Source organism: Dendrobates tinctorius, unplaced genomic scaffold, assembly GCF_039654945.1.
Source record: "Dendrobates tinctorius isolate UK_male_01 unplaced genomic scaffold, ASM3965494v1 ptg000020l, whole genome shotgun sequence".
Classification (NCBI taxonomy): domain Eukaryota; kingdom Metazoa; phylum Chordata; class Amphibia; order Anura; family Dendrobatidae; genus Dendrobates; species Dendrobates tinctorius.
The window spans coordinates 11,787,419-12,075,776 of NW_027361688.1; the positions used below are offsets into that span (position 1 = coordinate 11,787,419).

At 43.2% G+C, this 288,358-nt stretch overlaps 1 protein-coding gene across 9 annotated transcripts; it reads right to left on the minus strand.

Moving 5' to 3' along the window:
- Positions 1-15,562: 15,562 nt before the first annotated feature.
- On the minus strand, positions 15,563-176,404 carry ARHGAP8 (Rho GTPase activating protein 8). Of its 9 annotated transcripts, XM_073567684.1 has the most exons (15): positions 130,001-130,293; positions 110,113-110,193; positions 99,141-99,189; positions 98,817-98,874; positions 58,195-58,329; positions 55,082-55,169; positions 53,203-53,334; positions 47,112-47,198; positions 45,108-45,206; positions 39,918-40,028; positions 27,355-27,428; positions 21,319-21,396; positions 20,415-20,543; positions 19,327-19,430; positions 15,563-16,641 (listed from the first exon to the last, which is right to left on the minus strand). In XM_073567684.1, the coding sequence occupies exons 1-15, from the start codon at positions 130,138-130,140 to the stop codon at positions 16,444-16,446; spliced, it is 1,563 nt and encodes a 520-aa protein (XP_073423785.1). In that variant the 5' UTR covers positions 130,141-130,293; the 3' UTR covers positions 15,563-16,443. The 9 variants fall into 9 exon arrangements, with proteins under 9 accessions (XP_073423785.1, XP_073423777.1, XP_073423779.1 ...); XM_073567676.1 differs by lacking the exons at positions 98,817-98,874; positions 99,141-99,189; positions 110,113-110,193; positions 130,001-130,293 and adding exons at positions 58,538-58,628; positions 71,819-71,957; XM_073567678.1 differs by lacking the exons at positions 15,563-16,641; positions 19,327-19,430; positions 20,415-20,543; ... (6 more) ...; positions 55,082-55,169; positions 58,195-58,329 and adding exons at positions 86,510-87,187; positions 91,425-91,563; positions 95,329-95,469; ... (1 more) ...; positions 144,676-144,752; positions 176,138-176,272 and having other exon boundaries at positions 130,001-130,108.
- Between the last annotated feature and the right edge of the window lie 111,954 nt (positions 176,405-288,358).

Here is a 288,358-nt window from a genome sequence, read left to right on the forward strand (position 1 = left end):
TTCACAAACAAGCAAAATTGATGCCTTTAAAGTCTCTCCTAGGTATCCTAAGTACCCTAAAGATCAAAATCCATTCCTTTTAAAACTCCCCTAAGTATCCTAACTTCCCTAACAATCAAAATCAATGCCTTCTAAGATTTCCGTAAGCATTGTAACCCTAACAATTAAAAATTGAATAATTTTATGACTACTCTGAGTATCTTAAATACCCTAAACATCAAAATTGATTCATTGTAAGACTACCCTAAGTATCCTAAGTACCCTAAAGGTCAATTTTTGTAAAACGTTCCCAAATTTCTTAAAGATAAAAATGAAAGGTGCTGCAGACCAGACTATTTTAGGATTCAAAGAGCACTCCAAACAATTTTTTTTCTGCTGATTGGTGGAATGCCAGAGATGTCACAGCCCCACCATCCCCCCCATCTTTTATTGCTGGGAGTTGTGGTACATGATTATCCATATGCCAATGCCCTTAACAGAAAACAAATGGTACCACTCACGCAATGACCCATGAAGATAATAAAGGCATCTTAATAGGAAAACATGAGCTTGTGGGACTGTTATATTTTAGGGGACTAGAAGTTCTAGCATATTCTGCAATCAAAGAGTGTGATAACTTTCATTGTGAACACAGATGAGGTTGAAATTAAACTTGGACTCTTAGAGGAATCAGAATTGTGTCTCCTGTTTGTTTACTCTCAGAATACAAAAGTTTCCTTCGATGACCCATAAATTCCAGAAGGTCTTGTCTTGACCTGCGGGCATTTGTGATGGAGGTCCCATCTGCTGCCGGCCGCCAAATAAATACCCACTGTGGGAATGTTCATGGCCTATATGGCACCATATGTCATGCCTACTATCAGTCGGGGGCAGATACCGACCTTATAACAGTTCTTATTATTTTTCAAGGTCAGACACCTAATATCAGTGGTTGGATTAGCACCTGAAGGCTGGTCTTAGGCTGTTAGGTAACCGATGCAGTACCCTCAGTAGATTCCCTCCTTTATATTTTACCCAGCGCAGAAATAGTACAGTCATAGAGGGCTCATTTTACATCACCAACTCAATAAACTAACACAGACCCAAAACAAAACCCCATTATCGAAAGCAGACTCCAGACCAGATCCATTAGACTACGAAGAAAACCTCTATACAAATACAGATTCCTAAATATATATATATATATATATATATACACAGTATATAAATATAGTCACCAGACACTAAATAAATACTGACCTCAGACCAGACCCCATAACTTAATACAGACTCTAGATCCACAAAACTAGTAAAGTCTCCAGATTAGATACCCTAAATAAATACAGATCTTACATTAAACCTTATATAGACCCCAGACCAGACCCCCTAACCTTATACAGACATTAGACCAGAGCCACTATACTAATAAAGACCCCAGACCAGACCCCCTAACCTGATGCAGACTCTAGACCAGTGGTTCCCAAACTCCAGTCCTCACGGACCCCAACAGGTCATGTTTTCAGGATTTCTTTAGCATTTCACAGGTGATGGAAGTATCATGAAGGCATCAGGAATTCTCTCACATGTGTAACACTATGGAAATCCTGAAAACATGACCTGTTGGGGTCCGCGAGGACTGGAGATTGGGAACCACTGCTTTAGACCCACAAAACTAGTAAAACCGCCAGATCAGACCCTGTAAATATATACATACTTTACAACAAGCCTTATACAGACCCCAGACCAGACCCCCGAACCTTATGCAGACACCAAACCAGATCCACTATACTAATACAGACCACCTAAATAAATATAGACCTTAGACCAAACCCTATATAGACCCCAGACCAGGCTCCTTAACCTGATGTAGATACCAGACCCACTATACTAACGCACACTCCAGACCAGACCCCCTAAATAAATACAGATATTAGATCAATCCCCTAAAATCAGATCCCAGATTAAACCCTTAAATAATTACAGACCTCAGCCTCGGCTAATTTCCTCAATTCTCTCTTTTCTGGGGGACCGTCTCACACAATTTCCTGCCTCATGCCATTGGAACGTTGCGGAATCCGAAGTGAAGAGAACTGCGTGAATGAGTAGAGGAGACTATTTAGGCACCTGGAAGACTTGCCTGCTCTTCCAGGAGACTATTTAGGCACCTGGAAGACTTTCCTGCTCTTCCAGGAGACTATTTCGGGACCTGGAAGACTTGCCTTCTCTCCCTGGACACTAGGAGGTCTCACTTTCTTTGTTGGAACCTCTCAGATATTTGGGGATATTCCATAAGATTTGTCAAGTATGATACAACTCGATATACAGTAGACTCTTGAAGAATTCTCAAAGATTTAATTAACAGATCTTCCAAGAGATGATCTATTCATCACGTAATTTGTGCACATACAACACTATTAAAAACTGATACATCCGTTATAACAAGTAAGTGACGATAAGAGGTTTCTTAATTGCTTAGTAGTCTTACACATGATAGACTTACATACCCCGAGTGAGCATCAAAGTCTCCCTGCAAATTACTTCATCATTTTGGCAACTATATCATTAGAATCACTGTCAAAATCCCACACAAAGAGTGATGTAACCATAGATACCAATATTACAGAATCTAATAATGCAAAAAGCCCGATCCATGGAACCCACACTCTAAAATAAAGGGGATTGCATGAGATTAAAATAAACACGGCTGCTTTCTTCCATAAAAAGCACCACTCTTGTCAGTAGGGAAAATGTGGCATTGCAACGCAGCCCCATTGAGTTGAATGAAATTGAGCAGCAATACCAAGCACAGTCTATAGACAATAGTGGTGCTATTTCTAAAGGAAGCAGCCATTTTTTATACTTCTTCATGTTCCTTCATAGTACAATAAGCTTGAATCTACAACTTCGATATTGTAAGCGTAGGTTACTTAAGACAAGAACCGGTGTGGATAGTTTAAAGCTATTTTAAAACTCTTCTTAGAATTCTAAGTACCCTTAGTACCCTAAAGATAAAACTTGATTCTTACTACTTATACTAAGCACACTAAGTACCCCCAAAATCAAATCTGATTCTGTTTAAGACTCCCCTAAGTATCCAAGTTACCCTAACAATCAAAATCTATTCCTTTTAAGAATCTCGTAAGTATTTTAAGTACCCTAAACATCAAAATCGGTTCCTATTAAGACTCTTCTAAGTATCCTAACGACCCATACCTGATTCTATTTAAGACTCATCAAAGTATCCTAGTTTCCCTAACAATCAAAATTGATTCCATTTAAGACTTTCCCAAATATCGTAAGTACATTGAGGATCAACATTGATTCAAATTAAGACTCACGCAAATATTTTAAGCACTGAAAAGATTACCGTAATACCCATTCCTTTTAAAACTCTGCTATGTATGTTAAGAACCCAAGAGATCAAAACTGATTACTTTTATGACTCCCGTAAGTGTCCTAGAGTTGCCTAAATATCAAAATTGATTCTTTTTTTTTAACTCTACTAAGTCCCCTAACAATCAAAGACTCCCGTACGCGCAAAGATCAAAACCAATTTCTTTTAAGACTCCACCTAAATATTTTAGGTATACTAATTGGCAAAATGAATTCCTTTTAAGACTTCCCTAAGTAACATAAGAAACAAAATGGATTTTTTAAATACTCTCCTAAGTATCCTTAGTACCCTAACAATTCAAATCTATTTATTTTAAGACTACCTAAAGTATCCTAAGTAATGTAACTAACAAATTGATTCATTTTGAGACTTCCTAAGTATCCTAAGTACCTTAACAATTAAAATTTATTTATTTGACTCACCAAAGTATTCTAAGTACCCTAAAGATCAAAATTAATTGCTTTTAGGACTCCCAAAAGTATGCAAAGTATCATAACAAACAAATTGTATTCCTTTTAAAGTCTTAGGAGAGTCCTCCTAAGTATTACAAGTTCCCCAAAAGATCAAAATTGATTCTTTTTTTTAAGGCTCCCCTAAGTTTGCTAAATACTATAAATATCAAAATTGATACTTTTTTTTAATAAAAATCTCCTATGCATCCTAAGTATTGTAGCAACTAAAATCAAATCATTTTAAAACTCTACAAAGTATCCTAAGTACCATAATGATCAAAATCAATTCTTTTTAAGATTCACCTAAGAATCCTAAGTAACCTAACAGTCAAAACCGACTTCTCTCAAGACAATCCAAAGCATCCTAAGTACCCTAATAACCAAAATAATTTCCTTTCCAGACTTCAGAAAGTATCTTAAGTAACGTAACAATCAAAATCGATCTCTTTCAAGACTATCCAAAGCATCCTAAGTACCCTAATAACCAAAATAATTTCCTTTCCAGACTTCAGAAAGTATCTTAAGTAACGTAACAATCAAAATCGATCTCTTTCAAGACTATCCAAAGTATCCTAAGTACCGTAATGATCAAAATAATTTCCTTTCAAGACTCCATTAAGTATCCTAAGTACCCTAATGATCAAAATCGACTTCTTTTAAAGTATCCTAAGTACCCTAATGACCAAAATAATTTCCTTTCCAGACTTCTGAAAGCATGTTAAGTAATATAACAATCAAAATCGATTTCTTTCGAGACTATCCAAAGTATTCTAAGTACCATAATGATCAAAATAATTTCCTTTTAAGACTCCTTTAAGTATCCTAAGTACCTCAGAGATCAAAATGGATTATTTTTTTAAGATACCCCTAAGTTTCCTAAGTACCCTAAAGCTCCAAATCAAATTTTCATATTATTCACCTAAATACCCTAGCGATCAAAATCCAATCATTTTAAGACTCCCCTAAAGTATCCAAAGTTCCAAAATTGTATTAATAATCTTTAAATAATTAAAAGAAATGAGCAGAGTTGTCTTTAGGCTTCTTCATTTAGTAAAGCCCAGGTGTGACTGTCGCTTCTGCAGCTCCTAGCTATGAGGCGCACTTTTGTCAAAAACATTGGCGATTCTTTTTATTTTTTTTATAATTGCAGAACTGGACCTGGAGACAATTGAGTCAAGGACTCATGTTGATATTTTGGATTTTACATCCTCCATCATCCATGTGACAGCCAGTCCCTCTACGTTCAGATTTATCTCCTGCTGTCTTCGCAGGTTTTGTTTAGTGAAGGCTAATTAACGTTAACTATCCTATAATTAGGGCTTAATGGATTCTTTTGGGCCATTTCTCCGCAGGTTTTGATTGATGCAGTTAAAACAATATTGAGCGATGAGTGGGCATTAGGAAACCAACAAAACAACAGAATTTAATGTTTGGAAGTTTAGAGCGCCCCCGAAGCTGGCCTTTCTGGCTGAACATTTTTTTGTCCAGCTTCCCCGTCCATATGGTGGACAATAGCAAAGAACCTAATCTTAACCCACAGTGGTTTTTCATTTGGAATTGCTAATTTTCAAAAATAGCGCCTCCAGAGGTGGAACCCCTTAATGTCTCACATGGAGAATTGGATTCTTGAAGCCGTTGGTCCGGTTGAGCAGCACGGACAGGTGGTGCCGGCGCAGCAAAGCAATCTAGTTGGAACAGTGGTCGCAGATGAGGCAGAGTTGGAATAATGATAACTGGAATAGCTGAACTTTATGAACGGCAGCAGATTCGACACAGTGATGTAGCAGAGTGGACTCAGCAATAAGGGACCGATGCAGGAGAGATTAGTTTGCAATGAAAGATCGCCTTAAAGCCTTATGTCCGGATGAGCAATTCTAAAGTAGTACGGACTGGTGGCATCGGTGCAGGAAGACAATCTAGTTGGAACAACGGCGGCAGATGTAAGCAAAGCGGAAATAATGACAACTGGCTTAGCTGAACTCTGTGAACGGCGGCAGAGTAAGCACAGCGATGTAGCAGAGTTGACACAGCCATGAGGGACCGGTGTAGGAAAGCTGAGTTTGCTATCCAGGCTCAGAGCAGCAGAGATGGCACAGCAATGTAGCATAAATGACTCAGAAGGGAAGAAAGGGTTTTGAACAGCTTTATTTTACCATGTAGGCTCAAAGTAGCAGAGTTGGAACAGTAGGGCTTAATGTAGCAGTGCTAAAACCATGTTATAGCAGAGTTGTACAGGGCAGCCTTATGTAGTAGTGATGGAACCATGCTATAGCAGAGTTGTACAGGAGAGCCTGATTTAGCAGTGTTGGAAGCACGGAACAGCAGAGCTGTACTGGAGAGCCTGATTTAGCAGTACTGGAAGCAAGGAATAGCAGAGTCGTACAGCGGAGATTGATATAGCAGTGTTGGAGGCACAGAACAGCAGAGTTGTACTGGAGAGCCTGATTTAGCAGTACTGGAAGCACGGAATAGCAGAGTCGTACAGCGGAGATTGATATAGCAGTGCTGGAAGCATGGAAGAGCAGAGTTGTACAGGAGAGCCTGATTTAGCAGTACTGGAAGCACGGAATAGCAGAGTTGCTACCTTCCCCTAGACCCTTGGAAGGGACACCCATATGAGCAAAACACCCTGAAAGGGAGTCAGATGAACACAGTGAACAACAGAGAACAAGTGGCTGATAACAGAGAACAATAGGTTGTATTAAAAATTAATTGAATTTTTTGTCCCATTTTAGCAGAAAGTTTTGTTAATGGGGGCTGGCTAATTCCGCTAAACCCCTAAGCATGACCGCCCATGATTCCCTCCTAGGTAGTAATGGATTATACCATGTAAAAATATTTGCCTTTGTAGAAGACAACGAGAAGCGCTGCTGCTTTCTTCTTTCTTCTTTCATCTCCCATCCAATCTATTGTCTTTGAAGTGTTTTCCCGCAGAAAATCAAGAATGGCATAAAAGAGTGAGTCCCCGAGACGAGAAAAAAAAATGTAGACTTCACTGCACCGTGAACCTGCAACGAGGGCGACGGTTAATAATTCACTGAGGACTTTCCAAAATGATGGATAAATATGTCCCATTAATCTAAGTGTCACCCTCAGTTATCCTGCTACTAATAGAGAACCTAGAAATAGTAAGGTAAATTAATTCAGTGTGGAGTAACTTCATGAAATATGTGTACAGGGAAAATCTTGTTTTACAAATTTGACAAATAATAAAACTCTGATTACATATCGCCACCACTAGAGGGAGCTCACTGACGGAGGCTCTGTATGAATGTGTATGCAGTGAGCTCCCTCTAGTGGAGGACGGTAGCTGTTATTATGATTTCCAATTCTTTGGAAAGATTTGGTCACATGGCTTTTCAAGGGTGATCCACAATTAGGAAAGGAAGCCCAATCTGTAAGGGCATAAGGATATCTTGGGAGTGACTACCCTTCTGAGGGACTAAACTTACTGTATGCCTGCCATGTATTACTGCATTTAAAATGCCTTGCTGGACATAACAAATTCCACAGTTTGCTGTAAAGGGGTCGTCTCTGATGAGTGTTGATTAGAAGAGAGATGCACAATCTTCTTTTGGTCAGAGGGCCAAATAACAGGCCGCCTTCCTCCGCTTCGACTTTTGATACAACAGTAAAGTATTATTTACACCAGATTCTGGTGCTGTGTGTGTCCAGTCAGGCATAGAATTATCACGTAATGACAAGGGACTGTGGGTGCCTACCTGTTTCCTTGAACTATCCCTGTTCCCTGGATTACCCCAGATGGTGGAGATGCCTTGCCCTCATACCTTGCTATGCTCTTATCATACCCTTATCTCTCTCTCCACCACCCAGGGAGGTGTGAGGCCGAAGTGTATAGGCAAACACTAGCCACACAGACAGAGGTAAACAGACAGGGATAAAATAAAACTACAATCATACAAATACACTCTCAAAATAACAGCTTTATGTAGAAACAGGAAGTCTCTTTTCCCTGCATGAGTCACCATTAGAACTACAATCCTATGGAACTGTAGTATCACACTGTGACGGTCTTCGGTATGGAAGAAGGGCCTCTAACTGTGCCTGGAACTGAGACCCTAACTATCCCTGCCCTGGGGGTACCCTTGAAGGTAGCGAGGTAAGAGTCTCCGACCTTACTATGCTCCTGCTAAACCCTGGTCTATCCCCTCCCCAACCCCATGAGGCATGGGACAGAAATGTAAGGTAAACAAGACACAAAGACAAAACAGGGATAGCAGAAAACCACTATCATACGAAAGCACTAACCAACAGTAGGGAGGAGGATAGGGACAGGGAGGAATAAACTATATGGGAGCAGGGACCAAGAGATAGACACTCATGTATTACAGCAAACCACAGAACACTACAACAACTCTATTCCAACCACTTAGCTTCTTAGCTTTAGAACACAGCAAAGGAAGACAAGTCTTTCACTGGCAGGGACAAGAAGGTCTGACCAGTTTATATTGTAAGAGGTAATGACCAGATCAGAAGCAGCTGAATTGGAGCTGCATGTTTCCGAGCAGCATCAGAAGAAACAAAATCCATTTAATATGGAACACACGATCTCTGAAGAAGATCTGCGATTCATTACCTGACGTGATCGTCTAACTTCCAAGAGGATGTGACACCCTCATGACATATAGCTAGCTGTATTTTCTAGTCTTGAGAAAGGCCTGATATGTTTGAAATTCTGTCTTGTCTTCCTATTGTTGTTTTTTTTTTATTAAAAAAAAAAATATATGGAATAAAAATAATTTTTTTTAAGGATGATTAGGTGCCTCTAATCTTTTGGAATAAAAAAATATATACAGCCTGAAAAGATCACACAGTAAGCTTTTTTCTAGTTTGTCAATCTAGACGTGGCACCAAAATAACAAACCTAATGGAATATAACAAAAGTTGCAGTAGCTATTATTTCTCATTTTCTGCTTAAAAAGTCATCATTCCTTCATGCAGCCAGAGGTAAATCCTCCCAGCAGGAAGAGATATAACACAATTACTATGGGAAATGTGGAGAAAAGAGAAGGATTCTCAATGTCACAGCAGAACTGGCGCCACCCTTCCAAAAAGTGGAGGAGCCACTTCTCGTTATCAAAAAATTCCAAGTCTTAGATAGAAATGAAGACGATATTGGAAGACTCATCTCAGTGGAATCTTCTCCTGTAATCACCTTCTCGATGGCTTCAGAGATGATCTGAAAATTGTCTTTTGATGTAAGGAAGATGATTTTCGAGGGGGGTCGGAGGAGGAGAAACGCTGGCTCACAATTATCGTTTGTAAAGAGAAACTGTTATCAGAGACTCTGCGGGGGACGGCGGTACGGCTCCTCTCTCCCTCACAGCAGTGCAAACAACATGAATCTTCAGTGTAAAACTTTCCTGAATAATGTATGAGAGTTGACTCAATCCCATCGATAACCTCAACAATGCTGGAGGGAACTTCTTGAAAGGATCTTGATTCCTTTAAGTCATTTTTTTTTTTATAAACAAGGACTTGTTACCGAACCTTAAAGTCAGTCTTGGTTGCTTTGAGGAGCTCAATTTTTTGAAAAATTTGACTATACATCCCCCCCCGTGTTTCACCAGAAACACTAGAGTATATATTTGCCCTACTTTTCATTTTTGTGGGATTTTCTGCCTGTTCCTAAAAAAACAACAGGTTTGTATAAATCCTGCAGAGAACACAGGGGTCAATTTACTGATATTTGCTACTTTTGCCTAATGGGGATCAGCTGAAAGGTCAGGATTTACGTAATCTTTTTGTGTTACTCCAGACAAAGCAAAGGGGGGAGGCTCCTGCTGCAGCCAGTTGTCTAACAGCCACAAAAGGGTGGAAGTGAAGAAGGGAAAGTGGGATGACGCTGATGCCCTGGAACAAACAGAGAAATTTTCTTTATGAATTTCTCTTTTGTTATAATACTATATAAGAATGATAAAAAAAATCACTTTTTATTAGCATATCATTAAAAAAAAGGGCTATGAAAACATATATTACCAGACCCAGAAAAATATATCTATTGCATGAGTGGAAGCCTCCCATATATAAAAATTACTCTTCTTATAGAAACTATAGTACAGATGGAAATATATAGAGTTCGGTGTGTTCCGAGTCCCCTGATGAAGCTTGATGCGAAACCCATATTGGGAGCATTTCTTCTGTGTGAGCATGTACTATTACCACTTTGTATGTATTTTACGTTATCTAGAATTCCTGAATGATGTATAAGAGTTGATTCAATCCCATTGATGCTGGAGGGAAGTTCTTGAAAGGATCTTGATTCCTTTAAATCATTTTTTTTTTTAAAACAAGGGCTTGTTACAAAACCTTAAAGTCAGTCTTGGTTGGTTTGACGAGCGCAACTTTTTGAAACTCCTGATAATTAAGAAACCAAAAGCAAAAATGTAACTATACTTCCCTCGTGTTTCGCCAGAAACATTTTAGTATAATTTTGCCCTGCTTTTAGTCATTTCTGTGGGATTTTCTACCCGTTCCTGATATAAACTTTCTTGTATGACTCCTGCAGAGAACACAGCTTAAACTGCTGACATTTTCCACTTTTGCCTCCTGGGGATCGACTGAAGGAGCAGGAATTAGAAAATCCTTTTGTGCTACTCCAGACAGAGCAGAGGTGGGGGGAGGCTCCTGCTGCAGCCAGTTGTCTAACAGCCACACAGAGGATATAGTCTAAAGGAAAGGCAGGATATTGGTGATTTACTGGAACAAAGGGGGAAGATGTCTTTATGAATTTCTCTCGTTGTTATAATAATATATAAGAAAGAACAAAAAACCTTTTTAGTAACAAATTATTTAAAAAAAAAAAGGGTTATGAAAACCCACACCAGAAAAATATGTCAAATATATAAGTAGAAGGCTTCCAGAAATAAAGATTGATCTTCATGTAGAAAAAAATTGTAGCAACATTCAATATTTAAGAGGAAGACTTAAAAATATGGAGATATACAGAGTTTGGTAGGTTTCCAGTCCCCTGATGAAGCGTGATGCGAAACTCATCATTTCTTCTTAGTGAGCGTTTACTTTTACCACTGTCTATATTTTATACGTTATTAATAATTCCACCTATTTCATTGTTTTGTAACTCCCCAAACTCGGTAAATCTCCATGTGCGTTGTGAGCACCCAGCGACACTCAAATGTGTTCAAATCGCACAGTCCCTAATGACAACGAATCCTTATATCCTGGAGGGAATTCTGCCATTGTGGCTCATTGTTGCCTCAGATCATTAGTGTTGTCACTGAGCCAAGAGTCATGGTGTCCATTTTCGCTCTGAACATCGACAAAAAAAAAAGAAAGTTAATATAAACATCACATGGAAAGAGGTTGGCAACAGTCAGCAATAATTTCCTTCAGTCCAATAATTGGTGTACTGGAAAGGTTAAACACATGAAAGGGACAGATGATAAAACGAGGCTCTTGTATTTCTTCTTGTTTTCCCATTTCCGGTCACTACCGTCCATAAAATCAGAACAATTATCTCCTGCTGCTATTAATATTTTTATGGTCTGGTTTAAAAAAACACTGCTAATAGAGAATTTTATTTTTAACCCTATCACCTGCAGCTATGCTCCTACTAATGTACTGACATGAGTTCATAGGTCACTGTCTGCAATAAGGTCGGAACACTCATGTCCTGCTGCTGTCAAAATTTCCATGTTCCGATTGGTTACAGGGAACTTTAGTCATACCTACACTATGGTATTGTCCTCATTATCAGCATCCATTTCCCTACTAAGGTAATGACATGAATTCAAGGGTCACTGTCTGTGATAAAGTCAGGACACTCATGTCCTGCTGCTGTCATCGTTTCTATATTCAGATTGATATCAGAGAATTCTATTCACGCTTACATTGTGGTGCTGTCCTTATTATCAGCTGCTGTGTCCTTACTAATGTAATTACATGAATTTATGAGTCACTGTCTGCTGTAAAGTCAGGACACTCATGTCCTGCTGCTGTCAACGTTTCCATGTTCAGATTAACATCAGAGAATTCTATTAGCGCCTACATTATGGTACTGTTCTTATTATCAACAGCCATATCCCTACTAATGTAATGACTTAATAATTAAATTAGATTCATGGGTTACTGTCTGCGATAAAGTCAGGACACTCATGTTCTGCTGCTGTCAACGTTTCCATGTTCAGATTGACAATAGATAATTATATTCATGCCCACATTAATGTCCTTATTAACAGCTGCTATGGCCCTACTAATATAATGACATAAATGTAGTTGTCAATGTCTGAGATAAAGTCAAGACATTCATATCCTGCTGCTGTGAACGTTTCCATGTTCAGATTGACATTAGAGAATTCTATTCACGGTTACATTATGGTACTGTCCTTATTAGCAGCATTCATAGTACTATTAATGTAATGATATGAAGCCCTACTAATGTAATGTCATGAATTCATGGGTCACTGTCTGCGATAAAGTCAGGACACTCATGTCCTGCTGCTGTCAACATTTCCATGTTCAGATAGATAATAGAAAATTATATTCATGCCTACATTATGGTGCTCTCCTTATTATCAGCAGCATTCATAGCCCTACTAATCGAATGACATGAATTCATGGGTCACTGTCTGCGATAAAGTCAGGACATTCATGTCCTGCTGCTGTCAACGTTTCCATATTCAGATTGATATTAGAGGATTCTATTCACGCTTATATTATGGTACTGTTCTTAATATTAGCAGCCTTATCCCTACTAATGTAATGACATGAATTTATGGGTCACTGTCTGCTGTAAAGTCAGGACACTCATGTCATGCTGCTGTCAACATTTCCATGTTTAGATTGATATTAGAGGATTCTATTCACACTTATATTAAGGTACTGTCCTTAATATTAGCAGCCATATCCCTACTAATGTAATGACATGAATTTATGGGTCACTGTCTGCTGTAAAGTCAGGACACTCATGTCCTGCTGCTGTCAACATTTCCATGTTCAGATTAACATCAGAGAATTCTATTAGCGCCTACATTATGGTACTGTTCTTATTATCAACAGCCATATCCCTACTAATGTAATGACTTAATAATTAAATTAGATTCATGGGTTACTGTCTGCGATAAAATCAGGACACTCATGTTCTGCTACTGTCAACGTTTCCATGTTCAGATTGACAATAGATAATTATATCCATGCCCACATTAATGTCCTTATTAACAGCCGCTATGGCCCTACTAATATAATGACATAAATGTAGTTGTCAATGTCTGAGATAAAGTCAAGACATTCATATCCTGCTGCTGTGAACGTTTCCATGTTCAGATTGACATTAGAGAATTCTATTCACGGTTACATTATGGTACTGTCCTTATTAGCAGCATTCATAGTACTATTAATGTAATGATATGAAGCCCTACTAATGTAATGTCATGAATTCATGGGTCACTGTCTGCGATAAAGTCAGGACACTCATTTCCTGCTGCTGTCAACATTTCCATGTTCAGATAGATAATAGAAAATTATATTCATGCCTACATTATGGTGCTCTCCTTATTATCAGCAGCATTCATAGCCCTACTAATCGAATGACATGAATTCATGGGTCACTGTCTGCGATAAAGTCAGGACATTCATGTCCTGCTGCTGTCAACGTTTCCATATTCAGATTGATATTAGAGGATTCTATTCACGCTTATATTATGGTACTGTTCTTAATATTAGCAGCCTTATCCCTACTAATGTAATGACATGAATTTATGGGTCACTGTCTGCTGTAAAGTCAGGACACTCATGTCCTGCTGCTGTCAACATTTCCATGTTCAGATTGATATTAGACAATTCTATTCACGCCTCATTATGGTACTGTCTTTATTTTCAGCAGCCATGTCCCTATTAATGTAATGACATGAATTTATGGGTCACTGTCTGCTGTAAAGTCAGGACACTCATGTCCTGCTGCTGTCAACATTTCCATGCTCAGATTGATATTAGACAATTCTATTAACGCCTCCATTATGGCACTGTCTTTATTTTCAGCAGCCATATCCCTACTAATATAATGACACAAACTGATTGTAGATCTGTAAACCTCCTCCAAGCTTCTTCTTGTTGCCTTTAAGAAACTTTTGCTCAGAAAAAAAAAACGCCAAAAAACTAGACGAAAACATTTTGACCTCCAATAATGGCCGATTGGTGACCGAGGAGAGGAAACGTGGCCCATTATCCGCTCACCACTTCTTCAGCTCCTTTCTTTATTGACCTAAATTTGCATAAACCATAAAGTCTAAAGTAATTGAAACCATTGTTTGCCGAGTGCAGCGAGCGCGGACCTGCCAGGAATTGGCAGGATATACGTATTAACTCCGCAGTTTACCATTCATCACAAAAGCTCGGGAGGCGGAAGTTTAACAATCCGTCATAGGAAGGGTCGAATAAAGCAAATATGGAAATGGAAGGTGCGGGTTTAGCTCCATCTCGAAGGCATTAGACGGCGAAATCTTCCCCTGCAATGAAAATCGTGACTTTCAGCGCGGAGTTAATAAATGTCACATGGCTTTAGGCTTCTTTTTTTGAGTTTTTTACTGACACCTACTGGGCCAATGGTGTATAACAGTCAAAAAATACAAATCTATATATTTAAAAAAAAAATAGGAATAAATAAAATCAAATAATAATATAAATTAATAAATGCATAAAGAATTCCGGGGTACTCGAGTATTTTGGATTTGCACTTCATATACAAGTACTGTTAAAAGAAGAAAAATCAAACATACACATATTTGGTATCGTTCAGAATCTCCCGATCTATAAAAAAAAAAGGATTAACCCGATCGCTGAACGGTGTAGAGAGAAAAAAAGTCAAAACGCCAGAATTGTTATTTTGGTCCCTGCAACATTGCATTAAAATGCAATAACGGGCGATCAAAAGATCGTATCTGCACCAAAATGGTATCATTAAAAACGTCAGCTCGACATACAAAAAATAAGCCCTCACCCATCCCGACATCATGAAAAATGGAGACGCTACGGGTATCGGAAAATGACACAATTTGTTTTAACAAACATTTATTAACATGTTAACAGCCGCGGGTGGATCGTGATTCCACCCGCTACTGTTAGAGGCACATGACAGCTGATCAGATCAACTGTCATGTTCCGGAAAACATGCAGGCTCAGGGGCAGGGCCAGCATGGCATACAGGGACACAACCTATGACGTATATATACGTCAAGAAGGGGTTTAACCCCTTCACGACAAGTTTAGCTCAAGTCAGAAGCGGGTGTATGGCGCGCCTCATGCCCGGCGGGAGATGGCTGCAGGTTACAGCTAGGACCGGCCTCTAGCAATCACAGATGGCATAAAGTGCTACCTGTTCAAAAGTACAAACAAGCCTTTGTATATCTATGTGGTTAGAAAAGTAAAGAAATTATGGCTCTGGGAAGAAGGGGAAGAAAATACAGAAATGCAAAGAACGGAAATTGACCTGGTGAGGAAGAAGTTAAAAAATGAGCAAATTTAAAATATAAGGCTCAAATAAAAAACAGACAAAAAAACACCCCCCAAAAAAATGCAAATGCCGTAATGACTCAGACCCAAAGTTTCTAGGAAAGTTGTAGAACAGATCAGACAACCATGAAATGAGAAGAGGCGAGGAAGATAGTGATCCGCTGATTGATTCCTTAGGTTTATGGTTGGATTAAGAAAAAGAAAACTTTGTTTTAAAAAATTTTCTTCCTTAATGAAATATAAAACAAAATGAGATAGCTGGATTTTAATCCAAATGTTTTATTAATTGTGGTGCAGTACTGCCTTCAGCCTGCAGATGTCACTGTAACAATCGATCACAGATTTTATAGTTAGAATTTTTTTTTCTGTACAAGTCACTGAAACCATAAATGATGTCATTTTCCAAAATTTCATCGTTTCAAAAAAAAAAAAAAAAAATATATATATATATTAAAGAATATTTTAAACCTATGTAAGCTGCCTCCTGTGGAAAAAAAAAAGATAAAGATATGCAAATCTCATTTGATATTCAGTAAAAATGTACTTTGTCTTTAAATAAAATATGTACATAAAAGAATCTAGAGCAGAATATCAAAAATAAACAATAATCCGGTGACCTTTTGCAAGATTTTGTAACATTTTTACAAAAAATCAAGTTTGAAAAATTCTGTGAAAGAATAACTAAACTTTTCATTTTTTTTTTTTTAGAATTTTGTCCATTATGGAAAGTTCTAAAAGTTTGAAAATTATTAGGGAATTTTTCTACATTCCTGTAAAAGAAAAAAAAAGAATTACATATGAGTGGCCTCCAAATCTCTGCATTTCCGCAGTCTGTTTCTCTACCTGCAGCTGCATTGATATTAGAAAGTTCTAAGTTGCTGGCAATGACTGTGTCAGCACTTCCCTCCTCCTCTGCGGAGCTGACGCTTTCATTGCCATCATCCACATGAAAATGTTGCTGAAGGCAGGCAAATAGACTGGGGATTTTGCCTTTTTTTTAACAGGAATAAAGAAAAGTCACCTAATAAAGCAATTTGCGAAATTTTATAGCTTTCTATTCTGGACAAAGTTTTAAAAATAAAACAAGAAAAAAAATTTTTGTTACTCTTTTAAGTTTCTGAAAAGCAAAGTTTAGGGTAAAGTTTCTCCAGGGAACGTTCTGGCGTCGAAGATTTTTGAATAATATTCAATTATCAGTTCTGTAAACGTATTGACGGGAACCAGAGCGTTTATGGATGGAGCGCCCTCTTGTGGCCACACTAAATTCACCCCAAATACACAGGCGAGATTGGAAGCAGTCATCTTGTTGGAAAGACTTTCTGTAGAAACCTGCCAATAAAAGAGATTAAGGTCAGGATTAACAGAGAATTCCAAGATTAGATCAATAGTAAGTAAAACAATAAAGTGCGAATAGTGCAAGAGAAGGTACCAGAGGATTAAAATATGGAGGGCAATATACCTTTAAGGGTTTCTGGGTCCCATAGACACGCGCACCCCAACGCGCGTTCTGGAAAGACTTCCTTTGTCAGGGGGTGACTATGCTGTATTAACTGGCCATTTATATATTCTACTGGATAATGATGAGAAACGCGACCTGGGTATGAATGTCACATGCGCCGCCAGGAGGCCCTGGAAGTCCAAAACAGCTGCGTCACGTGACCGGAAAAGGATGCGGGGAGTTTTAACATAATTAGGATGTAGAAAGGATTTGATGGGTGGGAGGAGGGGAAATAAAAAAAAATGGAAGATGCTGTATAGCTGATCTTTTTAATGTGTACAGATGTATATAAGGAAATTACAAAGAAAATTGGTCCAAGGACGTTATTGTATGTTCCGTCATTTATATAGGAAAGGGTTCTTTACCGTAAAGGCAGTAAAGAATTGCAATATTTTCCCTTGAGGAGATAGTAATGGGTTAAACTAAAGGTAATCTCTCATTAACTGGGCAAAAAAATGAGATTGGACATATTAAATTGTGAAAAATCTATTAGAAAATTGGTAAAATGCCGCCTAATCCAACAAATAAAGAAACGGCACTCAATGCCAAGCAGGAGCTGATAAAGCCAACAGAAATTTTCAAAGCATGAAAAAAGTGTACTGATTGTGTATTGTGTCGTAAGCTATAATTACCAAGTGGGAGACCACTGTAATATGGAATTAAATCCGTGAAATGTAATGATTGTGGGGGACCCCCCATCGATCACGAGATTGAGGGTCTCCAAAAAGCGGTGGTCCGCATGCAAATTAGACGCTACCACTTTTTCCTATGTATAAGAAATGTAAATTTTCCCTCATATTTAGATTCCATGACTAGCTGTTATTTTAAGCGAGAGGGAAATTGCAGGATAATTGGTGGGATATACGGTATATTTATTTTCCGTGCGCATAATAGATTCCGCTATAATAATGCAGTTCCGCCCGCGTGATTATAAATCTAATGACTTTAATGCGTCACATGGGGAATTGCTAATATCATTTTTCTAATTAAGTAATCAGATTGATGCGCACATCACAACAAACATTTGTAGAGTTACGTTCCTGCAATGTGGATGGCGAGCGGCGGCGATCGCGAGGATTAATGTGCTGCACGCTCCGTCCATAATGCAACGCTCTGCCGGTTTATTACCGGGAAGATTATGTAGTAACTGCGCACACCTCATTACCGCCTCAAGTACCGGCCGCTTAACAAGTGCACAGAGGTGAAGTTTTAACGGCCGGGAAAATGTCACTCGCTGCGAAAAGTCCGCACAGGTGATAGGAGTGATAGTCCGTCACGTGACGCCAGAGCTAATCTAAAGACGGAGATCGGCATTAATGAGTGGCGGTAATTCATTTCAGTCATTAGCATTTACTTCTTAGAATTGTTAGAAGTGGGTGATCATCAGCGATCATCAGCAAGTGTCTCATTTCCCTTACAGTGCCACCACTGGAGAAATGAAGCATTACACCATGTCCATTGAAATCAATGGGTTATTTTTGTAAGACAAGACAGGACGAGTCCTCCAGAGAGAGACATTCTTTGCTAGTGCTCTCCCCCTGGACCCACCCTTCAAAAAATAAGGACCTTGAACACAAGATTCCTCCTATATAAATTCCCTAAAAGGTGTTCTGCTCTCGAATCCCCCTTTATGTGAGCAGTCCTATCATAGACTTTAGAGGCATATAATTTTTAGGCTTTATTGTGCTTCTATTCTAGAAACCCCCTTTAAGGGAGTAGTCCTGTCATAGACTTTAGAGGCGTATAATTTTTAGACTTTATTGTGCGTCTATTCTGGAAACCCCCTTTAAGGGAGTAGTCCTATCATAGACTTTAGAAGCATATAATTTTTAGACTTTATTGTGCTTCTATTCTAGAAACCCCCTTTAAAAGAGTAGTCCTATCATAGACTTTAGATGCGTATAATTTTTAGACTTTATTGTGCTTCTATTCTGGAAACCCTCTTTAAGGGAGTAGTCGTATAATAGACTTTAGAGGCTTATCACTTTTAGACTTTATTGTGCTTATATTCTGGAAACCCGCTTTAAGAGAGTAGTCCTATCATAGAATTTAGAGGCGTATAATTTTTAGACTTTATTGTGCTTCTATTCTGGAAACCCCCTTTAAGGGAGTAGTCCTATTATACACTTTAGAGACGTATTATTTTTAGATTTTGTTGTACTTCACCTCTGGAAACCCCCTTTTTAAGGAAATTGTCTTATCATAGACTTTAGAAACATATTTTTTAGGTTTTGTTGTGTCCCATGTAATACCCCATTTCACCTGCGGGAGTGCTGTTGGGAAATTGAAAGCTTGGCACTGCTGTTTTCTTGAGTCTTAGCAGTGGGACATTTCATAATCAGCTTTATTACAGGTGCCACATATAAAAAAGGCAATAATTTGACCCCCCCCTCACTATAGTTACAGGTTTACACCCAGAACAGAAGGTCGTGGTGTCTGTTTCTTTCCTCCACGGCCCATAGACTGATATGATGGGCTTCCGCTTAGTTACTGTCCAGATGCTGGGAGGAGCTCACCATATTTAGGAAGCACATGAGATATTTGAGGACGGCGTAGTTGTGCTCTGGGAGACGGTGAACGATCTGTTTGCACCTGTTGACGCGCAGGATGCTCTCCACGCCTAGAAGGGAAACCGGCTGCAGGTTACATGAGTAGAAACAAAAAGGGGTTTTCCAATTTTCAAAAAAAGTGATCAAAAATCACAAAATCAGATCACACTCATTCTCCCAGTGATGGCTTCTGTTGACAGTTTGTATCACCGCTGCAGCCAATCACTGAGCTCAGCAGCTCTGCCATGCATGTAGCATAAGCTTCTGAGCTCAGTGATTGGCTGTACGGGTGATGTGAACTATCAACGTGGTGCTCAACGCTGCAGGCAATCGCTGGGCTACTCGGCTCTGTCAACTTACATAGCGTGAGTTGCTGAGCTCAAGGATTTGCGGCAGCGGTTATGCGAATTGTCAATATGATGTCATGGCTGCAGCCAATCATTGAGCTCAGCAGTTTTGCTTATATAGATAAGACGAGTCACTAAGCTCTGTGATTGGCTACAGTGGAGATTTCAAATGTCAATGTGATGTCAGCGCTGCTGTCAATCACTGAGCTGAGCAGCTATGCTGATGTGGATAGTACAAGAGGCTGAGCTCAGCGATTGTCTGCAGTGATTATGTGAACTGTCAACGTGACATCAATACTGGAGCCAATTGCTAAACTCAGAGGTCTTTCCAATGTAGATAGCACAAGCACCTGAGATCAGTGATTGGCAGCAGTGGTGATGTGAAGTATCAATGTGACATCACTGCAGCCAATCACTGAACTCAACAGCTCTGCTGATGTAGATAGCATGAAGCTCTAAACTCGGTGATTTCCTGCAGAGGTGAAGTGAATGGACAAAGTGATGCAAGAAAATACATGACTTTAATGATAAAAATAATTCTGAAAAGTGTAAAAAGTATAAAAAATGGAGGGGATAGGAGGGGGATGCAGCTGCAGCTTTTCATTCTATTAGACTGTATGCTATGAGAGGGGAGGAGGAGCAGCTTGTTGGATCCTGCGGAGTGTGAGCTGTGGGGTCCATCCATGTACTGAGGTTATCATGACTCACTGGTGATTTCGAGGATAGTCCGGTAAGAGCCGAAGGTCAGCAGCGGTTCTGGGAGTTCCCGCAGGAAAGTCTTCAGGATACTGGCAGGGACATGCTCGTCTCCATATTCATCGAAATTCACCGGTTTCCCTGCGGACGGACATGAACGTATTTATGGTTCCACATATTTAGCCGCGGATCGCACAACAGAAATGCTGAACGAGGAGCAGGAAACTATCCAGGCCGAGAAATAATGAATGTCGGAAGTGCGAGCTCACCGGCTGTGTAAGGGATAAAGCGTCTCCAGGGAGAGGTCTGTACTCCAAGATCCAGCAAAAGCCCAAGAATCTGCTGCCTACTATAGACCTTTACATATACTGCAGCTGAGGTGTATTGGGAGGTTTTGCAGCAGCTGAAGTGTATTGGGAGGTTCTGCAGCAGCTGAGGTGTATTATGAAGTTCTGCAGCAGCTGAGGTGTATTGGGAGGTTCTGCAGCAGCTGAGGAGTCAGATCAGGACATACTTCACTACATGGGAGTGTCAGGAACATACAATATAATTGCTCGCTGCCTGTGGTAATCTCGGCGGTTCTGACATTCCTCCCATCATTACAGGAGAGAAGAGGCCGGTGTCAGGACGGAGGACGATGCGTTATCCCCGATCCGCCCGTAGGGTGGGTGCAGATGGATGTAAGGGTCCGAGCACCTACATGATATCTAATGACTAATGTGTCCTCCACAGCCATCAGCCTCCCCTGTATTCCCGGCCTCTCTCCCTGGCGGCCTCCATACATCTCCCGCTAACGTGACACGGAGATTACAAATGGCTTTATGATTAACTAATTAAATGAGCGTCAGCAGCAGATAGAGTCAGTGTCACCGGCGCCTCGCTCCAGTGCTCGCAGATTGCTTGTGGGAACACTCACCCAGATTATAAAGCTTCTGGATGTCTTTGATGATGTGAGCGGAAACTGATCTTCGAAAGATTCCTTCTGTCCGCAGCCCTGGAAGGTGGGAAAAAAGGACATTTATGGGATTATTCACATATACTATGTGGCTCCTGGAAAGAGGAGGTGGGGGAGACAAGGGGGCGAGTATGTCACAGTACAGGGACAATGCACACAGTGATGTCACAGTACAGGGATAATGCACACAGTGATGTCACAGTACAGGGATAATACACACAGTGATGTCACAGTACGGGGATTATACACACAGTGAAGTTACAGTACAGGAATAATACACACAGAGATGTCACAGTACAGGGATAATCACACAGTGATGTCACAGTACAGGGATAATCACACAGTGATGTCACTGTACAGGGATAATACACACAGAGATGTCACAGTACAGGGATATTACACACAGAGCTGTCACAGTACAGGGATAATACACACAGAGATGTCACAGTACAGGGATAATCACACAGTGATGTCACTGTACAGGGAGAATACACACAGTGATGTCACAGTACAGGGATAATCACACAGTGATGTCACTGTACAGGGATAATACACACAGAGATGTCACAGTACAGGGATATTACACACAGAGCTGTCACAGTACAGGGATAATACACACAGAGATGTCACAGTACAGGGATAATCACACAGTGATGTCACAGTACAGGGAGAATACACACAGTGATGTCACAGTACAGGGATAATCACACAGTGATGTCACTGTACAGGGATAATACACACAGAGATGTCACAGTACAGGGATATTACACACAGAGCTGTCACAGTACAGGGATAATACACACAGAGATGTCACAGTACAGGGATAATCACACAGTGATGTCACTGTACAGGGATAATACACACAGAGATGTCACAGTACAGGGATATTACACACAGAGCTGTCACAGTACAGGGATAATACACACAGAGATGTCACAGTACAGGGATAATCACACAGTGATGTCACAGTACAGGGATAATACACACAGAGATGTCACAGTACAGGGATAATCACACAGTGATGTCACAGTACAGGGATAATACACACAGAGATGTCACAGTACAGGGATATTACACACAGAGCTGTCACAGTACAGGGATAATACACACAGAGATGTCACAGTACAGGGATAATCACACAGTGATGTCACAGTACAGGGATAATACACAGAGATGTCACAGTACAGACATAATACACACAGAGCTGTCACAGTACAGGGATAATACACATAGTGATGTTAAAGTACAGGGATTATACACAGTGATGTCACAATACAGGGATAATACCCACAGAGATGTCAGAGTACAGGGATAATGCACACAGTGATCTCACAGTACAGGGATAATGCACACAGTGATCTCACAGTACAGGGATAATGCACACAGAAATGTCACTGTACAGAGATAATACACACAGTGATGTCACAGTACAGGAATAATATCCAAGAAGTATAATTTCTCCTTGCGGAGAATGACATGCTAAGCATGTCGAGGTGAGGAGACTTAAAGCCGCAATGCTCCTCTGGGAAATATGCTAATTATGCAAATTGTCTCTTCAGAGAGGAAGAGGACTAGAACTCTAGTGCCACCTATTGGAGGTAGCAATCCTAAAAGTCAATGTTGACCCTTTAACGAGCCTAGTTACATGACTTAGGATAAAAGCCAAGCCAGAATCTCCATTTGTCTGCACAGTGTCTGCAAATGGAGATTCTGGCTTGGCTTTTATCCTAAGTCATGTAACTAGGCTCGTTAAAGGGTCAACATTGACTTTTAGGATTGCTACCTCCAATAGGTGGCACTAGAGTTCTAGTCCTCTTCCTCTCTGAAGAGACAATTTGCATAATTAGTACAGGAATAATACACACAGAGAAGTCACTGTACAGAGATAATACACACAGAGGTGTCACAGTACAGGGATAATACACACAGAGGTGTCACAGTACAGGGATAATGCACATAGTGATGTCACAGTACAGTGATAATACACACAGAGATGTCACAGTACAGGGATAATACACACAGAGATGTCACAGTACAGGGATAATACACACAGTGATGTCACAGTACAGGGATAATACACACAGAGATGTCACAGTACAGGGATAATACACACAGAGATGTCACAGTACAGGGATAATACACACAGAGATGTCACTGTACAGGGATAATACACACAGTGATCTCACAGTACAGGGATAATGCACACAGTGACCTCACAGTACAGGGATAATGCACACAGAAATGTCACTGTACAGAGATAATACACACAGAGATGTCACAGTACAGGGATAATACACACAGTGATGTCACAGTACAGGGATAATACACACAGTGATGTCACTGTACAGAGCTAATACACACAGTGATGTCACAGTACAGGAATAATACACACAGAGGTGTCACAGTACAGGGATAATGCACATAGTGATGTCACAGTACAGGGATTATACACACAGTGATGTCACAGTACAGGAATACTAGATGTCACTGTACAGAGATAATACACACAGAGGTGTCACTGTACAGGGATAATACACACAGTGATCTCACAGTACAGGGATAATGCACACAGTGATCTCACAGTACAGGGATAATGCACACAGAAATGTTACTGTACAGAGATAATACACACAGAGATGTCACAGTACAGGGATAATACACACAGTGATGTCACCATACAGAGATAATACACACAGTGATGTCACAGTACGGGAATAATATACACAGAGATGTCACTGTACAGAGATAATACACACAGAGGTGTCACAGAACAGGGATAATACACACAGAGGTGTCACAGTACAGGGATAATGCACACAGTGATGTCACAGTACAGGGATAATACACACAGAGGTATCACAGTACATTGATAATACACACAGAGGTGTCACAGTACATTGATAATACACAGAGGTGTCACAGTACAGGGATAATACACACAGAGGTGTCACTGTACAGGAATAATACACACAGTGATGTCACTGTACAGAGATAATACACACAGTGGTGTCACAGTACAGGGATAATGCACACAGAGGTGTTACAGTACAGGGATAATACACACAGAGATGTCACTGTACAAGGATAATACACACAGAGGTGTCACAGTACAGGGATAATGCACATAGTGATGTCACAGTACAGTGATAATACACACAGAGATGTCACAGTACAGGGATAATACACACAATGGTGTCACAGTACAGGGATAATACACACAGAGGTGTCACAGTACAGGGATAATACACAGAGATGTCACAGTACAGGGATAATGCACATAGTGATGTCACAGTACAGTGATAATACACACAGTGCTTTCACAGTACAGGGATAATACACACAATGGTGTCACAGTACAGGGATAATACACACAGAGGTGTCACAGTACAGGGATAATACACAGAGATGTCACTGTACAGGGATAATACACACAGTAATGTCACAGTACAGGGATAATACACACAGTGATGTCACAATACATTGATAATACACATGGTGATGTCACAGTATAGGGAGAATCACACAGTAATGTCATAGTGCAGGGATACCATATCCAAGGACTAATACACGAGGGGCGTACACATGGGGTGACATGCCATTGGTGCAATCTGTTCAGCTGCACAGGGTCCCATTAGGCTAGGGGCCCTCTTTCACCCTGCGTGCATTTTCCTACTATCAATTAGATTGCTGGTAAGTGCTTGAGATAATAAACGTCACAGCTCACGATTACTGGTGGGTCGTTACAGAGAAATTATTAGGTGCTTTACGATGAGTCACAGGGTAGGAGGGACTATTATACAGTGTTTGCCCAGGGGCCCTCTAGTTTCCCCCTACATACAGGCACCAAATCCACAAGTTCCAGGTCGCCTGGACTATGGTCGTGTTAAACATACAAATCTCTACACATCTAGACCCCAAATTATTGTCCATTTTTCAGCGCTGCCCAAGAACCTCCCAGAAATGGACTCAAGCATTCCACCACTAATGGCGACCGAAACCACCAGCATTCACATGTCCAGGAGGAATAACAGAGGGACAGCAGAAAGAAAAATGCTCCCAAATTTAAATTTATTGGGGAATATAAGTATTTGTTAAAATAGACATGTGGGGAGGTGACAGCTCCTTCTCTACATGGGCCATAGTGAATAATCATAGGGTGTGAAGACTTATGCAAATAGTTAATACAAGTGGATTTAACTAGCTAGTCTTTTCTAATTCCAATTAACAGAAAAAGGCAGTTTATTAACAGATAGGGGGAGGGTCCCACAATTAGACACAGGGGAGGGTGTGAATACTTTTTATAGCACCGCCATGAAAATTATTTGTACTAGGTTTTGGAGATCTGTTATGGCCTGAACTTTTCTCTCATCTCTTTCACCAAAAACTGCTCATGTTGCGAAGGGTCATTAAGTCGTTACTGGTACGGCCATTAATGCCGCCATTTGCATACGTTTTAATGGGAATTTATAAAGTGTTTATTCAGCTGGAGGGCATAAAAATGCAAATTGCTCAACTAAAATGCAATCCGGAATAATGAAATTGGTGATACGAGGATTTCCTGCCAGTACAGGGTGTACAGTAGATATCCATTGCTTAAAGGGGTTGGGTAAGAATAGAAACATGTGGCTGCTTTCTTCTACAGCGCCACTCCTGTTCATGGCTGTGTCCGGTATTGCAGCTTAGCCCTATTCAAGTGACCAAATGCACGCTGCACATTGCAGCCCTCAGAGACGGGGATTAGTCTTTGCACCCAGAAAGGATAATAGTAATGTACTAATTTAAAGGGGACCTTTCACTCATCATAAATGTGCTTTTTTTTTTACCTGGTGTAAACGCCGCTGTTCTCCTGAATCCGGCGATGCTTTTCTTTTCTTCCTGCGCCTCTCCATTCCTGAGATATGTCCTCCTTTCCTTTGTATTTAAATTTAGTCTTGTTACAAAGTGGGCGTGTCCATCAAACATTCTCTGTGGTGTCTTCCTGAGGGTCACAACCACACCCACTTAACTAAGAATGCTAAACTTATATACACGGAATAAGGGCCCATATCTCAGGAACGGAGAGACGCAGGAAAAAAAGAAAAACATCGCTGGATTCAGGAGAACAGCGGCGTTTAGACCAGTTTAAAAAAAAAAGTACATCTGTCAAGTGAGAGGACCTCTTTTATACCTTTTTAAATTCTTTATTAATATCATGTTGCTTTTTTTTCCACATTTTTTTTTCCTTTAACTGTATTTCAGGAATTTTTAATATCCCTGAAATCCTTCATCTGGGGCTAAGGTGGGAGGATGCCTGCACTTAATTGCTTACACTGATTGCTTTCACAAGGAGTTATACCTACAGCAACCAATAGGGGGAGCTGCTAATAATTTCAGGGAAAGATGTTGCTCTCATTGAGAAAGTCAATGGATGGAATGGTGACACGCACGCTTGACCACCACGATATTATAATGAGGCGCTGCAGAACCTGGATCTCAGAATCGGTGCGGGTCCCAATGGCCAAACTCCAGCAATCAACAAGTTATAGGGTACAACTTGCTAAAATAGGAAAACCCCTTTAAGGCTACGTACGCAGAGTATTTTGATGAGTGAAACTCTCCAAAATCCTCCTCTAAATATGAAATGGAAAAGGAGCTAATTTACACTTCATGCGATCGGTGGATCCTGTGCTATCGGCTGAGTATAGGAGTTACCTGTCATTGGAATCCTGTCTGTGGTGATAATGCGACTGCTGAAAAGTCATCTGTACAGAACTTAATGGAAACTGCTAAATTTCAGGGCCTTTTTTTAAAAAAAAATACAGATAGTGACATGAAAATAAAACCAAAAAAAAATCACCAAAATTATAATCAAGACTTGATTTAAACGATAGTTTGTTTTCGAAAGAAACATTCCCTGTGAGCTGCAGTACCAGGTCGAGCCACACAGGTATGCATGGCGCTACACGGAGGTATCACACTGGTAATAATAATGACTAAATAAAACAGAATATATCTCACCTTTCGCTTTCAAGTAGGAGATCGTCTGCTCCATTACCGGCGGGATCAGATCTCCTTTATTTTTGTTTTTAAGGCTGGAAACACAAAAAGAACAAGAGCTGAAAAAAAATAATAATCAGGTTTCGATTGGATGTCTTTCCCTTAAAGGAGAAGTAAAAATGGATGTCATTCTACAAGAAAAAAAAATTAGTATTTTACAAGAGACCTTCCTTAAACAGTAAAATTATGGCTGCTGACTGCCGCCACTAGAGGGAGCTCATTTCAAGGAAAAATCCCATTCGAATCAAACTCCCCCTAGTGGCAGCTGCTGGAATTAAAAATGCTGTAAAAGCTCTAGAAAAAAGGGATGATTTTCCCTGGGATCACAACCAGTCACGCATGTGAAAATTCACAAGTATTAACCCTGTAACAACCAGAACCCAGTACCACGTTTACGTCCATGACCGGAATACCCCTTTAAGGATACCTTTAAGAAGCAGAGTTCCCCTTTTTTTAATAATATATATATATACAATAAAATATTTTGTCACGCAATATGGTAATCGCTGAAGTGAGATATCACTATATGGCGGGCAGCGGCTCGTGCCTAGTAGCGTGTTACATTCCCACGGTCAGCAGCGGCTCCTACTTCAGTGTTTTTTCTCACAGTCAGATAATTACCTTCGCGCGGTGCAGTTTGTTATCACGGCGAATGTGACAAATTCCAAGTGGTTCTTAGAAGTCAATTTGCTTTCTGTTAATTAATTCTGTTGGTTTTGTACGAAAAAAAAAATAATAAAATTTTTTTTTTAAAAAATAAATAAGAAATCAGCTCCTTGCTTTGGGCCTGGCTCTGAGATTTCACCACAGTAACGAGTCCGTAGATTATGTATGTGAAGGAGGAAAGCGGCTCAGTGAGTAAAGAGGTTCATTAATGGTGAGTGTGATGGTGCCGCCGTGTGTGAATCCACCTTCCCGCGTTAATAACTGCGCCGTAATGATCGGCTTAGTGTTGCTGACTGCTGCCATCGGAGCGCGCAAATTAATGTTGACCCCAAATGGTTCAATAACCTGCAGCTCATCTCCGGGATGAGTAATGGGAACGGAGCAGCGTGTTTCTCCAGTGTCTGAGGAAATCAAGATAATCAAGACATTACCGCGGGAATCGGGGGAAAAGAATAAACTGAAACACAAATACACACATAACACACACTATACAAATAAATACACACATAACGCACACTATACACATAAATACACACATAACACACACTATACACATAAATACACACATAACGCACACTATACACATAAATATACAGATAACACACATTATACACATAAATACACACATAACACACACTATACACATAAATACACACATAACACACACTATACACATAAATACACACATAACACACACTATACACATAAATACACACATAACACGCACTGTACACATAAATACACACATAACGCACACTATACACATAAATACACACATAACGCACACTATACACATAAATACACACATAACGCACACTATACACATAAATAGACACATAACGCACACTATACAAATAAATACACACATAACGCACACTATACACATAAATACACACATAACACACACTATACACATAAATACACACATAACACACACTATACACATAAATACACACATAACACGCACTATACACATAAATACACACATAACGCACACTATACACATAAATACACACATAACACACACTATACACATAAATACACACATAACACGCACTGTACACATAAATACACACATAACGCACACTATACACATAAATACACACATAACGCACACTATACACATAAATACACACATAACACACACTATACACATAAATACACACATAACACACACTATACACATAAATACACACATAACACGCACTATACACATAAATACACACATAACGCACACTATACACATAAATACACACATAACGCACACTATACACATAAATACACACATAACGCACACTATACACATAAATATACAGATAACACACATTATACACATAAATACACACATAACGCACACTATACACATAAATACACACATAACACACACTATACACATAAATACACACATAACACACACTATACACATAAATACACACATAACACGCACTATACACATAAATACACACATAACGCACACTATACACATAAATACACACATAACGCACACTATACACATAAATACACACAACGCACACTATACAAATAAATACACACATAACGCACACTATACACATAAATACACACATAACACACACTATACACATAAATACACACATAACGCACACTATACACATAAATACACACAACGCACACTATACACATAAATACACACATAACACACACTATACACATAAATAGACACATAACGCACACTATACAAATAAATACACACATAACGCACACTATACACATAAATACACACATAACACACACTATACACATAAATACACACATAACGCACACTATACACATAAATACACACATAACGCACACTATACACATAAATACACACATAACACACACTATACACATAAATACACACATAACGCACACTATACAAATAAATACACACATAACGCACACTATACAAATAAATACACACATAACGCACACTATACACATAAATACACACATAACACACACTATACCAATAAATACACACATAACGCACACTATACACATAAATACACACATAACACACACTATACACATAAATACACACATAACACACACTATATACATAAGTACACACGTAACGCACACTATACACATAAATACACACATAACACACACTATACACATAAATACACACATAACACACTATACACATAAATACACACATAATGCACACTATACAAATAAATACACACATAATGCACACTATACACATAAACACACACATAACACACACTATACACATAAATACACACATAACGCACACTATACACATAAATACACACATAACGCACACTATACACATAAATACACATATAACGCACACTATACACATAAATATATAGATCATTATACACATAAATACACACATAACACACACTATACACATAAATACACACATAACACACACTATACACATAAATACACACATAACACACACTATACACATAAATACACACATAACACACACTATACACATAAATACACACATAACTCACACTATACAAATAAATACACACATAATGCACACTATACACATAAATACACACATAACACACACTATACACATAAATACACACATAACGCACACTATACACATAAATACACACATAACGCACACTATACACATAAATACACACATAACGCACACTATACAAATAAATACACACATAACACACACTATACACATAAATACACACATAACGCACACTATACACATAAATACACACATAACGCACACTATACACATAAACACACACATAACGCACACTATACAAATAAATACACACATAACACACACTATACACATCACTACACACATAACGCACACTATACACATAAACACACACATAACGCACACTATACAAATAAATACACACATAACACACACTATACACATAAATACACACATAACGCACACTATACACATAAATACACACATAACGCACACTATACACATAAACACACACATAACGCACACTATACACATAAATACACACATAACACACACTATACACATCAATACACACATAACGCACACTATACACATAAACACACACATAACGCACACTATACAAATAAATACACACATAACACACACTATACACATAAATACACACATAACGCACACTATACACATAAATACACACATAACGCACACTATACACATAAATACACACATAACACACACTATACACATAAATACACACATAACGCACACTATACACATAAATACACACATAACACACACTATACACATAAATACACACATAACACACACTATACACATAAATACACACATAACGCACACTATACAAATAAATACACATATAACGCACACTATACACATAAATACACACATAACACACACTATACACATAAATACACACATAACGCACACTATACACATAAATACACACATAACACACACTATACACATAAATACACACATAACACACACTATATACATAAGTACACACGTAACGCACACTATACACATAAATACACACATAACACACTATACACATAAATACACACATAACACACTATACACATAAATACACACATAATGCACACTATACAAATAAATACACACATAATGCACACTATACACATAAACACACACATAACACACTATACACAAAAATACACACATAACGCACACTATACACATAAATACACACATAACGCACACTATACACATAAATACACATATAACGCACACTATACACATAAATATATAGATAACGCACATTATACACATAAATACACACATAACACACACTATACACATAAATACACACATAACACACACTATACACATAAATACACACATAACACACACTATACACATAAATACACACATAACACACACTATACACATAAATACACACATAACTCACACTATATAAATAAATACACACATAATGCACACTATACACATAAATACACACATAACACACACTATACACATAAATACACACATAACGCACACTATACACATAAATACACACATAACGCACACTATACACATAAATACACACATAACACACACTATACACATAAATACACACATAACGCACACTATACACATAAACACACACATAACGCACACTATACAAATAAATACACACATAACACACACTATACACATAAATACACACATAACGCACACTATACACATAAATACACACATAACGCACACTATACACATAAATACACACATAACACACACTATACACATAAATATACACATAACGCACACTATACACATAAACACACACATAACGCACACTATACAAATAAATACACACATAACACACACTATACACATAAATACACACATAACGCACACTATACACATAAATACACACATAACGCACACTATACACATAAATACACACATAACACACACTATACACATAAATACACACATAACGCACACTATACAAATAAATACACACATAACACACACTATACACATAAATACACACATAACGCACACTATACACATAAATACACACATAACGCACACTATACACATAAATACACACATAACACACACTATACACATAAATACACACATAACGCACACTATACAAATAAATACACACATAATGCACACTATATACATAAACACACACATAACACACACTATACACATAAATACACACATAACGCACACTATATACATAAACACACACATAACACACACTATACACATAAATACACACATAACACACACTATACACATAAATACACATAACACACACTATACAAATAAATACACACATAATGCACACTATACACATAAACACACACATAACACACACTATACACATAAATACACACATAACGCACACTATACACATAAATACACACAACGCACACTATACACATAAATATATAGATAACACACATTATACACATAAATACACACATAACGCACACTATACAAATAAATACACACATAATGCACACTATATACATAAACACACACATAACACACACTATACACATAAATACACACATAACGCACACTATATACATAAACACACACATAACACACACTATACACATAAATACACACATAACACACACTATACACATAAATACACATAACACACACTATACAAATAAATACACACATAATGCACACTATACACATAAACACACACATAACACACACTATACACATAAATACACACATAACGCACACTATACACATAAATACACACAACGCACACTATACACATAAATATATAGATAACACACATTATACACATAAATACACACATAACGCACACTATACAAATAAATACACACATAATGCACACTATACACATAAACACACACATAACACACACTATACACATAAATACACACATAACGCACACTATACACATAAATACACACATAACGCACACTATACACATAAATACACACATAACGCACACTATACACATAAATACACACATAACGCACACTATACACATAAATACACACATAACGCACACTATACACATAAATATATAGATAACACACACTATACACATAAATACACACATAACGCACACTATACACATAAATACACACATAACATACACTATACACATAAATACACACACAACACACACTATACACATAAATGTATGTAAAGGTTTGTTTGGAGAGGTGAAGGGCAGTGTTGTATGTTCTAAGCATAAACTTAAAATGGATGAAATCTTCGTGTAGATTGGATTTTCTCCACAGACGTTCGGTGCACCTGGAGCACCGCTGCAGGAAACGTGTTTGCACCGTGTGCCAGGGTTGTCGCCGTCTGTGTTGTGGTGTTCTATTTATAGGGGGTGCAAATTCATCCAGGGCACTTTGAAGTGTTTCATTGTAATGCTTCAGTGCAGAATCAGGACATGAGAGGGAGGAGATAGGGGCCAATGAAGACTGCAAGTTCTTCAGAAGTTTCTGGGTGTTAATGGCCTGTATGTTTCTATAAGTCTGGACAGTGGGGGTGACCTGAGCAGCCTGGCAGTTCTTGATAGAGAATGAAAGAAGGTTGTGGTCAGAGAGCGGGAGAGGGGAGTTTGCGAAATCATCCACTGCACAAAGCCGAGAGAAGACCAAGTCGAGGGAGTTTCCGTCTTCATGCGTTGGAGAATTAGTAAGCTGCGAAAGGCCAAACGAGGAGCGAAAGGCCGTGACGTCCGTACAAATGCAATCTTATGTGGCAATGACTCTCCTTTATCAGCGGCATCGGTTCCTTCAGATCGCCCGGAGAGGTGACACGTTCCCTCCGGTTACAACAAGTCCGGGTAATTGGATGCTTTATACCCGTTGTGGAAAACTAATAATGAAAGGTTGGAGATGTCTTTAGTTGACCCTCGGTGGAGGAAGATCAAGACGTACAGTATTTATATCATTAGGGCGTCAGATTCGACCAAGGTGAACCTGGTCTTCTCATCTCAAGAAGGTACCGGATACTGCGATGCCTCTGCAACCGCCACCGGCCAGGAGAGTGATCGGATGGCGGAAAGACTCCTCACAAGAGGTAGTACGAGAATAGGAAAGCGCCTGCTTTCTTAATGAAAGAGCGCCCCTCCTGATTATAGGCCGAGTCTGGTATTACAGCTCAGACCCTGCCTTCTTCCAGAACAGCGCGTCTCCTGTCTACGGTAGTGTCCAATATTACAGCCTTCTTCCAGAATAGCGCCTCTTCTTTTTATAGGCTGTGCTTGGTATTACAGCTCAGACTCTGTCTTCTGTCAGAATAGCGTCACTCCTGACTATAGGCGAAGTCTGGTATTACAGCTCTGACGCTGCCTTCCTACAGAACAGCGCCTCTTCTTTGTATAGCATGTGTCTGCTATGACAGCTCAGACTCGCCTTCTTTCAGAACAGCTCCCCTCCCATCTATGGTAAAGTATGGTATTACAAGTCAGACGTTGCCTTCTTCCACAACAACTGCTCTTCTTTTATAGGTTGTGTCTAGTATTACAGCTGTGACCCTGCCTTTGTCCACAACAGCGCCCCACCTGTCTATAGGCCAAGTCTGGTATTACAGCTCAGACCCTGCCATCCTCCAGAACAGCGCCCCACCTGTCTATAGGCAGAGTCTGGTATTACAGCTCAGATCCTGCCATCCTCCAGAACAGCGTCCCTTAGGTGTTTAGGCTTTTTTTGTTGTCGCAGCTCAGATCCTGCCTTCCCGCAGAACAGTGCCCCTACTGTCTATGGTTATGTCTTGTATTACACCTCAGTCCATGTCTTCCCACAGAACAGCACCCCTCCTGTCTATAGGCTGTTTTGTGTTTGCTGTATTGCAGCTTAGCCCACTTTTTTGTAATTCCTAGAAACAGCGCCCCCTCCTGTGTCTGGGCTGTGTCTGGCATTACAACTCAGCCCTTACCTTCTTGCAGAACAGCGCCTCCCTTTAACATAGGCTGTGTCTGGTATTGCAGCTCAGTTTTTGCCAGAAAACACAGTCTCTACTATCTAAAGGCTGTGTATTCCAGAATCAGGATATTTATTTTACGTGTGCCGTGTTCCTCCATTATCTAGCAGTACAACGAGCGTTTCTCACGCTGAAGGACCTGACCCTTCCATGTAATATGTGGTTAAACCTTCATTTCATTGGCCAGCATGTAATACCAAATATTCCCACAAGAGGGCGCTGCAAGAAAAAAATGCATGGTTAGATAGCAGTTGATCCTCTTGATTTCCCAGGATTCTGATCAGCCAATCATCAGATCGGCATTGAGATTTGGTTACAGAAAAAAATGGCCCCAATTATACTACAACCCCCATCATATCACTAGAAGTAGTCCGCTGCATGTGGTATCTGCATATAATGGAAAGTAAACCCGACATGCGCTCAGGGACATGATAAATGGAAGAGGCTCATTGTTTTATTATCCTGGAATACCAGGGGGTTCTCTCTCTCTCCTAATCCCCTGAACTCGGCCTCTGCATCTTACACCAGTGACATATCGTTTACAGTCATGGCCAAAAGTTTAGAGAATGACGCAAATATTAATTTTTACAAAGTCTACTGCTTCATTTTTTCTAATGGCAATTTGCATATACTCCAGAATGTTACAAAGAGTGATCAGCTTAACAGCAATTACTTGCAAAGTCAATATTTGCCTAGAAAATGAACTTTATCCCCAAAACACATTTCAACATCATTGCAGCCCTGCCTTAAAAGGACCAGCTAACATCGTTTCAGTGATTGCTCCATTAACACAGGTGTGGGTGTTGATGAGGACAGGGCTGGAGATCAATCTGTCATGATTAAGTAAGAATGACACCACTGGACACTTTAAAAGGAGGCTGGTGCTTGGCATCATTGTTTCTCTTCTGTTAACCATGGTTATCTCTAAAGAAACACGTGCAGTCATCATTGCACTGCACAAAAATGGCCTAACAGGGAAGAGTATCGCAGCTAGAAAGATTGCACCTCAGTCAACAATCTATCACATGATCAAGAACTTCAAGGAGAGAGGTTCCCTTGTTGCCAAAAAGGCTCCAGTGCGCCCAAGAAAGACCAGCAAGCGCCAGGACCGTCTCTTAAAAGTGTTTCAGCTGCGGGATCGGGCTACCAGCAGTGCAGAGCTTGCTCAGGAATGGCAGCAGGCAGGTGTGAGTGCATCTGCACGCACTGTGAGGCGGAGACTCTTGGAGCAAGGCCTGGTCTCAAGGAGGGCAGCAAAGAAGCCACTTCTCTCCAGGAAAAACATCATGGACAGACTGATATTCTGCAAGAGGTACAGGGAGTGGACTGCTGAGGACTGGGGTAAAGTCATTTTTTCTGATGAATCCCCTTTTCGATTGTTTGGGACATCTGGAAAACGGCTTATTCGGAGAAGACCAGGTGAGCGCTACCACCAGTCTTGTCTCATGCCAACTGTCAAGCATCCTGAAACCATTCATGTGTGGGGTGGCTTCTCAGCCAAGGGAATGGGCTCTCTCTCAGTCTTGCCTAAAAACACAGCCATGAATAAAGAATGGTACCAGAATGTCCTCCAAGAGCAACTTCTCCCAACCGTGCAAGAGCAGTTTGGCGATCAACAATGACTTTTTTAACATGATGGAGCACCTTGCCATAAAGCAAAGGTGATAACTAAATGGCTCAGGGAACAAAACATAGAGATTTTGGGACCATGGCCTGGAAACTCCCCAGATCTTAATCCCATTGAGAACTTGTGGTCAATCATCAAGAGACGGGTGGACAAACAAAAACCTTCAAATTCAGACAAAATAAAAGCATTGATTTTGCAAGAATGGACTGCTATCAGTCAGGATTTGATCCAGAAGTTGATTGAGAGCATGCCAGGGAGAATTGCTGAGGTCCTGAAGAAGAAGGGTCAACACTGCAAATATTGACTTGCTGCATTAACTCATTCTGTCAATATAACCTTTTGTTACTCATAATATGATTGCAATTATATTTCTGTATGTGATAAAAACATCTGACAAACACACATAAAAACCAGAGGCCAGCAGATCATGTGAAAATATAATATTTGTGTCATTCTCTAAACTTTTGGCCATGACTGTATATCATGCTTTTCAGTAACAGGGATTTTTATTAAACGTTGTCAATGTTTTGTTTTTCTTTTCATATCACAATTTTTATTAACGATTGTTTTCACAATGGCCAGTGGGAATTTTTTTTTAGACTCTCATACCCTGTCCTTTCAGGAAGAGATTTCAGCAGTTTCATTATCAGCACAGGCAGGATAGCAATGACAGGTAACATCTCTATACACAGCTAATGACACAGGATCCACCAATCACATTAGGCGATGTCACAGCTTACCTCCTCCCCCTGCGTTATCTTCTGTACAGTATATAAGAGGTGTTATCAGTCATTGTACAGGAGGAGGAGGTGAGCTGTGACATCACCTGTTCTGAATGATAGATCCCGTGTTATCTACTGTATATAGAGGTGTTATCAGTCATTGTACAGGAGGAGGAGGAGGAGGAGTGAGCTGTGACATCACCTGTTGTGAATGGTGGATCCTGTGCTATCTACTGTATATATGGTGTTATCAGTCATTGTACAGAAGGGTGAGGAGGTGAGCTGTGACATCACCTATTGTGAATGATGGATCCTGTGTTATCTACTGTATATAGAGGAGTTATCAGTCATTGTACAGAAGGGTGAGGAGGTGAGCTGTGACATCATCTATTGTGAATGGTGGATCCTGTGTCATCTACTGTATATAGAGTTATCAGTCATTGTACAGGAGGTGGAGGAGGTGAGCTGTGACATCACCTATTGTGAATGGTGGATCCCATGTTATCTACTGTATATAGAGGTGTTATCAGTCATTGTATAGAGGAGGAGGTGAGCTGTGACATCACCTGTTGTGAGTGATGGATCCCGTGTTATCTACTGTATATAGAGATGTTATCAGTCATTGTACAGGAGGAGAAGGTGAGCTGTGACATCACCTATTGTGAATAGTGGATCCTGTGTTATCTACTGTATATAGAGGTGTTATCAGTCATTGTACAGAAGGGTGAGGAGGGGAGCTGTGACATCACCTATTGTGAATGGTGGATCCCATGTTATCTACTGTATATAGAGGTGTTATCAGTCATTGTATAGAGGAGGAGGTGAGCTGTGACATCACCTGTTGTGAGTGATGGATCCCGTGTTATCTACTGTATATAGAGGTGATATCAGTCATTGTACAGGAGGAGGAGGTGAGCTGTGACATCACCTATTGTGAATGGTGGATCCTGTGTTATCTACTGTATATAGAGGTGTTATCAGTCATTGTACAGAAGGGTGAGGAGGGGAGCTGTGACATCACCTATTGTGAATGGTGGATTCTGTGTTATCTACTGTATATAGAGGTATTATCAGTCATTGTACAGGAGGAGGAGGAGGTGAGCTGTGACATCACCTGTTGTGAATGATGGATCCTGTGTTATCTACTGTATATAGAGGTGATATCAGTCATTGTACAGGAGGAGGAGGTGAGCTGTGACATCAACTATTGTGAATGGTGGATCCTGTGTTATCTACTGTATATAGAGGTGTTATCAGTCATTGTACAGGAGGAGGAGGAGGTGAGCTGTGACATTACCTATTGTGAATGGTGGATCCCATATTATCTACTGTATATAGAGGTGTTATCAGTCATTATACAGGAGAAGGAGGAGGTGAGTTGTAACATCCTGTGGATCCTGTGTTAGCATTCATTATAATCCTGTTTGTGATGATAAAGACACTGCTGAAAAGTTATCTGTACAAAAAAGTAGTATGAGTATTATATAAGGTCCAGTGATCAGTGTGAGTATTGCAAGATTTCAACTTTTTATATAAATAGTGAAACGGAAAACTGAAAAGAACATTTTCAAAATGTTTAAAAACTACATTTAACATTAAAACCCGATTTAAACACTTGGTCACGTTCTGATGACACGCTCCCTTTAAATTACGCCTTTAATTGTAACTTCATAAATCGCTAAAAAGAAAGAATCTACTCCACTTTACACTTGGATGGTCGCGGACTGAAATTGAAAAATTAAAAAAGATATCGGAGCGGAACCAACAGTAACCGGAGAGGCGCGGCGCTCTCATTTACATCACGCCAATTTCCCTCCATCAATCACACGTTGGTGGCATCCCCTGGAGATCCGGGCCCACATGACAGCAAAAAACTACAAATAAAGATTAATTGTTTTACAATAAAAAAAACAAATAATGAGTCAATGCTGCGTGATCTGACTACATAGGGTTGTTAGTAGTCTGTAACCATGGCGACACATAGGCCTGCAAAGGAGCTGTAGGCGAAAAATGGAATTATTTATTTTTCTACCTATCGAAAACTTACTATTGAAGACTGACGCCGAACTGCTGCGTTGGGAGCGGAGGACGAGGCGGTGGTGCTCTAATAACAGGTGGAGGTCTTCCTTTCTGTTGGAGACGAAGCTTTTCATCATGTCTGTAAGCACACATTAACAATGAATTGTACATTTTTTGAGGTGATTCTAATATTTAATTGGGCAGAAGGAATTCTAAATTCATACATTTTTGTCAAATTTATAGCTTCTAAATCTTTCATACAGGTTCTCAGCACCCATTATAGTGCTACCACCTCTTCTAGATCTTCTAGGGGTTCGTTTGCCTTAGAATGTGCTCCCCTTACTGTAATTTTTGCCAAATTTTGGAAGACAGCTCAAGCAATGCCGATAAGTTTAGGCAAATTTGCCAAAATTTCCCAGTAAGTCTGCCCTTTTTTGTAGGAGCCACTCGGATGAGTTTGCACCTATGTCTATGGTCAGTAGTGTAGCTACCGGGGGAGAAAATGGTGCGGTTGTCCCGGGCCCCCTGTGCTAACAGAGGTCCACCCAAAGGTAATGCCACCGTTAACTACATCGACGCCCACGATAGTGTATGGAGACAAGAGAGAACAGAACAGCAAGTGATGCCCCGGCATAAACACAGGAATTCAGAGTCCCGGCATGGTAGTGTCATCACGCCATGACTCTGATGTCCTGTGCATGTGAGGACAGTGGGATGGTCTGCCCCAGCTTTGTGGTGTGGACACATCAGGATCATGGATTAGGTGAGTATAGGATGTTTTTTATTTTATTTAAAACATGTGATGGGATTGTGGGGGCATCATAAAGTATGGTGGTCACTCATACAATATGGAGGCTACTGTGGGGGGCCACTATACAGCGTGGGAGCTAATGTGGGGGGCCATTGTATAGTGTTGGAGGTTATGTGGGGGGCCATTGTACAATGTGGGAGCAAATATGGGCCCATTATACAGAGTGAGAGCTAATATGGGGCCATTATACAATGTGGGAGCTAATATGGGCCCATTATACAGTGTGGGAGCTAATATGGGCCCATTATGCAATGTGGGAGCTAATATGGGCCCATTATACAGTGTGGGAGCTAATATGGGGCCATTATACAATGTGCGAGCTAATATGGGCCCATTATACACTGTGGGAGCTAATATGGGCCCATTATACAGTGTGGGAGCTAATATGGGCCCATTATACACTGTGGGAGCTAATATGGGCCCATTATACAGTGTGGGAGCTAATATGGGCCCATTATACAGAGTGAGAGCTAATATGGGGCCATTATACAATGTGGGAGGTAATATGGGCCCATTATACACTGTGGGAGCGAATATGGGCCCATTATACAGTGTGGGAGCTAATATGGGCCCATTATGCAATGTGGGAGCTAATGTGGGCCCATTATACAGTGTGGGAGCTAATATGGGCCCATTATGCAATGTGGGAGCTAATGTGGGCCCATTATACAGTGTGGGAACTAATATGGGCCCATTATGCAATGTGGGAGCTAATATGGGCCCATTATACAGAGTGAGAGCTAATATGGGGCCATTATACAATGTGGGAGCTAATATGGGCCCATTATACACTGTGGGAGCTAATATGGGCCCATTATACAGTGTGGGAGCTAATATGGGCCCATTATACAGTGTGGGAGCTAATATGGGCCCATTATGCAATGTGAGAGCTAATATGGGCCCATTATACAATGTGGGAGCTAATATGGGCCCATTATACAATGTGAGAGCTAATATGGGGCCATTATACAATGTGGGAGCTAATATGGGCCCATTATACAATGTGAGAGCTAATATGGGGCCATTATACAGTGTGGGAGCTAATATGGGCCCATTATGCAATGTGGGAGCTAATATGGGCCCATTATACAATGTGAGAGCTAATATGGGCCCATTATACAATGTAGGAGCTAATATGGGCCCATTATACAGTGTGGGAGCGAATATGGGCCCATTATACAGTGTGAGATCTAATATGGGGCCATTATACAATGTGGGAGCTAATATGGGCCCATTATACACTGTGGGAGCTAATATGGGCCCATTATACAGTGTGGGAGCTACTATGGGACCATTATACAGTGTGGGAGCTAAAATGGCCCATTATACAGTGTGAGAGCTAATATGGGACCATTATACAGTGTGGGACCTAATATGGGGCCATTATACAATGTGGGAACTAATATGGGCCCATTATACAGTGTGGGAGCTAATATGGGCCCATTATACAATGTGAGAGCTAATATGGCCCATTATACAGTGTGGGAGCTAATATGGGGCCATTGTACAGTGTGGGACCTAATATCGGGCCATTATACAGTGTGGGAGCTAATATGGGGCCATTATACAGTGTGGGAGCTAATATGGGGCCATTATACAGTGTGGAACCTAATATGGGACCATTATACAATGTGGGAGCTAATATGGGGGCCATTATAGAGTGTGGGAGCTAATATGGGGGCCATTATAGAGTGTGGGAGCTAATATAGGGCCATTATACAGTGTGGGAGTTAATATGGGCCCATTATACAGTGTGGGAGCTAATATGGGACCATTATACAGTGTGGGAGCTAATATGGGCCCATTATGCAATGTGGGAGCTAATGTGGGCCCATTATACAGTGTGGGAACTAATATGGGCCCATTATGCAATGTGGGAGCTAATATGGGCCCATTATACAGAGTGAGAGCTAATATGGGCCCATTATACAATGTGGGAGCTAATATGGGCCCATTATACAGTGTGGGAGCTAATATGGGCCCATTATACAATGTGAGAGCTAATATGGGGCCATTATACAATGTGGGAGCTAATATGGGGCCATTATACAATGTGGGAGCTAATATGGGCCCATTATACACTGTGGGAGCTAATATGGGCCCATTATACAGTGTGGGAGCTAATATAGGCCCATTATACAGTGTGGGAGCTAATATGGGCCCATTATACACTGTGGGAGCTAATATGGGCCCATTATACAGTGTGGGAGCTAATATGGGCCCATTATGCAATGTGGGAGCTAATATGGGCCCATTATACAGTGTGGGAGCTAATATGGGCCCATTATGCAATGTGAGAGCTAATACGGGCCCATTATACAATGTGGGAGCTAATATGGGCCCATTATACAGTGTGGGAGCTAATATGGGCCCATTATACAATGTGAGAGCTAATATGGGACCATTATACAATGTGGGAGCTAATATGGGCCCATTGTACAATGTGAGAGCTAATATGGGGCCATTATACAGTGTGGGAGCTAATATGGGCCCATTATGCAATGTGGGAGCTAATATGGGCCCATTATACAGTGTGGGAGCTAATATGGGCCCATTATACAATGTGAGAGCTAATATGGGCCCATTATACAATGTGGGAGCTAATATGGGCCCATTATACAGTGTGGGAGCGAATATGGGCCCATTATACAGTGTGAGAGCTAATATGGGGCCATTATACAATGTGGGAGCTAATATGGGCCCATTATACACTGTGGGAGCTAATATGGGCCCATTATACAGTGTAGGAGCTAATATGGGCCCATTATACAATGTGAGAGCTAATATGGCCCATTATACAGTGTGGGAGCTACTGTGGGACCATTATACAGTGTGGGAGCTAAAATGGACCATTATACAGTGTGAGAGCTAATATGGGACCATTATACAGTTTGGGAGCTAATATGGGACCATTATACAGTGTGGGACCTAATATGGGGCCATTATACAATGTGGGAAATAATATGGGCCCATTATACAGTGTGGGAGCTAATATGGGCCCATTATACAATGTGAGAGCTAATATGGCCCATTATACAGTGTGGGAGCTAATATGGGGCCATTGTACAGTGTGGGACCTAATATGGGGCCATTATACAGTGTGGGAGCTAATATGGGGCCATTATACAGTGTGGGAGCTAATATGGGGCCATTATACAGTGTGGAACCTAATATGGGACCATTATACAATGTGGGAGCTAATATGGGACCATTATACAGTGTGGGAGCTAATATGGGGGCCATTATAGAGTGTGGGAGCTAATATAGGGCCATTATACAGTGTGGGAGCTAATATGGGGCCATTATACAGTGTGGGAGTTAATATGGGCCCATTATACAGTGTGGGAGCTAATATGGGACCATTATACAGTGTGGGAGCTAATATGGGCCCATTATACAGTGTGGGAACTAATATGGGGGCCATTATAGAGTGTGGGAGCTAATATAGGGGCCATTATAGAGTGTGGGAGCTAATATAGGGCCATTATACAGTGTGGGAGCTAATATGGGACCATTATACAATGTGGGAGCTAATATGGGACCATTATACAGTGTGGGAGCTAATATGGGGGCCATTATAGAGTGTGGGAGCTAATATGGGGGCCATTATAGAGTGTGGGAGCTAATATGGGGCCATTATACAGTGTGGGAGCTAATATGGGACCATTATACAATGTGGGAGCTAATATGGGACCATTATACAGTGTGGGAGCTAATATGGGGGCCATTATAGAGTGTGGGAGCTAATATGGGGGCCATTATAGAGTGTGGGAGCTAATATAGGGCCATTATACAGTGTGGGAGCTAATATAGGGCCATTATACAGTGTGGGAGTTAATATGGGCCCATTATACAGTGTGGGAGCTAATATGGGACCATTATACAGTGTGGGAGCTAATATGGCCCATTATACAGTGTGGGAGCTAATATGGGCCCATTATACAGTGTGAGATCTAATGATGTGACCATTAAAGAGTGTGGAGACTACCATGAGTGGATAAAGGAGGCACTATTACAATGTAAGGGGCACACTGGTGGCATTACTATGCGAGGACAGTAAGAGGAGCTGTTATTGTGCCACACAGCAGTGCCTCAGTATTGGGGTATCAGCAGGATGAAGGGTTTGTGCAGGTTGGGTATAGGGCTGGAAATGTGAGAAGTCATGTATGTCTGTGCTGTAATCTCTGCAGACAAGTCCTGGCTGGAGAAGTCGACATGTCGGTCTGGGCCAGATGGAAAACTTTTTGAAAAATTGTTCAAAAATTTTCGACCAAAAAGTAGTAAATTTTTTTGGAAATCCAAATCACTCTTCAAAAAACTTTCTGTCATCATCTCATGTTTCCGAACTAGCCATAGGTCCTTAGGTGGTGGCCTCCCGCCATATAAAATCCCTTTGGCTCCACTTACTGTAATACTTCTGGCGGGATGATCAGCCGGTTGAAGCGCAGATGCTCTCGGAGGTCACTCAAGTGATTCATGTACAGAATCTTCTTGCCAAACTTGTGACTTTAAAAAAAAAAACGATAGAAGTCACTTTTCAGGAAAATCTTATCGAGCTCCCACCACCGACAGGCTTTTCCTCGTGAAGGGTTAATGTTATCACCTCCCCCCTCCAAGTGGAACAGGTTTCCAAACATAATTAATCCACCAGCGGTGGTGAGCGCGGTGGTGAGCGCGGGGGAGATTACAAGGACGTTACATCTTGTTGCACCTATGGAGTTTGTCATTTTCGCTGGATATAATTTGGGTAAGGATGAAAGGACCAAGAATGGAGGAACGTCTCCAGAATGCTGAGTGTTCCACACGACAGAGGGAAAGCGTGGAGATCGCCGATGATCTTATCGCGCCCGATGCTTGGCTCGAGAAAGAAAAAATTAATTACATAGAAGCATATGGGAGAAAATGAACAAAAGGACCGCGGGAATCAGTTTGTTTCTGATTATGTTCCAGGCAAGAAAATCTACAATTCTGCACATCCTAGAGATTTACAAAATGATGCGCAGGACCTTGGTCCAATGTCTCCATCGGCTCATTTACCACTTGGGTACTGGGAAACTATGTTTTCGAGATTCCGTGACTGCATTTATCTGATATTTATCCTAAAGAATTATAGAGGCTCGTAAGGATTGAAAATTAGTGTTCAACTGGTTGGGGGTCACCGCTGAACAGTCCAGAATAATGGCTGCTGTGCTCTGTTGCACACAGGTCCTGGATCCGAGGTTTTGCTTCCTTTCACCCCAGTCCGATACATTCTGTTGTGATCCACATGGGGCTATGCAGATGGCCCAGCGTGATCCCATGTGATCATCTGCCTGGGCCTGTATAAGACCTGTGTCTTAGTATTAAGACTTTTAGTTTGTCTGCGCATAGTTCCCTGTCTGCCTGTGGCTTCCAGTATCTGTGCTACCTGTCTGTGACCGTCCAGGACATCTCCTGTCTGCCAGCGGCTTCCAGTACCTCTTCTACCTGTCTGTGATCCTCCAGTACGTCTCCTGTCTGCCTGCGGCTTCCGGTACCTCAGTTAACTGTCTGACTGCGGCTTCCAGTACCTTTCCTATTTGTCTGTGATCTTCCAGGATGTCTTCTGTCTGCCTGTGGCTTCCAGTACCTCTCCTACCCCTCTGTGGTCCTCCAGTATGTCTCCTGTCTGCCTGCGGCTTCCGGTACCTCAGTTAACTGTCTGACTGCGGCTTCCAGTACCTTTCCTATTTGTCTGTGATCTTCCAGGACGTCTCCTGGCTGCCTGTGGCTTCCAGTACCTCTCCTACCTTTCTGTGATCCTCCAGGACATCTGTCTGCCTGCAGCTTCCAGTACCTCTCCTACCTGTCTGTGATCCTCCAGGATGTCTCCTGTCTGAATGTGGCTTCCAGTACCTCAGTTACCTGTTTGCCTGGGGCTTCCAGTACCTCTGCTATCTGTGTCCTGCATGTCTTATCTGTCTGCTGAACCTATGCCCGTGGCTCATGTGCCCACCCGGACCTTGGGCTTGGAGAATCCACCTCACCAGTTGAGCCTAATACGCGCCTTGAAGGATCGGGTTATCTTGATTATTTAGGCACATTGGTTCATTCTTGCACCATATTTTGCCCCTTCCAGTCTCATTCACAAGACTGGGTGAGCTGCACTACCAGGAGCAGTTGTTCATTTAGACTATGTCAGTGAGTGGCAAGATCCGCACATGCTCAGCAAGGTCCTTCCCATATGGAGGATGCACAGCTCCCAGGAATGATGTGGTCCTTTCCTAGTGCAAGTCGGAGTGGGTGTCACAGGTTGACCCCCCTGTCAGATCCTTGCTGCATACAATATGTGCATTGTACAAAGAAATCTATACAATGAAGGCATTATAGGTGCAGAATCAACCACTGACGCCAAGGACGGCGCTATCTGACCACACAATACATCGTACGCACCTTATGACCGGCTTGAATATCTTCCACAGGACCTTGATGAAATTGGTTGGATGAACCACATACAAAGCCTTCAGATTCTTCTTGTACCTATCGGCACAAAAACACAATATTTCCATCTAATCATTGGAAAATGAATGCAACGACTTTGCATCTTTACTCTGTGGATTCTTAAATTTAAGCCCCAGACAATTGGGGATGCTGAAAATAATCCATTTACTACCTTAGACCACCAGGGATCCTGACAATAATCCCTTAACTGCCCGAGACCACCAGGGATCCTGATAATAATCCCTTAACTGCCCTAGACCACCAGGGATCCTGACAATAATCCCTTAACTGCCCTAGACCACCAGGGATCCTGATAATAATCCCTTAACTGCCCTAGGCCACCAGGGATCCTGACAATAATCCCTTAACTGCCCTAGACCACCAGGGATCCTGACAATAATCCCTTAACTGCCCTAGACCACCAGGGATCCTGACAATAATCCCTTAACTGCCCTAGACCACCAGGGATCCTGACAATAACCCCTTAACTGCCCTAGACCACCAGGGATCCTGACAATAATCCCTTAACTGCCCGAGACCACCAGGGATCCTGATAATAATCCCTTAACTGCCCTAGACCACCAGGGATCCTGACAATAATCCCTTAACTGCCCTAGACCACCAGGGATCCTGATAATAATCCCTTAACTGCCCTAGACCACCAGGGATCCTGACAATAATCCTTTTACTGCTCCATGTATCCTGATAATTCTTTAAGTGCCTTAGACCACCAGTGATCCTGATAATAATCCCTTTATTACCCCATATTACGAGTGATCCTGACAATCCTTATGCTGCCATAGACCACCAGGGATCTTGACATTAACCCATTTACTACCATCAAATGCTAAATTAATTGATATTAACACCTTCTCTTCCCCAAGCCACTAGGAATCCAGACAATAATCCCTTTACTGCCCTAGACCACCAGGGATCCTGATATTCACTACTGTGGAATGCGAAATATATTTGATTTTACGTTAACCCATTCACTTCTCATAACTCAAGACATTACACCCTTGGAATACCCTTTTGCTAATCTAGCTCGACCACCATTGACTCTTTTACTGTCCTAGACTTACAGGGATCCAGGCACTAACCCATAGAATATTGATATTAACTCCTTCTCTTCCCCTAACACCCATGAGTTCTGACATGAACCCCTAGTCAGCAAGGGATCTTAACTACCTTTACTACCCTAGCCCACCAGGGATCCTGACATTCCTTCCTGGCAATAAACCAGCTAATTATTGGGCCCCGGAAGAAACACAAATAGGTAAAGTCGCCAATTGCCCTGTTCACTGGGTGCAAAAGTTTAAGGGGGGGAAATTGTAATATAATTGAGAAAAGGATCCCGTCTCTGATATCCCTGTGGCAGGTCAGTCCCATTATTCTTGCCTCACTGTGAAGACCTTACGTCTGAGTTTTGCGGTTTCACAGGATCGCGGTGACTGTGAAATTATTGGAGGCATTTTATCAGAAGTCCCTGTGATGTCCGAACGGCTGTGATTTCCAGAATCACAGAACAGAAACGGCGGCAAAGAAAAGGCCGTATAAAACCTTCATGGAAAATGCCGTATGTAATAGATTGCCATACAAATAGGACGGCACGGCACGGCAGCATCAGATACTGATCTGTACTCCTGTAACACATGGGAAATAACATGCTGGAAAAGCCGGAATGTAGGGGAATAAGTGAGATTAAAAACCATCCTCAACCCAAACTACATGTAATATACCCATTAGGAAGCTAAAATGCAGCGGAACATATAGGATGGTGCAAGATACAGAGCATCACCTACAATGCAGAATCAATCTGCTTCCCCCTCAGGCAGCTAATTTTAAACTTCCTTACTACTTCCCCTGTAGACTGGTTTATCAGCAGTGTGGATGTGTAGCCTGGAGCCTCCCTATAACAGCAGTCTGGATGTGTAGTCTGGAGCCCCCTATAACAGCAGTCTGGATGTGTAGTCTGGAGCCCCCTATAACAGCAGTCTGGATGTGGAGTCTGGAGCCCCCTATAACAGCAGTCTGGATGTGTAGTCTGAAGCCCCCTATAACAATAGTCTGGATGTGGAGTCTGGAGCCCCCTATAACAGCAGTCTGGGTGTGTAGTCTGGAGCCCCCTATAACAGCAGTCTGGATGTGTAGTCTGGAGACCCCTATAACAACAGTCTGGATGTGGAGTCTGGAGCCCCCTATAACAGCAGTCTGGGTGTGTAGTCTGGAGCCCCCTATAACAGCAGTCTGGATGTGTAGTCTGGAGACCCCTATAACAGCAGTCTGGATGTGTAGTCTGGAGCCCCCTATAACAGCAGTCTGGGTGTGCACTCTAGAGCCCCCCTATAACAGCAGTCTGGGTGTGTAGTCTGGAGCCCCCTATAACAGCAGTCTGGGTGTGTAGTCTGGAGCCCCCTATAACTGCAGTCTGGATGTGTAGTCTAGAGCCCCCTATAACAGCAGTCTGGATGTGTAGTCTGGAGACCCCTATAACAGCAGTCTGGATGTGTAGTCTGGAGCCCCCCTATAACAACAGTCTGGATGTGTAGTTTGGAGCCCCCTATAACAGCAGTCTGGATGTGTAGTTTGGAGACCCCTATAACAGCAGTCTGGATGTGTAGTCTGGAGCCCCCCTATAACAACAGTCTGGATGTGTAGTTTGGAGCCCCCTATAACAGCAGTCTGGATGTGTAGTTTGGAGACCCCTATAACAGCAGTCTGGATGTGTGATCTGGAGCCTCCTATAACAGCAGTCTGGATGTGTAGTCTAGAGCCCCCTATAACAGCAGTCTGGATGTGTAGTCTGGAGCTCCCCCTATAACAGCAGTCTGGATGTGTAGTCTGGAGCCCCCCTATAACAGCAGTCTGGATGTGTAGTCTGGAGCTCCCCCTATAACAGCAGTCTGGATGTGTAGTCTGGAGCTCCCCCTATAACAGCAGTCTGGATGTGTAGTCTGGAGCCCCCTATAACAGCAGTCTGGGTGTGCAGTCTGAAGCCCCCTATAACAGCAGTCTGGATTTGCAGTCTGGAGCCCCCTATAACAACAGTCTGGATGTGTGGTCTAGAGCCCCCTTTAACAGCAGTCTGGATGTGCGGTCTGGAGCCCACTATAACAGAAGTCTGGATGTGTAGTCTGGAGCCCACTATAACAGCAGTCTGGATGTGTAGTCTGGAGCCCCCTATAACAGCAGTCTGGATGTGTAGTCTGGAGCACCCTATAACAGCAGTCTGGATGTGCAGTCTGGAGCCCCCCTATAACAGCAGTCTGGATGTGTAGTCTGGAGCCCCCCTATAACAGCAGTCTGGATGTGCAGTCTGGAGCCCCCCTATAACAGCAGTCTGGGTGTGTAGTCTGGAGCCCCCTATAACAGCAGTCTGGATGTGTAGTTTGGAGACCCCTATAACAGCAGTCTGGATGTGTAGTCTGGAGCCCCCCCTATAACAACAGTCTGGATGTGTAGTTTGGAGCCCCCTATAACAGCAGTCTGGATGTGTAGTTTGGAGACCCCTATAACAGCAGTCTGGATGTATAGTCTGGAGCCCCCTTTAACAGCAGTCTGGATGTGTAGTCTGGAGACCCCTATAACAGCAGTCTGGATGTGTAGTCTGGAGCACCCTATAACAGCAGTCTGGATGTGCAGTCTGGAGCCCCCTATAACAGCAGTCTGGATGTGTAGTCTGGAGCCCCCCTATAACCGCAGTCTGGATGTGCAGTCTGGAGCCCCCCTATAACAGCAGTCTGGGTGTGTAGTCTGGAGCCCCCTATAACAGCAATCTGGATGTGTAGTCTGGAGCCCCCTATAACAGGAGTCTGGATGTGTAGTCTGGAGCACCCTATAACAGCAGTCTGGATGTGCAGTCTGGAGCCCCCCTATAACAGCAGTCTGGATGTGTAGTCTGGAGCCCCCTATAACAGCAGTCTGGATGTGTAGTCTGGAGCCCCCTATAACAGCAATCTGGATGTGTAGTCTGGAGCCCCCTATAACAGGAGTCTGGATGTGTAGTCTGGAGCCCCCTATAGCAGCAGTCTGGATGTGTAGTCTGGAGCCCCCCTATAACAGCAGTCTGGATGTGTAGTTTGTAGCCCCCTATAGCAGCAGTCTGGAGCCCCCTATAACAGCAGTCTGGGTGTGTAGTCTGTAGCCCCCTATAACAGAAGTCTGGATGTGTGGTCTAGAGCCCCCTTTAACAGCAGTCTGGATGTGCAGTCTGGAGCCCCCTATAACAGCAGTCTGGATGTGTAGTCTGGAGCCCCCTATAACAGCAGTCTGGATGTGCAGTCAGGAGCACCCCTATAACAGCAGTCTGGATGTGTAGTCTGGAGCCCCCCTATAACAGCAGTCTGGATGTGTAGTTTGTAGCCCCCTATAGCAGCGGTCTGGAGCCCCCTATAACAGCAGTCTGGGTGTGTAGTCTGGAGCCCCCTATAACAGCAGTCTGGATGTGCAGTCAGGAGCCCCCCTATAACAGCAGTCTGGATGTGTAGTCTGGAGCCCCCCTATAACAGCAGTCTGGATGTGTAGTTTGTAGCCCCGTATAGCAGCGGTCTGGAGCCCCCTATAACAGAAGTCTGGATGTGTAGTCTGGAGCCCCCTATAACAGCAGTCTGGATGTGCAGTCAGGAGCCCCCCTATAACAGCAGTCTGGATGTGTAGTCCAGAATGGCTACATTATACTCTATGAGGGAGGTTCCAGTATACTCTGAGGGAGGCTGCATTATACTGTGTATTTGGGGCTGCATTATTCTCTGAGGGGGCATTATTTTTCTGTTAGGGGGCTACATTATACTAAGTGTGTGGGGCTGCATTATATTCTGAGGGGGTCTGCATTATACTCTTAGGGGTCTACAGTATACTGTGTGTGTGTGGGGCTACACTATACTCTATAAGGGGGCCTGCATTATACTCTATGAGGGGGTCTGCATTATACTTTATGAGGTGGGGCTGCAGTATATTTTAAGGGGGGCTGCAGTATATTCTGAGGTGGTCTGCAGTATACTCTGAGGGGGCTGAATTATACTCTATGAGTGAGCTACATTATACTGTGTGTAGGGCTGCATTATATTCTGAGGGGGCTGCATTGTACTCTATGAAGGGGCTGCATTATACTCTATGAAGGGGCTGCATTATACTCTGAGGGGGCTGCATTATACTCTGAGGGGGGCTGCATTATACTCTATGAAGGACTATGGGAAGTACTTTATACTATCTGTACTATATGGGACCTGCATTATACTGACTATCGAGGACTATCTGTCCCCATCATTCTTCCTCAGCCGGTGTAAAAAATATCAGGAACAAGCATCTAACGACTTCAATACTGTCGATCTCGCTCGTTTAACGGCCTGAACTCAGCGCATGTAAAACTTTTGCCCAAGGCCCCTCTGTCTACAACCGTCCCTGCCTATAGCAGCAGCCTGGATGTTTAGTCCGGAGTCCTCTATATATGCAGCAGGGGCGTAAAGATCGCGGTCGCAGGGGGCCCAACCAGCTATAGAACAGGACGCCGCGCATCATGGAAGATAAGTAGAACTGTTTGTAGAATGTGCTGGAGAATAACGAGGGACATGATTGCATGAAGGGGTCCAAGATGGGGGACATGATGCCTGGAAGAGGTTCAGGATGGGGGACATTGATGGTGGGAGGAATTATTACAGTGAGGGGCCAGGAGATTGACATTATTACTGAAGGGGGCCCAGGATGGGGGACATTGTTATATGATGGGGGGGGGAGTCACTGTTACAGAAAGGGACACAGGGCCAGGGACATTAACTTAGGAAGGGGTCAGGAAGCGGACATTATTACTGGAAGGGGCCAGGATGGAGGACATTATTACATGGGGGATGAATACTTGGTTTTATTGGTTCTAGGATGCTACAATGGGCCATACATCTGACCAACATGCAGGGTTGGGTGGGGTCCAAATTTTGCATTGGGGCCCATCACACTCTAGCAATCTGGATGTGTAGACCGGCGCCCTCCTATAACAGCAGCCTAGATGTGTGCTCTCCAGCGCCCCCTAACAGATACATTGGTTACTTACTTCCGGTCAAATGCCTTATAGGCGCTCTGTAACCAGCTCAGCGAGGGTTTATTGCGACTGTTTAGACCGTAATGAAAGTAGACCACGGTGTAGTCGTTCTCCACGTACTGGTCCAGCGTGTGCTTCAGGTATCTGAAAGGATAAAAATAATTGTGAAAAGAAATACAAACTCTAAAACAATTTTCAACCCACAACAACTGACCCAAAGATTACTTTTGGTTAGAGCAGCATTTTGTGCTCCAGAGCTGCCTTTCCTTAAAGTGGAACTCTCAAGTAAGACATCAGCCTTAAAATTCCGAAGATCTTGTCTTCTTGGGTTCACTTCTATTGGGGTTTGCTTAAAAAAAAAAAAAACTCCCACAGAACTGAACGGAGAGGACGTTTGCGATATATACAGACACAATATATGATGGGTGGGTCGGATCTTAGCTTTCGATAGCCAAGCCCCCTTTAAGAGACCCATAATATTTCAGCCATACGTCGCATGCTGCGAGTGACACCACCCAGTCAGTACGACGTACGCTGACATTTTACTGACATGGAATCCATTAGAGGGCGCAGGATTTTACTTGGAGCTTCGGGCGATAATCTGTTACCGCGTTGAGACTTTGAATCATCTGTACCTGTGGTCCTGGTGGAAGGGGGGCTCATCACATCATTGTTAAGGTGGGGCAAAATGATTACAAATACACCCCATGTCCTCCTGATCATCTCACCCCAAAAACGTTCTCTTATTTTATGAAGCTCCTTTACTGTATGTGGTTGTGACGCCTGTGCCCACATCTGGGCCATCAGGACTCTAATCTAATAAGGTCCTCAGTGCCCCCTTATAAAGTAATAATGCCCTCAGTGCCCCCTTATAAAGTAATAATGTCCTCAGTGCCCCCTTATAAAGTAATAATGTCCTCAGTGCCCCCTTATAAAGTAATAATGTCCTCAGTGCCCCCTTATAAAGTAATAATGTCCTCAGTGCCCCCTTATAAAGTAATAATGTCCTCAGTGCCCCCTTAAAAAGTAATAATGTCCTCAGTGCCCCCTTATAAAGTAATAATGTCCTCAGTGCCCCCTTATAAAGTAATAATGTCCTCAGTGCCCCCTTATAAAGTAATAATGTCCTCAGTGCCCCCTTATAAAGTAATAATGTCCTCAGTGCCCCCTTATAAAGTAATAATGTCCTCAGTGCCCCCTTATAAAGTAATAACGTCCTCAGTGCCCCCTTATAAAGTAATAATGTCCTCAGTGCCCCCTTATAAAGTAATAACGTCCTCAGTGCCCCCTTATAAAGTAATAATGTCCTCAGTGCCCCCTTATAAAGTAATAACGTCCTCAGTGCCCCCTTATAATGTAATAATGTCCTCAGTGCCCCCTTATAAAGTAATAATGTCCTCAGTGCCCCCTTATAAAGTAATAATGTCCTCAGTGCCCCCTTATAAAGTAATAATGTCCTCAGTGCCCCCTTAAAAAGTAATAATGTCCTCAGTGCCCCCTTATACAGTAATAATGTCCTCAGTGCCCCCTTATAAAGTAATAATGTCCTCAGTGCCCCCTTATAAAGTAATAATGCCCTCAGTGCCCCCTTATAAAGCACTTATCAACCGTGTTCTCCCTTATAAAATAGTAGTGCCCTTATTGCCCCCTTATACAGTATATAATTACCGAATGCCCCCTTATAAAATAATAATGTTACAAGTGCCCCCTTAAAAAGTAGTGCCCTGTTATAACGTAATAAAGCTTTTTTATAAAGTAATGATTCCCACTAGTTGCCCCTTACGGAGTGATGATGGCCAGTGAATGCTCAGCGGGTAGTGACACTCAGGTGCCACACATCGGGGGCCCATAAGCCACGGTTTGGGGACCCCGGCTGTAGGCTCTGACTTACTCTAGGAGTCGGACGTGATCTATCTCATGACATGGAGGGAGGCGGCAGCAGCTGAATGTGATCACTTTCCTCCCTGAGTTATCGTCTCCTGGAAAACACAATACATGAGAGTGTCAGAAAAAAAACAAAGCATGTAGTAATAAGGTCCCTGGTGGGCTAGGGCAGTGAAGAGGTTAGTGATAAGTTCATAAGTGGGCTAGAGCAGTGAACAGATTAGTGATAAGGTCCCTGGTGGGCTAGGGCAGTGAAGAGGTTAGTGATAAGGTCCCTGGTGGGCAATGGTAATGAAGAGGTTAGTGATAAGCTCATAAGTGGGCTAGAGCAGTGAACAGATTAGTGATAAGGCCCCTGGGGGGCTAGGGCAGTGAACAGGTTAGTGATAAGGTCTCTGGTGGGCTAGGGCAGTGCAGGAGCAAATGGTAAAGATGCTGATGGTGTAGGACAGTGAAGAGGCTATTGGTAAACTCCCTGGTGGTCGAAATCAGTGAAGAGGTTAGATGTAAGGTCCCTGGTGGTCTAGTAAGGAGAGAGGGTTGGTGGTAAAGTCCCTGATGGTCTAAAGTAGAGAAGAGGTTTGTTGTAAAGTCCCTTATGGCCTAGGGTAGTGACAAGATTAGTAGTAAGGTCCTTGGTAGTCTAGGGCAGTGAAGGAGTTGATGGAAAAGACCATCTAGGATACCGATGGGTTTCATGGTAAAATCCCTGGTGGTAAGGCAGCGAAGAGATTGAAAGTGAAGTCGATGGTGGTCTAGGGCATTGAAGTGGTTAATGATGAAATATCTGGTGATCTAGTACAGTGAAGGGGTTAAAGATAAAGACCCCGATAGTATAGGACACTTACACTGTACTTGTTAATGGTCAAGCCCCTGGTGGTCTAGGGCAGCAAAGGGACTAATAATAAAGAACCTGCTTGAATAGTGGTCAATGGTAAAGCCCATGGTGGTTGAAGCAATAAAGATTTACCTATATGCCCCACTTTCAGGTTACTCTGCGTGGTCCCTGGTGGGCTAGGACAATGCGGTTAATGGTAAAGGTAAAGTCCAGGTGGCATAGGACCTTTTAAATCCTTGGTAGTATAGGGCAATGAAGAGGTTAATTATAAAGTTCCTGGTGGTATAAAGCAGTTAAGAGGTTAATGATAAAGTCCCTGGTGGTCTAGGGTAGTGAGGAGGTTAATTGCAAATTTCTTGGTGGTCTACGGCAGTGAAGAGGTTATTGGTAAAATCCATAGCGGTCATCCAGAATTGAGGATCCAATCCTTGACCCCCACTCCCCCAAATACAGATAGCGTCCTGGGCCGTCCAGACCAGCTCCAGGCGGCCCACCAGGGAGTCTATAGTGTATGACAGTGAGTCATTGTAATGTCTAGTCAGCCACATATCACAGGCCGTCATCATCCCAGCAGCCAAGAGGTTAATGCAATCACACAATATTTTGTGGTTTCGCGCAGATTCCCGGCTTTGATCGGAGCTGTGCTAAAATGGAAAAACATAATTAGCGGCAAAACCCATTACCAGACTGGAAAGCTTGTCTGGATTACATTACATGGAGGAGGCGGCAAATCCTGCGGGAGCCAAGTCACACACACAGGGTGGGCAGCATGTGTGTGTATCTGCCGTCCTGGTGGGCTAGAGTGGTGAACAAGCTAATATCAGCTTCTTTGGTGGTCTTGGTTAGAAGCTGTTTATGTCAACACTCTGGTTGGCCTAGGTTGGTACAATCTCATGCATTCCTGGTGGTCTAGGGCAGAAAAATTGATAATTGTATCATACTTGGTGGCCTGTAATCATCTCTGATGATCCGGAGTGGTGAAGAGGTTATTATTAGCATCCCAGGTGGTCTAGGATAGTATGGTGTTTATATTAGCATCCTGGTGGTCTAGTGGAATGGCAGCATTATTATCAGCATCCCTGATGGCCTAGGGTGGTACAATCTCATGTATCCCTGGTGGTCTAGGGCAAAAAAAAAGCTTAACTGTAAATATCCCTGGTGATCTGGAGTGGTGAAGAGGTTATTATCAGTGTCCCTGGTGATCTGGGTTAGTAGATCACATACATCCCATGCATTCACTTAGTACAGTCTCATGCATCCCTGGTGGTCCAGTGAAGAAAAATGGGCAATTGTATCATCTATGGTGGCCTAGATTATTATGGTGTTTATATCAGCATCCTGATAGTTTAGTGGAATGAATGCATTGTTATTAGTATCCCTGATGGCCCATGTTGGTACAACCTCATGCATCCCTGATGGCCTAGAGCGGAAAAATGGGTAATGGTAACATCCCTGGTGGCCTAGGACATTGTGGTGTTTATATCAGAATCCTGGTGGTCTAGTGTGGTGAAGAGCTTTTCAGCATCCCTGATGGCTTAGCACAGTGCAGTCTCATGCCTCCCTAGCGGTCTAGGGAAGAAAAATGGGTAATGGTAACATCCCTGGTGGCCTAGGACATTGTGGTGTTTATATCAGAATCCTGGTGGTCTAGGGTGGAAAAATGAGTAATGGTATCATCCATGGTGGCCTAGGATATTATGGTGTTTATATCAGAATCCTGGTGGTCTAGTGCGGTGAAGAGCTTTTCAGCATCCCTGAAGGCTTAGCATGGTACAGTCTCATGATTCCCAGGTGGTCTAGGGCAAAAAAGGGGTAATCGTAGTAATCTAGGGTAATCTGGAGTGATGAAGAGGTTATTATCAGCATCCCTGGTGGTCAAGGTTAGCATGGTGTTTGTAAAAGCATCTTAGTGGTCTTGTGTTGTGAAGGGATTGTTATCAGTATCCCTGACGGCCTTGATTAGCACAGTCCTGGTGGTCTAGGGCAGAAAAGGTCCGGCTTTAATCATCCCTGGTGGTCTAGTGTGGAGAAAGGGTTTCATAGCAAGTGTCTAGTGCAATTTAGCTGCTATAAAAAAATAAATAAATAAAACAAAAATCTGGGAGCAAAACACAAAAAAAAGCAAATTAAAAAAATTGAAAAGAAAATATATATATTAAAAAAAAAGAAAAACGAAAAGGCACAAAAGACAAAAAACTTGACAAAAATCTGTAGGCGTGAGTGAGTATATTAAATCTGACGTTTGTGGCACCTCGATGTCTTTGCCAGTGGTCAGGACTCACCGGCCACGTGGATGATGCCGTGGCGGGCGATGTCATAATAAGGGTGACTTAAGGTGACGTCATTAACTTCCCGGGTCGGAGAATCCATTGTGTCGCCGCTCAGCTCTGCTTGTTCCTCCTCGTCCCTCTGAAGCTCTGCGGAAATAAGAAAACATAATAATAATATAATCTGGCTGTTTTTCTGCCACCACTAGAGGGAGCTAAAGACAAGGAGGAATAAGGAAATCTGTAGGTATTGAGCTCCCCCTAGTGGCAAAGTCAGGACAAGCAACAGAAAATATGCACGTTTTCTCATACATTGACCACAGCCTATGTTCCTCCTTTCTCGCAGCCAGTTACATACCAATTTCCGCTAACTGCTCAAAATCTATAGCTGGCAGATTTTCCATGTCGAAATTGTGAGGACAACCCAGACGGGCGATATGCACTTTAACCTAAAAAAAAAAAAAATGTAAAATTTTCAGCCATAAAATAGCGCCACCTGCGGTTTATGGTCATATCCGGTACTGCAGGTTTAATCCAGAATACCTCTTTAATTGCAGAGACTTAAAAAAATTTAAAGGGCCAGTACGCCGCCCTAAAGAGTCACCTTTCTGCGCCGCTTATCACCGCCATTTATATTTCCTGCAAATAATGATGGGAGAATTATGCGGAAACTCCGAGCAGATAATCTATTTTCTGTTTTGCGCGCCGACTGTACGAGGCGGTAATGAGCGGTCGGATCTGCCGCTACTAAATTAACGCTCAAAGAGGAAATTTCAGGCTCTGGGGATTAAACGCTCTGAACCGCGGCACAGCAGCAGCCGAGAGATGTAATTAAATTAACCTGACAAGTTCCCGGACAAAGACCCCTTGTATCACCGCCATAGCGTCTAATTACAGGGTAATGGTCGCCAGGGATTCATCGGGGCGTAGGAAGGACAAGAGGAGAGGCAGCAGAGGAACGGCCCCTGTATATCAGTCATTCTACAGGAGGGGGAGGAGGTGAGCTGTGACATCACCTATTGTGAATGGTGGATCCTGTGTTATCTACTGTATATAGAGGTGTTATCAGTCATTGTACAGGAGGGGGAGGTGAGATGAGACATCTCCTATTGTGAATGGTGGATTCTGTGTTATATCCTGTATGTAGAGGTGCTATCTATCAGTCATTGTACAGGAGGAGGTGAGCTGTGACATCACCTATTGTGAATGGTGGATCCTGTGTTATCTACTGTATATAGAGGTGTTATCAGTCATTGTACAGGAGGAGGTGAGCTGTGACATCACCTATTGTGAATGGTGGATCCTGTGTTATCTACTGTATATAGAGGTGTTATCAGTCATTGTACAGGAGGAGGAGGTGAGCTGTGACATCACCTATTGTGAATGGTGGATCCTGTGTTATCTACTGTATATAGAGGTGTTATCAGTCATTGTACAGGAGGAGGAGGTGAGCTGTGACATCACCTATTGTGAATGGTGGATCCTGTGTTATCTACTGTATATAGAGGTGTTATCAGTCATTGTACAGGAGGAGGTGAGCTGTGACATCACCTATTGTGAATGGTGGATCCTGTGTTATTTACTGTATATAGGGGTGATATCAGACATTGTACAGGAGGAGGAGGAGGGAAGCTGTGACATCACCTATTGTGAATGGTGGATCCTGTGTTATCTACTGTATATAGAGGTGTTATCAGTCATTGTACAGGAGGAGGAGGTGAGCTGTGACATCACCTATTGTGAATGGTGGATCCTGTGTTATCTACTGCATATACTAATTATGCAAATTGTCTCTTCAGAGAGGAAGAGGACTAGAACTCTAGTGCCACCTATTGGAGGTAGCAATCCTAAAAGTCAATGTCGACCCTGTAATGAGCCTTGTTACATGACTTAGGATAAAAGCCAAGCCAGAATCTCCATTTGCAGACACTGTGTTTTGGGGTACTGCCCCTCATCAGTGCAAAGTGGGAGATCTGGTTTGGCTGTGAGAGAGGCGTCTGACCGATATCCAAGAAGTATCATTTCTCCTTGCGGAGAATGACATGCTAAGCATGTCGAGGTGAGAGGTGTTATCAGACATTGTACAGGAGGAGGAGGTGAGCTGTGATATCACCTATTGTGAATGGTGAATCCTGTGTTATCTACTGTCAGTCATTGTACAGGAGGAGGAGGTGAGCTGTGACATCACCTATTGTGAATGGTGAATCCTGTGTTATCTACTGTATATAGAGGTGTTATCAGTCATTGTAGAGGAGGAGGAGGTGAGCTGTGACATCACCTATTGTGAATGGTGGATCCTGTGTTATCTACTGTATATAGAGGTGTTATCAGTCATTGTACAGGAGGAGGAGGTGAGCTGTGACATCACCTATTGTGAATGGTGGATCCTGTGTTATCTACTGTATATAGAGGTGTTATCAGTCATTGTACAGGAGGAGGAGGAGGTGAGCTGTGACATCACCTATTGTGAATGGTGAATCCTGTGTTATCTACTGTATATAGAGGTGTTATCAGTCATTGTAGAGGAGGAGGAGGTGAGCTGTGACATCACCTATTGTGAATGGTGAATCCTGTGTTATCTACTGTATATAGAGGTGTTATCAGTCATTGTAGAGGAGGAGGAGGAGGTGAGCTGTGACATCACCTATTGTGAATGGTGAATCCTGTGTTATCTACTGTATATAGAGGTGTTATCAGTCATTGTAGAGGAGGGAAGCTCAGAATAAAACTTTTTTCCTGAAGAAGGATGTTTTAAAATGGTTTTGGATGTGGAATTTAATGAAGATCTGTCTCAAACGTCACATAAAAAACCTCTGTGGCGCCCCTGAGGCTCAGTCTCCACAGAGGTACTGCACCTTCTCCTAAGGTGTGGTGCCCCACCATCCAGGTAAGTTGGGAACTCCTTTCCACACTCCAACACCTTCACCCCACACAACAGGATAGTTCAGCAATGGACCAGATTGCGGCTCCATGCTTAGAGGGTAGCAGAGCACCTTTCGTGGGTCCTTGCTTCGTAACACGAGATGTGCTGGGAGGTGGGTGGAGTTAGATATAAAAGAGGGGGAAGGTTTAGAATTGGAGATCAGTTCAGTCTGGAGTTCAGTCTGAGAGCAGGCTGACAGGAGGTCAGCCTGAGTGGAGGTCGAGGCGGAGGAAGACAGTCAGTCAGGAGAGGCTGAGGACTGGTCTTGGTGGAAGGAGCTCCCCAGAAGAGAGATAGAAGAGAGAGTGCTGCAGCTGCCTCAGTGATCTGAGCGAGCTGGCACGGGAAAGGAACAGAAGGAGAAAGACGTAGACCTGCAACCTAAGCTAAGAGAGAGAAGGAACAGCGCGGAACAAAGGAGTAGAAGAACAGAGAGGAGTTGTGGGTTGGAAGAGGAACCCTGCCTAGAAGTTCTAAGCGAAAGGCCGAGGCCCGGTCCCCGAGGTTGTATGGACACTAATGGTTCTGCAGCAGACACCGGTGGAGTAGTTGGCTGTAAATGCACTACTCCCATCTAAGACTTGGGGCACAACAGCAACTGGATAGAGAGCCGGGACTCAGGAGTAGAGAGTCCCCGAAGCAGGCTACAGCTGTCTGCTGTACGAGTAGAGTTGTTAGGAACATCTGACAGGAGGAACTCCAGAGTACCATGGTACTGGAGCTCTTCACACTAAAGGCGCAATAGAGGAGTAGTTCAGGAGAGGTACATGTTGGCGGAGTGTTGGAGGGGAGAATCCTGACTTGCCCGGGAGGTTGATTGAGTCTCTGCCCCGGAGGACACGGCCCGAAGGCAGGCACCAGTGTGTACCACGAACTGTGAGTAAAGCATTGAAACTGCAAGCCCCGGTGTCCTCCATTCATTGTGCGCCAACACCGTCAGCACCGCTACATCTGGGTATCATCCTTTACACTACCTGTGCCTACACACTGCCCTGGGGTTACAGCTTCACCTGTGGGGAGCTATGCCATCTTTGCTGCACCACACCATCAGCCCCAGAGGATCCGCATGCAGCGTCGGCTTAACATCTTGCTTGCCAAACACCACAGGTGGCGTCATGAACTATTCCATAAACTATATTACAAACCACCATTGATATTGGGCGCCCAGGGCCACGGACCGGGTCACAGCTGCCGTGATACTTTCCCCCTGACACCGACCCGGTACCGAGTACCCCACAGCCCTGGGACGGAGGGCGACCCACCTCCATGTGAACAGTCAGTAGCAGAGAATCCGTCCAAACATGGAAAAGAAAGTGTCACCATTTCCACCGTTTTTTTTTTACAGTTTTTAGATGTTGAGTATGAGCGGGCCCTGAATGGAGTATGGCAGGTGGGGGCTCAGTGTTTGGGGGACAAAATGTGATTTAGAGGATCTGACGGAATAAGTATTGTTGCCCCTCACACTGTACAGTACTGAATATGCGCTGCGTTCTACCTGGTTATAGTCATGTGAGGGGCGCTGCTGGCCGGCAGGTGATGTACTGGAGATTCTGACCGCGAGCCGTCAATTACGGAGGCAGTGATAGTTTAATAAAGCGTGGTTAGTTAGTGATTATGGATGGCGTCTGAATCCTGACAATATCGCCTGAGGTCGCAGCTATTTTGAAACGTGCGGGAGTTAAACAGGTTCTGACAGGACGGCGTTATTCCTGTTCTGTCCGGGGATTGCAGTGTTTTCCTTTTCTGGCCTTTTTAGGGTATATAGAGCCATGTTCACACACCCACCGGCTAAAGCTACAGAGGCTCCGACACAGAAATGGCAGCTTCCCCTTTAAAACAGGACTACATGTCACAAACTGCCCAGAGGTGTAACTGAGGGTTTGGGATTATTCTAAAAAAAAAATCAAGGTATCCCCTAGTCACAGGATATCCGTCTACTCTGAGTAGAGGGTTCTGCAACCCCCTCGAGAATGGAGCAGAGGTGCGTGGGGGTGACCTACGCTCTGTTCATCACCTATAGGGCTGTCGACAGGGGCACAATGATTGCAGTCAGAGAGGGTGGAGGAGGGCCCTCCAATGCAGAACAGGGGGACATATATACCAGGAAGGGGGACATACAGTATATACCAGGATGGGGGGACATATATACCAGGACGGAGGACATATATACCAGGATGGGGGACATATATACCAAGATGGGGGACATATATACCAGGATGGGGGATATATATACCAGGATGGGGGGACATATATACCAGGACGGGGGACATATATACCAAGATGGGGACATATATACCAGGATGGGGGACATATATACCAGGACGGGGGACATATATACCAGGACGGGGGACATATATACCAGGACGGAGGACATATATACCAGGATGGGGGGACATATATACCAGGACGGAGGACATACTGTATATACCAGGGATGGGGGACATATATACCAGGACGGAGGACATGTATACCAGGATGGGGGACATATATACCAGGATGGGGGACATATATACCAGGATGGGGGACATATATACCAAGATGGGGACATATATACCAGGATGGGGGACATATATACCAGGACGGGGGACATATATACCAGGACGGGGGACATATATACCAGGACGGAGGACATATATACCAGGATGGGGGGACATATATACCAGGACGGAGGACATATATACCAGGATGGGGGGACATATATACCAGGACGGTGGACATATATACCAGGATGGGGGACATATATACCAAGATGAGGGACATATATACCAGGATGGGGGACATATATACTAGGACGGGGGACATATATACCAAGATGGGGACATATATACCAGGATGGGGGACATATATACCAGGACGGGGGACATATATACCAGGACGGGGGACATATATACCAGGACGGAGGACATATATACCAGGATGGGGGGACATATATACCAGGACGGGGGACTTATATACCAGGACGGAGGACATACTGTATATACCAGGATGGGGGGACATATATACCAGGACGGAGGACATGTATACCAGGATGGGGGACATATATACCAGGATGGGGGACATATATACCAGGATGAGGGACATATATACCAGGATGGGGGACATATATACCAGGATGGGGGACATATATACCAAGATGGGGGACATATATACCAGGATGGGGGACATATATACCAGGATGGGGGACATATATACCAGGATGGGGGACATGTATACCAGGGTGGGGAACATATATGCCACGATGGGGACATATATACCAGGATGGGGGACATATATACCAAGATGGGGGACATATATACCTGGGTGGGGGATATATATACCAGGATGGGGGACATATATACCAGGATGGGGGATATATGCCAGGATGGGGGACATATATACCAGGATGGGGGACATATATGCCAGGATGGGGGACATATATGCCAGGATGGGGGGACATATATACCAGGATGGGGGACATATATACCAGGATGGGGGACATATATACCAGGATGGGGGACATATATACCAGGATGGGGGATATATGCCAGGATGGGGGGACATATATGCCAGGATGGGGGGACATATATACCAGGATGGGGGGACATATATACCAGGATGGGGGACATATATACCAGGACGGAGGACATATATACCAGGATGGGGGACATATATGCCAGGATGGGGGACATATATGCCAGGATGGGGGGACATATATACCAGGATGGGGGGACATATATACCAGGATGGGGGACATATATACCAGGACGGAGGACATATATACCAGGATGGGGGATATATGCCAGGATGGGGGACATATATACCAGGATGGGGGATATATGCCAGGATGGGGGATATATAGACCAGGATGGGAGACATATATACCAGGATGGGGGACATATATACCAGGATGGGGGACATATATACCAGGGTGGGGGACATATATGCCACGATGGGGACATATATACCAAGATGGGGGACATATATACCAGGGTGGGGGACATATATACCAGGATGGGGGATATATGCCAGGATGGGGGATATATAGACCAGGATGGGAGACATATATACCAGGATGGGGGACATATATACCAGGGTGGGGGACATATATGCCACGATGGGGGACATATATACCAGGGTGGGGGACATATATACCAGGGTGGGGGACATATATGCCAGGATGGGGGATATATGCCAGGATGGGGGACATATATACCAGGATGGGGGACATATATACCAAGATGGGGGACATATATACCAGGATGGGGGACATATATGCCAGGATGGGGGGACATATATACCAGGATGAGGGACATATATACCAGGACGGAGGACATATATACCAGGATGGGGGATATATATACCAGGATGGGGGGACATATATACCAGGATGAGGGACATATATACCAGGATGGAGGACATATATACCAGGATGGGGGATATATATACCAGGATGGGGGACATATATACCAGGATGGGAGACATATAGACCAGGATAGGGGACATATATACCAGGATGGGAGACATATATACCAGGGTGGGGGACATATATACCAGGGTGGGGGGACATATATACCAGGATGGGAGACATGTATACCAGGATGGGAGACATATATACCAGGGTGGGGGGACATATATACCAGGATGGGAGACATGTATACCAGGATGGGAGACATATATACCAGGGTGGGGGGACATATATACCAGGATGGGGGACATATATACCAGGATGGGAGACATGTATACCAGGATGGGAGACATGTATACCAGGATGGGAGACATATATACCAGGGTGGGGGGACATATATACCAGGATGGGGGACATATATACCAGGATGGGGGGACATATATACCAGGACGGGGGACATATATACCAAGATGGGGACATATATACCAGGATGGGGGACATATATACCAGGACGGGGGACATATATACCAGGACGGGGGACATATATACCAGGACGGAGGACATATATACCAGGATGGGGGGACATATATACCAGGACGGGGGACATATATACCAGGACGGAGGACATACTGTATATACCAGGATGGGGGGACATATATACCAGGACGGAGGACATGTATACCAGGATGGGGGACATATATACCAGGATGGGGGACATATATACCAGGATGGGGGACATATATACCAAGATGGGGACATATATACCAGGATGGGGGACATATATACCAGGACGGGGGACATATATACCAGGACGGGGGACATATATACCAGGACGGAGGACATATATACCAGGATGGGGGGACATATATACCAGGACGGAGGACATATATACCAGGATGGGGGGACATATATACCAGGACGGGGGACATATATACCAGGACGGAGGACATACTGTATATACCAGGATGGGGGGACATATATACCAGGACGGAGGACATGTATACCAGGATGGGGGACATATATACCAGGATGGGGGACATATATACCAAGATGAGGGACATATATACCAAGATGGGGACATATATACCAGGATGGGGGACATATATACCAGGACGGGGGACATATATACCAAGATGGGGACATATATACCAGGATGGGGGACATATATACCAGGACGGGGGACATATATACCAGGACGGGGGACATATATACCAGGACGGAGGACATATATACCAGGATGGGGGGACATATATACCAGGACGGGGGACTTATATACCAGGACGGAGGACATACTGTATATACCAGGATGGGGGGACATATATACCAGGACGGAGGACATGTATACCAGGATGGGGGACATATATACCAGGATGGGGGACATATATACCAGGATGAGGGACATATATACCAGGATGGGGGACATATATACCAGGATGGGGGACATATATACCAGGACGGGGGACATATATGCCAGGATGGGGGACATATATACCAAGATGGGGGACATATATACCAGGATGGGGGACATATATACCAGGGTGGGGAACATATATGCCACGATGGGGACATATATACCAGGATGGGGGACATATATACCAAGATGGGGGACATATATACCAAGATGGGGGACATATATACCTGGGTGGGGGATATATATACCAGGATGGGGGACATATATACCAGGGTGGGGGATATATGCCAGGATGGGGGACATATATACCAGGATGGGGGACATATATGCCAGGATGGGGGACATATATGCCAGGATGGGGGGACATATATACCAGGATGGGGGACATATATACCAGGATGGGGGACATATATACCAGGATGGGGGACATATATACCAGGATGGGGGATATATGCCAGGATGGGGGACATATATGCCAGGATGGGGGGACATATATACCAGGATGGGGGGACATATATACCAGGATGGGGGACATATATACCAGGACGGAGGACATATATACCAGGATGGGGGACATATATGCCAGGATGGGGGACATATATGCCAGGATGGGGGGACATATATACCAGGATGGGGGGACATATATACCAGGATGGGGGACATATATACCAGGACGGAGGACATATATACCAGGATGGGGGATATATGCCAGGATGGGGGACATATATACCAGGATGGGGGATATATGCCAGGATGGGGGATATATAGACCAGGATGGGAGACATATATACCAGGATGGGGGACATATATACCAGGATGGGGGACATATATACCAGGGTGGGGGACATATATACCAGGGTGGGGGACATATATGCCACGATGGGGACATATATACCAAGATGGGGGACATATATACCAGGGTGGGGGACATATATACCAGGATGGGGGATATATGCCAGGATGGGGGATATATAGACCAGGATGGGAGACATATATACCAGGATGGGGGACATATATACCAGGGTGGGGGACATATATGCCACGATGGGGGACGTATATACCAGGGTGGGGGACATATATGCCAGGATGGGGGATATATGCCAGGATGGGGGACATATATACCAGGATGGGGGACATATATACCAAGATGGGGGACATATATACCAGGATGGGGGACATATATGCCAGGATGGGGGGACATATATACCAGGATGAGGGACATATATACCAGGACGGAGGACATATATACCAGGATGGGGGATATATATACCAGGATGGGGGGACATATATACCAGGATGAGGGACATATATACCAGGACGGAGGACATATATACCAGGATGGGGGATATATATACCAGGATGGGGGACATATATACCAGGATGGGAGACATATAGACCAGGATAGGGGACATATATACCAGGATGGGAGACATATATACCAGGGTGGGGGACATATATACCAGGGTGGGGAGACATGTATACCAGGATGGGAGACATGTATACCAGGATGGGAGACATATATACCAGGGTGGGGGGACATATATACCAGGATGGGAGACATGTATACCAGGATGGGAGACATATATACCAGGGTGGGGGGACATATATACCAGGATGGGGGACATATATACCAGGATGGGAGACATGTATACCAGGATGGGAGACATATATACCAGGGTGGGGGGACATATATACCAGGATGGGGGACATATATACCAGGATGGGGGGACATATATACCAGGATGGGGGACATGTATACCAGGGTGGGGGACATATATACCAGGATGGGAGACATATATACCAGGGTGGGGGGACATATATACCAGGATGGGAGACGTATACCAGGATGGGAGACATATATACCAGGGTGGGGGACATATATACCAGGGTGGGGGACATATATACCAGGATGGGAGACATGTATACCAGGATGGGAGACATATATACCAGGGTGGGGGACATATATACCAGGATGGGGACATATATACCAGGGTGGGGGACATATATACCAGGATGGGGACATGTATACCAGGATGGGAGACATATACACCAGGATGGGGGACATATATGCCAGGATGGGGGGACATATATACCAGGATGAGGGACATATATACCAGGACGGAGGACATATATACCAGGATGGGGGATATATATACCAGGATGGGGGGACATATATACCAGGATGAGGGACATATATACCAGGACGGAGGACATATATACCAGGATGGGGGATATATATACCAGGATGGGGGACATATATACCAGGATGGGAGACATATAGACCAGGATAGGGGACATATATACCAGGATGGGAGACATATATACCAGGGTGGGGGACATATATACCAGGGTGGGGAGACATGTATACCAGGATGGGAGACATGTATACCAGGATGGGAGACATATATACCAGGGTGGGGGGACATATATACCAGGATGGGAGACATGTATACCAGGATGGGAGACATATATACCAGGGTGGGGGGACATATATACCAGGATGGGGGACATATATACCAGGATGGGAGACATGTATACCAGGATGGGAGACATATATACCAGGGTGGGGGGACATATATACCAGGATGGGGGACATATATACCAGGATGGGGGGACATATATACCAGGATGGGGGACATGTATACCAGGGTGGGGGACATATATACCAGGATGGGAGACATATATACCAGGGTGGGGGGACATATATACCAGGATGGGAGACGTATACCAGGATGGGAGACATATATACCAGGGTGGGGGACATATATACCAGGGTGGGGGACATATATACCAGGATGGGAGACATGTATACCAGGATGGGAGACATATATACCAGGGTGGGGGACATATATACCAGGATGGGGACATATATACCAGGGTGGGGGACATATATACCAGGATGGGGACATGTATACCAGGATGGGAGACATATACACCAGGATGGGAGACATGTATACCAGGATGGGAGACATATATGCCAGGATGGGGGGACATATATGCCAGGATGGGGGGACATATATACCAGGATGGGGGGACATATATACCAGGATGGGGGACATATATACCAGGATGGGGGACATATATACCAGGATGGGGGACATATATACCAGGATGGGGGATATATATACCAGGATGGGGGACATACAGTATATGCCAGGATGGGGGACATATATACCAGGATGGGGGGACATATATACCAGGATGGGGGATATATGCCAGGATGGGGGATATATAGACCAGGATGGGAGACATATATACCAGGATGGGGGACATATATACCAGGGTGGGGGACATATATACCAGGATGGGGGATATATGCCAGGATGGGGGATATATAGACCAGGATGGGAGACATATATACCAGGATGGGGGACATATATACCAAGATGGGGGACATATATACCAGGATGGGGGATATATGCCAGGATGGGGGATATATAGACCAGGACGGAGGACATATATACCAGGATGGGGGACATATATACCAGGATGGGGGACATATATACCAGGATGGGGGACATATATACCAGGGTGGGGGACATATATGCCACGATGGGGGACATATATACCAGGGTGGGGGACATATATACCAGGGTGGGGGACATATATGCCAGGATGGGGGATATATGCCAGGATGGGGGACATATATACCAGGATGGGGGACATATATACCAAGATGGGGGACATATATACCAGGATGGGGGACATATATGCCAGGATGGGGGGACATATATACCAGGATGGGGGGACATATATACCAGGACGGAGGACATATATACCAGGATGGGGGATATATATACCAGGATGGGGGACATATATACCAGGATGGGGACATGTATACCAGGATGGGAGACATATACACCAGGATGGGAGACATGTATACCAGGATGGGAGACATATATACCAGGGTGGGGGACATATATACCAGGATGGGGACATATATACCAGGATGGGAGACATATATACCAGGATGGGAGACATATATACCAGGGTGGGGGACATATATACCAGGATGGGGACATATATACCAGGGTGGGGGACATATATACCAGGATGGGGGACATGTATACCAGGATGGGAGACATATATACCAGGGTGGGGGACATATATACCAGGATGAGGGACATATATAGAAGGATGGGGGATATATAGAAGGATGGGGATATATACCAGGATGGGGGACACATATACCAGGATGGAAGATATATACCAGGATGGGGGACAGTACTATATAATGAAGAGGTGAACACTTAAGTCTTTATAGGATTCAGAACACTACAAGGGCCGCTACATCTGAACAACGTGCAGGTGGGGGCCCAGGTCCACATTTTACACCGAGGCCCATCAGACCCTACTTACAGCACGGGTGTTGAGCCCTGTGTTCGGCTATTTCCAGCAGTCCCATAGACAATGCATTGAGCGGAGGCCGAGCGGCGCCCCTCTGCTCCCCACAGGATGACGCTGCACCGCTCTGACTTCAGTGCTCCCCTGCCCCAATCTCAGCGCAATGGATCCACAATTATCAGCAAGTTGACTTTTTTGGGAATACCTCTTTCATCATTCTATAAGAAGTAGTCCTGCAACTTCCTTAGTCCAACATTTTGTTACATCCTCTGCTTGCTGGCAGTGAATGGAAATATTTTTATTTCCATCTTCTCCATCGTAGACCTAATGATCGTTAGCCTTGCGGGGGTCCGCACCGATCAACAGTGCGGTGCTTTCGTGCCCAATGTTCGGCCATGGTTGGATGAGTGGTATGGAGCATCAGGTTGCCCAGGCGCCCTGCAGCATTATTCAAAGTCTATGACGCTGGCAAAGCGTCCATCATTTTATCGGCTAAACACAAACCCCTTTCCTGCCCTGATGTTTTGCTACAATGTGTCGGCGCAGGTGAAAAACAAACAGTTCAGCGAGACGTTACCTTCCGTACACAGCACTTCCTGATCCGTCCCGGGAAGCTCCGTGGCACCGTCCCCGGTCAGTGACCGGTGTGTCCTCCTTCCCGGGGCCCACCCAGGTGACTCCACTCCTGGACGAGGTCTGCGGAAGGTGCTCCGGGCTCCTTTGTTCTGGATTCATGTGAGTGCTGAAGGCGGGGCGGTCACAGGAGAAAAAAAAAACACTTTAAAATCCAAGGTGAAAATATAAGCCACCCACTCGCCCGCATTCCTCCCCTCCCCGGCCGGATGACTGACACAATGTGGATTCATAGGAAAACTTCCAGCAAAGGCTTAAAAAAACAAAACAAACCTCTTTATTACTGACTTTCACCGCTGCCAATTTTCTGGCTTCTATGGACGCACACGTGGCCGACGGCCAAGAGACTTTCCAGATTTCAAGGGACTTTTCCCTTAACAGCAAAACCAGCAGCGATCAGCAGTGATCTATGGAGAAATCTGACAGTAAGTGTTCAAATTCCCTGCAGCGCCGCCACAGGAGAAAAGAAGTATTGCACATTGTCCATTCAAATCAATGGGATGTCCGTGTAACACAGGACAGGCCGGGTCCTCCGGAGTGAGAGACGCTCTTTATAGCTGCTCTACACTCAGACCAAGTGATGAACAGAGGACCCCCCAATATTATATCTCCTGATTTGGGCTTTTTAAATATTTGCATTTATGTTATTACACTAAATAGATAAAAGTATGTGCCCCCTTCACATCCCACCTCCAGAAGCTTTTCTGACCTCCCAGTTTACATCCATAGACATTAATATGGAGCTGGGCCCTCTGCAGATATAACGGCTCCCGCTCTTCTGGGAAGGGTTTCTACAAGATTTTCAAGGCGTCCGTGGGAATTTTTGCCCCTTCATCCAGAAGAGCATTTGTGAGGTCAGACCCTGATGTTGGGGAGAGGCCGGAATCACAATCTGGTGATGGATGGAGCGAAAGTCTAGGTTCTGTGCGGTCAATCATATTCTCCCCCTCCATGTCTGTATGGACCTTGCACTGGGCACAGTCATGGGGAACAGGAAAGGGTCTTCACCAACCTGTTCCCACAAGACTGAAGCTACAATTGTCCACAATGTCTTGTTCTGAAGAACTAAGATTTCCCTTCACTGGGTCTAAGGGCCCAATGCCGACCCCTGATAACAGCCCATAGCATTATCATCCTTCACCAAACATCACAATGCAGTCAGGTTGGTAACGTTCCCCGGGCATTCATCAAAGCCAGGCTCCTCCATCAAACGCCAGATAGAGAAGTGTGATATGTCACTTCACAGAGCACGTCTCCTCCAGAGTCCAGTGGTGGCGGCTTTATACCACTCCATCCGACGCTCGGCATTGTGCTTGGTGATGTAAGGCTGCATGCAGCTGCTCGGCCATGAAGTTCCCGGCGGGGGCGCAGTGTTTGTGCTGATGTTATTATAAAAGGAGCAAGGAAGTCTGGACTCTGCAGTTACAGAGTCAGAAGAGCGTTGGTGACTTTTCTGTCCTCTGCTCCTCAGCACTCGGTGACCCCACTCTTTAATGTTATGGGGTCTCCTCTCCGTTGCTAAGTTTCTGCAGTTCCTTCCATTTGACTCCACTCACAGGTGATGGTGGAAGATTTAGGAGGAAGAAATGTCCTGAATGGACTTGTTTCCCTGATGGCTCCTATTACAGGACTGTGCTGGTATCAGTGAGATCTTTACCAAAAGCCATTTTGTCATGTTAGTAATGGTGGACAACACAATGAGGGGCTGTAGGTTATATACCGGGGAGCAGGGGGGCTGAAGTTGAACACTGGGGCAGCGAAGAGCCGGATGTTAAACAGCAAAGGCAGGGGGCCACATGTTATACACCGGGGTCGAGAGGACAGATGTTATATACCGGGGTTGGGAGGCGGGTTGCAATACACTGGGGGCAATGGGGACAGATGTTATACTCCAGGGGTAATCGGGCCATACACTGTGTGCAGAATTATTAGGCAAGTGAGTATTTTGATCACATCATCCTTTTTATACATGTTGTCCTACTCCAAGCTGTATAGGCTTGAATGCCAACTGCCAATTATGTAAATCAGGTGATTTGCATCTCTGTAATGAGGAGGGGTGTGGTCTAATGACATCAACACCCTATATAAGATGTGCTTAATTATTAGGCAACTTCCTTTCCTTTGGCAAAATGGGTCAGAAGAGAGATTTGACGGACTCTGAAAAGTCCAAAATTGTGCGATGTCTTGCAGAGGGATGCAGCAGTCTTGAAATTGCCAAACTTTTGAAGCGTGATCACCGAACAATCAAGCGTTTCATGGCAAATATCCAACAGGGTCGCAAGAAGCGTGTTGATAAAAAAAGGCGCAAAATAACTGCCCATGAATTGAGGAAAATCAAGCATGAAGCTGCCAAGATGCCATTTGCCACCAGTTTTGCCATATTTCAGAGCAAGGTGTGCCATACTCAGGGACATGGCCAAGGTAAGGAAGGCTGGAAAATGACCACCTTTCAACAAGAAACATAAGATAAAACGTCAAGACTGGGCCAAGAAATATCTTAAGACTGATTTTTCTAAGGTTTTATGGACTGATGAAATGAGAGTGACTCTTGATGGGCCAGATGGATGAGCCCAAGGCTGGATCAGTAAAGGCCAGAGAGCTCCGCTCCGACTCAGACGCCAGCAAGGTGGAGGTGGGGTACTGGTATGGGCTGGTATCATCAAAGATGAACTTGTGGGACCTTTTTGGGTTGAGGATAATAATAATAATAATAAATTTTATTTTTATAGCGCCGACATATTCCGCAGCACTTTACATTTCAGAGGGGATTTGTACAGACAATAGACATTACAGCATAACAATAATCACATACAGTAGATTATAACAGATACCAAGAGGAGTGAGGGCCCTGCTCGCAAGCTTACAGTCTATGAGGAAAGAGGTAGACACGAAAGGTGGGTGGTAACAGTTGCTCTGATTGTATGGACCAGCCATAATGTTAAGTGTGTAACAGTACAGACACAGAGGGCTAATGGAGGCATAAAGCATGTGGGAACGTGATGCTGGGAACCTGGTTATGGTAAAACTTTTGGCTGTGCCACACAGGGATAGGTTAGGTTAATGTGTTGGGGTGGTAGGCCAGTCTGAATAAATGCGTTTTCAGGGCACGCTTAAAATTGTGGGGATTGGGGACTAATCGTATTGACCTGGGAAGTGCATTCCAAAGAATTGGCGCGGCACGTGTAAAGTCTTGGAGACGGGAGTGGGAGGTTCTGATTATTGAGGATGCTAACCTCAGGTCATCAGCAGAACGGAGGGCGCGGGTAGGGTGGTATACTGAAACAAGGGAGGAGATGTAGGGTGGTGCTGAGCCATGGAGCGCTTTGTGGGTGAGGGTAATAAGTTTATACTGAATTCTGGAGTGGATGGGTAGCCAGTGTAATGACTGGCACAAGGTAGAGGCATCGGTGTAACGATTGGCGAGGAATATGATCCTGGCTGCAGCATTCAAGACAGATTGGAGAGGGGAGAGTTTGGTAAGAGGGAGACCGATTAGAAGAGAGTTACAATAGTTGAGACGAGAATGAATAAGAGAAACAGTAAGAGTTTTTGCAGAGTCAAAAGTAAGAAAAGGTCGAATTCTAGAAATGTTTTTGAGGTGCAGATGACAAGAGCGAGCCAGTGATCGAATGTGGGGGGCAAAGGAAAGCTCGGAATCAAGTATGACCCCAAGACAGCGGGCATGTTCCTGGGGAGTAATAGTGGAACCACACACAGAAATAGCAATGTCGGGTATAGGTACATTAGTAGAGGGAGGAAACACCAGGAGTTCAGTCTTTGACAGGTTCAGTTTCAGATATAGTGAGGACATGATATTAGACACAGCGTATAGACAATCGCCAGTGTTTTCTAGAAAGGCTGGCGTGATGTCAGGAGAAGAAGCATATAATTGGGTGTCATCAGCATAGAGATGGTACTGGAAACCAAATCTACTGATTGTTTGACCAATAGGGGCAGTGTACAAGGAGAAGAGGAGGGGGCCTAGAACCGATCCTTGAGGAACCCCAACAGTAAGGGGAAGGTGAGAGGAGGAGGAACCGGCAAAAGAAACAGTAAAGGAGCGGTCGTGAAGCTCAACTCCCAGACCTACTGCCAGTTTCTGGAAGATATCTTCTTCAAGCAGTGGTACAGGAAGAAGTCAGTATCGTTAAAAAAAAACACGATTTTCATGCACGACAATGCTCCATCACATGCATCCAAATACTCCACTGCGTGGCTGGCCAGTAAAGGTCTAAAAGAAGAAAAAATAATGACATGGCCCCCTTGTTCACCTGATCTGAACCCCATAGAGAACCTGTGGTCCCTCATAAAATGTGAGATCTACAGGGAGTGAAAACAGTACACCTCTCTGAACAGTGTCTGGGAGGCTGTGGTGGCTGCGGCACATTGCAATGTTGATTGTAAACAGATCAAGCAACTGACAGAATCTATGGATGGAAGGAAGGTGAGTGTCATCGTAAAGAAAGGTAGCTATATTGGGCACTGATTTTTTTTGTTTATTTTTGAATGTCAGAAATGTTTATTTCTAAATTTTGTGTTGTTATATTGGTTTACCTGATCAAAATAAACAAGTGAGATGGGTAGATATTTGGTTTTTATTAAGTTGCCTAATAATTCTGCACAGTAATAGTTACCTGCACAAACAGATATCCTCCTAAAATAGCCAAATCTAAAAAAAAAACACTCCAACTTTCAAAAATATTAAGCTGGGTTGATTGAGAACATAGTTGTTGTTCAATAATAAAAATGATCCTCTCAAGTACAACTTGCCTAATAATTCTGCACGCAGTGTATGTTATAAACCGGGGGGGGGGTGCGAGGAGTGAGCAAGGGGCTGGATGTTGTAATACGGGGGTGAGGGGCCAGATGTTGTAATAAGGGAGTGAGGGGCTGGATGTTATACACTGGGAAACGAGAGGCTGGATGTTATACACCAGGGGCGAGGGGCCTGATGTTATACATCGGGGAGCGAGGGGTCGGATGTCATACACCGGGGAGTGAGGGGCCGGATGTTATACACTGGGGGTGACGGGGTCGGATGTTATACACTTGGGACGAGAGGCCAGATGTTTTACACTGGGAAGCTTGGGGATGGATGATATACACTTGGGACGAGAGGCCAGATGTTTTACACTGGGGAGCTTGGGCATGGATGATATACACGGAGGGCTGACGGGAGTCCGGATATTATACACCAGGGAGTGAAGAGCAGATGTTATGGAGCACCAGCCAGGGCAGTGGGGATATTCGGTACCGGGCCGCATCTTAAAGGAATGTGTCACTGCAGCGGTGACCCGGTCCGTGGCCCTGGGCGTCCAATAAAAGGGGGATATTTACAAGGGATAAGAGTTTTTAAAGTTTGTAATAAAGTGTTTGTGACGCCACCTGTGGTTTCTGGCCACTGGTGACCAGCGCTGCAGTGCAGATCCTCTGGGACTGGTGGTGCAGCAGAGTTGGTATAGCTCTCCACAGGCAGAGCTTAGTCCTAGGGCAGATGTAGGATGTAGAAGATGGTAATGTTGGTAGATGTAGCAGTGCTGAGTGGGTGTTCAGTGATGATAGATGTAGCAGAGTTGGATAGGTGATACAGGAATAATTAGAGGACACAGCTGGTTGCAGTTCCAAAGCTTTACTCACAGTTCTGGCTGCAGCACAGATACCCGCTTGGTGCCATGTCCTCCAGGTGACGGGTCCAGCAAACTCCCAGGTAGATCAGGATACACCTTCCCAGAACTCCCTTCAGTGTGTGCATTTCCTGGCCGTTTTACTGTGTTGGTTTATCACCTCTCCTACCCAACACCTCACAGTCAGTGTCCCAGGCCAGCAGCCTTGTTGTGTGACGTCCTCTCTGCGTTCCCTTGCTCCTCTATGGCTGCCTTTCCGGCGAAGATAACTATGGCTTGTGGCTGCAGCACCTAAAGGTGCCTCTGCCTCCGGCTTGCTAGTTGAGTCTGATGATCTCTCCACTAGGCTAGGGGGCCAGTACTCCACTGTGACCTGGTCTCTGCACTACTGAATCGGGCCCCATGGGTGGTATCCGCACTTCCCGTGCCCCTGAGACCCATTCTACTCCTCTCTGGGAGCTTCTTTCTGTCTCCTTCCTTCTGCAGCTCCTCCTGACAGGGAGCTGCTTCACCACAGTCTGTTTACTTTCTCTTCATGTTCTGCCTCACTCTGCACTGTTCTTCCGCTCTCCTTCTGTTACACCCCACCCACCTCCCAACACCCTTTCCTACCCAGCAGGGCTGCCAGTGAGAAGGAACAGAACGCTGCTGTGTGATATGTGCCGGGATGTAGGTGTTGGAGTCCTGTGGGGTGCTCCCTCCTTACCTGACAGTAGGGTACCACACCTCTGGGTGAGGTGCAGTACCTCTGTGGTGACTGCACCCTCAGGGGCACCACAGTTATATACTGGGGGGGTGAGGGGCCAGATGTTATACACGGGGACTGACGAGGATTTGGATGTTATACACTGGGGGCGAGGGGCTGGATGTTATGCACTGGGAAGCAAGGGGCCAGATGTCATACATCGGGGAGTGTGGGGCAGATGTTATACACCGGAAGCAGGGGTCGAATGTTATTCACCGAGAAGTGAAGGTCCGGATGTTATGCACTGGGGGAGTGAGGAGCCGGATGTTATACACCAGGGAGCGAGGGGCCGGATGTTATGCACCAGAAGTACTGGGGCCAGATTTTATACCCTGGGGGTGAGGGGCTGGATGCTATACACTCAGTCTGCTTATCTGGATGAAGATGCGTCCTAGCACACCCCGCAGGAAACCTTCAGGCAGCGTTGCCTTTTGGATGGAAACAATTTTTTATTCTGGTCAATTGCTGGTGAGATCCGCCTGTGATGAGTGATTCTTGGTCTTGATACCAGAAATAACAGCGGAGCCATTGTACGCCGGTGACGTCAGTTCAGGCCGATTCCAGCTGAGCTTTGATGTCTAAATATATTGAAGTGTAAAGTGCCCTCAAACTACCTGTTCCCGTTCCCAATTTCAGAGATCAAAGCCTCAACACCCAACTAACAGCGACAACGTCACCAGGGAGAGATGTGATGGCCTCCACCGCCCATGGGGAATCCGAAACGGAAATAATGATCCATTTACACAAATTATGACCAAATTATGACTGCGTAAGTAACGACGAAGCCGAAATTTCAGGAAATCCATGTATTATAGAAGTAATCATCATATATCAGAGCGCATTATAGGAGTGATCAGACCCAGAGAAGATCGAGTCCCACGGTGACATTCAAATAAAATGTATAGAAAATGTAAAAAAAATGCAAAAAAAGGGAAAAAATATCTTTTCCCTTTATCTATTACATCAAAAAAATTATTGAAAATTTATATTAAAAAAGCCACATAATTGGAATTGCAAGATCCTTAATAATACAGCCGATAACAATATCTTGTAATTTTCAAAATAAAGAATAAAAATAAAGGTTTGCACAATAAAAAGAGTAAAAATTCCACGTAGCTCATGAATTTTGCTCAAAATAAAAAATGCTCTTTATTTTTTTGTTTTATTTTTTTTTTTGTGCCTTCTTTAGAGCCAACAGTTTCATGTTCCGCCGAAGTATTGAAAAATTTGTCCAAAAAAAATTCAGGTAAATGTTAAAAGGATTCAGAGTTCATTTGCGCAAATATTATTTAAAAAAGTAGCAATTGCCGCAAATCTCTTGAAAGCAAAAAATACGCCCATATAAAAATAAAAGTCAACACATGCAAAATAGAGTTAAAAAAAGTGCAAATTAAAAGAATTTGGAGCAAAACAAAAACAGGCAAAGAAAAAAGTAAAAAAAAAAAGAGTCACAATTGCAATAATGAATCCGGCCTTTTATTTATAACTAAAATGTAATTTATTAATTAAAAAAAAAAAGCCTCCTCGTCAGAAAAATTAAATTTTTCAGGCAATTATAAAAATAATTAAAAAAAATTGCTCAACAATTTTGGCAAGAATGGGCGTCTATCTAATATATATAGGAATCTGGATAGATGATGTCATATCATAGATAAAAATGGATTGGGCATGTTGCATTTTAACACCTGATCCTTTGAGATCCTTTCAACTTATTCCACTTTCCCAATTGAGAATTTATGCATGCTCATTCAAATTGAGCATCCATGTATATGAGGAAGTCTGGAGGAATGACAGCATTGACCCAAGTCCTTTAGAAGGTGTATGGCACGCCATGTATGCAAAAGCGTGAGATCTTTCCACTAATGTATAAGACAGGAAAACAAATCCCACCTGTCCCCCGGCCGCTCTTGTGATCTATTATACTCCTCGGTATTATTGTATGCATTCATTTTATCTCATCCGAGTCACGGATAAATCCATCCCGGTGATTTTCAGAACAGACGGCTCCAATTCAATTCCAGCTTAGCATTAACATTTACTTACAAAGCAGTATATAAAAAATGACTCATCTGCGACTGTGGACATAAACTTCAACACGTTCCATGGTTATTTCTCCTTTTTATGTACCAAATGCTTAAAGGGGATTTGTCACTTGGTCAAAAGTGGCCAGTTTTTGTTCTGATTTTATTCCCGCTGTTCACCTGAGTATTCCGTTTTTTTTTTGTTTTCTTGAAATCCGTCATAAGGTTCCAGAGATATTGGCCTTTTAATTCAGTCATTTCTATGGTTTTTACAAAAGAGGTGTGGCTCACAGGATAATTATATGTGGAGCAGTTTAAAGACACGCCCCTATAGAATCCTGTGAGCCACGCCCTCTTTGTAAATTAAACAAAAATGAGCACTAAATAAAAAGACCCATATCTCTGGATCCACATGACTGATTGAAAAAAAAAGAAAAATGGAAGAATAAGCAGGTATAAAATAGAAGCAAAAAGTGGCCACTAGAGATGGGCAAACCCGATCAGTAAAGTTCGGTGTCCGTTCAGACCCCAGCTGTGAGTTTTGCCTGGCTGAGTAATCCACGCTGGCTTTTTTAAAAAAAATTATTTATTTACAGAGCAGGAGCAGCTGAAGAATACTCCTATCCGCCGCTCCTGATCTTACTGTTATTAGCGGCAACAAATGGTGGTTGTTGGCAGCAGTAGTCCCATCAGCTGACATCAATGACCAGAGGTAAACATTATACCTCCGATCACAGCTGTGCACTCACGCTGTCTTTTGACAGCGTGGGAACCGCGGCTCTCTGACTGGCGGGGATGACTTACCATGCACATGACAGCGTGACAAACACTGGATGTTTGGGCCCCCCACTCAAGGGAATGGATTCCCGGGTCCGGGTTTGGGTACTGTTCTGGTACCCGAACCTGAACTTTTTGTAACTGTTCGACCAAACCCGCCGGACCCGAACATCCAGGTGTCCGCCCATCTCTAGTGGCCACTTTTGACCTGTTGACAGGTATCCTTTAACATTCATCTTTTTGGTTAGGCCTTGTTTGGTAGGGGAATCCTTCGACATTTGGCTTTTCACAAAGTGTCTCTCTTTTTGAACCCTTAGTGATCAGTTGTGATCTGTAGGGAAACCTGGCTGTAAGTGTTCAATTTTCCTGTAGATCCCCCACAGGAGAGATGCGGTATTACAGCAATGCCCATTTAAATGGAATATCTGTATAATATGGACAGGTCAGGTCCTCCACAGCGAGAGATGTAACCTCTCCCTACTCTGTACAATTCATGATTATCCTGGACAGATGACCCTCGTAATTATCCTCATAGTTTTCAAGATCAATTAATGGAAACCTAATAATAATTAGGATAATAATGTGATAATAACCTAGACGTCACTTCGAGCATTGATAGCCATATTTAGACTTACAGAACCCAATGAAAATTTCAGCTCAAGTTACCATTTATAGACGGGAAAAAGAGAGCTTGAAAATCATGACATACAGGATTAGTTTTTCATGACGTCTTCCTCTCGGGTCAGCTGCTTTAGAAAACTCAATTTCCCAACACTCTACCAGAATATTCTCTAATAATCCAAGTAAGATCTATTTGTCAGTGTGAACAGCAGCTATAACGAGCATTTCTTGCCCTGGAGGACTCGACAAGTCCATACATTAAACATCCAGTTCCTGGATTTAAATGAGAGCTGTGTAATACTTCCTTTCTCCAGCGGTGGCACTGCAGGGAAATTAAACACTTGCTTCTGATTCCCCACACAGTCGATCGCTTTGATCGTCGTATTTAAAGGGGAATTTTCTACAAAAAATTTTTTTTTTAAATCTGATAGTTTAGAAATTATGATGATTTGGAATCCATAATTTATAGGACTGCTCATATTTCACATTTCACTACAATTTTCCAGGTGATCCTATATAAGTTCCTAATTTTCACAAGGGAAGAGAAAGTCTGGTAGTGGTCAGTGCAAAATTCCGGGGCGTCTGTGTCAGGACGTCAATCACTTTCTATGGTTAAATATTAATTTGAGCAAATATTTCAGGTCAGTGAGTCACCAATGAAACAATCGGCGTAAGAGTGCGTGAGGCGTCTGCTACAATATGGGTATAATGTCTGATCATTGATGGCTGTCTGCCCACTTTAGTTTTTCTCCCTCTCCTTGGTGCCAATGACGAAGGTCATTAAATTTAAGGGGGTGTCCATAGTCTGTTATTTGTGTAAGGGTAGTTGAGAAGAAAGCAATGGAGTCAAACTAAGTCTAAAATAGTTGCCAAAGTTACAAACTTTCACATATCTCCAGCAAGTTACGAACCCCAAGGATGAAAAACACACCGAAAGTAGCTCCTGCTCTGGAGGACCTGACATGGCTATGCTTTACATAAACAGTGCATTGATTTAGAAGAAAATTGTGTAATACCTCATTTCACCTGCGGAGGTGCTGCAGGTGAATACAATTTCTGCTGATTTTTGATGGGAAAGAAAATTACATTGTACCCTGGGGCTTTATGGTGCATTGTGGTTAAAGGGGAGGAAAATTTTACAATCGTCTAAGGCTTAAAGGTAGAGCAGCTCCATGCAGTCGTACATCACCAAACACCATGTCGAGCGTCGGATGGAGTGGTGAAAAGCCATCACCACTGGACCCTGGAGGAAATGTGTTCTGCATAGTGACGGATCACACTTCTCTATATGGCGTCTGATGGACGAATCTGGGTTTGGTGAAAGCCAGGAGAACGTTACCTACCTGACTGCATTGTGCCCCCTGTAATGCTATAGGCTTGTTTTTCAGGGGTCAGCCTTGGGCCCTCATTTCCAGTAACAATGGAAAGTAAAGCTTCCAGTTTTGTGGCAATAATTTGGGGAAGGTCCTTTCCTGTTCCACATGACTGTGTCGAGTGCACAAGGTCCATAAAAACACGGTTGGGGAGAGTTTGGTGGCAGAACATGACATCAACCCCATCCAACACCTAAAATGGAGATTGTGATCCCGGCCTCTCCCCAACATCAGATTTTGACCTCACAGATTCTCTACTGGATGAAGGGGCAAAATTTCACATAGACGCCTCCAAAATCTTGTAGAAATCCTCCCCAGAAGAGCAGGAGATGTTATATGTAGATATTAATGTTTATGGATGTAGGATGTGAGGTCAGTAAAGCTCCAGGAGGTGGGATGGAGGGGGCACATACTTATCCATTAATATTCTGATAGTCGGGCACAGTAAGCTGTAATCTGGAGCATAAGACTTTGGATGTTTAGATATGGCTTCTGAGAATTCTGAATGCTTGATAACCCCTCATTAGCGCTTCCCTCCATTATTACGGCACCGGATGACCCGGTGTTAGCCACTGTGGACGGCGGGCCGCTCGCTCTCAGGCCATTAGCGGAGCGGCGGTGCTGAAGTGTCTGACCCGTCTCCTTGCCCTATGTATAATGAAGCTTTTGCCGTGAGATATCAGCCGCCGGCACAGAGCGGCTCTCGCTCCTCCGCTGAAATCACAATCTGCCCCCAGCTGGTGGATTGCGCACTTCACGGCCACAAACATCACGCTGCTAGCTTTTTTTTTTGCAATCGCAGAGAAAGCTTTGTCTGAAAATCCCTCCGAGGATTAAAGTCTGTGTCTGTACGACCGCTTTCTGCTGATTTGTCAGTTCGGTCATTTCAGATGACTAAATAAAAGAAATGAGAAATACAAAAATTCTCAACTCTGCATCCAACATAGAACAATCCATCTCCAAACATTAGAATTTACAACCAGCATCAGTCCCACCCATTGTGGCACTTTTGTTTTTATTATTTCTGTATCAAAAACCTAATTAAAATTTCAAATTAGAAATCTTGCAATTTTCACACTGCCCACTAGGGCTTTTATTACACTTACACTTTTCAGCAGTCTCATTATCATCACAGACAGGCTTTCAACTGCAGGTAACACCTCTATACACATATATATTAGCAATGGACTCAGATATTATCTTTTGCATTGACTCATTTAATGAGGGTGTGCTAAGGACATTGTGAAGGAAGGAGGAGGAGGTGAGCTGTGACATCGCCGATTGAGATTGGTGGATTGTGTGTTATCAGGTGTGTATGGAGATGTTATCAGCCATTGTAATCCTGCCTCTCATGTCACAGCTGATCTTTTCCTTCTTTCATAATGACCTTTGCACACGCTCATTAGAGGCTTCAAGAAAAAAGATAGGGGAGGAGTCTGTTCATTGTTGCTAATGTACATGTGCATTTCCTGAAAACAATAAATTAGCGTCTAAATCTGCACCAGTGGCCGATGTGAAGATGGCAAGATCTCTATTTTCTATTTTTGAGCAAAGATCAGGTATCATGGACACATACAGTATAATACCAGCCAGGTGTGCACAAGACCTAATGAGTGGGCAATGGATGTCACATCAGCAACTGCTGATTTATAAGTGAGATGGGCTGGATAACCCCTTTAAGCTGCTCATACACTTTAGACAGCTGTCTGAAGAATGTTTCTATGACATTGATTGGCTTTTCGGGAGTTATATGACTTTTCGGGCAGTGGCTTATCTATGTTTTTTTTTTACATTTGGGCACTTTTTTTTACAACAACCGAACAATTTGTTAAACTGCTATGAAAGGTGAGCTACATCATCTTCTCAGTAACCAAGGATCTAAACCAGGTCAGTGCAGCACAGAGCGACAGTCTCCTGCATAGCAGCTAGAAATTCCTGTGACCATTTCAACCTACATAACTACATGCATTCAAATGGTGGTCACCCAGACAGGAAGTCAAGTCATTTCTGGGCAACGTGAATCTCAAGACTCTGAAGAACACAATGAGAAGGCGTTACATGAATAAAGAAGCAGGGGGAATAACTGATTTGCATAATTAAACTATATGATGTATGCGCAGTTATTATATAGTTTAGGCTTTTTAAAGGGTAAGCCTGATAATCAGCTGATTACTGGTCATTTATTATCGTATAATAGATAGCCAGGCCTAGTCTGACCTTCTTCTGTGGCTTCTAGAGGGGATCTGTCCTCACCAAATACTCCATATTTTCACTCCCTGTTTTGTGACTTTTGTTGTTTCTACTTCCTGTTTTGTGGATCCGGTAAAGTCCACTTCCTGTTTTGCAAATTTTCGAGTTTCTAATTCTTGTGAATCTGGTAGATGATTCCACTTCCTGTTTTGACAGTTTTTACTTCCTATTTTTTTTAAATCTTGGAGTTTCTACTTCCTGTTTTGTGAATCTGGGAATTTCTACTTCATTTTTCGTTAATCTTAATGGTTTCCACTTCCTGTTCTGTGCACATGGTAGCTTTCACTTCATGCTTTATGAATTAGAAAATTTCTACCGTACTTCTTGTTTTGTGAATCTAACGTGAATTTTCTACTTTTTAGTTTCTGACTCTGGTGGATTCCTCTTCCTATTTTGTAAATCTAGGAGAGTCTACTCTTGTTTTGTGAATCTTGGAACTTCTACTTCCCATTTTTTTGAATCTTAAGAGTTCCTACTTACTGTTTTGTGAATCTGGTATGTTTCACTTCCTATTTTGGGAATTCCTACTTCCTATTATATAAATCTTTGAGTTCCCATTTCTTGTTTTGTGAATCGGGTAGATTTTTCTTTTTGTTTTGGGTGTTTATACTTTTTTGTCTAATCTGGGTATTTCTGTTACGTTAATCTAGTGGTTTCACTTCCTGTTTTGGAAATTTCTACTTCCTATTTTGTAAATCTTAGGAGTTCCTATTGTTCTATGAATCAGGTAGATTTTGTTTTCTATTTTGGGGGAGTTTATACTTTTTGTTTTGGGAATCTGGGTATTCCTGTTACGTTAATCTAGTGGCTTCTACTTCCTGTTTTGTGAATTTGGTAGGTTTCACTTCCTGTTTTGCGTATTGAGGAATTTCTACTTCTGGTTTTGTGAACCTAGTGTAATTTCTTTCTTTTTTTATGTTGTGTGTCTGGTAGATTCATTTTCCTATTGTGTGCATCTAACATTTTCTACTCATGCTTTTTTAACCTTGAAGATTCTACTTCCTGTTTTGCGAATCTGATAATTCCTACTTCCTGTTTTGTGAATCTGGTACTTTTCACTTTCCGTTTTGAGAGTTTCTACTTCCTATATTTGGAATCTTGGCGTTCTTACTATCTGTTCTCGAAAACTGATAGATTCCACTTTCTGTTTTGTAAATCTAGAAGATCCATCACCATATGTATTCACTCATTTCTTATACCGAGACATTCATTAACCAAAACTGATTCAGAAATTCATCATACATTTAATTGGAATCCCCCAAAATTTAGAAATCAAGGCTCAATGGAAACCTAAATCCCATAGAAGGCCCAAAGTAAAAAGAAAACACGAAACAAAAAAGTAAGGTAATCATACAAGGCTTTGCCGCCCAACATCCATGGTGTATCCTGAAGATTTGGCACAACCTCTTCCGAAATCAATGAAAATTCCTTCAGAGTCAGAGTCTATGGATTCTAAAATCTGGTCAACAATGGTCTCTGGACTGGAAGATGGGGCAGGAATCATGGTAGAGTCTCTGGACAAGTCCTCACGGGAGCTCTGGCTGTGGTACAGTCCTTGTTGAGGTTCACTGTTGTTGTGCATTGATGGAAACTGTCCGTTGCCCATGGCAGTAAGCTCCAGCTCACCCGTGGGTTGTGGTTTGGTGGTGGACATTGAGAGCTTGGAGCTAGAATCCAGGATGGTGGTCAGGTTGGTCAGGTTGGAGTATCCCTGCATTTCGAGAAGTGAAGTCATCTCAGATACTGAGTGTCTTCTGATTCCAGTCCCATTGTTTGACAGGTTTTCCATTTCATACTCCGCCACCGGTGTCAGCAATGGATTGTTGTAGCTCTTGGATCTCACTACTGGATTTTTCGTGATCATCTCACCAGATTTGGGACAACGTCTGAATATGCGTTTTTCTGTGAAGATCATACAACATCAAATGGTCAATTCTACAACCACATGAGAACTTGTGAAAACAATTTCTCACTCATGGACAGGATGGGATCGGTGGGGGTCTGATTGATGGGACCTGCACTGATCGGCAGACTGGAGAATATTAATCCCCGCCACGGAACTTTTGGCCAATAAAACAAATTGGAGAAGCAGGTCGGGATCAACGCTTCATTCATTCGCTTTGGTGCCGGAACAATCTGAGAGCAGCGCTCGACATTCCTCATAGGGAGAGATTGGAGCAATGATTGCCCCATTCTGCCAATTGGTATGACTCTCAGTGGTCGGACCCCCACCGATATACAACTTATTAACTAGCTATTGAATTGGTGATTACGTATTTTCACCAGACATTCCAATTTCATATAGTTTTAATTAAAAATGTCCAACTGTTCTCTGTATACAGCTCCTAGGCTATGTGCCTCCAAGGTTCAACAGTCTGATCCTGAAGTCATATACTACTCCATCTTCCTACAAACACTTTAACCATTTTATATAGTCATATACATCAAGTCATATAGGTCTACACAGGAGCTGTATACACAAAATGGTAGAGGAGTTGCTTCACTTTTTTATTTTTATTTAGATACATTGCGGAAAAAAGTGTGTGTGTGTGTGTGTGTATATATATATATATTAGATAGTGGCCCGATTCTAACGCATCGGGTATTCTAGAATATATGAATATATATGCAGTTTATTTTTGAAGACTTAATAATAATGCAATAATGCACCCCCAATCCTGATATGTATGGTTCTCTCACCCCCCAATCCTGATATGCATGGTCCCCTCACCCCCCAATCCTGATATGCATGGTCCTCTCACCCCCCAATCCTGGTATGCATGGTCCTCTTACCCCCCTTTCAGGGTATGCATGGTCCCCTCACCCCCCAATCCTGGTATGCATGGTCCTCTCACCCCCCAATCCTGATGCATGGTCCCCTCACCCCCCCTATCCTGGTATGCATGATCCCCTCATCCCCCTTTCTTGGTATGCATGGTCCCCTCACCCCCCTTTGCTGGTACGCATGCTCCTCTCACCTCCCAATCCTGGTATGCATGGTCTGCTAACCCCCCTTTCCTGATATGCATGGTCCCCTCACCCCCCAATCCTGGTATGCATGGTCCTCTCACCCCCCAATCCTGATGCATGGTCCCCTCACCCCCCTATCCTAGTATGCATGGTCCCCTCATCCTCCTTTCTTGGTATGCATGGTCCCCTCACCCCCCTTTGCTGGTATGCATGCTCCTCTCACCCCCCAATCCTGGTATGCATGGTCTGCTCACCCCCCTTTTCTGATATGCATGGTCCCCTCACCCCCCAATCCTGGTATGCATGGTCCTCTTATCCTCCTTTTGGGGTATGGATGGTCCCCTCACCCCCCAGTCCTGGTATGCATGGTTCCCTCACCCCCCTTTCTTGGTATGCATGGTCCCCTCACCCCCCAATCCTGGTATGCATGGTCCCCTCACCCCCCTTTCCGTGTAGCCGTGACCAATCAGCAACGCGGCCCTGTAGCCACGACCAATCACTGCCGCGGCCCTGTACAAAAATAATATTAAAAAGTAAAAAAAGTTATTCTCACCTTCCGATGGCCTCCTGTCTTCTTTCCACGCGCCCGGCCTCGTGTTCCCAGTAATGCTTTGCGGCTTAGACCGCTGATGACGTCGGTCTTCTTTCTCGCTCTCGTGAGAGTGACATCATCAGCGGTCTTTTTTACAGATTAAGGCCTGCGCCTGCCGCTGATTGGTCGTGGCCGCCAGGCCGCGACCAATCAGCGGCAGGCGCAGCTTACCGTTACAAACAGCTGCGCCTGTCACTGATTGGTTGCGGCCTGGCGGCCGCGACCAATCAGCTACCCGCGATTTCGATTACAGACTGCCACGATAAGGCGTTTATATATATAGATATATACTAGCTGAAGAGCCCGGCGCTGCCCGGGCATAGTAACTAACTGTGGTTAGTTATAGCAAATTATAATTATCCTCCATCCCATAGTCCCATGCCCATATACCCATCATACATATTCATCTCATAGTCCCATGCCCATATACCCATCACACATCATTCATCTCATAGTCCCATGCCCATACACCCATCACACATCCTCCATCCCATAGTCCCGTGCCCATATACCCATCATACATATCCACCATCCTATAGTCCCGTGCCCATATACCCATCACACATCCTCCATCCCATAGTCCCGTGCCCATATACCCATCATACATATCCTCCATCCCATAGTCCCATCCCTATATACCCATCATACATATCCTCCATCCTATAGTCCCGTGCCCATATACACATCATACATATCCTCCATCCCATAGTCCCGTGCCCATATACCCATCATACATATCCTCCATCCTATAGTCCCGTGCCCTTATACCCATCACACATCCTCCATCCCATAGTCCCGTGCCCATATACCCATCATACATATCCACCATCCTATAGTCCCGTGCCCATATACCCATCACACATCCTCCATCCCATAGTCCCGTGCCCATATACCCATCATACATATCCTCCATCCCATAGTCCCGTGCCCATATACCCATCATACATATCCTCCATCCCATAGTCCCATGCCCATATACCCATCATACATATCCTCCATCCTATAGTCCCGTGCCCATATACCCATCACACATCCTCCATCCCATAGTCCCGTGCCCATATACCCATCACACATCCTCCATCCCATAGTCCCGTGCCCATATACCCATCATACATATCCTCCATCCTATAGTCCCGTGCCCATATACCCATCACACATATCCTCCATCCCATAGTCCGGTGCCCATATACCCATCATACATATCCACCATCCTATAGTCCCTTGCCCATATACCCATCACACATCCTCCATCTCATAGTCCCATGCCCATATACCCATTATGACATCATCATCACCATGGCAACCGTTATGACATAACCGTCACCATTGCAACCTATGATGAATCAGTGTCACCATGGCAACAATTGTGACATCATAATGAGGGGCGGTGCTTGATACACACACACTTTTTCCCCATTATGTAGATAGGGGTAAAATTGTTTGGTGAATTGGAACGCGCGGGGTTACAATTTTGCCTCACAACATAGCCTAGGACACTCTCGGGGTCCAGACGTGTGACTGCCAAATTTTGTGGCTGTAGCTGCGACGGTGCGGATGCCAATCCCGGACATACATACATACACACACACACTTGAGCTTTATATATTATATATATATATATATATATATATATATATATATATATATATATATATATATATAAATAAAAGATAATTAACCAATAAATATATATATAAAAATAAATAAAAAAGATAATTAAAAAATAGAGTAATACTGTATATATATCTAATATATATAGCTCAAGTGTGTGTATGTATGTATGTCCGGGATTGGAATCCGCACCGTCGCAGCTACAGCCACAAAATTTGGCACAGTCACACGTCTGGACCCTGAGAGTGTCCTAGGCTATGTTGTGAGGCGAAATTGTAACCCCGCGCGTTCCAATTCACCAAACAATTTTGCCCCTATCTACATAATGGGGAAAAAGTGTGTCAAGTCCCGCCCTTCATTATGATGTCATAATGGTTGCCATGGCGACGCTGATGTCATCGCAGGTTGCAAGCCCCGCCGCTGATTATGATGTTATAATGGTTGACTATGGGATGGAGGATGTGTGATGGGTATATGGGCACTGGACTATGGGATGGAGGATAATTATAATTTGCTATAACTAACCACAGTTAGTTACTATGCCCGGGCAGCGCCGGGCTCTTCAGATAATATATATATAATTAAAAAATAAATAAATATAAATAAATAAATATATACAGTATATAAAAAATAAATATAAATATATATATAGAAATACAAATAAATAGGAAAGATAATTAAACAAAAGATATTTATATAAATAAAAAACATAATTTAAAAATAAATATATGTATATTTATATATTTTTATATATATATATATATATATATATATACATATATGTACTGTATACTGTGTTTGTGTGTGTGTCACTACCCAAATTGGCCACTTGGTGGCAGCAAATGCCAAGTTAAAGAATTAATCAAAGCCAGCCACTCATTGATTATGGAGGGTTGACCTCTCATACACTAGAAGGAGATTCTGCTGAATTGTATGTCAGTGCGTAAGTACAAAATTGACTCATACCCAAGAGACAGGAGGAGTGTGTGAATGGAGCGTCGCTAGAATACAACCCGTATGTGCCAAGGTATGGAGAGACCACCTTCTGAATCAGTGATTCCAGGTTCAGATATTCCTCCGACACACCCTTAGATTCATGGACACCCTGTAAAGCAAAGAGAACAGTCAGTGCATAGTTTTCAGACGCACCAGCCGCACTAATTTTCTAATCTTCATATGCCTGGATACACAAATGCAATTATCAATGTCCCTATGATAAAACTGGATAAAACTTAGAACAGGAAGAACTGTCATGGGGCTTTGGACTATACTGTATACACCACTGGTTCGAGAAATGACGAAAAATACTATGCAATAAATGTCTGATCCTTCTGCTTTCAAAATACTGCAGTGCTTAAATAAAATCCCCGGCTAATTCAGAAGCTATTTCTATGGTAATCCTTCCTTGTGATTGCTGTGTAATTAAGAGGGGGTCAATAGGAAAAAAAAAAGTTACAGTACTTTTCCATTACAGCGATTACAGTTTACAGCTTTGGATTCGTCTATAACGAAAAAGTAAAGACCATAAAAAGCGTTATTTCCAAATGATAGGTGACAACGGGCGGATCCCCAAAAAAGGGGCTCTGAAATGCCCCTTTTGAATGGCGCAGTAACAGGGCATTACCACTCAGTGGGCAGACACCCATTGATCTACCTGCGGATAGGTGACAACTTTTTGGGAAATATCGCTTTAACTGAACTCTCTTTGAGTCTATGAGACATCGGGCAAAACTGTAATGACTGGCATTTTGTACGCCAATCTGAAGAAATAAATACACTGGAGTAAATTGGGCTATATTGCGCGCTGCTTCCTAAAGGTTTAGACTCTCCATTCATCTGAGGTTTTATGCCAGAATTATGGCATAAAAAGCTTTGAAAGTTGGAAAAAATTTGGAGCAACACAAAATTTGCCACATTTTGACATTTTCACGCCATTTTCGTCCAACTCTAACAAAGTGGGAGGACCAAGGGGCGCGACGGAACGAGGCGGCCCCAGTTCATCAAATTCATGGCAAGCAATGGTGTACTTTATGCCACAAACTGGAGTAAGACTTGTGGTGAGGCGCACGTCACATTTCAAACATGCCGGATTTATTAATTGGCATGCGCTGCTTAATGAAGCGGGAGCGTCTGACTCCAACATTCCTTTTCATAAAGACCGACATTTTGGCCTTGATGAATCAGCGTCTTAGACTGTCCTAAAGTCAGAAAATTAAATCCACAACTCCTTTGAGCGGGTGAATATGTGCTCCAAAATTTGCAACATTTTCTTGTATTATAAATCTGTCCAAATGTGTTGGTCATGCTCCCTGCTGATACACCACACTCCAATTCTTCAACTTTGGGTAAGCATATTGCACATTTTTATATTTTTTGAGAGTTATGGACCACAGTTGCCACCGTGGACCACATTTTCTCAATATGTGAACATTATCTTTAAGACGTAAATATGTTGTCACTAATGAATCAAATGTATAGGTAAGGTGGTTATTATAGACCTATACAATAGATAAAAAAATATACTGCATATATTTGCTGCTTAGACCAATCAAGATAGAAAATCATTGGTTGGGTTTGTGCTGGAACCCATGGCGGTTCCCAAAGTATGTTTCAAGCACCCAACATATTAGTTACTTCTCTTTATTGTTAAACATATTTATAGAAACAAACATGACCAACAATTAATAATTTCTTGGTTCTTCAGATAGTGTCCACATATTCCACACCACTATATATACTCATATCAGTTTTTGTTTGTATCGGAGCTCAATGATAACATACATTTAGTTGGTAGTCTTCTTTAGAGCTGTATTACAGCTTTTTTCCTAATGAGTAACATTCTGCAGAAATGGCTGTAATATTGCGCCATATGGAAGCATGGTGTGCCAACAGTTATAAAATGAGATACTATATGGACAATGTGTGCAAATATACAGACTGTGTGCATGTAACCCTGCAGTGTTGTAAACATTAACTTTTTTTTTTTTTTTTAGCACAGAACATAAGGGATTACTCATGTATACCAGTAAAAGTACATGGTTAGGGGGAGAAATTGTAGAGTGGACCACATTCTAGAGATGTTTTTGGCTAAGGAACACTATGGGACTATGCATATCATCAAAGACCCTTTTTTGGACCTCACTCTCTTTTGTAACGTAAAACCTCCTTACTTTGGATCCGTCCCCACACATGGGATCCATTAAATTCCAGAACATGCACACGTGACTGGTAACAGGAGGGTTTTATGTAACAGTTCGGCTCTGTATATACTTCTCTAGGTCTCTTCCTGGAAATTAATGATTTATATTTCCTTTTAGGAACAGTAAATGTATTAAGAAAATCTACAGCCGTTCTCTATTTCTATCCTCAGAAATATTTTAGGAAAGCATTACATACTCATCTACTTAGTGGTCTCAATGGACACAGTTGCAATGTAAAAGTTTCTGTGATCGCTTGCCAAAAGGTACCAATAGAGGAATACATAAAAATCACAGGGGCCCAAAGCTAAAAACTCAAAATGGGACCGAAACCCTCACTGAGAACTCTGCAAAATATGCTACACTTCAACTAAATGACCAATATTCTGTTGTTTTTTTTTTATTTTTGTCTAGAATTCTGATCTCAATTACTTTATATCGGTATAATGAAGCTCTTATTTTCCGTTTTGACAAATTGCATAATTCTATCTGCATGCAGTCACCAATAGGGGGAGCTAATTGCATATGGATTCATATACGAATGGTACTGAAATGAGTTGTCCTGGACTGTGCCATTGATGACTTATTCTGAAGTTATATCATCAATATCACATCAGTGCAGACACTCAGAACCTCAACCAATCAACTGATACCTACAAGAACTCATTGTACAGAGCCAGAACACCATAGCTCCATTCCTTGTGTAGTAGCTCTTATTGGGTACCGAACATCAGTTCCCAATAAAGTGAAAGTAATCTGAGCTTGCAGTACTTTAAAAAAAGCTACTAGAACAGAACTGTTTTGTTTTTGATTCATGTACTGTGTACTTCATGTAACACAAGATATTACCTTTCTGGTAGGGGTGTCGGGCCCCTGGTGTTCAGATATTGATGAATTAATGGAAATAAAGGTCATCAATATCTCAGTTACGGACAACTCCTCAACTGCAATAGGAGCCACATAGCTCTATATGGACGGAACCCCTCCTAGTTACAAACAGGGGTGACCGCAGATCCCATTGCAGTCCCCTTCCTTCATAATCTGTAAGGTATTGGCTTACATGATAGCATGTAATTATAGTTAACCAACATAGGTTCAGCATGCTTTTGGGTTAGAGATATGAAACCATTTAGCTTTGTTAAGGTAAAAAATGTATGTAAACCTTACATAAGCAGAAACCTATCTGTTACCATGACTAACAAGGGTGGCAGTATTTTTCTTTCACAATGGATCATGACATAACCATGTTCATTTAATTGCTAAATATTAAGTCATATTATTAACATAGTGATCCCAAACAATAATCAGCCATGGGCTCATGTTCAGGCCTCACGCAGTCATCTCAGTTTGTTGACATCTTTGACATTACTGACAATTATACAGACTTAGTCACCATAAGGAAAATAAACCTTATGTTATCCTGACTCATACCCTTCATAAATCAATGTAATCAGAAATAGAAGGATCTGTTAATAATGAGTTTAGTGATGACATTAGTAAAAGTGAAAGGTCAAATTTAAAGGGAACCTGTTACCACATTTTTTAGATTCAAAACCTTGTCTCCTAAGACGGCGGACCGTCCACATGACTTTTCACAGTTCAAATGGTTTTTCACTTTTGCATTTTTTAAGTTCATAGACAAATTAGTTTTAATTGACAAAGTAGTCATGTACCTGGAGTATTAGCAGCATCTGAATGATTGAGGGTGGCACACGAGCTCGTGGGCGGGATAAGGCATCGTCCAGTTTAAGATTTAGGGTTATTATATTTCTGAAGTGAAGCAAAGCCAGCTGACGGATCGAGGGCTCCTTCCCCTAGCACAAAGAAACAAGTCACAATAAATATGGTAATAAAAATAAAAAATGTACATTGAAAGCAAGCATAAATGCTAAATAATGGGTCTAAAAAGGGATTAAAAACTATTGTTATCCTTTGGGTATGCCAGTCTTGATCCAGGGGGCACTGGAGTTAGATGCAAAAAATTCATTAAGAGGTGTGTGCCAACATAATATTGCAAGACCATAACCTGTCCTGCTAAGCTCCACCCATTTTAAAATAGTTGACAGAGCAGGCTCAAAAATGGCAAAAATCACAAAACTTTGAGTTTCAGAAAAGTTTTTCAACATTTGAAAAAGTTTTACTCCAAATTTCTGGTGCAAACTGTTGTCCAAAACAATCTGAGGGGCATTTAGCATTGCACTTGAGACAATTTTTTGTACAAATTGCGACACTTCATTGTTGTAAATGCTTAAAGGGAACCTGTCATAAAGATTAACCCTCGTAAGCCGTCCATATGGGCATGCAGGTCATAGGAAGCTGAATAAAATGATGCCTTGATATATGCGATCCGATGTCTTATTCCAGAGAAATCCATGTTTTTCTTAATATGTAAATGAGCTGTTAAAGATCTATGGGACATAGATCTACCCGAAAATCTGCCTCTAGAGCTTATTTTCAATAAAATGGGGTGTTACCAGTGTGAGACATGTAATGACTGACAGTCTGCTCTCCTGATCTACATATCTCATACTGGTAATGGGTCGCCCTCCCAGAGCTGTGGGGCACTCGGTACCGGGCCGGTGTCGGCGGGATGTGTCACAGCAGCGGTGACCCGGTCCGTGGCCCTGGGCGCCCAATTAATGGGGGGAAATTGAATGGTGGAATGTAGTTAGATGGATAGTTTGTGACGCCACCTGTGGTGTTCGGCAAGGGAGGTGTTAAGCCGACGCTGCATGCAGATCCGCTGGGACTGATGGTATGGTGCAGCAAAGATGTAAAAGCTCCCCACAGGTGAAGCTGTAGTCCCAGGGCAGTGTAGATGTGGTTGGCAGCACTGGGATGTAGCGGTGCCGGAAAGGTAGGAAGCAGACAAGACACAGCGGGGTGCGATTTCTGTACCTTTACTTGGTAAATGCAGTCCAGGGTCCTGATTACAGATGGTACTGGAGCAGGCTAGCCTGGAAGCAGCTCAGGGATTCTCTCTCAGCAGAAGGGCTGTGCAGTCTCCTTCCTAGTGCTTACTTGAGGGATCTCCAGTACTGAGTTACACTGGAGTTCCTCCTGTCAGATGTTCCCAAGAACTCTACTTGTATGGCAGACAGCTGTAGCCTGTTCCAGGGACTCCTCACTCCTAAGTCCTGGCTCACTATCCGTGTTGCTGTTGTGCCCTCAAGTCTTAGATGGGAGTAGGGCATTTACAGCCTTCTACTCCTCTGGTGTCTGCTGTAGGACCATCAGTGTCCATACAGCCGTGGAGACCAGGCTCCAGTTCATGCGCTCTTACGGGAGATGAGCTCTTCCTCTCAGCTCTATCTCAGCGCTCCTTCCACACGTCTGCACACTTCACCCTCCGCAGACTAACTAACCACTCCTTCCTCTTGGCCCTTAGAGAGCACTCCTCCCCTGAACTCCGGTTCAGAGCTCCCCCTGCTGGCCTGGAGTGGAACTGTGTTGCATGCATAGATTGACTGCGAGAGAGACCCGTCATTGCCTCCAAGCCTGGCATTACCCTCCCTGGAGGAAGGCAAAGCCACTGTGGCGGCCATACTCCTGGGGGCGCCACAGTAACACTCCCTGAAGGCAGATTCTCAGGGGAGATCTATGTCCGACCCATAGATCTTAACGTCTCATGTACATATTAAGAAAAACGTTTATTTCTCTGTGATAAAACATATATCAAGGTATCGTTTTACTCAACTTCCTATGACTTGCATGTTTTTGATAAATGTGGACTTCTGTGTCCAAACACTGAATGAAGTGAAGTAGCTCCATTTTGTCTGTCTCGGAGAAGGAAATTCCAGCAAAATCTGATACATGCAACCAATGAGCGTTGTCTGTCGGCAGCATGTTTGCCAATTATTGAAAATTTCATGGGGTACGCACTTACCCCCCAACCTCGCTATGCTTTGATTGGCATGACAAAATTTCTTTTTTTTACATCTAATACACCTTCTTTATACTACACCCTCTTACCTGGACAGGGTAGAAGATGGCCTGTAACATGGGTAGGACATCGCTGAAGAAGAAATCCCAGGTTTCCGCTAAAGAATCAAGGAGTTTTTGTCCTACAATAAACAAAAGTAAAGTATTCAGAGCCTCGCAGTAATAGTACTACTTTGAAAGTGTTGTCCATGATTGAAAAAAACAAAAACAAACAAAACATGGCTACTTTCTCTCAGAAACAGCGCCACCCCTGAGAATAGGTTGTATGTGGTATTGCAGAAAAGCTCAATTCATGTCAGTTGCAATACCAGACACAACCCATGCTCAGTGGTGATGCTGGTTTTGATAAAACGCAACCATGATTTTTCTAATCCGTGACATCCCCTTTAAATAGATATATGGAGAAAAATGAGACAAATTAGCAGGTTTTTGAACAAGAATTATTTAGTGGGAAGTAATTTCATGGAATTTACAAACTCTATGTAGATATTGGCTCTGGTGGTATTTGAAAAGCAAAGTCTTATTTTAAGGGATTTTACAATTGTTTGAAAAAGAAATAAAAAAAAGAGGAGCAAATGTTTTTAGAGCAAATTGACTCAGATCTCCTATGTTACCCTATCTAAGGGCAGCTTAGAATAGAGAAGGAGAAACTGAGCTCGGGGATATATAATTTTCTATGATTTGGTTCATTACTTTTGTATAAAAAGCTGCAGAAATGCAGGATTCATAAAAAAGCCTTTGAGTCCTGCTGACCACGCCCTCACACTGCTTATTGGCTCTTTTTTTACAGCTGCCAATGATTGGGAGTGGGCGGGAAGAAGAAGGACTCACAGGCTTTATTTTTTAATGAACACCTTGTCTTACAAAAATACTGAACCAAATCATATAAAATGATATATCCCCGAGCTCAGCGTCTCCCCCTCTAAAACATGCTGCTCTTATATAAGAGATCATAGAAGACTTGACAAAACTGGTATTAACAACTACTGCTACCATGAGCCCTGGGTCTAAATACCCTGGCCGAAACAAAGTGGATTGTTGGCATATCCAAGGTCAATGCAAGGTGAAATGGTTAATAAGAGGAATATTAGAAAATTTCTGTAAAATAAAGGTGAAAAATCACTTTCAAGTACAATTCTGAGTAAATTTGCTCTTTATCGTGGCCATAAAGACTTTTCTTTTCATCTTTCTCGTTAGATTAATAGTCATATTGTTTTACCTTCATAAAAGCGTATCTTGTCTCGCAGGATCACCATCCCCTTAGTTAGAAGCTGATTCTGAAGAGTGAATAGTAAGAACAAAATCAGAATCTAACACGATTACCGTCTCAACCTCCGTCTGCCGGCCTAAAGCATTAATAATGCAAGATGCAGATTTTAACTGGATGGCGAGAAAACTAACAACGCAGCGCGCTGAGAAAAGTAGCTGTGATGTTTTCATACTAAAACTGCAAAATAATTCTCGCTTTATGTGATATGTGACATCCTCTTTCCCTCTCACATCTATTATTTACGCCGGAGAAGGGAAATATAAGTGAACGTACCTGAAGGTATTCTGTGAAAAACGAGCCCAATTCAGTTTTTAACAGCTGCCTGTAACAAAAAAAAAGTGGGAAAAATAAATACTTTGATATTTTCTATACTTTGGAAATAATCTCTTCGGAAACTTTTGTTGGAGAAGATCACATTAAGATGCCTGATCGGTAGTGGTTTGACCGGTAGGACCCGCCCAGATCAACAGAATAAGGGACCACCCCCAGACTCCAATTTCATTCAGCCACAAGACCATGCTCCTTTTAAAGTCTATGGTATTGCCAAGCAAAAACTAAAGAAACCTCTACGGAAGACCATCGACAACTGAGTCCTTTGGATATTCCAAAAAAGGACCTACACTACCTCAATGGTCAAATTCTCTCGAAACTCCAAAGATGATAACAGTGAACACTGACTTGTATCTAACTACTAAGGAAATGTAGAGAAAATAAGACTTCATGTGAGGTCTAACCAAAAGCAGACACTAAAAATCTACAAAAGAACCTACATACGGTATGGACTTGTGGTTTTTGATGAGACCGTGGGAGGTGTTCTAAGAAAGGTTCCTAAGACCTTTTCGTTGGTAACCACAAATACAAAATTGTACCCAAGTACTACATATGAAATTTTTAAGTATTTTAAACCACACAGAACAAAAAGGAACAAAAACAAGACAAAAATGTTGCCTCAAGATCATGTACTCATGTCAGAAGAAGTTATCGGTGAAGGTTTTTGAGTTGAGGAACCTACTGATTTCTCGACGAAAAAAGATTTCCAAATGAGAGAGGGAACCTGATCTACTTTAATCAAAGGAATAGTAATAAACCATTGGTTTACCATTAAAGCCATCAAAATATGGAGGCAAACTCAAACCTGTCCTGGAACCATGAAAAAGTACAACATGGGGAAAATCATCACATAATAATATCACGTACAGTCTTCTTTTTATGAGCAGAAATTTGGTAATGTCGATGAAACAGCAGCAAATAAAAAAAGTAAATGAAAAAAAGTAATCACACCAATGATCGAATACCAGAAAACTTGACTCCGGGGGACTCTTCAAAATGCCGAAATAACATAAACCATGAAATGTTTTATTACCCAATTAAGTGTTGTCTTTAGGTTAGAATTATGGGAACACTGAACCAAGTACTTCGAAGAAAGAAATTTATGGGCTCCTGTCAATGGTTGATTGAAAATGGTGGATGAAGTATTCGGAAAACACTTCAAACATCTACCTGAGGGGGCAATCAAATGGCTATCTGAATGAAAGGGTTTTACTGCTCCACACTATTAGGATTTACTCTTGTTTTTGGTAAACCTTACACAGATTAAACTTATGACCTGGAGGATGTTCATTTCAGTCTCAAAAACAGCCACAAAGAGGTCCACATTGGACCCAAGTCTTAAAGTCTTTCTGTACGTGGTCATACGCATTAGTCGAAAGTCAGCCAAAGCCACTGATTCGAGTCGAACTGGTCAACTATTGACTCTTCCCCCATGGAAGATGTTGGAGGAATGAGTCCGGCATGTTGCCCTTCTCGTGTTCCTCTTCCAACTCATGGGGAAGAATAGGTGCTAATTTGCATTGTCCACTGTATCTAAGCTGTCTGGCTACCTTTGGATCAAAGACAACCTATGATATGCTCTTTTTAGAAGCTTAAATGACCAATCGTAGGAGACTGGTAGCCAATGCACCTAAGTTTTTGGACTGCTTCATAGGATTAATTATCAATGTTAGATCCCTGAAGGTCCAACTTCTGGCAACTCTATTGATCACTTCATCGAAGATGACGTGGTGAAGCCGAGGTGGTACAGCTCCATACATCATGAAGTGACCATGAATGATGCAAGGTCATTAACGGCCACTCAGCCATGTACGGTGCTGTTGCACCTCCAGTGAGTTGTGACTCTTCGATCAACCGATCAGTGATTTTGTCGTGAGACAGCCCATCGCTGATCTCTTATTTATGACTTATCTCTGTCCTATCCAATATTAAAATCCAAGGAAAACCCCTTTAAAAGTACAGCACGTTGTATTTATATATTATATTGTTACAGTTGATTCAATCCATTTGCTCTTAATAAATTAAATAAAAGATTCTTGTCTTGTAAAATATGTGACCCTCCGGTAAGGCTTCCTGTTTATGCTAGATTTATTGTTTGTCGTAGAGGAACAAAGTGAACCCATCCGTGACAATTTTTATGTAATGGCCCTCTAAAGCTTTAGATGTTTATGTCGCCACATCCTATTAACCTGTGGAATGGTCGTATAACCAATGGCCCTTGTGATGAAGACGATTATAGATTTATAGCCAATCCTGTCTGCTTAATAAAAAACTAGGAAGAAGAGGCAACGAACATTTGCTCCATTAAATTAAACTGTTTCAATTAAGGAATAATTACACTGGGGAGCAGCAATTACGTAGATTTTCTTTCACCACTGAGATAACGAGGGTCAGCTAATTCCTCCAAAAGAAACCCAACGGCAAAACGAAAAATAATCACAAAATTAGTTACAGCCTGTCATAACAAAACAAGCCTAGTAAAAAAATTATGGGTCAAGCTTTTGACCACCAGTTGGCATCTAGGAGGGTTTTCCCGTATTCTCCACTCTAAAGGGGAAGGAGGAAGATCAAATGTGCAAGCTGGGATTTTCTAACCCACTTCTATTGCCCTGTTCTTGTTAAAAGGTTTTAAGGGTAAAGCAAAAAACTAAAGCTATTGAATAAATTAATTCAACCAATTTGCTAATCTTTCTAATTTCCGACTATTACTTTTCAACTTTTCATACATTGTTCTTGGTTTCGGAAAACCAGGACTCCATAAAGTGCTCAATTGACTTGACTTTGTGTGTGTTATTTTGAGATTCCCACCATCTGTAACATGTGTGCCAATTTGTGTACCTCGGTCTCTGCTTTGGCCGCTAGGTGGTGGTTCACCTTTGTTGCTGGTGACACGACAGCAACAATCCTGATTTTGCCCTAGGTCTTTTGGTGGCTGTCTTTAATTTTGGTCTAGTATGGATTACTCCTTCCTGAGAGCCAGCTCTGGGTTGGACTGTCCACAATTTAAACCCCTGAAGCTCTGACTTCCACTGCCAGTCAATAGTTGTGATTACCTGGTCTATAGTTCTGTTCTATGCTTTTGTTGTTTAATTTTGATTTGTCCCGTTCTTTGACCTCGGCTTGTTTATTGACGATTCTCCTGCCTGTTGATTTATATCTCCTGGTTCTGATCCAGTTATGTGACTATTCTTCTTGCCAGCTTACTTCACCGAACAGCAGCTGACTCCATAGCCCCGGCCTAGGGGTCCCTGTGAAAGTTCAGATCCCTGTACAGAGAGGTTATAGGGTGTAGGCCAGGGCAACCCCAGGGATCTGTAAAACAGAGTAGCTAGCTCCATTCCTGATAGTGGTAGCCATTTTAAGGTGCCATGTGATGATGAATAGTGCCCTTATGACACCACTTTGATGGTAATCTATCTCTAGCGGTGAATTCGAGTTTCTCAGTGAGAGACATTTCTGAGATGGGTTGAAGAGATTAATTTTTGAGAATCCTAGAGGGTGGTCCTAACTTCTTGTAGTTCCATTAATGATATCTTTCAGTGGGTGGTATTGCGTGCACCAGTTCAGCTTTGAAGGGACATTACACCTCTACAAGATCTGCTGACAACCTATGGGACCTGGTGAACTAAGGCCAACATGGCAAGAAGCAATACATCAGATAAATGAGGCTGTACATTTGATTCCTATATATATACTCACAGAGTGCAGTTATTCTTAGAGATGTCCTTGAAAATGACTATGTAAATGAATTGTAGAGAACACTGACCTTCCTGCAGTCATTTAAGATAATATTACAAACTAAGCTAAAATTTCTTGGGCTTATACAAAATTGATGTCCCTCTCGATTGGCCACTTAAAAAGATAAATTTGCTGGCTCGGACACTTTAGGAAGAAGAAAATGTCAGCGTCGAGTATGGTTATAGATCGTAGCCGGCAAAATGCCCACTACCTACAGTAGATGTTGGACTTGGATCAAATCGATTTTCTGCACGTTTTATCACTTGCCTATTTGAATTGTTACTTAAGAAAAGCTATAAAAGAAAGCAAAAATGAAATTGGGCTATTGTAATGTGAACAGAAACCTAGTTAGTCTATTCACAATTTATCACCTTGAATTCACTCCAATCCTACAAGACTGGACTTTTCTAATAATTATCTCAAATTATTAATCTTCTGTTGTGTCCACCAAAAGCCAGTCATGGTACAAATGTTCTTCATTCTCCTCTCCATAAAAAATTAACCTGCATTTGATTTTATTGGAAACTCAGCTAAATCCATTTCTAGTTCTTCTGGACCTGAGGTTCTCAAAATATCTACTTCAGCCTCGTCAGCCAGAACGTGGCTTTCTTGACTTTACTTTTGTAGTTGCTCCAGATGTTCCAAGCAGCATACCGACCAATAGTCAGTGACTTCTCTTGGGACCTCAACCCAAGAATCCCATTGAAAAACACTATACCTTACGATGGAGGTTCTAGGGTGAAAAACGCTGGATCTCTTAAGGCCTCCATACACTGTAGATCAGTGTTCCCCAACTCCGGTCCTCAAGAGCCACCAACAGTTCATGTTTTCAGAATTTTCCTTAGTATGGCCCAGGTGATGAAATTATTGCCTGTGCAGGTACTGCAATTATCACCTGGGCCATACTAAGGAAATCCTGAAAACATGAACCATTGGTGGCACTTGAGGACCGGAGTTGGGGAACACTGCTGTAGATCAAAGTTGTCAGAGCCTATCGGTTTTGTCTGTACTGGTCAACCAACGGATGTGTGTGAAGTCTTCCTGACTTTCCACTAACAGATGATGTTGAAAGATAGAAGGATCAGGCAGTTGGAATTTTACCACCCGTTCTTTTTCTTGGGGAGATAAACCACTGCCAAAGGTGTTCAGGAGTGGCTTTCGCCTCATTCCCTGTTGAAAACACATGAAAACTCTGAAGAGCATTTGTCAGGAGAAATAGTGATCTACCGGATGTTTCATGTGTATTTCAGGCTATGGATTCCTCATCTCAGTTCAGGCAAAGCCAATCCAAATGTATTTTCAGAATCCACTTCTACGATGAGAGTCAAAACACTACTATCAATGTGACTATGGTCTACAAACAGGCCGAAGATTTCAGTTGCGGCAATGCCGAACCAAACGTGTTTTCCAAATTTGTCTCTACGGTGAGAATCAAAACACCATGGTGTGACTTTGGTCTACAAAGAGGTTGGCGATTATTATGGTGTGAATGAAAGGTGAACAAATTTATTATAGTGGAAATTAATTGTACTCGAATTTTACAAAAGGACTCGCCAGAATTATGATTTTTTTGGTAATTTGCACAAATTCATCCAGCTGGCCATCATTTTGCTAAACTGTATAGGGCTAGCAAAAGTGTGGCGCCCCTGAGGCTCAGTCGCCACAGAGGTACTGCACCTTCTCCTAAGGTGTGGTGCCCCACCATCCAGGTAAGGTGGGAACTCCCGACCACGCTCCACACCTGCATTCCACACACAGGATAGTTCAGTGGGGCCACCTAACAGCTTCAGGCGGGGGGTTAGCAGAGCAACCCTCGTGGAACCCTGCTTCGTAACACGAGATGTGCTGGGAGGCGGGTGGAGTGAGATGATATAAAAGAGTGGGAAGAGTGAGAGTTAGGGGTTAGTCAGTTGGTTAGAGGAGAGAGAAGATGGGTGTCTGTGGGACGTGCTGCAGCAGGTCCCAGTGATCTGGGCTGCTGGCATGAGAAAGACTAGAGAAAGAGACTGATAAGATTGATAACCTCAGTCGCCACAGAGGTACTGCACCTTCTCCTAAGGTGTGGTGCCCCACCATCCAGGTAAGTTTGAGGCTCCTGACCACGCTCCAACACTCGCACCCCACACAATAGAGTAGCTCAGCATAACCACATTGCGGCTCTTTGCTTAGAGACAGGCAGAGCACCTTTGGTGGTTCCCTGCTTGGAACACTAGACGTGCTGGGAGGTGGGTGGAGTTCAGAATATATATATGAGCGGGATGGTTTAGGATGACAGGTCAGTCTGACAGGAGGTCAGTGAGGAAGGAAGCCACTCGGGAGGAGTGGGGATCCCTGGAAGAAGGGATGGAGGAAGGAGTGCTGCTGCTGCCTCAGTGACCTGAGCCAGCTGGCACGGGAAAGGAAAGGAAAGAAGGAGAAGGACGTTGACCTGAAGCCTGATATCATAGAAGGGAAAGGACAAGTACGGAACGTAGGAGTAAAAGGGAACACAGAGGACGTGGGTTAGAGGAAGAACCCTGCCTAGAAGTTCTAAGCGCAAGGCCGGGCCCAGTCCCCGAGGTTGTACGAACACTAATGGTTCTGCAGCAGACACCGGTGGAGTAGTGGGCTGTAAATGCACTACTCCCATCTAAGACTTGAGGGCACAACAGCAACACGGATAGAGATCCGGGACTTAGGAGTAGAGAGTCCCCGAAGCAGGCTACAGCTGTCTGCCGTGCAAGTAGAGTTCTTGGGAACATCTGTCAGTAGGAACTCCATTGTAACACGGTACTGGAGATCTTCACACTTAAAGGCGCTATAGAGGAGACGTTCAGGAAAGGCACATAAGTTGGCGGAGTGTGGAAGGGAGCATTCCATCTTGCCTGGAGTCCCTGACCCGTAGGACACGGCACAGAAGCAGGCACTACAGACTGTGAGTAAAGCTTTGGAGCTACATGCCCTGGTGTCCTCCATTCCTTCCTGCGTCCGTCCGCCTGACACTGCTACATCCCCTGCGCCAGACAATACATCACCTAAGTGTCTCCACATCTACACTGCCCTGGGACAACAGCCCTGCCTGTGGAGGGCTATACCATCATTGCTGCACCACACCATCTGTCCCAGAGGATCTGCATGCAGCGTCAGCTTAACACCTCCCTTGCCCAACACCACAGGTGGCGTCACGAACTATTCATTTGACTGCATTCCACCATTCGCATCTTCCTATTACTTGGACGCCCGAGGCCACGGTCCGGGTCACCGCCGCTGTGACACATCCCTCTGACACCGGCCCGGTACCGAGTACCCCACAGCCCTGGGAGGGCGACCCAAAAGCTAAAAATAAAATAAAAAAATAAAATCTAATACCTCATCGCTCAGCTCCTGGTCACCTCTGCTGCTTGTTCTCTCCCATACGGTCATTGTCGCCGCCTCCTAGTACCACCACCATGTGCTGAATCCCAGGTTATCTTCACGCTTGGTTTGGAACGTCTCTGCACATGCGCATCATAAGGTCTTGGCAACATTGTGAACTCAGAACATGCACTGCACCACTCTGAAGGGCACTCTGGGCACTTTTGTTAGCTCGGAGTGCCCTTCAGAGGGACTAGTCCAGGGTCTAGTCACACCGGAAGCTCTGCCCTAGCTTTAAAATGCCCAGGGTTTCAAAGTGCTGCGGCAGTAAGAAGAGGTGCAAAGGACTGTACGGGGGATAGTGAAGTGAGTATTGTGTTTTTCTACATCTTACCATTATTATGCTGTTGGGTCTTTCCTTGCAAGAGCATAAGAAGGGACATTCAATTTGCGTGGAATGAATTTCCCGCATATCAAAATTCCTGGCAAAATCTGGCAAATTTAACTAACTCAAATTTTGTCACATGCGCTCATCTCTACTGGATATCTATACACGTACGCTCAATTTACATGGCGCACAACCACTAGATCCTAAGTTGCAAAGGACTCTTCAACATTAACTCTCCTGCTTAGCCGGGTGGTATGAATGAATGATTGCTTGCATATGTTGACATGTTGGTGTGATATAAACATGAATATATAAGAACAGGAACAATAGATCTGCTCAGGATTTGTGACTGACATTTAAAGACCTGCTTGATAACCACCACTAACTAAATTGTGCCAGGAAATCCCGCTCATCTCCCGACACAACCTCTAAATTCAATTTCTTCCTGTACGTTCTGAAAAGTAAACAACGTCTTCTCGGTGACATTTCACGAGGCCGGGAGATTGATGATTTCCCTCAATATGCATAACATCTCATTTTATCAGATGCTTCGTCTGAATATAGCAAGAGGACCTTGTGGGAAATTAGTGCTTCAGATTTATACATAGATAATTACAAAGAAAAATATGAATTTTTTTTGTATGCGATGACGAGGAAAACAGACTTTTTTTAAGATACCTAGCTAACTTTTTTGGATGTGAAGGTGGATTCTCTGACAATTAACGCTGGTGGAACTTGGGATTTTTACGATTTGCCAAAATGAAACGCCTTAAAAGAAATGTTCCCCATCTTGTTAAGCTAGTGTTTGTCAAGGTTTTACGACATACTTGGCAACTCTCCTCTAACATCTGGATGTTGTCACAAAAAGGAGACATGTCTTGAACTCACAGGAATAGGCAACTCTCCATCCCTCTCAAAAGCTCCTCGAAACAAGCATTTCTAGTAGGATCCCAGTGCCAGGCACTGGAATTCTCTGCAGCAGCCTACTCCAAAAGTTGGCTTTTATGCAAAATCTTACTTCTGGAATACTCAGTGATTCCGAGCTGTGCACCCTTGAAAGTTTTCAAAATACATTGATTCTCCAACCACTTATCAAAACCATTCAGTGTCCCAAAGATCAGACTCCCGTTGATTATAACAGGGTCTCCTTTTTGTCAAAAACTGTTCCCGTCCATGTGTTGTCTTTGGTACTGCAGCTCAACTCAATCCTCTAATCTTCGAAAACCGTATTAGGACTTCCAGGTCAATCAAGCCCTAGGACTAATGGGGGGAACGGAGAAGGAGATAAGGTAGATGCCTCCTGAGACATCTCCTTTGGCTTTGTATATGGGATCCAGGAGTCCTGGGACACCTACTTTGGCTTTGTATATGGGATCCCAGGGCCAAAAGTTATTCTTTTGAGAATATTTTTTTTTGGTGTCTTTAGAAGATGAACTAATAGTAATGTATCATCGTCATTTGCAATCAAGACATGAAACATACACATCCAGAACAACCCCCTGACAATAAGATCTGGACCATTCCTCAGTCAGGACTTCCAGGTCAATCAAGTCCTAGGGCTAATGGGAGAACGGAGAAGGAGATAGGGTAGATGCCTCCTGGGACACATCCTTCGGCTTTGTACTGTATATGAGAACCCAGGACCAAAGCTTACATTTTTGAGAATATTTTTTTTTCTAGTGTCTTTAAAAGAGAAACTATAGGTAATGTATTATCGTCATTTGTAATCAAGACATCACAAAACATATACGGTACATCCGAGACAACCCCCTATTAATGAGATCTGAAACATTTCTCTGATAACAGATACACAAAATAAAAGTGAACATTTTTGCCATAAAGTTAAACTCAACTGAGCCAAAAAATTAGAAAATCTAATGAAAATGGACTAGCCAGATTTGCTCAAATTTGGATACAAAAATTTGATTTTTTGGTAAAAGACATTTATGATTATTGGAATTTTCTCCAGACCCCATCGCAAAATAAATGGAGAGGCTGAAAAATAAAAAATATTATGCTCACATTATCCTTTATTTTTCCTAGCAGCCCAACTCTCTGGCCGGTTCTCCGTATTCTTCTCTTCTGTCTTCTTTACTCTTCCATGCTTTCGGCACTCAGTAGGCCCTGCACAATGTCATGACGTGTCATGATGTCACTTGACGCCTAGTCAATGCCGAAGACACTGAAGAGTAAAGATGGAAGAGATACGGAGAGCTGCAGTGTCAGGACAGGTGAGGAGCATGGTGAGTATAATTTTATTTTATTTTTACACCCCTTTTCAGTCCCCAAAAGTACCAAGCAAAATGGCAACCATTTCCATTGATTGATTTGAGTTAATTAAATTGCAAAAAAAAAATGGGTTCTGGAAAGTCTTAAATTTTGTTGGTGAAATTTGTAACACATTCGATTTGCCCTCTTAAAAAAATAACCAAAAAAGTTTTCGTTTAAATTAAAGAAAATAACTAAAACTTGAGATACTCAGCGGTCAACAGAAACAAAAAAAAAACAGGAGATTGTAGAAATTTGTGACTGTTTTTCACTCCGACTGACAGTTTCATTTCCTTACAATGTCATCTTCATGTGCTGATGCAAGACAGAGAAATATTCTCTTCTTCCGGGCATCAACTAAAATCAATTGATGACTGCGCGATGATTCATAAAACAAGCCTCGCTCTTATGTTCCTACTCTAGGTTACAAAAAGGACAATTAGTTCTTGAAAAAAAAAAAAAGTTAAAGAAAAATTCCAATATTTGACCATGTGACTATGGATTATGGAAGAACACAATATGGATACTGGAAGGATAGCATAAAAGTGGACTGTGGCCTATGAAAAAGTGTCATGAGTGGGTTGTGGCTTCTGGAAGACAGGTTTAAGAGTGGCCGGCGTCCGATAAGGCTTTGATCAGTAGAATAAATTAGATGGTCCTTCACGTTCCTCTACAAGTACATGAACATTTGAGTAGAAGATCCCCTAGTGGGTAGAAATATGGATGAAATTTAGGATAGGGAATATACATTTGATGAAGGTACTGATGACAACACTGACTTGTCAGGGCTCACGCTTTCATAGAGAGATGTGTTTGTAGGTTTTTTTGGTGGTCACCAAAAAAAAAAAATCAGTAAAGCTTTCCTTTGGGCTCCGTATTACTAAAGCATGAAGGTTCAATGTTTTCCTGACCATCAAGTGACTCCCAACCAAATTTCCATGTTTTTTTTTACATAAATTTCCATATTTATGATCAATGTCTCTCAGGAACAAAAACCTCTGCAGATATTTCCCGCAGGTCAGTCGGCAAAGTGCCAACAAAGGTGTGATGGCTGGTGGCCAATCTTGATTTTTTTGGGCAAGACACATCTAAAATCTCTAGGTACTTTGCCAACATAACCTTATGGTTGAGGTCGACATCGTACCCTTTGTATCGTCTCATTTTTGCAAATAGAAAATGTCAACTCACCGAACTCCTTCATTCAGATTGTAGAGTTCATGATCCTGCAGACCCTTCTTCTGGAAGACTGAAATTACTCCATTTTGGATGCTGAAAAGTAAAGGAGAACACTTAGGCCCATTATGACCAATTTGATGTATTTAACACATATAAGGCTGGAGAAGAAAGTCGGGGGAATTGAAGGTAAACAGATGGAAAATAAATGTTCTCTTTTTGGTGATAGAAATTTACTATGGCCATGGTTTCATTCCTAAAAGAAGTTGTTTCCAAAGCTTCCCAGTATCCAAAACATTAAAGGGTTTGCACAGGATGTTATTCTACAACTTCCATTATGCCCTGACAGCCGGAGACAGTAGGACCACAAGTGGGAGATCATTGTAATATCTGGTTGTATTTTTTGTGGCCTAGTTTTGGCTAAGTTGGGGACCATTGTAATAGAAGGTTGCATTTTTGGTGGCCTAGAATTAGTCTAGTTGGAAACCACATGTAGCGTAGGGTTGTGTTTTTGCGGCCTAGTATTGGAGACTGTAGAATGGAGACCATTGAAATATAGGTCACCATTCCGGATCACTGTAAAAAAGATTCATATTTTTGTGGCCTAGTTGGGGATTACATGTTAGGGATAACTGTAATATAGAGTTGTACTTTGGTACCCTAGTATTGGCCTTGTTAGGCACAATACAATCAAGACCACTGTACTATAAATTTGTATAATTTGTGTGGCCTAGTTGAGGACCACAGAATGGAGACTGACAGAACATAGGGTTGTATTTTTGGTGGCCTAATATTGGCCTAATTTGAGTCTATAGGTTGTGGATCAATATATTATGGGATTGTATTTTTGGTGGCTTAGTTTTGGCCTAGTTTGGGACCACAAAATAGAGACCTATTAAATATAGGATTATATTTTTAGCAGCCTAGTGTTTGCCTAGTTTGGAAAAATAGGTTGTTGATCACTATATTTTAGGGTTGTATTTTTGATGGCCTAGTATTGGCCTAGTTGGACAGCATTGATCAGGGAGCACTGTAATATGGGGTTGCTTTTTTGGTAGCCTAGTTGTGTCTAAGTTGGAGACAAGAGAATGGAGCCCTACAGAATATAGAGTTGCATTTTTGGTGGCCTAGTTTGGGGCCATAGGTTGTGAATCATTTTTGGCGGCCTAGTATTGACCTAGTTGGGGACCATAGGATGTAGATCAATTTTGGTGGTCTAATATAGGCCTATTTGGGCAGCATTGATTAGAGAGTATTATAGCCTGGAGTTGTATTTTTTGTATCAAAGTATTGTCTATTTTGGGGTCTTGGTTTTAGGCTTAGCTGTACCAATCTAAGCCATCAGTAATTGCATTGGTGACAACTGTACTTCCAGTTAGATCGACTACTGGAGAATATTAGGAAAAATCAGAAATGAAATGCGACATGCCCAGACAAACGGGAAGCCTCATCTCCGAGAGAACCTGTAATATATATAAACTGAGGTTTTCAGACTGATCCGAGACGTCTTCCTCAATAAGACAATGAAATGCAAACACAGATGATAATAATGCAACGAAACAGAGCAAGACCGGGAACTGAGGCCGTTATATGTGATAGACATATGAGACATGACACATAATTTACTGAGTCCAATCATCTTTCCCGCTAGTGATACTGAGATTAAAAGCAATGGAATAGAATACAGAAGAGCAGCAATTTCTTATAAGATCCATCCAATATACATAAATTCCTTTTGATATATGTTGAGGTAAGAGCACAAATCGAGACCCCATCCTCAGTAGCCAAAATAGAGAACTGCCGAAATAAATTGGTGTAGAGCTCATTTTCCCTCCATCTTTTCTACTGCATGTTGATTGATCCCAAAAGTGGAACTTCTAGACATAAAATTTTACCTGGTCCTGATCACTGAAAATGGACTATCCCATAAAAGGGATAACAGCAGTTTCGTCCTTCCATGAATTGGCTGATCTTATGGATGGTTGGAGTCCGTAAGTGGAAGCCATATTCAGGGTCCATTTCCTCTCTAGCTTTAAGAGAAGGGTTTCCGATTTTGGTACCCAACTCTATGACTTCCAGATGATTTTTTTATGACATATGGACAGGGTTTTTTTCTGATGGACCCACACCAATCATCACTATGAAGGGACATTATCATGGTGGAATCATCAAGACAACTTCTTGTCTATAAAGAGCCTTCCCAAGTGATGAGGTGATGCCCACTGTTCAGATTTTTGTCATTTTTGCTTAGCCACGTAATGGATATGTAATGAAAATCAAGCATTAGCTGATTCCACCAGGACAGGAACCGCTCATATTTAGTGGCTTTTTTACACAGATTATCGACGGGGTTTGAAAAGGATATTTAGACATGTGTTTTGCCTTACTAAGGCAACCAATTCATAAAATTACGAAAAGCCACCAATCCATTCCAGGAAGGACCTCTGCAAATATCTCCCTAGATTTTAGCAGTTTCCCAGTATAAAGTAAAGGCTTATTGAAGCAGAAACCATAGGAGCTACAAAGAATGCAACTGGTTGAGGAACATTTTGTGGTGGGTGCTTCTATCTCATGTCACTTCCGTTCCCCCAACACACAACTGACAGACTGCGAGATGAATAATGAATGAGGCTTTTTGCAGCAAAGCTTCACCGCCAACAATTTCAGGAAAATAAACTAAGAGGTATTTTTTCACCCCCCATGCCTGTGCCGGTGAATTGGTTGCAATGAGCTGTGATGATTGCGTGAAGGCTCCTACCAGTCACAGACGCGTGGCAGGAGTCGTTGGGCAGCTCGGGCCTTATACTTCTGCTTTCTTTCATTATCCATCTTCTCAAACTTATAACCACATCTTAGTTTGGAGCTAATTAATAAGCATTAGCCTATGGAAAAACAGATTTCACTTTTGTCATCGCCTTAATATTCCATTTGTGAAAGTTTTTGATGGAAAAAGAAGGCAACGACCATTATGGTGTTGATGATGGAGAGAAAAGATGGTCATGGGTTATTAACATATGGAAAAGATACGGTATTTATTGTCTGGCTAAAAATCTGGGCTTTTTTGTTCACAATGAAAGCCTGAAAACCTGTACAGACCAAGAACTTCTCACAACCAAGGTCGGGTTTAGACTCCACCATTTTAAGAACTTGACCTGCCCATCCTTAGTCTAGACTAATCATATTTCCAGCTGTGGCATTTTTTTAGGAACTGTACAACATTATTATTTGAGCACCACATGACATTGTTATTTTGACACTGTTATATGTTCACCGTAAGGCACTATATGGCATTATTAGCCCACATTTGTAAAATATAGCTGTATTTACTAATGTGTGCGCCAGCAGATATTCAAGGCTGACTCTCAGATTTCCGCAGAGAATTGCCCCATGTTAGGGGTAATTCTTGTTTTTTATTTGCAGAATCTTTGCCCACATTTGACACTGAAATCAGATGAAATAATTATAAAAGCCAACCTTTGTCAACATACCCATGTTATCACAAGGGCCTTCCAAATAATTGGTCTGGTCCTGGCTAGAATTTGCTACTGTATTATCTAGTATCAGCATCACTCAAATGAGAGCTCCTGTTCTCCATGAGAGAGCTGCAGGTGGACTCCTCTGCCCAACTGCAGACTCGTCTGTTCCCTCCTGACTCCTATGTCCGCCTCCAGACTCCTATGTTCCCCTCCAGAATCCTCTATTTTCCTCAAGACTCCTATATTCTCCTCCTCTGTCTTTCACCAGACTCCCCTGTCCCCTCCAGACTTCACTGCCCCCTCCAGACTCCTTTGCCCTCTTCAGACTCCTCTATCCTCTCTAGACTCCTCGGATTTCCTGCAGACTCCTCTGCCTTTCCCCAAGACTCCTCTGTCCTCCACCAAACCCAGATGTTCTCCAGATTCCTCTACCCACCTCCAGACTTCTCTGTCCCCTCCAGACTCCTCTGCTCTCTTCCAGACTCCTTTGTCACCTTCAGTATCCTCTGCCTTTCTCCAGACTCCTCTGCCCACCTTCAAACTCCTCTGCTCTCTTCAAGACACCTGTTATTATCCAGACTCTTTTGCCCTCAAGTCTCCTCTGTCCTCCTCCCGACTCTACTATCCTCCTCCAGACATTTCTGTTTCCTCCAGATCTCTCTGCCCTCCTTCAGTTTCCTGTGCCCCTTCCAGATTCTTCTGCACTCCTTCGGATTCCACTGTCCTCCAGACTCCTCTGCTCTCTTCCAGTCTACTCTATCATCATCCAGACTCCTCTGCCCTTCTCCAGACTCTCTAGCCCTCCTCCAGACCCCTCTGCCCTTCTCCTGAATCTCTTGTGCTCCTCCAGACTCCGCCACACTTCTCCAGACTCTCTTGGCCTCCTCCAGACTCATCTGCCCTTCTCCAGACTCTCTAGTCCTCTTCCAGACTCCTCTGCCCTTCTCCAGACTCTTGTCCTTCTCCAGACTCCTCTGGCCTTCTCCAGACTCTCTTGTCCTCCTCTGCCCTTCTCCAGACTCTCTAGTCCTCCTCCAGACTCCTCTGCCCTTCTCCTGACTCTCTTGTCCTCCTCCAGACTCCTCTGCACTTTTCCAGACTCTCTTGTCCTCCTCCAGACTCCTCTTCCCTTCTCCAGACTCTCTAGTCCTCCTCCAGACTCCTCTGCCCTTCTCCAGACTCTTGTCCTTCTCCAGACTCCTCTGCCCTTCTCCAGAATCTCTTGTCCTCCTCCAGACTCCTCTGCCCTTCTCCAGACTCTCTAGTCCTTCTCCAGACTCCTCTGCACTTCTCCAGACTCTCTTGTCCTCCTCCAGACTCCTCTGCCGTCCTCCAGACTCTCTAGTCCTCCTCCACCCTTCTCCAGACTCTTGTCCTTCTCCAGACTCCTCTGGCAGTGGCTTATTTCGGTTGAGAGCAAAAGAATTTACCATTGGAAATCCAACGGGTTGGATCATTCTCTTCCTCTGATCTGTTCTGGGAGAGTCTTGAGGCCTCCATACACATTAGCCTGTTTGCTGATCCTGCTGATATTGCCATAATCAGATGACTTTAGACTAATGTTTATAGGGCCATAAGTCCAGGGTTATTTTCCACGATTGTCTCCACTTCCGAGATAATTAAGCTGGATAGTGTTTAACCTCTTAATGACCACCACACTCTAAAATTCCAGATGCAGCAAGACTCATGTAAAAAGTATATTCCCACTCACTGACGAAAAACAGAGGCTGTGAAAACATTGATGAATTGAAACACAAACTATAACTTTGTCTAATAAAAAATGGCAGAAATCAATTCAGAACTATCGTTTTTTGCGTCTATAGCTCCTATGCAGAGTACTAATAGTATTCGGTACTGTTTTAACTCAATCCACGCAACCTAAAGGGGTTGTCCTTAACTAAGACTATTTTTAGGATAGGTCATAAATATCAGATTGCTGGGGGATATGAGATTCCGGAACCCAATAATCAGCTATTACCGGGTCTTGTAACTGCCAGAAATACACCATACAATGTGTAGTGGCCATTCTGGGTACTGCAGCTCAGCTCCCATTCACGTCAATAGGAGATGCTGTAGGCGAGAACAGCCACTACCTGATTACAGCTGATTTTAGGAGTATCAGACCTCCACCCTTTTTATGTTTATCACCTCCCGTAAGAATAAGTCATCGACATCTTGGGCTTCGTCAACCCTTTTAAGTGAAGCAGCCAAAAAGAAGCAAACTACAGCCTTAAATGAGACCTCTCAATAATTTTTTTTTAATTAAACTGAGTACCTCATCCGATTGCTGCTGGTCCACTCATTCCGAAACAGTTTTTCTTTTTCTTCTGTGCCCTTCCATTCCAAAGTTATGCCCCTTAAAAATAAAGAAGCACATTTTCCCTTTAACCAACTGGTTGCATACCACAGAACTTATTTGTGGGCGTGGCCATGTTTTGATTGGCCAGCATCAGAGGAAAAAAAGCAAACGCCCACAGAGAAGTTCTGAGGAATACACCCACATGCTTAAAGGGAAAAATGGAACCATTGGACATAACTTTGGAACAGAGGGGCGCCGAAGAAAAAGAAAAAGTGTTCCAGAATCAGTGAAACGGCACCAATCAGAGGAACCCAGTTGAAATAAAATAAAATCCAATGAAAGATCCCCTTTAAACATGCCTGATTGATCCACAGAAGGAATAACATATTTTATAGCATGTCATTTACCAATAAATGTATCTAGATAAAAAATGGTTAATGGAGACGTGTGTCCATACAGAACAGATTGTGATATGAGAAGTGAATAATTCAGCTTTAACCTTTGATATCCTACATCATCTCTTCACCCTTCCAAGCTATGATTAGTTTATATTGATGAAATCCCATAATCCCTCAGCCGTAAAACTACAATAATGAAAACCCGGCTTTATTTTCAGAGTTTGTTTCCTTGGGACAATTGGATTAGAATAGAAACCATGGTGATTTGGATCTTAAAAGCTAATGTTTTAGTTCCCTGTCAATGACTGGAGTAAGTAAGGGATTAGCTGCAAAGAAGCAGTCAATGGGGGGCGGGGATGGGCCAAAAAATATCTAGGACCTGGGGACAAAGATAATTTGGGACAGGTGTGGTCATTAGGGAGTAACAGGTCTCATTGAGAGTTTTAGAAAAGGTCTGGAGGCTTTGGTTTCTTCACAAAAATATGGCCAACCATTGGGATAACTACTACCATAGATATCAACTGCCCCAAATTTCCCAGAGCTCCTGAAATAATTGAGGGGTGAATTTTATGTAATATCATCCACAAGTGGGTTGGAGCATTTCAGTATGGGTTGGGTGGTACTTAAAGGAGATTTTTCACTATATTTTTTAATCTAAACTGAGTACCTCATCTACTTGGTGATGCTCCTCTGATTCTCCATTTTTCTTCCTTTTTTTCTGTTCCCCCCTCCGTTCCAAAGTTATACCTGCAGGTGTATTCTACAGAACTTCTCTGTGGGCATTTCCCTTTTCTCCTCTGATGCTAGCCAATCAAAACAAGGCCACACCCACATAGAAGTTCTGTGGTATACGCCCTGTGAGTTAAAGGGAAAATGTGCACCTTATCGTCGGGCATAACTTTGGAACGGAGGGACACAGAAGAAAAAGAAAAACTGTTCCAGAATCAGTGGAGCGGCACCAATTAGAGGAGGAACTTCATTTAAATTAAAAGATCCTATAAAAAGTCCCCTTTAAGTGCCCTCAGAAATTTTGCTATCTCTACTACTACCCAACACGGTGGAACAAGGAGCTGTAGAGAATTCCTGGCTTTGCTGAGACATTCCTAAGAACCTGGCCTCGAAATGGACTTGGCAAAACCACTCCCAAAAGTGTCTTTCATTCTTGGACATTTTGGGAGTATTGCCAAATTTAGCAAATTGTGAATATTGGTAGGTCTAACAAAGATCGATGGAAATTCGGGAGTAAAACATGAGACCAAACTAAGCTTTTCATGATGGGTTACATTTAAAACTAAAGGTGGACATGAAGTTAAGGGGGCGCTATTTTAAATTCCCTCAAACATGCCGGCTTAAAGTCAGCCGAACCCACCAATATCAGAGGGACTGGCCAGCAATCTGATGTGTATGGTGGGCCTCCCAACTCTCACCCGAGATGATGATGTAGGAATTTTAACACCCAGAGGTTTTTGACAGTGTTCTGTTGGAAGTACCTGAACGAGCAGGCAAGCCGAGCACACATATGCATGTACTGTATGACCTGGGAGAGATAGCTGTCTGGAAATAAGACCATATATACTCTTTTCCTAGGGGTATGAATGACTATTCTCTTCTCTGATCCCAACAATTTTCCCATTCCTGTGGGTAGAGCGTGATAAAAAGTTTGTTCGTACATTACATGGACAGCGCATTGATTTCAATACAATAGGTGTAATACTTCTTTTCCCCTGTGGAGGCGCTGTAGTGAAATTAAACACTTGCTTCCAGGATCATCATGGTGATCGCAGGAGGTTTCAGCAGATTAACACATCATCATCTAACAGTCGAAAAGTGGTTTATCTATAGTAAGTTCACTTTGAGTATAATTCCTCATATATACAGTACACCCAGAAATATAGATGGAAAAGGGGGCAAAATGTGTGCCAAATGGTAAGAAATACATCATAGGGCCACATATATATAGCACACTGATGGTGAGGGCTCAGGAGCAGCGCTACACAAAGTTACCTGGTCGGAACCCCCTTAGATGCTACGATCACTAATAGCTGTGGCACCCAAGGGTGTAAACAAACGGTAACATCTACCATAAGGCTGTGTTCACATGTAATTTTTAAGACTGACATGTTTTTCAAGCGGAAACCTCTACATCTTTTTTTTGCGGGGGTGGAACTTTTGCAGTAATTTTTTTTCCAGAAGCAGTTTTGAAGTTGTTTTAATTTTATTTTTTTTAGAAGGAATCTGTCAGCAGGTTCTAGCTATATAATTCGAGACCAGCATGATGTAGAGGCTGAGACCCTTATTCCAGCGATGTGTCACTTACTGTTCTGCGTGCTGTCCTTTTGATACAATCACAGTTTTCTCTGCAGCAGATCTAACGGTGCTCTGAATGCTGAACCCTGTATAACCCCGCCCACACCACTGATTGGCTGCTTTCTGCGTATACTGCATATTGCTAGAAAGCTGCTAATCAGTTCTGGCTAGACTAGGAGGCAGGAGACACCTAGTCCTGTAGGGATAATCTCCTGCTGATAAAACACTGATTTTATTGAAACAGCAACACACAGTCAGGTAAGTGATATATCACTGGAATCAGGGTCTCTGCCCCTACATCATGCTGCTCTCAGATTACATAGCAAAAACCTGCTTTAATTACGTATTTTTTGCAGCAGTCTGAATGGAAAGTGCCTAGTTTGGAACCGATGCCATCAAGATTTGCATCCTATAAGTGACATACACTTATCTTTTTTTTCCACCTTTTCAAGACCTCTTCTGGAAAAAAAAAAAAAAGACAAAAAATAAAACAAAAAACACTCAAAGCGCTGAACATATGGATCTCCAATAGGAATTAATAGGAGTTTTCCAAGTGTTTATAAACTAGTTTTTGAGATGGAATTTGGAGTGGAGTCACCTCTAAAAAAAAAAAAAATCCTCAAAAACCCCAAAAATGTGTGAACATAGCCTTAGGGTTGGCTACGGATTTGAAATTTTTCTTACTGAGCTCATCGTCGCCCCAGAAAGGGGAGAAAAGAATAAAAATGGACAACTGCTCTGATTAGCCAGAAACGGCTGCCGCTTCTGCGCCAGTGATCTACAAACTTTGATAAATTTACAACATTTTCATTTCTGAATGAAGATGCCTTTTACGGTAAGTATTTTTGTCTTTTTTTCAGACTGGAGCCACCTAATCCTCAAGTTACAGATGATGGGTGTTTTACTTCCGTACTAACCGCTAACTAATGTTTTTTTTTTTTTTTTTTTTTAGGAATTTGCTTGCATCTTCCAAATGAATCATTTTCCTGCTACGCACTTACATAATTAAAACCGTCAGTTCGAATGGCGCAATGAAAGACGACGTTAGTGAATCAAACAGAAAACTTCTGAAAAAACTTGGCAGCGTTTGGAATACAGAGAGTACTGAATCACTGTCGGCCGCCCCACTCCATCCCATTAACCCTCTCTTCCTGTCTTAGAAGAAAAAACTGCATATAGAGCAATTACTCCGCAAAAAAACATGTTTAACCCTCTACGCTCAGAACTCCCCATTATTGCTATACTAGCCCCCAATATTAGGGGCTCATCTTTGAGCGATCTGGAGTTGACTATGTATAAAGACCATAACTGACCGCAGCATAGGCAAGGGCATGATGATTATTGGTGTCAATCCCAGTTACTGGACCCTGAGTGGGGGTCCCATTGGTCCATATTAGAAGTCTAATGCTATTAAAGACTCCAGATAAGTACTTGGTGGAGATTTGGTTTGGGTTCATGAGCTTCAAGTTACAGCACTGAACATAAGGATCTAGAAAGCTGTTGGGTTAATTATGGACCATCAAGTGGAGCCAGATATTGACATAATAAGGGTGCAAAAGTGAGTTTGTGTGAAACTGTCCATAGTCTGTGGTCCCTCATTGTGCACATACTGTACGTAACGTAGAGTGAGGCCAAGGCGAGACAAAATGGCAAAACGCTCCGAAGAACTGTATTCTACAGACCAATTGTCCCAGATCTACAATGCTCTTTGGATCAGTAATTCCACACCATGCGGGGACATATGTGAACGTAATAAGGGTGCAAAATGCGCCAGTATACACTTGTATAAAAATTGGCCATAGTCTGTGGTCCATCAGTGTACACACATGTGACTCTGAGTGAGGCTAAAAGGGAGAAACACCCTGAAGAACTTCATTCTCGAGACCAGTGGACTACAGGCCATTGCCATTGACAAAATTTCTTTTGACATATTAAATACTTACAGTCCACTCCGCAACTTTTGGAGTTCTCGAAGTAATGAATGGAGGGAAATAACCACCTATCCGTAACTGATGAGGTTTGACACTGCCCTTTACTAGAAGGTGAACATGAGTTAGGTCCAACAATTGGGTACACATCTTCTACCCTAAGGATCCTTGAAGTTACTCTTATATTTTTCAGAGGAAATATGCCATAAATATCCAATAGATGTAAGTCCCACCAATGGGAATTTTATGGCTACTCTTGTCGATATGCTCATTGAAAGTGTAAGAACACCTTCAAGAATCCTTGGAGTAGAAGATGTCCACCACATTGTAGACCGAAACGGATGTTCTCCTTCTATTACAATTAAAGAATAATGTATTTTTGCATGTTTTACTTCGTCTATGACCAGGTTACAATCTTGGAAATGGAGAAGTAGCTTGTCGACAATCTTAGGATACCAGCTTCTCTAACCTATAGATTAACTCATAAAGCCTATACGTTTAGGACTTTAATCAAATCTGGAAAGCTGAGTCTGACATTCTTCCCAGCCGGTTACAAGCAAGGCAGATATAAGCCTCAGAATAAATGATTTAGTAGCTCTGTTTGTGAGAGGGGGGAAAGACGAGGAGTAGCTCCTTGTACAACGGAAGCAACGCATTTTCGATAGACATTTGTAAATTGGACACTAAAGTGTACATGGAAAAGAACAGCTGCTCAGGAATAAGTTGGGAGGGTTGTTAAAAAACCGTCATCCTGACATCTATGGTGCAGTCATCGTTGCCACCTTCATTTTTTGTGAAAACAAGGCTAAAGCAATAATCTGCTAATTCTGATCAATCATCCCATTGAATCTCCGGAGAGGTGGCCATGTCGAGAGCATCATTCAACTATTTTGAAACCATGGGTTCCGCAATCCCTGTTGAAGAATGTGTACGTAGCCCTCTCCATCGAAACCTATTGGTGTGTCGGAATGAATTAGACGAGCACAAATTAGTTCTTTCCCATAAACTGTAATTGGAAGAGATTCTGGGAACCTTGTTCTTCTGACGGGGGAGAGTCTGCACTGATCAGGATCACATAGCACATCGTCGTATATACAGTACCAACATTGGAATATGCCTTCAAAGGGAACCTTCCAGGAGTTTCATGCTGCTAAAACCACAATGGCTAAAAATACAGATGTTTTGGCAAAAAGATAGGTTGAAAAATGAGGTAATAACGGGAAAAATGGGATTTTGGCAAGAATAGAAGAGTCTTGGCACATGAAGAAGTCTCTGGATGTGCAGAGAAGCAATTGGGCACAAGAAATTGATTACAGTCACAGAGAGAAGAAGCCAGGTGAAGGAATAAACGTCCAGGCACAGGGAGAAGAAACCAGTGAGAAGATTCTAGGCACAGGGAAAAGAGTACAAGACGAGAGAGAAGAGTCGAGACATATTGACAAAGAGTTCAGGAACAGGGAAAAGAGTACAGGCACAAGGAGAAGAATCCAGACACGGTGAGAAGAGTCCAGGCACATTGAAAAAAAAGTCCTGGCATAAAGAGAAGAATTCACACATGGGAAGAAGAATCCAGGCTTGGGGAAAAGAGTCCAGGGTAGGTGAGGAGAGCAAAAACACAGAGAGAAGAGTTTGGGAACAGGGAGTTGAATCCAGGCACAAGAAGAAGAGTCATGGAACAGAGAGAAGAGTTCTTCAGGTAGAGAAAAAAAAGTTAAAAGAGTTCAGGCACAGAAAAAAAGAGTCCAAGCAGAGAAAAAAATAATACAGACACAGGAAGAAGAGTCCAGGCACAAGGAATAGAAGAGTCCAGATGCATAGAAAAGAGTCCAGGCACAGGGAGAAGAGTCCAGGCGCAGGAAGAGGAGTCCAGGCACAGGAAGAAGAGTCCAGTCACAGGAAGAAGAGTCCAGGCACAGGGAGAAGAGTCCAGGCACAAGGAATAGAAGAGTCCAGACGCAGAGAAAAGAGTCCAGGCGCAGGAAGAGGAGTCCAAGCATAGGGAGAAAAGTCCAGGCACAGGAAGAAGAGTCCAGGCAAAGGGAGAAGAGTCCAAGCGTAAGGAGAAGAGTCCAGGCACAGGGAGAAGAGTCCAGGCACAGGGAGAAGAGTCCAGGCACAGGGAGAAGAGTCCAGGCGTAGGGAGAAGCGTTCAGGCACAGGAAGAAGAGTTCAGGTAGAGGGAGAAGAGTCCAGGCGCAGGGAGAAGAGTCTAGGAACAAGGACATGAGTCCAGGCACAGGGAGAACAGTCCAAACACAACAAAAATAGTCCAGACACAAGAAAAAGATTCCAGGCATGAGGAAAAGAGTCCAAGCAGAGGGAGACGTGTCCAGGCACAAGAGAAACAGTCCAGGCACAACAAAAAGAGTCCAGGCACAGAAAAAAGAGTAAAGGCACAAGGAAAAGAGTCCAGCAGAGGGAGACGTGCCCAGGCACAAGAAAAACAGTCTAGGCACAGAAAAAAAGAGTCCAGGCACGAGAAGAGTCCAAGCACAGGGAGAAGTGTCCAGGTACAAGAAGAACAGTTCAAGCGCAGAGAAAAGAGGACAGGAACAGTGAGAATAGTCCAGGCACAGAAAAAGAATTCATGCAATAGGAGAAGAATCCAGGCCAAGGAAATACAGTCCACGCATAGGGAGAAGAATCCATGCACAAGGGTAAAGGGTCCAGGCACAGGAAGATGGGTCCAAGACCAATGTGAAGAGTCTGGGCACAGGGAGAAGAATCCAGGCTCAAGAAAAACAGTGAGGGCACAGGGGGAATATAGTCCAGGCACAGTGAGAAGAATCCAGGCGCTGTGCAAAGAGTATAGTAATAGGTTGAGGAGTCTGCTCATAGGTTGGGTGACACCAATGGACCTAAGTCTCCATTTGCAAACAAGAGACATCAATTAAGCCAAGCTGGGTGGGAAAAAGTCAGAGGGAGCCACCCAGCTGACTCTTCTCCCAGTGACTGGAGTTTTCTTTCTATGGATGGATCATATCTCAAATTACAAAACTCCACTAAGTTTCGGAGTAAAACATAGTTGTTTGTATGTCATGCTGACTGAATTTCGGCCAGCGTGATTCACCTGTCTTGTTCTTCAAAGTCTTTGATTGCCGTGGATAATCAACCTTGGCATGTTTTGTTTGGTTGTCAAAAGTGGAGACGCAAGAATGAAAAAAAAAAAAAAAAAAAATTATCTGCATTCTTAGATGGATTTTTACCAAGCTTACAAGTAATTATCTATTCGAAGTGATATCCTGCTGATCGGCGGGGTTTTGAGTTATGGAATCCCCAACCGTGCCACCCCCTTCCGTAGACAGCAGCGTACCGTAGTTGGTTATCTTTGGCAATCCCAATTTTTTTTTTTAATAAAGCAGCAGCGCATGCATCCAATTCTGGGGGCTTTAGAGGTACCTTGCAGATTAAAGGGCACCTGATCCCCTATATAGAATTTTCTAGAAACATTAGATGAGGAATATGAATACACGTACTACCTTATTATACGAGATGAACATTGTTTCATCGGCCACTGAGCACCAGAGCAACTTTTTTCAGCAACAGAGGGGGTAAATGACTTTAAGCGACTGACTGTCTCCCAGTGATAAGGTGGCTGACTGGCCCCGAAAATCCTCCAGACTAAAGTCAGAAATCCTGATTGTGGTGCAGAATGTTTCCCTCCACTTCACACTTACTTCCACGAACAGAAAACTAATTACATTTCGCAGGATGACAATGTTTTGCACTCCGTCGGATCACTTCAACCGTGAGGAGTCGCCGCTATGTAAAATTAAACTTTTTAATTATTTTTTATTAAAGTGGAAGTCTATTTGTCTATTTTGGAAATGTCTCATAATGGCCTGCCTGCCAGATGCTGATTTTGGAGACAGAAGACATACTAAAAAAAAATATAAAAAATTCATAAGAAATACCAGTTTAATGTTTAGCCCAAAATATATCAATTTAAGGGAAAAATAATAAAAATAATATGTTTTTATTATATATTAATAATATATATTATATATATATATATATCTTTGAATCCATGTAGAGAAAAGGTCGCACTCAGCAGGATGAAGTATAACTCATTTATTGACACATACAATATATGTCAGGTCGGAGTAAGGGTGGCATGAGTGTTACAAGCTGACAACGGCCGTTTCGCGCTGTCCTAGCGCTTCCACGGGTCCCGTAGAAGCGCTAGGACAGCGCGAAACGGCCGTTGTCAGCTTGTAACACTCATGCCACCCTTACTCCGACCTGACATATATTGTATGTGTCAATAAATGAGTTATACTTCATCCTGCTGAGTGCGACCTTTTCACTACATGGATTCAAAGATTTGATTGCTGCGAGGTCAATACCCGGGAGTCCAGGACGACAGCTTGCTGCCAGACACACACCATCAGTTGATATATGGTAATAGCGGTGCCGTCCACCTTTTCTACTTTGTCACGTTATATATATATATTATTTTTTAAAGCAATTATGACCCAATGCCACTTGTCAGAATTCTCATGGTTATCCTGGATCATTCCATACGTTAGATTGTGTAGACTGATATCCAACCTTATATTTTTTCAGCTGTTACAAGACAACAACTCCCAGCATAAGACAGTCAGAGCATGTTGGGACATGCTGTTTTACATCTGCTGGATAACAACAGCTCGGCGTTCGATGACGTAGGGAGACAGCTGTGATCAGGACTTATCAATCACAGCCATAGTAAACACTATGGGAATGTCGTCTATATATCTCCAACGCCTGGACATTTTTGGGCGGTGAGCCGAAAGGGCATAGCTCTTAGTAAGGAGTCCCTGTGAGATGTCATATGACGCGAATAGTTGAGGTTCGTCAAACATAAGACATCTAGCTTTGGTTAACGATCTCCATACAATTCTATCAGCTGCAACAAATGTGACTCGACTCATGCACCAAATGTCTGTATAGTGTATACGGCAGCTGTTCACCCAACATGACCCCTTCCGGTGATCTGTATGCTGAGTCTGTTGTCCAAGTGAATAAGCAGGGGGGATTCTGATATTATCTTTACAAGTTTAGAATATCCTGATCTGCACGTTTTGGGAAAAAAATCAGAACGGAATCGGTGCTTGATTCTTGTGCCGATCTTCATTGCAGATTCGTCCTATTCATTGCTTTATGAAATCTGCAGTCAACTCTTCAACAAAATCAGCAAGTAACACACGTGGAGTCTATTTCTGACCAAATCCCATAGCGGAAATTCACTTAAAATAAAAGAAAACAAAACAACAAAACTACTAAGTACTGAAGAAATTAAAATACAGGTCCAGATTCATCATCGCAGTTTTTTTTTCGCGTGAACACCTTTCAATTAGTGACTTTCTGATTTGAACCTTTTCTCAACCTTTCTTTGGCTGTTTAGTTTTTTTTTTACATTTTTACGTCAATGTGGCTTTTCCGGATGTTTTTAGACTGAGTCACGAAATGCAACTTTTTTAGAAAAAAAAAAAAAAATTGCAGAATTTGATGCAACTTGTTTTGGTGATTTTTACGTACGTCAGTAAAAAGCGTCATTTTTTTGAGACATATTGACGTAAGACTTTTAGAGCTCAAAAGTCACGTGTGTTCCTTTTCGATAAATTTGGTGGAAAAAAAAAAAGTCAGCCAAAAACAAAAAAGAAAAAAATATTCCTGAATGGCGTTTGTCCTTTTAATAAATTTCGTGGGGAAAAAAAAAAGGCAACAAAAACCCCAACTCAAAAAAAAAAAGTGGAATAAAAAAAAAATCTGCAAATTGAAAAAAAAAAAAAAAAAAAAAATTGCAGCGGTAATTTAATGCAACATGTGAACATCGCCTAATGGTCTCTTCTCCAGATAGCATCGAAAGTCCGCACTAATAGAAGACTTTTTAATACACAGTGGGACCGATTCATCAAGAGCGGCGTTGTTCAAGAGGCGTGCTGGAGTCAGACGTTTCGCCTCTCCGTGAATCGGGAGCGCTGGACTGGTAGTGGGCAAATCCTATTCCAGTCCCTGCTAGAGTAAGATTTGTGGCACAGGGAATGGCGCTGATCCACTTTGTCGAAGCTAGGCGAAAAGGGAGTGAAAATTTTAGCGAGTTGCGCCAAGATGATGAGACTTTTCGAACCTGTTTACCCCTGTATACTAATCTTTCTACCATCCAGACATCTGAATGCAAAGCAGCGCTCTCCGCAGCCTGCCAGACAACACAACATGCGCACGATTCAGATCTGTCTGCAGCCCTGACGGTGCCAAGGGGCCGTGGTAGCTGCCGGTTGCTGCCAAGTCTAACTGGAACGTTATTACGTGAGTCATTTATCCGCTGCATGAGGTGACTGGTAAATAAAATACGGCAATATCTATACAAAAACAGATGGAGATGCAGATACACCCGGAGCAGAGCGGAGATTCTCATACCGGATGGAACGCGATATACTGATGTCACCTCGCAGCTGCGGAGCAATGGGCAACAGAGTCCAAGTGACATCCTATTTTTCTCCAATTTATCTTCCTCGTCTTCCAAGAGCTGTAACTTGATTTTGTATGATTCTGAGAAAGGTCAGGAATCAGCCCAAAACTACACGGGAGGACCTGGTCAATGACCTGACGAGAGCTGGGACCACAGTCTCAGACATTACCGTTACGTCGATATGGATTAAAATCCTGCAGGGCACACAAGGTCCCCTTGCTCACCCCAGCACTTGTCCAGGCATGTTTGAAGTTCATCAGTGACCATCCGGATGATCCAGAGGAGGTATGGGAGAAGGTCATGTGGTCAGAGAAGGCCAAAACAGAACATTTTGGTATCAAGGAAGAAGAAGGATGAGTACAACCTTAAGAACAACATCCCAACAGTGAAGCATGGTGGGGGAAACATCATACTTTGGGGGTGTCTTTCTGCAAAGGGGATGGGAAAACTGCACCATATTGAAGGGAGGATGGATGGGGTCATGTATTGCCAGATTTTGGCCAACAACCTCCTTCCCTCAGTAACAGCATTGAAGTTGGGTCGTGGTTGGGTCTTCTCTTCCAGCATGACAATGACCCGAAACACACAACCAGGGCAACTAAGGAGTGGGTCCGTAAGAAGCATTTCAAGGTCCTGGTGTGTAATTAAACAAGATTTACGTATAATGTATTAAAAATAATCAGAAAGTACTAATTAAGAATGATTATATATGTATAATAGCAGTTAAGGCCTGTTTCACATTTCCGTTTCTTTCCATCAGTCAAGATCCGCCGTTTTGCAAAAAAACGGATCCGCCATTTTTTTGGGCGGATCCGTTTTTTTCCCATTGACTTGCATTAGCGGCAGATTTTGACGGATGGTCATCTGTTGGATCCGGTTTTTGACGGATCCGCCAAAAATTTTGGCGTCCGCTGACTTGAGTGGACGGACAATGAAATGTTTTTCGTGTGCACGGATCCGCTTTTTTACACTGAGCATGCCCGGAAGAATCTCCTTGCCAGAAATTTAACCCTAAATCCCGTTCTCTCTCTCTCTCCTTTTCCAGGCTGCGGTTCCTTTAAATTTCCGACTTCAGCGGATCCGACGTTGGTGTCACAACGGAAACGGATCCGTCTTTTGCATTTTTTCACGGATTGCAACTGACCAAAAAAACGGAAGTGTGAAAGAGGCCTAAGACGCAGGTGCCGGTGGTATTACACAGCCAGCACCAGCGCTGTATGGCGCGGGCGTTGCTCCTGAACCCTCTCTATACACACAGCTCACTGTACAGGTGAATTTGCAATCTGGGCCGAATGGGGCATCCCAGGTGCCGCGGACCCAGAACTTACCCGGATTTACCAGGTGATACCGCCGATTCTGCCCAGAGATCGGTCTGTTGTTTTACATAGGTCTGCAGCTAATCTAACTGCAGCATACAGCTCTGCTACATCAGTGTTGCGGTCTATTGATCTACTTACCGTATATCACGGCGGTGAAGAGGAATGTTGTATAGATAAAGAAGAGCAAATAAAAGTGTTATCTTGTACTTTACTCCATATTCTTAGCTGTGAAAGTCTCATTTATGACTCTGATTCATTTACACTACTCAGAGCGGATTAAGCGGGGCTGAACTTTGACCTTGGGAAGAGTCAGAATTGTGGGTGATCTCAGAGATCACAAGATCATGAAACCAATTCTGCTGCAACTCTTAATCAGTGAGGCTACATATATGAGCCTCCTTAAAAGGGACCTGTCACTTACCATAAATATGTAATGTTTTTTAGCTGGTGTAAATCCCGCCGTTCTCCTGAATCCGGCGATGTTTTTCTTTTCTTCCTGCGCCTCTCCGTTCCTGAGATATGGGCCCTTCTTCCCTGTATACAAATCCAATATTTTAAGCAAAGTGGGTGTGGTCCTCAACTCTTGTCTGTGGGCGGAGTCTTGCAGACCACACCCACTTAGTTAAAGAGACTACATTTGCATGCAGGGAAGAAGTAGCCATATCTCAGGAACAGAGAGGCGCAGGAACAAAAGAAAAACATCGCCGGATTCAGGAGAACAGCGGGATTTACACCAGCTAAAAACAGGTCACCACTTTTCAAAATTACCTGCCAAGGATCCCCCTGTGTTAGACAGAACTGAGAGCAGCTGCCAGTAGCATCTCTCAGGAGGACTGGTGCGGACAATGGAGGAGATTTATGAACATTTCTACCAGAAAAAATCATTGTTGCCTATAGCAACTAACAGAATTTTCTTGTTATAGTGCTCTTGACAAATGAAAGCTGCGCTGCGATTGGCTGCTATGGGCCCGTCACCGAACAGCCCACATTCTAATGCTATAATGAAAAATTCCACAACCACAAACCTCAGGATTTCACTACTTACTCATCTATCTATCTATCTATTATCTATCTATTATGTATCTATCTATTATCTCTCTCTATCTATTATCTATCTATCTATTATCTATCTATCTATTATCTATCTATTAATCTATTATCTATCTATTATCTATCTATCTATTCTATCTATTATCTATCTATTATCTATTATCCATCTATTATCTATCTATCATCTACCTATTATCTATCGATCGATCTATTATCTATCTATCATCTATTTATTATCTATCTATTATCTATGTATCTATTATCTATCTATTATCTATCTGTCTATTATTTATCTATTATCTATCTATTTATCTATTATCTAACTATTATCTATATATATATATATATCTATTATCTATCTATCATCTATTATCTATATATCTATCTATCTATTATCTATCTATCTATCATCTATCTATCATCTATCTATCTATTATCTATCTATTATCTATCGATCTATCTATTATCTATCTATCATCTATCTATTATCTATCTATCTATCTATTATCTATCTATTATCTATCTATCTATCATCTATCTACCTATTATCTATCTATCTATATACTATCTCTCTATCCATGTACATGGATACTATAACTCTTTCGGACCCCTCCCCGTCCTCCTCCTCCCCGTCCTCCTCCGCTGTCGGGGGCTGCTCTCTGGGGCTCTCACCTGTTCCAGGTGGCGTTGGAGCCGGCTCTCTTCTGCTGCGTCCCTCTCTCGTCCGCTGCCTCTCTCTTGCCCAGGTCGCTGAGGCTGGGGGAACTCATGAACTTCGCCCTGCGGAGAGTCCTCATCGTCAGCCGCAGCATTCGCCAATGACTATAATCCACAGATCACTCGCTTTACATTGAGGAAAAAAAAAAGAGGCAAAGGTGTGCTACCAGCGCTGGCCAGCAGGGGCAGGATCAGTCCCTGGACGGCGGCGAACCCCAGAAATGACCCCCTGCACCCCCCAGAGCTGCACCCCCCAGAGCTGAACTCCGGCTTCAGCCACTCGCACAGTTCCTGACTCTTCAGTTTTTCTTTCTTAAAGTGACGGAAGCGAAAGAAAAAGAAGAACAAGAAAAAAAAGCTCTCGCCGCCGGCAGAGATCGCAGAAAACCAGCGAACGTCACCGCCTGCGCCCACAGGAGAAGAAACCGAGAAACTCCGGAGACAAGACGGAGGAGAGTCCGGAAGAAGGGGGAGAGGGGAGCCGGGCAAGGGGGGAAAGTCTCCCCGTATTCAGTGGGAATTTACATCTCAATGGCGACTGTGAGAACAGAGGACTTAACCTCTTACATCCCAGAAGAGAAAATAGGAATCCTTCACTCATTATCCTGAAGGGAATGTTAACCCTTTAACACTTATTTTTAGCTAAATAGATTTAAAAATTTTAGAGCTTTTTTAAAAGGAATGTACAAAAGGGGGAGGAGGTGAGCTGTGACATCACCTATTGTGAATGGTGGAACCTGTGTTATTAGCTGTATATAGAGATGTTATCAGTCATTGTACAGGAGGAGGTGAGCTGTGACATCACCTATTGTGAATGGTGGATCCTGTGTTATTAGCTGTATATAGAGATGTTATCAGTCATTGTACAGGAGGAGGTGAGCTGTGACATCACCTATTGTGAATGGTGGATCCTGTGTTATTAGCTGTATATAGAGGAGTTATCAGTCATTGTACAGGAGGAGGAGGTGAGCTGTGACATCACCTATTGTGAATGGTGGAACCTGTGTTATTAGCTGTATATAGAGGTGTTATCAGTCATTGTACAGGAGGAGGAGGTGAGCTGTGACATCACCTATTGTGAATGGTGGAACCTGTGTTATTAGCTGTATATAGAGGTGTTATCAGTCATTGTACAGGAGGAGGAGGTGAGCTGTGACATCACCTATTGTGAATGGTGGAACCTGTGTTATTAGCTGTATATAGAGGTGTTATCAGTCATTGTACAGGAGGAGGAGGTGAGCTGTGACATCACCTATTGTGAATGGTGGAACCTGTGTTATTAGCTGTATATAGAGGTGTTATCAGTCATTGTACAGGAGGAGGAGGTGAGCTGTGACATCACCTATTGTGAATGGTGGAACCTGTGTTATTAGCTGTATATAGAGGTGTTATCAGTCATTGTACAGGAGGAGGAGGTGAGCTGTGACATCACCTATTGTGAATGGTGGAACCTGTGTTATTAGCTGTATATAGAGGTGTTATCAGTCATTGTACAGGAGGAGGTGAGCTGTGACATCACCTATTGTGAATGGTGGAACCTGTGTTATTAGCTGTATATAGAGGTGTTATCAGTCATTGTACAGGAGGAGGAGGTGAGCTGTGACATCACCTATTGTGAATGGTGGAACCTGTGTTATTAGCTGTATATAGAGGTGTTATCAGTCATTGTACAGGAGGAGGTGAGCTGTGACATCACCTATTGTGAATGGTGGAACCTGTGTTATTAGCTGTATATAGAGGTGTTATCAGTCATTGTACAGGAGGAGGAGGTGAGCTGTGACATCACCTATTGTGAATGGTGGAACCTGTGTTATTAGCTGTATATAGAGGTGTTATCAGTCATTGTACAGGAGGAGGAGGTGAGCTGTGACATCACCTATTGTGAATGGTGGAACCTGTGTTATTAGCTGTATATAGAGGTGTTATCAGTCATTGTACAGGAGGAGGTGAGCTGTGACATCACCTATTGTGAATGGTGGAACCTGTGTTATTAGCTGTATATAGAGGTGTTATCAGTCATTGTACAGGAGGAGGAGGTGAGCTTTGACATCACCTATTGTGAATGGTGGAACCTGTGTTATTAGCTGTATATAGAGGTGTTATCAGTCATTGTACAGGAGGAGGAGGTGAGCTGTGACATCTCCTATTGTGAATGGTGGATTCTGCGTTATATCCTGTTTGTATAGGTGTTATCAGTCATTGTACAGGAGGGGGAGGAGGTGAGCTGTGACATCACCTATTGTGAATGGTGGATCCTGTGTTATCTACTATATATAGAAAAATATGTAGAATTGAGAGACCTCAGTGGTTGATACATTTTAATGGCTAACTGAAAATATTAAGCCATTAAAAGGTATCAACCACTGAGGACTCTCAATTCTACATATTTTTCTATCTACTGGCTAACATGGTACAAAGGTATATATCTTTTCTGTATCTACTGTATATAGAGATGTTAGCAGCCATTATACAGGAGGAAGAGGCGGTGAGCTGTGACATCATTGTAATCCTGTCTTTACTGATAAGGAACCTGCTGAAAACTCTTCCTGAAAAGACAGGAAATTTGAGTCTAAAAGCCCCCTAGGTGGAGCTTAGGAGCCTGACGCATACTGGTCATACACTGAAGTTAATCATCGCCCTGTCTGCAGTGAGCTCCCTCTAGTGGTGACTATAGGAAGCCAGATCGTTGTAATAAAGCAGTGAGACTATTATACTGATGTATTACAGCACTGAATGCTGGAACTAAACTGATAGTGTGGTAAAACATGGACATTACTGTTGCTCATATGTCTTCATTGTATGGAGAGCTGAGTAATAAGTAATATGGCTGCACTTACAGTTTACTTTCCTTGGTACTTTTATCAGGTCTTTGCTGATGTGATGTTCTGCCCAAAAAATACAAATGGAAATGCCTGGTACTGATACTGGGGAACTCTGGCTGTAGTTATCACTGATTATGGGGTAACTTGCTGAGACTGTTGGGACTATTATGGGGTAACTATTTTTTATCACTATTTATGGGACATTCAAGGTATTATTACTATTTATACGGCTCTGTGGTTGCCCCTGTTATGGGGGCTCTCTGGATAGCACTTTATGGGGGTACTCAGGCTATGTCAAAGCACTGTTGCCCATAGCAACCAGTAAGGCAGCTGATGCTCACTTTACTACTGCAGCCCAGAAATGAAAGCTGCTCTCTGATTGGCTGCTGTGAGTCACATGGACGTCTACTCTCAGGTTGTAGGAGAGATGAGAGGGGAGATCAAAGAGGAAAGTGGTTGAGTTCAAGGAGGAAATGGTGATGATGTGCGAGGCCTGAGGTGGCGCCTGCCATAGGTGCGGACCCACCCAGAGAGGTGCGAGGCCTCGTGTACGACTGTACAGTACATGACACTGGAGACTGCCCCGAGGTATACAGCATATGGCGACCTCATCACTCCCCTCAGCTGCTGCAGAACCTCATAACGCACCTCAGCTGCCGCAGAACCTCATAACACACCTCAGCTGCCGCAGAACCTCACGATACACCTCAGCTGCCGCAGAACATCACGATGCACCTCAGCTGCCGCAGAACATCACGATACACCTCAGCTGCCGCAGAACCTCACGATACACCTCAGCTGCCGCAGAACCTCACGATACACCTCAGCTGCCGCAGAACATCACGATGCACCTCAGCTGCCGCAGAACCTCACGATACACCTCAGCTGCCGCAGAACCTCACGATGCACCTCAGCTGCCGCAGAACCTCACGATGCACCTCAGCTGCCGCAGAACATCACGATACACCTCAGCTGCCGCAGAACCTCACGATACACCTCAGCTGCCGCAGAACCTCACGATACACCTCAGCTGCCGCAGAACATCATGATACACCTCAGCTGCCGCAGAACCTCATGACACACCTCAGCTGCCGCAGAACATCACGATACACCTCAGCTGCCGCAGAACATCACGATACACCTCAGCTGCCGCAGAACCTCACGATACACCTCAGCTGCCGCAGAACATCACGATACACCTCAGCTGCCGCAGAACATCACGATACACCTCAGCTGCCGCAGAACATCACGATACACCTCAGCTGCCGCAGAACCTCACGATACACCTCAGCTGCCGCAGAACCTCATGACACACCTCTGCTGCTGCAGAACCTCATGACACACCTCAGCTGCTGCAGAACCTCATAACGCACCACAGGTGCTGCAGAACCTCATAACGCACCTCAGCTGCTGCAGAACCTCATAACGCACCTCAGCTGCTGCAGAACCTCATAACGCACCTCAGCTGCTGCAGAATCTCATAACGCACCTCAGCTGCTGCAGAACCTCATAATACACCACAGGTGCTGCAGAACCTCATAACGCACCTCAGCTGCTGCAGAACCTCATAACACACCCCATGATACACCTCAGCTGCTGCAGAACCTCATAAGACATCTCAGCTGCTACAGAACCTCATAATACACCTCAGCTGCTACAGAACCTCATAAGACATCTCGCTGCTACAGAACCTCATAATACACCACAGGTGCTGCAGAACCTCATAACGCACCTCAGCTGCTGCAGAACCTCATAACACACCCCATGATACACCTCAGCTGCTGCAGAACCTCATAAGACATCTCAGCTGCTACAGAACCTCATAATACACCTCAGCTGCTGCAGAACCTCATAATACACCTCAGCTGCTGGAGAACATTACAACACACCTCAGGTGCTGCAGAACCTCATAACACACCCCATGATACACCTCAGCTGCTGTAGAACCTCATAAGACATCTCAGCTGCTGCAGAACCTCATAATACACCTCAGCTGCTACAGAACCTCACAATACACCTCAGCTGCTGCAGAACCTCACAATACACCTCAGCTGCTGCAGAACCTCATAATACACCTCAGCTGCTGGAGAACATCACAATACACCTCAGCTGCTGCAGAACCTCAAAATACACCTCAGGTGCTGCAGAACCTCATAACGCACCTCAGCTGCTGCAGAACCTCATAAGACATCTCAGCTGCTACAGAACCTCATAATACACCTCAGCTGCTGGAGAACATTACAACACACCTCAGGTGCTGCAGAACCTCATAATACACCGCAGCTGCTGCAGAACCTCATATTACACCTCAGCTGCTGCAGGACCTCACAATACACCTCAGCTGCTGGAGAACATCACAATACACCTCAGGTGCTGCAGAACCTCATAATACACCTCAACTGCTACAGAACCTCATAATACACCTCAGCTGCTGGAGAACATCACAATACACCTCAGGTGCTGCAGAACCTCATAATACACCTCAGCTGCTACAGAACCTCATAATACACCTCAGCTGCTACAGAACCTCATAATACACCTCAGCTGCTGCAGAACCTCACAATACACCTCAGGTGCTGCAGAACCTCATAACGCACCTCAGCTGCTGCAGAACCTCATAACACACCCCATAATACACCTCAGCTGCTGCAGAAACTCATAAGACACCTCAGCTGCTACAGAACCTCATAATACACCTCAGCTGCTGTAGAACCTCATAATACACCTCAGCTGCTGGAGAACATCACAATACACCTCAGCTGCTGGAGAACATCACAACACACCTCAGGTGCTGCAGAACCTCATAACGCACTTCAGCTGCTGGAGAACCTCATAACGCACCCCATGATACACCTCAGCTGCTGCAGAACCTCATAAGACATCTCAGCTGCTACAGAACCTCATAATACACCTCAGCTGCTGGAGAACATTACAACACACCTCAGGTGCTGCAGAACCTCATAATACACCTCAGCTGCTACAGAACCTCATAATACACCGCAGCTGCTGCAGAACCTCATAATACACCTCAGCTGCTGCAGAACCTCACAATACACCTCAGCTGCTGGAGAACATCACAATACACCTCAGGTGCTGCAGAACCTCATAACGCACCTCAGCTGCTGCAGAACCTCATAATACACCCCATAATACACCTCAGCTGCTGCAGAACCTCATAAGACACCTCAGCTGCTACAGAACCTCATAATACACCTCAGTTGCTGTAGAACCTCATAATACACCTCAGCTGCTGCAGAACCTCATAATACAGCTCAGCTGCTGGAGAACATCACAACACACCTCAGGTGCTGCAGAACCTCATAACGCACTTCAGCTGCTGGAGAACCTCATAACACACCCCAGCTGCTACAGAACCTCATAATACACCTCAGCTGCTGCAGAACCTCATAACACACCTCAGCTGCTACAGAACCTCATAATACACCTCAGCTGCTGCAGAACCTCATAATACACCTCAGCTGCTGCAGAACCTGATAATACACCTCAGCTGCTGCAGAACCTCACAATACACCTCAGCTGCTACAGAACCTCATAATACACCTCAGCTGCTGCAGAACCTCATAATACACCTCAGCTGCTGGAGAACATCACAATACACCTCAGCTGCTGCAGCACCTCATAATACACCTCAGCTGCTACAGAACCTCATAATACACCTCAGCTGCTGGAGAACATCACAATACACCTCAGGTGCTGCAGAACCTCATAACGCACCTCAGCTGCTGCAGAACCTCATAACACACCCCATAATACACCTCAGCTGCTACAGAACCTCATAATACACCTCAGCTGCTGCAGAACCTCATAATACACCTCAGCTGCTGCAGAACCTCATAACGCACCTCAGCTGCTGGAGAACCTCATAACGCACCTCAGCTGCTGGAGAACCTCATAAGACACCTCAGCTGCTACAGCACCTCATAATACACCTCAGCTGCTACAGAACCTCATAATACACCTCAGCTGCTGGAGAACATCACAATACACCTCAGGTGCTGCAGAACCTCATAACGCACCTCAGCTGCTGCAGAACCTCATAACACACCCCATAATACACCTCAGCTGCTACAGAACCTCATAATACACCCCAGCTGCTACAGAACCTCATAATACTCCTCAGCTGCTGCAGAACCTTATAATACACCTCAGCTGCTGCAGAACCTCATAACGCACCTCAGCTGCTGGAGAACCTCATAAGACACCTCAGCTGCTACAGAACCTCATAATACACCTCAGCTGCTGCAGAACCTCATAATACACCTCAGCTGCTACAGAACCTCATAATATACCTCAGCTGCTGCAGAACCTCATAATACACCTCAGCTGCTGCAGAACCTCATAATACACCTCAGCTGCTGCAGAACCTCATAATACACCTCAGCTGCTGCAGAACCTCATAATACACCTCAGCTGCTGCAGAACCTCACAATACACCTCAGCTGCTACAGAACCTCACAATACACCTCAGCTGCTGGAGAACATAACAATACACCTCAGCTGCTGCAAAACCTCATAATACACCTCAGCTGCTGCAGAACCTCATAATACACCTCAGCTGCTGCAGAACCTCATAATACAGCTCAGCTGCTGCAGAACATCATAATACACCTCAGCTGTTTCAGAACCTCATAATACACCTCAGCTGCTGGAGAACATCACAATACACCTCAGCTGCTGCAGAACCTCATAATACACCTCAGCTGCTGCAGAACCTCATAATACACCTCAGCTGCTTCAGAACCTCATAATACACCTCAGCTGCTGCAGAACCTCATAATACACCTCAGCTGCTGCAGAACCTCACAACACACCTCAGCTGCTGCAGAACATCATGGAATGAGCTTGAGACAGTTCACTAAAAGTCAGCAGCTGAAGGTGTCCGGAGGTTGTGTGATCAGTGATTCTGTGTGCGGGGGGGGGGGGGGGGGGGGGTGTTCTGCACTTTCTGTCATTAATAATATAGGAGTCTGAAATAGCTGATAACAGAGAGCAATAGATTCATCAGGCTGAGCAGGACATAACAGGACACTGTACATATGATCTCCAGGAAGATTCTGGACAAAAAGTATAAATAGGGAAATATAATAGAATTCTCTGCTTCTCCCCCGATCCCCGCGCCGGCAGCTGCTCATTTATGATGATTGGGTGAATGAATATTTACATAGTGAAGACTTAATAAAGTGTTGAAGTAAAAAGTAACATTAAAGTAACGCTCCATACTATTTTTTTTAGCTAATATTAGTGCGTATGGCATTAAAATAAATCTATTTTTTGGAAACTGTCAACAAGTAGAATTGTCACTACAGTCAGCATTAAGTCATATTCAGACCAGAAGGCATTAGCAGCATGACACCATAGAAACATCATAACAGGGCACAAAATACACAGAACAGATCCATAAACAGCAGATTTCTTATGGCTTCCATTTAGCAATGTGAAAATGTAAAGATAATACTGCCATACTGCAAAAGATGCCTGCGCAGATAGTATTCTTTCCCTTATAGACAGCACTGCCGTCCTAAATACCACTATAAATGACAATGAGGCAGATAGAACTGCCTCCTAGTCTCTCCTGGTAGAGTATATAGACCCTGCTAATATTTCCTCTGAGTGAAAAATAGTGAAAGCAAATAAACACTGTCTCCCTATCCATGATATGGACACAGATCGTACTGCCTACCTGCCTGTTTTGGAAATCGATGCAGACGCATTACCTGCTTGTCTCACTAAAATTGACTAATATACAGATATACCAGATACATTATGTTGACACAGATAGTACTACCTCCTTGTCTCTCCATATAATAGTACTACTTCCTTGTCTCTCCCTATAAATTATATATACACAGATAGTACTTCCTCCGTCTCTCCCTATAAATTATATATACTCATATAGTACGTCCTCCCTGTCTTTCCCTATAAATTATGTGGACACAGATAGTACGTCCTCCCTGTCTCTTCCTATAAATTATATATACACAGATAGTACTTCCTCCCTGTCTCTTCCTATAAATTATATATACACAGATAGTACGTCCTCCCTGTCTCTTCCTATAAATTATATATACACAGATAGTACTTCCTCCCTCTCTCTCCCTATAAATTATATATACACAGATAGTACTTCCTCCCTGTCTCTCCCTATAAATTATGCAGACACAGATAGTACTTCCTCCCTGTCTCTCCCTATAAATTATATATACACAGATAGTACTTCCTCCCTGTCTTTCCCTATAAATTATGTAGACACAGATAGTACTTCCTCCCTGTCTCTCCCTATAAATTATATATACACAGATAGTACGTCCTCCCTATCTCTCCCTATAAATTATATATACACAGATAGTACTTCCTCCCTGCCTTTTCTTATAAATTATGTAGACACAGATAGTACTTCCTCCCTGTCTTTCCCTATAAATTATATATACACAGATAGTACTTCCTCCCTGTCTCTCCCTATAAATTATATATACACAGATAGTACGTCCTCCCTCTCTCTCCCTATAAATTATATATACACAGATAGTACTTCCTCCCTCTCTCTCCCTATAAATTATGTAGACACAGATAGTACTTCCTCCCTGTCTCTCCCTATAAATTATATATACACAGATAATACTTCCTCCCTGTCTTTTCTTATAAATTATGTAGACACAGATAGTACTTCCTCCCTGTCTCTCCCTATAAATTATATATACACAGATAGTACTTCCTCCCTGCCTTTTCCTATAAATTATGTAGACACAGATAGTACTTCCTCCCTGTCTTTCCCTATAAATTATATATACACAGATAGTACTTCCTCCCTGTCTCTCCCTATAAATTATATATACACAGATAGTACGTCCTCCCTCTCTCTCCCTATAAATTATATATACACAGATAGTACTTCCTCCCTCTCTCTCCCTATAAATTATGTAGACACAGATAGTACTTCCTCCCTGTCTCTCCCTATAAATTATATATACACAGATAGTACTTCCTCCCTGTCTTTTCTTATAAATTATGTAGACACAGATAGTACTTCCTCCCTGTCTCTCCCTATAAATTATATATACACAGATAGTACTTCCTCCCTGTCTTTCCCTATAAATTATGTAGAGACAGATAGTACTTCCTCCCTGTCTCTCCCTATAAATTATGTAGACACAGATAGTACTTCCTCCCTGTCTCTCCCTATAAATTATATATACACAGATAGTACGTCCTCCCTGTCTCTTCCTATAAATTATATATACACAGATAGTACTTCCTCCCTGTCTTTCCCTATAAATTATATATACACAGATAGTACTTCCTCCCTGTCTCTCCTTATAAATTATATATACACAGATAGTACGTCCTCCCTCTCTCTCCCTATAAATTATATATACACAGATAGTACTTCCTCCCTCTCTCTCCCTATAAATTATGTAGACACAGATAGTACTTCCTCCCTGTCTCTCCCTATAAATTATATATACACAGATAGTACTTCCTCCCTGTCTTTTCTTATAAATTATGTAGACACAGATAGTACTTCCTCCCTGTCTCTCCCTATAAATTATATATACACAGATAGTACTTCCTCCCTGTCTTTCCCTATAAATTATGTAGAGACAGATAGTACTTCCTCCCTGTCTCTCCCTATAAATTATGTAGACACAGATAGTACTTCCTCCCTGTCTCTCCCTATAAATTATATATACACAGATAGTACGTCCTCCCTGTCTCTTCCTATAAATTATATATACACAGATAGTACTTCCTCCCTGTCTCTCCCTATAAATTATGTAGACACAGATAGTACGTCCTCCCTGTCTCTTCCTATAAATTATGTAGACACAGATAGTACGTCCTCCCTGTCTCTTCCTATAAATTATATATACACAGATAGTACGTCCTCCCTGTCTCTTCCTATAAATTATATATACACAGATAGTACTTCCTCCCTGTCTTTCCCTATAAATTATATATACACAGATAGTACTTCCTCCCTGTCTCTCCCTATAAATTATATATACACAGATAGTACGTCCTCCCTCTCTCTCCCTATAAATTATATATACACAGATAGTACTTCCTCCCTCTCTCTCCCTATAAATTATGTAGACACAGATAGTACTTCCTCCCTGTCTCTCCCTATAAATTATATATACACAGATAGTACTTCCTCCCTGTCTTTTCTTATAAATTATGTAGACTCAGATAGTACTTCCTCCCTGTCTCTCCCTATAAATTATATATACACAGATAGTACTTCCTCCCTGTCTTTCCCTATAAATTATGTAGAGACAGATAGTACTTCCTCCCTGTCTCTCCCTATAAATTATGTAGACACAGATAGTACGTCCTCCCTGTCTCTTCCTATAAATTATGTAGACACAGATAGTACGTCCTCCCTGTCTCTTCCTATAAATTATATATACACAGATAGTACGTCCTCCCTGTCTCTTCCTATAAATTATATATACACAGATAGTACTTCCTCCCTGTCTTTCCCTATAAATTATATATACACAGATAGTACTTCCTCCCTGTCTCTCCCTATAAATTATATATACACAGATAGTACGTCCTCCCTCTCTCTCCCTATAAATTATATATACACAGATAGTACTTCCTCCCTCTCTCTCCCTATAAATTATGTAGACACAGATAGTACTTCCTCCCTGTCTCTCCCTATAAATTATATATACACAGATAGTACTTCCTCCCTGTCTTTTCTTATAAATTATGTAGACTCAGATAGTACTTCCTCCCTGTCTCTCCCTATAAATTATATATACACAGATAGTACTTCCTCCCTGTCTTTCCCTATAAATTATGTAGAGACAGATAGTACTTCCTCCCTGTCTCTCCCTATAAATTATGTAGACACAGATAGTACGTCCTCCCTGTCTCTCCCTATAAATTATGTAGACACAGATAGTACGTCCTCCCTGTCTCTTCCTATAAATTATATATACACAGATAGTACTTCCTCCCTGTCTCTCCCTATAAATTATGTAGACACAGATAGTACGTCCTCCCTGTCTCTTCCTATAAATTATATATACAGATAGTACTTCCTCCCTGTCTCTCCCTATAAATTATGTAGACACAGATAGTACGTCCTCCCTGTCTTTCCCTATAAATTATGTAGACACAGATAGTACTTCCTCACTTCTCTTTAGGCCAGTTCATGTGTTCTTTGGCAAATTATATCCACTCCAGTACATGTCTTTTTTTTAACAGAGGGACTTTGTGGGGACTTCTTGGTAAGCGATTAGCATCACACAGGCGTCTTCTGTCAGGCTGTGTGCACACGCTGCGGATTAGGTGCGGATTCATCCGCGCGGATTTTGTAAAATCCGCAGGTGAAACGGCAGGTCAAAAGACCTGCGGTTTTACCTGCGGATTGCTCTGCGGTTTTGTCCTGCGGTTTTTCATCTCCTCAATAGAGGAGATGGCAAACCGCAGGAGAATCCGCAGAAAGAATTGACATGTCAATTCTTTCTGCGGATTGAAAACCGCAGATAATCCGCGCGGAAAAATCCGCCCCGTCTGCACTGCGGTTTTTGATTCCCATAGGGAATCATGGTACTGTACACCGCAGCAAAATCCGCAGCGTGTGCACACAGCCTTACAGTCCTCACAGGTATCTTGTGACCGTCTTCAAGGAGAAATGCATGTAGGACATGTCCTGGCTTCACCCTTAAGTTAGGGCCACCTGATTCCCGCCTGTGTCTTCACCGAATGATTGACCTCATTAATTGGACTCCACACTGCTGTTATTTTGACAACATCCCCTCTTAATTAATTATTCTAATACACAGACTCAAAAACATGCAGATCATGTATGCGGAGTCTGTTGTTTTTCTTAGAATCTACGGCATCAACTGGTAAATTGTTCGACTTGTGGTAATATAGTTTATACCTAAAACAGGGATTGGTCTGGATAGTCATATTGGACTGCTATTATTTTGAACACTACTGTATATAGCACTTCCTCCCTCTCTCTCCCTATAAATTATTTAGGCACAGATAGTACTTCCTCCCTGTCTCTCCCTATAAATTATTTAGGCACAGATAGTACTTCCTCCCTGTCTCTCCCTATATATTATTTAAAGGGAATCTGTCAGCTATTTTTAGCCCTATCAGCTGCTGGCACCGCCATCAGGGGCTTATCTACAGCATTCTGTAATGCATTCTGTAATGCTGTAGATAAGCTCCCGATGTAACCTGAAAGATAAGAAAAACAAGTTAGATTATACTTACCGGGGGGGTGCGGTGGGTGTCGCAGTCCTGTCTGGCGCCTCCCATATTCATATGATGACGTCCTCTTTCTTACTTCTGCCGCGACTCCTACGCAGGTGTATGTTATCTGCCCTGTTGAGGGCAGAGTGAAGTATTGCAGTGCGCAGGCGCTGGACCTCTCTGACCTTTCCCTGTGCCTGCGCACTGCAGTACTTTACTCTGCCCTCAATAGGGCAGATAACATATGCCTGCGCAGGAGTCGCGGCAGAAGTAAGAAGGAGGACGCCATTGCTAGAAGATGGGAGGTGCTGGACCGCGACACCAATCGGACCGGACGCCCGGGTGAGTATAATCTAACTCGTTTTTCTTATCTTTCATGTTACATCGGGGGCTTATCAACAGCATTACAGAATGCTGTAGATAAGCCCCTTATGGCAGTGCCGGCAGCTGATAGGGCTAAAAATAGGTGACAGATTCCCTTTAAGCATAGATAGTACTTCCTCCCTGTCTCTCCCTATAAATCATATAGGCATATATAGTACTTCCTAGCTGTCTCTCCTTATAAATTACTTAGACACAGATAGTACTTCCTCCATGTCTCTCCCTATAGATTATTTAGGCACAGATAGTACTTCCTCCCTGTCTCTCCCTATAGATTATTTAGGCACAGATAGTACTTCCTCCCTGTCTCTTCCAATAAATTATATAAGCATAGATAGTACTTTCTCCATGTCTCTTCCTATAAATTATATAAGCATAGATAGTACTTCCTCCCTGTCTCTTCCTATATATTATATAAGCATAGATAGTACTTCCTCCCTGTCTCTTCCTATATATTATTTAGGCCCAGATAGTACTTCCTCCCTGTCTCTTCCTATAAATTATATAAGCATAGATAGTACTTCCTCCCTGTATCTTCCTATATATTATATAAGCATAGATAGTACTTCCTCCCTGTCTCTTCCTATATATTATTTAGGCCCAGATAGTACTTCCTCCCTGTCTCTTCCTATAAATTATATAAGCATAGATAGTACTTCCTCCCTGTCTCTTCCTATATATTATATAAGCATAGATAGTACTTCCTCCCTGTCTCTTCCTATATATTATTTAGGCCCAGATAGTACTTCCTCCCTGTCTCTTCCTATAAATTATATAAGCATAGATAGTACTTCCTCCCTGTCTCTTCCTATAAATTATATAAGCATAGATAGTACTTCCTCGCTGTTTCTGTCTATATATTACTTAGGCATAGATAGTACATCCTCCCAGTCGCTCCCTATAAACTATATAGGCATAGATAGTACTTCCTCCCTGTCTCTCCTTATAAATTACTTAGACACAGGTAGTACTGCCTTCCTGTCTTTCCCTATAAATGACATAGGCACAGATAGTACTGTCTCCCTGTCTCTCACTTTAAACAATGTTGGCACAGATAGTGCTGCTTCCAAGTTTTTTCCTATAAATGTTATAATCAGTAATAAAATAGTCTCAGCCTGTCGCCACTCAGGACGGAGGACATAAGTGTATAGATGGTATATGGTATTTACAAGATGTCGGAGAACCCACCTTTTGATATCACCAGAATGGTAAATCGGGTCACTTAGGTTTGTGGATGCATTGAGAAGCCACAAATTACATCTAATCTGTGAAGAAAAATGCAAAAAAAAAAAAAAAAGTACGATAAGATCACAATGTGTTTGATTTCCTGTTTGACAGCTACTTTTTGGCACAGGATATATGGCAGCACGATATTTATCAGCAACATCCAAGAACATTTTTAAACACCTTCTACACCGGTTCTGATCTATAAGATGAATTTTCTGTGCTCAGAACTGATGAAATTCTTTAGGATTATGGCAAGTCTGTGGACCTGCAAAATCTGTAAAAAAAAATATATTGTACACTGTGAATTTCCAAATCTAACAAACGAATGTCAAGAGCGCCATCATCTGGACGGTGTCGGTACTGCATGCATCTATGTGATAGGGAAAAAAAACAAACCCCATCTGAAGCTGATTTGAAACAGATCACTTGTGGCCTATCAATTTTTTTATTCAGTTTAATGAGTTCTTTAGGAATAGAAAACTAATGTATCCTTAACAGAAGCCAATAATATCAGATCTGTGGGGGTCAGGCTCTGGGATCCCAGCTGATCGGATCGCTGTTCTTTAACTAGCAGCTATGCTCGGTATTGTAGGTCAGTTTCTGTCCCTTAAAAACGTCATAGTAACCTTGTAAGACGGTTAGAAAATAGTGACTTTGGGCCAGTCTGCATCTATTAGTGTTCTAACTTGTTTTCATGTTTCGCCATGCTGGCGCTGCTTCTGGGGGGGCGTTTCGCCCAGAGTGAGCACTTGATATAATTATTGTTATGTTTGCACTAATTTCTTTTGTGTGTGTTGGTGTTTCAGAAACATAAGCTGAATGACAGGTTTTGAAGGATGGATTGGAAGACAGAAATTTTGCACTCAGGAAGATATAATGAAGGAAATGTTACATGTATAAGATGGAGTTTAGTCGCCGCTTTAGGCTGCATTCACAAATAACCCAACTCCACGAAGACAGGGTTCTGTCACGCCTGGGCCACTACCGGCCAACCACCTTCCACGGGATGACTAGAAGGACTCTGGCTCCCAAGCAACGTCGGGGTGGTCTGGATACCAGGATGGGGACTCTAAGGGTTTTCAAGGACGGCGCCCAGCTATCTGTCTCGGAAAAGTATTCCTAAGAAATTGTGAGGGCAGTTTTGAGGCAACCAAAGTAGTACACAAGGAAGTTGTAGCATATGATGCCTAAATGGCTAGAAAATGGTCAAATGGTTGGATCTGTATCGGGAGGGCGGTGCGTGTCGAAGGAAACTCCAAGCGTGACCAAGTGCATAGACCACTTTGCTTCCCACCGCCAAGGGTCAATTGCAGAAGACTTCAGCAGCCTCACAACCAGAGATCTCCCTCAAAGTTTAGGTGAAGGATGGGCGTATATGCCATAACAATGGGCTTCTTCAGGCTGCATCATCAGGATGAGAGCGAAAGCCACCACCAAGAGTGACTGAGACTGGTCAGTGAGGACCTCTGAGACTAGGAAAGGCATGAAGGTCCAGTAGCTTATAGGTTTACAACACCCATCTTGAAAGTAGGTCGAAGTCCAACGAGGCGCATCCAACGGGTAGGAGTATGACAATCTGTAACAATGCCATCACATACTATGTGACATTTATAATACTGGGGTCTTTATATGGGCCATAAAGGTCTTTGGACCACCTCAGACAACGAGGATTACCTCTGAAACCTCTATAGCTATGCCCTTGCCCTTGGATTGTCTGGGGGACCTAAACTAACCAAATGTGGCACTGTTTTCCATCCGAAGTCCATCTGATATCATATCATCTACAGTAGAAGCCGGCTGATGAATAATAAGAGATCTTTTCGCCGCCGTTATACACCCCTATAAATCACGGCAGTTTCCGCCACTGCTGTCAGCGGTCAGACAAGACAAATAAATACAAGGTGATTACTAATCATCAGTTAAACATCGGCCTCACTTTCTGCCATTCCATTTATGATCAATAAATGTAATAATCTTATATCTTGGGCTGCTCTAGAATCAATCATTCCCATTTGCGGATCATGAACCCGCAGCGTCCCAGAGACAATAAATAATCCATGAAATACTGCGGCAAAAGTCCCAACAGGATGCAAAACAAGTCCATAATGAATAAATGTAGGAAACCAGAGGCAGAGAATAATCACAGATCAGTCCTAAAGCCCAACGCTCAGGACAACAACAGGGGGCGCCAGTGGACGTTTCTCTATTATTTCTATCTGTTCACCTGAAGTGTTGGGTTATAGTTAAAATTGACTGCAAAAATAGTGAATATTTTCACTGAACCCCCTAGCTCAGTTAGTACGGGGTTAAAGAGATCGGGTGGAGAGTGTGCACGACTATTATTCTGTGGTTTCCCTCCATACAAGGTCAGCTGCAGAGTGGTAGGAAGCTACTAAATAATCTTAGTGGTTTCCCTCCACTCAGTTGCAGAGGGCACATGAAACGGGGCTTACTTCTATGAGACCTAGTGATCACATGTGCACCATATCACCCACAAATGACTAATTTTACAGCATGGAGCTATGTCTTCTATGGCTCCCCTAGTTACAGTGGAAAACTGAATGGGACTAAGATTATTCAGTGCTTTCCCTCCACTCGGGGTCAGTTGCAGAGGGCACATGACACGGGGCTTACTTCTATGAGACCTAGTGATCACATGTGCACCATATCACCCACAAATGACTAATTTTACAGCATGGAGCTATGTCTTCTATGGCTCCCCTAGTTACAGTGGAAAACTGAATGGGACTAAGATTATTCAGTGGTTTCCCTCCACTCGGGGTCAGTTGCAGAGGGCACAGGAAACAGGGCTTACTTCTATGAGACCTAGTGATCACATGTGCACCATATCACCCACAAATGACTAATTTTACAGCATGGAGCTGTCTTCTATGGCTCCCCTAGTTACAGTGGAAAACTGAATGGGACTAAGATTATTCAGTGGTTTCCCTCCACTCGGGGTCAGTTGCAGAGGGCACATGACACGGGGCTTACTTCTATGAGACCTAGTGATCACATGTGCACCATATCACCCACAAATGACTAATTTTACAGCATGGAGCTATATCTTCTATGGCTCCCCTAGTTACAGTGGAAAACTGAACGGGACTAAGATTATTCAGTGGTTTCCCTTCACTCGGGGTCAGTTGCAGAGGGCACATGACACGGGGCTTACTTCTATGAGACCTAGTGATCACATGTGCACCATATCACCCACAAATGACTAATTTTACAGCATGGAGCTATGTCTTCTATGGCTCCCCTAGTTACAGTGGAAAACTGAACAGGACTAAGATTATTCAGTGGTTTCCCTCCACTCGGGGTCAGTTGCAGAGGGCACAGGAAACAGGGCTTACTTCTATGAGACCTAGTGATCACATGTGCACCATATCACCCACAAATGACTAATTTTACAGCATGGAGCTATGTCTTCTATGGCTCCCCTAGTTACAGTGGAAAACTGAACGGGACTAAGATTATTCAGGGGTTTCCCTCCACTCGGGGTCAGTTGCAGAGGGCACATGAAACGGGGCTTACTTCTATGAGACCTAGCGATCACATGTGCACCATATCACCCACAAATGACTAATTTTACAGCATGGAGCTATGTCTTCTATGGCTCCCCTAGTTACAGTGGAAAACTGAACAGGACTAAGATTATTCAGTGGTTTCCCTCCACTCAGGGTCAGTTGCAGAGGGCACAGGAAACAGGGCTTACTTTTATGAGACCTAGTGATCACATGTGCACCATATCACCCACAAATGACTAATTTTACAGCATGGAGCTATGTCTTCTATGGCTCCCCTAGTTACAGTGGAAAACTGAACGGGACTAAGATTATTCAGTGGTTTCTCTCCACTCCGGGTCAGTTGCAGAGGGCACAGGAAACAGGGCTTACTTTTATGAGACCTAGTGATCACATGTGCACCATATCACCCACAAATGACTAATTTTACAGCATGGAGCTATGTCTTCTATGGCTCCCCTAGTTACAGTGGAAAACTGAACGGGACTAAGATTATTCAGTGGTTTCTCTCCACTCGGGGTCAGTTGCAGAGGGCACATGAAACGGGGCTTACTTCTATGAGACCTAGTGATCACATGTGCACCATATCACCCACAAATGACTAATTTTACAGCATGGAGCTATGTCTTCTATGGCTCCCCTAGTTACAGTGGAAAACTGAACGGGACTAAGATTATTCAGTGGTTTCCCTCCACTCGGGGTCAGTTGCAGAGGGCACATGAAACAGGGCTTACTTCTATGAGACCTAGTGATCACATGTGCACCATATCACCCACAAATGACTAATTTTACAGCATGGAGCTATGTCTTCTATGGCTCCCCTAGTTACAGTGGAAAACTGAACAGGACTAAGATTATTCAGTGGTTTCCCTCCACTCGGGGTTAGTTGCAGAGGGCACATGAAACAGGGCTTACTTCTATGAGACCTAGTGATCACATGTGCACCATATCACCCACAAATGACTAATTTTACAGCATGGAGCTATGTCTCCTATGGCTCCCCTAGTTACAGTGGAAAACTGGACGGGACTAAGATTATTCAGTGGTTTCCCTCCACTTGGGGTCAGTTGCAGAGGGCACATGAAACGGGGGCTTACTTCTATGAGACCTAGTGATCACATGTGCACCATATCACCCACAAATGACTAATTTTACAGCATGGAGCTATGTCTTCTATGGCTCCCCTAGTTACAGTGGAAAACTGAACGGGACTAAGATTATTCAGTGGTTTCCCTCCACTCGGGGTCAGTTGCAGAGGGCACATGAAACAGGGCTTACTTCTATGAGACCTAGTGATCACATGTGCACCATATCACCCACAAATGACTAATTTTACAGCATGGAGCTATGTCTTCTATGGCTCCCCTAGTTACAGTGGAAAACTGAACAGGACTAAGATTATTCAGTGGTTTCCCTCCACTCGGGGTTAGTTGCAGAGGGCTCATGAAACAGGGCTTACTTCTATGAGACCTAGTGATCACATGTGCACCATATCACCCACAAATGACTAATTTTACAGCATGGAGCTATGTCTCCTATGGCTCCCCTAGTTACAGTGGAAAACTGGACGGGACTAAGATTATTCAGTGGTTTCCCTCCACTTGGGGTCAGTTGCAGAGGGCACATGAAACGGGGGCTTACTTCTATGAGACCTAGTGATCACATGTGCACCATATCACCCACAAATGACTAATTTTACAGCATGGAGCTATGTCTTCTATGGCTCCCCTAGTTACAGTGGAAAACTGAACGGGACTAAGATTATTCAGTGGTTTCCCTCCACTCGGGGTCAGTTGCAGAGGGCACATGGAGAAAGTAGGATCCACATTGACTGACATATGTGAACGTGGTGGGTATGTAAGGGGGACTGGCTTCTGTTAGACCATGTGATCACTCCCTACCCCCACCCTGATGATTGATTTTTACAACAGGTGAGCTGTGTCTCCTATGGCTCTTATGGATACCCTAGTGATAGTGAAAAAAACTGAACAATAAAAAAAATTTGACGCAAAATTTTTTTTGATGTTTTAAGGGACATATAGATAAAAAATGTCAAACAAAAGATAAAAATGAAATAAAAATGCCAATAGAAATATCATTACAAGTCATGGTTATTCAGTATAACGTACATTTTCCATGCATGAAAGTTAACTAAAACGATACAATACACTTATTAGGAATCTCAATAACTTGAAGAATTAATTTAACAGGGTATTTAGTGTGGGAAATAATGAACACTACAACAAAATAGAGTAAAGGAAAAGAATAAAAAAAAGCAAAAAAAAAGTTTATAAATTACTATAAATATCCATAAAATTTAATATAATATCCTCTGCATAAAACGAGGCCTGGTCCAGCCATATAAATTAAAAACGTGAGAAGGAAAAAAAGTTATAGCTGCCGAAATGCAGAGGCGAAAAAAAAAAAAAAAAGAGCAAAGCAGGTTATTAATGGGTTTAAGAAAGCAGCAATGACTGAGCTTCATGCGACTAACTTCCTATGTAAACCTATAGAAATCTTCATCTTCCTCGTCAACCCTGATGTCACTATCGATTGCACCTTAAAAAAACCCAAAATGACTCAAACGAACTCGTCGATGCGACATTATAGAATTATCCGGAAGGATGCAAAGTCAGGTTTGTAAATTCGACAGGCTGATAACTGCTAATAATAGTAGCGCAAGGAGTCAGATGAACAGCTGCACGGCCGCCTGGACGTCTAGTCGAGTCAGACAGACAGTTATCTGGAAAGATTAAACTAAGGGAGGAAGTTCCAAACCGCAATTACAAGAGCAATTAATAGAGCAATAGTGCAGCCTCATTCTCGTCCTCACTAACTGTGCAGCGCTCTGATGCAATTCCATACCCCAGTGGCTCAACAATTTAATATTAATTCCCATGTAATTAGAAAAATAAGTCATAAAAAACAGCCACGAGGTGGTGCTATGGAGTAAAATCCATATTTTTTTTCCTATTTTTTTGCCACTAGGTGGTGCTGTCAGCACTCAGTTTTGTATATAAAAGAACATTTAATGCAAAACTGAACCGTTTTGTCCCTAGCACATTGCTTTAGGGGTGGTGTGTGATTTTTGGATCCTCCTGCTAGACTTTATGTTAGGCATTAACCAGTGTTGTCATTTACATATATGACTCTGTTCTATTCTCCCTGCACACTAATTTTATTCACTGCTGTGCTGTCACACATTATTAGTACAGTTTATTCAGTGTTTTATGTCTTTCTAAGCCCTATCTGCATGGCCAAGCTGTGAGCTATGATGTCCTTTCACTATAAAGATTCATCATAAAACAGCTGCTGCATTCCTTATCCCTAGCTTTTATACAGGCTACGATAGTCTATCCTGATAGGTTGTTTTATACAATGTGATAACTGAAAGGGATAGCACTGCAGCCTTGCAGCGCTGGGGTCCTGGGTTCAAATCCCACCAAGGACAACATCTGCAAGGAGTTTGTATGTTCTCCCCGTGTTTGCGTGGGTTTCCTCCGGGTTCTCCGGTTTCCTCCCACATGCCAAAGACATACTGATAGGGAATTTAGATTGTGAGCCCCATTGGGGACAGTGATGATAATGTGTGCAAACTGTAAAGCGCTGCAGAATATGTTAGCGCTATATAAAAATCAAGATTATTATTATTATTATTATTATTATGGGAAAGCCCACCTTGGCTAGTCCAATGCGTGAAACAAATGTCATTTTCAAGAATTCGATTTGTATTAAATCATTTCGCCCATCTCTAATTACATTTATTGCCCTATTATAGTTTATGTATCCTAATAACTCTTTTTTAAAGAAATATTAATATTTTATATTGCAATACCATGCCTGACCACATGGTGAGCTGATCAAGGAAACCTTTCAAAAGGCAGCACATGTGTTAGAACGACCTTTAGCTCCATCTAGTGGTACAGTTAGGTATAGCATAAATTTTTTTTTTTTATTTCACTGTAGAAAGCTAAAAAATTGAAATTGAATTAAATAAAAAAAGGAACCAAACTTCTCATTCCACAATGATTAAAGGGGTTGTCTGCTTAAAAAATTAAAATACCTTTAATTAAGAAAGGGAAACTTGTTTATTAGCTAATGAAAAGAGCTAGAGTGGAAAGAGAGTCTCTTACGCTGGAGGACCTGTCCTGTCCTACATTACATCAACAGCCTTTTGATATGAATCGACACTGTAATGCTTCATTTCTCCTGTGGTGGCGCTGCAGAGAAATGTAACACCTATTTCCAGATTTCTTCACAGATAACAGCTGATTTCTGGAAGTACCAGCATTAGTACACTTTTTTTTTTTTTAAATGTCAGAAAAATTACTAAGAAAAAAATTCTAACGTACATAAAATCACTCCAGGGTAAGACTGGAATACATTTGTGACATATTTTGCGACTTTTCGAAAGGTTGCAAATAATAAAAAAATAAATCTAGAAACCGAAAACTTTGCCCACTATGGCGAACTAATAAAAAACAAACAAAGAAATATAAAAAAGCGCAAAAGAAGGATGAATATGGCAATAACAATACAAAAGCGCAAAACACCTAAACACTCGTCAACAAACAGGCGCAAATGCAATAATGAATCAGTCCCAGGGAGCTGTCGTGGGCTCAGTTACACCTTCAAAAATTCACATATTTGTTAAAAAATGGTGTTAATATAAGGAGTCACGTTCCTGGACGCGTGTTACTAATGCTGCGGTCACGCTCTGGAGATTTTCATACCTATTCTGACATTTTAAATAGCTGCACTTTAATACCGTGTGTGTTTAACAGCATGATAATGAGAGCCCTGCAGGCGCACAGGAGTAGATGTATGATTTGGGAAGTCACTTATGGGGATGGCTATGGGGTCTGTACAGGGCAGATAACTAGCGGTGAGACCTGCACATAGACAGTCCCTGTGGTTTGTGTGGTGTCGACAGGGAAGGAGAAGGCAGCTCCAGCTCAGGTTGGCTTTACCGTCCTTCTCTATGGGCACGGTAGACCTGGGCAAGGCTCCTTATTTCACAGAATAAGCATTACCCAGCAGTTATGAAGGGCAGCCTGCTGGCGTAGAAGGCACCTTACACTCCATCCTGATTTCCCAGAAAGCAGCTAATCCTTCCACCCACTAAACTAACAATGTGCCCCCTTTATTATCAGGATTAGTGAGGGTTCGGGATATCAAACCCTGACTTATCGGAAAGTGATTAGCAATATATTGCACACTTCTTAATGACAGGTATTATGGACTTGTGATGACTCTGTGCCACTGTACAGTGCCGCTGTGTTGTCTTATACCACTAGGGGTCTCTCTTCTGTATAACTTGCTATCCGCTGCCTGTTATAAAGTGCAATCCACCTGTAGCAGCAGAGAGGTAAAGGCGGATTACAGGAAGTGTGTGGGGGGGGATTGTCTCTACAGGAAGTGGGGGTGGTTCTTTGTCTCTATAAGAAGTGGGGTGGTTCTTTGTCTCTCTACAGGAAGTGGGGGAAGGACATTGTCTCTCTATAGAAAATTAGTGGGTTTTTCTCTCTCTCCAGGAAGTGAGATGGGTTTTTGTCTCTACAGAGAGTGGGGGAAGGTCATTGTCCCAACAGAAAGTGGTGTAGAGTCTCTGTCTCTACATAAAGTAGAAGTGGGTCACTATCTCTCTGCTCCTGCTCTCCTGTCTGTGAAACTGCAAACAGACATAACAGAGAGGTGAGCTTTCAGTTAAGGGCAGGCAAGTCAGTTCCCAAAGGCAAGTATAATGCATTCTGGAAAATGGGGGAAAAGGAAGTTCTAGCACCTATAATACTGATAAAGAGAGACAGCCCACTGTAACTGAGTGCATGGCAAGTTACAGAACAGAAAAACTGGGACTGATATATTAGACTTGTATGACTTTATTTATTATGCGTTTCTTCTATAGCGCCATCATATTCAGCAGCGCTGTTTTGACTTGTTTTGGAGGGATAAGGGCAGCTTTTCTCCAAGTTGTGTGTGAAACAACAGGGACACTTAAAGGGCATTTGCCAGCGTAGCAACCACTATTATTTCACTTGTTTTTTTTTCTATTATTATAGCGATATAATCAAGTAAAGGATTTGCTTTTCGCTCTTGAACTTCTCTTCTTGCTCATGTTTACTATACAATAAAGTGAGTTTACAATCAATACCAGTCAGGTGCCAGCGAGCTGCCGAGAACAAGTCGGTGAAGTTTATCAGCTGTTTATTGTGTTTGTTCTCAAATCAAGAATCCGAGAAAAACACAGGAGGAGACTGATGAGACACATCCGAGCTCCATCCCAGATGACCTCAATATAACAGGAAACATGTTATACAGAGCGTGGATGAGTCAGTCGTTATCGTAGGGAGCTCGGGGGTGGAAAATAAACTAAAGCGTAACTGTCGTTTTTACTTTTATTTCATAAATCAATAGTACACAGGAAAATAAGAAACTTTGTAATATATCTTATCAGAGAACTCTGCTTCTTTCTCCTCCTGGACTGATCTGTCACTCTCAAATATCTGTAAAATCTGTATTTGGTGAAGACAGAATTTTCCATTACTGAGACAGAAAATGACAGTTGGTGCTTTTAAAATTTTATGGGAAGGGAGGAGCTAGAGGCAGACACAGACACTCTAGGGATGAGCTAGAGGCGGACACAGACATTCTAGGGAGGAGCTAGAGGCGGACACAGACATTCTAGGGAGGAGCTAGAGGCGGACACAGACATTCTAGGGAGGAGCTAGAGGCGGACACAGACATTCTATGGAGGAGCTAGAGGCAGACAGACATTCTAGGGAGGAGCTAGAGCTAGAGGCAGACACAGACAATCTAGGGAGGAGCTAGAGGCGGACACAGACATTCTAGGGAGGAGCTAGAGGTAGAAACAGACATTCTGGGGAGGAGCTAGAGGCGGGGACAGACATTTTAGGGAGGAGCTTGAGGCGGACAGAGACATTCTAGAGAGGAGCTAGAGGCCGACACAGGCATTCTAGGGAGGAGCTAGAGGCAGACACATACATTCTAGGAAAGAGCTAGAGGCAGACACAGACATTCTAGGGAGGAGCTAGAGGCAGACACAGGCATTCTAGGGAGGAGCTAGAGGCAGACACATGCATTCTAGGGAGGAGCTAGAGGCAGACACACATTCTAGGAAAGAGCTAGAGGCAGACACAGACATTTTAGGGAGGAGCTAGAGGTGGACACAGACATTCTAGGGAGGAGCTAGAGGCCGACACAGACATTCTAGGGATGAGCTAGAGGCAGACACATACATTTTAGGGAGGAGCTATAGGAGACACAGACATTTTAGGGAGGAGCTAGAGGCAGATACAGACATTCTATGGAGGAACTAGAGGCAGACAGACATTCTAGGGAGGAGCTAGAGCTAGAGGCAGACACAGACAATCTAGGGAGGAGCTAGAGGCGGACACAGACATTCTAGGGACGAGCTAGAGGTAGAAACAGACATTCTGGGGAGGAGCTAGAGGCGGACACAGACATTTTAGGGAGGAGCTAGAGGCGGACACAGACATTCTATGGAGGAGCTAGAGGCAGACAGACATTCTAGGGAGGAGCTAGAGCTAGAGGCAGACACAGACAATCTAGGGAGGAGCTAGAGGCGGACACAGACATTCTAGGGAGGAGCTAGAGGTAGAAACAGACATTCTGGGGAGGAGCTAGAGGCGGGCACAGACATTTTAGGGAGGAGCTTGAGGCGGACAGAGACATTCTAGAGAGGAGCTAGAGGCCGACACAGGCATTCTAGGGAGGAGCTAGAGGCAGACACATACATTCTAGGAAAGAGCTAGAGGCAGACACAGACATTCTAGGGAGGAGCTAGAGGCAGACACAGGCATTCTAGGGAGGAGCTAGAGGCAGACACATGCATTCTAGGGAGGAGCTAGAGGCAGACACACATTCTAGGAAAGAGCTAGAGGCAGACACAGACATTTTAGGGAGGAGCTAGAGGTGGACACAGACATTCTAGGGAGGAGCTAGAGGCCGACACAGACATTCTAGGGATGAGCTAGAGGCAGACACATACATTTTAGGGAGGAGCTATAGGAGACACAGACATTTTAGGGAGGAGCTAGAGGCAGATACAGACATTCTATGGAGGAGCTAGAGGCAGACAGACATTCTAGGGAGGAGCTAGAGCTAGAGGCAGACACAGACAATCTAGGGAGGAGCTAGAGGCGGACACAGACATTCTAGGGACGAGCTAGAGGTAGAAACAGACATTCTGGGGAGGAGCTAGAGGCGGACACAGACATTTTAGGGAGGAGCTTGAGGCGGACAGAGACATTCTAGGGAGGAGCTAGAGGCCGACACAGGCATTCTAGGGAGGAGCTGGAGGCAGACACATACATTCTAGGAAAGAGCTAGAGGCAGACACAGACATTCTAGGGAGGAGCTAGAGGCAGACACAGGCATTCTAGGGAGGAGCTAGAGGCAGACACAGACATTCTAGGGAGGAGCTAGAGGCAGACACATGCATTCTAGGGAGGAGCTAGAGGCAGACACACATTCTAGGAAAGAGCTAGAGGCAGACACAGACATTTTAGGGAGGAGCTAGAGGCGGACACAGACATTCTAGGGAGGAGCTAGAGGCCGACACAGACATTCTAGGGATGAGCTAGAGGCAGACACATACATTTTAGGGAGGAGCTATAGGAGACACAGACATTTTAGGGAGGAGCTAGAGGCAGACACAGACATTCTAGAGAGGAGCTAGAGGCAGACACAGACATTCTAGGGAGGAGCTAAAGGCAGACACAGACATTCTAGGGAGGAGCTAGAGGCGGACACAGACATTCTAGGGAGGAGCTAGAGGCAGATACAGACATTCTAGGGAGGAGCTAGAGGCGGACACAGACATTCTAGGGAGGAGCTAGAGGCGGACACAGACATTCTAGGGAGGAGCTAGAGGCAGACACAGACATTCTAGGGAGGAGCTAGAGGCGGACACAGACATTCTAGGGAGGAGCTAGAGGCGGACACAGACATTCTAAGGAGGAGCTGGAGGCCGACACAGACAATCTACTGCAAGTTCTCCTGTAAGTTCTCCATAGAACTTTATGAGCACCAACTGTCATCTCCTATTTCAGTAATGGGAAAATCTGTATTCACTATAGACAGATTTTACGTGTGAATTTAGAATTTTGAGGAAGAATGATCAGTCCAGGAGAAGAAAGAAGCAGATTTCTCTAATAAGATATATTACAAAGTTTGCTATTGTATCGTGTACTATTGACTTATAGAAGAAAAGAATAAATAAAGATGTTTTCTATTTCAAGGGGCTGTCCAAGATTAGAAAAACATGGCTGCTTCCCTCAGGACCAAACAGGACCAAATCTGTCCAGGTAAGCTGACCAATTAAAATGAACGAAGATGAGCTTCACTACATCAAACAACCTGTGAAAAGATGTGGTGCTGTTTCTGGAAGAAAGCAGACATGTTTTTCTAGTTCTGTAACAAGAAATATAGATCCCTCTTAGTTTAAAGCGTTTGTCCGGTTTCATTACCTTCATTAATTAAAGTGCCTCTTTCTTGTTCTGGAGGACCTTCCATGCATTACACAGACAGTCTATTGATTCTTATGAGTATGGTGTAATACTTAATTTTGCCTGGGGGGGGCACTGTAGGGAAATTGAACACTTTTTGACATCTCCAACTGATTTAGCTTGTCACTAGGAGTCAAAGCAACAAGGGACCCTGTTACCACACATTAAAGTTGACCCTTTTAAACTGTTATAAATACTATTCATCAATTTTTTAGTAATATCTGTCACTTGAAAATTCAGGGGACAACTAACAGAAGTGTACAAGCCGGCGGAGCAGAGGTAGCAAATGCTCCTCTTTGTCAGATAAGAAGTCACTGTTCTGTTAGACAGGAAACAATTTTGAAAAGGTGTGAAATAGGCAAAGGTGTGGGTGTGGCTTCAGAAAAGGGAGGGACTTCAACCCAAAACTGTGAACCCCTCCCAGGATCTTGCTTGAAAAAAAATAGTTGCCATGTCTCCTCTGTTACCATCCAAAGCAGCCCTAAAAAGTCTCTAGGCTTCCATTTAGTTGCAGGACATCAGATTTTGCCTTTTGCTTTACTGTGTAGCCTTGTACAGAATAGGCTGAGTTGTAACGCAATGTAAAACAATCTGAATTCTGAATGAATCTTTGGATTTGATTAGAGAACAATAGAAATAAATGTAATATTATTATTTCTAATGAAGTGATAGACTCAACTTCCTGATCCCTCCATCTTTTGTGTCCCAACTTTGCCTGGAAAAGCCATTTATAAGGCACAATTAACCCCTTTTCTGCTGGATATTTCAGATATAATTGTCTGCAGTTTCTCCTGGATGACTGTCATTAGGCGCTACCCATCTGGTCATATGTTGTACATCAGCGCACTAAAGGGAAGGGCAGGAGCATCTGGAGCATTTGGGTACGGGGAGGTTCTGGTGCTCGTGGAAGCTTTGGGGTTTTACCAATGTATTAAGTCACACCCCCATTAAAGTCATTGGAAATTGACTTTTATGAGGAATGAAGGGCATCACACATCAAAGGTCATTAAGACTTCTGATCCAAAAACTACAACCCTCGTGGTATTTCATTATTCTAAGATCTCGCACAAACTCTGTCTATTCCCAGAGAAGGGTCGGCCACATTGCCTCGGTACTAAATAACCCTATTTATTAATTGCCAGGCAATTTCCTCTGTTCAGAGTTTCCTGTGCGTGTCGTTCCAATATATAAGCAAAACGGAACCATTTTTTAACACTTGATGAACCTGCCCTGTTCGTGGAAAGCTGGATTAGACCTGGGACCAGGTTAGAAAAGTAAAATTTTTAGTTCACATTTTATTGCCGCTGCTCCCTTGAGTATTCCATTTTTTGTTTTTTTAAAATCCTCCATACGGTTCCAGAGATACGGGACTTTATATTTAGTGCTAATCCTTATGTTCTTTAGGGGCGTGGCTCACAGGATCCTCAGGGGCATGTCTTTAGGCTGCACTGCATAATTACCCGGTAAGCCACGCCCTCTTCATAAGACCATAAAATTAAAAAGGCTCATATCTCTAGAACCATATGGCGGATTTAAACAAAAACAAAAACGGAGTACTCAGGGGAGCAGCAGGAATAAAGAAAGACCTGTGAGACAGATGTGGAGATGCAGGGACTAAGGCACGGAGGAGATTGTAGCTTCAGAAAATGGGCCCAACAACAGAGGAAAAATGAATCTTTCTCCTGAATACCTTAAAAAATAAATGACTTCCTTTACAATGCGACTCTTCCCGGTATTTTGGTAAACACGGAGAGGAGGATCATGTCTAATATATGACAAATCAGATAAATGTCAAGAGGCTGTTAACCATTACAGCCAATAAAGATAAAAGAGACAGTCACGAGAGTCCGGCAATTAGAAGACATCGTAGGGTGAACCACAGTGCCAACATAGACAATCCCCCAAAATATCAGTGATCAGTCAGGGATGGAAATAAGCAGCTGAAGGCCCCTATAAATCAACAGTGTGGGGGCCCAAGGAGCTCTAACAATATGCTGAGATCGATGTGCGAGACCCACAGGATTCAGAACATGGACCTGATAGTATGCCTAAAGGGTACGCTCACTTTGGGGTCTGTAATAGCGTAAGGGATCTGGTCTGGGGTCTGTATTAGTATGGAGGGTCTGGTCTGGGGTCTTTTTTAGTGTAGAGGGTCTGGTGTGGGGTCTGTATTAATACAGAGGGTCTGGTCTGGAGTCTGTATTGGTAGAGGGTCTGGTCTGGGGTCTGTATTGGTAGAGGGTCTGGTCTGGGTTCTGTATCAGTATAGAGGGTCTGATCTGGGGTCTGTATTTGTATAGAGGGTCTTGTTTGGGGTTTGTATTAGTATAGAGGGTCTGGTCTGGGGTCTGTATTAGTATAGAGGGTCTGTTCTGGGGTCTGTATTAGTATAGAGGGTCTGGTCTGGGGTTTGTATTAGTACAGAGGGTCTGGTCTGGGGTTTGTATTAGTACAGAGGGTCTGGTCTGGGGTTTATATTAGTACAGAGGGTCTGGTCTGGGGTCTGTATTAGTATAGAGGGTCTGGTCTGGGGTCTGTATTGGTATAGAGGGTCTTTTCTGGGGTCTGTATTAGTATTGATGGTCTGGTCTGGGGTCTGTATTAGTATAGAGGGTCTGATCTGGGGTCTGTATTTGTATAGAGGGTCTTGTTTGGGGTCTGTATTAGTATAGAGGGTCTGGTCTGGGGTCTGGATTAGTATAGAGGGTCTGGTCTGGGGTCTGTATTAGTATAGAGGGTCTGGTCTGGGGTCTGTATTAGTATAGAGAGTCTGGTCTGGGGTCTGTATTGGTATAAACGGTCTTTTCTGGGGTCTGTATTAGAATAGATGGTCTGGTCTGGGATCTGTATCAGTATAGAGGGTCTGGTCTGGGGTCTGTATTAGTATAGAGGGTCTGATCTGGGGTCTGTATTTGTATAGAGGGTCTTGTTTGGGGTCTGTATTAGTATAGAGGGTCTGGTCTAGGGTCTGTATTAGTATAGAGGGTCTGGTCTGGGGTCTGTATTAGAATAGATGGTCTGGTCTGGGATCTGTATCAGTATAGAGGGTCTGGTCTGGCCGGGTCTGTATTAGTATAGAGGGTCTGGTCTGGGAGTCTGTATTAGTATAGAGGGTCTGATCTGGGGTCTGTATTTGTATAGAGGGTCTTGTTTGGGGTCTGTATTAGTATAGAGGGTCTGGTCTGGGGTCTGTATTAGTATAGAGGGTCTGGTCTGGGGTCTGTATTAGAATAGATGGTCTGGTCTGGGATCTGTATCAGTATAGAGGGTCTGGTCTGGCCGGGTCTGTATTAGTATAGAGGGTCTGGGGTCTGTATTAGTATAGAGGGTCTGGTCTGGGGTCTGTATTAGTATAGAGGGTCTGGTCTGGGGTCTGTATTAGTATAGTGGGTCTGGTCTGGGGTCTGTATTAGAATAGATGGTCTGGTCTGGGATCTGTATTAGTATAGAGGGTCTGGTCTGGCCGGGTCTGTAATAGTATAGAGGGTCTGGTCTGGGAGTCTGTATTAGTATAGAGGGTCTGGTCTGGGGTCTGTATTAGTATAGTGGGTCTGGTGTCTGTATTAGAATAGATGGTCTGGTCTGGGATCTATATTAGTATAGAGGGTCTGGTCTGGCCGGGTCTGTAATAGTATAGAGGGTCTGGTCTGGGAGTCTGTATTAGTATAGAGGGTCTGGTCTGGGGTCTGTATTAGTATAGAGGGTCTGGTCTGGGATCTGTATCAGTATAGAGGGTCTGGTCTGGGGTCTGTATTAGTATAGAGAGTCTGGTCTGGGGTCTGTATTGGTATAAACGGTCTTTTCTGGGGTCTGTATTAGAATAGATGGTCTGGTCTGGGATCTGTATCAGTATAGAGGGTCTGGTCTGGGGTCTGTATTAGTATAGAGGGTCTGATCTGGGGTCTGTATTTGTATAGAGGGTCTTGTTTGGGGTCTGTATTAGTATAGAGGGACTGGTCTAGGGTCTGTATTAGTATAGAGGGTCTGGTCTGGGGTCTGTATTAGAATAGATGGTCTGGTCTGGGATCTGTATCAGTATAGAGGGTCTGGTCTGGCCGGGTCTGTATTAGTATAGAGGGTCTGGTCTGGGAGTCTGTATTAGTATAGAGGGTCTGATCTGGGGTCTGTATTTGTATAGAGGGTCTTGTTTGGGGTCTGTATTAGTATAGAGGGTCTGGTCTGGGGTCTGTATTAGTATAGAGGGTCTGGTCTGGGGTCTGTATTAGAATAGATGGTCTGGTCTGGGATCTGTATCAGTATAGAGGGTCTGGTCTGGCCGGGTCTGTATTAGTATAGAGGGTCTGGGGTCTGTATTAGTATAGAGGGTCTGGTCTGGGGTCTGTATTAGTATAGAGGGTCTGGTCTGGGGTCTGTATTAGTATAGTGGGTCTGGTCTGGGGTCTGTATTAGAATAGATGGTCTGGTCTGGGATCTGTATTAGTATAGAGGGTCTGGTCTGGCCGGGTCTGTAATAGTATAGAGGGTCTGGTCTGGGAGTCTGTATTAGTATAGAGGGTCTGGTCTGGGGTCTGTATTAGTATAGAGGGTCTGGTCTGGGATCTGTATCAGTATAGAGGGTCTGGTCTGGGGTCTGTATTAGTATAGAGGGTCTGGTCTGGGGTCTGTATTAGTATAGAGGGTTTGGTCTGGGGTCTGTATTAGTATAGATGGTCTGGTCTGGGATCTGTATCAGTATAGAGGGTCTGTTCTGGGGTCTGCATTAGTATAGAGGGTCTGGGAGTCTGTATTAGTATAGAGGGTCTGGTCTGGGGTCTGTGTTAGTATGGAGGGTCTGGTCTGGGATCTGTATCAGTATAGAGGGTCTGGTCTGGGGTCTGTATTAGTATAGAGGGTCTGGTCTGGGGTCTGTATTAGTATTGAGGGTCTGGTCTGGCCGGGTCTGTATTAGTATAGAGGGTCTGGTCTGGGGTCTGTATTAGTATTGATGGTCTGGTCTGGGGTCTGTATTAGTATTGAGGGTCTGGTCTGGCCGGGTCTGTATTAGTATAGAAGGTCTGGTGTCTGTATTAGTATTGAGGGTCTGGTCTGGGGTCTGTATTAGTTTAGAGGGTCTGGTCTGGTCGGGTCTCTATTAGTATAGAGGGTCTGGTCTGGGGTCTGTATTAGTATTGAGGGTCTGGTCTGGGGTCTGTATTAGTATAGAGGGTCTGGTCTGGCCGGGTCTGTATTAGTATAGAGGGTCTGGTCTGGGGTCTGTATTAGTATAGAGGGTCTGGTCTGGGGTCTGTATTAGTATAGAGGGTCTGGTCTGGCCGGGGATGTATTAGTATAGAGGGTCTGGTCTGGGGTCTGTATTAGTATAGAGGGTCTGGTCTGGCCGGGTCTGTATTATAGAGGGTCTGGTCTGGCCGAGTCTGTATTAGTATAGAGGGTCTGGTCTGGGGTCGGTATTAGTATAGAGGGTCTGATCTGGGGTCTGTATTAGTATAGAGGGTCTGGTCTGGCCGGGTCTGTATTAGTATAGAGGGTCTGATCTGGGGTCTGTATTAGTATTGAGGGTCTGGTCTGGGGTCTGTATTAGTATAGAGGGTCTGGTCTGGGGTCTGTATTAGTATAGAGGGTCTGATCTGGGGTCTGTATTAGTATAGAGGGTCTGGTCTGGGGTCTGTATTAGTATAGAGGGTCTGGTCTGGGCGGGTCTGTATTAGTATAGAGGGTCTGGTCTGGGGTCGGTATTAGTATAGAGGGTCTGGTCTGGGGTCTGTATTAGTATAGAGGGTCTGTGTTAGTATGGAGGGTCTGGTCTGGGATCTGTATCAGTATAGAGGGTTTGGTCTGGGGTCGGTATTAGTATAGAGGGTCTGGTCTGGGGTCTGTATTAGTATAGAGGGTCTGGTGTGGCCGGGTCTGTATTAGTATAGAGGGTCTGGTCTGGGGTCTCTATTAGTATAGAGGGTCTGGTCTGGGGTCTGTATTAGTATTGAGGGTCTGGTCTGGGGTCTGTATTAGTATAGAGGGTCTGGTGTCTCTATTAGTATAGAGGGTCTTGTTTGGGGGTCTATATTAGTATAGAGGGTCTCGTCTGGGGTCTGTATTAGTATGGAGGGTCTGGTTTTGGGTCTGCGTTAGTTTAGGGGGTCTGGTCTGGTTCCTCTATTTAAAGGGTCTGGGGTCTTTATTTTGTGAGTGTGGTCTGGGGGCTGTATTAATTTGAGAGGGGTCAGAAGTGGATTATGCATTTGTTTAGGGGGTCTTGGGTCCCTATAAGTTTATGGGTCTGGTCTGGGGTCTCTATAAGTTTTGGGGGTCTGATCTAAAGGTTTTTTGTGTAGTGAAGATTGTGGTCTGGGGTCTTTGGTGGAAATCTCAGGTGTTCTGAGCATTTTCCATCCATCAGGAAGGTAACATGCACGAGCCGTCCATTACGGGATATTTGCTGCCCGACCGTTTCTCCGCCAGAATTTCAGTGTTACATTTACTATATGAATTATGAAAGAGCCGCGAAAAGAAAAATGTCTCTGGGGGTCTCAGTTCACGTCAGCGCTCTATACATACGTAATCTACTTTTTTATGGGACTTCTGGCGAAATAAAAATAAAATAAAATGTAAAAAATATTACACTTTGACAATATAGAAAATTAGTAATTAATTATCTTTATGCTATTACTTTTATACTAATTTGTTTGTTTGTTTTTTTCCTGATTAAGAGCTCCAAATCCTGTTTGTAGAAATGGAGCTAAAATTCTGGTTACCTGCAGCCACCACTAGAGAGAGCTTTGGAGCTCAATAAAAAAACAGATTGCACTAAGCTCCCTCTAGTGGTCACTTCACGCAACTAAAATTTTATGATTTAAGAAGTACCTGTCGTTTCAGGTGTCTTTTCAGGATAAGTTGTCATGTGTATTCATGAGGTATACAGTATCATGACTTGTATCCTGCATTTTTCACCAGTTTTACCCTCTGCAGGCTCTGTCAGTTCTCTCTAAGCTAGAGGTGCAGACAATCTGCTGTAACATCTCCCATGCACGCCACACACAGAAATAATGAATTCCTGCTCTCCTGTCTTTATGTAGAACATATTCAGAAGCAGCAACATTCAGCAACAGGAGTACATTATACAGTAGTACTGAGCAATGTAGCTGTAAATCCAAGTAGAAGCAGCATGGATGGCATTATACAGCAGTACCGAACAGTGTAGCTGCATATCCAGATATGAGCAGCAAGTAGGACATTATACAGCAGTACTAAGCAGCTTAGCAGTACTAAGCAGTATAGCTGTGAATCTAGAAAACAGCAGCATGGAGGGCATTATGTAGGAGTCCTGAGGAGTGTAGCTGTGAATCCAGATAGCAGCAGCAAGGATGTCAGTATACAGCAGTTCTGAGCAGTGTAGATACATATCCATATATCAGCAGCAAGGAAGACTTTATACAGCAGGACTAAGCAGTGCAGCAGTACTAAGAAGTGTAGCTGTGAATAAAGAAAACAGCATAATGGTGGGTATTATACAGGACTACTGAGCAGTGTAGCTGTGAATCCAGATAGCAGCAGCATGTATGGCATTATACAGCAGTACCGAGCAGTGTAGCTTCATATCCTTATATCAGCAGCAAGGAGGACAATATACAGCAGAACTAAGCAGTGTAGCAGTACTAAGCAGTGTAGCTGTGAATCGAGAAAAAGGAGCATGGAAAACATTATACAACAGGACCTAGCAGTGCAGCTGCAAATCCAGGAAATAGCTGCATGGAGGACATTATAAAGCAGTTTTGACCACAGTAACTGTGAATCCAGAAAGCGGGAGCATGGAGTACATTATACCTCAGTATTAAGCAGATTAATTATGACTACAGAAAGAAGCAGCATGGAGGACATAATAATACAGCAGTACTAAGCAGGGTAACTGTAAATCCAGAAAGCAGCAGCGTGGAGGACATAATATAGCAGTACTAAGCAGGGTAACTGTAAATCCAGAAAGCAGCAGCTTGGAGGATATAATACAGCAGTGTTGAGCAGTGTAGCTGTGAATCCAGTACTGGAGTAAGATAAAACAGTTATAATAAAACAGAAGCACTGTCTGCTCATCTTTGAGGTCTATTAGATTGATATATATGTAAAATCCTTTTTTTTCCCCTTTTGTTTATTTGTTTTGTTTATTTATCCATTGAAACAAATAAAATATTAACTAGACCTGCCGGGTGCCAGATTACCAAACATTCTGGATTATTGGACAGTTATTTAAAAAATGATACAGAACCTTCCAAAATTAAGTAATACAAAATAATTTTCTTTGCTCTTCCATGTTTGGTCTTTTGCTATTCTGTACTATTAAATTTCCGGATTATCAGACTTTTTGGATTATCAAGTGTTGATTTTTTTATTTATTTTTTTAACATAGAGCCTCAGTTTTGACTATGAGTAAACAGGTATTAAAAAAGAACAGTAAACCTCAATACATTTCGGCCATTGGATGTGGCGAGTGGTTAAAATGTTCCACTCGATACCTGCAATAACCTAAACGGTCCCGCGGCCCATAAAATGTCACACAAACAGCATGACAATGTGACATTGAGGCGCTACCTTGGGCCCGATTTTCACAGCAGGGCCGGTTTCCAGCACGTGGGTGGCTGGCAGGTTCATCCCATCCTCGCTGAACATTAAACCAGTGAATCAAAAACCCACTGAACCTTTAACACCAAGGTGACTAAAAAATTTCCACTTAAAAAAAAAAAAAAAAAAAAATAGACACCTACGTCAGCTAAAATCCGGCCCTGTAAAATTCGCCCCCACCACCACCCCCCATAAAAAAAAATAAATATTGAAAAAATGTTTCAAAAAGAAATACGGTAGTTAAAAAAAAATTTTGTGGCAAATTTTTAACTAAAAAAATTAACAAACTGTTTACATATTCAACTACATTTTTTTTAAATATACTTTTATTATTTTTTTTATTAGTTTTCTGCTTATTGGGATTTTAATTATTTTTCTTAGTTTGGAGAATCTTTTTTCTTTTCTACAGATATTACACTTCTATAATTTTTTTTAAAAAAAGGACACAAACGAGATAAAAAATTTTAGGAATTTTTATCTAAAAAATTGTCACCTTTTGCACTTTATTTTTTTTTTCCAGGAGGAATAACAGAGGAGCAGGCACAATGCAGAGTTTTAAAAAAAAACTGATTGTGAACTGTTGGGACAGTATCAGTCTATGTAGGAACGTCCCACAGCTGTAAATGACATTTCCAGGAGGAATAACAGAGGAATGGGCACAATGCAGACTTATAAAAAAAAAGATTTTGTGGGATAGTCAAGTATTTGGAAGGGAGAGCTGAATAATCTATAAGGACAGCGTTATATGGCATCTAGAACCCTGGCGGAACATATTATCGCCATATATTCCCGGCATCTGTACAATCCATCTCCGGTGACCACAGCTCAGCACCGGGTCGGAATCATTTCATGATACTGATACTCGCAGCAGGTTATAAGTAGCCGCGTCCGTCCATTTTTAATCCAGAACTCTACGGGAAAGAAGCCAGGGACCGTAATGGGGTCTGAGGCTTTCCAGCGTGACAAGGGGCGCCGCCTCTCACCGCAATCCTAGTTTTAGTGGTCAAGATTTCCGTGCTTCGGGTTTAGAACGGCGGCTTAACATGCAAATACTTTAATTCAGGGGCAAGAAGGGGTTAAATAGGACCCTCATCTAGGAACAAAAATCATCACTGGCGCTGGAGGGACCCCAGCACATGCAGACAGTGTTGATTTCAAATAGAACTGTGTAATGCTTCATATGTCCTGTGGTGTCACTGTAGGGAAACAGAACACTTTGTTGTCCCACCGATCACTGATGATCAATGGGGTTCTCAGCAACAGGATGAGCTCCAATCGACATATAATGAGGGGCTTAACGATAACAGGGGCATAACCCGGGCAGTGTGAGAGGGGGCCCGCTGACGCCAATGCCTATTTCAGCTGGATGTGCGTCCGAGGACATTTTTTTTTAAATGTGTTAGAGAATAGTGGCAGAACGGGGAGCATTATTACAGGATGGGTCCCAGAATTGGGACATTATACTAGGAAGGGGCACAGGATGGGGGGATATATATTCCTGGAAGTGGTCAGGATGGGGGACATTACACCAGGATGGAGGACATTATTACTGGAAGGGGCCCAGGTTAGAGGATATTATACCAAGAAAGGGGCCCAGGAGGGGGATATTATTACTGTAAGGGGATCAGGATGAGGGAGATATATTCCTGGAAGGGGCCATGATTGGGAACATTACTCCAGAACGGAGGACATTATTAATGGAAGGTGCCCAGGATGCTTGAAGGGGAGGCAACACATATGACTTTATAGGATTTAGAAGGCTACAAGGGCTAATACATCTGACCAACATGTAGGTGGGGACACAGGTCCAAATTTTGTATCGGGCCCCATCAGACTTCAGTTTTAGAAACTATAAAAAATAAAAAAAAAATATCGAAAAAAGTTTCTAAATATAATAAAATATAATAAATATTAAATAATAGAAAATATTATGTTAAAAAAGTTACTTGCCCTTCACATTTCTAGAGTGGAAATTTTGTCTTCATCAAATTTAAGATATTTTAATGCAAATTATTTAAAAAAAAAATTGTGGAGACATAATATAAAAAATAATAATACTTTATAAGCTTACATATATTAAATTAGATAAAGTATGGAGATAGACTTCGTAGGATTTGTCTTGCTGTATCTACATCAGCAAGTCAGTGAAAGGTCAGGGTTCCCTTCAAATCTGATTCTACGAAATGTTTTCACTTGGGTGGATGTTTTTTCTTTAAGAGGGGTGGAATAGTTATTTCGGACTCTCAAGGGTCTGTTAGAATAACTGGTGTGGTCACCTGACCCTCTAAGTAACTGGTAAGACCAGATCCCTTATCAGGAGAAGGTCCCTTTACGTGCTACTTTGCTGGCCTGGAATTTGGACACGAAAGACTCGATTTTAAGGAGGACCTGTCACTAGGTCAAAAGTGGACAGTTTTTGCTCTTACTTTATTCTCGCTGTTTTCCTGAGTAACTCACTTTTTATTTTTTTTAAATCCTCCACACGGTTCCAGAGATATGGACCTTTGTATTTACTGCTACTTTTTAAGGTCTTTAGGAAGAGGGCGTGGCCGAGGATCCTGTGAGACACTCCCTTAAGGAGCTTTAAAATGACCACTAAATAAAAATGCCCATATCTCCGTAACCGTATGGCGGATTTTAAAAAAGAAAAAAGTAAAACACTCAGGGGAACAGAGGGAATAAAATAAGAGTAAAACATAAGCACTTTTAACATGGTAACATCTTTTTTTAACATGAAATAAGCATGTGAATGGGCTTATACTATACAGTCACTATGATAAATGATATGAACATTTTTGGGCAATTGTGTATTTTTTTTTTTACTTTTTTATTACTATTTTTTGGGGAATAGAAGATTAGGGACCTGCCGGGCCTACAGAGCACCAGAAATGCTCTCTTGTCATTGATTTCACATAATCAGTCATCTGACCATTAGGACTTCTATTTTCTGAAAACTCCAAAAATTGGAGGCCCATTTTGTCCTATTGCGAGAGACCTCACTTTATGGCTAATTTTCTACCTTTCCTTTCTATGTTAGAAAATGATTACAAAATTACGCACAGTGTGAATATATCACGTTTAAAAAAAAAATTTGTAAAAATGTTTTTGGATTTTTTTTTTTCTAAATGTCCGATTTTCACAAAGCTGACGATCAATCGAGTGAAAATTTCCCATTGATTTACCATCCGCCAGCCAGAAACGTAATTGTGATTTTGCGTGGTAACAGCTGGAGCTCTGATGTCAGCTCCACCGCGCTCCCTGACATTTTCATCAAGAAGTTTGTTCCTGTCCCTGAGGTCAAGAACCCAGAAAAAACAACACTGCACCGGTTAAAGAGCAGCCAAGCGAGGAATGGCAACATTTTTGAATTGTTTTTAAAAGCTAGTAAAGTGCTCATTTACACAGAGCCCCGAGGACAAAAGACCTGAAGAGCACACAATTACAGGACCCGTATCCAATCATCACATGGTGGATACCCTGTACCTCCCCAGCCTTGTATCCCCAACCATATGTTGGATTTCTTGTAATTCCTCAGCCATGTATCTCCAACCATATGGTGGATACCTCGCACTTCCACAGCCTTGTATCCCTAAGCATATGGTGGATACCTCGTACCTTCCAAGCCTTGTATCCCCAACCGTATGGTGGATACCGCATACATCCCCAGCCTTGTATCCGCAACCATATGGTGGATACCTCGTACCTTCCCAGCCTTGTATCCCCAACCATATGGAGGATACCTCGTACATCCCCAGCCTTGTATCCCCAACCATACGGTGGATACCTCGTACCTTCCCAGCCTTGGATCCCCAACCATATGGTGGATACCTCGTACCTTCCCAACCTTGTATCCGCAACCATATGGTGGATACCTCGTACATCCCCAGCCTTGTATCCCCAACCATATGGTGGATACCTCGTACCTTCCCAGCCTTGGATCCCCAACCATATGGTGGATACCTCGTACCTTCCCAACCTTGCATCCGCAACCATATGGTGGATACCTCGTACATCCCCAGCCTTGTATCCCCAGCCATATGGTGGATACCTCGTACCTTCCCAGCCTTGGATCCCCAACCATATGGTGGATACCTCGTACCTTCCCAGCCTTGTATCCCCAACCGTATGTTAGACACAGTACCTTGTACCTTCCAAGCCTTGTATCCCCAACCATATGGTGGATACCTCATACATCCCCAGCCTTGTATCCGCAACCATATGGTGGATACCTCGTACCTTCCCAGCCTTGTATCCCCAACCACATGGTGGATACCTCGTACCTTCCCAGCCTTGTATCCCCAACCATATGGTGGATACCTTGTACCTTCCCAGCCTTGTATCCCCAACCATATGGTGGATACCTCATACATCCCCAGCCTTGTATCCCCAACCATATGGTGGATACCTCGTACCTTCCCAGCCTTGGATCCCCAACCATATGGTGGATATCTCGTACCTTCCCAACCTTGTATCCGCAACCATATGGTGGATACCTCATACATCCCCAGCCTTGTATCCCCAACCATATGGTGGATACCTCGTACATCCCCAGCCTTGTATCCCCAACCATATGGTGGATACCTCGTACCTTCCCAGCCTTGGATCCCCAACCATATGGTGGATATCTCGTACCTTCCCAACCTTGCATCTGCAACCATATGGTGAATACCTCATACCTTCCCAGCCTTGTATCCCCAACCATATGGTGGATACCTCGTACATCCCCAGCCTTGTATCCCCAACCATATGGTGGATACCTCGTACCTTCCCAGCCTTGTATCCCCAACCATATGGTGGATACCTCGTACATCCCCAGCCTTGTATCCCCAACCATATGGTGGATACCTCGTACATCCCCAGCCTTGTATCCCCAGCCATATGGTGGATACCTCGTACCTTCCCAGCCTTGGATCCCCAACCATATGGTGGATATCTCGTACCTTCCCAACCTTGCATCTGCAACCATATAGTGGATACCTCGTACCTTCCTAGCCTTGTATCCCCAACCGTATGTTAGATACAGTACCTTGTACCTTCCAAGCCTTGTATCCCCAACCATATGGTGGATACCTCATACATCCCCAGCCTTGTATCCGCAACCATATGGTGGATACCTTGTACCTTCCCAGCCTTGTATCCCCAACCATATGGTGGATACCTCATACCTTCCCAGCCTTGTATCCCCAACCATATGGTGGATACCTCGTACCTTCCCAGCCTTGTATCCCCAACCATATGGTGGATACCTCGTACATCCCCAGCCTTGTATCCCCAACCATATGGTGGATACCTCGTACATTCTCAGCCTTGTATCCCCAACCATATGGTGGATACCTCGTACCTTCCCAACCTTGTATCCCAACCATATGGTGGATACCTCATACATCCCCAGCCTTGTATCCCCAACCATATGGTGGATACCTCGTACATCCCCAGCCTTGTATCCCCAACCATATGGTGGATACCTCGTACATCCCCAGCCTTGTATCCCCAGCCATATGGTGGATACCTCGTACCTTCCCAACCTTGTATCCGCAACCATATGGTGGATACCTCGTACCTTCCCAGCCTTGGATCCCCAACCATATGGTGGATATCTCACACCTTTCCAGACTTGTATCCCTAACCATATGGTGGATACCTTGTACCTTCCCAGCCTTGGATCCCCAACCATATGGTGGATACCTCGTACCTTCCCAGCCTTGTATCCCCAACCATATGTTGGATACCTCGTACCTTACCAGCCTTGGATCCCCAACCATATGGTGGATACCTCGTACCTTCCCAGCCTTGGATCCCCAACCATATGGTGGATACCTCGCACCTTTCCAGACTTGTATCCCTAACCATATGGTGGATACCTCGTACCTTCCCAGCCTTGTATCCCCAACCATATGGTGGATACCTCGTACCTTCCCAGCCTTGGATCCCCAACCATATGTGGATACCTCGTACCTTCCCAGCCTTGGATCCCCAACCATATGGTGGATACCTCGTACCTTCCCAGCCTTGCATCTCCAACCATATGGTATAAACTTGGTGCAGAGTGAAGCAACCATCCGATGTAAGAGCCTACAGGACAGATGCCGCCACTGCTTTGCCGTCACGTAGTAATTACTGGAGAGAGACTGAGACTTTGCTTGTCTGCTGTATTTGAGTTTGTTCACGTGCTTGAACCTGACCACCAAGCTCTCTGCCTCAAGTGGTGCTGTAACCACAAAGCGCCGTCTCTCCATGTGAGCATCACAACATGTGTCTGTGATGCCTCCTCTTCCATTCACCCATGGTACAACACTCCCAGGACCATCAAAGTCATCAGCGATCCTACCGTGGCTGGAAAGTTACCACTTTGGACAAGTCGGCAGGATCTTACTGTAAGTCTAGTTTTTTTTTATTTTTAAGTTTCTCAGCCTGGATGCAGTTCCTGATGGAAAAGGAATGAAGAGGACTTCTGAAAGGGGTGACCTTTACCTACCAGACATTTATGGGACGCCCTATGATCCTCCGGTGATGCTCCTTCTAACATCCCCATGTAGGTCATATATTCTGCAGTGTACGATCTAGATCAGCCATGTACAGAGGACACGGTGGCTGTCAGACTCTACAGTGAATCATTCACTGGGACTCAGGATCCAGATTCGCCGTCGATGCCTTAAAGTCTCCTTGCACATTAGCCCTGTACTGCAGAATATAAGAATTCGAGCTGTCAATCAACAGGAGCTCCCAGAGCGATTGACGACTGCACCAAACATGATGAAGACCACACGAGACGGACTATTGACTTCAAGGATAATACTGCAATGCTGGATGGAGAAAAATCTGGAACTGAAAAAGAAGGGTAATTCTCATTCCTTTATAAGCCCCCCTAAAACTAAGTACACCTACAATGACTAAAACCCAAAGGGACCTTTTTCCCTTCCAGACATTATGATACAAATTCAGTACATGATTGCAACACACTAGCAATATCCTCCACAGGGCGCAATTCACATTACAGCCACCGGGTGGCCACATGTTGACCCAGATCATAAACATCTCCCGACAGAGTAACCTAATTTTTTTTTTTTTTAAAGCTGGCCATTTTGGAAATTATAGAATCAAGAGGACAGGAACAAATATCTCAGGAACGGAGAAGCGCAGGAACAAAAGAAAAACATCGCCGGATTCAGGGGAACAGAGGCATTTACACCAGGTAAAAATTAAATTATTACCATCATTACAATCCCTTTCTTTAGTAGTGGGTACAATTTAAAGAGCATACATTAGGTGGCGCTCTGGAGCTGATTGTAGATGCCAGTTTACGGTGTGCTCTCGTGCTCCCTCTAGTGGTGGCTAAACAACTAGAAATGTGCCAAAAAAAGAGATAAAAAAAAAGCTTCCCCCCGATAGATAATAGATAGATTGATAGATAGATAATAGATAGATAGATAGATAATAGATAGATAGAGATAGATAATAGATAGATAGATAGATAATAGATAGATAGATAATAAATAGATAGATAATAGATAGATAGATAGATAATAGAGCGATAGATAATAGATAGATAATAGATAGATAGATAGATAGATAGATAGATAATACATAGATAGATAGATAATAGATAGATAATAGATAGATAAATAGATAGATAGATAATAAATAGATAGATAATAGATAGATAATAGATGAATAGATAGATAATAGATAGATAGATAGATAGATAAAAGATAGATAGATAATACATAGATAGATAGATAGATAATAGATAGATATGGGATAGATAGATAGATAGATAGATGATAGATAGATAGATAGATAATAGATAGATAGATAGATAGATACATAGATAGATAGATAGATAATAGATAGATAAATAGAGAGATAGATAATAACTAGATAGATAATAGATAGATAATAGATGAATAGATAGATAATAGATAGATAGATAGATAGATAGATAGATAATAGATAGATAGATAATAGATAGGACACGGTGGCTGTCAGACTCTACAGTGAATCAAACACAGAAAAACATTAAAACCATTTAATTAAGATAATAATCCTCAAAAATATTTTTAAAAAAAATAAAAAATTTTTTTGTTTTTTTTTTTGCTTTCAATCAGCTCTACCAGCCCATAAATTGTAGGCTTAGCCCGGTAGTGACATGTTTGTCCAAAACTGTAGGCTGGTGGCCCGGAAGTGGCTTATGTACGGTAGAGCAGGGACCCATCAGGGGGAGGTCACCTTGCAGTGGTTGATGGGCTTACATGAAGTGGCCAATTTGTGCAATAAGAACCTTCATTTTTCATCTTACTGTAAGTAAAAAAAAAAAAATCTTTTTGAAAAAAATATTTTTGAGGATTATTATCTAAATTGAATGGTTTTAATGTTTTTTTTGTGTTTTCACATGGCCTAGATTCATGTTCATGTGCTGCGGTGTTCTTTTCCTCTATATTATGCAGTTTTTGCAGCTTGCACGTGTTCACGCTAGGAGGTGCTGGTCGTTTTTTATCTATCTATCTATCTATCTATCTATCTATCTATCTATCATCTATCTATCTATTATCTATCTATCTATTATCTATCTATCTATCATCTATCTATCTATCATCTATCTATCTATCTATCTATCAATCTATCTATCTCCCAGGATATTACAATGATTCCTCCTTTGGCCCCATATACACACAAGAGCCACCTCGTTACAATGTGCCAGGCCTCTTTCTATCAGTATTGCTGTTCCTCTCTCCCCATCAGTAATGGGGGGATCCCGCAGACGTCTGTGAGATTGATCTTCTCCCACCCCAGACGACATCGTGTGGATCCGCCGCGGTGATGGATGTGATGTGTGACCTGGGTGTAATCCGCAGTAATGTGCACTGTGCCCGGCGTCACCTGCCGTCTTATTAAGCGCATTGGGCACATTTTTGGCGTCTCCTTGTGCGAGCGGAGGAGGCACTGTGTATATATGTGTATATAGGGGTATATATGTGTATATATATGTGTATATGTGTGTATATGTGTATATAGGGGTATATATGTCTGTATATAGGGGTATATATGTGTATATATGTGTGTATATGTGTATATATGTCTGTATATAGGGGTATATATGTGTGTATAGGGGTATATATGTGTATATATGTCTGTATATAGGGGTATATATGTGTATATATGTCTGTATATAGGGGTATATATGTGTATATATGACTGTATATAGGGGTATATATGTGTATATATGTCTGTATATAGGGGTATATATGTGTGTATAGGGGTATATAGGGGTATTTTTGTGTATATATGTCTGTATATAGGGGTATATATGTGTGTATATGTGTATATGTGTATATATGTGTGTATATGTCTGTATATAGGGGTATATATGTGTGTATAGGGGTATATATGTCTGTATATAGGGGTATATATGTGTATATATGTGTATATATATCTGTATATAGGGGTATATATGTGTGTATAGGGGTATATAGGGGTATATATGTCTGTATATAGGGGTATATATGTGTATGTGTGTATATATGTGCATATGGGGTATATATGTGTATATATATATGTATATGTGCATATATGTGTGTATAGGGGTATATACGTGTATATATGTGTATGTGTGTATATGGAGGACTCCCAGTGTGGGGTGCAGGGAAAATACCAGCGTTAACCACTTACATCCTGGAAGGAAAAATAAATAAGGCTGCAATTTTTTTTTTTTTTGGGTGGGGGGAGGGAGTGAATGGAAATGACAAGTTATTCTGCACCCCCAGGTAATGAGGGACTCACCTGACTGCGCTGCCGCCGCTGCTGCTTCTTGCATTTGCAGAGGATCCCAGTCTGGAAGCAGGAGATCTATGGGATCTGTCAGATAGAGGGGATGGTAGAGGGTTTAGGGGGCGTCTATGGAGGCTGGGGTCACACACAACCCCTCCAGCCTCCCCCTCTCCAGACAGGACAGTCCCTGGCCCTGGCGAGCAGCTGTCTAAGGCTTGAGCCCTTTTTGCCTTGCTGCCATCCTTGCTTGCTGTGAGTTCCTCCTCTCCCTCCACCCCAGTCTCTGCTCATCTCCTCCCTCCTGTGATATTACAGGACCAGCAGCAGTATGCAGGCAGCACATAGGGGCAGCACCGGGACCGCAGCAAGCAACGATCCTACAATCAGAGGGACCGCAGGAAGCAACGATCCTACAATCAGAGGGACCGCAGCAAGCAGCGATCCTACAATCAGAGGGACCGCAGCAAGCAGCGATCCTACAATCAGAGGGACCGCAGCAAGCAGCGATCCTACAATCAGAGGGACCGCAGCAAGCAGCGATCCTACAATCAGAGGGACCGCAGGAAGCAGCGATCCTACAATCAGAGGGACCGCAGCAAGCAGCGATCCTACAATCAGAGGGACCGCAGCAAGCAGCGATCCTACAATCAGAGGGACCGCAGCAAGCAGCGATCCTACAATCAGAGGGACCGCAGCAAGCAGCGATCCTACAATCAGAGGGACCGCAGCAAGCAGCGATCCTACAATCAGAGGGACCGCAGCAAGCAGCGATCCTACGATCAGAGGGACCGCAGCAAGCAGCGATCCTACAATCAGAGGGACCGCAGCAAGCAGCGATCCTACGATCAGAGGGACCGCAGCAAGCAGCGATCCTACGATCAGAGGGACCGCAGCAAGCAGCGATCCTACGATCAGAGGGACCGCAGCAAGCAGCGATCCTACGATCAGAGGGACCGCAGCAAGCAGCGATCCTACGATCAGAGGGACCGCAGCAAGCAGCGATCCTACGATCAGAGGGACCGCAGCAAGCAGCGATCCTACGATCAGAGGGACCGCAGCAAGCAGCGATCCTACGATCAGAGGGACGGCAGCAAGCAGCGATCCTACAATCAGAGGGACCGCAGCGAGCAGCGATCCTACGATCAGAGGGACCGCAGCGAGCAGCGATCCTACAATCAGAGGGACCGCAGCAAGCAGCGATCCTACAATCAGAGGGACCGCAGCAAGCAGCGATCCTACGATCAGAGGGACCGCAGCAAGCAGCGATCCTACAATTAGAGCTGAAACGATGGCGTCTACAACAGAAACATCAATAATCCCAGACTCCTGAATTGACTTAAAGGGTTAAGTCCAATAGGTGAATATTAGAGGACCAATGGTGGTCCTACCAGTGAGAAACCCACCAATTCTGAGATCGGGGATCTGAAAAGTCTCATCTAAATAAATGGGGGACAGACAGAAAAGTAAAGAAAAGCTCCATTCATTCTCTATGGGACTGCGGGGGGATAGCGGGGTACTGCGTACCGCTGTGTGCACGCCCAGGGCTGCGCATACAGTGGGGAAAAAAAGCAGTCAGCCATCAATTGTGCAAGTTCTCCCACTTAAAAAGATGAGAGAGGCCTGTAATTGACATCATAGGTAGACCACAACTATGAGAGTCAAAGTGAGAAAACAAATACAGAAAATAACCTTGTCTGATTTGGCAAGATTTATTTTTTCAAATTATGGTGGAAAATAAGTATTTGGTCACCTAAAAACATACAAGATTTCTGGCTCTCACAGACCTGTAACTTCTTCTTTAAGAGGCTCCTCTGTCCTCCACTCATTACCTGTAGTAATGGCTCCTGTTTGACCTTAACAGTATAAAAGACACCTGTCCACAACCTCAAACAGTCACAGTCCAAACTCCACCATGGTGAAGACCAAAGAGCTGTCGAAGGACACCAGAAACAAAATTGTAGCCCTGCACCGGGCTGGGAAGACTGAATCTGCAATAGGCAAGCAGCTTGGTGTGATGAAATCAACTGTGGGAGCAATAATAAGAAAATGGAAGACATACAAGACCACTGATAATCTCCCTTGATCTGGGGCTCCATGCAAGATCTCACCCCGTGGGGTCAAAATGATCACCAGAACGGTGAGCAAAAATCCCAGAACCTCACGGGGGAACCTAGTGAATGACCTGCATAGAGCTGGGACCACCGTAACAAAGCCTACCATCAGTAACACACTACGCCATCAGGGACTCAGATCCTGCAGTGCCAGACGTGTCCCCCTGCTTAAGCCAATACATGTCCGGGTGTAATGTAAAATGTCTATAAAGTATGATGTTTTCTATAATCTTCTAGAATCCTCCATTCTATGAGAAAGTAGCCTGTCAGCTCTTGCAGCCCCCTCCTTTTGCGCCCCTTAGCAGCTGTGTGTGTGTACAGCTCTCTGCCTGCATCTGAAACCTGATACCGGGCATTTCCTCTCGAAGCCTTCTCCTCCCCCCTCCTGCACAGCTAAAGGGAAAAGATCTCTGTGTTCTGGCCACGAGGCTGGATGCAAGTATATGGGAAGTATTAGAACAAGTCGTATTGCAAAAACCATACCCCTCAGAGATATAATAATCATATCACTGCGTAGGCAATGAAACCAGCTTACCAATCCCTAATTTTCATGATCCTAATCCCTCCAGAAACAGATATGGATTGCTCCCAAATGGAGTGTCTTAATTATGGCATGATTGGTGTTGTTGGATTCTATTCGATAAATCACAAACAATGATGCCCTATGTGTGTTGGTACGGGCTTTTCTTGTTTAGTTATAGTTATTCTAAGTTTTGTAGCCAAATCATAACTTGGAGAAAGGGGAGGTTGGACCTCACCAGACCGCCCATTTCGTGAGGTCACAGACCCTAGGCTATAGGGTATTCCCTACCAAATTCCAGTCAGTTGGAGCTGCAGAGTCCGTGCTGACAAGAACCCCAGATGAGTGGGGACGTTTGGCTAAGCGGCCCATCCCCCAGCCACATGGTCTGCCTAATACCACCTAAGCACATGTAATCACTGCCCTTTTGGGAATACATGATAAAATCTATTAGCTCTGTCTCCATGCTCTAAGAAACGAACTATGCGCCTTTTTTAGATAATCGCTACTAATTTGGGGGTTTGCCACAGACCCTCTTAATTAACTCTCTGATTAAGTAAATCATGGCTAGTGGCAACGTGGTGTGTGCGGTTGGTTAGGCTAGTTGGCAGTCTGGAAGGGTCTTGTATTGCTGAAGGAGGGGCTGCAGCCACAGCATTGATAATTCCCTTACTGCAGTAGCCTAATTGCCCGTGCACAACCAGCAGCCCGTCCGGCGACTAATTATCCTAGGTGCAGTTCCCTGACTGACCTGAGGGTAAGGGGGGCACCGGAGAGCTGCGAGTTCCAAAGTGGAACTGAGAAAGTGGGATATACATAAATCCCCGCAGTTCTTGGAAGGTTGTTAGCAGTGGAGGGGCATCCAAAATACCCCCCTGCGGTAAATTGTTAATGCGAGATTAGCTTGCTGTATATTTTTGTCACATGGTACCAGTGGCGGGATAACTAAGATAAGCCCCCACTGTGCCTGTGATAGCCGTGTGCCGGCAGTGCGTCACATCCCTCCGTCCGCTGACATACCCGTGCCAGTGGTGGGATTGTGACATTGGTGGCACCGGTCGCGCTGTTCGTCACACCGGTCCCATCTGAAGATTGCTGGAGAGCATTTGGATTATCCAGAAGAGTATTAGGAGAATGTCATATGGTCTGATGAAACCAAAGTAGAACTTTTTGGTAGAAACAAAACTCGTCGTGTTTGGAGGAGACAGAATGCTGAGTTGCATCCAAAGAACACCATACCTATTGTGAAGCATGGGGGTGGCAACATCATGCTTTGGGGCTGTTTTTCTGCAAAGGGACCAGGACGACTGATCCGTTTACATGAAAGAATGAATGGGGCCATGTATTGTGAGATTTTGAGTGCAAACCTAGTTCCATCAGCAAGGATATTGAAGATGAAATGTGGATGGGTCTTTCAGCATGATAATGATCCCAAGCACACCGCCAGGGCAACAAAGGAGTGGCTTCATAAGAAGCATAGGAAGGTCCTGGAGTGGCCTAGCCAGTCTCCAGATCTCAACCCCATAGAAACCCTTTGGTGGGATTTGAAAGTCCGTGTTGCCCAAAACATCACTGCTCTAGAGGAGATCTGCATGGAGAAATCAGCCAAGATACCACCAACAGTGTGTGCCAACCTTGTGAAGACTTACAGAAAACGTTTGACCTCTGTCATGCACTTCGCGCCTGCAGTACGGAGCCTCAGTACTCACGCTGCACAGACCGGAGCAGCGAGGCGGGGAATGGGGAGAGGCGAGCAGTGTTTACTTTATTTAATATGTCAGTGGGGGCAGCGGGTGACATCATACTGAGTGTGTGGTTGAATTGGGGTCCTACTGAGTGTGTGGCTGGTATTAGGGTCATCATACTGAATGGAGGGCATTGGGGTCATCATACTGAGTGGGTGGTTGGAGGTCATCATACTGAGTGGAGATTAGACATTGGGGCCAAACTGCTCCATAGCGGGCAATGAAACTGTGTGGGGTATCATACTGCGTGATGACTGAGGAGGCAACTTGCTGATTGGGGGCAGTCATACTGACAGGTGTAGGGATGTTATACTTTGTCACTTTGTCTGTGCAGATAGAGGCATTTTTGAGCTCATCAGGTTCAATAATGACCCAAAAAGTGGTTTCATGGGTGAGAACACTAAGGGGGCTTCAGTAAGGACATAATTGTGTGTGTGCCCCCCACAATACGCCTTTGTAACTACTCAGCCGAATATTTTTTGATTTTGCTATGGGACCCCATGGATTTTAAGTATGCCCCCGGTTGCCGACAAGTCACTCTGCGTATTGCTGTGCGCAAAAGAGAAGTCTTTAGCTTAGTTTTTGCTGTAGGTAATGAATTCAGCTGCTGCAGAAGCTCTTAGTAGTCCACGTGATGTCTTGTTTTTACGATAGAAAATGTCTTTATTCTTCAAATGTGTCTCAAGGGTGAAACATTCAGGAAAAATCCGGTACAGAACAAGACTTTACTGCCTCATAAAGCCTGAAGACAGTTTTTCACATGATTCATTAATTGTTTGCACAGCTTCTGCTATCTCTGTCGCTGCCTATGCAGAGCACAGCAGGCGAGATGAATTTGCCACTGGCTGCTGCGCTCTGCAAGCAAGTGACTGAGATGACAACTCTCACATGATTATATCGTGAGCTTTGTCTTTGTTGCCTATGCAGAGCACATATGCTCATGTGTAGGCAGCACTGGGCAGGCACTTATTCCTCTGCTCTGATAGGGGGCTAGACTTTGTGCCCTCATTTTGTCCCCCACCCTCATTATATCCCTATTTGTCTTGTGGTCCTCCCACCTGTTGGTCCTTACTTTGTGCTTTTGTCGAGGGTCTCAGGATGTTCTCAATGCTGCAGAAGAGACAAATAGCTGATGTGGGAGAGAGGATCTCCCAGTCTGTATGGGTTGCCAGTGTTAGTATCGACGCCATGGAATGGAGGGGTGGAGGAGGACCGGCGCTGATGTGGTGGTGAAGCTGCAGAGGAGTTTATGGGGGTGCTATGACTTAGCAGTGAGCATGGTAAAGTAATGGTAATGGGGGAAGCTCACAGCCCCCTGGAGTGCAATATCTGTCCAGTCTCGCCCAGAGCACGTTCCATCTGAGCACACTTGCTACTTCATACAATAAGCATTATTACCCAGCCCCACACATAAAAAATATAATCCCCTGTCCTCCATCTCCAATTTTTTTTATCCAAGACTTTTAACAGAACTTAGAGCTGCAGGATCAGACTACACATGGTTTGTTTGTAGTCTGTGTCCATGGTGACACATAGATACGCACAGGAGCTGTGCACACAAACGGTAGGAAATGTTAAATTTTTGAGGTTGCTTCGCTTTTATTGGTACACTGAAAATTTTCACTATCTAACATTCTATGACTCATGTTGCTACAATGTATCTGGGAAGGAAAAAAAATCTATCCAGACATTTTTTTTTGGATGTGATAGTAGCAAACCCTCAGCTGTTGATAGGTATTAGTACGTTTCATTGCACCATCTTTAAGCTTTTTTTCAGGTTACTTTAGGCCCGGGGAAGATTAGACTGCCAGCGTGACGAGGACGGGTTTGTTATTTTCTGGCTGTCGGGGTGTCATGGAAATCAAAGGTTAATCGTTTCATGTGAACTAGTTGCAGAATAACCAGATTTGATTTCGTTCTGTGTCTCGCATTAAATGGCTAAGCTCAGCATCTCGCATGAGGATAAGAAAAGCTGAGGGTGCAAAAATTTCAGAAATTGAAATACTAAAGAGCGGCGTCCACATCTGAACACCATTTAATTTTGCCGTCTAAAGAGATCTAACATCATGTGAGGATTCATTTATTAATGTAACTTTGTGGACATCAGGTTTGTAATAAATTATTATAGCATTCTGCTACCACTAGGGGGAGCTTAAGAGCTGACTGCATACTGTTTAAAGGGGTTATCCACAACTATACAATTTTTTATACTATGGGCCTAAAAACTAACATGCAGGTAATAACTACCTGCCTGTTGTGCCTGGCACCGATCTCCGGCGGCACAGACAGCTCCTGCCGGCGATTCTCTTCCACTCTGCCCTGTTGGGTGAATGTGACTGTTGTTGTCGTGCTGATTGACTGCCTAACTGCAGGGAGCCAGCTGTCAACTGTCAACCAGCATGAGGTCAGCAGTCACACCCTATCTGCAGAGCAGCGCGTAAGAAGGAGAGCTGCTCTGTGGATGTGGAGCAGCTGGATCGCTGGCAGGAGCGGCCAGTGACCACTAATGAGCAAGCGCTGGTTACAACAGACATGTAGTTAGTAACCTGACTAAAAATTAACAGGTAGGTAATTGCTAACTACCTGCCTGTTGTGCCTGGCAACGATCTCCGCCAGCACAGATTGCTCCTGCCGGCGATTCTCCTCCACTCTGCCCTGTTGGGTGGATGTGCCTGCTGATGTTATGCTGATTGACTGCCTAATTGTGGGCAGCCAGCCTCCAATCAGCATGATGTCAGCAGTCACACCCTATCTACAGGGCAATGTGTAAGAAGAGCTGCTCTGTTGATGTAGAGCAGCTGGATCACTGGCAGGAGCGGACAGTGACCTCTAATGAGCAAGCGCCGGTTACAACAGACATGTAGTTAGCAACCTGACTAAGAATTAACAGACAGGTAATTGCTAACTACCTGCCTGTTGTGCCAGGCACCAATCTCCGCCGGCACAGACTGCTCCTGCCGGCGATTCTCCTCCACTCTGCTCTGTTGGCGGGATGTGACTGCTGATGTCATGCTGATTGACTGCCTATTTACGGGGAGCCAGCTCCAACCAGCATGATGTCAGCAATCACACCCTATCTACAGAGCAAGGCGTAAGAAGAAGAGCTGCTCTGTTGATGTGGAGCAGCTGGATCGCTGGCAGGAGCGGACAGTGACCACTAGTGAGCCGGCACCAGTTACAGCAGGCACATAGTTAGCAACCTGACTAAGAAGTAACAGGCAGGTAATTGCTAACTACCTGCCTGTTGTGCCTGGCACCGATCTCCGCCGGCACAGACTGCTCCTGCCGGCGATTTTCTTCCACTCTGTTGGTGGGATGTGACCGCTGACGTCATTCTGATTGACTGCCTAACTGAGGCGAGCCAGCTGTCAATCAGCATAACGTTGGCAGTCACGCCCTATCTGAAGAGCAGCATGTAAGAAGAAGAGCTGCTCTGTTGACGTGGAGCATCTGGGCGGCCGGTGACCACACTGAGCTGGCACCGGGTATCACAGGCATGTAATTAGCAACTTGCTTCTGAGTTTTTAGGTCCATAGTATAAAAAAAATGTAATAGTCCTGGACAACCCCCTTATAGAGATTCTTTTGCCAGTGTTTTCCTAACCAATCTGATGTAGGGGCAGAGACCCTGGTTCCAAATATGTGTCACTTACTGGGTTGCTTGCTGCAGTTTTAATAAAATCCCTGTTTTATCTGCTGCAGGTTTACCAGTTCTATGAATGCTGAGCTCTGTATAACTCTGCCTACATCACTGATTGACAACTGTCTCTGTACACTGTACACTGTGCATAGGCAGAAAGCTTCTAATCAGTGGTGACAGATTCCTTCTCAATAATTAACAAACTGCACAAATCTTTACAATAAGTGAATATAAGAAATGTTGTAATATCATTTATTGGATATGTCTGTTCATTTCACCTCATATGAGCCACTTCTACTACTACCTGACTCATCATTCACTCTGAAAACAATTTCAATCATTCAATTTCTGGTCAAAACAATGTGAAATGAGAGTAAGATGTCAGATTACTTCTGCCTTTCTGTTTTTATTTAGAGGGAAGGAGGAGGAAAATGCAAATAGAGAAAGGGAGAGAAGAGTGGTACAGACTCACACAGACCAGTGCTGCTGCTTTCTAGTAAGTGTTTTATCTCACCCCAGGTCTGGATTAACAGCTACCTTGCTTAGTACTGCTTTATAATGTCCTCCATGCCGGTGCAGCATTCTAGTAAGTGTTTTATCTTACTTCAGTGCTGGATTCACATTTACACATGCTCAATAATGGTGTATAATGTCCTCCATGCTGTTGTTTTTGCTCTCTAGGAAGTGTTTTATATTAACACAGTGCTGGATTCACATTTACACTGCTCAGTAATGCTCCATAATGTCATCCATCCTGCTGCTTGCTAGAGAGTGTTTTATCATACCCTAGTTCTGGATTCACAGCTACCTATGCTCAGTAATGCTATACAATGTCCTTTGTGATGCTACTGCTCTCTAGTATTTATTTTATCTTACCCCAGTGCTGGATTCACATTTACACTGCACAGTAATGCTGTATAATGTCTTCCATGCTGCTGCTGCTTTCTAGTAAGTGTTTTATCTTACCCCATTGGTGTATTCACATCGAAGTTGCTCAGTAAGGCTGTATAATGTATTCCACGCTGCTGCTTTCTAGTAAGTGCATTATCTTACTCCAGTGCTGAATTCACATCTACACTACTCAGCAATACTTTATAATATCCGCCATGCTGCTGCTTTCTAGTGAGTGTGTTATCTTAACCCAGTGCTGGATTCACGTACACCTGTGCTCAGTAATGCTATATAATGTCCTCCATGATGCTGCTGCTCTCCAGTAAGTGTATTATCTTACCCTAGAGCTGTATTCACATCAACACTGCTCAGTAATGCTGTATACCGTCTTCCATGCTACTGCTGCTTTCTAGTAAGTGTATTATCTTACCCCAGGGCTGGATTCATATCTACACTGCTCATTAATGCTGTAAAATGTCTTCCATGCTTCTGCTGCTTCTGTATGTGTTGAATAGAGACAGTAGAGCAGGAATACCTCAGGTCTGTACATTTAGGAGATGCATTATAGCATCTAGTCTTCACCCACTAGCTCAGAGACCACTGGAAATAAAAGATAATTGGGGCGGCAGGGTACAACTCAGAAATAGTGCTATTCTTCATGTACACACATATGACAGCAAATTCTGAAAAGTCACCTGAAATAACAGGAACGCTTTAAATAGTGACACGGTATGCAGTACGCTACGCCTTTCTTGGAAGTTGTGTAATTTTGTAACTGTATGTTCTTCTGATAGTCTTGTGTTGTAATTTCTCTCTATTTTCTGCTTTTCTCCTGACATTGAGAACATCATTAGGACAGATCTCTCCACTGTCATTATAGTTCGTTACAGTGTGCCGGCGCAGGTTAAATGTATCAGCAGAAGAAGTCAAGGACTGGATGCAACGGCACTAAATGATCAGGATCAAAAATTAGGTTTGTGCTTCGAGGTGTACATGGAGGCAGAAAGAAGAAATCATGTACAAGAATTTAACTACTATAACCCTGCTCCTATGTACAATAATATAACTACTATAATACTGCTCCTATGTACAAGAATATAACTACTATAATACTGCCCCCTATGTACAAGAATATAACTACTATAATACTGCCCCCTATGTACAATAATATAACTACTATAATACTGCCCCTATGTACAAGAATATAACTACTATAATACTGCCCCCTATGTACAAGAATATAACTACTATAATACTGCCCCTATGTACAAGAATATAACTACTATAATACTGCCCCCTATGCACAAGAATATAACTACTATAATACTGCCCCCTATGTACAAGAATATAACTTTTATAATACTGCTCCTATGTACAAGAATATAACTACTATAATACTGCTCCTATGTACAAGAGTATAACTATTATAATACTGCTCCTATGTACAAGAATATAACTACTATAATACTGCCCCTATACACAAGAATATAACTACTATAATACTGCCCCCTATGTACAAGAATATAAGAATTATAATACTGCTCCTATGTAAAAGAATATAACTGCTATAATACTGTCCCTAGGTGCAAGAATATAACTACTATAATACTGCCCCTATGTACAAGAATATAACTACTATAATACTGCTCCTATGTACAGGAATATAACTACTATAATACTGCCCCCTATGTACAAGAATATATCTACTATAATACTGCTCCCTATGTACAAGAATATAACTACTATAATACTGCCCCCTATGTACAAGAATATAACTACTATAATACTGCTCCCTATGTACAAGAATATAACTACTATAATACAGCCCCCTATGTACAATAATATAACTATTGTAATACTGCTCCTATGTACAAGAATATTACTACTATAATACTGCTCCTATGTACAATATAGCTACTATAATACTGCCCCTATGTACAAGAATATAACTACTATAATACTGCCCCTATGTACAAGAATATAACTACTGTAATACTGCCCCCTATGTACAAGAATATAACTATTATAATACTGCTCCTATGTACAAGAATATAACTACTATAATACTGCTCCTATGTACAAGAGTATAACTATTATAATACTGCTCCTATGTACAAGAATATAACTACTATAATACTGCCCCCTATGTACAAGAATATAACTACTATAATACTGCTCCCTATGTACAAGAATATAACTACTATAATACTGCCCCCTATGTACAAGAATATAACTACTATAATACTGCTCCCTATGTACAAGAATATATCTACTATAATACTGCCCCTATGTACAATAATATAACTATTGTAATACTGCTCCTATGTACAAGAATATAACTACTATAATACTGCTCCTATGTACAATATAACTACTATAATACTGCCCCTATGTACAAGAATATAACTACTATAATACTGCCCCTATGTACAAGAATATAACCACTATAATACTGCCCCCTATGTGCAAGAATATTATTATAATACTGCTCCTATGTACAAGAAAATAACTACTATAATACTGCCCCCTATGTACAAGAATATAACTACTATAATACTGCCCCCTATGTACAAGAATATAACTACTATAATACTGCTCCCTATGTACAAGAATATAACTACTATAATACTGCTCCCTATGTACAAGAATATAACTACTATAATACTGCCCCCTATGTACAAGAATATAACTACTATAATACTGCCCCCTATGTGCAAGAATATTATTATAATACTGCTCCTATGTACAAGCAAATAACTACTATAATACTGCCCCCTATGTACAAGAATATAACTACTATAATACTGCCCCCTATGTACAAGAATATAACTACTATAATACTGCTCCTATGTACAAGAATATAACTACTATAATACTGCCCCTATGTACATGAATATAACTACTATAATACTGCTCCTATGTACAAGAATATAACTACTATAATAATGGCCCCTATGTACAAGAATATAACTACTATAATACTGCTCCCTATGTACAAGAATATAACTACTATAATACTGCCTCCTATGTACAAGAATATAACTACTATAATACTGCTCCCTATGTACAAGAATATAACTACTATAATACTGCTCCCTATGTACAAGAATATAACTACTATAATACTGCCCCCTATGTACAAGAATATAACTACTATAATACTGCCTCTATGTACAGAAATATAACTACTATAATACTGCCCCTATGTACAAGAATATAACTACTATAATACTGCCCCTTTGTACAAGAATATAACTACTATAATACTGCCCCTATGTACAAGAATATAACTACTATAATACTGCCCCTATACACAAGAATATAACTACTATAATACTGCCCCCTATGTACAAGAATATAAGTATTATAATACTGCTCCTATGTAAAAGAATATAACTGCTATAATACTGTCCCTATGTGCAAGAATATAACTACTATAATACTGCCCCTATGTACAAGAATATAACTACTATAATACTGCCTCTATGTACAGAAATATAACTACTATAATACTGCCCCTATGTACAAGAATATAACTACTATAATACTGCCCCTATGTACAAGAATATAACTACTATAATACTGCCCCTATGTACAAGAATATAACTACTATAATACTGCCCCTATACACAAGAATATAACTACTATAATACTGCCCCCTATGTACAAGAATATAAGTATTATAATACTGCTCCTATGTAAAAGAATATAACTGCTATAATACTGTCCCTATGTGCAAGAATATAACTACTATAATACTGCCCCTATGTACAAGAATATAACTACTATAATACTGCTCCTATGTACAAGAATATAACTACTATAATACTGCCCCCTATGTACAAGAATATAACTACTATAATACTGCTCCCTATGTACAAGAATATAACTACTATAATACTGCCCCCTATGTACAAGAATATAACTACTATAATACTGCCCCTATGTACAAGAATATAACTACTATGATACTGCCCCTATGCACAAGAATATAACTACTATAATACTGCTCCTATGTGCAAGACTATAGCTACTATAATACTGCCCCCTATGTACAAGAATATAACTATTATAATACTGCTCCTATGTACAAGAATATAACTACTATAATACTGCTCCTATGTACAAGAGTATAACTATTATAATACTGCTCCTATGTACAAGAATATAACTACTATAATACTGCTCCTATGTACAAGAATATAACTACTATAATACTGCTCCTATGTACAAGAATATAATTACTATAATACTGCTCCCTATGTACAAGAATATAACTACTATAATACTGCCCCCTATGTACAAGAATATAACTACTATAATACTGCTCCCTATGTACAAGAATATAACTACTATAATACTGCTCCCTATGTACAAGAATATAACTACTATAATACTGCTCCCTATGTACAAGAATATAACTACTATAATACTGCTCCCTATGTACAAGAATATAACTACTATAATACTGCTCCCTATGTACAAGAATATAACTACTATAATACTGCTCCCTATGTACAAGAATATAACTACTATAATACTGCTCCCTATGTACAAGAATATAACTACTATAATACTGCTCCTATGTACAAGAATATAATTACTATAATACTGCTCCCTATGTACAAGAATATAACTACTATAATACTGCCCCCTATGTACAAGAATATAACTACTATAATACTGCTCCCTATGTACAAGAATATAACTACTATAATACTGCTCCCTATGTACAAGAATATAACTACTATAATACTGCTCCCTATGTACAAGAATATAACTACTATAATACTGCTCCCTATGTACAAGAATATAACTACTATAATACTGCCCCCTATGTACAAGAATATAACTACTATAATACTGCTCCCTATGTACAAGAATATAACTACTATAATACTGCTCCCTATGTACAAGAATATAACTACTATAATACTGCTCCCTATGTACAAGAATATAACTACTATAATACTGCTCCCTATGTACAAGAATATAACTACTATAATACTGCTCCCTATGTACAAGAATATAACTACTATAATACTGCTCCCTATGTACAAGAATATAACTACTATAATACTGCTCCCTATGTACAAGAATATAACTACTATAATACTGCTCCCTATGTACAAGAATATAACTACTATAATACTGCTTCTATGTACAAGTATATAACTACTATAATACTGCCTCCTAGCTGTGAGGTTGTGTGTCTGTGGTTCTCCTGATGTCTGGAGCAAGCCCAGGGAGGGGCCACCCTGGGCGGGGAAGCTCCCCAAGCAAGGCCCAGGCTTCCAGGCCTACACTGGGAGGAAACTCCCAACCTTCTCATGTGGATGGAAATCCCAGAGTTGCCTCTGCAGGAAATAAACCTCAGAATGGAAGTCCCAGCAGCATGGAGAAAGATCATGTGTTGAAGTTCAGCACAGTAAAGAAACAGGAGGAAGCTTTGTCTGTGTGCAAGGATGGTGCAGTTAAACAGTCGGCCAGTAAAAGGCAAACAGTGTCCAGAACCTGGAAGGAAATCCCAGAAGGCATCTTCTGCTGAGACCCTGAGTGCTGGAGGGTAGGTGGCTGCACAGAAGGTGAGGCAGAGTCCATCATCAGCCTCAGGTGTGCAGCTCACTCCAGGCAGACAGAGACGGACATCTCTGGAGAAGCAAACACTCCAGGAGAACCTTCAGCTGGGACATGTGGTGACCAGCATGGCGAGCTCTGGACGCACGAGGTTGCAGGCTGGTGGCAGCGGTAAAAGTGTTGCGGAGGCTGGAGTCACAAAACCAGCGATATTAAAAACCAAGGAGTCACCCCCTAAAGCAAGACCCCAGAAGGAGCCGCCGCGTGCCCCGGAGCTACAGCTGGCAGAGGAGATACCAGGACTGGTCAGGAGGATGGGTGAGTTGCAGCAGCAGAGGAATCTTCTGCAAATGGAAATAGACTGCATTTACAAGTTGAAGGCTGCAAATCCTGGGGATCACTCTGTATATGACCAGAGACTGAATGCACTGGGGGTAGAGCTGGCGACTGTGGTGCGGGACATAGACTGTGTGCTGGCGAGGATGGGGCCCCTGGCAGAGACATATAGGAACCAGGAGCGGTTTAGGTCCTACACGCAGGACTCTGCTGGTTCCCGCACAGACATTGTCCCAGGGGGGACCCGGCAGCAGGTACGGCCGGTGCTGCAGCCCGCTAGCTTCTGTTTTAAGGAGGGTCAGATACTGCACCAGCAGCTGCAACTACCTGCGGCAGACCCCAAGCAGGAGCAAGAGGCTCAGATCCCAGCAGTACCACAAGTCCCAGCATGCCCAGCACAACAGCAAGACAGTGGACATGAGACTGCATCTACTGTTGGTGTCCAGGAGAGCAATAATTCTGGGGATATTGATACTGTTCATGTGGGGTTGGGGGCTGAAGGGGGTACAGAGACTGTGGTGGACATTGCGCATCCTGATGATGTTATTGAGATTGATGATGATGACAATAATGTGCAAAATGTCTGTGATTTCCCCCCTTTGGTTTCCAGCACACAAGGTGTAACAGGCCCCTCCGCTGCAGACCCTCGCCCTGTCAGTCAGCCCAGTGCGGCCCCACAGGTCCCTCCCAGTAATGTTTGGAGCCGTGGCGCTCCGTCCTTTACCTCCGGCGCCAATTACACCGGGCAGGCTTTCAAAAGGAGGAATGTGGTGCGGTTCAGGCACAGAGGTGCCAAGGAGGATCTGCCGGGGAGGAGGCTGGTGGTCAGGGAGCTTCTGTGCCGCCAGATGGGGTTTGCGCCGGTTAATATCTTGGCGGTCATCAATCTGCCAGACAGACAGGGCTATGACATCAGCTTTAAGCTTATGTCTGATCTGGACAGATTCTGGGCCAATTTCACCAAGTTCAGGGACGCTGATGGCTGGAACAAGTTCAGCTTCATTCCAATATCTAAGCCGGATACCGCCACGGTTAATATCATCTTTTGGAATGAGGCTGTTCCCCCGCAGGACATTGTGGTGTGGCTCCGGAGGCATTGTGACCTTGTCTCCGACCTCACCAAAAACAGGGATGAGGACGGTATATGGACCGGTGGATGGAAGGTGCTGGTGAAACTGCGCCAGCACAACAACATCACGGCTCACTTACCCAACTCCTTCTTTATCGGGAGGGAGAAGGGAGTTTGCTTCTACCCTGGGCAGCCACGAAAATGTTTTAAGTGTGGTAAAGTGGGTCACCTGGCAAACACCTGTACCGTGGTAAAGTGCAGCCTGTGCGGGGAAGTCGGCCACTTAGCGGCAGATTGCCAGAACATCAAGTGCAACCTCTGTGGGGAGGTCGGCCACCCTCACAGGGACTGTCCAGATGCCTGGCACAATATATGCAAGCTCCTTCCTGATGAGGAGTTAGTGACAGGGACAGAGGCTCAGGAGGAGGAGGCTTTAATGTCAGGGACAGTACTGACCAGGTCAGAGGTCCACCAGGGGTCCGCTCAGGTAACATCAGAGCAGCTTTGTACAGAGGGGAGCATGGAGGTCGTCCCTCAGGTCCAGCAGCCACATGTAGCCACCACTTCAGTATCACCATCTCTAGCTGAAGAAAGTGGCTGTAATCAGGTTAAAAGGAAAAAAAAGGACAAGGCCTCCCGTAAACCTGAGGAGGAGTATGTCACTAGCCAGGGTGGCAGGAAAAAAGTCCAGAGTTTGGCAGGTGTGATGGTTGTGTCCAATAAGTTTGATGTTTTGTCTGAGTCTGATGGGGACTTGGAGGAAGAGATAAAAAGAATAGAGACTGAGTATGACAGGGACGTAGCGGACCATCCCCCTACAAAACGGAAGCCCGTACCTGCTGACAATGAGATACAGTCTGACATGGAGACCGGTGGTAGTCAGAACATCTGTGACCCAGACTTATTATTATTATTATTTATTGTTATAGCGCCATTTATTCCATGGCGCTTTACATGTGAGGAGGGGTATACATAAAAACAAGTACAATAATCTTAAACAATACAAGTCATAACTGGTATAGGAGGAGAGAGGACCCTGCCCGCGAGGGCTCACAATCTTCAAGGGATGGGTGGTAATACAGTAGGCGAGGGTAGAGCTGGTCGTGCAGCGGTTTGGTCGATCGGTGGTTACTGCAGGTTATAGGCTTGTCGGAAGAGGTGGGTCTTCAGGCTCTTTTTGAAGGTTTCGATGGTAGGTGAGAGTCTGATATGATGTGGTAGAGAGTTCCAGAGTAGGGGTGATGCGCGAGAGAAATCTTGTATGCGATTGTGGGAAGAGGAGATAAGAGGGGAGTAGAGAAGGAGATCTTGTGAGGATCGGAGGTTGCGTGCAGGAAAGTACCGGGAGACGAGGTCACAGATGTATGGAGGAGACAAGTTGTGGATGGCTTTGTATGTCATGGTTAGGGTTATGATGGCGGCTTTTACATCTCTGCTCCTCTGTTGTGGTATTGTGATGGCAGATTTCTCATTAAAAGTAACATCCAGTAATGTGAACAGCATTAAGGTGAGGAGGACGAGGCACGCTGTCTATGACCATCTCCGATACCTGGGCGCAGATGTCATCTTTCTGCAGGAGACGCGGCTGACGACTCAGGGGCTCATGAGGGAGGCTGAAAGGGAATGGCGGTCTGGTCCCTCTTTTTGGTCACTGGCTGTGGAGCCGTACGCCGGGGTCGCCATTCTGTTTAACACCGGGCATGTGACAGTACATAGGATGACGGAGGTGGTTATGGGAAGGTGTCTGGTCCTGGAAGTCACTGTCCATGGGAGGCGACTCCGGCTTATTAACATCTATGGGCCACAGACGGTGACTGACAGGATACAGTTATTTAATGATGTCAAGCCTTATCTGTTCACCTCTCTTCCAGTGATAATGGCGGGGGACTTTAATGCCATACTGACATCAGGTGACAGCTCCTCAGGTAGAACCGTGACGAGGGATGGTAGGATCTTGAATAACATAGTCCTGCAGGCTGGATTAGGGGACGTCTTTAAACGGGGAGGACGAAAGCTAAAATTAACCTATTCCTGCTCCAATTGAGGCAGTTGAATAGATCTGGCTTTTGTAAGTCCCATGGAAGTCATTGGTGCCATGAGTGAGAGAGACGTCCCATACTCAGACCATCTTGCCCTATATTTCTGCCTGGGGGCCACTAAGCGAGCTGATGTTGGTAGGGGGTTATGGAGACTCAATTCTAGCCTCCTCCATGATGTCTCTGTCCAGAGTTGTGTCCATTCCCTTTTGCAGGGTCATCTACAGAGAGTGGACTTCTATGACAACATGGCCGACTGGTGGGAGGACGTCAAGGATATCAGATACCTCTTGAAGAGACTGTCAGTTAAGAAAGGCCGGAGTAAGTATAGCCAGTACCTAAGGCTGCGCAAAGAATTGGAGTCACTCTATTCGGAGGGCGGGGGTAACAAAGAGAAGATCGACCGGTTGAAATCTGAGATAAGGCAGTATCAGTACAGCAGGTATACCTCCTTGGTTCTCGAACGGGATTATGGGGTCTTGGGGGCACCTGATCCCTTTGAGAATTGCCGGGAGCGGGTGGCCAATAAATTGGTCACAGGTCTCATTGACTCCCAGGGTGTATTGCAGGAATCTCGGGAGGGTATCCTGGGGGTTGTGAAATCTTATTATACTGACTTGTTTCAGAGGAAGGCTTTGGATAAACATAAAATGACTCAATTCTTGGAGGCAACTCCAACACCTGATATTAATGATCTGAACTTTTCTCCTTTGACAGCAGAATTAACGGTGGAGGAGGTTAAGGAGGCCATTGATAAGTTACATCTGAAGAAGGCACCAGGTCCGGATGGTATAACAGCAGAATTTTATAAGAAATTCAAAGACCTCCTGGCTCCAATTCTTGTGGATGTTTACAAAAATTGTCTAGAAAATCACCTGATGCCTCCATCCATGAGAGTGTCCTCATTAATTCTGCTGTCTAAAGGTAAGGAGCCGAGCGACGTCAAGAACTGGAGGCCAATTGCCCTCTTGAATGTTGACAGGAAGATTCTGGCAAAGATCCTGTTTTCTAGGTTAGTCTGTTTGTCCCCGGCACTGTTGGTAGGCTCTCAGTTTGGCACGGTAAAAGGGTGGAACATCTCTGGAGCAGTCATCTAGATACGGGAGATGTTTGAGAGATGTAAAGCTCTGCGGTGTGGGAGATATGTTGTCAGTCTGGACCAGGCTAAAGCCTTTGACAGAGTTGATCATGACTATCTGTGGGCCACTTTGTCAAAGTACGGTATTCCAGGACAATTTGTGGATTGGCTGAAGACTTTGTACAGAGAGGCGGTGAGCTTTCCTCTGATTAATGGTTGGCAGGGTGGCACTTTTGGAGTTGAGGCGGGGGTGAGACAGGGCTGCCCGCTGAGTCCACTCCTGTATGTTTTTGCCATAGACCTGTTTTTGAGGTCACTGCAGGAGTGTAACTTTTGGGGGGTGCCGGTCCCCCACTGCTTGCCTCTGAAGGTGGTTGCCTACGCGGATGATGTGACTCTGGTGATATCTAATCCTCATGAGGTGCAGATGTTGTCTGCGGCCATCAGAAGTTACTCAGAGGCCTCCGGGTCTCTGGTCAACCTTGAGAAGAGTCAAGCTCTGTGGACATTGCAATCTGACCCAGACTTTGATCTGCCGCAGTTTGTTAAGGCCTCCACCCATATTAAGATCTTAGGGGTTAAATTTGGGAGGGACGATAATGCCAGCCTAAATTGGGAGGAAAAATTGGAGACCAGAAATGCAAAGGTTCAGCGATGGAAGAACTGGAGGCTGACTTACAGAGAAAGGGTTGCTATGTTGAAGACTTACCTGGTCCCCGTCTTCTTGTATGTCTCTGTCGTTTTTCCTTTGCCAGAATCCTTCTCGGCGAGGCTCCTCAGCCTGTTCTTCCAGCTCTTGTGGGGGAACAGGATGAACCTGATAAAGAGGGGAATAACGTACCTACAGCGGAGTGAGGGCGGGCTGGATATGTTAAATCCAAGGGTTTTCTTTGACTCCTTGTTTCTGAAAGTAAATTTTGGGAGCATGGATTCAAACAGTGGCTCCCTGTGGGCGAATAGTATCAGGTATTGGATATTGCCTTTTGCGGAATCTTGGGTGCGAGGCGGCAGTCTCAAGAGGAGGAGATGGACAGGTGACCACCTCCCCCAGTATCTGGAATATGGTCTGAAGTGTGTCAGGAAGTGGGGACTGGAGAAGTCCTACATTGAGAGTAATACGAGGAAAGATCTGTGTGCTCATATATGTAGGACTTTCTTTTACTCTCCACTGGCCCTAAGAGATTGTGCCACCAGGACCCTTCAGGACAGTCTCCGATTCCTCAACGGGAGGCGACTTCCAGCAAAGTTTTTTGACATTGCTTGGCTGTCGCTACATGGGAAGCTCTTTGTGAAGGGGAACTTAAAATATTTAAGTGTTTCGGATCGGAACTGTCCCCTTGGCTGTCAGCAGGAGGAAACGATGGAGCATTTTATTTGTGATTGCTGGGGAAGTAGGGAAATATGGACGGAAGTATCGACCAAGCTGAAAATCCCCAGACTGCTGTCCCTGAAATACCCTGACATTATCTATGGAGTCCCATCCACTGACGGAAACATCGACAGGGGGACAATGTACCTGATCATTACCACCATTAAGTATTACCACTGGCACATGAGAACCCGAGTGGCTCTCCACAGCGAGCCCTTCCATCCCGTCACCGCAGCCACAAAGATACTGTCCGAGCTCAGATGGATAAGAGCGATAGAGATAAAGAAAAGTCAGAGTAATGAGATACTATGGAGGAATGTGTCTGTGGGATAATAACATGATCATGTTACTAAAAGTGTTTATTTCATATTCTTCCTTCCACAGGAGTGAACTCTAAGTTACCTTTATTCCTAATGTATTAATTTAGTTCTATAATTATTGTCTGATGCATTCATGAGAATTTATGTTTTGTATTAAGGAAGAATTCTGTTTATTTTAATTGTATTTGTGGGTTTTATACAATAAAAATTGCCCCCTATGTACAAGAATATAACTACTATAATACTGCCCCTATGTACAAGAATATAACTACTATAATACTGCCCCTATGTACAAGAATATAACTACTATAATACTGCTCCTATGTACAAGAATATAACTACTATAATACTGCCCCTATGTACAAGAATATAACTACTATAATACTGCCCCTATGTACAAGAATATAACTACTATAATACTGCCCCTATGTACAAGAATATAACTACTATAATACTGCCCTTATGTACAAGAATATAACTACTATAATACTGCTCCTATGTACAAGAATATAACTACAATAATACTGCCCCCTATGTACAAGAGTATATCTACTATAATACTGCTCCCTATGTACAAGAATATAACTACTATAATACTGCTCCTATGTAAAAGAATATAACTACTATAATACTGTCCCTATGTACAAGAATATAACTACTATAATACTGCTCCTATGTACAAGAATATAACTACAATAATACTGCCCCCTATGTACAAGAGTATATCTACTATAATACTGCTCCCTATGTACAAGAATATAACTACTATAATACTGCCCCCTATGTACAAGAATATAACTACTATAATACTGCTCCCTATGTACAAGAATATAACTACTATAATACTGCCCCTATGTACAATAATATAACTATTGTAATACTGCTCCTATGTACAAGAATATAACTACTATAATACTGCCCCTATGTACAAGAATATAACTACTATAATACTGCCCCTATGTACAAGAATATAACTACTATAATACTGCTCCTATGTACAAGAATATAACTACTATAATACTGCCCCTATGTGCAAGACTATAGCTACTATAATACTGCCCCCTATGCACAAGAATATAACTACTATAATACTGCCCCCTATGTACAAGAATATAACTACTATAATACTGCTCCTATGTACAAGAATATAACTACTATAATACTGCTCCTATGTACAAGAATATAACTACTATAATACTGCTCCCTATGTACAAGAATATAAGTATTATAATACTGCTCCTATGTAAAAGAATATAACTGCTATAATACTGTCCCTATGTGCAAGAATATAACTACTATAATACTGCTACTATGTACAAGAATATAACTACTATAATACTGCCCCCTATGTACAAGAATATAACTACTATAATACTGCTCCTATGTACAAGAATATAACTACTATAATACTGCTCCTATGTACAAGAGTATAACTATTATAATACTGCTCCTATGTACAAGAATATAACTACTATAATACTGCCCCCTATGTACAAGAATATAAGTATTATAATACTGCTCCTATGTAAAAGAATATAACTGCTATAATACTGTCCCTATGTGCAAGAATATAACTACTATAATACTGCTCCTATGTACAAGAATATAACTACTATAATACTGCCCCCTATGTACAAGAATATAACTACTATAATACTGCTCCCTATGTACAAGAATATAACTACTATAATACTGCCCCTATGTACAATAATATAACTATTGTAATACTGCTCCTATGTACAAGAATATAACTACTATAATACTGCTCCTATGTACAAGAATATAACTACTATAATACTGCTCCTATGTACAAGAATATAACTACTATAATACTGCTCCTATGTACAAGAATATAACTACTATAATACTGCCCCCTATGTACAAGAATATAACTACTATAATACGGCCCCCTATGTACAAGAATATAACTACTATAATAATGCCCCCTATGTACAAGAATATAACTACTATAATACTGCTCCCTATGTACAAGAATATAACTACTATAATACTGCCCCCTATGTACAAGAATATAACTACTATAATACTGCTCCCTATGTACAAGAATATAACTACTATAATACTGCTCCTATGTACAATATAACTACTATAATACTGCCCCCTATGTACAAGAATATAACTACTATAATACTGCTCCTATGTACAAGAATATAACTACTATAATACTGCTCCTATGTACAATATAACTACTATAATACTGCCCCCTATGTACAAGAATATAACTACTATAATACTGCTCCTATGTACAAGAATATAACTACTATAATAATGCCCCCTATGTACAAGAATATAACTACTATAATACTGCTCCCTATGTACAAGAATATAACTACTATAATACTGCCCCCTATGTACAAGAATATAACTACTATAATACTGCTCCCTATGTACAAGAATATAACTACTATAATACTGCCCCCTATGTACAAGAATATAACTACTATAATACTGCTCCCTATGTACAAGAATATAACTACTATAATACTGCCCCCTATGTACAAGAATATAACTACTATAATACTGCCTCTATGTACAGAAATATAACTACTATAATACTGCCCCCTATGTACAAGAATATAACTACTAAAATACTGCCCCTATACACAAGAATATAACTACTATAATACTGCCCCCTATGTACAAGAATATAAGTATTATAATACTGCTCCTATGTAAAAGAATATAACTGCTATAATACTGTCCCTATGTGCAAGAATATAACTACTATAATACTGCCCCTATGTACAAGAATATAACTACTATAATACTGCTCTTATGTACAAGAATATAACTACTATAATACTGCCCCCTATGTACAAGAATATAACTACTATAATACTGCTCCCTATGTACAAGAATATAACTACTATAATACTGCCCCCTATGTACAAGAATATAACTACTATAATACTGCTCCCTATGTACAAGAATATAACTACTATAATAATGCCCCTATGTACAATAATATAACTATTGTAATACTGCTCCTATGTACAAGAATATAACTACTATAATACTGCTCCTATGTACAATATAACTACTATAATACTGCCCCTATGTACAAGAATATAACTACTATAATACTGCCCCCTATGTACAAGAATATAACAACTATAATACTGCTCCTATGTGCAAGACTATAGCTACTATAATACTGCCCCCTATGCACAAGAATATAACTACTATAATACTGCCCCCTATGTACAATATAACTATTATAATACTGCTCCTATGTACAAGAATATAACTACTATAATACTGCCCCTATACACAAGAATATAACTACTATAATACTGCCCCCTATGTACAAGAATATAAGTATTATAATACTGCTCCTATGTAAAAGAATATAACTGCTATAATACTGTCCCTATGTGCAAGAATATAACTACTATAATACTGCCCCTATGTACAAGAATATAACTACTATAATACTGCTCCTATGTACAAGAATATAACTACTATAATACTGCCCCCTATGTACAAGAATATAAGTATTATAATACTGCTCCTATGTAAAAGAATATAACTGCTATAATACTGTCCCTATGTGCAAGAATATAACTACTATAATACTGCTCCTATGTACAAGAATATAACTACTATAATACTGCCCCCTATGTACAAGAATATAACTACTATAATACTGCTCCCTATGTACAAGAATATAACTACTATAATACTGCCCCTATGTACAATAATATAACTATTGTAATACTGCTCCTATGTACAAGAATATAACTACTATAATACTGCTCCTATGTACAAGAATATAACTACTATAATACTGCTCCTATGTACAATATAACTACTATAATACTGCCCCTATGTACAAGAATATAACCACTATAATACTGCCCCCTATGTGCAAGAATATTATTATAATACTGCTCCTATGTACAAGAAAATAACTACTATAATACTGCCCCCTATGTACAAGAATATAACTACTATAATACTGCCCCCTATGTACAAGAATATAACTACTATAATACTGCTCCTATGTACAAGAATATAACCACTATAATACTGCCCCCTATGTGCAAGAATATTATTATAATACTGCTCCTATGTACAAGAAAATAACTACTATAATACTGCCCCCTATGTACAAGAATATAACTACTATAATACTGCCCCCTATGTACAAGAATATAACTACTATAATACTGCTCCTATGTACAAGAATATAACTACTATAATAATGCCCCCTATGTACAAGAATATAACTACTATAATACTGCTCCCTATGTACAAGAATATAACTACTATAATACTGCCCCCTATGTACAAGAATATAACTACTATAATACTGCTCCCTATGTACAAGAATATAACTACTATAATACTGCCCCCTATGTACAAGAATATAACTACTATAATACTGCTCCCTATGTACAAGAATATAACTACTATAATACTGCCCCCTATGTACAAGAATATAACTACTATAATACTGCCTCTATGTACAGAAATATAACTACTATAATACTGCCCCTATGTACAAGAATATAACTACTATAATACTGCCCCGTTTGTACAAGAATATAACTACTATAATACTGCCCCTATGTACAAGAATATAACTACTATAATACTGCCCCTATGTACAAGAATATAACTACTATAATACTGCCCCCTATGTACAAGAATATAACTACTATAATACTGCTCCTATGTGCAAGACTATAGCTACTATAATACTGCCCCCTATGCACAAGAATATAACTACTATAATACTGCCCCCTATGTACAATATAACTATTATAATACTGCTCCTATGTACAAGAATATAACTACTATAATACTGCCCCTATACACAAGAATATAACTACTATAATACTGCCCCCTATGTACAAGAATATAAGTATTATAATACTGCTCCTATGTAAAAGAATATAACTGCTATAATACTGTCCCTATGTGCAAGAATATAACTACTATAATACTGCCCCTATGTACAAGAATATAACTACTATAATACTGCTCCCTATGTACAAGAATATAACTACTATAATACTGCCCCCTATGTACAAGAATATAACTACTATAATACTGCTCCCTATGTACAAGAATATAACTACTATAATACTGCCCCTATGTACAATAATATAACTATTGTAATACTGCTCCTATGTACAAGAATATAACTACAATAATACTGCTCCTATGTACAATATAACTACTATAATACTGCCCCTATGTACAAGAATATAATTACTATAATACTGCCCCTATGTACAAGAATATAATTACTATAATACTGCCCCTATTTACAAGAATATAACCACTATAATACTGCCCCCTATGTGCAAGAATATTATTATAATACTGCTCCTATGTACAAGAAAATAACTACTATAATACTGCCCCCTATGTACAAGAATATAACTACTATAATACTGCCCCCTATGTACAAGAATATAACTACTATAATACTGCTCCTATGTACAAGAATATAACTACTATAATACTGCCCCTATGTACATGAATATAACTACTATAATACTGCTCCTATGTACAAGAATATAACTACTATAATAATGCCCCCTATGTACAAGAATATAACTACTATAATACTGCTCTCTATGTACAAGAATATAACTACTATAATACTGCCCCCTATGTACAAGAATATAACTACTATAATACTGCTCCCTATGTGCAAGAATATAACTACTATAATACTGCCCCCTATGTACAAGAATATAACTACTATAATACTGCTCCCTATGTACAAGAATATAACTACTATAATACTGCCCCCTATGTACAAGAATATAACTACTATAATACTGCTCCCTATGTACAAGAATATAACTACTATAATACTGCCCCCTATGTACAAGAATATAACTACTATAATACTGCCCCCTATGTACAAGAATATAACTACTATAATACTGCTCCCTATGTACAAGAATATAACTACTATAATACTGCCCCCTATGTACAAGAATATAACTACTATAATACTGCCTCTATGTACAGAAATATAACTACTATAATACTGCTCCCTATGTACAAGAATATAACTACTATAATACTGCCCCCTATGTACAAGAATATAACTACTATAATACTGCCTCTATGTACAGAAATATAACTACTATAATACTGCCCCTATGTACAAGAATATAACTACTATAATACTGCCCCCTTTGTACAAGAATATAACTACTATAATACTGCCCCTATGTACAAGAATATAACTACTATAATACTGCCCCTATGTACAAGAATATAACTACTATAATAATGCCCCCTATGTACAAGAATATAACTACTTTAATACTGCCCCTATGTGCAAGAATATAACTACAATAACACTGCTCCTATGTACAAGAATATAACTACTATAATACTGCCCCCTATGTACAGGAATATAACTACTATAATAATGCCCCCTATGTACAAGAATATAACTACTTTAATACTGCCCCTATGTACAAGAATATAACTACAATAACACTGCTCCTATGTACAAGAATATAACTACTATAATACTGCCCCTACACATTTTATGACTCCCTTTAGCCCGTTTTCTAAACACTTTTTCGAAACTTTAGAAGTAGACATAAATATTTCAAAACTAGAGAAATGCGGCAAATGGCAACACCGCCACTTTGTTGGTGCAGTTCGGCTGAGCGGTAAAAAATTTCCTCCAGTTTATTAATTGTGGAAAAAATGTACATGATTTTTTTTCTTTTCATTCCTTCGCACATTATTAGATTCCGCTCGCAGGGCTGAGGAGCTTTAATGGGGAAGTCATTAATGATAAAGCGTTGGGTCTGTAATTAGTTCAGCACTATGGTGTCAGGGTAATTAGCTTAATATAGTTGCAAAATATTCTAGGACAGATCGAGGAGCGGCGGCTCTTGTGTAAACTCTGATAATAAGGCTGACACTTTGGGAAGTTCACATTTTTTTGGGTATCCCACGTAGATGATTTTTGCTACGAGTGCAAGATGGCAGCCAAGCGGCAGCTGCTCGGAGTCCGGCAGAATTCCTGCCTCGCTGTGTTCCTTGGCAAGGCTCACATTCTCCTCATATGGATGATGGCGAATATTGCTGGATACATTGTGACAGCTGGGGAAAAAGAAGATCATCGAAAATATGTGTACAAGCATTTTTGTGTATATTAGTAGTATTTATGTGTATGGTGTGGCGGTATGATTTCTATTTATAGTGTTATTATGTGTAATAGATTGTTATATGTATAGTATTATTTATGTGTATATTAATACTATTTATGTGTATGGCATTGAGGTATTATTTAAGTGCATTAGATAGCGGTACTATTTATATGTATAGTAAAGCAGTATTGTTTATATGTACAATTAATACCAATTATGTTTTTGGCATAGTGGTGCTATTTATTTTTATAGTGTTGTTTATGTATATATTAGTACACTACATGTATGTTATTGAGGTATTAGTTAAGTGCATTTGATAGCGGTACTATTTATATGTACAGTGAAGCAGTATTGTTTATATGTACATTAGTACCGATTGTTTTTGGCACAGTGGTGCTATTTTTATAGTGTTATTTATGTGCATTAAGTAGCAGCACTATTTATATGCACAGTAAAGCAGTTTTATTTATGTGTACATTAGTAGTATTTTTGCTTTTGACTTAGCGGTATGATTTATATTTATACTGCTATTTATGTGTAGTACATAGCAGTACTATTCTTAATTACATTAAAGCAGTAGTATATATATTTATGTGTACATTGTTAGTATTTGGTCTAGTTTTATGGTTTATATACACTGTTATTTATGTCTATTAGATAGTGGTACTATTTATATTTACAGTAAAGCAGTATTATTTATGTGTCCATTGGTACGGTTCTAGTATAGAAGTGTTATTTATGTGTAGAGTATATATATATGTGTGTAAACATTTATGTGTACATTAGTACTATTTGTGTACGATATTGAGGTATTATTTAAGTGTATTATATTGCGGTACTATTTACGTGTGGAGTGAAGCAGTATTGTTTAAATGTACATTAGAACCATTTATCTTTTTGGCATAGTGGTTCTATTTATTTTTAAAGTGTTATTTATGTGTAATCTATAGCAGTACTATTTGTGTACAGTAAAGCAGTATATTAGTACTAGTTATATGAATGCTATTATGGTATTATTTGTTTATAGTATAGCAAAATTATTTAAGTCTATTAGATAGAGATACTATTTATGTGCACAGTAATGCAGCATTATTTATGTGCACATAAGTGCTATTTATGTTTTTGGCATAGTGTTATGATTTATGTTTATAGTGTTAATGATGAGTACTATTTATATGTGCAATAAAGCGGTATTATTTATGTGTATGTTATTCATGCGTATGGCATAGTGGTACAATTTATGGTTTTAGTAAAGTAGTGTTATTTATGTGTATGTATGCAAATATGTGAGTGAGCATTTATGTACACATTAGTACAATTTATATCCATGATATAGCGATACTATTTATTACAGTGCTTGAAAAACCACTATATTGTAATCCGAACGCTGCTAACTTATTCTTCTTCTTCTTATTATTATTCAGGTGATTTTCCACAATTAATGCGGCCTGAACCGCTACACGCACAGACTCCGTTGAGGTATCGTTTCAAAGCCAGCGTTGAAGCCACACGAGAGGTGTGCTAAGTAATTTTCGTGTCGATCGGATTTGTAGTTTTTGCGCAATTTGCATTTGAAAAAACATTTTCCTCAATGCTTTTCAATGGAAAAATGTTGCCACAGAGAAAACATGCCCTGAGGCGATTCAAATGGCAGTTAAGCTCATTGATATGCGCAGGCACATCCAGTTACTATGCCAACGCCTACGAACTATACATGACCCCCCCAGGACACAGTTTCTGCCAGATAATTTCAGCTCTTAAAGAGAAACCCACAGCACAAATGCAAATCTAGCTTCATCACATGACGCATGCCCCTGAGAATGTGCGCGCCAAAGTGGATTTAGAAGCCCAGTGCGCCAAACTGGCTCTTAAAGGGCCGACGTGCCAAAGTGATTCTTAAAGGGCCGGCGCACCGAAATGAGTCTTAAAGGGCCGGCAGACCAAATCGAAAGCAGAGTGACCCCGGCTTCCAAATCGCAGGCTGATCGACCCTGGCCCCGCCCACCAAATCGGACCCAGAGTGGCCCCGCCCACCAAATCAGACCCAGAGTGGCCCGGCCCACCAAATCGGACCGAGGGGCCCCGCCCACCAAATCGGACCCAGTGCGGCCCCGCCCACCAAATCGGACCCTGAGGGGCCCCGCCCACCAAATCAAACCCTGAGGGGCCCCGCCCACCAAATCGGACCCAGAGTGGCCCCGCCCACCAAATCGGACCCAGAGTGGCCCCGCCCACCAAATCGGACCCAGAGTGGCCCCGCCCACCAAATCGGACCCTGGGTGGCCCCGCCCACCAAATAGGACCCTGGGTGGCCCCGCCCACCAAATCAGACCCAGAGTGGTCCCGCCCACCAAACTGGACCCAGAGGGGCTTTGCCCACAAAATCGGATCCTGAGGGGCCCCACCCACAAAATCGGACCCTGAGGGGCCCCACCCACAAAATCGGACCCTGAAGGGCCCCACCCACAAAATCGGACCCTGAGGGGCCCCACCCACAAAATCGGACCCTGAGGGGCCCCACCCACAAAATCGGACCCTGAGGGGCCCCGGCCACAAAATCAAACCCTGAGGGGCTCCGGCCACAAGATCAGACCCTGAGGAGCCCCACCCACAAGATCGGACCCTGAGGGGCCCCGGCCACAAAGTCGGACCCTGAAGGGCCCCACCCACAAAATCAAACCCTGAGTAGCCACACCCACAAAATCGGACCCTGAGGGGCAACACCCACAAAATCGGATCCTGAGGGATCCCGGCCACCAATTCAAGCCCTGAGGAGCCCAGGCCACCGAATCGGATCCTGAGGGGCCCCACCCATCAAATCAGACCATGAGGCCAAAGTGGCCCCTGAGAGGCTACCACAGTTAAAACGGATCCTGAGTTGAAAGTCTTGCAGGGGCAGCAGGCAAGTCTCTCTTAAAGGGGCAGCTCGGGCACCATTTCAAAGCACTATCTGTACTTCCTTCAGGAAATACACATCTAGTTTTTATATATATATATATATATATATATATATTAGATAGCAGATTTATTTATATGGATAGTAAAGCAGTATTGTTTATGTATACAATAGTACTATTTATGTGTGTGGTATTGCGGTGCTATTTATATTGATAGTTCTGCAGTATTATTTATTTGATGTGATGAAATTTTAGGTTTTTATGTTCGTGTGCGTGTACCTGCATAAGCTTATATGACCTTTTTCTCGCTTGTTTCCTCTTTTTGCCAAGCCTGTTTCCAGCTCAAAGGATCAGTTACACATTTATGGGAAATGTTCTGTCCCATTGAAGAATGATGAAGAGGATGAAGGGTGGGCCAAGTAATTCAAGGGTTCACACATCATACATGAGGCCTAAAAAATTCAGATTTTTAGAACCCTTTATATTAGATTTCCTGCCATATTGTATAAGACCACTAAACCATACAAGCTTCCAATAAAACAATGTATTGTTCCATGAAGGAAAACCAGATCTTCTTAGAAGTGCATACTAACACTAGTACCAGGCTGATTTTCAGCCGAGAAGATCTCCAGAGCTTAATCCTGTAATCAGCAGTTTTTGTTCTCAAATAAAAACCTCAAGTACTCGTGATTTATCCCAGAGTTCAGCCCTGATTTACATGGTGCAGCTCAAAAGGTATTAAAATGCATGAGGCGATCTCTGGTCTGTATCACCGGGGAGGGCTGGAATGTTGTAGAACAGGACAACCAGAGAACATTTGGAGCAGAAGTCAATGCTGGTTGGAGACCGTCCTGGTGTCATTTATTATTCACTGTTAGATACAGATGCCCTGTGTAATACCTAGTTTCACCATGAGTGGCACTAGAGGGAAATTGAACATTTAAAGTGGAACCTTCGTTTTATGTCTAAAATCAACACAATACATGAAAATAAGCAAATATGTAATATATCTTATCAGAGAAATCTGCCCTTTTCACCTCCTGGATGGATCTTTCACTTTCAATTCATGGGAAAAATGTGTATACAGTAAAGATGGATTGTCCCGTTACAGAGGTAGGAGATGACAGTTGGTGCTTATAAGATTCTATGGAGATGGGAGGAGTTAGAGGCAGAAACAGACATTCTATGGAGGAGCTAGAGGCTAACACACATTCTAGGGAGGAGCTAGAGGAGACAGACATTCTAAGGAGGCGCTAGAGGCAGGCACAGACATTCTAGGGAGGAGCTAGAGACAGACAGACATTGTAGGGAGGAGCTAGAGGAGACACAGACATTCTGGGGACGAGCTAGAGGCAGACACGTACATTCTAGGGAGGACTTTGAGGCCGACACAGACATTCTAGGGAGGAGCTAGAGGCAGACACAGGCATTCTAGGGAGGAGCTAGAGGCCGACACAGATATTCTAAGGAGGAGCTAGAGGCCGACACAGACATTCTAGGGAGGAGCTAGAGGCAGACACAGACATTCTATCGAGGAGCAAGAGGCCGACACAGACATTCTAGGGAGGAGCTAGAGGCAAACATTCTAGGGAGGAGCTAGAGGCCGACGCAAACAGTCTAGGGAGGAGCTAGAGGCCGACACAGACATTCTAGGGAGGATCTAGAGGCAGATATTCTAGGGAGGAGCTAGAGGCAGACATACTAGGGAGGAGCTAGAGGCCAACACAGACATTCTAGGGAGGAGCTAGAGGAAGACAGACATTTTAGGGAGGAGCTAGAGGCAGACACAGACATTCTAGGGAGGAGCTAGAGGCAGACAGACATTCTAGGGAAGAGCTAGAGACAGACATTCTAGGGAGGAGCTAGAGGCAAACATTCTAGGGAGGAGCTAGAGGCAGACACAGACATTCTAGGGAGGAGTTAGAGGCAGACACAGACATACTAGGGAGGAGCTAGAGGTCGACACAGACATTCTAGGGAGGAGCTAGAGGCAGACACAGACATTCTAGGGAGGAGCTAGAGGCAGACAGACATTCTAGGGAGGAGCCAGAGGCAGACAGACATTCTAGGGAGGAGCTAGAGGCAGACACAAACATTCTAGGGAGGAGCTAGAGGCAGACACAAACATTCTAGGTAGGAGCTAGAGGCCAACGCAAACAGTCTAGGGAGGAGCTAGAGGCAGACACAGACATTCTAGGGAGGAGCTAGAGGCAGACACAGACATACTAGGGAGGAGCTAGAGGCAGACACAGACATTCTAAGGAGGAGCTAGAGGCAGACACAGACATACTAGAGAGTAGCTAGAGGCGGACACAGACATTCTAGGGAGGAGCTAGAGGCAGACACAGACATACTAGAGAGGAGCTAGAGGCGGACACAGACATTCTAGGGAGGAGCTAGAGGCAGACACAGACATTCTAGGGAGGAGCTAGAGGCAGACACAAACATTCTAGGGAGGAGCTAGAGGCAGACACAGACATTCTTGGTAGGAGCTAGAGGCAGAAACACATTCTAGGGAGGAGCTAGAGGCAGACACAGACATTCTAGGGAGGAGCTAGAGGCAGACACAAACATTCTAGGGAGGAGCTGAAATATATAAAAAAAATTAATAGAAAGTGCATATATATTGACATTTATGTGTATGGATAGCAGGACTGTTTCTATGTATAGTATAGCTGTATTATTTAAGTTTATAGTAGTGATTATCAAATTGATTCTAAACAAATTAGCTACCCATTTACCCCAAAATCTGTATTCTAAATTTGCATGAATCCAGCCGACTGTTGGCCAGCCCATTGGCGAGAGGAAGCGTCGGAGGCTCAGAATAAGAGAAGGATGGAAGAAAGAAGACAGGAGGAGGACTAGTATGGATAGCGGTACTGTTTGTGCATATGGTATAGCAGTATTATTTATGTTTGTAGTAGAGATTAACAAATTGATTCTAAACAAATTATTGGTTATTATTACTTCCCCCAAATTCAGATTCTAATTTCCACAAATCCATCAAAATGTTGGCCAGTCTAGTGGAGAGTGGAAGTCTTGGGAGTTCAGAATGAGAAGAGGATAGAAGAAAGAAGACAGGAGGAGGACCAGCAGAGTAAACGATATAGGGAGATCCAAGTAGAAGTGAATATAAGGTTTTTTCAACCACTTCCCAACAGACTCCATTAACATCAAATTGATTTCTCCGCCAAGTTTTAGCGAATCTACCAAATTCGAAATCTCTAGTTTATAGTATAGTGGTGTTATTTACGTGCACTAGATTATGGTAATACTTACCGTACTTGTCAAAAATTTCTTAAAACTAAATTTTTGCACAATGAAAACTTTTTTCAACTTTGACCTAAACTTTGTGTGTAACGTCAACGTCATCGGGTCTGTGTATAATACGCTTATCACAGCTGAAGGTTTGCTACAGTTGTATGCTGTTCTGACAAAGGGAGCTAAACAGACTGATACATGTTACCTGCTCAGACAGCGATAATTGCCTGGGGCCTTTCTCTTTAAATGTGATGACTGCCAGGAGTGAGTGATATTGTTGTGTCTGGGAACAATGTGTATTAAGTGACAGCAGAGCAGAAATCTCTCTGGATGAGATACAAGCAGCCCGCGCCATGGTCTCCTTCCAAGGTTGCGCGAAACTTGGACGCCAAAATACTTTTTCTGTCACTAGGAATGCCGCAGCGGTTGGCAGCCGTAGCCATTCAATAACTCCCAGTCACAGTCGTTACTATTCAGATACAAGAATATAACACAGATGTTCGACGCGTACTACAGCAGTCAAGGAGGAATCGAGAGAAAGACGGAACTTCCCCCCCAAAAAATGACTGCTGTAAGGTTGGAAATTTAAAAAAAAAAATATCCAAAAAATTGAAATTCCGGAAGATTTTGAAAAAATTGTTCAACCCGCAGGCCGGGCACCATAGGAGACAACAAGTAACATAGTAACATAGTTAATAAGGTTGAAGGAAGACTTTAAGGCAATCTAGTTCAACCCATATCCTATCCTAACTTGCCCTAACATGTTGATCCAGAGGAAGGCAAAAAAAACCCCATGTGGCAAACAGTAAGCTTCACATTGGGGAAAAAAATTCCTTCCCGACTCCACATACGGCAATCAGACTAGCTCCCTGGATCAACGCAATATCAAGGAGACTAGTGTATATACCCTGTAATATTATACTTTTCAAGAAAGGCATCCAGTCCCTTCTTAAATTTTAGTAGGGAATCACTCATTACAACTTCATATGGCAGAGAGTTCCATAGTCTCACTGCTCTTACAGTAAAGAATCCGCGTCTGTGAGTATGCTTAAACCTTCTTTCCTCCAGACGTAGAGGATGCCCCCTTGTCCCCGTCACAAGTCTAAGAGTAAAAAGATCATTAGAAAGGTCTTGGTTTTGTCCCCGCATATATTTATACATTGTAATAAGATCACCCCTAAGCCTTCGATTCTCCAAACTAAATAACCCCAAGTGTAATAACCTGTCTTGGTATTGCAGACCCCCCAGTTCCCTAATAACCTTGGTCGCTCTTCTCTGCACCCGCTCCAGTTCAGCTATGTCTTTCTTATACACCGGAGACCAGAACTGTACACAGTATTCTAAGTGTGGTCGCACTAGTGACTTATATAGAGGTAAAATTATGTTCTCCTCATGAGCATCTATGCCTCTTTTAATGCATCCCTTTATTTTATTTGCCTTTGCAGCAGCTGCCTGACACTGGCCACTAAATGTGAGTTTGTCGTCCACCCATACACCCAGGTCTTTTTCAGTAAGTTTTGCCCAGTGTTTTACAATTAAGCACATAATTATACATCTTGTTCGTTCTACCCAAGTGCATGACCTTACATTTATCCCCATTAAAGCTCATTTGCCATTTATCAGCCCAAGCTTCTAGTTTACATAAATCCTCCTGTAATATAAAATTGTCCTCCTCTGTATTGATTACTCTGCAGAGTTTAGTGTTATCTGCAAATATTGAAATTCTACTCTCTATGCCCCCTACAAGATCATTAATAAATATGCTAAAAAGCGGGCCCAATACTGACCCCTGTGGTACCCAATACTGACCCCTGTGGTACCCCACTGCTAACCGTGACCCAGTCCGAGTGTGCTCCATTAATAACCACCCTTTGTTTCCTATCCCTGAGTCAGCTCTTAACCCACTTACACATATTTTCCCCTATCCCCATTGTATGTATCAACCTTTTATGTGGCACCGTATCAAAAGCTTTTGAAAAGTCCATGTACACCACGTCCACTGCATTCCCTTGTTCCAGTCCGGAACTTACCTCTTCATAATAGCTTATCAGATTAGTCTGACAGGAACATTCCCTTGCAAACCCATGTTGATATTGGGTCATGAGGTTATTCTTCTTCAGATACTCCAGTATAGTATCTCTTAGAAAACCCTCCAGGATTTTACCCACAGTTGAGGTTAAACTTACTGGCCTATAATTTCCAAGTACAGTTTTTGTCCTCTTTTTGAATATTGGCACCACATTTGCCATAAAAGTGATCAAATTGTCACAGGTTCGTGCCCCCTAAGAGGTCTAGAAAATTAAGCAAAAATTAAATTTAAAAAAATGTAAAAGAAATATAAAAGTTTGAATCACTTCCCCTTTTCTACGTTTAAAAACAATAAAATAATGAAAAAAATTCTGAAATCATTTAATCGTAAAATTGGCAAAATTGCTGTTTTTCAGTTGCCAAAAAAATGCAAATAAAAGAAATCAAAATATCATAAGTGCCCTTAGATGGTAGCATTAAACACTACGACACGGTGTGCAAAAAGCATGACGTCACACAACCCCATCAAGGGAAAAATAAAAAAAAGCTACAAGACTTGGAAAAGGGAGACGCAAACCAAATTTTTAATTTTTCAACTTATTTTTTAACAGAAAATTTTATTCAAGCCATTAAAATAATAAGAAAAGTTACAATTATGGTAAAACGAATGACGGCATTCAAAACTACAACTCGTCCCGCAAAAATCAAGTTATGGCTCTTGGAAGAAGGGAAGGATGACACTAAAGAGCAAAAATGAAAAATCGCCAAAATTACCTACTGGGCTCCTCCTTTTTGTACATTTTTTTAAATTTATGACATTTAATTTTTATCTGGTTTTTATGTGTTTGTCATTTGGCTTGAAATGGGCCAACGAGGGCCAAAATTTAGGTGCAAAAAAAGTTGCTGGGTCCTTGGCTGGGCAAGGAAGTGGAGCTCTAAACTAGTCCTTAAAGGGATATTCAGCCCTTTAATTAAAGTTTACAAATTACCCCCATGTCATAAAAAGAAAAGCAGCACTCCCACAGGAGAAATGAAGTATTACATGCTCATGAAACTCCCCGGCTGTTCCGGGTCCTCCACTGCTTGTGAAGTTCTTGTTCCATAATAAACTATCGGAAAATGAGTCAGATAAAGTCATCTACTAATATCATAGAAATTTTGTAGGCAGAAATGTATAATTTTCCCATCTATAATTGTACAGCCGATCCCCTGTGTGTTATTGATGATGCCGGTGGTGCAGTGCCTCGTTACCCATCATTACATCCACCATAGAGTCTGACTACCATCCCCCGGTGAAGTCATGTGATTTTGGCGGCTCCGCACCGTGTGTGTACGGTGGGATGAAGTGTAAATCTGCAAGGCTGGAAACAGCGATCGATATATGGATTCTGTGTGACAAATGCCGCTGTTTCTGAACGATGATCATTTTTTTTCCTGCAGTTGTATGAGCCAGAGATGTGAGTGCCGGGATCACAATCGGTACAGGAAAGATATAAGGGCACGATAATGTTTATAGTCTAAAGGGATCTGTCACTAGCCCCTTAATTTACCCAGTTCCCATCAGAATGGTGGATCCTGTGTTACCTACTGTATGTAGAGGTGTTATCAGTCATTGTACAGGAGGGGGAGGAGGTGAGCTGTGATATCACCTATTGTAAATGGTGGATCCTGTGTTATCTGCTGTATATAGATGTGTTATCAGTCATTGTACAAGAGGAGGAGGTGAGCTGTGACATCACCTATTGTGAATGGAGGATCCTGTGTTATCTACTGTATATAGAGATGTTATCAGTCATTGTACAGGAGGAGGAGGTGAGCTGTGACATCACCTATTGTGAATGGTGGATGCTGTGTTATCTACTGTATATAGAGGTGTTATCAGTCATTGTACAGGAGGGGGAGGAGGTGAGCTGTGACATCACCTATTGTGAATGGAGGATCCTGTGTTATCTATTGTATATAGAGGTGTTATCAATCATTGTAGAGGAGGGGGAGGAGGTGAGCTGTGACATCACCTATTGTGAATGGAGGATCCTGTGTTATCTGCTGTATATAGAGGTTATCAGTCATTGTACAGGAGGAGGAGGAGGTGAGCTGTGACATCACCTATTGTGAATGGAGGATCCTGTGTTATCTGCTGTATATAGAGATGTTATCAGTCATTGTAGAGGCGGAGGAGGTGAGCTGTGACATCACCTATTGTGATTTGGTGGATCCTGTGTTATTTACTGCATATAGAGGTATTATCAGTCATTGTACAGGAGGAGGAGGTGAGCTGGTATATATATTGTGAATGGTCAATAGGTCATTAAAAGGTGTGAGGAAAGTGTACATGGTTAGTTGGGAAGGGATGGGATCACCAATGGTCTAATAAATTTGAACGTAAGTCTGTGTTGAGTTTGATTTGTGACCCCCAGTCTCAGGTTAGCCAGATGTTTGTCAGCGCCTGTAACATTGGGGCATTTTACCCCAATGTATTTTAGTTTATGACTGGTATAGGATCGCTACTACCAACAGGTGGCGCTATAGAGTTCCAGTCCTCTTTTTCTCTGAAGAGGCAATTTGCATGGTATATACAATACAGTAATTAGCAGAAGATCCCGGAGCAGCTGATGATACCACCATCAATCACTCTGATTGTTATGAGACAGATAAAAATATGTTTATATTTCCTAACAGCGAGAATCAGCGCCGATCACCAGGTAGTTCATCATCTGTACAGCGGCCGCCGGAGATTAATGACCATCACACTAATTCCTGCCAACCGATGGTGACACACAGACTGATGGCGGCAGGAAACACATGGGTTTTAGTTGTGTAAATACTTATTTATCTATCGATCTCATATTTATCTCCTGCAGTATTTATCCCCAGAGATATCCATCCACCAGCAGAACGCGATTACCTGTCTGCCTTCAACATCTTTCTTCCTGTCTCAGATCCATTTCTTTCCTTCCTTTCTTTCTTTCTTACTTCCTTTTATTCTTTCTTTTTGTCTTTACTTTCTTCCCTTCTTTCCTTTTCCTTGTTTTTCCTTCCATTCTTTTTCTTTTATTTTTTATTTCCTTCCTATTATTTTTTTCTTTCTTCTTTCTTTTCTTCTTTTTTTATATTCACTTCCTTCCCTTCTTTCATCCTTTCTTTCTCTTTCTTTCCTTCCTGCCTTTTCTTCCTTTTATTCATCTTCACTTCCTTCCCTTCTATCTTCCTTTCTCTATCTTTTTTCTTTCCTTCCTTTCTTATTTCTTCCTTCCTTTTATTCTTTCTTTCTTCATTGCTTTCTTTTATTCTTTATTTCTTTTTTTTTTCACTTTCTTTCTCTTTCCTTCATTCTTTCCCTTTCATTTTTACTTTCTTTTCTTCCTTTTATCCTTTATTTCTTTTTGTCTTCACTTCCTTTCTTTTTTCCATCTTTCCTTCCATCTATTCTTTATTTCTTTTCTTTTTTCTTCCTTTAATTAATAATAATATTTATATTGCACACGTTATCATCACTGTCCCCGATGGGGCTCACAATCTAAATTCTCTATCAGTATGTCTTTGGAGTGTGGGAGGAAACCGGAGAACCTGGAGGAAACCCACGCAGACATGGGGAGAACATACAAACTCCTTGCAGATTTTGTCCTTCGTGGGATTTGAACCCAGGACCCCAGCGCTGCAATGCTAACCACTGAGCCACCGTGCCATAATTCTTTCTTCATGTCGATCTTTAGATCTACAGTATATCTTGCTAATTGTCAAGGCACGTGTCTAACAGCAGCATAAACTACATGTGTTTAGTTGTGTAAATACATTTCTTTCTATCTATTTCTTCTACCTCATATACTGTATAATTTTTCTCAATCCTACCTTTCTTTCCTCTCTCTTTTTTCCTTTCTTTCTTTCCTCTCTCTCTTTCCTCTCTCTCTCTTTCCTTTCTTTCCTCTCTTTCTTTTTCTTTCCTCTCTTTCTTTCCTTTATTTCTTTCCTTTCTTTCCTTTCTTTCTTTCTTTCCTCTCTCTCTCTTTCCTTTCTTTCCTTTCTTTCCTTTCTTTCCTTTCTTTCCTTTCTTTCCTTTCTTTCCTTTCTTTCCTCTCTTTCCTCTCTCTCTTTCCTCTCTCTCTTTCCTCTCTCTCTTTCCTCTCTCTCTTTCCTCTCTCTCTTTCCTCTCTCTCTTTCCTCTCTCTCTTTCCTCTCTCTCTTTCCTCTCTCTCTTTCCTCTCTCTCTTTCCTCTCTCTCTTTCCTCTCTCTCTTTCCTCTCTCTCTTTCCTCTCTCTCTTTCCTTTCTTTCCACTCTTTCTTTTTCTTTCCTCTCTCTTTCTTTCCTTTATTTATTTCTTTCTTTTTCTTTCCTCTCTCTTTCTTTCCTCTCTTTTTTCCTTTCTTTCTCTCTCTCTTTGTTTCTTTCTTTCTTTCCTCTCGTTTTCTTTCCTCACTCCTTCCTTCCTTGTCTTTCTCTCCCCCATATTTACACTAATTCTATCTTGTCTCCAGCTTCAGATCTGTCCTCCTCTCCTCTGACCTTTCTTCTTCCTCTGTTTCTTTGTGCAGCTCTTTATGCTTTTAGGTCTCATTCTCACACACTGTTGTGTTGACGTTTGCCCTTCTCCTGAATTCTTGACCTTGACTTTCCATCTGATAGTGAATCCACATTATCAGGATCCTCTGGATTCCTTCACAGGGTCACAGTTAATGGTAACATCCTGGATGCCTGCAGTCACCACTAGGGGGAGCTCACTGCATACTGTCTAGACATTGAACTCAATGATAACTCTGTATGCAGTGAGCTCCCCCTGGTGGTGGCAATAGGGAGGGTTTTATTATTACTATTAAAGGAATATTTAAACATATCACCTTCCTATAGAATAGGTGGTAACATGTAGATCAATAGGTGTCCTCTGATCGTGAGACCAGTTCTCAAATGTCTAGAAGAGGCTGAATAGATATCTATGATACAGAGAATGGATGGAGAGGTGGTGGCAATCTTATTCCAAAGGGGATCATGGGTATTCCAGAAATCGGACCCCCATTAATCCAAAAGTTATCACCTATCCTTTGGAAGAAAGTGACCTGGTGTAAAAGATCTAAAGGATTTGCTGGTAGATGCCACAGGACTCTTTAAAGGTAATTTGGAGTCCAGGACTCATTGGGTCAGAGATATTATGGCGGCATGGGGGGGATTTACACAATATGGTGCGGTGGGTTTGATGTTATAGCTGACTACTCAGGAGCTTGCCCTCATTTCAGCTGTGGTTTTTTTTTCTTTTTTACAAAGGAAACACAAGTGTGTCATATACTGAGGGACACATATATCTGTCAGCTTTTTTTGGGTCACTAAAATCCATTTTTTATGACATTAGTTTGAGAAAAAGCTGTCTGACAACCAATATGGCTGCCAGTGCATTTCCCACAGGGGGCGTCATGGCCTTCTCAGACCCCTTTATGGCACATTTCTGAGGTTCTGTAAGGATTGCAGGGGTTTCGGTGTTGTACTGCAACCCTAAAAACACCAGTGATATGGGTTCACTCTCGCGTGGGTCTCGTGACCTCTTTGGACATCTCCCTTTGTCACTGTGGCCTCTTGATGTCAGATGACACAGAACCCGGAACTTAGAATTCTCGTAAGGAAGTGATGGAATCGATGGAACATTCATACAACTGGTAGCAGACACAGTAGGGAAAATAGGTATTAGATTCACTGTCGATTTTGCAAGTGTCCCCACCTACAAAGAATGGAGAGGCCTGTAATTTTTATCGTAGGTACACTTCACCTGTGAGAGACAGAATGTAAAAATATAAATCCAGAAAAATCACATTGTATGATATTTACATAATTAATTTGCATTTTATTGCATGAAATAAGTATTCGATTCTGTAACGACTGGGTGGTGGAACCACTGTGCCATGATCCAAGGAGAGCCTGCAAGGGCATGACTACGTACCTCACCAAGTCTGACCTCGGATGCATGTCGGCAGACGATACCGCGATCCAAGGAGGGACAAGGGAGGCAAGATTAGGTGCTACACCAGGACTGATCTTGGGTGGATGTCAGCTGACCTCCAAGTGACAGGAGGCATGAACAGCCAGGAATGGTAAAGTTGGTAAGTACTGGATGTCATAGTGACAGGCACGACAGACACACAGGCAGGCAGGTACTGGCGTGCACGACTAGTATCTTGGCAGGCAGGTAAATACAGCTAATATACAGGCAGGCGAGCATGGCTGAAAGGCAGGCAGGTGGGCACGACTGATAGGCAGGCAGGCAGGCAGGGCTGATGTTTAGGACAGTATACTGGGTTACGAGCATTGGGACCTGAGAACTAGCAAGTGTTTTTGAGAAACATACTAACAATATTGCACAGGCACCTCTATGCAGGTGGCGGTACCTTAAATAGTAAGTGTCTTCCAGCCATTGGCAGGTGAAACTTTAGGATTAGGCAAGCACAGCCCCTTTAAGAAGGGAGCGTGTGTGCACCCTAAGCACAGTGCCTGCGGATCTGCGTTCTGTGTTCGTACCCTGGGCAGCAAAGGAGGAGGAGAGGGATGTGGGCCACGGTGGTGGGTGAGTCTGTGTCCCAGCCCGGGTGAGAGGGGCAGCATGCAGGGATGCCGGCGCTATAGATAAAATAGAAAAAACAGAACTTAATATTTGGTAAAGAAACCTTTGTTTGCAATTACAGAGGTCAGACATTTCCTGTAGTTCTTGACCAAGTTTGCACACACTGGAGCAGGGATTTTGGCCCACGCCTCCTTACAGATCTTTTCCAGATCTTTCAGGTTTCGGGGCTGTCACTGGGCAACATTGAGGCTCAGCTCCCTCCAAAGATTTTCTATTGGGTTCAGGTCTGGAGACTGGCTAGGCCACTCCAGGACCTTGAAATGCTTCTTACAGAGCCACAACTTAGTTGCCCCAGTTGGGATGTTCTTGGTATCCTTCTTCCTCGAAACACGGCAAGTGGAGTGGAAACCAAAAAGTTCTCTTTTGCTCTCATCTGACCACATGATCTTCTCCCATACCTCCTGTGGATCACTAAGATGGTCATTGGCGAACTTCAAACGGGCCTGGACATGTCCTGATGTGATCAGGGGGACCTTGCAGGATTGTAATCCATGACGGTATGCTGCAGTATGTTACTAACGGGCCTGTTTGAGACTGTGGTCCCAGCTCTGGTCAGGTCATTGACCAGGTTCTCCCGTGTAGTTCTGGGCTGATTCCTGACCTTTCTCAGAATCATCCTTACCCCTCGAGGTGAGATCTTGCATGGAGCTCCAGACCGATGAAGATTGACAGTCATCTTGTGTTTCTTTATTTTTGTAGGTGGGAAAACTAGCAAAATTGTCAGTGTATCAAATACTTATTTTCCCCACTGTACATGACTCATTCATTAAATCTTCCGCGTTACACATGGCAGCACTTTAGAAGCATTTTAATTACACAGTATAGTTAACTCGAGCCCTCCAGCTAGCTTTCCAACCATAGTGCCGAGTCCATGCCCCAGCATGGCATCCCAATATTCCTTCACTAACATTCCAGGTAGGTCTACACGTAGCCTCTGTTCCTGTCTTATCTTGTTCTGGCTCAGGGTCCCCACTAATTCATGGCTATATCTATTGGATCTTCAACCCTGTACAATTGAAACTGAGATCTCCTGTCGGTCCTCCTGTCCTGGGTGACAAGATTTGTCAGCCGTATACCAATCCAACATCCACATTTCAACCAGTTTTTGGCTTGCTAGCTTTGCCTCCTTCCTGCGCACACACTCTGTAGCCTAAGTTGCCTTTCTCCTCCTGTGAACCCTCAATTCTCTAACCAAAATTTCTCAACCTCTTATGCTCTCCAAACTCTTCCCAGAATGGACAATACTGCCTAATGGTGCATAAAGCACACTCACCAGCATTACTACTGGAATCATTGGAATTTAGGGTCAAGCCTCACCTGTGTTCCTGCCCGCGAAAAACCCTCCAAACCTGAGCAGATCCATCAACTTTGGGAAAGAGGTTACATAAATTCTGACCATTTCAGCCTTCAACAACTTCAAATTCGCCAGGATTATATCTGAAAAAAAAATAAATAAAAAAATAGGAAAGTCCCAGAAAATTCGAGACTTTTTGCAGCTAGGAACCGTAATGGTTGTCACCCAAATTTTCATCCATGAAACTTCTTCTTTTATGCGATGTCAGGAAAAAGGGTTCAACAGGAATAAATATTAAGGGGTCGCCCACAGATTGGAATGAATCAGGCAGACTGAAAAACGATTGCGTCCCCAAGGGTGCCAATACTTTTGCAAGTCCATGCAACCTTGTTTCTAACAGGGATTTGAAAACAGAGGCTACTCAACACTATGTATACTATATATACACTCACTGGCCACTTTATTAGGTACACCATGCTAGTAAGGGGTTGGACCCCCTTTTGCCTTCAGAACTGCCTCAATTCTTCGTGGCAGAGATTCAACAAGGTGCTGGAAGCATTCCTCAGAGATTTTGGACCATATTGACATGATGGCATCACACAGTTGGCGCAGATTTGTCGGCTGCACATCCCTGATGCGAATCTCCCGTTCCACCACATCCCAAAGATGCTCTATTGGATTGAGATCTGGTGACTGAGGAGGCCATTTGAGTACAGTGAACTCATTGTCATGTTCAAGAAACCAATCTGAGATGATTCGAGCTTTATGACATGGCGCATTATCCTGCTGAAAGTAGCCATCAGATGTTGGGTACATTGTGGTCATAAAGGGATGGACATGGTCAGCAACAATACTCAGGTAGGCTGTGGCGTTGCAACGATGCTCAATTGGTACCAAGGGGCCCAAAGAGTGCCCAGAAAAAATTCCCCACACCATGACACCACCACCACCAGCCTGAACCGTTGATACAAGGCAGGATGGATCCATGCTTTCATGTTGTTTACGCCAAATTCTGACCCTACCATCCGAATGTCGCAGCAGAAATCGAGACTCATCAGACCAGGCAACGTTTTTCCAATCTTCTACTGTCCAATTTCGATGAGCTTGTGCAAATTGTAGCCTCAGTTTCCTGTTCTTAGCTGAGAGGAGTGGTACCCGGTGTGGTCTTCTGCTGCTGTAGCCCATCTGCCTCAAAGTTCGACGCACTGTGCGTTCAGAGATGCTCTTCTGCCTACCTTGGTTGTAACGGGTGGCAATTTGAGTCACTGTTGCCTTTCTATCAGCTCGAACCAGTCTGCCCATTCTCCTCTGACCTCTGGCATCAACAAGGCATTTCCGGCCACAGAACTGCCGCTCACTGGATTTTTTTTCTTTTTCGGACCATTCTCTGTAAACCCTAGAGATGGTTGTGCGTGAAAATCCCAGTAGATCAGCAGTTTCTGAAATACTCAGACCAGCCCTTCTGGCACCAACAATCATGCCACGTTCAAAGGCACTCAAATCACCTTTCTTCCCCATACTGATGCTCGGTTTGAACTGCAGGAGATTGTCTTGACCATGTCTACATGTCTAAATGCACTGAGTTGCCGCCATGTGATTGGCTGATTAGAAATTAAGTCTTAACACACAGTTGGACAGGTGTACCTAATAAAGTGGCCAGTGAGTGTATACTGTTGGCCGAAAAAAATGCTGAGGAAATGCCGATCTAGGATTAAGATATTAAGGGGGCCCCAGCCGCCCGGGAGTTTTTTGAAGTTGACTTTTTTTTTCTGATACCATCTAAAGTTCTACAAATGAAATCCGCTCTGACAAGATTTATTTAATGATCCTTCCCGGGGCCCCTGGGAAGATCTGATATGATTGTGAGAGAAATTTGTTAAAGCAGAAAAAAAAAAAAACACACACAACTTGACTCAAACAAAACTTTCCACTCTCAAGGTCGCAGGATTCACCTTGAACTTTTTTTTTTCCCCAGCAGAAGAAGGAAACCTAAACCTGCATGAAAAAAAAAGGGAGATTTATACTTTGGCAATTGGTACAGAGCACGGTGGCCAGTATTTGTCTGCTGAAACAAGCCAAGACATGTGGATGACTAAATAATGGCTCCATACAGTGCAAGATAAAAGTACTGAAATACTAACAAGTGCTAAAAGTACATCAGCAAAAGCCTGACAATCACGGTTGGTCGGGGATTGGGGGGGACAGGGGCTTATGAAAATTCATTGTATATCTGGAGACAAAGTCACGGCGACCCTGAGACCAGACACTCCATGCCATGATTACACCAGGGAAGATCTGCTCCTGGGGTCATCTCGCTGGCAGCCGTAATATCGGCGGAGGCTGCAATCATGAATTAATGGGAACATTATCTTCCGAAAGTGCTTCAAACTCGTCCATAAAATATCATCTGAAGCGGCCGGGAGTATGCATTTCCGAGATATAGGCCTTAATGTTATTTAAGGGGGTGTGAATACTTTTGCAATTATGTTTTTTTATTTCCTCAATGCGCCTAAAATAATTAAAGAAACCAATCTCCTACCATTTTATGTATACAGCCCCTTAACAGACAGTAAACAGAGCCCGTTCCCGTTGTCAAATGTTATATTCAGCTCCATTTGCCTTATCTGCTGTGAAGACACATAGGCCTGGCATAGGAGCCGTGTAGACAAAAAACGGTGCTTCATACATATAGTATATAGATCAGGGCTGGATGGGACAAATCTTAACAGAGGGGTCAATAATAGTATCCTGCGTCCTAACAGTTGGGTATGTAGACCTTCGCAATCCAATATATAATTTTGCAAAAAATAATAATGTTGGAAAACACCCATCCGTTAGGACGCGAGATACTATAATTGACTCTTCCGTCCTAACGGATGGGTGTGCAGACTTTTGCAACAATATAACTTGGTTGCAGAAGTCTACACACCCTTCCGGTAGGACGCAAGATATGATTATTGACCTTTCTGCTAAGATTTGTCCAATACAGGTATCTTGATCTTGTTACATGTCAAACTCAGCTCTGCTACAGCTGATATTCTAAGCTTCCCATTCAGCTCTGCTACATCTGCTTCATTTTGTCGATTGCCGAAACTTGGAGGAACTTCTTGTTCTATTTTTTTTTTTTTTTACAGTGGGTGATATAAGATCAGTCTGTTCTTCCACGTAGCAGAGGTGTGCCGGTCAGGTCTGGGTGGTTACGAGACAACAAACCACCATTTATTCCTCGCTTTATTGCCTTTTTTACATTTATTGACTCTATAAATACATATTCAAGCCTTCAATCATCGCTCCCGGTCCTGCGCCACCCGCTCCTCTACCATCTGCTCCATAAAGCAGCTCATGAGAAAGTGTCATTTCTCAAACTCTGCTAAAATTTTACAAGTTTCTTGCGGCGTTCCTGGCTGGAGGCAGCAGACAGCTGTTACCTGTTATCAGTTTCTGTGGGTAAACTAGGAAAAATGTCAAAATATCTCATAACAGATCAAAATATGGATTTCTAATTCCTAAATTCCTTTTCTTTTTCAGTTTGAGCAGAAAAAGATGCTGATTGGAGACCATCAGCAAGCAGATAACATTTTCTATGAGTAGGGTTGGAGACAATCAGCAGGAAGCTCATTCATTTTTCAATACCTCATGCCCATTCAAATCTATGGGTTGTGTGTGTAATGTAGGACAGAATGAGTTTATAACTGATCTCTACTCTGGCCAAGAAAGGAAAATCTTGAACAGAAGACCTTCCTCTATTAAAGGGAATCTGTCAGCATGTTGTTACTATGTAATCCGAGAGCATCATGATCTAGGGGCTGAAACCCTGATTATAGCGGTGTGTCACTTATTGGGCAGTGTTTTGCTGTTTCAATAAAATCAGTGTTTCATCAGCAGATGATTAATCACTACAAGACTAGGTTTCTAGTGCCTCCTAGTCCAACCACACCCCAATCACTGATTAACAGCTGTCAATGTATAGTGTGCATAAAAAGCTACCAATCAATGGTGTGGGTGGTGCTCAACAGTCCAAATTCCAAAGGCTCAACATTCTGAGAGGCTCAACATTCTGAGGGCTCAACAATCTGAGGGCTAAACATTCAGTGCTCAAAATTTCAAGCTCCACATTCTAAGGGCTTAACATTCAGAGCTCATCTTTCATAAAGGCTCAACATTCCAAAGGCTAAACATTCAGAGGGCTGACCATTCTGAGGACTCAACATTTTGAGGCCTAAACATTCAGACCTTAATATTTCGAGCTCAACAAACTCAGATCAACATTCTAAGGGCTAAACTTTCAGAACTCAACATTTTAAGCTCAACATTCTAAGGGTTCATCATTTGGAGGGCTCAACATTCTGAGGGCACAACATTCCGAGGGCTCAACATTCTGAGGGCTCACTATTCTAAGGGCTCAACATTCTGAAGGCTCAACATTCTGAAGGCTCAACATTCCGAGGGCTCAACATTCTGAGGGCTCAACATTCTGAGGGCTCAACATTCTGAGGGCTTAGCATTTGAGGGCTCAACATTTGAGGACTCAACATTAAGAGCTCAAGGTTCCAAAGGCTCAACATTCTGAGGGCTCAACATTTTGAGGGCTCAACAGTCTAAGGGCTTAACATTCTGAGGGCTCAACATTTTGAGGGCTCAACAGTCTGAGGGCTCAACATTCTGAGGACTCAACATGCAGAGCTCAACATTTTCAAAGGCTCAACAATCCGAAGGCTCAACATTACGAGCTTTGCTATATCTGCTACACCCAGCAAACTAAGTGACACATTGTTGGAATCAGGATCTCTGTCCTAACAACGTGCTGCTGTCAGATTCAGATTACATAGCAAACAATAGCTAACAGATTCCCTTTAAAACCTAGAATTCTATAATGGGGTGTATGAAAATTGTTTTTCCAAACAAGACTTCCCCTTTCTAGTTGGTAATGAGCTACTCATTTAAAAAAGGATCTGCCAACAGTATCTTGTTGATGGTTTCCAGTGAGTTTTTCAATCATATTACCATTTTATATTACAGAATTACGTGACTTTCCTTTTACCCTTGAAGCCATATGATGGCCATGCTGTCATCATGTCAGTCTGTGTTTCGCTTTGGATCTTGTTTGGATTCATAACTGCTTTGTCAATAGTCAGGAATGTTTCATCTCTATCAAAGATTTTCTCCTGTTACCGTTTTGCAGAAAATATATTCTGGTGAAGTAGACTGACGTTCATACGACACCCATATAGCTACGCGCGATTCACACTCAGAATTGTGTAATTCACAGACCTTAGAAATGACAAGATGATATGAACCAGTAGCAGATTAATCATGTAGACAACTAAACACTGACATCTGGAATCTGGCACCATGGAAAATAGTCACAAAGCCCATTTTTACCCACTCAGCGTTGCAGATTTCAGCTTTCAGCAGAATCATTCGGCATTCAGATATTTTGGGAGTGTTTTATATGACATACAGTATATAGCGCGCATTTGCTGTGCTTTTTGCTCATTTTTGACATGCATTTTTATTGTGAAGTTTTCGCCAGTCATCAGCAAGGAAAAAAAATAAGCAACATGTGCTTGAGACTTCAGGAATCTCGATTACTTTGCTGGTGCTGGCAAAATTCTATGTACTTCCTGCAACAAATCTGTATGGAAAAAAAACGCAACAAAAAATCAACTTGTGTGCATACTCTAACAGGTCACTCAACCCAGTCCCTTCAGCTAATATCCATGGTCCCTTACCATCCTGAGAATACCAGCCCCCAGTTGTCTGCTTTAGCTTGGCTGGCTGTCAAAAATGTGGGGACCCCACACTGTTTTTTTAAAGTATTTATATTCTTGATAACCAGCCTTGCTAAAGCTGACAGCTGAGGGTTTCAGCCTGCAGCTGTCAGTTTTGTCTGGCTGGTTATAAAATACAGGGAAACTCATGCCGTTTTTGTTGTATAATTATTTTGACTGCTGGCACCGGCTGATGAATATTCCCATCAGCTGCCATCTGCTCTTGCTGTTATTAGCAGCAGCAGGCATAGGCTGATGGGAGCAGTAGTCCCATCAGCCAACGCCAGTGACCGGACGTACATATATTACATCTGATCGCAGCTGCGGGATCACGCTGTCATTTGACAGCGCGGGAACCGCGGCTGTCTGACCAACAGTAATGATTTTACTGCTGATCAGAGGCAGTGTTTGCCACGCTGTCATGCACATGACAGCGTGTCACACACTGGATGTTCGGGTCCGGATACTGTTCTGGTACCTGAACTTTTTTTAACTGTTTAGCCACACCCGCCGGACCTGAACATCCAGGGGTCTGCCCATCTCTAGTTATGACTACAATACGGCAGCTATCTTCTATATCCTCACCCACTGATCTCAGTGGTGTGATCACTTCCAGCATTGCATTTATGGGCTATAAAATACCTGTAGGTGTTAAGAGATACATCCTGATCCTATGCTTTGATCTGTTGTAGCTAAGAAAACTTTACAAAACTGAACACGAGGTTCTTAGCTTAGGAGCATTTCTCTTCTCCCGTCTTTTCTTTGCCTAGTCACATTTTGTCCAGTTTCCTCGGGATCTCTCCTGCAGCTTTTTCATCGCATCCCACATGCTTTTAGCTGTGTTCTCTGGGTTTATGTGGACGTCAGTCATCCTGGACTAATAAGCTTATAATGGCTCTCGCCTGCTTTTCTTGTCCCATTCCTGATTAGTAATCTGTGGTCTTTCTCTGTAGTAATAACCTCCCACAAGTATTATCTGGACAGCGACATTTCCACTTAAAGCTTTCATAGCTGGTTATTGTCATTATTCACTTTCGCCCCTGTGAGTGTAAGCCCTGAGCTGTTTGACATTTTCTTCTTTCCATTACATGTATATACTGAGCCTGTGGTGTAACCAGAGTTCTTTGGCCCAAATGCAAATTTTGGACCTGAGCCCCCCATCAGCATGTTGGTCATATGTATGGACCTCTGTAATAAAGTTCCCCATCCAGACCCCTATTCTGTAATAAAATCTCCCATCCTCGCCCTGATCCAGTGATAAAGTCCTGTTGTGGCCCCTTCCTGTAATAATGTTCCCCATCATTTAATAATGTCCCTCATCTTGGCTCTGATCCTGTTATAAAGTCCCCCATCCTGACTCCCATTCTGTAATAATGACCCCCATCATTTAATAATGTCTCCCATCCTGTAATAATGACCACCATCCTGTAATAAAAATGTCCCTCATCTTGGCTCCTATTCTGTATTGTCTCCCATCCTGTAATAATGTCCCCATCCTGTAATAATGACACCCCATGATTTAATGATGTCTCCCATCCTGTAATATTGTAATAATGTAATATTGTCTCCTTTCCTGTAATAATGTCCCTCATCCTGATATAATGTCTCACATCCTGTAATAATGTCCCTCATCCTCCTTTAATAATATCCACCATCTTGGCTCCCATCTTGAAATAATGTCTCCCATCCTGTAATAATGTCCTTATTCTGGCTCCCATCCTGTAATAAGGTCTCCTGTCCTGTAATAAAGCCCCCCTTCCTGTATTCCATCCTGTAATAATGTCTACCATGTTGGCTCCCATTCGGTAAAAATGTCCCCCATCCTGTAATAATGTCCGCTCTCCTGGCTCCCATCCTGTAATAATGTCCCCCATCATATAATAATGTCCACTATCTTGGCTCCCATCCGGTAATAATGTCCCCATCCTGTAATAATGTCCCCATGCTGTAATAATGTCACCCATCCTGTAATAATGTCCACTATCCTGTAATAGTGTCCCCCCTCCTGGCTCCCATCCTGTAATAATGTCCCCCATCCAGTAATAGTGTCCCCCCTCCTGGCTCCCATCCTGTAATAATGTCCCCATCCTGTAATAGTGTCCCCCTCCTGGCTCCCATCCTGTAATAATGTTCCCATCCTGTAATAGTGTCCCCTCTCCTGGTTCCCATCCTGTAATAATGTCCCCATCCTGTAATAGTGTCCCCCCTCCTGGCTCCCATCCTGTAATAATGTCCCCCATCCTGTAATAGTGTCCCCCCTCCTGGCTCCCATCCTGTAATAATGTCCCCATCCTGTAATAGTGTCCCCCCTCCTGGTTCCCATCCTGTAATAATGTCCCTCATCCTCTTCTCCAATACATTCAAAAAATATATATTTACAATTCCTCTTACCAGTCCCTGCTTTCCCAGCAGCAGCATCCTTTTCATCCTCCATAGCCGACGCATCAGGGTGGGCTGTGCATGACAGTGACATCACACGCTGCCCCTGGCAGGCACGCTAATGTCAACTGCTGGCCTCTGATTGGCAATTGTGGTGCAGGGAGCCGGTGGTTCTATACACCATAATGCCTTTTAGCATTTCAGAGGAAGCATATTCATCTGGCGTTGGCGGGCCCCCTACCACCACATGCTTTGTCACAGTCACTCCCTTAGTGACTGTAACTGTTTTGCACCTGTACTGAGTTTCTGACTTGTGTAAGATGACCACTGGACAGGTCCTTGAGGGGAGATATGTATCATCGAGGTTGATAGCTTTAGTGACGTAAGCCCGGGAAAGCATGCTCCTCCACCTATACTGCTGAGAAATTTAACATGGTGTATCAGGGCTGGGTTTAGAGCAGACAAAGAGATGGGTGGGACTGACTGCTCACATATCCCCACCCCGGGGCATTGTATGGTAGATAATATGGAGACCAGGTGTCTCATCAGTGTCTGTGACTGGAGGTGTGGAGAGCTCCAGTGTGTTTGCTAAAGGATACTAACCTGAGCGGGCGGATTCGCAGTACTGTATGGACTATTTACTCTGGTTTTTTTCACTGTCTTTTTGTTTGCTTATGCTGAGCAGTTTATGAAGCTTATAATAAACCAGCCTGGACATTTTGATGAAACTGTGCCTACCTCAACCGTAGCTGAGTGAGTAGAAACTCCACACTTGGATACAGGAGATGAGAACCTCTGGAATATTCCTTATCAGTCTATTCACCAAGCTATGTTTTACAACATTTCACCCTTGTGCACTCATGGTACTAAGTAGAAATAAAGAATAACATCCACTAAAATTGGTTGGTCAATCGTTTTCATGAACATGAAAACCTACGACATGCAATGTGTCAATGTAGATGTCCTCTAACATAGTAGAGGGGTCTTTAGACACCATAAGCCTTCTAGGCCTGTGTGCAACCGCTGCCTCTGCACCCCCTAAGGCTACAACCCTAATAAGAGTAACAGTCCTTGTCTCATGCTGGAAAATGGAAATCTACCTATACCAAGAAAAGTGAACGTATCTAGCAGGGGATCTGGTGATAGACCACCTATAGGTCAGCAAGGTATTTGGCACACCATACTTCTTAATTTGAGGCATTAGGGGTTTTTCTTTCACACGTTTGTGATTTTACAATCGACCAAGATCATGAATGGAAAACAAATTAATTTCTTTGAACGTTGTGTCTGGGCTTCACACGATGGCACAGTCTAACCTTAGGACTCACGCAGCGGGTTACGCAAGCCTTGGCATTCCTACTGTACTAATTGGTGGAAAGCCTCTTGTAAAAACAGGAAAAGAAATAATCCATGATATTCCTTAATCCTGGTCTCCTGCGGGAAACCAAACTAGAGCTAAACATTCACATTTTCCTGCAGAATTTATAGTAGATTTTTGTATTTATGGTCTGGAATAGTCATAGTACCCCAATTACACAGCAGGCAACGTGTTGGTATCTGAAGATGACCCACTAAGGTTTTTTGTTGATTTATTTAGAAGCGCAAACTACAAAAAACAGTCAACATACATTGGACTGTCTCTTTAAGAAGATCTGTCGACTATATTTTTAATTCTGTGGGAACACCTAGGAAGTTTCGCGAAAAATTAAGAAAAATTGGTGTTGCCAAACCAATCCAGTTTCTTGATTCTTCATCCGACAGAGACCCAACCATATAGTTAAAAGGTGAGAATTATGGGTGTGAAGGGAATAAGGCCTGTAAAATGAGTTTATGGTTTTGGGGGGAAAATGTTCGGTGGTGTATTTCGAAAGACACCTCCTTGTCTTGGCAAAAAATTGACAAGGCTTTCCTTCGTTCGGTTTCCATCTGGGTCAATGCCACACTGTCCTCCTACTTTAAGTCATCGTCTGCGTGAAGGTGGACTGGTGGGTAATGGTTAACCAGACTCACAGCCTATTTACAACCTTACACACTGTTAGCGCGGGTGGTCAGGAGCGGGAACTCCGAGAGTGGACCCTCTGGACCGTGGCACCGAGGGACCCCGGGCGAGCTGCCAGGTGGAACCGACCCCTATACAGGGACCGTTAGGAGCAGGCCCAGGGGTTCGAGTACCACGGTAGCCGGTACCGAGAGGGGCGGCTCAGGATGGACCGGAGTAAGACAGACTGGAGTAGGACGGCAGGAGCACTGAAGACAGGACTGGAGTAGGACGGCAGGAACACAAGGCAGGACTGGAGTAGGACGGCAGGAACCCTGAAGGCAGGACTGGAGTAGGACGGCAGGAACACAAGGCAGGATTGGAGTAGGACGACAGGAACACTGAAGGCAGGACTGGAGTAGGTAACCAGGAACACGGGTAGCAGGACTGAGAGGCTGCTGTGAGGAGCAGCCGAGACAGGAACTGCAGGAGCAGAGTGTGCACGATGGAGCGAGGCCAGAGTGTCAGGAAACACAACGATCAGGCGCCTCCCTCAGGGGGAAGCGGCCTGATATGGCCCCGTCTAGTCAGCCATTTGTCCAAAGGTGCTTCCGGGTCAGGGCACAGCCGGAGCATAAGAAGCAGGATGGAGGCGCGGCCGCGGCCTATGGCGCATGCGCATAGCATGCAGGGAAGGCATCGGTCGCGGGCCTGTCTCAGGTGACCGCCGCGGCCGTCGGGTGGAGAGAGGCTGCGGCGTGGGAGCGGAGGGCGACTGCGGCGTGGGAGCGGAGGCCGGGTGAGTATGGCGGAGCGGTGTAACAGTACCCCCTCCCCTAAGCCGCCCCCCCCCGGAGGTTAACAAGAAACCTCTTGAGGATACGGGGAGCATGAATATTCTCCCGAGGCTCCCAGGATCTCTCCTCAGGACCAAAGCCCTTCCAATCAACGAGAAAGAAAGTCCTACCTCTAACCCTTTTCACAGCGAGGATGTCCTGCACTTCAAAAATGTTGTCGGCACCCACCGGCTGAGGACCAAGATCAAGCGAGGAATGGAAACGATTCAGCACCACAGGCTTCAGGAGAGAGACGTGAAAGGTGTTCGGGATCCGGAGCGAAGCAGGCAACCTCAATTTGTAGGCAACTTCGTTAATACGTCCCAGAATTTCAAACGGACCAATGTAGCGTGGACCCAACTTGTAGGAGGGCAGTTTTAGTCGGACGAATTTGGAGGAGAGCCAGACCTTGTCGCCAACACGATACGGAGGAGAATCCAACCTCTTTTTGTCTGCATAGTTCTTCATCTGATCAGCGGATCTCTTGAGTGATGTGTTGGTCTCAGCCCAAATCTTAGAAAATTCCGAGGACAAGGCATTGGCCGCAGGCACCTCAGAGGCAGGGGTTATCGGAAGAGGAAGACCAGGATGTCTGCCAAAAACAATGAAAACCGGAGACTTGGCCGAAGACTCACCAGCATGGTTGTTGTAAGCGAACTCTGCCCAGGGGAATAAGTTGACCCAATCGTTCTGGTGGGCGTTAGAGAAGTGGCGTAAGTATCCCGTAAGCGTCTGGTTGGTACGCTCTACTTGTCCGTTGGACTGTGGGTGGTAGGCCGAGGAGAAGTCGAGGGAAACGTTCATGAGCTTACAAAGTGAACGCTAGAACTTGGAGGTAAACTGAACCCCTCGGTCAGACACAATGCGTCGAGGTAGTCCATGAAGCCTGAAAACTTGATGAATGAAGATTTCGGCCAGCTCAGGCGCTGAGGGAAGACCGGGCAGAGGGATGAAGTGAGCCATCTTGGAAAAACGATCCACCACCACCAGGATGACTGTGCAGCCCGCAGAGCAGGATAGGTCGGTGATGAAATCCATGGCGATGTTCTCCCAAGGAACCGTAGGAACAGGCAACGGAAGCAACAAGCCGGACGGAGATCTCCGTGGCACCTTGTTTTTTGCACAGGATGGACAAGAAGCCACAAAGTCGACTACATCTTGGCGAAGTGAGGGCCACCAGTAGTGACGTTTGATAAGGTCAAGGGTCTTTCTAGTTCCGGCATGGCCGGCCAGTTTGGAGGAGTGCCCCCATAGGAGAACCTTTTGCTTGAGATCCTCTGGCACAAGCGTCTTGCCAGGCGGAGGAGTAAGCCAGTTCACTGGAGCCACGGTGATGATCCTAGTGGGATCAATGATATGTGACGGTTCCTCCGTGGATTCGTGTGGTTGGAAGACCCTGGATAGGGCGTCGGCTTTGGAATTCTTGTTGCCGGGACGGAATCGGAGCTCGAAATCAAATCGGGCAAAAAATAAAGACCATCTGGCCTGGCGAGGGTTTAGTCTCTGGGCAGACTGGAGATAGGCCAGATTCTTGTGGTCCGAGAAGATGACAAAAGGATGGACAGCTCCTTCCAGGAGGTGGCGCCACTCCTCCAAGGCCAACTTGATGGCCAAAAGTTCCCGGTCACCGATCGAGTAGTTACACTCGGATGGAGAAAAGGCCTTCGAGAAGAAGCCACAAGGGTACAGGCGACCGGAGGCGGTTCTCTGGGACAGCACCGCCCCGGCACCAGTCGAGGAAGCGTCCACCTCGAGTACAAAAGGTCGATCGCTCTCAGGGCGATGCAGGACCGGAGCCGTGGAGAAAGCCCGTTTTAGGGTCAGAAAGGCCTCCTCTGCCTCAGGAGACCAATCCTTGGAAGTAGACCCTTTACAGGTGAGCACAGAAATGGGTCTTGTGATCGCGGAGAAGTGGGAGACAAATTTCCGGTAATTGTTGGCGAACCCGAGGAATCGTTGTATCGCCTTTAATCCGACGGGGCGAGGCCATTTGAGGATGGCAGACAACTTCTCGGGATCCATCCTTAGACCAGCGTCGGAGATAATGTATCCCAGGAAAGGCAGAGAGGTCTGTTCGAAGAGACATTTCTCGATCTTTGCATACAGACGTTCTCCCGAAGACGCTGAAGCACCAGGCGGACACTCTTTCTGTGGGACGAGAGGTCCGGCGAGAAGACGAGGATGTCGTCTAAGTACACGACCACACAGGAGTACAAGAGATCCCGGAAGATCTCATTGACGAACTCTTGAAAGACTGCAGGAGCATTGCAAAGACCGAAGGGCATGACCAGGTACTCGTAATGGCCATCTCGAGTGTTGAAAGCGGTCTTCCACTCGTCACCTGCACGGATACGGACCAGATTGTAGGCTCCTCTGAGGTCCAGCTTGGTAAAGACCCGAGCCCCTCTGAGACGGTCAAACAGTTCTGGAATGAGTGGAAGAGGGTACCTGTTCTTGATGGTAATCTCATTCAAGCCCCTATAGTCAATGCATGGCCGTAGAGTCCCGTCCTTCTTTTTGACGAAGAAGAACCCGGCTCCCGCGGGCGAAGATGATTTCCGTATAAAGCCTTTGGCGAGGTTCTCTCGGACGTACTCAGACATGGCGGTGGTCTCTGCGGGAGACAGAGGGTAGATTCTGCCCCTTGGGGGGGTTGAACCAGAAACAAGTTCAATTGGGCAGTCAAACGGCCGGTGTGGAGGAAGGACCTCCGCTTCCTTCTTATCAAAAACATCGGCGTAGGAGCTGTAAGCTGGAGGAAGACCCGGAAGGTCTGGAGGTGACCGTGGAGCGGCCGCCAGGTGGACAGGAGTCAGACAGCGAGCTTGGCACGGGTGCCCCCAGCGGAGTATCTCCCCAGAAGACCAGTCGAGAACAGGCTGATGAGTCCTTAACCATGGAAGACCGAGTAGAATGGCGTGAGAGAGCTTAGGTAAAACGTAAAAGGCTATCTTCTCTCGATGTAAGGCTCCGATTTGCAATTCCACCTCTTCAGTGACCAAGGTGACGGTCACCTGTAGCGGTTTGCCATCCACGGTGGCAATCTGAATTGGGTTAGATAGAGTGACTACAGGAATTTGGTATTTGTCTACCTCTTCCGGCCGAATGAAGTTACCCGCTGAGCCCGAATCCACGTAGGCCACCTCGGAACCACGCCTCCCTCCTGAAACCAAAAGCACAGAAATCGTAAGGGGTTGAGAGGAATCATCATCATCACCTAGGAAGGCCTCTCTTACCTGACCTAGGTGGAGTCGTTTCCCTGTCTCTTAGGACAGGTGTGGATATAGTGTGACGAATGACCGCAATAGAGGCACAGACCTTGTGCCCGTCTCTCTCTCTGACGTAACTCGGCCAACCTGAGATGATCTATCTGCATGGGCTCACCCGAAGAGAGGGAAGAAGATCCGACTGAACGTGAGCTGGCCGACTGAGTGAAAGGAGAAACTGACCTGGAGGAGCGCCTGTCTCTCACTGACTCCTGAGCGCGCTCCAGGAAGCGCAGGTCAATGCGGGTAGCCAGCGAGATAAGGTCCTCTAAGGTGGACGGGGTATCTCGACCTGCGAGTTCATCCTTTATTTTACTAGAAAGACCGCGCCAGAATGCCCCCACCAAAGCTGCGTTATTCCAGCCGAGCTCGGAGGAAATAGTGCGAAAGCGAATAGCGTACTGTCCGACCGTGAGAGAGCCCTGGTGTAAGTTAAAGAGTGACTCGGTGAGAGAGGCTAACCGGCCCGGCTCATCGAAAACCTTACGAAACGTATCCAGGAAAACTGGGAGACTCGAAACGACCGGGTCGTCACGTTCCCAGAGCGGGTTTACCCAAGAAAGGGCCTCTCCCTCCAGATGGGACATGATGAAGGCCACTTTGGCCCGGTCCGAGGGATATTGCTGCGGCAGCCATTCAAAGTGGAGACTACACTGATTTAAGAACCCCCTACAGAGCTTGGGATCCCCGGTGAAACGAGGCGGCTTGGCGAGGCGGGGCGTCGGAGGAGCAGTAGACGCAGGGGAAGGAGTCGGCACTGCAGCGGCAGCCTGGAGGGCCGACAAGCGACTATCAAAGGAGGCCATGTAGGACAAAATGTGGGTTTGAGTATCTTGCTGCTGACCCAGCTCCTGTTGGAGACTGGCCAGCTGAGTGGCATTTCCAGGATCGGCCACCTGTAAGGCCGACAAACGGGTGTCCATCGACTTCATGATTGACATAATGCGCCCCTGATTCTCCCGTAGGAATAGCAACTCTTTCTGGGTAGCAGCCGTAGTACCGGCGAAGTCCATGGCCTGATCGTACTGTTAGCGCGGGTGGTCAGGAGCGGGAACTCCGAGAGTGGACCCTCTGGACCGTGGCACCGAGGGACCCCAGGCGAGCTGCCAGGTGGAACCGACCCCTATACAGGGACCGTTAGGAGCAGGCCCAGGGGTTCGAGTACCATGGTAGCCGGTACCGAGAGGGGCGGCTCAGGATGGACCGGAGTAAGACTGAGACTGGAGTAGGACGGCAGGAGCACTGAAGACAGGACTGTAGTAGGACGACAGGAACACTGAAGGCAGGACTGGAGTAGGACGGCAGGAACACAAGGCAGGACTGGAGTAGGACGGCAGGAACACTGAAGGCAGGACTGGAGTAGGACGGCAGGAACACAAGGCAGGACTGGAGTAGGACGACAGGAACACTGAAGGCAGGACTGGAGTAGGTAACAGGAACACGGGTAGCAGGACTGAGAGGCTGCTGTGAGGAGCAGCCGAGACAGGAACTGCAGGAGCAGAGTGTGCACGATGGAGCGAGGCCAGAGTGTCAGGAAACACAACGATCAGGCGCCTCCCTCAGGGGGAAGCGGCCTGATATGGCCCTGTCTGGTCAGCCATTGGTCCAAAGGTGCTTCCGGGTCAGGGCACAGCCGGAGCATAAGAAGCAGGAAGGAGGCACGGCCGCGGCCTATGGCGCATGCGCATAGCATGCAGGGAAGGCATCGGTCACGGGCCTGTCTCAGGTGACCGCCGCGGCCGTCGGGTGGAGAGAGGCTGCGGCGTGGGAGCGGAGGGCGACTGCGGCGTGGGAGCGGAGGCCGGGTGAGTATGGCGGAGCGGTGTAACACACCCTTGTGCACTCGTTGTACTAAGTGGATATAAAGTATAACATTCGGCAAAATCAGTTGGAGAATTGAAGTTGGGGTTCTAGAAGGAGATCAATCAACCCTTAGATTTTTCAGTTTTTCTATATTTTTTGTATCCTCTACTATCTTAATGGAGAGGCCATATACAAGTACAAACAACTCACCACTGAAGTGTATGGAGCATGCAGAGGGTCATGCTGTAAGTGGTTACGACTCTTACGAGGGATCATTGGGTCCCGATAGCCTCTCACCTCCACGTAGACTTCAGAAACAAATTTAGGCCAATTGACCTCCTAATTGGGTGGCCTTATGAAAAGTATATCTGCGCTTACACAGACAGCCTGTGGTGACGTCGTAGGAAAATTGAATACTTTTTGCAAATTTCCTCACAGATCACAGCTGATTTCCTGCTTCCTCCCTTCTAGGATTCAGTTCCAATTCAAGTGACCATTTCAACAAGTAGAATTTGTAAAAATTAGAGAACCCCCATAAAAACAGTTGTAGGCCAACATCTATTCCTCGCGATCCTCATGTTTTGGCCAAGGAAGAGAGGAATGGGGAGAATTGCCATTACACAGACAGCCTGTGGTGGCGTCGTAGGAAAATTGAATACTTTTTGCAAATTTCCTCACAGATCACAGCTGATTTCCTGCTTCTTCCCCCCCTCTAGGATTCAGTTCCAATTCAAGTGACCATTTCAACAAGTAGAATTTGTAAAAATTAGAGAACCCCCGTAAAAACAGTTGTAGGCCAACATCTATTCCTCCTGATCCTCATGTTTATGGCCAAGGAAGAGAGGAATGGGGAGAATTGCCTGTAACAAAGGATTTGGCATGTCAAAATCCAACATGCTTAATCCTTTAGGAAACATGGGGAAAAGCTGAGTACGGAGATGACCACCCATGATACATTAGATACTTTGCCAATTTGGGAAAATTAATGGGCTTGGCTGTTATTTATCTACTATGAATGGCCATTCGGAGGAGATAGTTGCCAGCCGATCAATCGTTAGTCCTGTGTATGGGGGCTCACATGAAGCATAGATCTTGTTAGATTAGGATAGTTGTGAAGAGTTATAAATTTTACGAACCAAACTGGGCAAATTTGAGGTATGTTCGAGGTTGAAAAGTGGCAAGGGCATAGATGTTGATGATAGGAAGCCATAGAACCAATTGGGTTTTTCGGGAGTCACCACATGAGCGTTGTATGTTTCTTGTATTTGTTTTTGTAGGATTTTTTTGGTCTCCAAACCGTCACCATTAAAATTCCCATCTTTAACGAGGTCTATATGTGCGTTGTCTGGGAACCCAGCTGGATAAATATTCGGCTGGAGATCGTAGGATGTTTCCGATACTTTCTCTACTTTTTGTCCTCTCCGGTTTCCTATGGAAATAGGGTTCTGTTTACCCAACATTTCAGATGTTCCAGGGTTTCCTGACTTGTCTTGGCACCGTCCGTCTTTTCGAATGTGAATCATAATTTTCCCATAAAACAAATACCTGTATCTGATAACCGCAAAATTTACAGCAATTCGATAGTAACTGTGTGAAGATTTCTGGGAATTTTGAGGATTTTTCATTCATGGGGCGTCCTAGAGAGAGGTCATCATTGCGTTACTGGGATGAGACCTCGAGGATCGGCAAAATAAAAGTAGAAAATTATGTAAAAAACGGTGTAAGAAAAATTGAGCATTTCTGAATTTCCTGCACGCAAAGTCGATGGTAAGATGGAGGGGACGTTCTCGGAGGATTGAGAGTCAAGGTGGCCCAGCTGAACCACTGCCGAGCTGATTGAGTCTCATGGGTTATAAAGAAACCGAATAGATTCTTGGAAAAATTCGGCAAAGCCGGCAACATTGAATTGTAAAAGGTTCAGCAGAAAAATGTTAACATCTGAAGAGCTGAGCTACCGTTGATGTTTACTACCCTAGACCACCAGGGATGCTGGCATTACCCATTCACTAGTCTAAAGTATCAAGAATACCATCATTAACCCCATCACTGCTAAAGACCACCAGGGATGCTGGCATTCCCCCTTTCACAACCCAAGACCACCAGGGATGCTGGCAATACCCCTTCACTACCCTAGACCACCAGGGATGCTGGCAATACCCCTTCACTACCCTAGACCACCAGGGATGCTGTCAATACCCCTTCACCACCATAGGTTATCATGTGTACTGTCATTAACCTCTTCACTATCAATAAACACTTGGGATGATCTCATTAGCCCCTTGACTACCTTACACAGCCATGGATACTGTCATTAACCCTTTAACTACCTTAGACTATTTGGGATGCTGGCATTACCCCTTCACTACCTTAAAATATCAAAGATACCATCATTAACCCCTTCACTACCTTAGATCAATAAGAATGTTGGCATTAATCTTCTCACTACTTTAAACCACCAGGGATATTGTCATTAATTCTTTCACTACCCTAGGCCACCATGGATGCTGGCATTAACCCTGTTACTACCCTAGGCCACCAGGGATGCTGACATTAACCCTGTCACTACCCTAGGCCACCAGGGATGCTGGCATTAACCCTGTCACTACCCTAAATCACCAGGGATGCTGGCATTAACCCTGTCACTACCCTATATCACCAGGGATGCTGGCATTAACCCTGTCACTACCCTAGGCCACCAGGGATGCTGCCATTAACCCTGTCACTATCCTAAATCACCAAGGATGCTGGCATTAACCCTGTCACTACCCTAGGCCACAAGGGATGCTGGCATTAACCCTGTCACTATCCTAAATCACCAGGGATGCTGGCTTTAACCCTGTCACTACCCTAAATCACCAGGGATGTTGGCATTAACCCTGTCACTACTCTAGGCCACCAGGGATGCTGGCATAACCCCTTCACTACGATACATTATTAAGAAGACAAACATTAACCCCCTTCAATAGCAAAAAAAACCCCACCAGGGATGCTAAAATTAACTACTTCACTACCCTACACCACCAGGGATGCTGGTTTCAACACCATTGGGTGCACTTGACTACAATGTATGCAACATTAACCCTTTCACTACTCTTACCATCTGAGATTACTAGCATTACATTATCAAGATTCCCTTGAAATACAATTAAAGGTCTAAGAACTTTCAGGCCAATGGCAAAATTTTTAACTTTTAGGTCAGGAAAAATTATAGGATGCACATCAGGTCCATTGTATCTAGCTGTAGTAAGGTAGGGAGGACTATAAGAGTCAGAGCTCAGAAGTATCACCTTGTTTTAGTTTAGCAGCCGTGACGGTGATGCAAGAATGTGACACAACTGGTGTAGATTAACTCACGAGTGCGGCTGTCAATCATCTTCTCAGGCTTCCTCTTTCTTATAATAAATTCTCTTCAATCCATAAATAACCACAAAAAATTCCATTTATTCCTAATTACAGTGAGCGAGCGCGGTACAGCATTTTTCCATTATGTAGAGTCGGCCACCAATGTGGCAGAGATGAACCATTTATAAAGATGGAAAGGGTTAAATAAAAGCACTCGCTCTGCTCCATCTGTAGCTTATTTAGAAGAGCGCAGGAGGAGATATAGTTTCTATAAATCACAGGTTGACAACATTGCATAGAACTGGAAAAACAAATGGGTTATTCTGCGCTGTGGAGAAAAAATGAAGGATGCCAATCCATTTTCAGGTGGTTTTATTCTCAAACGCGTTTCGAAGTTTTGAACGTCATCAGGTGGTTTGTCCTGATGAAGAAGTTTTATACTGAGAAACGCGTTGACGAATAAACACACCTGAAATTAGATTGGCATCTTTCATTTTTTTCTCCATGAATAACCCATTTGTTTCTCCAGTTCTACTATTTGCGCTTTCTCTCCTCTCCATTTTCTCTGTCTTAGGTTGACAACATTGTAATTCACGGTTCAGATGTTGGACCACAAAAAGGGATAAAAAGTTTTAATTTTATAAATTTCCCAAATAACAGGATCAGACTCTGCGTAAAAGTTTATGGTATCACTCTGAAAAGCAGCACTGTTAAAAAAGGTCACTTTATCCAAATGACAAATGGTATAGCTAATCCTGGCCCCTCCCCCGAGGAGCAGCATGTAATGACAATGCCATGAATCTGGGTGCTTAAAGCAGATGCCATATAGATATCTAACCCCAAACATAGGCATATATGGGATTGATCCTGAGGGACATCTGTAGCAGACATGGTTGGTCACCGGCAACCAAAATCTAATATCGGAATACAACTGGGTCATATTATGAAATATATATTCTTTTAAGTAGGTAGAAAAAAAGGTAGGGGCTGTACCTTATTGTCATTTAAGGTAAAATGTTTGGTCATTTGGGAGGCCTCACTCATGAAGTCGAAATAATCGATACTCTTACTCTATCCTCAGAGGCAAACAAGAATAATGAATACTCATCTATGACTAAATAAACCTTACTGCTGAATTATTAAGCCCCACCTCTGAAGCACGTAGGTACAGGCTGTACTTTCATCTTCATTGGAGGAGAAGGGTATGACTATGTGGTGAGATTCCACTCATGAAGTCTAAATAACCTCTCGAGACAATGTCAAAAAAGAAAAACGATGTATGAAAGTTGATACTCCTCTAAGACTTAAAATAACCCAGCCCTGAACCATTAAACCCCACCCCTGAGGTAAGAAAGTAGAAGCTGTACTTCACTTTTTTTTAGAGATAAAATATTTGGCCATATGGGAGGTTTCACTCGCGAAATTGAAGTAACCTATAATCTATCTTCAGGGGCAAATGTGACGCAAGATAATCAAAAAATATGAATGCTAATCTATGACAGAACAAATCTCACTCCTGATTTATTAATTCCCTCCCCTGAGGAAAGAAGGTACAGGCTGTACGTTATCTTCATTGGAGGAGAAATGTATGACTATGTGGTGAGATTCCACTCATGAAATCTAAGTAACCTTTAATCTATCCTCTAGGGACAATGCCAAATAAGAAAAACAAGAAAAGTTATATATGAAAGTGGATACTCATCTAATATTGAATGAAACCTGCCCTTGAACTGTTAAACCCCACCCCTGAGGAAAGAAAGTAGAGGCTGTAATTCACTTTTATTACAAGTAAAATATTTGGCTGTTTGGGCGACTATACGGTACTCATGAAATTGAAATAACCTAGCTATTCTCAGTGGCAACTTTTACATAAAAAACCAATTACGGTATGTAAAAATTAAATCTCCACCAAAGAACTATTAAACCCTGCTTCAGATGTTAGAAGGTAAGGACCGCACTTCACCATCATTGGATGAGAAATGTTTGCCCATGTGGTGTGTCTCCATTAATGAAATGAAAAGAACCTTTTATCAATTCTAAAGTCTACGCAAACCCCACCCCTGCACTATTAAGCCCCACCCCTGAGGTACCCTACAATAAAATAATCATCCGTTTAATATAGATCTAAAGGACAAGAGCAGTGACATTGTGCACCTATATCTTTTCTCTATATGTACTGTATGTATTTTACACATTGTGTAAACATGGTGAAATAGGAAGATGGGGCCAACCTGTACTTTGTAAGTCGCTTCGGTTAACCACATATAATCTTCTACATCATAACATTTTTTTAAACCTACTGATTGCTTAGGACAAGAATTTTCCACACCTCATTGTTTCTTCATAATCTCCTCTCCCATGATCTTTTGCTCCTGCCTTGCTTTTTTTTTTTTCTCACAGCTTGCAAATGAAAAACAATTCTGAATAAACTTCTGAATTAATCTTTTGTCTGGCACACAAAATGCAAAAGTAAAGACCAACAGGGATGTGTGGGAGACGAAACAATGCGGGAATTACAGGTTCAAAAATAGACTCACATTCCTTCAAACTCCACAAATGATTATTGCTGAGGAATTTGCCCGGATTGTGGAAACTTTTTGCCACCACAACCGATTTCGCACTGTCTAAACCGGGACGGCAGGTCTATGCTCTCAGGGTAGTCACTAATTATGGACTCCTCAAAGGTAGATATGAGTGATTTACCTAGAGGTGAACCAAATTTGCTTTGAATTTCCCCCTTCAAAATTTTGATTTGCCAGAATCTGGATATTTTCCAATTTGATTTGTTCAAATTGAGAAATGGGGCCAAATATGGATTTTAAAAAAGGTTAATAATCACCCGATCCTCATCTGCTCCTCTTATTGTCTTCAATTGTCTGGTCACTGGTGTAGACTTCACATGGCCATTTTTGGCGTTTTCTGGAGCCCCAGGATCTTCAACATCCCTTGAGCTGACTTCACTTCATGATGTGCTTCATGTGATGTCGGACTAGTCATTGAGGAAGACGCAGAAGAAGCCAGGTGCCAAGAAGATGTTGGAAGATGCCGAGCAAAGACTGCATCGGTGACGAGACTGAAGAAGGCTACTGGACTGGAGCGGGTCTGGTGCAGTTGTACCAAAGCCCTGGATGCTAAGTGAGGACAGTGTGAGTGTACGGTCAGAGGAGCGCTAAGGACACAAGGACAAAGCAAAAGTTTCTTTAGCCCACAACGCGTTTCCACGGCAGTCCGTCTTCATCAGGGGGCAGTTTCAAAAAGTTTCAATGTCTACATAACAATTTTATAAATTCCAAATAACAGTCCCATATAGCTCGGACATAGCTATGCCAAAAAGCAGCACCTTACTAAGTCAATATAATAGTGTCACACAATTTTTACATAACAGCAATATATAAAGATAAACGATACACGTTTCACCGCATGAGCTTCATCAGGAATCTTTATACCAATTAGAAGGACAGTTTTTTGGGGATTTTTTTTTTGCCTTTTCTTATAAAGATTTTCTGACCACTTTTTGTGGATCTATTTCCATCCTTTTCCCTGTACCTGTTTTTTTAGCTTTACCTCTCCCTAAGACTTTTTGAATCTTTTTTAGATGACTTATTCATTATTAATAAACTTTACTCATTTATTGTACTATTCTGATTGTCCCCTAGTTGTCTTTCTTTTTTCCTTATTGGGTTTATTATTTGTACATTGCTATTTACCCTATAGGCACAATAAGTATTGTGTAGGAAATCACAGACTAAGGCTAGTTTCACATTAGCGCTTTTGAGCGCAGCGACGGCCTGCGCACGGCCGCTGCTAAGCCCCGCCCCTGCCGCGCCTCCGCCGGTAGCTCCGCCTACCGGCGCATGACGCTGCATGCGTCCCCTATCTTTATCACTGGGGGTGCAGGCTGTGCGCAGTATGCGTTTGGCGGCGCATGCGCCTTTTTGACGGTGCGCCGAGCGCAACCAAACTGCAGCAGGTTGCGTTGCAGGTCGGCGCACCGTCAAAAGGACGCATGCGCCGCCAAACGCATACTGCGCACGGCCTGCGCCCCCAGTGATAAACATAGGGGACGCAGGACGCATGCAGCGTCTTGCGCCGGTAGGCGGAGCTACCGGCGGAGGCGCAGCAGGGGGTGGGGCTTAGCAGCGGCCGTGCGCAGGCCGTCCCTGCGCTCAAAAGCGCTAATGTGTAATTAGCCTAAGGCAGGCATAGGGTGGAGTTCACACAGGCGATGCGGTTCGGTCCAAACAGGTGCAGTTTTATTGCTTTGATAAAATTCCAAGGGACCAAAAACAGCTTCTTCTGGGCACAAAAGTGCAAGCTCACCTGAACAGATTACAGTCCATTCTCCCGGAGCAACACATAAGAGGTACAATCCCACCAAGTTGCAGTATCCCCTTCAGCTCAACCTCCTGCAGCTTCCAGCTCCAAACAGAAGTGTTCAACTTTGGGAAGAGTTCATAATAAACAGGCTGCCACATGGCTTTATGCTGCTCCAACACACAGACTGCTCAGCTTTCCTAGCTAACCCATGCAGTCTCCTCCATTCAGAGAGAAACCCTGACAAGTCTTCCTCTCAGCTACAGCTCACATTTTGGCTGGTCACTCACCAGAAACACACTCGACTCTGCACCATTCAGCAGACTGTGGTGAATAAAATCGCGGTCAGAGGAGCGCTAGGAACACCAACACAAGGTAGTTTTCTTCAGTCCACACTGCAATTCGAGGGTAACACAGTCTTCATCAGGTGGCAGTTCTCATCCATTCAGCAGACTGACTCAGATAGTGACCACATGCCCTGGTTCTAGTAAAAAAAAAAAAAAAAACTAAACTAGGTAGGTGCATCTCATCAAATCCTGCAGAGCTAGGATTTAACCCTGTCCCAACTGGCTCTGCTACAAATGTTATTTCTATTCAGTGATGGAGAATTTTTTGCAGGCAACAGTGCCATATTGTGCAAAGAAAACAGTGCCATACTGTCTCCTTTCCCATTATCCTGTATAAAGTAAGCCCAGAAGTGTCACATAGTAATTAAATAACAGTGCCATATAGTTTCCAAAAAGCAGTCCATTATGGTGCCCATAAAAATGCCATACAGTTCCCAAATAAAAGTACTATGCCTATATAACATTGCCTTACAATTCACAAGGAACGGACAGCATCATAACGCATCCAAATACCAATGTCATACAATATTTTATTTTACTCCTTTTTAAAAAAAAAAAAAAGAGCGGCGCCACCCTTGTCCATGGCTTTGTCTGGTACTGCAGCTCTTCCTTATTCACTCACATCACAGCTGCTTAAAACCAACAACCGGAGATCTAAAAAAAAAACGCAAATAAAGAGTAAGATTCGGATACTTCTGTCCCTGGCAGGTGCCAGTTTCATGGAGGACAGGAAGATATTCTAAGACCCTTTTTTTCCAAATAGCCCCCTTTTTTCTGTTGGGACATCAGACAGTGTGTAATCAGTTTACAGTGAAAACTTTTGATTTTGGGAAAAAAAAAGAAAAAGATTGTAAATTCTATTCATGTAACAAAAGCAGCTTCCATATTCCGGGACAAAGTGGCCTTTGTGCGAGGCGGCAAGTGGGCACAATGTAATCGTTATGTGGGAAATTGGCCTCGGAGGAGTGGAAAGTGCTTTGATTCACAAGAACACATTATCACTATGTTTCATTAGGTAAAAGAAATCATATCTGTGTCTGTATTGAACCCTACAGACATGGCAAAAAAGATTTCTTGAAACCTGGGTGACAGATCCACCAATACAGCTGACAACTTGCCGGTATAACAAGGACTTAAGAATTACCGTAACTTCTGCTCTTGTGTCACATCTAGTTTTACAGATTTTTGGCATTGTTTTTTTCATATCACAATTTTCTTGTTAAATAATTTTGCAATTTTCACACTGGCCACTAGGGCTATGTTACACACATACCGTACTTCCTGTTCTTCAGGAATAGTTTTCAGCAGTCTCATTATCATCAGAGACAGGATTCAATAACAGGTAACACCTCTATACACAGGTGATAACACAGGATCCAATAATCACAATAGGTCATCACCTATGTCACAGCTCACCTCCTCCTCCTGTACAATGACTGATAACACCTCTATATACAGTAGATAACACAGGATCCACCATTCACAATAGGTGATGTCACAGTTCATCTCCTCATGTACAATGACTGATAACACCTCTATATACAGTAGATAACACAGGATCCACCATTCACAATAGGAGATATCACAGCTCACCTCCTCCTCCTGTACAATGACTGATCACACCTCTATATACAGTAAATAACACAGGATGCACCATTCACAAAAGGTGATGTGTCAGACCACCTCCTCTTCCTGTACAATGACTGATCACAACTCTATATACAGTATATAACACAGGATCCACCATTCACAATAGGTGATGTCACAGCTCACCTCCTCCTCCTGTACAACGACTGATAACACCTCTATATACATTCGATAATACAGGACCCGCCATTCACAATAGGTGATGTCACAGCTCACCTCCTCCTGCACAACGACTGATAACACCTCTATATACAGTGGATAACACAGAATCCAATATTCACAATAGGTGATGTCACAGCTCACCTCCTCCTCCTGTACAATGACTGATAATACCTCTATGTACAGTAGATAACACAGGATCCATCATTCACAATAGGTGATATCACAGCTCACCTCCTCCTCCTCCTGTACAATGACTGATAAAACCTCTATATACATTCGATAATACAGGACCCACCATTCACAATAGGTGATGCCACAGCTCACCTCCTCCTGCACAATGACTGATAACACCTCTATATACAGTGGATAACACAGGATCCAATATTCACAATAGGTGATGTCACAGCTCACCTCCTCCTCCTGTACAATGACTCATAACACCTCTATATATAGTAGATAACACAGGATCCATTATTCACAATAGATGATGTCACAGCACACCTCCTCCTTTTGCCCAATGGCTGATAACACCTCTATATACCTTAGATAAAACAGGATCCAGCATTCACAATAGGTGATGTCACAGCTCACCTCTTCCTCCTGTACAATGACTGATCACACCTCTTTATACAGTAGATAACACAGGATGCACCATTCACAATAGGTGATGTCACAGCTCACCTCCTCCTCCTGCACATTGACTGATAACACCTCTATATACAGTAGATAACACAGGATCCAATATTCACAATAGGTGATGTCAAAGCTCACCTCATCCCCTTCCCTTCACAATAGCTTTTGCACACGCTCACTAGATGCTTTAATACAATAGATAAGGGAGGAGTCTGTTCACCGCTGCTAATGTACATGTGCATTTCCTGAAACAACAGGAAGCTAGAGTTTAAAAAATCCCCAGTGGCCGGTGTGAGAATTGCAGGATTTCTAATTTTTTATTTTTTAGGAAAGATTGTGACATGGGGAAAAAAATTTGACGCAAAAATTCTGATTTAAAGAAAATTGTCATTTTCCGATGACACATTCCCTGGAAAGAATAAGGTGCATGCGCTAAGGAAGAGCTAAAGTGGAAACTTAAATTCCATCTTTGGCCGGAATGTGAATCCTTGCTCTGCCCTTGCAGAGAGAAGTGACCTTCAGCCCATTGGCTGCGTCTTATGATAAATGTTTCTGATTGATAAAAGAATTGTGTTGATAATGCTGAGCAGGACGTGTTCTCCCCATACGTCAAACTATCCGACGATGTCAGCGCTTTGATAATGATGTCAAGAAAAAGTCGACTTTCTTGACTCCAGATAATAAAATGCTGACCTACACAGGACATCATTAAAATTTATTACTACTTTTTTACTTCCAGTGACATCCAGTCTCCCTGACAGATACAGGCCCGTCTTCCTAAAAGCTGAATTATCCAATAAAAGTCAGTGCCATATTTGAAGTCTCATCTAAGAATATACAAGTCCTCTTAAAGGGGGTGTTTCAAAATATTCTAGGTATTAAGAACGTTCGACCAGATAAACTCCATATAACAGTACATCTGTATGAAACGGTTCAACTGTTCAGCTCAATGTCAGAAAGGTTGCAGAAAGGGGTCAAATGCATCTTCAACTGGTTAGCTGATAAGATCCCCAGCCTTAGACTGCTTGGAAATGTTCAGATATTGTTTAAAGGGGACGTTCCGCTTGTCATTAATATGTCTTCTCTTCATCCTATTGTAAAAGCCTCTGTTCTCCTGAATCCGGCGATGTTTTTCTTTTGTTGGTGTGCCTCTCCGTTCCTGAGATACAGCCCTTTCTTTTCCTACATCCAACTGGGCGTGGTCCTCAAGAAGCCTTCTACAGAGAAGCGTTTAGGACATGCCCACTTGGCTGAAAAGACTAGATTTATATTCTGGAAAGAGAAGGCCGTATCTCAGGAACGGAGAGGCGTAGGAAGAAAAGAAAAACATCGCCGGATTCAGGAGAACGGCGGCAATCACACCAGATTTAAAAAAAAGTTATGATACTTATTTATGGCAAGTGACAGGTCCTCATTAATTGCCCTATAGCACTCTCAAGGCATTATAGAAATTACTTGTCTGTCCGTGTTATGACTGGATATGCTAATTTCTCCATAAGGAAAAACACTTTTATAGCTAATTTAGGGTTTTTAGATGAGGGTCCCGGATGAAGGATACCCCCTACTACTACTGTTACCTACTAATTTTCTAAGAGGGTGCATGAAAATTTATTTATTAAACCTGAAAAAAAATGTTCTGGTCTTTGTAAAAACATTACTCAACTTGCAATTGTGTAAATGAGTTACAAAATGTGATAAGTCCGGTACAGTAGTTGCCTCATCAGTCATCACCCTTCCGGCCCTGCATGGCATAGAGTGTATATCTAGTGAAGATGGGTCTCAAGGCTCCTTCCATAGTGACTAGAGATGAGCGACTTTGCCTTTTTTCGGGTCGAGTCGGGTTTCATGAAACCCGACTTTCTCAAAAGTCGGGTCGAACGAAATCGGCCGATTATCGTGAAAAGTCAAAGGCCGACTGAAGCACGAAACCCAATGCAAGTCAATGGGGAACCAAGGTCGGCAGTGAGTGGAGGACAGGAAACACACCTACAGTGCCCATTTTAATACCAAAAACATCAATTCTTATTACTGAACCTTGTCAACCTTAATTTACTTTATAATAATAGTTAAGCATTGAAAACTGGGGGTTATTTGGCAAAAGTTGTGCAGGGGATAGGACTGGCTCCAGGTTTTCATGGGCCCAGGGCCAAAGAGTGTCACTGGGCTCCTTTAACACATGCCACAATTCATGATCCTCTGATACGGCAGAGAAATAGCGGTATAGTACAATGAAAAATACTTCACTTCTTACATCTCATGACTGATATCCATTTTAAATTCTCCAATAGCTCCAAAAATGGACAGTATATAACTCCATACAGTATTATGGCCACCGCATAGTGCGCTATACAGATTAATGAGGCCCATCTATTTCTCCATACAGAATCATTGGTCCCATATAATGTTCCATACAGTATATGATGAGCTCCACATAATGCTACAGTATATGTTGGTCCCCATGGATGAAGCTCCACTGTCTTATGGGCCCAAATAATGCTCCAAACATAATGGGCCCCATTTCTAATGCTCTAGTGTATAATGGGCCCTGTAAATGCTGCTCCAGTGTCTGATGTCCACCTTTGGAATGTTCCAGTGTATGGTGGGCCCCATCTATCATTCTCCAGAGTATAGTGCTCCCCAAAAATTGCTGTCCCAACACTGAAAACAATCAAATAAGTCTCCTCGCTATGGAATCCCTGTACTAGTCTGGACTCCTCGTCGTCCATCTTCCATCTCTCTGCATTTGGACTGTTTAGGCAGAGGGCACACAGACGTGATGTCATCGCGCTCTCTGACCAGAATGTCACTGTCAGGAAACGCGGAAGACGTCATGGCGGTGGAGCAGGGAGAGGTAAGTATTTCAACTTTGCAAGTGCTGTGATCCTGAGCAAGCAGGGGGGCCCACTCGTTGGCGACGGCACTGGCACAGGGCCCCTCATAGTACAGCGGTGTGTCTGATGGCGGGTGGAGGGCCCTCCCACCGGCAGAGACACTTTTGCGTACTATGAGGGGCCCTGTGCCAGTGCCATCGCCCATGAGTATGCCCCCCCACCTGCTCAAGGAACCTGCACTTTCATCTGCACCTTCCTCTTTGTCACCATGTAAGGTGGTATAGTATGCAGGAAGGGGAACCTGAGTTTCATCAGGGTCAGATTCTGGCTGTGTACAGTGCGAGGGGAATGTAGTGGTCTGGGTCAATGTACCAGCAGAATCATCGAGCAGTGGCTGGGCATCAGTGCACATGTGGCGCCCCCAGGAGTACGGTCGCCACAGTGGCATTACCTTCCTCCTAGGGAGTGTGATGTCATGCTTGGGAGCAACGAAGGATCTCTCTAGCAGTTAAACCAACACACAGCACAGTTCCCACTCCAGGCCAGCAGGGAGAGCTCTGAACCTGACTGCTGAGGAGCTGCTCTCTGTGGTCGGGAGGAGGGAATTTAGGGCAGTCTGTGAAGGGAAGGAGAAGTGTGTGGACGTGAGAAGGGGAGCTGGAGGATGAGCAGAGTTAAGGCTCACTCCTAGCTGGAGCGCATGGTCGGGATTCCGGTCTCCGAGTTTGTAGGGACACTGACGTTCCTGCAGCCGAAACCAGAGGAAGTAGCAGTAGTAAATGCTCTGTACACAACTAAGGCTCGGAGGCCCCAGCAAGCGACGTGTGTCAGCCAGAAGGAAAAGGTTATGGCTGCCTGCCATACGTGAAAGTTCCAAAAGAGAGTCAACAGGGGGAACTTCAGTGAACTCAGTACTGCGAGTACCTCAGATAAGCGCTAAAACGGAGGCCACACTACCTATCTGCAGAGAGAGAAGTCGAAATTGGCTTACAGGCTGACCAACTCCTTCTCCATCTGTACTCTGGGTCTTGGATGGCACTTACCAAGTACAGGTAAAGGAACTGCACGACTGTGTCTGTCATCTTTCTCCTGCGCCTGGCGCACGGCTCTGCTACATCCTGCACTGCACACCATTTACCAACTCTTTCATCTGCCCTGCGACTACGGCCCTACCTGTGCAGGGCTTCTACATCTTAGCTGCACCACAACATCTGTCCCAGAGAAGCAACACTACAGCGAGGGTCAATCTGATCAGAAACCACAGGTGGCGTCACGTATCATTCACCTATAAACGTTATTCACCCCTTTGCATGGATGCCCAGGGTCACGGAACGGGTCATCACCACCAATGTGACACATCCCTCTGAGACACCGGCCCGGTACTGATTAACCCCACTGCCCTGGCTGGCCACCCACACTCCATGTCAGATTCATCTTGGACTGGGGAATTCACCATTTGACTTGATAACCCAGGCATGGTATGATAGACAGAGCTACATGGACTAATGTGAAGTGTGGCCTGCTGCATCATTCACTTTTGGTGAGGGTGAAGGACACAAGGAAAGGGGTTCTTCCTGACCAGGAGCCAGCACTTGACGACTCAGTGCTTGCATTTTTTGAAACTTCAGAAGAGGAGGGCATATTTGCTGGAGTCTGTTTCGGCAATGTAAGCCAAAACCAGTTCCTGATGCTCCGGCTTTAAAAGCGGTTAACCTACTCCCAGAAAAGGTAGCCTTCCAGGCATTCCTGAGCCAGACCATGACGCAGGCTCAACACCTCCTGCCTTAGCTGCTATTGTGCTTTTGCCACTACCAGCAGATGCACCATCAGCACCAGCTGGCCCCCCCACGCCCACGTCCGCAGCCTCTTCCACCAAACTTCAAAATGTTGCAGAACATGAACCCAAAATAACATCAGATATATGGCACTGTATCAGAAGCGTACAGCTCTATACAGTCAAAGGATGATTGTCAATCTCCCTATATATACCATCAGTCACACAGAGACGCTCACAGGCTCAGTATGGATTAGACAAGAATATAAAAAGTAGAAAAAGTGTACAGTATCAGCAGATAGCAGGTATATACAGTATAGTTTAAACATTCTAAATCTCCGTAGATATTTCAGGAGGCAGACACAGACGCTCTCAGGCTCAGTATGGATTACAATACAATATAAAAAGCCGTAAAACGGTAATGGATCTGAAGAGTACAGCTGTACACAGTGTAAGTGTCATTGTTGACAATCTCAGTATTTATTTCCACAGTCAGAAAATAACTCTCACTTGGTCAGTTTGGATTAGACCAGAATATAAAAAGCAGTAAATGGGTAATGTATCACAAGCGTAGAGCTGTATACAGTGTTGGGGTAATTTTTAAATCTACATCTAAATTGCAGGAGTAACCCACAGACTCTCACATGCTCAGGATGGATCACACCACAATATTACAAGAAGATCCGCAAGAAATAATCACACATGTGGGACAATGTTACAGGTGTCAATGATACACTTAGAGTGGTGGGTGGAGGAGGACTTCCTGGCAGAAAGGGTACAGTATCACCAGATACCAGGTATATATAGCATAGTTTAAACATTAAAAATGTACGTCTATATATTCAGGAGTAGTGTTGAGTCACTCCCCTAGTGTTCCAGTTCGTTTTGGTTCGTCGAACACGAGGCAAGTTCGTCGAATATTTGTCGAACACCATTGAAAACAATGGCAGGCAAACACAAACACATACAAACACATAGAAAACAATTACAAAACACCTTAAAAGGTGTCCCAAAGCAGACAAAATGCTCAGAAGACAAAAATAACATATGGAAAAGGGCAACTACATATAGAAAAGAGGTGGAGGAGTAAAAGGAGGAGGTGGAGGAGACACAGATATAGGCTTGTCATGCCCTTATGAAGTAAAGACAGGCTGGAATAAAAATGTAAAATACCAAAAAAAACTAAAAATCTGAAATCGAAGACGATCATATACCGTCGGACTTCCCACCATAAATTAGGTCAACTGGCGATCGGGCGGCGTTATTCCCACAAACCTCCGAACAGCGTCCATGAAGGCAAAGTGTTTGGTTTCCGGGGGCGGTATGGTTGCAAAGCTGAACCTTAAAGGAATGTCCAGAAGGGCACCACCAGGAGTGGAGCCTGCGGCTTAATTCGACTCCACCTGGGAAACCTCAACCATGCCAGCTACAGAAAAAATGGACAGATTGCAAGCCTTGTTGATTCTGTGGGTGGTGGTGGATGTCCGTTTTTAGTTGTGCTAGCGATTTGTCAGCTTAATTCCGTTAACGAACGAGACTCCGGCATGTACCCGCGGTACGCGTCAAGCTTACTAGAGGGACACGCGAGGCTCTGGCACGCGAGATCGATCAATAACAGGTCTGTCATGCCTTTACATGTCCGGGGCTGCATGCACGCTACACTGAAAGGTCCACCGTGTGTCGCTTACAGGTGCAGATAACCCGCTGAACCCCGTTAGTGATGGGGATCTGGGATTCCAATTCTTCCCCGCGAACGAGGATTTCCCAGTAAGTGCAGGTCAACCGGAATTCCGGAATTAGTCCTAACCGGCATTCCAGAAAAAATGAAAAAATTAAGTGTCCAAACCACAGGTGCTGTAGCTTGCTTAACAGCTGGGCTCCTATGCTGAGTAGCACGCAGTTCTTACATAAACAGGCGGCATAGCTTGGTTCACTGGTGGGCTCCTCTGCTGAGTAGCAGACAGTGCTACAAGGCCCAAAAGGATTTTCTGGACAAGATGCGGTAAAAAATAATTAGAAACACACACGGTGTAGCTCCTTGACAGGTGCACTACACCGCTTGCTACCAGACACCGCTACTATACCATGAAACAGTCTATTAACATTGAAAACCATTATTAATGTGAAAATAAAGTTACGCTTTTGGTGAACGAACCGTTCTCGAACGGAACCTCGAACAGCCGAATTTTAAGCAAAGTGTTCGAGTTCGATGAACGGCTCGAACACCTCCCAAAACAGCTGGAATTTTAACTTGGCGAACAGGTTGACTCGAACACCGCTCATCTCTAATAAGGAGGCAGACTCAGACGGTCTCAGGCCCAGTATGGATTCAACAAGATTGTACAAAGTTGAGAAAGGGTACAGTATCACCGGATAACAGGTATATATGTAGCATAGTTTAAACATTAAAAACCTATGTCTATATATCAGGAGGCAAACTCAGACGGTCTCAGGCCCAGTATGGATTTGATGTGATTGTACAAAGTAGAGAAAGGGTACAGTATCACCAGATAACAGGTATATACAGCATAGTTTAAACATTAAAAACCTATGTCTATATATCAGGAGGCAGACTCAGAAGGTCTCAGGCCCAGTATGGATTTGACGTGATTGTACAAAGTTGAGAAAGGGCACAGTATCACTGTATACCAGGTATATAGAGCATAGTTTAAACATTAAAAATCTGCGTGTATATTTCCGGAGTCCGACAAAGACACTCACAGCCTCAGTATGGATTAGACAAGAATCTAAAAAGTAGAAAAAGGGTTATGTATTCGAAGCATACACCAGTATACACTGTTGGGGTATTTTTCAAACTTCATATATATTTCAGTCTCAGTAAGACAGTCCAGACTCTCCGCAAGAGGAAATGAGATGGATACAAGTACAGACGGAAAGTCGACTGATTGCAGAAATTTTGGAATTACTAATCACGGGAAAAACTCCCAGGAGAATTCTCAGAGGCGATGCTGACCCTCAATTACTTTGTCTGTGGAGACAGTGAAAACAGTTCTTGTGAAGAAAGGTTTGCTGTGTCGCAGTACCGTGGAACCCATCACCGTTACTCATCTCCATCAAATTGTGATCACAGGGACAGATGTAGACATTGTCCTCACTGCCTATCATGATCTGTCAGGTAACTTTGGAGTGCAAAAGACAGAAGCCACAGGCCGTAGGCGATTCTATTGGATTGGCATGAGAGGACACATTTAAAAATGTGGGCAGGAATGTCACACGTCTGTGAGTTGGAAAACCGTGAAAGCTGATGATAAACCACCACTGCATCTCATTGTGAGTTGACATCCATAACAAATGGAAGCCATTGATCATCTGAAGATAGAGCCCAGCAGGACAGGGCATAGCTACGTCTTAACCATCATCTATCATTTCACCAAATTTGTATTGGCAGTCCCAGTGAAGTATTTAACAGCCCAGACTACATAGTGGTGGCGCAGGGAGAGGTAAGTATTGCAAGTGCTGGTTCCCTGAGCAAGCAGGGGGCCCACTCATGGGCGGCGGTACTGGCACAGGCCCCCTCATAGTACGCCGTTGTGTCTGACGGTGGGTGTGCACCCCCACCGTCAGAAACACTTGATTCTACTATGAGGGACCTTGTGCCAGTGCCATTGCCAAAGAGTGTGCCCACCCACCTGTCCAGGGCACGGGTGCGCCTGGTGGTGACCCCGGCCCTGTGGGGGGAGGCAGCCCAGTTAGGGAGGTGGAAAAAATGGCATATGTTGATGTTGGACATTCAGCAGCTGCAAATGGAGTAATTGGAGATGTCCGCGGAAGAGGAGGACAAAAGCAAGCCATTTTTCTGGCAACCTACGTGTCAGCAGGGAAGGGTGGGACAAAATCCTTTGAAACCCATGCATGGTTCATTTTAATGAAGGTTAGATCATCAACATTTTGGGTCAACAGACGGGTCCTTTTTTCTGTCAGGATTGATCCAGCAGCACTGAAGACTCGTTCAGATAGCACACTAGCAGCAGGGAAAGCGAGCTCCTGTAAGGCATATTGTGCCAATTCAGGCCAGGTGTCCAGTTTACTGGCCCAATAGTCAAAGGGGAATGACCGGTGAGGGAGAACATCGATATGGGAGGAGAAGTAGTTTGTTACCATAGTTGACAACTGCTGTCTCCTGTCACTTTCGATCGATGCAGTATTACCAGTCGTGTGAGTGGTACTTGAAAAATCAGTCCACAACATGGTCATGAAACCCGTCTCCAACGCCACTTCGGTTGTGTGCACCACGAACACCTCTGCCAAGCTGCCCCCGGCCCGTACGGCTCGTTGGAAAAACATCACCACCGCTGTGTGCTGGGAATGCCTCAAACAAACGGTATACCAGAGTTGCTTGTTTGTTAGCCAATATTAGCTCTAGGTTCTCCTGTGGCATGATGTTTTGTAATTTGCCTTTATAGCGTGGATCCAGGATGCTGGCCAACCAGTAGTCGTCATTGTTCATCATTTTGGCAATGCGGGGGTCCCTTTTTAGGATCCGCAAGGCATAATCTGACATGTGGGCCAATGTTCCAGGTGTCAGTGATGCACTGCGAGTGCTGGGTGGAGGAGCACTTTCTGGCAAATCAACATCCCTCCAGTCACGCACAAACCCTGTACCAGACCTTGCCACGCCAACAATTTTTCTTGCCCCCTGAGAAGCATCCTCCTCCCCTAAGTAATCATCCCCATCATCATCCTCTTCTTCCTCCACCTCGTCCACGAGACTTCCCTGAGCAGACAATGGCTGACTGTCATCAAGGCTTCCCTCCTCCTCTTCTTCCTCGGCTGCAGACGCCTGCTCCTTAATGTGCGTCAAAGTTTGCATGAGCAGATGCATAAGTGGGATGCTCATGCTTATGATGGCTTCGTCTGCGCTTACCAGCCGTGTGCATTCCTCAAAACACTGAAGGACTTTACAGAGGTCTTTCAGCTTCGACCACTGCACACCAGACAACTCCATGTCTGCCTGCAAACTGCCTGCCCGTGTATCCTCCCACAAATGAATTACAGCCTGCCTCTGTTGGCACAGCCGCTCCACCATGTGCAGGGTGGAGTTCCACCTTGTTGCAACGTCGATAATTAGGCGGTGCTTGGGAAGGTGGAGCAATCGTTGCAGCTTCTGCATACGAACGGAGTGTACAGGCGACCGGCGGATGTGCGCGCACAGTCTTCGCACCTTATGGAGCAGGGGTGTTAACTCCGGATAATTAGTGAGGAAGCACTGCACCACCAGGTTCAAGGTGTGAGCCAGGCAAGGTATGTGTCTGAGTTTTGAAAGGGCTATGGCTGCCACAAAATTCTGGCCGTTATCAGTAACTACCTTGCCTGCCTCAAGATGTAGACTGCCCAGCCATGACTCAGTTTGTCGCTGCAAGTAGTCGGCCAGTACCTCCGTGGTGTGTATGTTGTCGCCCAAACACATCATCTTCAACACAGCCTACTGACGCTTACCACTAGCTGTTCGATAGCGGGACAACTCGTGTGCAACACTGGCAGCTGCGGATGGAGTGCTCATGCGACTGCGCTCTGTGGACGAGCTTTCGCTTCTGGAGGAGGAGGGTCGAACGCCTACAGCCAACTGTTTCCTGTACCGTGGGCTAGACAGCACTGTCCCACCGCCGCTGTCCCCTGGACCCTGTATCCACCACATTAACCTAGCGCGTAGTGATGGACTCGTAACGGCCCTGGCCATGCCTACTGGACCATGCATCTGTTGTGAGGTGCACCTTTCCACTCACTGATTGCTTGAGTGCATGGACAATGCGGTCTTTCACATGCACGTGGAGGGCTGGGATGGCTTTTCGCGAAAAGTGCCGACTGGGTAGGTCATAGCGTGGTACTGCGTAGGCCATGAACTCGCAGAAAGCTTTGCTTTCAACCAACCGGTGGGGCATCATCTCTAACGAGATTAGTTTGGCAATGTGGGCGTTCAAAGCCAGTGTACGCGGATGAGAGGATGAGTACTTTCTTGTCCTACTCAGAGTCTCTGTTAGGGTGAGCTGGACTTGAGAGCTGCATATGGTGGAACTAGCGGTGGACATGGCGGACTGAGAGAGGGTTGGTGATGGTGATGGTGGTGTTGCTGATGGCCTAGATTCAGTCTTTCGTAGCAATAACATTGTGATTCCCTGACTGTTTTGCCCTTGCGACGACACCTCGATATTTGCTGCTGGTGGTGTGCTAACTGGTGGGCTTACAGTGGGGGAAGCGATGTAGCGTTGCTGACTACCTTCATTCGGAGCAGGTGCACATGTGATACGTGAGGTTTGGTAGTCCGTCCACGCTTGCAAGGGCATGGTGGTTAAATGTCTAAGCATGCAACTGGTATTCAAATTTCTCAGATTTTTCCCTCGGCTAAAGGTCTTTGCGCACTTCTTACAGATAACCTTTGCCTGATCATGAGGATTTTGTTCAAAAAAAGTGCCACACTGCACTCTTCCTACTATGGAAGACATTTTGAGACCTTACATGCTGTGCTAATTTGACTGTCTGGCCAAGCTGTCCTGCAACTCTTTTGGTTTTTGTAACACGTTTTTGGACTGCTACGGTCCTGCCAGATAACAGCTGTTGCGATGTCGTTGCTTGCTGCGGATCCTCCTCCTCCTCTTCTGAGCTATTGGCAGCGGCACCCTCTTCCCCCAATGGATGCCAATCTGGGTCAACAACTGGGTCATCCATCACCTCCTCTTCAATTTCATGTGCACCTTCCTCTGTGTCACCGTGTAAGGTGGTATAGTATGCGGGAAGGGGCACCTGAGTTTCACCAGGGTCAGAATCTGGCTCTGTACACTGCGAGGACAATGTAGTGCTCTGAGTGAATGAACCAGCAGAAAAATCTAGCAGTGTCTGTGCATAAGTGCACTCCATGTCAGATTCATCTTGGACTGGGGAATTCACGATTTGACTTGATAACCCAGGCATGGTATGTGAAAAGAGCTCCATGGAGTAATCTGTAGTGTGGCCTGCCACATCCTTCACTTGGTAGGGGTGAAGGACACAAGGAAAGGTGTTGTTCCTGACCAGGAGCCTCCAATGACGACTCAGTGCTTTTATTTTTTGAAACTTCAGAAGAGTAGGCGAGAGAGCTGGAGGCTGTGTCAGCAATGTAAGCCAAAACTTGTTCCTGAAGCTCCGGCTTTAAAAGTGGCTTACCTACTCCCAGAAAAGGGAGCCTTCGAGGCCTTGTGGAGCCAGATGATGACGCAGGCTCAACACCTCCTGCCTTAGGTGCTGTTGTGCTTTTGCCACTACCAACAGATGCAACACCACCACCACCACCACCATCGGGACCAGCTGGCAACCCCCGCCCACTTCCATGGCGTCTTCCACCATACTTCCTCATTTTTGTGAAAATGTACCCAAAATACCACCAGCTATATGGTACTGTAAAAGAAGGTAGAAGGTGTATCTACTATTGGTGAGAATTTGAATCTCACTATAGATTTGAGGACGCAGAACTATTGTCTCATGCCCAGTAGAGATTACACCTCAATGTAACAGGCTGAAATTGGATGGTGTATGACAAGGTGGAGGGTGTCTATAGGATTGGTGAGATTTTGAATCTCACTATAGATTTGAGGACACAGAACTATTGTCTCAGGCCCAGGAGAGATTACACCTCAATGTAACAGGCTGAAATTGGATGGTGTATGACAAGGTGGAGGGTGTCTATAGGATTGGTGAGAATTTGAATCTCACTATAGATTTGAGGACGCTGAACTATTGTCTCAGGCCCAGTAGAAATTACACCTCAATATAACAGGCTGAAATTGGATGGTGTATGACAAGGTGGAGGGTGTCTATAGGATTGGTGAGAATTTGAATGTCACTGTAGATTTGAGGACGCTGAAACTATTGTCTCAGGCCCAGGAGAGATTACGCCTCAATGTAACAGGCTGAAATTGGATGGTGTATGACAAGGTGGAGGGTGTCTATAGGATTGGTGAGAATTTGAATCTCACTATAGATTTGAGGATGCAGAACTATTGTCTCAGGCCCAGTAGAGATTACACCTCAATGTAACAGGCTGAAATTGGATGGTGTATGACAAGGTGGAGGGTGTCTATAGGATTGGTGAGAATTTGAATCTCACTATAGATTTGAGGATGCAGAACTATTGTCTCAGGCCCAGGAGAGATTACACCTCAATGTAACAGGCTGAAATTGGATGGTGTATGACAAGGTGAAGGGTGTCGATAGGATTGGTGAGAATTTGAATCTCACTATAGATTTGAGGATGCAGAACTATTGTCTCAGGCCCAGGAGAGATTACACCTCAATGTAACAGGCTGAAATTGGATGGTGTATGACAAGGTGAAGGGTGTCGATAGGTTTGGTGAGAATTTGAATCTCACTATAGATTTGAGGATGCAGAACTATTGTCTCAGGCCCAGGAGAGATTACACCTCAATGTAACAGGCTGAAATTGGATGGTGTATGACAAGGTGGAGGGTGTCTATAGGATTGGTGAGAATTTGAATCTCACTATAGATTTGAGGATGCTGAACTATTGTCTCAGGCCCAGTAGAGATTACACCTCAATGTAACAGGCTGAAATTGGATGGTGTATGACAAGGTGGAGGGTGTCGATAGGATTGCTGAGAATCTGAATGTCACTATACATTTGAGGACGCAGAACTATTGTCTCAGGCCCAGAAGAGATTACACCAAAAATGTAACAGGCTGAAATTGGATGGTATATGACAAGGTGGAGGGTGTCTATAGGATTGGTGAGAATTTGAATCTCACTATAGATTTGAGGACGCAGAACTATTGTCTCAGGCCCAGGAAAGATTACACCTCAATGTAACAGGCTGAAATTGGATGGTGTATGACAAGGTGGAGGGTGTCTATAGGATTTGTGAGAATTTGAATCTCACTATAGATTTGAGGACGCTGAACTATTGTCTCAGGTCCAGTAGAGATTACACCTCAATGTAACAGGCTGAAATTGGATGGTGTATGACAAGGTGGAGGGTGTCTATAGGATTTGTGAGAATTTGAATCTCACTATAGATTTGAGGACGCTGAACTATTGTCTCAGGCCCAGTAGAGATTACACCTCAATGTAACAGGCTGAAATTGGATGGTGTATGACAAGGTGGAGGGTGACTATAGGATTGGTGAGAATTTGAATCTCACTATAGATTTGAGGACGCTGAATTATTGTCTCAGGCCCTGGAGAGATCACACCTCAATGTAACAGGGTGAAATTGGATGATGTATGACAAGGTGGAGGGTGTCTATAGGATTGGTGAGAATTTGAATTTCACTATAGATTTGAGGACGCTGAACTATTGTCTCAGGCCCAGTAGAGATTACACCTCAATGTAAAAGGCTGAAATTTGATTGTGTATGACAAGGTGGAGGGTGTCTATGGGATTGGAAAGATTTTGTATCTCACTATAGATTTGAGGATGCAGAACTATTGTCTCAGGCCCAGGAGAGATTACACCTCAATGTAACAGGCTGAAATTGGATAGTGTATGACAAGGTGAAGGGTGTCGATAGGATTGGTGAGAATTTGAATCTCACTATAGATTTGAGGACGCTGAACTATTGTCTCAGGCCCAGGAGAGATTACACCTCAATGTAACAGGCTGAAATTGGATGGTGTATGACAAGGTGAAGGGTGTCGATAGGATTGGTGAGAATTTGAATCTCACTATAGATTTGAGGACGCTGAACTATTGTCTCAGGCCCAGGAGAGATTACACCTCAATGTAACAGGCTGAAATTGGATGGTGTATGACAAGGTGCAGGGTGTCGATAGGATTGGTGAGAATTTGAATCTCACTATAGATTTGAGGACGCAGAACTATTGTCTCAGGCGAAGAAGAGATTACACCTCAATGTAACAGTGTGAAATTGGATGGTGTATGACAAGGTGGAGAGTGTCTCTAGGATTGGTGAGAGTTTGGATCTCACTAGAGATTTGAGGACGCAGAACTATTGTCTCAGGCCCAGTAGAGATTACACCTCAATGTAACAGGCTGAAATTGGATGGTGTATGACAAGGTGGAGGGTGTCTATAGGATTGGAGAGATTTTGAATCTCACTATAGATTTGAGGACGCTGAACTATTGTCTCAGGCCCAGTAGAGATTACACCTCAATGTAACAGTCTGAAATTCGATGGTGTATGACAAGGTGGAGATTGTCTATAGGATTGGTGAGAATTTGAATCTCACTATAGATTTGAGGATGCAGAACTATTGTTTCAGGCCCAGGAGAGATTACACCTCAATGTAACAGGCTGAAATTGGATGGTGTATGACAAGGTGGAGGGTGTCTATAGCATTGGTGAGAATTTGAATCTCACTATAGATTTGAGGACGCAGAACTATTGTCTCAGGCCCAGGAGAGATTACACCTCAATGTAACAAGGCTGAAATTGGATGGTGTATGACAAGGTGGAGGGTGTCTATAGGACTGGTGAGAATTTGAATCTCACTATAGATTTGAGGACACAGAACTATTGTCTCAGGCCCAGGAGAGATTACACCTCAATGTAACAAGGCTGAAATTGGATGGTGTATGACAAGGTGGAGGGTGTCTATAGGACTGGTGAGAATTTGAATCTCACTATAGATTTGAGGACACAGAACTATTGTCTCATGCCCAGTAGAGATTACACCTCAATGTAACAGGCTGAAATTGGATGGTGTATGACAAGGTAGAGGGTATCTATAAGATTGGTGAGAATTTGGATCTCACTAGAGGTTTGAGGACGCTGACAATGATGCTCTCAGTCCAAGTATGGACGCAGGCAGCCTAATAAGCAGGACTGCTGCACAAACAAAATGGTGGAAAAATGAACGCTTGGTAACTGTGCAGAAAAAAAGAAAAGTATTTTTGCTTTTAAAAAAGCAGTTTACACAGCAGTGTGCAAACAGCAATGCAGCTCTCAGGGAGCCTTATAAGGCAGCCTAATAACCAACAGAGCTGATGCACAAAAATATATCCTCCACTGTCACTGCACACAAAGTGTTGTGTTGTAAGTGGAAATCGCTAACAGCAGAAGCAGTTTTTTGGTTCTTCTTCCCTGCCTAACGCTCTCTCTTATTCTGAATCAGCAGCAGCAACCTCTCCCTAATGCTAATATCGTTCACGCCCTTTTATAGCCCCTGTGACGCCACACAAAGCCAGCCAATCACTTGCATGCCCTTCTCAAAGATGGTGGTGACTGATGCCTATGTCATCGCGTTGCCCACAGTGTGCGTCCTGAAAAAGGGCGCTGGAAGCATCTTTTGAAACGTGACTTTGGCGCTCTGGTCGCCGACCTCGTGGCTGACCTCACGCTATGGTCGGGTTTCGTTTCATGAAACCCGACTTCAGCGAAAGTCGCCAACTTTTGAATATGACCGACCCGTTTCGCTCAACTCTAATAGTGACATATGCAGGAATAAACAGATGATCTAATATTACATAATAATATGATTCAACCCATTTTCTTTCCCCCCAAAAATAAAAAATTGTGACTTTGGGTAAAAATGGGAAAACAATATTTTTTAAGCAAAGCCAATATTCTGTTAAGTAAGGAAAATTACTGGTGACCATAGTATAGTCTCCATGTCACAAGAGCCAGCTCTACAGCATGAAGACTGCACCCAGTAGCATCTGATATCTGACAGAGAGGTGCGAGAAGACCGTAGCCTCTGATTTCTCCTACTCCTGCACTGATTAGAAGTAAAAAAAATGACTTCATTAAATGGTGAAGGTTTTTTTTTAAGCAATGCAGGGGTTAATCTGCTCAGTTGAGAGCTCCTGGAGGCTTCCCTGCATTTAGGTTCTCAGCTGTTCACTGGTAGCCACGCCCATCTCACATATAATCTGGGCCCTGGCTAGCACTCATTGTCAGAGTAGCTTATGCTGCATGGTTAGGAGATGGCAGTTTGTGGCTGTTGTTTGAGATGGCATTTAGTCGTTTTATCCGAGACTGTTGCTAGGTTTTGGGTGAATGCTAATTCCCTTTCTTCTCCTACTTTTATTTTACCCCACCCTCCACTCCCTGGTGTCTTCCTCTGTTGTCTGTCTGAGTATATTTGTATGTTTGGTATTTTTTGTTAGCCCTGTTCATATTACCTTGTTAGTCTGGTTGGTGTGTTATGGTACACTACTAATCCCCTCTTCCCTGGGTGAGGGAAGGGTACAGACTGAACTAATCCCCTCTTCCCTTGGTGAGGGAAGGGTACAGATTGAACTAATCCCCTCTTCCCTGGGTGAGGGAAGGGTACAGACTGAGGGCGGATTCAGGAACTAAGGAAAGGTAAGTGGCCCTGGTATCTTCACCATCAGAAGTAATCTGGGGAAAAGGGAAAACAGGGTCCCCCTAGAGTTAGGGACAGGGAAGTATCCTCTGGTCCTGGGATACTTGACAACAGAGTCGTGACACTATCTCAGCTTTTTTAAACCCTTTGAGTGTACCATATAGGAAATGAAAATTAGGTTGAACGGTATCTAAAATGTCAGGATTTGGGTGGGGTATAGTAAGGGTACTACAAAGAATTTATTCTCAACTCGGAAAAGTAATTATCAATCCACAGATGATAGTTGGGGTTTTGACTGCTGGGACACCCAAGATCCTGAAAACAGGGCTTTGTAAGGCTCTGTTAGAATGAAACCATAGCTGTGTATTTGCACCATATCTCCACTGCTTATGGGATTGGTGGAGTACAACACTCAGTTGTCTAATTGAGCATTTCTGAGCCTCGTTCTCAAAATTAATGGATGTCCCAAGAGTCAAACCAATTCTTGCCAAGTTCGGTTAAGATCTATGATTTTAGAGCTTTGAAAGCAGGACCATTGTTGAGCACACTAGATTTGAGATGCTCCTTGGCCTCCAATCAAAAAGGGCCCCCTAACCATGTACCATTTACATCACCGGATCATACTTAGACACCAGGGTCTGGTTGTGACTACTATCTCTGCCTTCTGTATGACCAGACCCGGGTCACACATTCCTTGGGTCTCATAGTCACTCGAGCTGCCTCTACAGCTCGTAAACGTCTAAGCCAAATACCGTTTATTTTTATATGAGAAAAGTCATCTCTAAGCTTTCATCCTCCAAAGTGAGTGGCACATAAATATGTACAACATATGTCATATACAAATGGCCCAGATGTCCTCTCACCCTCATTATCCCCGTAAGCCCTAAATGAGGTCCAGCTTTGCTTTCAATCTTTACATTCTCCGATGAGATCATCTTTGGTCATTGTGCCAGGTTCTTCTGGGCACATCCATCATAGACTATTTGTTGCCCTTCATCCAGACCCCTTGCTTCGAATTCCCTCCATTACATTGCTGATGGTTGACGTTTTTCCACCTCTAGACCGAAATGATAGTCATAAATGGTCTCATAATTGACCTATTATGTGTCGTCAGGACCACAAGCCTGAACTTCCCCCAGATGCTTCCTGATGATTAATATAAAGAATTGTCAGTTTAATTCCGAGAGCCATAATTCTACTTCCAAACGAGTCTCAGCCTTCGTTTTATGCTTTTTCTGGTGCACATTGATCTTTTCTAATATGATTGCAGGAAATGATATGAGGTGTGATCTTCAGGGGAAAATCCCAAGTAGGCTATAAAACTTTAGACTATTGAGGGTGCAGAGGAGACAGTAGTATTTTGGAGTCTCATAGGACCTCAAAAGGTCTTTTTCTACCCTTATTACCAATTTTCTGTAACTGACACCTGATAGTTGGTGGGGGTCTCAATACAGATTTTACATTGCGTCTCCAGGAGCTCCAAGTTACTCATCTGCTGGATTTCATTCTGGTGTAATAATTACCAAATACAATGGCACATTCAAGGAATGGAAAATGGAGCATGGAGAAGATGTGAAATGGGTATGAAGAGGAATTGCCAGAAAAATGGTGTGTGGCTCTAAGAAAAATTTTCAACAACGTGCTGCCCAGCTTTTTTGAGTCTGACTACCACCTCCATTAAAATTTATGGGATGAGAAGGATTTGACATTGGTTTCCCCAGGTATGAATGTATGAACTTGGTGTGGGAATATGGTGATGTTCAGCATACAGGAAAGTGACTATAACGGTGGACACAATGCATGAAGTGGTAGAAGTGAAAACAGAGCTGGAATGGGTGACCAGACAGATCCAGCCCAATTAACTCTCATTCATTGTGTGAGTTTAAGACGTTTTTCCACCATAGACAGAATGGTTCACCCAAAGTAATGTGGGGTCTCTTGACCCTGTTCCACCAAGTGGGATAACCTCCTCATTTCTGTTACACACCTGTCCTTGGCCTCGGCTCTGGTCCATCTGCCCAGGTCCATTTAACTTTCCGGTCCTCCACGTTGGGCTTTGCACGTGGCCAGGCGTGCTTCCATATGATGAACTGCCTTGGCCTATTTAAGGCTTCTAAGACACACACCGGGCCTTGGTATTGAATTTGTGCCTTACTTGAAGTTGTGTGTGCACAGTAGCCTGGCTGTGGGCTGCAGGACATGTCCTGTAGACCTGCAGATTCTAGTGCCTCTTCCTACTTGTCTCCGGCTTTTAGAGACTCCGGTGTTCTGTTGGCTGCCTGTCCCCTGGTCTCGTAAACGTCTTCTTTGTGTCTGCCTCCAGTTTTCATGATGCCTACCTGGCTGTGTGCAACTTCCTTGGTTGCTGACTTTACCGTTACCCCGGAGGTATATCTGATACCTGCAGTTTCCAGTATTGCACTGCTTTCCTGTGGTTTCCTAATATACTCCACATGCCTGTGGTTTCCTGCACTCCACCTGCTTGCTTGTGGCTTCCTGACATCCTCCGCCTGCCTGCGGTTTCCTGGACTCCACCTGCTTGCCTGCAGTTTGCTGACATCCTCCACCTGCCTGCAGCTTCCTGTACACAATCTGCTCGCCTGCAGTTTCCTGACATCCTCCTTTTGCCTGTGGTTTCCTGCACTCCACCTGCTTGCCTGCAGTTTCCTGCGCTCCACCTGCTTGTCTATGATTTCCTGACATCCTCCACCTGCCTGCGGTTTCTTGCACTACACCTGCTTACTTGCGGTTTCCTGATGCATTCTGTTTAACTGTGGTTTTCAGCATTTCACCTGTCTACCTGTGATTTCCAGTCCTGCTACACACCAACTTGCTGCACCGACGCCCGTGGCCCATGTATCCACCTGGACCTTGAGCTTAGAGGATCCACCTCACGCAATGAGTCCCTTGAACTTTTTGTAACAATTTCAACCAGACTCCTGACTATTGTCAAGATATATTGTACCTACAAACAGGGGATAAACTCCATGAAATCGCCTCTTGCTCGACTCATGTTTCACATTTCCGGCTTCATCTGGCGTGACTTTTATCATTATGTCCAGATGAAGCTGGAATGGTGAAACTCAAGTCCAGCAAGAGGCAATCTCTTGTATTTTGTGCAAATGACTTTATGCCGAGTGCACAGATCACCCTTGGAGCTGCGGTGCCTCATGATGGTGGCTTCTTCATTTTGTCTTATAAGACGGAAGGAGGATAGTAATGTCGGCCATTCCATATGGAAAAAAAGCAAGTAACCAGTTCTGATTTTGAACAAGGAAAAATTGGACTCTTCTTTTGTGATTCATCCAAAAAGCGGGAACTCTACCACGCACAAAACAAGTATATTTTTATGACTGTGATTCTTATCCAAATAAGATGTTCATGGCTTCTTCTCTTGCCTATACCTCTACTAATCAGGCCTGCCAAATTTAAAGGTCCTGCCCTGTTCCCCAATGGAACAATGCCTCTGGCATCTCTGAGCATGGCATGGTGGAGAACTACACTTGCAAAAGGAGAAGTATCCAGCTTTTTGCAAGTCTTACCTAACATCTGGCAGACACGTGAGTCCATGCTTCTCCCCGACTGAAGCTCATTGGGAGTATCCAACAAGGGTGACCCAAATTTTCCTGTAATTACCAGAGAACTAAACTTGCACCTGCCAACATGGCAGTCAACACGTACTCTCCCTTGCTCCATCTTGTGGGAAGGCCATGCTCTCGAGAGATAACATAGCAAGAGAACATAAGCTTTGTCTCGCAACCGGACGGACAGCCACACAACGGAGGTTTCCTCCACACCTTCAGCTTCGTCCACCACACATGCTCCTTTCTGATGGTCTTTATTGGTTTCCATCATGCTCTTGATTTTCTTCCACAAGTAAGGAAGCCAAATTCATAATGCCGAACAGTTCTCACATAGCAGCAATGATAAGAACTGCTCCACAGTACACTGCCCTCTGTCATAGTCAGTAATCCGCTGGTCGAAAATCCACACCACCATCTAGATATATTAATAAACGTTTTTCCGCGAGACAACTTGTTTTACTGCAGATCTCCGGTAATGGTGCATGCAGATGCCTTCAACTCATAACCACTTCCCCTATGGTCTAAAATTAGTCTCCATTTAATTCATCAGTTTTAAGCCGAGCAGCGGAGGATACTGTCACATTTATGGCTTCTGGGCATCATTTCAAGGCTAACTTCATGGCGCTAATTAAAAAGGATAGTAGAAATAATGAATTCTGTAAAATGTAAAGTTTTCGTTGACATCGAAGCAGTGGACAGGGCCGGCCGTGGCTTCACGGGTTTTGAGTACAGATGAATTAATCCACATGCCCGATTCATCTTCGGATTCTCGTCTTTGTTTTTGGGAAATCGAATAGGTCAAATTAACCCCTCCACCCCGAACCCTTTCTTCACCTTCCCGACATGGCCAATTTTTTCAATTCTGACCAGTGTCACATTATGTGGTAATAACTTTGGAACGTTTCAACGGATCCCACTGATTCTGAGACAGTTTTTTCGTGACATATTGTAGTGGTAAAATTTGTTCGATACGACTTGCATTTATTTGTGAAAATATCAGAAATTTGACAAAAATTTCGCAAATTTTCAAACTTTTCATTTTTTATGCCAATAAACCAGAGAGTTACGTCGCACAAAGCAGTTAATAAGTAACACTTCCCACATGTCTACTTTACATCAGCATCATTTTTTAAACGTTTCATTTCTTAAGAAGTTAGAAGGGTTAAAAGTTGACCAGCAATTTCTAATTTTTCCAGCAAAATTTACAAAACCATATTTTAGGGTCCACCTCACATATGAAGTGACTTTGAGGGACCTATGTGACACAAAATATCCAAAAGTGACACCATTCTAAAAACTGTACTCCTCAAAGTCCTGAAAACCACATTCAAGAAGTTTATTAGCCCTTCAGGTGCGTCACAGGAATTAATGCAATGTGGAAAGAAAAAAATTAACATTTTCCTTTTTTTTTACAAAAATTTTACTTCAGCCCCAGTTTTTTTTTGTTTTCAGAAGGGTAATAGGAAAAAGTGGATCCCAATTGTCGTGCAATTTTTCCTAAGTACATCAACACCATATACAGTATGTGATGGAAAACTACTGTTTTGGCGCACGGCAGAGCTCAGAAGGGAAGGAGCAACATTGGACGATTGAAAAGCAAAATTGTCTGGAATTGATAGCGGACACCATGTCATGTTTGCAGAGCCCCTGATGTGCCTAAACAGTGGAAATCCCCCACAAGTGATGCCATTTTGGAAACTACACTCTCAAGGAACTTAACTATAGGAGAGCACCCTGAACCACATGTGCTTTACAGAATTTTATATAGCTGAGCTGTAAAAGTTAAAAAAAATGCATTTTTCCTACAAACATGTTACTTTCGCCACAAATTTTTCATTTTTACAAGGGTAACAGGAGAAAATTGGCCATAAAATTTGTTTTGAAATTTGTCCTTAGTGCACAGATAACCCATATGTGGTGGAAAACTACTGTTTGGGTGCACGACAGGGCTCGGAAGGGAAGGAGACCCATTTGAATCCTGGAGTGCAATTTTGGCTGGAACAGATTGCGAATGCCCCTGACATGCCAAAACAGGAGAAACCCCCACAATTGACCCCATTTTGGAACCTATACATCTTGAGGAATTTATTTAGCGGTATAGTGAGCATTCTGAACTCTCAAGCGATTCACAGAATTGTATAACATTGGGATGAATCAATGGAAAATTACAATTTTTACATTAAAATATTACTTTTGTCTCGAAAGGGATAATGGGAGAAAATGTACCACAAGATATGTTATGCAATACCTCATATGTGGTCCAAAACTACTACAGAGGCACAGTGCAAAGCTCAGAAAAGTAAGAGCCCCTGAGGCGCCATAACAGCAAAATCCCCATAAGTGACCTCAATTTACAAACTACACCTCTCAATGAATTCATCTAGGGGTTCAGTGATCATATTGACACGACAGGTGTGTCACAGAATCTTACACAATTGGGCAGTGAAAAAAATTACATTTTTACCACAAAAAAATTTGTTTTATGCTGAAATTGTCACTTGGGGAAATGGGTAAACATGGCACCAAAAGTTGTCACACAATTTCTGCTGAACATAGTAATACTGCATGTGTGTCTGTACAGTACTGCTTAGCCACATTGCGAGACTCGGAAGGGACGGAGCACTAATTGGCTCTTGGAGAACAAATTATAGTAGAATAGTTTGCAGACTTCATATACAGGGCCCCTAAGTGCTAGAAGAGCAGAATCCCCCTTCAAGTGACCCCATTTTGGAAATTACACGCCTCTGGGAATCTATCTAGAGGTGTATTGACGATTTTGGCTCCATGGGTGTTTGACAGAAACAGGCAGCAGTGGATATTGCTGAGTGAAAATTGCAAATCTGACATTGTAGTGACCAGTACGTTGTAGTGACCAGTATATTATGTCAAGCCCGTGCTTCTGAAGAGACACACCTGTAAATTAGGAGGACTCTCAGCACTGCAGAAATGCCAAACATGTGGATGCTAAATATGGTTTAGACACACTTGGTCTCAGAATGGAGGAGGGCATTTGGATTTGGGAGTGCAGAATTCACTGGATTTCTTTTGGAAGGTGAGAAGCTATAGCACTTTTCCAGAGCCTTTGTACAACCAAATATTTCCATTAACAGGTGACAGACCTGAGTGGGCACTTGCTTTTTTGTGGCTTGATTTAAAGCTTTTGTTGGGAACATTTAACATACCATTTGAGATTACATTTATCCTGCACTCTACGCTGAGCACTAACATCGGGGTTTCAATCTAAATCTCTGAGTGACATGATGCAGATGAAACCCCAAAGGGATCCATTCACTATAATGAGGCAGCAGAGTTACTCTGGTCTCCGTCTGGCATCTGTTCAGTGGTGTCCTACTTTTCCGAAGTGCTTTTATGAACACCTACATAGATGCACAATGCTGTATCATAGGCCAGACAGCATCCACAGTGCCTCCATCTGCCCCATTATAGGGAATCTTCCGCCGGGGGTTCTGTCTGAATAATTTATTTCAGAGATTTACATGGAAACCCCGCTTTAAGTCCTTAGCCCAGAGCGATCTTTGGGAGGCAGAATGAGCAAATCAGCATCAGGTGAAGAATTGGTTTTATTTATTTTTTACGCCATTCCTCATGCGGTATAAGTGACTAGTCAACTTTATTTTTCGGGTCGGTGTAGTTACAGCGATATCAGATTTATTTTGGGTTTTTATGTTTGGCTGCTGTCACACACAAAGACTATTTTTGTTTTACAAAACTAGTATTTGCATCGCCATATTTTGAGAACTATAATTTTTCCACTCATGTGACGGATTGGTTTTTTTTGCAGGATGAGTTGACTTTATTTTGGTACTGTTTCCAATCAGATAACATTTTTTGAATTTTTTATTCTGATTTTTGGGAGGCAGAATGAACAAAAAACAGCAATTCAAGAATTTCTTGGGGGGATATTTTTAATGATAAAATTGGTAAGGCAGCTTTATTCTTCGGGTCAGTGCGATTACAGCGATATCACATTTATATATTTTTTTTTACACAATAAAAACTATTTTATAGAAAAAACTACTTTGTTTTTGGATCACTTTATTCTGAGAGCTTTAACTTTTTTTTGTTTTTCCGCTGATGGAGCTGTATGGCGGCTTATTTTTTACAGGACAAGATGAAGTTTTCAGCGATACAATTTTTATTTACTTTCGACTTTATTTTGTGATTTTTAAAAATATTTTTTCACTTTTTAAAAACTTTGTTTTTTGTATTTTTTACCTTGTCCCAGTGTGCGACATCAACTTTTCCTGCCCTGATGGCTGATCTAATACTCTGCAGCGCACCATCTCTCCACTATATCACAGCCATGCAGCCGGCGCTCCAGATCTCATGACGCTTATTATCATGCAGCTGCTCCATGTCGGCAGAGATGTGTTTGATCTGCGGGGATTGGATGTCTTCAAACAATCAGATCCCAAACAAAGAACGTCTTTTCAAATTCTAAGTAAACACCTTCCATCTTTTAATTACCGACATATGCTGTAGATATAATTATCGTAAGTAAAAAAAAAAAAAAAGCATTTAGCAGCCGGCATCCCTGTTAGTGTCTCATTAATGGCCTGTTCATACCAGGCGGTAGTGATACAGGTAAAACCCTAAGGCCTTATAGACAGAGTAACTCTGAGGAGCACTAGATGGCGGCACATGGGTTACCTGGGAGCCAGATGGTACCTCCGTAGGGTAACATATTCTCCTACAGAAACACACTGCAATACTGACACTTAAAATAACTTGTCACAATTTTTTCTCACAAGTTTACAGGAAAAGATTGTGTATTGTATGGCAGTATTATCATGGGACTGCATGGTAGTTATACTTGTACACTGAATGACAGCATAAAAATGGCGATAGTCGCTAGGGTTGCTTCAACACTGTATGACAGTACTATTATTGTGCTATACGGTAGGGTTGCTTCAACATTGTCTGACAGTATAATTATATTGCTGGATGATAGGGTCACTTGTATGACAGTATTATTTTATTATTATGGTGCTGTAAGGGCTATTTGTACACTGTATGACAGTATCATTATATTATGATAGTGCTGTATGGTAGGGTTACATGTTCACTGTATGACAGTATTATTATATAATGATGGTCTTGGATGGTAGGGTTACTTGTACATGTTATGACAGTATAATTGTATAACGCTGGTGCTGGATGGTAGGGTCACTTGTACGCTGTATGATGGTATTATTATATAATGATGGTGCTGTATGGTAGGGTTACTTGTATAGTGTATGACAGTATTATTATTTTATGATAGTGCTCTATGGTAGGGTTCCTTGTACACTGTATAATGGTATTATTATATAATGATGGTGCTGTATGGTAGGGTTCCTTGTACACTGTATAATGGTATTATTATATAATGATGATGATGTATGGTTAGGTTACCTGTATAGAGTATGACAGTATTATTATATAATGATGGTGCTGTATGGTAGGGTTACTTGTATAGTGTATGACATTATTTAATGATGGTGCTGTATGGTTAGGTTACTTGTACATTGTATGACGGTATTATGTTATGATGGTGCTCTATGGTAGAGTTCCTTGTACACTGTATAACAGTATTATTATGTTATGATGGTCTTGGATGGTAGGGTTACTTGTACATGTTATGACGGTATTATTGTATAACGCTGGTGCTGGATGGTAGGGTCACTTGTTCGCTGTATGATGGTATTATTATATAATGATGGTGCTGTATGGTTAGGTTACTTGTACATTGTATGATGGTATTATTATGTTATGATGGTTGTCTATGGTAGAGTTCCTTGTACACTGTATGACAGTATTATATTATGATGTTGCTGTATGGTAGGGTTCCTTGTACACACAGCTCTGGGACACACAGTTTTAAACAGCTCTGGGACAGCGTGGCGAGTTTTGAGTGGCGACTTTTCTGTTTCGACTTTTATGTGGCGAGGTTGGTATATGTGTTGAAGCACGTGGTAGTGTGTGGAGCATTTTGTGTGTGCTGTGTGGTGAGTATCCCATGTCAGGGCCCCACCTTAACAACTGCACGGTATATACTGTTTGGCGCCATCACTCTCATTCTTTCAGTCCCCCTTGTTCACATCTGGCAGCTGTCAATTCGCCTCCAACACTTTTCCTTTCACTTTTTCCCCATTATATAGATAGGGGCAAAATTGTTTGGTGAATTGGAATGCGCGGGGTTAAAATTTCGCCTCACAACATAGCTTAGGACGCTCTCAGGGTCGAGACGTGTGACTGTGCCAAATTTTATGGCTGTAGCTGCGACGATGCGAATGCCAATCCCGGACACACACACACATACAGTGGGGCAAAAAAGTATTTAGTCAGTCAGCAATAGTGCAAGTTCCACCACTTAAAAAGATGAGAGGCGTCTGTAATTTACATCATAGGTAGACCTCAACTATGGGAGTCAAAAAGAAAAAAAAATCCAGAAAATCACATTGTGTTTTTTTTTCATTTTATTTGCATATTATGGTGGAAAATAAGTATTTGGTCAGAAACAAAATTTCATCTCAATACTTTGTGATATATCCTTTGTTGGCAATGACAGAGGTCAAACGTTTTCTGTAAGTCTTCACAAGGTTGCCACACACTGTTGTTGGTATGTTGGCCCATTCCTCCATGCAGATCTCCTCTAGTGCAGTGATGTTTTTGGCTTTTCGCTTGGCAACACGGACTTTCAACTCCCTCCAAAGGTTTTCTATAGGGTTGAGATCTGGAGACTGGCTAGGCCACTCCAGGACCTTGAAATGCTTCTTACGAAGCCACTCCTTCGTTGCCCTGGCGGTGTGCTTTGGATCATTGTCATGTTGAAAGACCCAGCCACGTTTCATCATCAATGCCCTTGCTGATGGAAGGAGGTTTGCACTCAAAATCTCACGATACATGGCCCCATTCATTCTTTCATGTACCCGGATCAGTCGTCCTGGCCCCTTTGCAGAGAAACAGCCCCAAAGCATGATGTTTCCACCACCATGCTTTACAGTAGGTATGGTGTTTGATGGATGCAACTCAGTATTCTTTTTCCTCCAAACACGACAAGTTGTGTTTCTACCAAACAGTTCCAGTTTGGTTTCATCAGACCATAGGACATTCTCCCAAAACTCCTCTGGATCATCCAAATGCTCTCTAGCAAACTTCAGACGGGCCCGGACATGTACAGGCTTAAGCAGTGGGACACGTCTGGCACTGCAGGATCTGAGTCCATGGTGGCGTAGTGTGTTACTTATGGTAGGCCTTGTTACATTGGTCCCAGCTCTCTGCAGTTCATTCACTAGGTCCCCCCGCATGGTTCTGGGATTTTTGCTCACCGTTCTTGTGATCATTCTGACCCCACGGGGTGGGATTTTGCGTGGAGCACCAGATCGAGGGAGATTATCAGTGGTCTTGTATGTCTTCCATTTTCTAATTATTGCTCCCACAGTTGATTTCTTCACTCCAAGCTGGTTGGCTATTGCAGATTCAGTCTTCCCAGCCTGGTGCAGGGCTACAATTTTGTTTCTGGTGTCCTTTGACAGCTCTTTGGTCTTCACCATAGTGGAGTTTGGAGTCAGACTGTTTGAGGTTGTGCACAGGTGTCTTTTTATACTGATAACAAGTTTAAACAGGTGCCATTACTACAGGTAATGAGTGGAGGAAAGAGGAGACTCTTAAAGAAGAAGTTACAGGTCTGTGAGAGCCAGAAATCTTGATTGCTTGCTTCTGACCAAATACTTATTTTCCACCATAATATGCAAATAAAAGGAAAAAAAAACAGACAATGTGATTTTCTGGATTTTTTTTTCTCAGTTTGTCTCCCATAGTTGAGGTCTACCTATGATGTAAATTACAGATGCCTCTCATCTTTTTAAGTGGTGGAACTTGCACTATTGCTGACTGACTAAATACTTTTTTGCCCCACTGTACATACACACATTAAGCTTTATATATTAGACTAGCTGAAGAGCCCGGTGCTGCCCGGGCATAGTAACTAACTGTGGTTAGTTATAGCAAATTATAATTATCCTCCATCCCATAGTCCCGTGCCCATATACCCATCATACATATCCTCCATCCCATAGTCCCATGCCCATATACCCATCACATCCTCCATCCCATAGTCCCGTGCCCATATACCCATCATACATATCCTCCATCCCATAGTCCCATGCCCATATACCCATCACATCCTCCATCCCATAGTCCCATGCCCATATACCCATCACACATCCTCCATCCCATAGTCCCGTGCCCATATACCCATCACACATCCTCCATCCCATAGTCCCGTGCCCATATACCCATCACACATCCTCCATCCCATAGGCCCGTGCCCATATACCCATCATACATATCCTCCATCCCATAGTCCCATGCCCATATACCCATCACACATGCTCCATCCCATAGTCCCATGCCCATATACCCATCACACATCCTCCATCCCATAGTCCCGTGCCCATATACCCATCATACATATTCGCCATCCCATAGTCCCGTGCCCATATACCCATCATACATATCCACGATCCCATAGGCCCGTGCCCATATACCCATCATACATATCCTCCATCCCATAGTCGAGTGCCCATATACCCATCACACATCCTCCATCCCATAGTCCCATGTCCATATACCCATCACACATCCTTCATCTCATAGTCCCATGCCCATATACCCATCATACATATCCTCCATCCCATAGTCCCGTGCCCATATACTCGTCATACATATCCTCCATCCCATAGTCCAGTGCCCATATACCCATCACACATATCCTCCATCCCATAGTCAACCATTATGACATCATAATGAGCGGCGGGGCTTGACACACACACACACACTTTTTCCCCATTATGTAGATAGGGGCAAAATTGTTTGATAAATTGGAACGCGCAGGGTTAAAATTTCGCCTCACAACATAGCTTAGGACGCTCTCGGGGTCCAGACGTGTGACTGTGCCAAATTTTGTGGCTGTAGCTGCGACGGTGCGGATGCCAATCCCGGACATACATACATACACAAACTTGAGCTTTATATATTAGATGATGGTGCTGTATGGTAGGGTTCCTTGTACGCTGTATGATGGTATTATTATATAATGATGGTGCTGTATGGTAGGGTTCCTTGTACACTGTATGACGGTATTATTATATTATTATGGTGCTGTATGGTAGGGTTCCTTGTACACTGTATGACAGTATTATTAGATAATGATGGTGCTGTATGGTAGGGTTCCTTGTACACTGTATGACAGTATTATTAGATAATGATGGTGCTGTATGGTAGGCTTCCTTGTACACTGTATGACAGTATTATTAGATAATGATGGTGCTGTATGGTAGGGTTCCTTGTACACTGTATGACAGTATTATTAGATAATGATGGTGCTGTATGGTAGGGTTCCTTGTACACTGTATGACAGTATTATTAGATAATGATGGTTCTGTATGGTAGGGTTCCTTGTCCACTGTATGACAGTATTATTAGATAATGATGGTGCTGTATGGTAGGGATCCTTGTACACTGTATGACAGTATTATTAGATAATGATGGTGCTGTATGGTAGAGTCCCTTGTACACTGTATGACAGTATTATTAGATAATGATGGTGCTGTATGGTAGGGCTACTTGTGCACTGCATGACAGTATTATTATATAATGATGGTGCTGTATGGTAGGGCTACTTGTACACTGTATGACAGTATTATTAGATAATGATGGTGCTGTATGGTAGGGCTACTTGTGCACTGCATGACAGTATTATTAGATAATGATGGTGCTGTATGGTAGGGTTCCTTGTACACTGTATGACAGTATTATTAGATAATGATGGTGCTGTATGGTAGGGTTCCTTGTACACTGTATGACAGTATTATTAGATAATGATGGTGCTGTATGGTAGGGTTCCTTGTACACTGTATGACAGTATTATTAGATAATGATGGTGCTGTATGGTAGAGTTCCTTGTACACTGTATGACAGTATTATTAGATAATGATGGTGCTGTATGGTAGGGCTACTTGTGCACTGCATGACAGTATTATTAGATAATGATGGTGCTGTATGGTAGGGTTCCTTGTACACTGTATGACAGTATTATTAGATAATGATGGTGCTGTATGGTAGGGATCCTTGTACACTGTATGACAGTATTATTAGATAATGATGGTGCTGTATGGTAGAGTTCCTTGTACACTGTATGACAGTATTATTAGATAATGATGGTGCTGTATGGTAGGGTTCCTTGTACACTGTATGACAGTATTATTAGATAATGATGGTGCTGTATGGTAGAGTTCCTTGTACACTGTATGACAGTATTATTAGATAATGATGGTGCTGTATGGTAGGGCTACTTGTGCACTGCATGACAGTATTATTATATAATGATGGTGCTGTATGGTAGGGCTACTTGTACACTGTATGACAGTATTATTAGATAATGATGGTGCTGTATGGTAGGGTTCCTTGTACACTGTATGACAGTATTATTAGATAATGATGGTGCTGTATGGTAGGGTTCCTTGTACACTGTATGACAGTATTATTAGATAATGATGGTGCTGTATGGTAGAGTTCCTTGTACACTGTATGACAGTATTATTAGATAATGATGGTGCTGTATGGTAGGGTTCCTTGTACACTGTATGACAGTATTATTAGATAATGATGGTGCTGTATGGTAGGGTTCCTTGTACACTGTATGACAGTATTATTAGATAATGATGGTGCTGTATGGTAGGGTTCCTTGTACACTGTATGACAGTATTATTAGATAATGATGGTGCTGTATGGTAGGGTTCCTTGTACACTGTATGACAGTATTATTAGATAATGATGGTGCTGTATGGTAGAGTTCCTTGTACACTGTATGACAGTATTATTAGATAATGATGGTGCTGTATGGTAGAGTTCCTTGTACACTGTATGACAGTATTATTAGATAATGATGGTGCTGTATGGTAGGGTTCCTTGTACACTGTATGACAGTATTATTAGATAATGATGGTGCTGTATGGTAGGGTTCCTTGTACACTGTATGACAGTATTATTAGATAATGATGGTGCTGTATGGTAGAGTTCCTTGTACACTGTATGACAGTATTATTAGATAATGATGGTGCTGTATGGTAGGGTTCCTTGTACACTGTATGACAGTATTATTAGATAATGATGGTGCTGTATGGTAGAGTTCCTTGTACACTGTATGACAGTATTATTAGATAATGATGGTGCTGTATGGTAGGGTTCCTTGTACACTGTATGACAGTATTATTAGATAATGATGGTGCTGTATGGTAGAGTTCCTTGTACACTGTATGACAGTATTATTAGATAATGATGGTGCTGTATGGTAGAGTTCCTTGTACACTGTATGACAGTATTATTAGATAATGATGGTGCTGTATGGTAGGGTTCCTTGTACACTGTATGACAGTATTATTAGATAATGATGGTGCTGTATGGTAGAGTTCCTTGTACACTGTATGACAGTATTATTAGATAATGATGGTGCTGTATGGTAGGGCTACTTGTGCACTGCATGACAGTATTATTATGTTATGATGGTGGGTCACTTGTACACACACTGTGTTACAGCATTATTATGGTGCTGTACTACAGTTGCTTATACACTGTTTGACAGTAAAAGACTATAAAAAAGAGCAAGAAATAAAAAGGCCCATATCTTTGGAACCCTATGGTGGATTTAAAAAAAAAAAAAAATTTAATACTCAGGGGAGCAGCAGGAATAAAATAAGAGCAAAAACCTGCCCACCTTTGACCCGGTGACAGGTCGTCTTTAAATTCGCTGTCTAGCCTTGGACTTAATCCTTAGATACCTGATATTTATCAGGCAGGGGTAAGTTTAGATTGAGACATCATCAGTCACTGGACCCCTCGGCCCATTTTCTGGGTAATGGACACTGGATGTTTGCTGGATAGAGTAGATTAGCTCACCGCCCTAGGGTAGGTTGCAATTTCCTTGACATAATGTTTTGCAGGTCGGTCCTGAAAGTGGTTAAGGATATTGTATCTGTCTTAAGTGATACCATATAATGAAATGACCCGAAGGATCGATGCGAAATCAATAAGCAACCATTAACATGATAAACGATTCAAAAATGGTAATTGTTTTCTTTTTTTTCCAGGGTTTGATAAGACAGAATGACTTAGTCCTACGAGAACTGGACGACCCCTAGCGATGAGGATCCGGTATTAATTACTCAAATACAGATTTTCAGAGCCGGCCTTCATTGTTTAAGACAGATCGAAAGATCCAGCAAGGTGCTAGCGGGAAAAAAAAAAAAAAGGATGAACTGAAACATTTTGCAATTTATTCCGAAACGCGTTTCTAAGAATTTTCCCATTAACCCGCCCTGCTGAGAACAGGAGAATTAATGGAGTGTAGCAAGTTGTAGGGTTTTTTTTTCCTTAGAATACATCATGGGATATTTCACTTGTGTGGGAGTAGGATAATTGCTAAAGTATGTCGTGGGAGTGACGGGAATAAATGGGGGTAGTACTGTAAGATACTGTCAGCTAATGGTGGGATGGGCTAATCCAGTAGCCAGGGATTCCTTTCGATTTACTAGATGTCCTAGGGGAATGGATGGTCTCAAAAAATAACACAAATTTATTAAGAATTCACATGCAGAAAATAGAAAAATTGGGATTGGATGAAATTGGGTCAGCAGAAAGTAACTGATGAATATTGATGGATTTCCTATTGATAGTCCTTTAATCAATTTTAGTCCAAAGTGTTCCAAATTCACATTTAAAAATTTGGAGCAGGAAAGCAGAGAGTTAAAAGATTTCCAGAATCAAGATAGGTCATAGGGCTCCGACACTAGATACCGTCACCGATCAGCTGTTTTCAAGCACCATGACAGAAGTACTGTCACGGGTTTTACAACGATAGAGAGGAGCCAGAAGAGCGCAGCGTCTGATTTCTCCGACTCCTTCACTGATTAGAAGAACTTCACCATCATATTAACAGTGCAGGTTTCTTGTAGCAATGCAGGGTTTAATCTGCTCAGTTGAGCGCTCCTGGAAGCTTAAGTGCATTAATGCTTTCAGCTGTTCAGTGTTGGTCTCTCCCCTCTCCTATATATACTGGCCTCTGGGAAGATGGCATTGTCAGAGTTAGCTTCATGTGGCATGGTTCAGGAACCGGAGGAGTTTTTTGGCTTGAAGAATCATTTGGGGACTTTATCTAAAGAATGTTGCTTAATTTTCATTTTATGCAAATCCTCTTCTTCTCCTACTTTGGTTTCCAATCCTTCACTCCCCGGTGTTCCCCCTGTGTTGTTTGTAAGAGTATATTTGTATGATTGGTATTTTCCTTTATTAGTCTGGTTGGTGTATTTCCATGCACTACTACTCCCATCTTCCCTGGGTGGGGGGAGGGAATAGGCTTAGGGCGGATTCAGGAGCTCAGAAATGTACGTGGCCCAGGCATCTTCACCATTAGTAGTAATCCAGGGAGCAGGGACAGCAAAGGCGGACACACCCCATGTGCAGCAGGTGCAGCTGCATCGGGGTCTGGAGGTGTAGGGGGACCCTGCAGGATGGCTAACACTGAGGGCAATCTGGGCCAAGGGGCCCCTGGCCAGATTTCCCTCATGTGCGATGGGCAGGGAGCGATCCCTGCAGGTCAGTTGCCTACATGTGAAAATGGCAGTGGAGCGGAGCTGCAGGGATCCGTCCTGCTTCCTGCCCGCGCTTCCTGTAAAAACCCTGCATATTCTCCATGTGCACATAGCCTTACAGGTAATTGGGGAGAGTCACAGATTGAATAGTTTATATTATTGGGAGTCAGAGATTATAGGTAATGGAGGGCACAGTGCTGCTTATCACTTTATATTTTTAATGGTGCATGGCTAAAAGTATATTAATGGTGGGGTACATATCTGTATTCAGGGGGGAGACACATGTATGTATACAATGTATGTGACCTTGTTATTTTAAGGGCTGCGATGATCATCATGTCAAGACGAGTTGTGGCTGGGAGATGTCGACATGAAGGTCTGACCCGATGGAGAAGAAACAGGAGAAAACGACTCTACTCAGACGAGACATCAGCGGTAAGTGCCTGGATGTAGATATTATTCTGTACTGTTCTGTGTGACGTGGAGTGATAATATTAATTGTAAAATCCCTTATTCTACATTGTCACATTGGTGTGAAATATCCGTGTGCTTCCAGGTTCATTTATCGGATGGCACACGGGCTTGTAGAGTTTTATAGGTCCATTCACACATACATGAAAATCACGGATCTGAGAATGAGATCCGTGAGGGTCAGAGAATGTTCTCTTCTGATTTGATTTTGAGGATTAGAATAGGACATGCTCAATGCATCTGTAAAAGCGGGTAGCACACCAACACTGCACGCCGATACAGAGTTGTAGCCTTATTATGTATAGCACAGTCCCTTAGTATATAGTGTACACACTTATTATGTATACCACAGTAGTCCCTTAGTATATAGTGTACTCACTTACTATGTATAACAAAGTCTCTTGGTATATAGTGTACTCACACAGTTTCTTAGCATGCAGCATACTCACTTATTATGTATAACACTGGCCTTAGTACATAGTTTCTTATTTTATTCTGTATTACACTTTCCCTTATTGCGTACCTTCCTCTCTAGTTATATATGGTGCCGTCCCTTATTATATAGCTTCCTCTGCTGTTATGTACAGTGCTGTCTCTTACATAGTGTATCCTTGTTATTTTTGTTATTCACAGTGCCCTCCCTTATTGCATAGTCCCCTCTCTTGTTAGATATAAAATGACTGCTGATGGAGCAGTCGGTGACGAGACGACCAGTCCAACGGCGTCCTCCATTAGAAATGAAGCTTTCCCATGCTCCATCAGCCGTCATTGCAATATACATCTAACAAGACAGGACGGTCCATATAATGCGATATGTAAGGGACGGTGCTGTACATAGAGGGGGCACTGTGTAATAAGGGACGGCAATATACATAAAGCAGACTATGAAATATATATATACGTGTGTGTGTTTTTTTCACCATAGAAAGAGGGGGCAGACACATTTCTTGCACAGGGGCCCCAAGCTGCAGTGTCCACCCCTGTGGGATAGCTAGGGCTCCCCTAGCATTAGGGATGTGGAAGGAGCCCCTGGACTCGGGATATCTGACAACAGAGTTATGACATTAACTCTGGCCAATACCGTTGTTTTAATCCATCATGGATCCTATGACTGCTTTGGCAGGGCAACTGCAGCAACTCAGCCTGGAGGAGGAAGACTTACGCACTGTAGTTTTGCAGCACTCTATCCTGTCAGGTTTTGGGACCGTGACTCCCAGGCAACCCCTTGTGGAGCCCAAGATCGCTTTGCCTGACAGGTTCTCTGGGGGGCGAGACAAGTTGTTTTCAGGGAGGCCTGTAAGCTTTACTTTAAGTTATGTCCTCACTCCTCAGAAACCGAGGCGTATCGGGTGGGGATTATAATTTCCCTCCTTCAGGAGGTTGTAGAAGCTCAGGAGGACGCCCCTGCTGCCTGTCCATTAGGTAAACTTCTAGTACCAGTGAATCTCCATCTAAAAGTTTTAAGTAAACATCATGATTCGGTCTTGGCCGGACATCCTGGTAGTAAAGCCACCACAGAACTTCTTTCTCTGCATTTTTGGTGGTCACGGGTACACCAGGATGTTCAGAAGTATGAAGCCGTCTGTAGTGTGTGTGCATGTTCTAAGACCCCTCATACTTGTCTGTCTGGGTCACTTCAAAAGTTGGCGATTCCCAGTAGACCTTGGACTTGTTTATTCTTAAATTTCATCACTGATCTAACTCTGTAATTTTGGTGGTGGTGGACAGATTCAGCAAGATGTCACATTTCATTGTGCTACCCGCTTTACCTAGATAGACCTTGGAGCAAATTTTCATCAAAGAGATTGTAAGATTACATGGGATTCTTACTGATATTGTTTCTGCTCAGGGGGTGCAATTTATGGCCAAAGAATTTTGCAAAAAATAAAACTTTTTGAATTAAGGTCTCGGGTGGGAAAAGAGTCAGTATGATGGACTATGAACGATTTATGGTTCTAAGTTGGTGGATTTCGGAAGAGGTCATTACTTGGGATGGCAATTCTCCCTAAAATTTCAACATCAAAAACTTTCAGTAGTCTGAAAAATCCCGATCCTGTCCATGTGAGTTGGTAATTTCTCCTAAAGAGTCCTCAGTCACATATGTCAGAGGAGCAGACGTTGGCAATAAAGGCGAATAGGTAGCAGTCGAACACACACTCTGGTGGCTAAGGGGGCCCAAAAGTCACCTCTGCCCCCTGATAAGACACCAATATTACATACTGACCAACATGTTGGTTGGGAAACCAGGAATGTTAAGCCAGTACCAATCTGAGAACCGCTAAATAAATAGACCAAGACGCCAACTTTAGGCCACAGTTTATGTAATTTTTGGTCTGGGACTTCCCTAAATTTTCTGGGACAGTCTAAGAAAATTTGGGTCAGTAATTAATTAAATTTGCCAGGGATGTCTCAATTTTAGAGATACAATACCAAAATAGATGGTTGCCCAAAAGTGGGTGGATCAGCTCAGACTGGCGGCAATCGTGGTTAGATTAGGGTGGTCCTTCGTGGAATAGGTGGGGAGACGCAAACGTCCCTATGACACCAATACAAATTATGGTAAACTATGGAATTATAGATAGCGTATGGTAAGTTGGGGGATATGTGACAGATTTGGCAATGGAGCCTGGTAACGTCAGGTTACCCCGTATGACTATCATGAGGGGGGCAGAAGTGGAAACACAGGAACGCTACACGGCTCAGGAGGAGTTAAAATGTCTATGTAAATTCCTTGTCACGTCTTTGTCCGCCGGTCGGGTCGCAGGCAGCAGGAGTTGATTGTATTGCTGAAATTTCCTCTGCCAAGCATGGCTGGTTCACTAGAGCAGACAGTCCTAACGCCAGCTTTGTATAGGCCGTTGGCACTATCGGAGCGCTGGTACGGTCTGCCAAGAAATTATTTCTCTGCAGTACAGAGACTGTTTAAGGAAGCTGTTTTACAGAAAAAAGATTACGGCTGCGGCAGAGGGGGATCGTTACCAGATAATCATCTTTTACACAGCTAGATTTCTTTTTCACTGGACTCTTTAGAAAACACGCATAAAGAAAAAAAATTACTGTTACTGGAGAATTTTAAAGTGCCCCCAAGCATCTCAGATGTGGCCAAAGCTATGCAGGTACCAGCCATTGCCTTAAAACAAGAGGCAAAGTAAATAATATTCACAACACTGCCGCCTGTCAAGGATGCGATATATCCAGCAGCATCTGGGATATAACAGTCTGTTCTTAAAGACAATGTGTTTGAAGCCAGAAAAATGGGCAAAGGTAAAGATATAAGGCAGTATGGTAAGGGCCCTATGGTAATGACTACATGACTGGGTGAGATCATCTCCAAAATTGCAGGTCTTGTGGAGTGTTACCGGTATACGGCAGGTCTTGTGGAGTGTTACTGGTATACGGCAGGTCTTGTGGAGCGTTCCTGGTATATGGCAGGTCTTGTGGAGTGTTCCTGGTATATGGGAGGTCTTGTGGAGTGTTCCTGGTATATGGGAGGTCTTGTGGAGTGTTACCGGTATACGGCAGATCTTGTGGAGTGCTACTGGTATACGGCAGGTCTTGTGGAGCGTTCCTGGTATATGGCAGGTCTTGTGGAGTGTTCCTGGTATATGGGAGGTCTTGTGGAGCGTTCCTGGTATATGGCAGGTCTTGTGGAGTGTTCCTGGTATATGGGAGGTCTTGTGGAGTGTTACCGGTATACGGCAGATCTTGTGGAGTGCTACTGGTATACGGCAGGTCTTGTGGAGCGTTCCTGGTATACGGCAGGTCTTGTGGAGTGTTACCGGTATACGGCAGGTCTTGTGGAGCGTTCCTGGTATATGGCAGGTCTTGTGGAGTGTTCCTGGTATATGGGAGGTCTTGTGGAGCGTTCCTGGTATATGGCAGGTCTTGTGGAGTGTTCCTGGTATATGGGAGGTCTTGTGGAGTGTTACCGGTATACGGCAGATCTTGTGGAGTGCTACTGGTATACGGCAGGTCTTGTGGAGCGTTCCTGGTATACGGCAGGTCTTGTGGAGTGTTACCGGTATACGGCAGGTCTTGTGGAGTGTTACCGGTATACGGCAGGTCTTGTGGAGTGTTACCGGTATACGGCAGGCCTTGTGGGATGTTACCGGTATACGGCAGGTCTTGTGGGGTGTTACCAATATACGGCAGGTCTTGTGGGGTGTTACCGGTATACGGCAGGTCTTGTGGGGTGTTACTGGTATACGGCAGGTCTTGTGGGATGTTACCGGTATACGGCAGGTCTTGTGGGATGTTACCAGTAAACGGCAGGTCTGGGGGGATGTTACCGGTATATGGCAGGTCTTGTGGAGTGTTACCAGTATACGGCAGGTCTTGCGGAGTGTTCCCGGTATACGGCAGGTCTTGTGGGGTGTTACCGGTATACTGCAGGTCTTGTGGAGTGTTCCCGGTATACGGCAGGTCTTGCGGAGTGTTATCGGTATACGGCAGGTCTTGTGGGATGTTACCGGTATACGGCAGGTCTTGTGGCGTTACCGGTATACGGCAGATCTTGTGGAGTGTTACCGTTATACGGCAGGTCTTGTGGGGTGTAACCGGTATACGGTAGGTCTTGTGGAGTGTTACCGGTATACGGCAGGTCTTGAGGAGTGTTACCGGTAAACGGCAGGTCTGGGGGGATGTTACCGGTATATGGCAGGTCTTGTGGAGTGTTACCAGTATACGGCAGGTCTTGCGGAGTGTTCCCGGTATACGGCAGGTCTTGTGGGGTGTTACCGGTATACTGCAGGTCTTGTGGAGTGTTCCCGGTATACGGCAGGTCTTGTGGAGTGTTATCGGTATACGGCAGGTCTTGTGGGATGTTACCGGTGTACGGCAGGTCTTGTGGCGTGTTACCGGTATACGGCAGGTCTTGTGGAGTGTTACCGGTATACGGCAGGTCTTGTGGGGTGTAACCGGTATACGGTAGGTCTTGTGGAGTGTTACCGGTATACGGCAGGTCTTGAGGAGTGTTACCGGTATACGGCAGATCTTGTGGAGTGCTACTGGTATACGGCAGGTCTTGTGGAGCGTTCCTGGTATACGGCAGGTCTTGTGGAGTGTTACCGGTATACGGCAGGTCTTGTGGAGCGTTCCTGGTATATGGCAGGTCTTGTGGAGTGTTCCTGGTATATGGGAGGTCTTGTGGAGCGTTCCTGGTATATGGCAGGTCTTGTGGAGTGTTCCTGGTATATGGGAGGTCTTGTGGAGTGTTACCGGTATACGGCAGATCTTGTGGAGTGCTACTGGTATACGGCAGGTCTTGTGGAGCGTTCCTGGTATACGGCAGGTCTTGTGGAGTGTTACCGGTATACGGCAGGTCTTGTGGAGTGTTACCGGTATACGGCAGGTCTTGTGGAGTGTTACCGGTATACGGCAGGCCTTGTGGGATGTTACCGGTATACGGCAGGTCTTGTGGGGTGTTACCAATATACGGCAGGTCTTGTGGGGTGTTACCGGTATACGGCAGGTCTTGTGGGGTGTTACTGGTATACGGCAGGTCTTGTGGGATGTTACCGGTATACGGCAGGTCTTGTGGGATGTTACCAGTAAACGGCAGGTCTGGGGGGATGTTACCGGTATATGGCAGGTCTTGTGGAGTGTTACCAGTATACGGCAGGTCTTGCGGAGTGTTCCCGGTATACGGCAGGTCTTGTGGGGTGTTACCGGTATACTGCAGGTCTTGTGGAGTGTTCCCGGTATACGGCAGGTCTTGCGGAGTGTTATCGGTATACGGCAGGTCTTGTGGGATGTTACCGGTATACGGCAGGTCTTGTGGCGTTACCGGTATACGGCAGGTCTTGTGGAGTGTTACCGTTATACGGCAGGTCTTGTGGGGTGTAACCGGTATACGGTAGGTCTTGTGGAGTGTTACCGGTATACGGCAGATCTTGTGGAGTGCTACTGGTATACGGCAGGTCTTGTGGAGCGTTCCTGGTATATGGCAGGTCTTGTGGAGTGTTCCTGGTATATGGGAGGTCTTGTGGAGCGTTCCTGGTATATGGCAGGTCTTGTGGAGTGTTCCTGGTATATGGGAGGTCTTGTGGAGTGTTACCGGTATACGGCAGATCTTGTGGAGTGCTACTGGTATACGGCAGGTCTTGTGGAGCGTTCCTGGTATACGGCAGGTCTTGTGGAGTGTTACCGGTATACGGCAGGTCTTGTGGAGCGTTCCTGGTATATGGCAGGTCTTGTGGAGTGTTCCTGGTATATGGGAGGTCTTGTGGAGCGTTCCTGGTATATGGCAGGTCTTGTGGAGTGTTCCTGGTATATGGGAGGTCTTGTGGAGTGTTACCGGTATACGGCAGATCTTGTGGAGTGCTACTGGTATACGGCAGGTCTTGTGGAGCGTTCCTGGTATACGGCAGGTCTTGTGGAGTGTTACCGGTATACGGCAGGTCTTGTGGAGTGTTACCGGTATACGGCAGGTCTTGTGGAGTGTTACCGGTATACGGCAGGCCTTGTGGGATGTTACCGGTATACGGCAGGTCTTGTGGGGTGTTACCAATATACGGCAGGTCTTGTGGGGTGTTACCGGTATACGGCAGGTCTTGTGGGGTGTTACTGGTATACGGCAGGTCTTGTGGGATGTTACCGGTATACGGCAGGTCTTGTGGGATGTTACCAGTAAACGGCAGGTCTGGGGGGATGTTACCGGTATATGGCAGGTCTTGTGGAGTGTTACCAGTATACGGCAGGTCTTGCGGAGTGTTCCCGGTATACGGCAGGTCTTGTGGGGTGTTACCGGTATACTGCAGGTCTTGTGGAGTGTTCCCGGTATACGACAGGTCTTGCGGAGTGTTATCGGTATACGGCAGGTCTTGTGGCGTTACCGGTATACGGCAGGTCTTGTGGCGTTACCGGTATACGGCAGGTCTTGTGGAGTGTTACCGTTATACGGCAGGTCTTGTGGGGTGTAACCGGTATACGGTAGGTCTTGTGGAGTGTTACCGGTATACGGCAGGTCTTGAGGAGTGTTACCGGTAAACGGCAGGTCTGGGGGGATTTTACCGGTATATGGCAGGTCTTGTGGAGTGTTACCAGTATACGGCAGGTCTTGCGGAGTGTTCCCGGTATACGGCAGGTCTTGTGGGGTGTTACCGGTATACTGCAGGTCTTGTGGAGTGTTCCCGGTATACGGCAGGTCTTGTGGAGTGTTATCGGTATACGGCAGGTCTTGTGGGATGTTACCGGTGTACGGCAGGTCTTGTGGCGTGTTACCGGTATACGGCAGGTCTTGT

Coding starts and splice junctions, on each gene's coding strand:
- ARHGAP8 (XM_073567684.1), bottom strand. CDS start 130,140: ATGCTGCGGCTGACGATGAGGACTCTCCGCAGGGCGAAGTTCATGAGT. Junction 45,207..47,111: donor ATATTCAAGCCGGTCATAAG/GTGCGTACGATG, acceptor TTTTTTTTAAAG/TCACAAGTTTGGCAAGAAGA. Junction 40,029..45,107: donor ATCCCGCCAGAAGTATTACA/GTAAGTGGAGCC, acceptor GTGTGCTTACAG/ACATGATGAAAAGCTTCGTC.